The following is a 288,358-nucleotide window of genomic DNA, read 5'->3' as shown; positions in this document are numbered from 1 at the left end:
CTAGAATGTTTCACAGTATGGTATTAAACATGTCTATCTTCATGAAGGTGATGGACCCTCCACCAGAAAAGTTACACAATGCACCTTTAAACCATGAAAGAAATACTTCATTAATAAATAGTGATCAGGCTCAGTAACTACTTACCTGAACTCCTTAAGGTGTAGCTATAAAGTGAAATGGGTATAGGTGTAAATTTCACGAGGAACTGGAGGAGCTGTGGAACCAAAATTCAGGTCTCCTTAAAGCTAAAGTTTTTTTTTGTTTTTGTTTGTTGTTATAAATGAAAATCTGTTTTTCCCCCACAAAGCGTATGGTAAAAGCAGCACTTTGTCAAGGGTAGGTTTTCATCTAATTAGAAAACATTTCATTTTTGTAAACTTGGCTGTCCACAGGAGGTCCACCCTGCTCCACTTTTCTATGTGAAAAAGCTGTTTTAAAGCTGTGCTAGTGACCAAATAATTCTTGCATGTAAAGAGTTGGGACTAGTTAGAAAGATTTAGATAGGTCTTTCTTTTTTCATAGTTTAAAAATCAGGTGCTTTAAGTGTGCACTTTGTAACTTTTTTGTTGGATTTCCATCACCTGCTGGTCTCTATGGAAATATCATTGCTTTGCCTGGTTTACCTCCGTTTATTCAGTTACAGGTGGTTTTATGGCTTAAAAATACTTACAAAAATAGACATTTTGACTGTGAGCGGGGTTGCCTCTCCACAGACCTGACCTGTAACTTGGTCTGGTTTGGTCTCCATGAAGATAGAAAGCTTTAACATCATACTGTGAAACATTCCAAAAGAAGCAATAACAACTCCATGAAGAAAAGTTACACAATGCACCTTTAAGTAAATAATTTTATATTAGATCAACAACATGGTTTCAAGTAAAGATACAGTATGTGTTGATTTAGGTTAAGATTGAGGTTTGGGGTTTAGGTTAGATATGCATTAGGATAAGTCTCAAGAAAATGAACTTAAGAAATGAATATCTGATTACCGTATTTTTCAGACTTTAAGGCGCACCAGATTATAAAGTGCAATATCAGTAATGTTGAATTCTCTCATCTATTTTGATACATAAGGTGCACCAGAGTATAAGGCGCATTAAGCGAAACAGACTCTGTACTACACACAACCCCTTACCTTTTTTTGTTTTTCTTTTCTCTTTTCTTTTCTCTTTGTATGCATATTAGTCTTATATTATGTTAAGTCTACATTATTATTAATGTGCTGGGTATCCATTCCCCTCAAAAATGACAAATTATAAATAAAAAAAAAAAAATCAAAAAAGCTAAACAAATGGACAACACTTAAGACTGATCGCTTAGCCCAGGCATCCACGATCCATTGGCAGATCTTGTCGTAATTCGCCTGGCGTTGCCTCTCTGTCTTGGTGAATGTGTATTATAAATGTGAATAAGGGTGAATAATTTAAGTTTTTTTTTTTTCAATTTCCTATGAGGAGGACTCAAATATACATTAAGTAGTAATGTGTTTAATGCAATTTTGTGCACATTTGTTTATGTTTTACAGAAAAGAAACTTAAAACCACATGTCTCATTTGCATAATCTGTAAGTGCTGAAAAAACAGTGCACTGATGCGTCAGCTTCTGTCAGACTAAAGGACATGACTCAGTGAAATATGAGTGTTCTTTCTGTGATGAAGGCAACAAGGCGATGGCGGCAGTGTGCGTTGAAACTATACTTCGCCCTTTACTCCACGAGGCTCCTGACTACAGTAGCCGTAATGATCTGACAATCCATCAAGCGGTGCGGCTTCATAGCATAACAAAGTCATACTAAAACATTTTGACCGATTTTTGAGCACTGTGTACCACATAAAATTGGTCCGAGGTCAGTAAGCACAACCAGAATTAATACATAAGGCGCATTGGATTGTAAGGCATACTGACCATTTTGGAGAAAATTTAAGAATTTTAAGTGTGCCTTATAGTCCGAAAAATACGGTATATTTTACTAATGCATTTTTCTTCAATATCAAAATACAGTGTCTTGTACTGTACAGGAAACGAGTTGTATTCTTTAAACCCTGTTAGTGTAGTGTGCTCTCTTCATTGTCACGCTGCTATTGCGCCTTCATCTCTCTTTGCCTCTATATTTAGTAATTACCTCCAGCGCTCCTCAACCAGAACCAACAGCCTGTATTTACGCCCCTTTAGCGAACAGTCTCGTTTTTATTCTCGCCTGTTTTCCTGTCTTCTCTTCCTTTTCCACACCACCTCCCTCCCTCTATATATCTCTCTCTCCCACTCTTTTCCTCTCGCCTCTCTCTCACCGCCGGACCCTCGGGCGTCTCACCTGGCGCTGGTCGTTGCTAATCATATCCTGCGGCTAAATTGACTAAAATGGCGTCTTTATCGGGCCTTTTGTTGTCCGTAATACCTCAGTGACACCCCGAGCGAAGATTAAACTGCGTACATATCTGGAGTCATCTGTGCTTGTGTGTTTGCGTGTGCGGTGGGCCGGGTTCGTTCACCTTTTACAGAGAAAAGGAGGGGGGGTCTGGTAAGAGGTTACAGCTCAAAGAGCAGCGTGTGGGCAGCCTATAGCCTCTCATACATACATGCATGTGCTGTGCGTTAAGGGGAACTCAGGGCTATGCTGCAAAATAAGAACGACATGTTAAAGGTGCATTGTGAAATTTTTTTGGCGGAGGGTCCATCACCTGCTTTTTTTCCATGGATATATCATTGCACTAGAAAAAAACTATATCTAGGTAAGTTAAAATGACTTGAATTAAGAACATTTGACTTTATTTGAGTAGATTCAACTTGACACGTAAAATTATCTACCAATGGAAAAAGTATGTTTTTTGTAATTCAAGCGACAATTGAATTTGTTTCTTATTTTAAGTGCAAAAAGTTGTTGTTTTTCGTATTTTAAGTGTAGCAAGATATATATTCATATTTTACCTACAAAAAGTTTTGATAATTTTACGTGTGAAGTGAAATTTACTGAAATCATGATGAAACATTTTTAATTCAAGTCATCTTAACTTAAGTAGATTTTGTTTTTTGCAGTGTGCTTAGAATGTTCCACAATATGACATTAAATAGCTCTACCTTACATTACAGTTGTTTTTGAAACCGTGTATTCTGACTGTGAGCAGGATTGCCTTTCCACAGATCTGACCTGTATCTTGGTCTAGTTTGGTCTCCATGAAAATAGAAAGGTTTAATGTCATACTGTGAAACATTCCAGACAAAGCAATAACATCTCCACAGAGAAAAGCATTTGACAGACCCTCCACCAGAAAAGTTACACAATGCACCTTTAAAATGACTTGAATTGAGAATATTTATCTTGATTTGAGATTAGAGTGTGAGTTGGTGGGTTACTTTTTTCAAGGTGTTTTTTGTGTGTCTCAAGTAAAATTTCCTGTCTGTGGAGATGGATTTTTGTATCTTACTGTTACCTCGAAGAAACATTTGTTTAAAAAAAAAATCCTTTCAAATGTCTTAACATTAACATTTAACTGTATTTAAAGCTAAACTAATCTAAATTTGCATGGCATAACTTCTCTGCTCTCTTGAAAGTCCTAAAAATGACATTAACCCCTTAAGGCCTGAATTAATATATATGTGTATAAAAATGTTTAATAAAATAAATAGAAATTTGGGTGTGTTGCAAATCTGCGGCAACTAGAAACAACTGCTTGCCAAAGGTTCCTATGAAGGGCTTGATCCAAACAGTTTGTTGCATATTTATGACAGTCGGCGTTAAGCGTTACACATATCTAGTTGTGTAATTATAAATGTTTAATTGGTGAAACATTCCATGAAAACACACATTCTTCATGTAAGCAGGTTCGTCTCTCCCCAAATCTGACTTATAACTTGGCCAGATGAGCTTGTCTTCTTCATCTGGAAATAGATAGTTAATGCCACACTGTGGGACATTCCTAGGAAGGCTGGCGCCACCTAGTGCCTCCACTCAATTTCATTTCTCTCCAGCGACTAAGTCAGGAATCAGAATACACTAGATGGTTTGCAAGAACCCCGGAAGTTGTAGACTGCACACTGGCGAATCAGTGAAGATCTGTGAAGCCATGACTGAGTCTTTCTGTGGTACAGCACAACAGTAAACAAAGTGGTTGAGATGGATGTAGACGAAGCCGTACATTCTGTGTTGGCAATGATTATCGAGATCGAGGATTTAAAGCCGGAACAAAGAGAACGTTTGTTGAATTTTATCAAGGGGAAAGACGTTATTGCCCTTCTTCCTTCCTTCCCTTCTGCCCTTAACCTTTTGGTTAAATAAAAAAGTACCCACCTACTGTTGAGCGAACAAATCCTAATTCTGCGAGGTCAGATGTTTCCACAAAGTGAAACCAGCTGATGAATCATGCTAGAACATTCCGGACAAACCAATAAAATCTCCATGGTCTACAAAAAACAAAATCCAGTCAAATTAAGATGATTTCAATTAAGTTAAATTAAGTTTTATTGTGATTTGAGTAAATTTCCCTTGACAAGCAAAATGATCTGCCAGTGGAATAAGACTTTTGTACTTAAGTTATGAAAATATATCTTGCTACACTTAAAATAAGGAACCAAATTGAATGTTGCTTGAACAAAGAAAAACACATTTATTCCATTGGATGTTTTTACTTGTCAAGTTGAATCTACTCAAATAAAGTAAAATGTTCTTACTTTAAGGCGTGCATGCCCTTCATCAGAAAAGTTACTCACTGCACATTTAAAGTTGTCTTTATATTTGCATGTATTAACTTCTTATTTTTAAACTTCATTTCCAACTGTTCACATCCAAAATGATGTTGGTGGAGATGGACAAAAGCTTTTAGTCTTTCATAATCCCAATCATTTGAATCGATGATTCTTTTAGTGGTGTGAGCTGTGTTTCTTGTCCGTGTGTTCTTATGGGGAGGATCTATAGTCTCTGGTCTAATTAGTGTCAGTAAACGGGCTAATGGCGGCCGGTGTGTGCGTCAGCTGACATGTCACGGGCGCCTCCTTCCCGTCCTGTCGTGGAATCTAAAAAGCGGCGCGCGTTGTCCCCGGCGATCACCGAGAAAATCTGTCAACATGACCTCTGCTGTCAGTGCGCGGTACACCTGAGGCTCACACACACACCAGCTCTGTGTGCCTGTCTCTCCTCTCTCTGCTTCTCTCTCTCCTCTCAGTCTCCTTCCTTTTTCTCTCTCCTTTTTTCTCTTCCTCTCCCTGCCCTGCTCTCCTCTCTCTCTCTCCTTCTCCATGTTCTTCTCTCTTTGCTTCTCTCTCTCCTTTCAGTCTCCATCCTATTTCTCTCTCCTCCTCTCCCTGTCCTGGTGTCCTCTTTCTCCCTCTCTTTCTTTCTCTCTCTCTCCATGCTCTTCTCTCTTTGTTTTTCTCTCTCTTCAGTCTCCGTCCTCTTTCTATCTCTCCCTTTCTCTTCTTCTCTCCCTGTTCTGCTCTCCCCTCTCTCTTTCTCCCTCTCTTTTGCTCTCCCTCTCCATGCCCCCCTCTCTTTCTCTCCTCCTCTCCCTGTCCTGCTCTTCGCTCTCTCTTTCTCTCTCTCTCCATGCTCTTCTCTTTGCTTCTCTTTCTCCCCACAGTCTCCTTCCTTTTTCTCTCTCCTTTTATCTTCTCCTCTCCCTGTCCTCCTCTCTTTCTTTCTCCTTCTCTATGCTCTTTCCTCTTTGTGTCTCTCTCTCCATTCAGTCTCCTGTCTCTTTCTCTCTCCCTTTCTCTCCTCCTCTCCCTGTCCTGCTCTCCTGTTTCTCCCTCTCTTTCTCTCTCTATGCTCCTCTCTCTTTGCTTCTCTCCTAAGTCTCCTTTCTCTTTCTCACTCCCTTTCTGTTCTTCTCTCCCTGCTCCATTCTCCTCTCTCTTTCTGCCTCTCTTTCTTTCTCTCTCCTTCTCCACGCTCTTGTCTCTTTGCTTCTCTCTCTCCTCTCAGTCTCCTTCCTCTTCCTCTCTCTCTCTTTCTTTCTCTCCTCCTCTCCGTATCCAGCTCTCCTCTCTCTCACTCTCTCTCTCTCTCTCTCTCTCTCCATACTCTTCTCTCTTTGCTTCTCTCTGTCCCCTCAGTCTCCATCCTCTTCCTCTCTCTCTTTCTTTCTCTTCTCCTCTCGCTGTTTTGCTCTCCTCTCTCTCTTTTTGCCACTCTCTCTCTTCCTCTTCATGCCCCCTCTCTTTCTCTCTTTCCCTCCCTGCCCCTTCTCTTGTCCTTTTCTTCTCTCTCTCCCCCTCTCCTTTTCCTCTCCATGTCTTCCTCGCTCTCTCATTCTCTCTCTATCCTTCTTCTCTTTCTGCTCTCCCTCCCTCTTTCTGCTCTCACCTCTCTCTCTCTCTCTCTCTCTCTCTCTCTCTCTCTCTACCTTCTCCCCCTCTCCACCTCTCTCCCTGTCATCTCTTCTCTCACCTCTGCTCTCTTGTTCACTTCCATCTGTTTTCTCTCTCTGTCTCTTTCCCTTCTCCCCTCTTTCCTTCATTCTTCCTCTCCTTCACCTTTCTTTCCTCCCTCACCCGTCTTTTCTTCTCCTTCACCCATGTTCACTTCTCTATGTTTCCCCTCTCTCCCACTCATCTCTCTCTTTCTCCTTCACCTTCCTGTCCTCCCTCACCTCTCTTCTCTCCACCCATGTTCCCTGTATCCTTCTTCTCTTTCTCCTTCTCCCTGCCCTCTTCTCTTTATCTTCTTTCATCCCTTTGCCCTCTTCACTTCTCTCTAACCTTTTCTTTTGATCGCAGCTCCCCTCTCTTCTCTCTCTTTCCTCCCCTCCTCTCCCTCTCTTTCTCCTCCATCCTCTCTTCCTCAACTCCCTCTCTTTTCTCTCTCTCCTCTCCTCTACCCCTCTCTTTCCCCTCTCTCTCTTTTGCTCTCTCCTCCCTCCTTTCGCTCCTCCTCTCCTCTCTCTTCTCTTTCATCCCCCCTCTTCTAACCTTCTTCTCCCTCTCTCTCCTCCCCTCCTCCACCCCCTTTCTCCCTCTTCTCCCTCATCTCTCCCTGCTCTTGCCTTTCTTCCTCAACTCCCTCTTTTTTCTTTGTTTCCCCTCTGCTCCCCTCCCTCTCCCCCCTCGCTATCTCTCTCTCCTCCCTCTTCTCTCTCCTCCTCTTCTGTCTTCTCTTTCTCTCATATCTCTCCTCCCCTTCTCTGTCTCTCCCTCTCTTCTCTCTCTTCCCCCTTCTCTGTCTCTCCCTCTCTTCTCTCTCTCTTCCCCCTTCTCTCTCTCCCTCTCTTCTCTCTCCTCCCCTTCTCTGTCTCTCCCTCTCTTCTCTCTCTTCCCCTTCTCTCTCTCCCTCTCTTCTCTCTCCTCCCTCTCTCTCTCTCCTCTCTCTCTCTCCTCCCCTTCTCTCTCTCTCCCTCTCTCTCTCTCTCCTCCCCTTCTCTCTCTCCCTCTCTTCTCTCTCTTCCCCTTCTCTCGCTCCCTCTCTTCTCTCTCCTCCCCTTCTCTCTCTCTCTCTCTCTCCCCTCCTCTACCCCCCTCTTTCCCCTCTCTCTTTCTCTCTCCCTCCTCTCACGTCCTCTTCTCTGTCTTCTCTCTCTCATCTCTCTCCTGCACTCCTCTAACCTTCCTCTTCTCCCTCTCTCTCTCTCCCCCTCTCCCTCTCTTCACATGTGTCTGTTCTTTGTCAGTGCTCGGGGCCTCAGTCAGCTGCTGCTAATCACTCTCTCTCTCTCTCTCTCTCACACGCACACACACACACACAGATACACGCACACACACACACACACACACACACGTACACACACACACACATGTAGCGTGTGCGTCCGCTGGGCAGACGTGTGCGTGTGTGCGTGTGAAGCTCTGAGCACACACACTAATGAGACGCCGATGAAACAGGACGGAGATACAAGCATGTTTGTGTTTGCAGACGTATTTAACATGCAACAGTTTAGGGCCATTCAAAGTCACATTTTCAACAGAGCGTCTGCCGCCTGCTTATTATTTTGTCTGGAAATTTCCACAGTATGGCATTAAATGTATGTGACTTGTAATTGTTTTATTACAGCTATTTTTAATGTTCAAAACGACTTAAAAACAAACATGCATTCTCACTGATCTGACCTGTAACCTGGCCTTTGTGTCGTCATCAGGGGTGTAGTGGGCGTGGTACTCGGGGGTACACCGTCCATCCACTTCCCCCGACGAGAGATCTAAAAAAATAACAAATATAAAACAGCTACAACTTAAATGTCAAACCGGAGCTAGTGGCAATGGTGAAAACAACCTGCATAGGCTCCTGTTTAACCTGGTTTAGTCACGTTTTAGTCCTGGTTCAGTCCTGGTTCAGTCCTGCTTTAGACCTGGTTTAGACCTGGTTTAGACCTGGTTCAGTCCTGGTTTAAACTTGGTTTAGTCCTGCTTTAGTCCTGGTTCAGTCCTGATTCAGTCCTGGTTCTGTTCTGGTTTAGATCTGGTTTAGACTGGGTTCAATCTTCATTCTGTCCTGGTTCAGTCCTGCTTTAGACCTGGTTTAGTCCTTGTTTAGTCCTGGTTCAGTCCTGGTTCAATCATGAATCACGTACCCCCACTTAAAAAATCCACACTACACCACTGGTCCTTACCTGCTTGTTGCCATGGTGATAGATGAAGTTTTATGCCTTACTGTGGAACATCCTGTAAACATTTTCTTGTTCACATGGAGGAACATCCCCATGGAAACAAGGAAGTGACGAACTCTCCACTACAAAAGTTACATAAGTTACGCTTTGTAATCTAAGGACATTTTACCTCTGCAACTTTTTCAGCTTTCTAAACTCATTTAAAAAAAATCATTTAAATCTGAAATCCAACCTTGATCACTTTTTTTTCAAAATAAAAGACACTGATTATTTTATTATATACATTTAATTGTGTTAATATCTTGACTTGATCATTTTCTTGAGCAAGCACACAACCAAACTACAACCTAAAGAGAGATACTCTGCTTTTCATTGTCTTGTGCTTTTTTATTTTCTTACTTTTACTCTTTATAAAGCAGATATGGCTCCGATGGCCAGCAGAGGGCCTGTAACTCAATACCAAGTTACACATCCACAAACAGCAATATAAGCAAACACACACGCGCTTTTCCGTAGGGCCTTGCATTACGAACTACCTCCGTACGCAGCAATTAGTGGACATGTCTGTTCCACTGTCTGTTCTAATCGACGTTAGTGGTATCTTTGTTGTATTGGAAGGAACATGACGTAAGCTGTACAGGGGCAGTCATTATGGCACTGCTCGATAATATTAGCATTGATCCGCCGTGTATCTGTTTACAAGACACTGTAAAACTATGCGGGCCAGGGGTTAGTCGAGTCAATGTGTGGTGCTTAAGTATGGTGTCAATGGGAGTGTTATATTTACGAGTGTCTGCTACATGCACGATTAAAATGTGTGATAGGTATGACTGGCTATTATGAACAAAGAGAGACGGCGCTACCATTAGGCAACAGTAGGCGGCTGTCTAGGGCCCCCAACCTGCAGGGGGCCCCCAAACAATTGCCCTCAGTGTCACTAATGGCCGAGGCCTCAGAGCAATTTGATTTTCTTTCAATATGACACTAAGGCTGCATTTACACTGAAACGAATCACCGTATTGGAAACAATTTGCATCCAGACACAGTCGTTTCTGTTTTACAGAAACTAACCTTAAAACTGCATGGCTCATTTGCATAAACTGAGTGCTCAAAAAACAGCTTGCTATTGTCAGCTTGTGTCGGACTAAAGGACATGACTCAGTGGAATATATGTGTTCTTTCTGTGACAGAGGGGTGTTCTGCTGATGGTGAGTCTGTTCTGTGCTTCTATCACGTTGGATATGGTTCATGTTAAACATTTCAGAGATTATATGTCTGCAAGTCATACACATAGACCGTTTATATGACTGGACATATATTCTAGCGTCTTAGTGTTTTGGCAGTGAATTACTTCACGGCGCATAGACCTACATCAGCGTATCAGCGTTTTCAGGCGTCCACACGGTGCCAGGTCAGATCCATACTCAGATGAATTCATGGGAGCTGGTGGCACCAGATCGTTCCGTCTCTGGAGCCGTTTTCCATCGGATTAGTGTGGACGAACACTGCATCCACAACGAAAACGTCTTGAACACGTACTAGTGTGGACGGGGCCTAAATGAGAGTGGTTTACTTTTAAACAATAATCATAAGAAAAATAATTCAACTAAATAGAGATGTCCATGTCTCAAGAACAATGGGGGGAAAACAGATAATAAATATATATTAAAAAAAAAAAAAAAAAAAAAAAAAAGGTGCATTATAGTGAGGGCCCCAAACTCAAGTTCGCCTAGGGCCCCAAAATTGCTAACTCCTCCACTGAGAATAAAGCAACAATAAAAAACATAATAAGAGTTAATTTGTTATTGGTTTAATAAATAAAAATGAAAATAAATGAATGTACTTATTAAGTTATAAACCCTGCTCATTCTTATTGTCATTTGTGGAGAGAAATATATGGAGATAATCGGTTGAACACTAAGTCCACACAATGACCATAAGGTTTGTGGTTCACTCACAATTCCTGGACATAAATACTGAGCAAGATCCTATGTGTTTAGTTAATTGATTGAATGACTGTTGTACTAAAGTAAAGCACTTTTGAATATTAAAGAAAGCCCTAATTTGATTAAATAAAGTACAAATGACTTTTAATCAGCAGTCAATTAAATGTTTCCTGTTTGGATTTTTAAGAGTTTTGACCAGCAAGTGAAAAATGTATTTTGATATGAATTGTTAATTGCCATAGCAACGGCCCCACGTGTCCTTCACTCTGAATCCCACACTGGAATACGTTAAAACACAAAAAAACTGAAAACATGCAGGACATTCATATATCGAGCTGATGCCTGTAATCTACATGAAAAGTTCCACATCTCCATAAATAGTCGTCTTTAATCTTTCCGTCTTCTCTTCCCTCTTCCACATCAGGTGTGTTGAGCTGTTGGAGGTGAAACTGTGCATCCCAATCTCTGGACTCCTGGGTTGTCGTGATGCGGTTGCTAGGCAGCGGGCTCCATAGTTACAGCCTGAGAACGATGATGTCGCTGGTAACGTATTGTTCCTAAAGAAATAATTACGGCTCCCACTCGTCTCTTAAACTGCACATACATCCTGATTCTGCCATTTGTGACATTCAGGGCCGAGCCTGGGTTTGAATGGGCTTTTTAATGTGTTTTCCCAGTCGGGGCTTTTGTTGTGTAATGCCATCACTTTGTCTCAACTCCACAGCACATGGCTACAGGAACAAAGGATCATAAACCAGGCAGCCAAGAGCACAACTCGGCTGCAATAAAATCAAAAAAACTAATGGAGAGTTAGTCATTTGTGCATGTATAGCATTTACTTATTTATTTGAAAATAATAAGTTGATACAAGAAAATTCACATGCAGTGTCAATATCATTACAAAAGCAGTTGGCTGCATGGTTGGTACCAATCTACTGAACTACTTTCAAATGACAACTCCAAAATATGTCTTTCTATATTTAAAGGTACAGTATGACACTTTCTGGAGGTGGCACATGACCTGCATTATTCCATCAAAATAGGAAATTAATAACATACATGAACACATTTTATGCTATGGAAGATTATAGCCATTAGGAACAGCATTTCCATGGAAACAAGCAGGAGGAACCCCCTCCTCCAGGTCTAACACAAGTAAGGTTTGTGGAGATTCAAGTCCACTCACAGTAAGAACACGTTTTTAGTGCAATAAAATATGTTTTTTTGTATTTCTTTTTTGTTTGTTTGTTTTTTAGACTTAAAATTTACATACTGTGATGTTAATTTAAATCTGTCACTTCTTAGCTGTTACTTTTGTCTGGAATGTTCCACAGAATGAACTTATCTTATTTTTCAGTGGACCCTTTATCAGAAAGCACCTTTAATATCACTTTTAAAGGGAAAGTCCAGAATTTTGGATATAGGACCTTATTTCCTAGTTAGCCAGAGTCTTTGAGATGTGTGGAGACACTTTTTAGAATATTCCACCCAGTCCTTGTAAGTGTGTGTGTGTGTTTTATTTATATAACGCTTTTCACAGACATATGTCACAAAAACACTTTACAAAGCATTATTCATTCACTCCATACCCAGTGGTGGTGAGCTACTATTGTAGCTGGGGCAGACTGATGGCAATCTGTGCCATCAACCCCTCCGACCACCACCATCACTCACGCACACTCCTCTTTCTACGTAATGTGGTTGAAGTGTCTTGCCTAAGGACACAACAACAGGTTTTGCAACTGTCGCCCCACTGTGGCACCTGATTTTCCCAGTGGTCTCCCATCCAACTACTAACCAGGCTTGCTTGGTTTCTGAGATCTGACGGGATCAGGCTTTGACAAGTCGGTATGGGTTGTAGAGGTCACTGGTGCTAGGCTAGTGCATGTCAATGGCCATAGTTAACCTGACACAAAAAACAGTCTTACCCACTCCACAAAACACCCGAAGCAAATCTATTATTACACCAGACTGTTGATGTAAATGTCTGTGTTGATAGAATCATTTTAAAAGTAAACCTAACCTTGCATTTGAAGGATTTATGTCTGATCAGCAGCAGTGAGTTGTACTTCCTGATAAAAAGCTTGGCAGCGGCGGACTGATATATGAGAAAATAGTCCCTCAACATGAGACAATTCATGTGATGCAAGGTTAGTTTTATTTCAAACATTATTCTATCAACACATCACATCAACAGTCTGGCGTAATAATAGATTTGCTTCGGGTGTTTTGTGGAGTGGATAAGACTGACCTCTGCAAATACAAGGACTGGATGGAATATTTTAAAAAGTGTCTTCACACGTCTCCAACACTCTGACTCACTAGAAAATGAGGTCCTATGTCCAAAATTCCATGTTACATTTCACCAATATACCACGTCCAAATTTGGGGAGGGCATCTGGAGTAAAAGCAATATTAAATGAATCATAAAATCAGCATCATAAGGCAGAAGACTCACCATGTTGATTCTAGAAAAGCCTAAACTGACAAGTGTATTATGTTTTATGATAGTGTGAAGGGAGATGCCAGCGCTGCCTGTTTGTTCAACCATCTCTGGATTAATATGGACTTGTGTTTAGAATCCTGTACATATTGCAGTCTGATTTTCATTCTCCACTAAATGACAAGAAAATATCTGAATGCCTCTGAGCGATCACTAAACAAGCACATTCATTAGTATAATTACCTTTTTATTACTGCCATTTGAACAAGTTTACACCAATAACAGATTTTTAAGGCGCGCATTATAAAGCAATTAAAACATACGCGTAGGATTGTTTGGGAATGCGTTTGGCAAAAACATGTGACAAAATCATATTGCAGTCTGTTGGTAAATTGGCGAAAACAAAATCCTACATTGTCCTTTGTGAGTTAATCCTAAATGGTTTCAGTACAGTTTTGGCAGCTTTTTCGCCCAACTCTCGAGGACTGAGCGGTATCTTTTGGTAACACATGGAGTGGGATGTTAAAGTCCGGTTTGACAGAAGGGTCACAAGCCTCTCCACAGATACTTTTGGATTGTTGTCGGCAAGAAATGTGCCTGTACGAAAAAAATACTATACTAGAGGGGTCTTAAAGCTGCATTGTGTAGCTTTTACACCGTGCAACTACTTGACTACATGGAGATTTTTTGGAGAATCAAGCCAGCTCAGTCACATAAAGAATTTTTTTTGCGCAATAAAAACACCCGGAATTGAATAAATGTAAGACAGATTGAATGTGTTATTGTGGAAGATTACAGGCAAAGCAATAACATATCCAGGGAGACAAGCAGGTGGCAGACCGTCCATCAGAAATGTTGCATATATGTACATTTAAAGGTGCTTTATGCTAAATGAACTTTTGCTAAGCATTTATTCTCATTTAAAAACCTTACTCTGACTTGTGATTTGTTTCCTTTAGGTTTGGGAGTAATCCTAAACATATCTATCTCCACGGAGACAAGCAGGTGGTAGTCTGATCCGTGGAGAGTCGACTCATCTCTCAGGAAGAATAAATGTTTTACTCTAACAGCCACATCAAATCAATAACCTCTGCAGCCTTTTACCATCTAAAAAACAACAGAAATCAAAGGTTTACTGTCTAAAGCAGACTTAGAGAGACTTATCCATGCATTTGTCTCCAGTAGGTTAGACTATAACGGTCTGCTCACTGGTCTCTCCACACGAGCTGTGAACATCCAGAACACTGCAGCTTGGGTCCTGACTTGAACTAGGAACTATGAGCTAGGGTTTAATATTTTTCCCAAAAATGACATGAATCAAATCCCAGGACTTGACGACTGACGTGATACCAGACTAGACAGCGGCTCTTTCTGCAGGACACATGCGCCGTAGAGCCATGGGTAGAGCGCCAAGTGACAGTGGCGCACGTTTGCTTACAGCTTACAGAAATGAAACTTGCATTTGCAATTATTATCATAGTTACAGCATCAGTGTTACTGTAAAACAACAAATAGACGTGCACCATTGACTTATTTTATTAGGCAATTTTCCCAGGTTTCCGTCTTAACCTTTCCTGGGAATCAAGAAACAATTTTGATCAGATTTCCAGGGAACCCTGGGTCCCAGGATTAAACCGTAGAATGAACACATGCGTCCTGTGCTCAGGTCTCTGCATTGGCTCCTGTGCCTCAGAGAATACACTTTAAAGAGGCTCTGCTTGGCCTGTATATCTGTGACATGTTAGTGCCATATGAACCATCTCACATACTGAGGACCTCAGGGATCGGCCTCCTGCTGGTGCCCAGAGTCAGGACTAAACACAGGGAGTCAGAGTTTCAGATTCATGCAGCTAAAACCTGAAAAAGTCTTCTTGAACATGTGAGACAGGCCTCTACTTTGACTCTCTCACTCTGTTTAACTGTGCACGACTGAAAGATTTTCATTTTTCATTCCACACTCTTCCCTCTAATTTGATGTCTCTCTCTTTTTAATTTTATGTTGATTATTTATGTTTTGATTTGTTTGTATTTGTTTGTGATTTTAATGTATTTCTTATTCTGTAAAGCACTTTGAATTACTTTGTGTATGAATTGTGCTATACAAATAAACTTGCCTTGCCTTGTCATTTTGGTATTTTTCAGCACTAAAAAGGGACAAAAATGCTTGTCAAGAAGGTCACATAGCTGCCACCAGAGAAGTACCACAGTAAATCTTTAAAGTAAAAAAAAAATGTGTATTAAAAAATGAAAAAATAAATCATGGTTGTATTTGTGGAAGTTAGTTTATCTATAAATTTGTCTACTTGTAGATTTTTGTTGGCCTCATTTGCCGATTCTCATGCACTAGCTCAACCACACACGCACTTCCCTGGTTTATAATTAGTATCACTGAGGGCCATTGATTTGCCCTATAGTCCCGGCTTAAGCACTCCCCCTCTGTGCAGGCCTACACCCCGGGCTGCGCCCTTTGACCCTCGTGTGTATGAGACTGACACCGGCGTAATCCAACCTGCATTTGTACACGGATATGTTTGCGTGGCCCCGTGCTTCTCCTCTCCTCGCGTCGTCAGACAGGAATAGCGCGCAGCTGACCTCATGTGGAAGCTGCCAGGTCGATTTACCTCAGCGCTACATCATCCCCTGAATCTGAATGCTCTGAATACCTGCAAGGTGCTCTGCTCAAACTGGTACCACGTGGAGATGGATCCAATGGTCATTTCATTATTCTGCCATGTGCTGTCATCTGGTCTGTAGGTGTTTAGTACTGAGCTAAATACCAAAGAGCACTGCAAAAACTAAAATCCAGCCAAGTTAAGATGACTTGAATTAAGAAAGTTTTATCCTCATTTGAGTAAATTTCACTTGACAATTAAAATAACATTTCCCAATGGAACACGACTTTTTGTACTTAAAATATGAAAATACATCTTTCTACACTTAAAACGACAAAAACACAACTCTTTGCACTTAAAATAAGAAACCAAATCGAATGTTGCTTGAATTAAGAAAAAACATTTATTCCATTGGTAGTTCATTTTACTTGTCAAGTTGAATCTACTCAAATAAAGTCAAATGTTCTTAATTTAAGTCATTTTTGCAGTGTGTATATTTTTCATTGGTTTAATTTTTTTTCTGCAAGTTTTTACCATGTATTTGTTATGCCTTTTATGTCCTTGTCCACACAGCTCATACAACCACACAGTTCTCGACAAGTGAACTGTGTGGTTGTATGAATTGTGTGTTATCACTGACTGCACAACAACTTCTCCTCTCAGACCTAATAAAAAGTTGAAGTTGACAAGTTGAAATTATCTGTCCTTGGGAGATCTTTTGACCTTTTCTGTTAAATAAAACTGTCGAGATTTTTATTATTTTTTTTTTTTTATCAGTATTGAAAACCTGAAATGTTTCATCATTGCCAAAACTCAAAATATGTCAAAGTAAATAATGTACAGTAACTTTCCTGGGTCTGCCCATGCTTGTCACCATGGAAATGTTATTGTTTTGCATGGAATGGTCCACAGTGGTACATTGTTTAATGGTATTAAACTTATCAATCTCCATGGAAACAAGCAGGTGATGCTATACCAAGCTAAGTTACAAGTCAGATCTCTGGGGAGGTGATGAAGTAATAAAAAGACAACTGACGAAGTCCATGATACAGTAGTTCTGATAAAGGTTTTATATTACGCAAAATTGATTCTTTTGTGTGTTAGGTCATGTTAAAATGTTGTTACCTCCTAAAAACAGACCTGGAGTTGTGTTTTGTTTCATTCACACGTGTTTTGAGTAACACTGTTACAATTAGTCCACATCTCCAAAGCTCAAAATGCTCTGTTCCACCTTGTGACATCATTTTATGTCCATGTACATTTGATATAGTTTTAAGTTAACAGCTACTGTTTCTGTTTGAGAGAAGAGCTCAGCCTAAATATGCAGGGATTTGTGCATTGATCAAAGCTCAACTCTGGGTATGTTTGTGATCTATAACATAGATTTTTTTTAAAGTGTCATTATTGGCCCTTTAAATTGTGGAACATTCCAGCCAAAGCAATAACAGTTTCTTCTAATACAAACATTGGCAGTTCAGTTTCAGTTCTGGGGTCATTGAGCAAGACACTTCATGCCACCTGTGTCCTATGTCTACACCTACATAAATGAAAGTATGGAGTGCAAATATGGGCATAACAAATGGAAATGTCCTCATGGCTACAGTGCAGTCACTACTGAACCAATTAAATAATAATAACTAGGGATGTAACAATAACCGAAATATTGTGATATCGTGTCGTCAAAGTTCTCACAATAATATCGTGGACCATCACAATATATCGAATGAAACATCTCTTTGCTTAAATGAATAGTTATGGTGCAGCAATAGTTAAAAAAAGACAGAGTGAACTACATAGACCATGATCCTGATATTGTGAATATATCGTACCAAGACATTTGGATATTGTTACATCTTTAAACGTGAGCCTCCCCACCATATCGTGAGCTTTCCCATGATACAGCAATAAATATCGTACCATGAGGTTTATACCGTGACGATATCGTATCATGAAACTTGGATATCGTTACACCCTTAATAACAACTTTTAAAAAGTTACAAATTTTGCCTGTTTAAGATTCAAGTCATTTAAATCCACATTGCTATTCAGACTTTGCAGAAGCGTATCCTCAGCTCCCTTATATTCTCCCATGGAAAGAGTGAAGCCAGCAGAAGGACAGAGAGGGTCCAAAGACATGTGGCTCGCTGGAGGTCAGAGCGAAACGTGTCAGCAGTGACAAATTGTCATCTTTGACGGTGAAAATAAAGGCAAATGGAGTCAGGAAAGTAGCACAGAGAAGGCCGAGGGCTGAGACGACGCAGGCAGAGAGAGAAGAGAGAGAAGAGAAGGAGGACAGAAGTCAAACTGAAAGACGTCCACTGTCCGACCCTGTAAAACCTTCTGTAACTGCCTTATTATGGACTTGGTCAAAAGATGCTTACAATGGACTTGCAATACAATAGAGTAGAGTTTTTTGCAAAGGTTAAAGGTCCTGTATTACACAAAATTGACTACTGTGAGTGTTAAGTCATCTAGAAATGCTGATACCTCATGAAAAATATACCTGGAGTTGTGTTTAATTTCATACACACACGTCTGAGTAATCTTTTATTATGAGTCAGTCTACATCTCCACCTGTGATGTCATGAAGCGATAGTTTTCAATTTAACAGCTCCTTTTACCTTTAGTTCAGAAGAGATTCTTAATTCAGTGGAGATTAAAAACACAGTGGGGAACTTCCTACCACATGGCATCACAAGAAGAACTAAATGTGCAGGGTTTGTGAGTTAAACGTGTGTGAATGAAACAAAACACAACTCCGGTTCTTTTATTTTATTTATTTTTTGATGAGGAAATAACATTACAACCATTAAGGCTATTTTATATTTTTATTTGGGTAACCTGTATGGGGCAGTAAACTTTCTGGTGGAGGTTTGGTGACCTGCTTGTCTGCATGGAGATGTTTCACCTCATCTGGAGTGTTCCACAGTATGGCGTTATACATCTCAAGCAAGCGACACCACCCGGCCAAGTTACATGTCTATGGAGAATGCATGTTTTCCAAGTTTTTTAAAGCACATGTAATTGAATAAATGCAAGACAGTAGTTCAGTTGGTGCGTTTGTCCACTGGCATGAAGGTTGGCTGTTCGAATCCTGCTCTCAACATAAACATCGTTGGCTGAGCACTCCGACGGATCGATGGTGCAATTCAAGCTCGCACAGAGGAATGCTGTTGTTGCTTCCTTGGGCAAGACACTTCTCACTCATCTCACCCCTATTATCTGCATACACTGGTGTTTGAATGTGTGTGTGAATGGGTGAGTGGTTCCTTGATGTAAAGCTCCTTGAAGGTGGAAAAACACTACATAAAAATGTGACCATTGATGATATATTAGTAGGGGTGTAACGATATCCAAGTCTCACGATACGATATTGTCATGGTATGAACTTCATATTTATTGCAATATTGTGTGAGAGCTCACGATATTGTGGGAAAGCTCATGATTAGGGATGTAACAATATCCAACTCTCTCGGTACGATATTTTCACTATATACATCTCATGGTACGATATTTATTGCGATGTTTTGTGGAGGCAAACAAAACTGTTGCTATTTTTTCCTCTTAAAATGCCTTGACAAGACTTAATACAAAGAACTAAGGCTACGTTCAGACAGCAGGGTTTAATGCTCAATTCCGATTTTTTTGTGAAATCCAATGTTTTTGCGAGGTCGTTCACATTTCCAATTAAATGCGACTTGTCTGTGACTTCAGTGTGAACGGTAAACGGCCCGAAAGTGTCCCGCATGCGCACTGGAGGACACGATGACGTCAACCCCATGCGTCAACCGGAGCGAGCGTGCTCTGTGTTTACGGAAGTTGTCCAAATATGGTCGCGAGCATTGAGCAACTGGCGATTTTACAGTTCCGGTTTCCGCCTGCTTCAGCGCAGAATAGTGACGTTTGTCGCTTGTTAATGACGTGTTGGTCGGATGGATGCGCTTTGGCCGTTCAGACTGAAGTCGCATGTCAAAAGATCGGATATGTATCGGATTCAGGACCACATATCCAAGTGGCCTGGGTCGCATTTGAAAAATTTGGATCTGTGCCGTTCAGACTGTCACTAAAAGATCGGATACAGGTCACATAGAAGCCAAAAAATCGGATTTGGGTCACTTCAGGCTGCAGTCTGAACGCAGCCTAAGACTTATAAGTGCTTAGAACTGTTATTTCTTCTTGTAGTCTACACTGAATTGGAGCAAAGGATCATGGTCTATGTAGTTTCTTCTGTCATTTTTTTTTAGCTATTGCTGCACCATAACTCTTCATTTAAGCAAAGAGACTTGTAATTCGATATATTGTGTTGGTCCATGATATTATTGTGAGAATTTTGACGATACAGTATCACGATATTTCGGTTATTGTTACATCCCTAAGTAGTAGTAGTAGTAGTAGCAGTACTTTTATTATCCCTGTTGGGAAATTGTCCTCTGCATTTCACCCATCCTTACGGAGCAGTGGGCAGCACATGGTTCGCTCCGTGATCTTGTTGCTAGGCTTGGTCAGGACCTCAGCTGGATGATTTTACCTATAGTGCATGTGTTTTGGGTTGATGGGGGAATCCAGAGTGCCCAGAGGAAACCCACCCAGACACGGGGAGAACATGCAAACTCAGAAAGGCCCAAGTGCTAACCACTCAGCCGCCCAGAATAAAACCTTCTTGCTTTACCAGCCAATATGATGCAGAGAAACAAGATAAGAACAATTTCCTTGAGTAATTTGTCATGCACCAGTTTTCAGAATAGCCCAAGTGTATTTCAATGACAATAAGTGACACGTATGAAGATCGGTACACATGTCCAGACAATGTGGCGTGTATACAGGGACTTGTTCATTGGTGGGACAGATTTGCAGAATGGTTTTTGAGCCCACGGGCGTTCCGTTGACATTGCACCACTTCGCCACTGGGGACTTTTCTCTTGGCACTATCCAGTTTTTTTCCGTGTTATTTTCAATTGGAAAGAACAACTTGGGACCCAGCATATTTTTAGTACTCAATACGGCAGGTGTTTAAGTGACAAACAACCTATCTTCTCCAACTCTGCACAGCTTCAAAACAACCAATGATGCTAGCAGCTGTGAAAATAGCCAGCCAAACTGATATGTAATATAATACCTAGCAAGACGCCGAGTGCTTTTCCAGACTCTATTAAATGAATGGACGATGAAATGTTGCTAACCAGTCATGGGCGCTTTTTATTTCTTTATTTTTCTATACTTGGCTAGTTCAGCAAAAAGCAAAAATGATGCATGACAAGTTGATGGATGGCGATAATAAAAAGGTTTGTGTAATAGGGCATCGAGGCATTCAAATGTTCCCAGGTAACCTACATAGCCTGCCTTATAAATATATGTGTCAGCTTTGCTTGGTCTGCAGGCTTTAGTGGTATGGATGAACAGTGGGGTTCTCATTAGGTACATACTGGAGCTGAGTCCATAAACCACAAGCTAAGACATTTTTCTATACTATAATGTATTATGAGTTTACCAATGCACAGGCTCTTTATTCTATCTTAATTCTTTTCATAATGCTTATATTATCTTGTACTGGTATATTCATCCACCACACCTGCTTGTCTTATGTATGTCTGATGTCTCTTTAGTCTGGAATGTTCACATTCCAGGCTAAAGATGTTATGTAACACATGTTATGTGTGATATTAAATGTACTAGTATATGTCTTGTACTGTATTTATTTCATTGCAGGTGTCACCTTCTTGTTTCCATGGAGATAGATGGGTTCCACAGTAAGACATAAATACTGTGGAACATTCTATAGTATAACATATTATGAGTTTACCAAAGCTGAGCCTTCCAACTTATTTTTTTACATAATGCTTATATTAGTTTTATATAATGCTTATATTAGTCTTATGCACAATGTTGGAAAGTAAGTGAATACATGTAATGAAAATACGTATTTAGTTACAATTTTGAGTAACTGTATTCTGATATAGTTACTTTTTCAGTTAAGTGAATACATGTACTGAAAATACATGTTCAGTTACTCATGTTGAGTAACTGTATTCTGGCATAGTTACTTTTCCAGTAAGTGAATACATGTACCAAAATTATGTATTCAGTTACTAATTCTGAGTAACTGTATTCTGGCATAGTTAATTTTTCAGTAAGTGAATGCTTGTACTGAAAATATATATTCAGTTACTTTTTAAAGTAACTGTATTCTGGTACAGTTACTTTTTCAGTAAGTGAATACATGTACCAAAAATATGTATTCAGTTACTAATTTTGAGTAACTGTATTCTGGTATGGTTACTTTTTCATTTGGTGGTACCTTTCTAAAATCAAACTAATAGGCTTCGTGGAGTTACTTGATCACCGATTTTTTTGCTTTGAACTGCACATTTTAATAAGAAAAAATTAAAACATAGCTCTTGTAGTGAATGTGCATGCAAATTTTCCTTCTCTAATTAGATTTAAATTAATAAATTAAATTAATGAGAACAAACAGTGCTACAAAAATAAAGCTGTGTGTTTTTCTCTGTAATATAATGCAGTGCATAATGATGTATTCCAAGTATTCAGATTGCAGTACTCTGATTGGTCCAAGTAACAGAATATGTTACAAAATACATTTGAATCTGGGTAGTCAATATTCTGTAACTAAATACATTTATAATACAGTATTCTTCCCATTACTGGTTATATATTTGTCCATCACCACCTGCTTGTATGTATGATGTTTCTTAGCCTGGAATGTTCCGCAGTGAAACATTTAACGTACTAGTATGTGTCTTGTATATTTTCCAATGCAGGTGTCACTTTCCTGTTTCCATGGCGATACATGGGTTCTACAGTCTGGCATAAATACTTTGGAACATTCCTCTGTGGAGAAGGTTTCACACTCTACACCAAAAAGCTTAAATTGTGCATTGAGACTAAATACATAATACATAACAAAATAATTAAAGATTAAAGTAAAGTAAATAAGCCAGGACAAGAGTTCAAACAAGGACTGAGAACTAATAAACCAGTTCTGAACTTACTTCAACTAAAATGGGTCTAACCTACACTACTAAACCAGGTCAGAACCAAGAATAAAGCAGGTCCAGACCGTCTAGACCATTTGACAAATTCTAACAGATAAAAAAAAAAGACTAAACAAGGTATAAAACTGGGGTGCATTCATAGTCCTTTTTGAATTTTAGTTGAACCCTGATATGGACTTGGTTTGGTCCTGGTCTAGTCCTGGTTTAGTTTTAGTTTAGTCCCAATTTTGCTATGGTATGTGAAAGCATGAACAGACCTTATGAAACCAGAAATAAACCAGGATTAAAACCAGTTCTTTGGTGTCCTGATCACGTAACTGCATTGAGGTAGTAAGTGGATTGCCTTTGGACTGCTGCACTCAATATTACAATACAGCTAGGAAACATTTAGTCCAGCAGAGGGTATGTCCATGTGAGGTGAAGGTTAGCCTAAAGGTCAACCTGAGTATCTTAAAGACTTCCTTGTTCCCGTCTTCTAGTGTATTGCTGTCTTTTCACAACCAGAAATCAATAGTGCTTCTGCAACAAAGAAAAATTAAGCTGTGCAGTTCCTGTCTTGTGCTTCACTGACAAGAAAATATATTAGAAACAAAAACTGAAAATATCTGAAGCTAAAATGTTTCTTATGATGTTTGCCATTATTATTAATCAACCCTACTTTGGCCTAATGTCCTAATTTACATAAGCAGGTGGTGGAGAAATTATATGGTGTGTTCCGGTGGTGCACGGGGGTCTTGAGAGAATTTAAGCGGTCCACAGATCATTTGGGTTAAAATGTAAAATGTCTGCAACAACTGTATAGGCTTTAACATAGACCTGATATGCAAAACTGACTCTTGTGAGCTTTAAGTCATGTTAAAATGTTGTTACCTCCTCAAAAACGTACCTGGAGTTGTGTTTTGTTTCATTCATACATGTTCGTAATGCTGCATTATCAGGCTGTCTACATCTCACAACCTCAAAATGCTCTGTTCCACCTTGTGATGTCATGTAGTGGTTGTTTTTTTTTTTTAAATTAACACCTACCTTTTACCTTTTTTCAGCAAAAATTGGCACTTCATTGGCTGAAATCATCTGAATAATTCTAGTGAAGTAGTAAGTAGTTTAAAAACACAATGGAGCACTTCCTGTATTAAGACATGACACCACAAAGTGGAACAGAGTGTTTTTTTTCCTGTTGAAGAGAAGAACTCGACCTAAATATGCAGGGTTTGAGTCTTATAAAACTAATATACTAAGGCTTAAGCTCTAATACAATGAAATATTTTAGTAACGTAAGATGAGATAAAATAGAACTTTACTGGCCCCACAAGACTGATGGCTGATGATAACCAAGACATGCACATTAGCATGCTAGTTTTTAGATTTCCCTTAACAGTAAAACTCCACTCTGGTCTCTGAAAGTTGTGAAAAGTGTCATCACAGTGAATAATTAGAATGGAAAAGTCTGTCTGAAAATGTGGGACAGGCAGAAATGTTCTTTTTAGCTGTGCATATGACTGAATTTTTTTTATTCTGCACTCTTCTCTATTTATGTTAATTTTATGAAGACTATTTATTTTTTTGATTTGTTTGTATTCTGAATTAATATGGTTATTATTCTGCAAAGCACTTTGAATTACTTTGTGTACGAATTGTGCTATACAAATAAACTTCATTTGCCTTGCCTCAGAATGCATAAGGTAAATGAGGAATAACTTTGGACCAGTTTTGGATGTGATTTGTAAGACAATAAAAATCAAGTAAAGCACCTGTAATGTAGATTTGTTGGCAGAGATGGTGCAATTTTTGACATTTTTGATTGGAGGAAATATGGGGGGGCTAAAGTTCTGCAATGGGGGTGCACAATCTGTGTATCATTCATTCATTCATTTTTCATAATAAAACCAAAAATAAGAAAACAAAATTTTATGTTTAAATGAAGAATGGAAAAAACTGATAACAGCCGTTTCCCATTTCTGTGACTTAAACTGCGATGACAGACTTTTGTGCTGCATAGGACTAAACTGGTCTCAATCCTGGTCTGGTCCTGGTCCCGGTTTCAGTCCCGGTCTGGTTCCGGTCTCAGTAACAGTCTGGTCCCGGTTTGGTCCCAGTCTCAGTCCTGATCACCCGACAGTTTACGCGGGCGCACCATCCTGGTTTAGTTCTGGTTTAGTCCTGGTTTAGTCCTGGTTTAGACCTGGTTTAGTCCCGGTTTAGTCCTGGTTTAGACCTGGTTTAGACCTGGTTTAGTCCCGGTTTAGACCTGGTTTAGTCCTGGTTTAGTCCGGCATCACAGTTTAAGTCACAGAAACAAGAAACGGCTGTTATCCGTTTTTTTAATTTTGGTTTTGTAGACAAATGATGAAGAAAATATTATTTTTTTCATTTTCTTATTTTTGGTTTTATTTTGAAAAACAAATGAACAAATGATACACAGATTGTGCACAATTAGCATTTTCATTTTGAGCTTTTTATGAATGTGAGCACACCTCCACCTGCCACCATGCTATCTATGCAGGTATAAACAAGTTTAAATGTAGTCAGCCCCTGTAATGATTTATTAAACATAATATAAAATGATAGTTTTATTGTAGTCTTCGTTTTATCACAGTGTTCTTAGTCAAGATTGAAGTTGTAATAAAAGTGCTGGAATAAATCTTTGGGGGAGCTATGGCCATTCTAGTGGAATTCTAGTGCCCCCTCAAGCCCCCCTCCTGGCGCCGCCTCTGTTTGTTTATACAGTACCTGCTCTGATTTTTTACTCATTTTGCAGGTTCAATTCTTGTCCAGTGCTTTGTCCTCGAAAGTGTCTATTTGCAGTTTGTCCTCTAGCTCTGAGCTCAAAGCCCTTTAAATAGTCCAGGCTAAACACAGGCACCATGAGGACGTCAGGACCTTGCAGTTGGTAAAGGAACTAGATATTTTTATACTTTTTTACCCAGATAACATCCCAGTGCACACATCTTTGCACTATTATTTCCCATCAGAATTTACTCCAAGGCCGTTGACCCTATAAGACTTTTCATGCAACTGGACATATTTCTATAGCGCTCATGTAATTGGATGCGTTCACTCATTTTGCATGCTATATGGTCCTCCTTTGAAGTCGGAATTAACTCCCAACATCTGTCCAACACAAGAATCTGTACCATCTATTAGCAAGGTCAAAACGTTTCCTTGATCAGTTGTAAAGCTATTTTTATCCACAACCCATTTTCCATAGAATCTTAATGAAGCTGCGTAATTTGGTTCAAATGGAGATGAGTTTCCAAGTGGATTTTAAAAAGATGATGTAAGGTAGATATTTTGTATCACAAGAAGGCAGACTAATTACAGCCTAACGTTGTAAAACATGATCAAATAACCCAAAATGAGATCATAAGAAGTATTAAAGGAATGTTAAAGGTGAGCTATGGAGCTTTTCTGATGGAAGGTCATGGAAATGTTATTGCTTAGCCTCACATATTCCCCAGTGTGACATTTGCTTATCTGTTGCCATGGAGATAGGTGAAGTGAAGTTACTGGTAAAATCTGTGGAGAGGTGTTCAAATTGAGCAATAAAAACACATGTATTTTAATAAAAACTTATTTTATTGTATATGGATTTCTTTAAAATATGTTGTTTGTTGTTTGAGATTTTTACTCCATTGACCTTCGAAATTAGACATGTCAAACTCAGGCCCGGGGGCCAAATTTGGCCTGCGATATAATTATATTTGGCCCATGAGATCATATAAAATATGTTTTAGAGCTGGCCCGCCAGCTACAGATAAATAGAAGCTATAAGCAAATTTAGTTTGTAAAAGTATTTTATATTATGCTTGTTCTGGATTCAGTGTTTAAGCAAAACTATTATTAAACATTTATTTTAAGAAAGTGTTTAACATTATATATCTCGAAAAAAGAGAAAATATGCAGATGTAATAAATATTTAGTTTGGCCCACAACTTAGTCCCAGTTTTAAATTTTGGCCCTCTGTTCTAAATACTCACCACTTTCACATAGACAATATGGATGCAGTGTCTTGCTCAAAGGACACAATGACAGTATGTAGTAGTAGATGGTATGAGTGAAATTGAAATACAAATGTTCAAGATCCTATATTATGCAAAATTGACTTTTGTGAACTTCAAGCAATGTTGTAATGTTGTTACCTCATCAGAAACATACCTGGAGTTGTGTTTTGTTTCATTGATATGTTTGAGTAACCCTTTATCTACATCTCCAATGCTCAAAATGCTCTGTTCCTTCTTGGCAAAAGGAGAAATTCAATTTGGACAAACTGGACAAAAGTTTATTTGGTGGAATACGTTTCGCAGCTCGTCCAAGCTGCTTCTTCAGTTTTCTTGGATGAGCTGCGAAACTTGCATTGCCACATGACATCACAAGTTGGGTCAGAGTGTTTCAGTTTGTGAGGAGAACTCTATGTAAACTAAATATATAGAAGTAGTGTGTTAAACATGTGTGAATGAAACAAAGCTGAACTCTTGGTATGTTTTTGATACAGAAACAATATTATAACATAGATCAGAAAATAGCATAACATGGGCCCTTTAAGGCATTGAATTCTAAACCAGTCCTTGTTGGTTGACTTATATTAAAATCTGTTACATACTGTGTATCTCACCATATCGGAAATTACAGTAGCTCGGAACTGCGTCTGTATTTCATTATAAAACTGTATTATCATTCCTAACTTGGTTTTCACAACGATTATTTGCTTCCCAGATCTTGGCAGCGGAGGAAACAGGCGCATGCAGAGTGCTAAAAACCTGGTGATGATGAAGGCCATTGGAAAAAGGATAAGTGATTTCGCGGGCCGATCAATGGAGAAAGATCCATGCCCCCCAGTCGAGTCAATCAGACCCCCCCATGGGCCCACCACCGCCGCAATATTAGCAGACGGAGAGACGGATGAGTGGAGGTGAGCGAGCGAGCTGAAGGCACACGGAGAAAGAAAGAGAGAGAGAGTTTAAAGTCTTGATTAACTCTGCAGACTGAGAAAATGTGGATCTTTTGTGGAAGAGCTTTGGCGTTTCATTCCTTAAGCGCTGTGCCAATAAAACTCATTGTGTTCAAATGAATTATAATAAATGTGAGCGAGCTGAGAAGAATTGATACACACACTAAGTCCATTGGTCTGGGGCTTTTATGTTGATTTGGTCGTGAGGTTATTTTTAGCTGCCACACATGGAGACTGAAAAGGATCGTGGGTCGTATCCAGTCTGGTTCAACTTTTCATTCAGAATATTCAATGGTTCGGTTCTGAGTGGGTATAATGGTCTTGCTATGACAGGCTGGGCTATAGAAAGTGGACTGTAATATGTTTAAAGATGCAGTATGGAACTTTTCTAGTGCAAGTTTCACCACCATGTCTCCCTTTGAGAAGTTTTTGATACTTTCCAGTTGACATCATCAATTCGCTGGGGGTGTGTGAAGCTAACTGAAAGCATGACTCTGTTAGAAGCTCTGTTACTCCACTTAAAGGGACAGTCCGAAATTTTGGACATAGGACCTCATTTCCTAGATTGTTGGAGACATGTGGAGACACTTTTTAAAATATTCCATCCAGTCTTTGTATTTGCAGAAGTCGCTGGTGCTAGGCTAGTGCATGTCAATGGCCACTCCACAAAACAATTGAAGCTAATTTATTATAATGCCAGACTGTCGAAGTAAATGTTTGTGTAGATAGAATCATATTAGAAGTAAAACCAGCCTTGCATTTGAAGGATTTATGTCTGAGCAACAGCAGTGAGTTGTACTTCCTGATAGAAAGCTTGGCAACGGCAGACTGATATATGAGAAAATAGTCCCTAAACAGGTGACAATTCATGCGATGCAAGGTTAGTTTTATTTCAAACATTATTCTATCAACACAGACATTCACATCGACAGTCTGGTGTAATAATAGATTTGCTTTGGTGTTTTGTGGAGTGGGTAAGACTGTTTTTAGTGGCAGGCTAACTATGGCCATTGACATGCACTAGCCTAGCACTAGTGACCTCTGCAAATACAAGGACTGGATGGAATATTTTAAAAAGTGTTTCTACACGTCTCCAACACTCTGGCTCACTAGGAAATGAGGTCCTGTGTCCAAAATTCCAGACTGTCCCTTTAAGATTAATCAGATTTTTGTTTTAACATTATTCGACCAGAAAGAGCTGAGTTGGTTGAAACTACAACAACTGAGATGATTTGTGCGCTTTAAAAAAGTCTTTCACACATAAAATCACAGTCATTACCCAACATTTATTTTTTTCAATTAGTCGCTCTCACCTTTTTTGTTAAAAATCAAACACCTAAACAAGACCATGAACGCTCATACTGATAACAGGCTCCTGAAAATGTGTTGTTTTAAATCTTTTTGTATTTTTTTCAGACAATCTTAAAACTTTTTCAAGATTGTGTGCATTGTGTCACCATTTTAATACAGTAATAGGGGTGTAACGATATCCAAGTCTCACAGTACGATATTGGCATGGTTTGAACCTCATGGTATGATATTTATTGCAATATCGTTGAAAAGCTCACAATATGGTGGGGAGGCTCACGATGTAACAATATCCAAATCTCTCAGTAAGACATTTTCCCAATATACATCTCACTGTACGATATTTATTGTGATATTTTTTTAGCTATTGCTGCACCATAACTCTTCAATTAACCAAAGAGACTTGTAATTTGATATATTATGATGGTCCACAATATTATTGTGAGAACTTTGACAATACAATATCACAATATTTTGGTTATTGTTACAGTACTATACAGTAATATGCAATGCAAACACCTGTAACTGAATAAATGTAAGATAGTTATGTTTAAGGTCATACTGTCAAACATTTAGGCAAAGTAATTTCTATGGAGACTTACTTAGACTTAGACAAACTTTATTGATCCACAAGGGAAATTATTGGACACAGTAGCTCACACATCACAGTATAATATAATAACAGAGAGTAAAACATATAAATGGTAGTAAACTCTAAATAAGTAGCAAAATAGGTAGCATGAGACTGGTGTCAAATAAGGCATAATTATACAAACGTAAAAGTTCAAGTAAAAATAAAATAGCAAAAGAAATAATAAAATATAAAACCTCAGCTATATACAAGAGGTCATAGGAAGACAGTGCAACAATGATATGATGATGGGTTATCCGTTCCATAAGCCTGAGTTGTTGTACAGTTGTAGGGAGTATTAAAGAGACAAGTAGATGATTACATAGAGCAGCTTTAATGTGTAACAATTCATGATTCCACATATAGAGTCAGCCCATTGTCATAAGCTACAACCATCTTGTCTGTGGTGTTTCCAAATGTTATGTCTAATGCCCTCAATCCTTGGTAATGTAATGCCATCTGCCTGTTGGTCTGTTACCAAAATGCATTTGATTGGGCTATTAACTTTGACACAGCTGTTTGTTGGTACTTTTTAAAAACTATTTACACAAATAGCTTCAAACCCTACTCCAGTCTATTATTATTATATCAACATCAGTAGTTTGCACTAAGTGATGTTGTAACATTCAAAAAGGCCAAAGATAAAGGCAGAAGATTTGGAAGATACTGCTGCTGTGGTTTGTGTTTAAAGGCGCACAAAACGTGACTGGGATCCACATCAATCACAGGCAGCTGAAAATGCGTTACTTTAATCCATTTTGTATTCTTAAATTTTCATGCCACCTTAAAACATACCTGTCTGTGTTTTCTAGTATGTGTATTGCGTCACTATGGTAACCACTGAACAGTCTGCCATAGACGTACATGCAAATACAAAATGGATTTAAACATTTTCTCAGGAGCCTCTGCTGCTCTACAAAGGCAGAACACTGTGACATCATGTTTGGTCAAAAATGAGTTCATGTCATTTTGTTTGTATTTGAGACCTCTTTTATCATGTGAATAAATATCCTGAAAAATATTTTCTTCAAAATTGACCTTTGACCCATATTTGTCAGTTCCTCTGCCTTTGTATCATGTGCCAAAAATAAAGAGTCGTGCAAAGGCAAAAGGCAGAAACTGTGTCTGTTTTCTTTGTGATTTAGTTCATAAATACTGTACACTTCATTTATGGATGGATTTAAAATGTATTTATTTATGGATGGATTTTAAATCCATCCTCTCGCCTCCTTTTTGCTGCAGCCTTGGCACAGGGTCTTAACACATTAAATAAATATACCTTTGTATTCTATTATACTTAAATTATCTTTTACTGTGAAAGTATTTTGTGTATTTATTTGTACTGTACATACTACACTGCAAAGTAACTCGTCTGTCAAACTGTTTAACTGTGTAAGTGTCTCCACATGATTCTGATCAGCACTAAATAGGAAATAGTTATTATAATTTAAACAAACACCATGATGACTCGACCTTGATGAGTTGTTCTTATAATGGATAGAAGTCTGGTGAAAATCAAGCAAATAATGATCATGTCAGTTTCTGCCTTTTGCCTTTGCACGACTCCTTATTTTTGGCACATGATACAAAGGCAGAGCACAGGAACTGACCAAAAAGTGTCAAAAGTTAATTTTGAGCTCAATATTTTTCACATACAAATATTTCTAGTTGTCAAATTTTGGGAGCCCTACATATTATACTTTTGTCTGGACAAAACAGAAACTTTGAGCTCATTTTTCTCAGTTTCACGCTCTGGCGAGTTAAGATCTTTTGCCTTTGTAGGGCAGTGTGGTCAATATAAGCTTGTTGGTGCTGTTTAGGTTTTTGATTTTCAACTAAAAAGGTGAGAGTGACTAACAAAAAAAAAAAAAAAAGCTGAAATGTCTTGATAGCAAAAACTGTAAGGATGAATCTTTACCATAGTTTGATTCATCAGCCGGTTTCACTTTGTGGAAACCGTCTGACCTCGCAGCAATTAGGATTTGCTTGCTTGACGGTAGTGGTGGTAGACGGTGTTTTTTTTTTCATTTAACCAATCGCTGTTATTTGGTCGTGACATATGCAATGCGCCGCTAACAGGGCTAACTGGTATATTAAGCTTTTCCCAACTCCTGTTCGAAGAAGGGCAATAACATATTTTTCCTTGATAAAATTCACCAAACATTCTCTTTGTTCCGGCTTTAAATCCTCGATCTCGGGAATCATTGCGAACACAGAATGTATGACTCTGGCTGGTGCCCAAACTTGCACTTCCAAGGTTTTTGCAAACCTTCTAGTGCAGGGGTGCCCAATACGTCGATCCCGATCTACCTGTTAATCGCCAAGGTCGTGTGGGTAGATCGCCGTGTCTTAGTACTCGTCTCTGACTCGATCGCATTTGGACTCGGTCTTGTCTCTCACTCAAGGTCTGACACTCAACAAGTGCGATCAGTGCCGCTGTTGTCAACAATAAAATTGTACAGGTATGCGAGAGCGTGTGGGGCGTCTCTCTGCAGCCTGTGTGTTCATTTGAAACCCGCGGAGACTCTACGGCACATCACAAACACACACGCTCCCTATGCACGGCTCGTCTGCAACAGCGTGTGCCCTCGTGTACCAGCGTGCATCACAGGGCAGGTTCAACTTCCTAAACATCCTACCTGTCCATCTGCCTCACGTCAGCACGCCGCCCCTCGCCTTTTCACGCTCTCGCTCCTTCCTGCGTACAGCGAACACAAGCCCCTCCCACAGTGCGGCTGATTAGAAGCAAGACCAAACGTGAAGCAAAAACCAGTCTAAATTTGTGTTCCAGTGTTGGCACAAAGCAGGTCTACAGCATAGAGCGGATCTACAGAACAGACCTACTGCCACATTTGGCTGAAGTTTGTCTAACAAAAGTGACAAATGCATCTGTGTTTGTCACGATGTGCGTTTGGTTTGGTAAACGTGCAGAGGCTGGTAAATATCACTGCAAAACCAGAAAAGAATGTAACTCCAGTTTGGAACTTTAAAAAACAGGTTTAAAAATCTTACCTACTTCCTTCACATTGTTCACTTTTGTGTAGTGCCAGTGGAAGTTCTTTTAAAGAAGAGGTTCTCAAACTGTGGGTGAGGGTCCAAAAAGGGGCACAGAGTGTTTCAGTGCAGTTTGCTTGGCTTTGTAGTAGGTAGATCATTTTTGACTTGGTCATTTTATAAGTAGCTCGCATGCTGAAAAAGTGTGGGCACCCATGTCCTAGTGTATTTCAATTCCTGAGCTAGTCGCTGGAGAGAAATGAAATTAAGCAGAGGCACTAGGTAGCAGCAGCCTGGCTATCCTTCCCACTACACCTGGACGAATATTGGACCACTTCTGGACGAATGAGATGAGGGTCTCAAAAAACAACAACAATATAAACAATGTATTAGAATCTCTGCTTTATCAAACTCTACAAAGCAACCTGTCACCCACAGACATGCACTCTCTGACTCTTGTCTAATGTGTGATTGATTTGTACAGAAACAGGCCGCATTGACTGGACCATCTCTTTCTTGTGCTGGTGTAGATTTCAGCATTGACCTCTATCCTCATACATGTAAGTCGACCTGCTGCTCCCATTGTCCTTGTATGACCATCACGCTAATGGCCTCTATGGTGGTGCCTTGACACGCCACACCCCTCTCTCTCTCCTCTTTCTCTCTCTCTCTTCCGCTTCTTCTCACTCTCAAATGTTTCTTGAATAATGTATCAATTTTACACAGAAAAAGCCAATGTTTGCATTTCTCGGTTGACGCGTGCTTTCCTTCTCTTCTCCTTCTGTTGTTCTTTTCTCTCCCTTTCTCTTGCTCGCTCGGGCACAGTGTTCTCTCTCTTCTCTTTCCATTTATCTGTTCTTCTTTCTCCCTTTTTATCCATCTCTCCTCTCTTGATCAATCCTTTCCCTTTCTTGCGCTCTTTTTGTCCTCTATTGCTTTCCTTTTCACCCCTTCTCCCTCATCTCTCTCTTTTTGCCAATGACTTTCTCCCCCGTCTCGTTCACCTTTGCCCTATCTCTCTGTTCCTTTCATCCCCTCTTTCTTCTCTCTCTCCATTTTGGTCTCTCTACTTTCTTTCTTCTCTTTCTATTCTCTCAGCACTCTCTCTATCACCCTTTCCCCACTTTTTACCCCTCCTTTTTTTATCTTCTACGCTCTCTCCTTTCTCCTTCTTTCTCCCTCTCGCTCTCTTCACCTCTGCTTCTACCTCTCTATTCCCTATTCTCTCTCTCACCCACCCTTTCTCTTCCCCCTCTCTCTCTCTCTCTCTCTCCCCTTTTCCTCTCTTCCTATCTCTCTCTCTCTCTCTTTGGATGCGACTCCTCTTTCTGAAAATAGAGTGCAGAAGAAGGCTGTTGCTATGGTGATACATCCACTAGCGTTGCCTGGGACATTTTTAGCCACACGATGCGCGGAGGGGATTTAGCTCGCCCATAACTTTCTGTAATTTCCATTCTAATTATATCAGTCCTGGCTGCACCCGTGTGCCACCACATGGGGTAAAAAGCGGAGCATGGCAGGGTGCTGGGTGCCACGGTGCCCTTAGTCCATATTATACCGGGGTGACATATTTTGAATACACACACTTTCTTAAAAACATACGCACACGCGCGCACATACACACATGAGCGCACAGACTTGGACACACACACATGAAAGCGAGGGACAGGAGGGACGTGCTGGGGTAGAACAGTCATGCTGCCTCATCGTACCACATTACTCATACACTTAGTCATTTTGCTGAATTTCATTTCGCCAGATTTTGTAGGAATTTGCAAAAATCAAGGAAGTGTGCAGTTGTTATTGGTCCCTAAGTTACATTTTCATGACTCATATTAGTTATTAGTTGAGACGTAACCATATCCAAATCTCTCGGTACGATAATATCACGATATTTATTGTGATATTTTGAATTATAGATAGGACACTTTTTGTGCTTTGATAAGATTTTGATGTGAATTATTTCCGTCATAATCCCAAGAATTCAAGTGAAAATCATGTCTCTTCATGTTGTCTGCACTGAAATGAATCATGGGATATGTAGTTCCCTATGTTTATAAGCTGTTGCTACTATAAAACCATGCATTTAAGAAAAAGAACGTATAATTCGATATATTGTGACATCCCACGATATTACTGTGAGACTTTTGACGATACAATATCACGATATTTTAGTTATTGTTACATCCTTAGTTAATAGTTATTTTAAAGCGGTCCCATTATGCAAAATCAACTTTTTAGAGCTTTTATCCTAGTTGTTTCCTATGACCATTTACTCATCTGAACTTGGATTTGGAGCAATTTGTGCATGTTTGAGTCATCTTTAATGGCTTATTTTCAAGATGCCAATCAATCAGCATGAGACCACTGTACTCACTTTGTACAGGGTTTGGCAGTCATTTTGGTACAAATTAAAAAAAATAAAAATAATCTGCTGCTTTCTAGTGTGATTTACATTTATCCATAGGAGGTGCAGACTCTTTGTTGTGATAACATTTACAGCGAAGTAATTTTAGATGAATATTTCAGTTTCACTTCGTGGAAACCGTCTCACCTTGCAGCGTTAGAGTTTGTTCTCTCGACGGTAGGTGGGTCCTTTTTTTCATTTAACCAATCGCTGCTATTTGGTCATGACATATGTAATGCGTGGTTAATGGGGCTAACTGGTATATTAAGCTTTTCCAAAATTCCATAGGAAAAAGGACAATAACGTCTTTCCCCTTGATAAAATTCACCAAACATTCTCTTTGTTCCGGCTTTAAACCTTGATCTTGGGAATCGCTGCCAACACAGAATGTATGGCTCTTCGCTGATTGGCTGATGCCTGAACTCACACTTCCTGGGTTTTTGTGAACCGTCTAGTGTATTCCGATTAATGACCTAGTTGCTGGAGAGAAATTAAATTAAGCGAAGGCACTAGGAGCCGGCAGCCTGGCTAGTTATACATAGAAGGTGCCGAGTTTTTGTTGTGATAACGTTTACAGCAAAGTAATTTTAGATGAATATTGGAGTTTAAAATGTGCAAGTTATAACATAATGATCCACAGATGTCATAGATTCTAGCTGTATAGCAGACACAAGCACAAGTCTTCTTTAATAAATGGTAACTTGGGGGATTGTTATGTAACTTGTTTATTTTCTTTTTTTAAATTTTCTTTTTTTTATGTGCAGTAGGTAACTTTCCGGTGGTGGGACCAGCAAGATTCCATAAAAACAGAAAGTTAAAAACATTCTTCATGGAGATACATCTTAAGGTGTTCTGGCAGGCCAAATAAGAGTCAGGTTTGTGGAGATGCAAGTAAGAACAAATGTTTTTCAGTCCAATAAAAATAGTCCAAATGGAAGTCCATATGGCAGGAGTTTAAAACAATGCCTAAGAAAAACTCAACTAAAGTGTAAAAGAAATACACCAGAAATCAATTAATATTTTCACTGAAGTAGCAATCAACTCAAGAGCTCCACAATAGAAATCCACCCACCCCAAAGTACTCTGGGTAATACAGTGCCCCCAGGCTGGGAGGGGGTCATTGTTATTGCCCCTTGGTCCATATCATGCTCTTGGATGGTGTAATATCAGCATTCAACCCAAAACACTGGGACTATAGAGGCACTGTGAGAGTCTGAAGAGGAGAGCGCTGAAGCAGGGAGAATCGTGTTGCCGTGGCGATCTACATTATACACACACACACACACACACGCTACGCACACACGCCGGGTTCATGAGACAGTTGGGGACATTACATAAACTTGTATTCATATTTGTTGCTTAACCGTACAGGCCTTTCGAAGTACCACTAGGTTTGGACACGACAGCATTGGTTAATTGTGTTTTATATATTTAAAAAATCTTAAAGTCAGTCAAATTTGATGCTGAACAGAATATTTTTGCTGATACAGAGGCAGTTCATCCAAATCTGAAAACAGTTTTAGTTTTACCTCATGAAAAGCTTCAAAGGTACATTATAGAAGTAATTAAATTGGTAAATGATCAGAATAAGACTAGTGAAATAGACAAATCCTAACTCTGTACTGTCTGGATTATCAAATGAGAAAAAAAAAAGAAAAGAAAAAAAGACATAAGAGAAGAAGGAAATATCAGTGTTGCAACGACAAGGTAAAAGAATAGCAGCAGTAAAACAAGAATACCAAAAAATGTGGCTATCAAAAACGGTAATGTTAAATACAGAATCAAATAAACCTATTCAAATCATAACTCGAGCGGCCTTTAAAAAGTTTTGAATCAAAGATATGACTATGAATAGGTCTCCATAAATGACATTCGAGTCCGAGTCCCCACATGGCTCGGTGAACATGTGCGCACACTCCACTTCACTCATGTAATAGAAATCCTCTCTGGTCTAACACATCACATGACAGAGCGCCGCAGATTAGAGAGCTGCGGCTACACGGCAGCACCAGCAGGGGGTCCAGCGAGCACTAATCACCACACATCACATAATGCAGCAAATACAAAAGGACACTCAGACAAGCACGGCACGCTTTATAATGCCATTTAGGAATCTTAATTTGGTGAAACGAGGGATTCGTGAACAGAGAGAAAAAAACAGAAAGTTATTAAAGGTGCACAGTGTCACTTTCATGGTCCGTTTCCTATTTATGTTCATATTTGCCTGGGATTTCCTACAGTATAGCATCATATCTACTCTTCTCTGCTTCAATTCTTACTATGAGCAGGTTTATCTCTTCACAGATCTGACCTACACCTTGGCTTGATGGTATCACACTTGTCTCCATGGTGATCGATATGTTTAATGCCATATCGTGAAACATTCCAGGCAAACATTAATTTCATAAGAACAAGCAGGCGATGGGCCCTGGGTGCACATCTGACAATTATTCAGGGAAAAATATCTCTGTTTCCAATCAAATATGTTATATGTATAAACAAAAATGCAAAACTAATGATTTTATTACATCAATTAAATTATAATTTAGCATTTTTAGATCACACTGATATGATCATCCTATCAAAATTGTTGTTTTGGGGAGTATTACATGTTCAGAAATGCCCTCTCTTTCCTTGGGCCTTCTATCTGTAAATTATTAACCCTAGCATAAAAACTGACCAATCAGCACACACCAGCGCTGCTGCATTGGCTTAGTCCCGCCCCCAGGTGAGCAGTGGGCTCAGTGCTGGTCCTGTCCTGTCATGACTGCACTGGCCACCAGTTGGCGCTAGAGAGTTTATTTGCCTGAGTGACTAGCGCTAGTTTACTCTGTTTGACTTTTGACAGAGTTTGAAAGAAAAAAAAAATCTATAATTTGGACTTTTTTTGTTCAGAAAAGTATCTTAAACAACCTGGCGACTAGCAAAGGATTTTACTGACACGTGGACGTCACGGAGTACAGATGAATGAACTGTCAACATCCAGGTTGGATTACGCATCGGATGGCAAGTGTATCCAACATGCGTGAAAGTTCTCGTCTGGTGAAGACAGCAGCGGTGAGTGACTTGGATCATAGCCTAATGAGAAAACATACAGTTCAGATGTGTCCATTCTAGTTGTATTCATTTGGCGGTGATGTGGTGCGCGCTCTGACTCGGCGGGTGCACTCGTGTGGTGGTGAGCGGTATTTTACGCGTATAAGCAGTAAGGCAATCAGCGTAGTCAACAAAAGCATTCAATATTGTGGAGTATCAGCAGTGCGCATGTTGTGCATGTATAAACCGCGCCGGGACAGCCCCGTCTCCTCCAGCCCACCTCTGCAGGTGAGACACTAGACCAGGGGTGGGCAATTATTTTTCCCATGGGGCCACATGAGAAAGAGAAAATATTGTGGAGGGCCAGGCCAAAATGCTTAACTCAATTCTGCATAATATTAATTGTATTTCTTTATTAAAACAAAACAAAAAAACAAAACAAAAAACAAAACAGTAAATAGCAGTGATTTGACAAGCTGGTAAGATTGGTAAGAGGATATGTTATGACTAAGCAATGAAAAAGTGAACCTTACAATAAAAAAGTTACCTTAAAAAAATGTAATAAAAAAAAACACCTCTAAAATAGCAAGCAATGCAGCTTTAGTCCATGCATGAGGTAAAGTTATAAAATGTGTTTATTCTGTATTTCCAAATGAGCTTAAACGTGCTGGTCAGAGTCAACCAAAGAATTGTATGTGGCCCTCCCTCTCTACAATGCCCAGAGCACTGGGCTGTACAGTGTGGTCACTTTGGCATCTTTAGGCCATAGATAGGTGTAGCTGTAAGTATGGGCAGCTGGCCAGTCCCGAGGCCATGGTCCGCCACTGTGTATGATATATTATTGGTCTGCAGATTGTGCTGATGTTGTCTGAAACCCAGAAAAATGTATAACTGGACAGGGTAATGTGGTTACTTTTGAACAACTTTTGGCAACCTTGTAGTTGGTGAGTAAACTGTGCCTCTGTGACCCCAAAGCACTAAAATGTTGCTAAAATATGTTCTCAAAAATGGATTACATGTACTCCAAAATTTCAATTTTCTTTTCCAAATTCCCTCAAATCTCCTCAAATTATTTCCCACGCCTCTTACTAAAATGAACAGAAAAATCACTTATTAGGCACTTGGAAACAGTCGGCTCCAACTGCGATAAACAGAGCTATGTTCCAGGAAGAGAAACTGTGCCCACGATTTGTAAATTATAAAACGAGACACCTGCTCAAACCAACTCATGTACTGCAACAAACACAAACATACAGAGTAAAACTTTCCCAGTTGACTTGATGAGCCAGAGGATAGAAATAGCACTAGCAGCCTCCAGTGTTGGCGACTACTTTTATCTAATCGCCATGACGATGTAAGACTCGGGCGAGGTGTGTTAAACTTAACCAAAGCGAGATATTATTCAGAAAGAGAGTTGCCTTTAAATAATTCATGCACATCAAAGACCTTCCTCATTGGACCTCATGAATAAAGCAGAACACGGGTCAAACTGCGTGTAGCACTGCCAGTTTACAACGCACAACCTGAGGGAAATGCTCAAAGTTATTACAATCCAGAAACACACGCACCAAAATAAAAATAAAAACATACGAAAGGGGAAATAAAAGCAGGAAATAGGCCAGCTCAAAGGCACGGCTTATAGGAGTTGACGCGTGGAGTTGTTGAACAGTCCAAAGATGTTAGATGTAAATGTGCATGGTAATGTTTTGAGAGGTTATAGGAAAAAAACATTTAGTGAAATTAGACAGGAACATATATGTTGTTATTGAAGGGTCCATATTACGCTATTTTCTGATCTGTTATAATGTTGTCATACCTGGAGTTGTGTTTTGTTTCATTCACACATGTTTAACTCAAAAACCTGAGTACATACTCTTCTCTCAAATGAAAACACTTTGTTCCACTTCGTAATGTCATGTGGTAATGCAGGAAGTGCTCCTTTGTGCTTTTAAATTCCATACATTTTTACTAGAATCATTTGGATCATTTTAGACCTGGAATTGCCAACGTCTGCTGAACAAAAGGTAAAAGGAAACTGTTAACTTCATGTCACAACTTCTCAAGATAGAACAGAGCAATTTGAGTTGAGATGTAGACAGCATAATAATAAAGAGTCACTCATGTATGTATGAATGAAACAAAACACAACTTCAGTTTGTGAAAATAAGGCAGAACACTATCGCACAAATGATGGATATGTTGAAAACATCTAGTCTTTCTAAAACGGTCCATTTTATGTTGGTGGGTGCTGTCATTTTTTTGGTATAACAAAAAAGAATAAAGATGGGACCACATTTATTTTTTTTTCCATTTGTAACACTTAATATCTTCTAGAGCGTTCATCACAGAGGGTCAGTTTTAAAATACAAAGTACACAGCATGTGTGGGAAGGTGTATGTTCAATATCAAAGCTCTGTCTTTGAAATTGCACTTTCCACAGTCCTTCAAAGATGCCCTCATATTTGGAGAGGACAATTTTTGACCAAATTCAAGCTCCCAGAAATCTGTGCACATGTGTAAAAGTCCATATTCTACAAGTACATTTGCCAAATTTTAACCCTTGAAAATTTGAAGGACTGACCTTAAATAGTTTTTTTAGATACGGCAATCTGAAAACGGCTCCTCGGAAAACTCTGCTCAGAATGGGTCAGGGGAGAGTTGACAAAATATATTTTAATGACAAAACTATAAGGAGTTGGGAGCTAAAATTTGGGATTTTTCCTAGTGGAAGGTGTGTGAACCTTTTCAGTCAGATCTGAGTTGGTCGAGTGGGGGCATATGGAGATTTGGCGTGAAATGACCCATGTAACATTTCTTGGTTTTTAGGAAGGGCTGTATCCAGACAATGTTAAGTTTGTGACAACTTAATATGAAAATGACCTCATCTTTTTTTAAGCAGCATGTTGACATCAGTTTCCAATTGGTTTTGTTTTATTTATTTTTTTTTTTATTTTATGATTATTATTAAATTAGTTTTACATTTCTAGTCTTCCAGCTGAACATAAAATGATCAACATGTGTAGTAAGTACATATAGTTTTATTGTTGCACAGACAGTTACAATTTTGACAGTTCAATTAGCACTTTATTTTGTTGCCGTTGTGGATACATTATGCAAGACAGGCAAAAAATATGATTTTCTTTTATCAGTCGCTTCTTTTATTTGATTTATAGTGTCTACCATAACACTCTTTACACTCCATTGCAGCAGTTAACACTTCAAACTTTGTCTCCTCTGACTTTTCTCTTAAACCCCAGCGTACGTAGCAGTAGCTCTCTGATGTAGCGCTGTGCCTCTGACCGCGACGTCTTGTATTTCCAGTGTCATTTTACGCCCCATTAGCGTCGCTCGTGTTCATTAAAGACGACTGGCCTTCAGCAGATGTGGCACCAACAACTAATTACAACTTTTAGCTGCCGACGCCCCCTGTGCTCACTCACTGTCACTGCGGCTAAACACCCAAACAGAACGTGATCACTGCAGCCTCGCACTGGATTAGTCTGCTTGGATGAAGGCATAGTTAAAGTGGCTGTAACCAATTTCTTTCCATGTGTTTGAGCAAAATTAGTTTTGCCCCAGTACAGCTGCTCTTGGGGTCAAATTGAGATCTGTGTTTACTGTCTGCATCTCATTATGAAGCGTTTTATTGTCTGAGAATAAGGAGATGTGAAAATCCCCCATAAAGTGCATTGCAGTAAATAATTAACTTTAACTAAACTTTGCGCCACTGCCAACCATTTAAAATCATTATAAAATATAAAATAGTTCTGATTTTTATGTTTTTAAAAACTAGGTAAGGTACCAAATATAATACATGCATATAAAGATATATAGATACATATTCTTATTGGATCGTCGGGAGAACTTAACTATCGATTTTTGATTAATCATAAACATTTTTATATTAAAAGTATCATCATTATTACTATTACTTAGCTACACAAATAAACTCAACTTTACAACATATAAACCATAACCACTATAGAGCCATATCAGTCCGTTTGAGATTATAATGTCTTTAATGCAGCTTTGACACATTTGTTTATGTTTCACAGAAACAAAACTTAAAACCTCATGGTCCATTTGAATAAACTATAAGCAAAAAAACAGCTCTTTCCTTGTGCACTGATGCGGTTCAGCTTCTGTCAGACTAAAGGACACGACCCAGTGGAATATGAGTGTTCTGTCTGTGACAGAGGGATGTTGATGATGCTCATGGTGAGTCTGTTCTGTGCGTATATATATCGCTTTGGAGATGGTTCATGTTTTCAGAGATCATACATATGCATGTTTAGCACAACTCTTTATGTTGCAGTAACCTGGATACTGCGTATACATGCACCATGGCGAAACCAGGATACTGATGTGATACTGATACTGATGAAAACGCACTCATTGAGTGATTTCCAAGGAGGTGCCAGAGCCAAAACGTGGGACTGTGCGGCCGCAACTCCAGTGTTTGTGCTGTCAGACGCAGCCTCTTCTCCTTATGCTACGCTAAGCACAGCAACCTACATTTGGTTTGTCGATTAAAAATGAGATCGACAAAATTCTTAATGATCAGTTATCGATGCACTGCTCTTGTAAGACTTTACAGGCTCCACCTAAAAGCTCCACCAGAGCAGCAGAACTCTGAGCCTCCACATCCTCTCCATCTCCTCCTCACCAAGCAGTGGGGGAGATCATTTGTCTGTGTCATCATACTCTCTATCACATTTCTGTTGTCATCAAATTGTCAAAACTGATCTATTCAATCAGTGAAATAATCATTACTCTCTTGAACATTTGGTTGAAATCAGTTTTCATTGAAATGCTGATATGTGATTCTGCATAAGTGGTGTCTTGGTTGTTCACTTCTTAGCCTTTTATTAAATCTAAACTGTAAAATGTAAAAATGTTCGTTAGATGTTCAGATAGCTTTTGTATCTTGGCCCACTGATAGTTTGTTATTTGTTCTTCCCATCAAATGTCAGCGTTATCTGTTTAATAGGCAAATCACTTACTGTTTTTGTGGAAATATGCTTTTGAAACGATCACTGTTGAACCAGTACGATACTGACGCCACATGTGTTCCAACCTGTTTTGGTAGTTCACTTCTAAGCGATAGTACTAGCAAGTTTACTGAAATATTGTACACCAGAAGAGGAATTTCCACCTTGTGATGTCATGTAGCAGTAGTTTTCAAGTTAACAGTTAACAGTTTTATCTTTAGTTCAGTAGAGATTGGCAATTCCAGGGCTGAAATCATCCAAATGATTCTAGTGAAGATGTAACACAGTGGACAGTGAACTTGAAAACCTTCACCTGCTTATAGACAATTGCAGCCTACATATGTAAAACAATTTTTTTCTTTTAAAATTTAGTTGATGTGGCTTTTATTTAGTTGTTCTCAGTAGTCGGGAAATTACGGTCTATCTTGCTACGTTGACAGTTCACTAAGTGTTTCCATCTTTCCTTGAGAACCTAATCAGACCGTCCATTATCCTCCCTTTCTAACAAACCCTTTACCTTGAATGGCTCTTCTTAACCACTTCAAAACCCAACTTCTGTCATAGTTCTAATTTAGGGTCCCGGCCTTTTAACGCAACAAGTGCCCTCTCTAGCACATTCTTGCATGCTTCCAGACCACATTTAGACCCAGTGTTATAGATCAGTCCTTTAAATATTAATCTAAAACCTTTCCCGCTCCACTCCATCATAACAATCCATTATCGAACATCCGCAGACCACTTTGAGATCCTTCATTTACTCAGCTGCCATGAAAAACAATTACTGGAAAACTACCTGTGTACATTACCGCCGGAAAATATTGAATTTGTTTAGTAATTTGACTCCGTAACATTGCTTTTACTAATTACCCAGAAATATAATGAACAAAATGATGCGATATTAATGATTTCGATTGGACAGTCTATTCATTTAACGTGATTCCAAAGTGGTTTCGCGCTGATGAGGTCGGGACAAAATGAATTGCAAATACTGTAGACATGACGATTTATCTGTCTGGCTTGTATTACTTTGCTTTCGAGTCATTTCTCTTGTGGTAACAGGGATTTTAACATTGCGCAATCAAATTCTAACCTTTTCAGTGAAGTACCATTATCTTACTTTATGACGGTGGGTTTAAAGTTACCTTCTCCATTAAAATGTGGTATGGTCTTGTACAGTAAGTAGCAGTTAGATTTGATGGCTAATTACTTCATATTGCTCCATTCTTTCTCTGATAAAGCTGGACTCTAGAGACCAAATGGTATTTCGGCGGGACTCCTGAGACTGATCGTAATGTTTAAAGCAAAAATGTGGAATATTTTAACTTGAAGAGATTTTCTAAAGGCTGGTTAATGTCAGTATACGAGAGATGAGGTGATTAAGGTGATTTTCAGGATTTTACAGGTGCACTGTGTAATATTTCTACAGGAGGGTCCACCACTTGCTTGTCTTCATGGAAATCTTATTATAATAATCCTTTATTATTAGTCTGTTTACATCTCCAAAGCTCAAAATGCTCTGTTCCACCTTGTGATGTCATGAAGCCATAGTTTTCAAGTTAACAGATACTTTTTACCTTGAGTTCAGTAGAGACTGGCAGTTCCAAAGTGGAACAGAGTGTTTTCTGTTTGAAAGAAGAATTCAACCTAAATATGAAGTGTCAAACTTGTGAACGAAACAAAACACAACTCCAGATGTTTGTGATGAGGAAACAACAGTGATCAGAAAATAGCCTAATATGGGCTATGTTTATATGATGACAGTTGGAACAGAACAGCGTCTTCACTTTTTACTCTGTGTTTAGACAAATGTTTTCTAGAGGAAATCTGCGTGCATACAGTAATGCAAAAGTGTGTGGAATTCGATTGGATATGCATGCCAGGTTTTTGTGTATGTGTGTGTGTATGTATGTATGTGTATGTGTCTGTGTATGTGTCTGTGCATGTATGTGTATGTGTATGTGTATGTGTATGTGTATGTGTATGTGTGTGTATGTATGTATGTGTATGTGTATGTGTGTGTGTGTGTGTGTGTATGTGTATGTGTGTGTGTGTGTGTGTGTGTGTATGTGTATGTGTATGTGTCTGTATGTGTATGTGTATGTATGTATGTGTGTGTGTATGTATGTATGTGTCTGTGTATGTGTCTGTGTATGTGTATGTGTATGTGTGTGTGTATGTGTATGTATGTGTGTGTGTGTGTGTATGTGTATGTGTATGTATGTATGTATGTATGTATGTATGTATGTATGTGTGTATGTGTATGTGTATGTATGTATGTATGTATGTATGTATGTGTGTATGTGTATGTATGTATGTGTGTATGTGTATGTGTCTGTGTATGTGTATGTATGTATGTGTATGTGTATGTGTATGTGTATGTGTATGTATGTGACATAAATGCATAAATGCAAGTGAGAAGATGACCAGAGTTTCGTGTCTTGGGCAGTGTAGATGGAAACTCTACGGTGGAGCGTATTCAACTTTTCCACTCTGGAGGGTGGTTTCAGATTTTTGTGTTTTTAAGCCCCAAAACAGCATTGCCGTTGCAAGATTTCTCGTGTAAACAGGCCCATGGGCCCTTTAAATCTTTAAGTAACTATATGCCAAGTAGACAATGATATAGATCATATACTTTTTTGCATCATGAGAAAACAATATCTATTCTCCAGATCTACACCAGGATCTTGGTCAGTTGCTCCTGATCAGTATGGTGACTCAGTGGTCAGTGTTCTCGCCTCACAGCAAGAAGGTCCTAGGTTTCATATCCTACAGGGGCCTGTGTGGAGTTTGCATGTTCTCCATGTGTCTCTTGGTCCTTTGATTTCTTCTGTAGCTCCAAATATTCAGGTCTATTGAGTATTACATGTTATATAGTCGTAGCAGCTCAAGCTATTTTTTCTTGACAACTTGGAGCACTTCTCTTTCTACTTTTACCAGGGTGAAGGATCAACTAATCTAACCATGACTTTCTAGCTATAAGGCAACTAAACATCCTTGTAACTTCTGATGTGAAAATCTTCTTCAGTGCCATTGCTTTCAGTGGTGCCTACACTGTGGCAGGGCTCTCCATTTTGTAGAACACTTCCATTTTATTCTTACTGTTGCAGAGTCTTAAAGGTTGCGAGAGAATTTTACACAGTTTTTGTGGATTCACAGATGCCCAGGTGTAATACTGCTCTTGATGCAAGCCAAGTGTTTGACCTTTGTAAAACACACTAGCATCTTGTCTGCAAAACGACTTGAGTTATTCGGGGAATACTCTCCCATACAACTCCATTCGGCATAGGCAACACTCACTGCTGAATAAAGGTTAGAAATTGGGCAGAGTTTCATTGCATAAAACTCTTGTATTTTCACTTCTTTGTCTAAATTTTGATGATTTTCAAGTTTTCAACCTTTTGACTGAGATTTAATGTTCAACATCGTCTGTGTTTTGATTGACTGTGCTATTGTTGCTGTTACTTTCATATTTACTCTAGGTTTTAATCTAATTATTTTGCACTATATATAAATTACCAGCAGATGGTGACTTTTGTTACAATTTCAGTCACTATTTCTTACTCTTTAAATTGTCTTTAATGTCTTAAAAACTTCAACTGTTCCCAAATATTTTTTCACTTTACTTTATATCTAAAACTTTTCACAACATTGACTTCTAAAAAACACATTCTTTTACACAGCATGCTGTCTTCTTCACAGCTGACACTGGTTGAACTGAGCAGTCATATATAAAAAGAAAACAGCAGGTGTTGCCAAACTTTGCAAGTTACTAGTTGGTCTTCTGCTTTATTTTAATGTCAATCACAAGTTTCCTTAGCTCTGATGAGGACAGATACATTCAAATGATTTAAACTCATAAATGTATAGTTTGTTTGGCTGTGAGAAACTGACTGACATTTGGTTGCAGTTCTTCCTGTGAATATCTCCAAAACCTATTGCCACACATTCACACAAGAGATGTGAAGTGTTTTGCCCAAGAACGCCTCTTTAAAGGTGCACTTACTTTTTAGCTGGGAGTCCATCACTTTTTTGTTTCTGTGGATATGTCATTGCTCTGCCTGGAATTTTCCTTATAGTATAACGTCAAACAGCTCTACTTTCCATTTATTAAATTACAGGTGGTTTTATAGCTCAAAAATACCTAGACATACTGGCATTTTGTCTGTGTGCGGGGTTGCCTCTCCACAGATCTGAACTGTAACTTGACCTGGTTTGGATGCCATGATGATAGAAACGTTTAATGAGATACTGTGAATAGGGGTGGGAAATATCTTGATATTTTAAATATATATCGATATTTTTTAAACTCGATATGGATTCTGACATATCGTATATATCAATATAATGCTTATATTTAATTCTGATTTTGCCGCTTCGCTTTTTTGCCTTCTCTGTGGTCGCCCCCGCCTCCCTGATTTTGCTGCTTGTGTCTCATTCACTCCTCACTACCGCCGTGAATGCTGAAAGTTGGTGCCAGTGAAAAGCTTCTAGCACCATGGAACTTTTCCACCATTTACAGACAAAACCATCAGCAGCACATCCTCTGTCACAGAGTGAACACTCATATTCCACTGAGTCGTGTTCTTTAGTCCGGAAGAAGCTGAACTGCATGAGCGGCACAGGGAGTGCGCAAATTAGCCATGCACTTTTAAGTTTTGTTTCTGTTAAACGTAAACACATGAGTGCAAAACTGTATTAAACACATTATAATCTCAAACGGGCTGATGTGGCTCTATAGTCATTATGTTTTATATGTTGTAAAGTTTATTTATGCTGAAGATTATAATCAATAATCTGCTGCAGTGTCACTTGTACAATAGTGTTTGGAAACGTTGGGTTTGATCTGCACTGTGGATTGTGGGATTAAACCTCAGAGCTTCTTAGCTGGTCAGGAACATGGGTCTGTTAGAATAAGGAACCTCTCGAGCTTCTTCTGTTAAAGGAGCTCATGGTTATCAGGCAGTTAACAGAGTTAATGCAAAAATGACCTTGAGTTGAGTTGTTTTATTTATGAATGAAAAGAAGGAAATATGTATTAGGCCTATTTCTTTTATTTTACAGTTAAATAATTATTTATCTAATCAGGGATTTTTTGTAATCTTAAATGTGGCAGAAGCACTTTTTTTCCAATATGAACTGCCTACCTCTTTTACTTCAATAAAAAAAGACCTTGTAGAATTTGGTATATTTGTTTTTGCAGGAATTATTTTTATTTATTTTTTTTTGGGGGGGGGGTATTTTTCCTGTACACATATCTATATATATCTATACATATCTATCTATACATATCTATCTATCTATCTATCTATCTATCTATATATATATATATATATATATATATATATATATATATATATATATATATATATATATATATATATATATAATATATATTATATATATATATCATATATTGAGATATATTTTTTACTCCATATCGCCCAGCCCTAACTGTGAATCTTTCTAAAAAAAAAAAAACAACATCTCCATGGACAAATGCAGGTGGCGGACCCTGCCCCAGAAAAGTTGCATAATGCTTCTTTAAGTCTTGCCTAACCACTGTACATAAACTAGGACTCGTTCCTCACACATGCTGCATCACTTGTGTGCAATAACAAAACGCTGAGCAGTCATTTTGTGCCGTTTTGGTGAAAGAGGAACGCGGTCTGGTCAGTGTAGCATGACTCTTCCCCTCTGTCTCTGTCTGGGAGCTTTGTACACAGTGACCTACATTTTCCACTCGCTACAAAAGATGGCTAACGTGCATCTGCTTGCACTAACTCTGCTTGGTTAGCATAAATTAAGGTTTTGGCAAAGTCAGGTTCAGAATTGGCCCAGGATACAGATACAGCAGAGCATGGCCTAGTTTTTTGGTGACTGGGTAATGTCGTGGAGGTACTGGTATTTTTAAATGTGCAGGTTCAGTCTCAGCAGATTTGAGTCTTGGAATAAGTTTGCTGTGCTGGCAAAGGGCCTGTAGCATCTTTCTGTGTGGGTTATGATTACATATACAGTGGTTAGCCAGCTGGTATTATTAGCAGGTCTGAAGAAAGACAGATATAGCATTTTACTTTAGTGTTATTGGCACTAATTCTGTGGATTAAAGCATTATGAATGTATTTGAGAGAGTACAGCTTTGGGGAAGTATTACCATTTTATCCTGATATTTATCAAGATAAAGAAATAGCCTACAATTCATTATATTTAGTTAAATGTAACTTTTTTCCTAAAGCTGGAATGTTGCTCAATGTGATATCTTGATTTTTTTTTTAATTACAACACCTTTTATTGCTGAAAAATGGAGATGGGGAGAGAGACGTTTAATGCCAGAATGGGGAAATTCTAGTCAAAGAAATATCATCTCCATTGTGACTGGGGCTGGGTACCATTAAGAAGTACACATAGGCCACGAGACAATACATATCTCAATATAGTGCACTTTTGGTTCGATACGATATATTTCAAATCGATTCAATACAGTTCAGTAAAAAATAATGACTAAACCGTGGGTGTGATACTAAAAGTCTTTGTTAAACCACTTCTTGTGCAAAGTTCATATGAAACACAAACATTTTACTCATCCAAACAGTGAAAATGTCAAATGTCTTGCATAAAAGAGTTTCCTTCCTCTGAACAAACAACAAACTGTAGCTCTGTAACAAAATAAAACCAAAAAATATAAATAAAATAATATACCAAAAAATACACTTGCTGATATATCGATACAGCAGCCCACAATATCGATACTGTATCATCACATGAAACAATACAATATATTGATATTACTGCACACTCCTAATACTGACAATCAGGTGGCTGATCCTTTAAGTCATAAATCAAATACCGGCTCGAGGGTCCCATTCTCTCAGCGGGAGCATCCCCCTCCTCCGTCTGGGAGCCTCTTTCTCTTGGGTGGCACATGGGTAATTGCTGTGCCCCAGAGAGGGGGGACGTTCTTACTGGCCTTTTGTAGGCGACGTCCCACACTGTGATGTATTGAGTTAGAAAGTCAGCATTCTAGCTTCGTAAAATCTGTATATGTAACTGTTGATTTGGGAAGAAATATGACCATGAACAGAATTTGTAAACATCGCAACACAAGAAACTTAGAAAGCTACAGAATTTGTCCAAAAATCATTCAGAATCACTTTAAGGAAGGTCTTACATGTTTCAGTGAAATACATAGTTAAGATAAAATCCTGAAATGGCACTCACTCTTCCTCACAAGAGGTGATTAAGTGATTAATGAAATTGACAGATTATACATTAAAGTGTGTGTCTCACTTGTGGACTATTCCTAAGGAGTAATTTGACACACTGTATTTACTCTATGTGTGTGTGTTTGAGACCATGTATGTATGAATTAATGTGTACAATATGTATGTATTGAATGTACAGTCAACCAGTTTGACCCGATTAGTTTCATAAACGGTACAATTCAGTGGGACTTTCCAGCTTGGAGACCTTACAGTCGGGGACTTTCTAGCTGGTTCCCCATAAGTCTATTATGACTGAAAGTGCAGCAACAAGTTCCTTAACTCAACACTATCACACTGTCTATTTCAAGGGTGCCCAAAGTTTTTCCCTCTGCAGGCCACAATGAATACACATTAGCGGATAACTGCCAAAACTAATGACAGTTTACACATAAAACTGTTCTTCTGCAAAATGTATGATTTTACAGATTAGGAAATAGACAGGATTGGCCTCCTTCCATATCTTAACTGTCTTTTCAGTACAACAATGAATCAAAATAGATACATCTTAAAATCTCAGCGTATCCTTTGGCCACCTTTGATGCTATCATTGAGGAGAAAAAAGAGTGTAGTGTTTGACCATATAGCTTTAAGTTTCGCTGACACATGTAACTGCCAGTTCTACAATGTCAAGAAGAAAGTTTTAAATGTAAAAATAAAAACCGCAACTGTGTCAAGATTAGGCCTATTTAAAGCCAACTCTGTCCTTTTCGCTGTATCCGTCCCTTAAATAGCTGAATGGGGATGTTTAACTCTGTGCGGTGACGACTGGCCTCAAATGGTTTGTGGCTTCGCTAAAATGGAAAAGCAAACACGGATGCCCTTTGTAAGTGCTGTAGACTTTTGCAAATATAAAACCCTCTTGTATTTGGACCCAACACAGGAATCAATAGCCTCCATTCTCCCCTGCATCTGTATCTCTCTCTCTCGTCTTCCTTGATCCCGGGAGTGACTTCCTTGTTGCCGATAATGGCACGTTGGGCTCATTCTGACGGCTCTTGTATTTGCTCGTATCAACATCAAAGCGGGTCCGTATGCTCCGCTGGGGAACGGGCTTTACGCCTCTGACTGATCTGCCTGGTTCAGACGAGCGCTGCCCTGCTCGTGTCCATCCCTCATCGACGCACAAACGCACACAAAACACACACAAAACTCACACACAGCAAATGATGTACATGTTTACAAATATACAGTATACGGGATTCAAGATGCGTGGTATTCATACGGTATTTGTTGGGCTTTTGTTGCAGTGATCAATTGAAGAGAGGATAAACTGAGTAATACCCATGACATTATACTTAGGCTATTCAAATAACTCTATTGTTGTGTACTGGTTATCGAGAAACTGAACAAAACTAACAAGACTGAATAAATACATAAATTTCATTCACCCCTTATGAAATATATGTTAAAGATTGAAAGATTTTTTTTCATTTAAATAATCACGTGGAGGCTACAATTCCTGAAGTCTTAAATTCTTATTTTGTCAGCAATCACAAACAGATGGGGGCATTTATTGTCAGAATATTTGATTAGGCCCCTCAACAATACACAATACACTTCTTACTTTACAATAAATCTTGTTTTTACTCATAAATATGTGTGTGTTATTTTGCTGTAGGTGTTCTGATTCTTGATATTTTGTTATTCTATATTCTTCGGAGAACCCTACTCACATTTAGTCCATCAAAATGTACGCAGAGGTCTCTACAGCAAATATTTGGTAATAACTAGTAAAGACTGCAGTGAAGGATCAAATTGATTATCACTGGGATTATTAAAGGTTCCATGTTACACTATATTCTGATCTATGTTGTTATGTTTCCTCATTACAAACATACCTGAAGTTGTTTTTTGTTTCACCCACTCATAGACTGTATAAAAGATGTGGACTAAACGAGTGTGATGTCACCCATAGTGTTTAGCTCATAGACTGTATATATAAGTGGACGTTGAGTGCCAAATAGGAAGTTGGCCAGGAGGCTCTTCCGGCTCCTTTTGACTCTGGCTCCAATTGACTTATGTTAGGATCTTGTCGTCCCTCTCTCTGTAACTGCTGCGGTGAACCTCGTCATTTTGGTCTTAAAATGTTTGTATTAACCCACTCTGCATGATCCTGAATTTTTTTTCCGCTATTTTGTTCATCAAAGTTCGCTCCTGTAACCGTTAGCGTCGTGAGCCTCATTTGAGTGGCACTGAACGCTGTGGGTGATGTCACACTCGCTTAGTCCACTTCTTTTATACAGTCTAACCCTTATAAAAGCGAATTTGCAGCTAGGCTTCATATTTGGAAATCTGAAAATGAGTATCATAGCAACCACAAGAGCCAATCATGATTCAGGTCATTAAATGTGCCCACCCTTCTCACTCAAAAGTGGGAAGGAGGCTTACTAAGCAAAGAAAAGCATTAGCTGTCAATCAAACCTGTTGCTAACGTGACCTTGGGGAATGAAGGAGAAAGGAGCCACAAGATTCCAATGTAAGTCAATGGGAGCCAAAGTCAGAAGGAGCCAGAAGAGCCCCCTGGCGCATTTCCTATTTGCAACGCTTCGGCTAGTACATTAGTTATGTCCAGTCATATACGGTCTGTGGTCCCACCTTGTGATGTCATAAGGTAAAACAGGAAGTGCTCCACTGTATTTTTAAACCACATACACCTTCACTAGAATCATTTGGATGATTTAGCTCTACTGAATTAAAAATAAAATGTTGCTGTTAACTTGAAATCTACTGATTCATGACATCACAAGGTGGAACGGAGCTTTTGAGCTGTGGAGAAGTTGGAGACTAATAATAAAAGGTTACTTAAGCATGCATGAAAGAAACAAAACACAACTCCAGGTATGTTTTTAATGAGGTGACAACACTATAACATGACTTGAAGCTCACAGGATCAATTTGGTGTAATGTAGGGCCTTTCACTACAAGAGAAATTTCAGTCTACTTAAAATATTCCTATATCATAGAATGAATTTCCTGGAGTGAGTCGACACAGCCAAATCATTAAAGTTTCTGGAGCCTCAATCCCAGTTCTAACCACGCATGTTCCGTACTTATCGTGTGCTGTGGTTTGTTCCATTTGCCTCCAGTGAGCACGCTCCATTGGCCTAATAACACTCCGGGTCCATTCTTTCATTTCATGCACACACATTAACACACTGGGGTAGACTCGCCGACCACAATGGCATTAGATCAATTACCGATTGGACGACGGGGGCCTCTCCTCAGAAGTCCTCCTCTCCAGTCTCCTCGTAATTGGCCCCTAATCTCTGCTTTCCACTCGGCTTTTTCTTTTCCTAGACAGTGGCTTCCCTCTGTCAGAGTACTGTGTGGAGAGCACTAAAACTGTGCTTGCAGGTCAATAGGGGAGAATGAGAAATTGAGAGTTACTTAGAAAAAAAAAAAAAAACAGACATGTAAAACAATCTGGTGAGGTCTGCAATTTACTTTTTCCACAACAGTATTTTAAACGTTTTTTTTTTAACTCTTAAATCTTAAAGGTGCACTGTGTAACGTTTCTGGTGGAGGATCCATCAAATGATTTTCTCAGTGAGCATGTTATTGCTTTGTCTGAAATTTGGAGTCACAGTATGGCATTAAACCAGACCAAGTTACAGATCTGTGGATAGTAGGGATTAGGGTTGTCATGATAACCGAAAAAATGTATCACCGCGATACTAAGAGGCCCATTGCGGTGCATGCTGGGCCTCCGCCATCACCGCACATGACCAGCATGACCCAACCCAGAGTCCTGCACGGGTACATTTTTAGAGACCCGCACCTGCCTGAACCTGTTAACATTCCACTCGTTACACGCCCATGCCTGTGATAAATCACCCACAAATTAAAAGCATTCTAACTGAAGCATCCATCAGAATAGGTATACAAATTGAAAAGTTACGATTTCAAGAATTGCAATCACGAAATGAAATGAAACGGTTAAGCTTTCTTCATTACAGATATGAATTCACAGATGCAACTCGACTGTCATCATGTCACAGGCATATTTACTGACCAGAAGAAACACTGATCGAGATGCTGCACATGCCAAGGACTAAACCAGGACTAAACCAGGACTAAACCAGGACTAAACCAGGACTAACCTAGGAACTGAAATCATCCTGTCGGGATTCAGAAAGGCTGGAATAATTCTAATTAGTACTGATGCAGAGTCTGACGACAGCTACGCTCCGTTTACCTCTGGAGATCATGGAGTTGCTCAGAAGTGACACAGAGGATGATGAATTCAATGGATTTAGTGATCTGGAGTGAGACTGAGAGTTTGGTAAACTTGTTTTGTTCTGTTGTTTATGCTATAGTTTATCTGAAGAACTGTTCATATGTTACATTAACAGCCTGTTGTTCTCTATTGTATTGTTCTTACTCTAACTTGCCTTTCAAGATGAAATGTCGGGTCCTGGTCTCTGATTTTATAAACTAAATTTCCCGAAAAAAGTCCAACTTATAATCCGGTCTGAAAAATTTACCACACCAAAATTGTGTATGCTGGTATTATGGGCCAACCTGCAGTTTTATAAAAGTGAAACTGGGACTAAGTGGAAGAAACTCACAGTCTGATCAGGGAATTGAACTTAGGACCTCCCTTGCTAAAAAAGTAAATTAAAAACATGAATTCTCACATTGATCCTATGGGCAATTTCTTTCACTCAATATATTCTTTATATTTGATACTTAGACATTGTTTGCATTGTTGAGAAGACGCCACTCACACATAGGCCATCAAAAACTATGCCATGGTCTTTAGTTCTTTAGATCTTTCACATATTTTTCAACTGGCCACCTTTTCACAGATCTGACCTGTAACTTGTCTTGTTGTTATGTCACCCTCTTGACTCTACGGTAACAGAGACTACTATAACTATAAGGGTCGGACAATTCACCAGAAAGGTTACACCATGCACCTTTAATCCCTCTGTGTTTTTCCTGTGTTCCATCCACCCCCCACTCCTCCTCCTTCAGCATCTCTTGACACCACTCCTAATTACTCCACACACTGGGGCCATTAGCACAGCCTCTTAACCCTCCTCTCTTTATCCATTCATCCTCCTCTCCTCTGTATCTCCCCATCTCCGCCCTCCTCCTCTCCTCTTCCTGCTCCCTTGGTCAGAAGTGGTATTGTGCTTTGGTTTGGGGACAGAGTGGTGTATGGAGGGGTCATGGAGGAGCTCAGAAAAGGTCAGAGAGATACAGGGCCCTGAGTGAGTTGTTTGGGGTCAGGGCTGTCTGAGCAGAGACGCACTTAACGCTCAAAAGGCCCAAAAGCATTAGACCAGACGAAGGCAGTGTGACAGGTCTGCTATGGGCGCTTCAAGGGGAAAGAGAGGTACAAAGAAGGAAAAAAAGAAAATAGAGGTTTTTAGTCTGTAAAGTTCAACAGTCCTGCATCGTCTGTTTCTGGAAGTAAAATATTTCTTATAAACAATATTTTAAAATGTATTTTAATCCTGAGTAACTTTTCTGGTGGAGTGCCTGCCGCCTGCTTGCTTCTACAGAGGTGTTATTTTTGCCTAGTATGTTTCCTGGTATGGCCTATCTACATATCTACAGTATATTGAGACGAGCACATGGCATGTCCAGTCCAAGTTTCAGGTTAGATCTATGGAGAGCCGAATCAACTCCCAAGAATGCATGTGTTTAGGGATGCACCAACACCACTTTTTTGAAAACCGATAAGAGTACGAGTATGATCATTTCTGTACTTGCCGATACTGAGTACTGATACGATACTTTAACCGCCACCCCCATGAACATACACTGAGTGCGTTTACATACACATCAGTATCCCAGTTATTATCCATATACATGGGCACTGAGAAATAGAGATACTGATGTCCCTGTATACATGATCAAATGTAGTATCCCGGTTTCTTGACATAATCTTACAAATGTTGTGCATTTCAGAGATCATACAGGTGCAGGTCTTACGTGCACATGACATATGTGTGCAGGTCGTACGTGTGCAGGTCGTACGTGTGCAGGTCTTACGTGTACAGGTTGTATGTGTGCAGGTCGTACGTGTGCAGGTCGTACGTGTACAGGTTGTATGTGTGCAGATAGTATACAGTATGTGCAGCACATCTCTTTATTTAACAGTCATTTCATTCATGTACACTCACTTTATGTTGACTACTGTTTTGATGAAAAGACTGAAAGGTGTAAATAATTCTCACAAGACTCACGCAGCACTGGAGATGGTGTGCTTGTTGTATTCTTGTTTTCTTGGACTTTTGACTGTACTTCCTGCCTGCTGGTTAAGAGGATATGGATCCACCTAAAGCAACAATAGCTCTTTCACCTCACTGCTCCTTTGTCCTCCTATTGGAAATTCAGAAGAATTTCCCAGCTATGGGAGACTAGCTTATTCAGGATACTGAACCGGGATACTGCGTAATGTGTTGTGCAATAGTGGTATCAGTGTGTGGTACTGACAAATGTTTAACGAGTACAAGTATAGTAAGGAAATATTGGGCCGATACTCTATACCAGTTTCGGTATTGGTGCAGCCCTACATGTGTTTCAGAGTATTTTTGAGCAACAAAACCACCCCACATGAAATTGATAAGAGATAAACATGTTCAGTGGCATACTGTGAAACATTCAAGACAAAGCCATAACATCTCCATGGAAAAGAGCAGGCAGCAGACCTTCCAACAGAAAACTTTCATCGTTCAGAGTGGACTTTGACGTGGGCAGGACTAGAAAACAGAGTGATTGGGTGAGAGAAATCAAACTTTATACATAGATCCAGCGAAAAGAGAGAAAAGAACACACATCTTTCCCATCCGCACATGCACAAAGCACTTCTTTCTGCACATTTAAACACAAAAAATAGCCTGTATTTCTTCTAAAATATGTTTCTTTTGGTTCGTTGGTGCTTCACCTTTAGCTCCCACCCAAACCACAGTGCTGCTCTGTGATTGGTCAAAACAACTGTGTGGTCCAAGCCCAATACAACACCAGGAGCTTGACCTGATGGATTCTTGTGAGTTTATGAACTGACAAACATAGTAATATAGTGAGAATGGCCATGTTAAAGGGATAGCAAGAGAAGTGGGTGAAAAATGTACTACAAATGTAAACATACTACTAATATCGTTTAATCTAAATAATTCATCCTTAAAAAAGAAGACAGTAGGACAGTAAAACTACAAAATTATGGCTTGTTCTATTACAAAAGATTTGAAATAAATGTGTACTAATATGGAATGTATGGACTAGTGAGTGCATTTAACAGGAAAGTGTCCTAAATGTGTACATTAAGGTAGCTCCAGTAACCTCCACTGCAGTATGGAGTCTGAACCATAATAGCATTAACCTTATTGACCTCCAGGCCCCAGCAGTCATAACTTACACTCTCACTGGAGACACGCCATCTAATGCAATGAGCTAATTACACATGGGAACCAACAGGCGTTTTAGCTTAAGTAGTGGTAGCTGAGTGGTTCAATATTGTAACGTAAACACAATGACATTTTCAATATTTACCCAAGAGTCAACATGGGTGTAACTTCTGCTCTAAAAACAGCTGTCCACACGAGCAGCATTTCAGCCACGTTGGACCAAAAACCACAAAAACACCAAACTGGGCCAAAACCGCTCCGAGCTTGGCTGGACATGCAGAGGTGGATTCTGGGAGAAGAGTTACAACCATGAGCTCCCCTTGTGACAGCGCAGCTCAAACCGTGAAGCCCGTTTGCCTGTAGATATTGCAAAACTGTTTTCCCCGTAGTAAATTGGAGTGTATTGTGGTTGTCATGCTGATTTGACTTACGTTTAGCTCAAAATAACACGCAACTCTTTCTATTGTTTTCGGCTTGGAAGGCTAACGGAAAACAGACTGCTTTGTAACATAATATGGATAAACTTACTGCATAATTTGCTTGTAAAATTAGTCTACAACCTGCAACAAATCTAAAACTTTATACTTTGTCACGCTAGTTATTAAAGCTGCATTGTGTAACTTTTCTGGTGGAGGGTCCTTCACCTGCTTGTTTCTATGGATATGTCACTGCTCTGCTTGGAATGTTCCACAGTATGACATTAAACAGCTCTACCTTACCTTTATTCAATTACAAGTGGTTTTATAGCTCAAAAATATCGGTATTTTGACTGAACATGGAGTCGCCTCTCCACAGATCTGACCTGTAACTTGGTCTGGTTTGGTCTCCTTGAAGATAGAAAGTTTTTTTGTGGAACATTCCAGACAAGATAAGAAAATCTGATGACTACAATGTACCTTTCATTCCGGGATTTGCAATACTCAAAATTTTAATTAAACTCTAAATATTATCTGTCCAAAGTATTACAGTTTAATCCAACAGGTGGGAATGAAATAAATCATTACTTTCTATACCTGTATTTGGAGAGAATCATTCAGATCTATCCATGGGTTTCAGAATAATGAAATATTAGGGCCATTGCCATAACAATTAACAAGTCAAACACAATACTAACTAGAAGCTGAAAGTCATGAATTCTTAAATTTGGTGAAACAACTAAAATAAACTTCATTGTCTCTGTGAGTGGAATATTAAGTAGGATTAGAAATACAAAGTCTGGAAAACCAGATCCCATAACTGTACTGTGTGTTAGGGGAGCTCGTCTATTCTTGAGTTTCAGGAAGATGTGAATGATTTTGAGAGGATTTTTGCACATTGAAATGATATTAAATTTTGTTTAGGGATGTAACAATAACCAAAATATCGTGATATCGTATTGTCAAAGTTCTCACAATAATATGGTGGACCATCACAATATATCGAATTACAAGTCTCTTTGCTTAAATTAAGAGTTATGGTGCAGCAATAGCTAAAAAAATAAAAATAAAAAAAAAGACAGAGGGAACTACATAGACCATAATCCTTTGCTCCAGTTCAGTGTAGACGACAAGAAGAAATAACAGTTCTAACACTTTAAGTCTTAGTTCTTTGGATTTAGTCTTGTCAAGGCAATTTAAAAGGAAAAAAAGTAGCATAGTAACAGTTTTGTTACCTTCCAAAAAATATCACAATAAATATCGTTCCATGAGATGTATATCGTGAAAATATCGTACTGAGAGATTTGGATATTGTTACATCCCTGATTGTGAGCCTCCCCACCATATTGTGAGCTTTCCCACAATATTGCAATATTCATACCGTGACATTATCGTATCGTGAGACTTGGATATTGTTACACCCCTAATTTTGATATGGATTTTGGTATCGCTATAACAACTGCACTGCAAGAAGTAATATCTAGTAATACAGTTCAAATTTCTCAAATAAAGATTTGACTTAACAAGTAAAATGATCTACCAGTAGAATAAAGGCCGCCACACACTACAGGATTTTTCAGTCTTAAACGATTTTTTGTGACAAAAAGCGCACACCACAGACACGAAGATAATCTTATGAAACTTAAAATCTCTGATTGCAACAACTGCAGCGGGATATGGCTGCGGACCACAGGCTCCAAAGTTGTGAGCACCTTGTGTCAGCTGTTTTCTGTCTACAGTAAAACTACTCGCTTTGAGACTATTAAGTGTTCAAAAGATCAGAGCACTGCACTTCTAGTTTGGATACAAGTCAAGACTGTGTTATTATTATTTGTGATATGTGGTGTATTTGTGAGTCTCAATTGCTAATCTGATGTTTCACCTCGATCCGTGCGCTGTGTGGATGTAAACAAACACACGTGAGAAACTACTCTGGCCTTTTTACTTTTAAAGGATGCTTCAAACTGGATTCATAGCACGGTTTTGTGGACTGGATTGGAGAGGTGAGTAATAAAGTCTGTCACTCCGTCTGTCCCTGACGCTCTGTTTTATTGGCTGTTACTGTAGTGTTGTTGATGTTTAGTGGTTGATGTTTGGTGTCAGCGGGTTCAAAATTGCACACGAAGACACAAAGTCAAGTCACGCCTTCCCAAGCTCAGGGAGAAGCAAATCACAGCCGAAATCAGGCAAATTCTCCTGTAGTGTGTGGGGGCCTTAAGACTTTCTTTCTTGATTCAAACAACATAAGATTTATTTTTTTTTGGTTTGCTTCAAGTTGAGTTTTGTGTGTGTGTTTGTGTTTGTGTGTTTAATGTAACCAGATGCATTTTCATATTTTAAGTACCAAAAGTCAAATTTTACATGTGAAATTTACTCAAATCAAATTGACATTTTCTTAATTCAAGTCGTTTTAACATGGAAAGATTCTAACTATGTCATCATGCCAAATCCTTCAAATCAGGAAAGAATATTTACGCCTGAAACCCTTGAGTAGCCGTATCACACTTTGCATTGGCTGCAGCATAGGCTCGCTGTCTGGAGTCTTGTGCTTTGAAATCACTTGGCAAAAAATAAAAAAAATAAAATTACTTAGCATGTATTTCTTGAGTCGTGTGCGTAGGAGAGAGAGGAGCAGCCCGATGTATGTCAAACTCCCACGCAGTCTGCCTTGGGGAGGATCAGACTCACGGTGCCAAAATGTTTGTCTGATTCGAAATAAAAAGACAGATTTTCAAGCCAGAAGTGTGCAGGGGCGTTTCAATTTGACAGAGACGTTAGACATCCACTCCTACCATGCTTTTAAATAGGCCGCTGACGTGCTAGAGCTAGTGGAGTGCTTTTGCTGCCATCACCATGTGCGCTTGGGGTCTCAAACATGATTCAAATTTGTGAAGGGTCTGTAAGCACTAGGATAATAATACTACAGCTTATTATGTCCATTGGAACTCAGAGACATGACCAGGGTCCAGGGCCAAGAAAATATGTTTTTGTACAGTATTTGTGGGTTTCATCTTTATGTTACAGGCAACATTTTGAGGACATTTCACCATTCACCACTGGGCAGCGCGGTGGAGCTTGTCTGACCAGCCAGTCCTGTCTACTGTTTGAATACAGAACCACTGGACCACAGAGCGTGAAAAACCTGTCAAAACTTCAGATGATCCAACCACAGCTGCTAATTTATAGCACGTGTCTCTAAAATGCGGAAGACATCTTGTCTCGAAAACACGTTACATCCATCCATCCATATACCCTTTCCACGCACACTTCCTCTAGGCCAGCCGAGACACAGCGAGAGACATAATCCCTCCAGCGTGTCCTGGGTCTTCCCTGGGGCCTCCTTCCGGTGGGACATGCTGAAACACCTCCCAAGGGAGGCGACCAGGAGCTCAGCTGGCTCCTCTCAACGTGAAGGAGCAGCGGCTCTACTCCGAGTTCCTCCCGTGTGATTGAGCTCCTCACCCTCTCTCTAAGGAAGCACCCAGCCGCCTTGTGGAGGAAACTCATTTCGGCTGCTTATATCCACGATCTTGTTCTTCCGGTCATTACCCAAAGCTCACACATTACATTCAGAACTAAATATATAACTTCTTTTACATGAAATAAGTAATAGTATGGTGCTTTTTAAAATTTTAAATAAAAAAATAATAATCTGTGCTGTTTCTCTGTCCTTTTTTATGTGTATGCAGCTGTGTTTATTTTTGATGCAAACAGAGCATGCTTCTCTCTGATTGGTTAATCCAGCTGTCAATCACTCCCTCTGGAATCAGGGAGAACAGGATACAGCTCCAGATCCACTTGTCTTTGTAAAATTGTATCAAAGCGTGTGGTTCCTGCTGACTGGGTAACGGGTTTGACTCCCTGGTGACTTGGGGCCTTCCTGTTTAGGCTCCATGAATATTCAAAAGATATAATATGTCATTTTGAATTGTTAATTTATATGGCAACATGGCTAGTTTCAATCACTTAGAGACCCATGGAGAGTCTTGCTTCGAAGGCTGATAATCACCATAACCATGTTCATTAACAGCTAATTTTACTTTGCAGCTGATGCCATCAACATTCCCTGGAGGTGTGATGCTAACAGAAGGCACCGCTCGATCTGAAGTTCTGTTACTCAAGTTAGACTCTAATCTGAGCTTTACCACAAGAGAAAACAGCCTTAGCTGGAACTACAACAGCTGAGCTGATTTGTGTTTTTAAACAAGTCTCAGTCCAATGAGGTTCATTTGGTCTTCCGATAATTTATGTTATAAGGTTCTTTTTTCAGACCAAGAGTTTGTTTTCATACCTGACAGTTTCGACCGTCTTCCTCAGAGTGGCAGAATGAGCAGTCAAAACTGTCAGGTATAAAAACAAACTCTTGGACTGAAAAAAGAACCTTATAACTTAAACAACTCTCTCACACGTAAAATTACAGTCACAAGTAGTTACTTAGTTTTTTAGTTAGTCTCTCTCACCTTGAAAATCACCTAAACAAGACCCTCGTATTGATCACAAGCTCCTGAAAATGTGCTGTTTAAATACATTTGGTATTTTTCTTGTTTTCAGACTGTCTGGAAAAAAAAATAAAAATTGGCAGTGTTTGCTAATGTGTGCCTTGTGTCACCATGGTAACTACCCCCAGCGTGTTTTCAATAGACTGTATTACCCTGAAGTAACATCACACAACCGCAATCAGATTTTATTACAAATACTGGGAAAAGCTTTTACTGATTTTGAGTTCAGACAATTTAAATCATCCTCCTCCAGCCAATTTATGTCAAGATGCAAATTTTCTTGGACTTTCTTCATTGAAAAGCCAGCCCTCTCCTCATAAACATTCTGTCCAGCCTCAGCCCCGTGTCTCTGTGTGTGTGGCGTCTGTGTGGACCTCTCCAAACTGCTGTCCATCGCTCCATCAGTAGCGGAGCTCGTGGTCATTCAGTCCGTCACGCTGCAGATTTATTCGAGCGCCTTATGTTTGATGGCTTTATAAAGGCAGATGAAAGTGGTCTGGACTGCTCAAATAGATAGACAGAGGAGTTAGAACAGGAAATGGAATAAAAGAACGAGGGAGGAGCTATTCACGCTGTGTCATTAACCGAGTGCTGCGTTTCATCTGCCACTAATGAAAATGGACAATTACTTTGGTGGGTTTGGTAATCCCACGGCATGAAAGATGGAATAATAAGGAAATATGTTTTATAAAATTGGCACAGCTGACAGGAAAAGTTTTCAGATGGTAAATCCAGATTGACCCCATATGCACCCAAACACTGCCCCCTCCCCAATATGAACAGGTGGAAGCATGTATTACATAGTTCAGAGAAAAATATTGCAAATGAAATGAAAAGTGAAAGTAATACAGAAAATCAACATGTCAAATAAACCCACGTTTATGATTATGGAAAGTCAACTGTTCTTTCTTTCAATTAGGGCTGAACAATTTATCATTTTGAACTTAAACTCGTGATCTCAGACAACATGTCTGAGTCAAAGCCTTGTTTTTTTGCCGTGCTCCTAAAGCCCAGTTTATTTATTTCTGCACTGAGGTCTATGCAAGTAATTCACTGCCACAATGCAAGGAGGCAAGGATTTAAACCTGGCCTTCATGTAAAGTTTAACACGGACCATTCTCCAACATGATAGAAGCACAGAACAGACTCACCATCATCAAAAAGAACACCATATTCCACAGAGTCATGTTTTTAGCCAACAGAAGCTGACCCGATCAGCACACAAAGAAAGAGCTGTTTTCTTTTCAGCGCTTATAGTCTATGCAAATGAGCCATGTGGTTTTAAGTTTTGTCTCTGTAAAACATAAACAAATGTGCGCAAAGCTGCATTAAACACATTATTACTCAATGTACACTGAAAGAAAGAAAAGCGGAGTACAGGGAATGAAGGACAAGAAATGTATGTGGAGTGGTGGTAGGGGACCCCTACTGTCTACACCGTTTTGATGCATAGTTAGAAAATTTCACATCAGTCGACGCAGATGGTCTGCATAGGGGGTTCACGTCGACGCAGACTCTGGATCATGAAGCAGATGATTTGACACCGTGTCACATCATCAGTGCAGGACTCTGGTATGTAAGTTTTTGTGATGTTTGCAAATGTTCATGTGCACTGAAACTTGATTTGAAAAAAAATTGTGGATGAAATCAAAATCGCAATATCTGCCAGAAAAATAGCAATTCAGTTTTTTCTTAAAATTGTTCAGCCCTACTTTCAATCCACATCTCTCAAAGAGGTGTGTTCTTACTGTGTCAAAAAAATTGAATTTAAATTTGTATGGGCCATAAAATAGTTTGGTAAATGGTCACATATTTACATATCACTTTTCCACCTTTGAGGTCCTCATAGTGTTTTACGTCATGGAACCACTCATTCATCCATTCACACACATATTCATACTCCAGTGTAGGCAGACAGCAGGGGCGAGGTGGGTTAATTGTCTTGCCCAAGGACACAATGATGGCATTTATCTGCAGGGTGCTACAGTCACACTGCCAACGGGGAACCTTCGGACCAGTAGATGAACACTCTGACAACTGAGCTACTGTCGCCTTACTAATATCAAGGTATGTTCTATGGAGCAGACTAAAGTGGGAAGTGGTGAAAAGGTTGCCGGTTAGACACCAGTTCCAACAAGTGCACATTAATTCCCCCATAGGGAAAATTAGTTGTGATGAATTCCCTCACTGACGTCTGTGTCTGGGGTCGGTCCGATCACAGGGCAGCTTTGTGGTTTGGGTTGAATCCAAAGGTGAAATAGCAAATTTTAGCAGAAAAAAATGTGAAAAAAGGCTACTTTGTTTATGAAAAAGAAAGCAGCAGATGGAAGCTCTCTAATGTATTGATTGAACTAAAGTTAAAAAGGTCAGTGTCCACCCATCGCCATATTATTGATTACAGTAAATGGTCTGTACCCAATTTTTAAAGTAAAACGTGTCTTGCCCCAGTATTTGTATAAGCAGCTGTTGTGATCAAAATAAGTTTGTGTACTGTCTGCATCTAACTGTAAAGTGTTTTATAGACCAAGAATAAGGAAGTGTGTGGTCAGCATGCCAGTTGTTGTTATTATTAGCTTTACCATGATGGGAAAACTCCGCTCTGGCCTCTGAAAGTTGTGAAAAACACTTACAAATTAATCATCGTGAATAATTATGATGCTCTGAACACGGCAAACCATTTAAAGCCAACAAGTTCTGTTTTTCACGTTTTAAGACTGTACAAATCAGGTTCAGAGCCTTTAAAATGTGTTTTTTTCACAGTTAATACCTGTTCTCACTGATATGGCTTTTGTCAGTAGACAGCGTTCAAAGATTAATATTTTTTTGTATTTGAGGCTTTTTTTTTTTTACCTCATCAAATTCTGTAATGTGAACGCAACCTTTTTATGACTTTTATCAAATGGCTTTATTGATCTCCGTGTTAATGCCCTGCTCTTACTGAAATATCGGAGCGTGTGGACATTGGGATTATTTATGTCTAAAACTGTCAGGGGTCGTGTGTGCCCCCACTGTGGAATGTTGTGGTTACCTAGCAACAAACGCAGTGGCCCCACTGCACGGGGCAGGGTTAACTTTTAATACTGGCTTAGATCTTGCAATGAGATGCTGCTAAATGTACCCGATTCACACAATAGTAATTCACCATAGACAATTTATGACTCCACCTATGCCCCTCCCATACCTTTTTTTTTTACAGTATGAATTTCCATGTTTGGTCTTCTTCTAGACTCTTTTCTTTCAATTTTCTAACATTTGAATTTTTCAACCAGTAGCTAGGATCACTGTCTCTTCTGTGTACATGTTCAAACCATTTCAGTGTGGGCATATCTGACTTTATCTCCACATATCTTCTGCATTTTCCTTACTACAACTGTCCATAAATCCTTCAATAGTGGTGTATACTGTTTTAACTTCACCAGATTGTGTTTTCAAGACCACAAAGACTAACTCAGACAAGAATGACAAGTCCACATTTTAAAACAGAATCTTAAATGAAATTACATGCATTCATCCGCAGTTACGGAACAACAATATAGCATCACTGACCAACCAGAACCACACACTTTACACACAGAACTTTATAAAGATGAGCATTATCCTGTTTTTCCAATTTCAGAGGGCGGATTAAGCAATCAGAGAGACGTGTGCTTCATTTGCATCAAAACCAAACATGGCTGCTACATGTAAAAAACGAGAAAAAACAACACAAAGAACCTAGAAATAGCGTGGATTATTTTCAGAATCAACAATTGATACTGTAAACAATACTTTGCTCTGAATAACACAAGAGGAGATGTTTTTATCTGAGAGACGTGTGCCCACAAATAAGCAGATGTGGTTGGACTGTCTCAAGTTTGGACAGAGGATGGTCCTGGTCCAGACGTTATGGATTCAAACAGAATGTCAAATGGACTGGCTGGTCAGGTAACAACATAGCTGATCCAGTGCTGTTGTGTGCACATTGTAACTGTTTTTGAGTAGGATCTCTCATACACCAGCAGCTATTCTCCATGGAGATGTTATGTCTTTGCCTGGAATGTTCCACAGTACAGCATTCAACTTGGCTCCATGGAGACAAGCTGGTAATGTCATCAGTTAAAGTTAAAAGAGCAGACAGGCAATTCACTAGGGGTGTGCAGAAATATTGAAATATCTATATCGCTGTATCCATATATATCACCAAGAGTATTTTTTGGTATATTTTATTATATAATTTTGTTAGAGTGCTACAGTTTTGTTGCTTGTTGAGAAAGGAAACTCATTTATGGAACACATTTGACATACACATGCTTAAAATGTTTGTGTTTCATATTAACTTTGCACAAGAAGTGGTTTAACAAAACTTTTAGTATCACAGCCATGATTTAGCTTTTATTTTTATTGAACCGTATCGAATCTATTTGAAGTATATCGTATCGAATCGAAAGCGCACTGTATGGAGATATGTATCGTATTGTAGTTTATGTATCGAGGTATGTATTGTATTGTAGCTTATGTATCGAGGTATGTATCGTATCAGCAACTTCTTAATCCAGTCCTACAATTCACCACTCACAGGCAACACCACTGCATGTTTTTCAGTATATTTTTGAGCTAACAGTTTATTGTCATACTGTGGAACATTCCAGGCAAAGCAGCACTATCTCCATGGAGACAAGCAGATCTATCAGGAAAGCCATCCAGTACACGTCTGCTGCCTTGTGCTCTGGTTGGATTTGTGCATTTGTCTCACGGCACTCAAAAGCCTTTCACTTCCCATTCAAGCAGCCTCTCCAAATGTTTCAATGAAGTGGGTCAGCCTCTTCTTCTCCTGAAAGACTGTTTTGTGTTTGTGGCCACAAGGCATTGCACCCCTGTGTGGTTTTGGCTGCACCTTCTTGGAAAATCTACAAACAATTTCTACACATCTGTCTGCAAAGAATGGCTTGAAATTGGTGCTTTTGAATGAATTGTATTTTGGATTACGGGATTACTGTCGTTCAAACATCTGAATTATACTGCAAAAAATAATGTCAGTTGATTATTATGATTAATATGAACATGTTTAATATGTTTCATATGTCATTCATGCATGTTTGAGTAATCTAGCAATCTCTCCTGTTCTAGCAGGATGGTTATAAGTCCAATCCTGTCCAAGACTTACCCACAAGCCTAAGCCTCCCCATCTGTTGTGTTTTTGGACTATAAGTCGTACATTTTTACATGGTTTGGGTGTTCCTGTGACTTATACTTCGATGCGACTTTCACACTGACAGCCGCTCGAGGCTTGTGTATTAGTATCTGCTACTCCTATTACTCCTGTACCACTGTCACTTGGCTCTACTGTGCATGTCTCCTGCAGAAAGAGTCACTGTCCTGTCTGGTATCATCATCATATTTTCCCGATTACAGACTGCAAGTAGCGAAATATGCAGCCGAAAACGGTAATCGAGCAGCAGAAAGAAAGTTTGGAGTGAGTGGGAAACTTGTGACAATCAGGAGGATTAACTTTCCTGGAAGTTACTGGATGGATCAACGCTGCACTCTGTTTACCTGTGGAGGTCATGGAGTCGCTCAGAAGTGACACTGAGGATGAAGAATTCAATGGATTTAGTGATCTGGAGTGAGATTGATATTTTGTTAATATGTTACGTTAACTGCCTGTTGTTCTCTATTCTATTGTTATTATTATAACTTTGTGCGACTTATATATGTTTTTTTCTTCTTCATTACACAATTTTTGGCTGGTGCGAGTCTGAAAATACGGTAATAGTTTTGTTAGCTGGATGCATGCTGATTGTGTTGTGATAGCACTCAGGATGGGGAGTGACTGGTATGGAGATCAGAGACTCGAATGGGACATCAAAAACTAAACTTATTTTCAGCCAATATAACATTTTGGATTAAAGGTAACATGGAAATGGAGGACTTCGGCCTAGACTTGAAAAATGTCTATTCCAGTGATACCTGTTGGTGTTTTGCCCAGTAACACCCATGTGGATACTGAACCTTCCTTTTTCCTAGATCTTTTCCATATGTTTTGGGGGGAAAAGGAAAAAAATTCAGAAAATCACATATTTCGCTTGAACGTTCAGTATGGAGATCAAAAGTGTGACAGCTGAAGTTTCCATTTCTCTGTTAGTTGGACTGTCCTCTGATTATGAAGCAATCATGTGTAAAGTGTTTGGACCAATGTGTCTCCAACTTCCACATCTGCTCAGGAAACTCTGATCCTTCATGAAAAATAAAATCTCTTCAAAATAAATGACATCCCAAAGGCCGTCATCAGACACTATTCAAAACTCTGGGAGCATGATCCTGGCCTCATCAACTTTGCAACTCATAGGATAAACATTCAAGTAGCAGTTCAAGCAGCTTCTAGAACTTTTTTTTGTTTGTTTAATGAAACTAACTATAAAAATAACTAACTTCAATTTCTCTGACAAGTATTACAAATAAAAATCCTATCGTCCATGAGCCTTCAAAAAATGAAAGAAGACTGAAAACTTTTAACTTTAGCATTTCAGTGTAGGCTTATCATAAAATAGCAAATAATAGTTGGATTTCAATTAACCGCTGGGTCGTCTTTAAATGCCGGGTGTAGGTGTATAAATAAACATCGGTTCCAAATAAAGTAGCCTATGCCGACACCACAGCAGTCGTTCTGGCTGCTGCAGAGGAGGCCGCTCAAACTCCCATTTCCCGTTTTTGTGCTTTATTTAAACACAATATCATGATTAGTGCATCGACACCATAGAGAGCATGATGTTTACAGCCGACATAGTAGCAGTTTGGCTTCATTTCAGTCCTGCCTTTATGAGACTGGTTGTGTGAATGGATAGGCTCTATTCTCTGCGCTGCGTCCGATCAACCTCACCTTCACTGAAAAAGTGGCGGAACAGATGACGTTGCTGTGAAATCCCTATGTCGTAGTGACGTAAAAAACAAAGATTGTACAAAATAGCAGGCAGGAAATGGAAGCAATTTTAAAGAGTTTTGGTAATATCACTTCAGTTTGGCAATTCAAAGGAAGCCAGCAATATCATCATAGCTGCTGTGGTGTAAGAGGAAAGTTGTGGCCAAGGGGCAAGGAAAGGCAGGGGACGAGGCCGCAGGAATCTTGCCACCAAAGTAGGCGAAGTAGTCGTCAGACCATCGAATAACAGTGACGCCACCTCCAAGACATGTCGTAAAAACTGTAAATTATTGCTATAGTGGTTAAAAGAATTTGAATACCATATTTTCCCAGTTTTGTTGAGCAAGATTTTTGTGAGGAAAGAATTAATCATCTGCCCCAAATTGCCTCCTGGTCTGAAATAAATGCCTGCTCTATTAAGTGATTGAAACAAATAAACGCCCCAGCTATTATTTGGTATTTTACGGTATATGGTTGTTGTGGTCTTTGCTATGTGATTAGTATGTTTGCCTCCATGGAGACTAATAGAGAAATTGCATTGCTGCATCAAGAGCACCTTGTTATCTTGACCTACGTCATCAGAGGTGTAATACTCCCTACAGTGGAAGCATAGCCAGACTGGACTCCACTCGACTTTAATGGAAAGATGCTATGCTCCAAAAAGAGGATTTCATTGCATTGTAATCCTCACAATTTGTATTTGATTTGATGAACGGTACAGGCTTTAAATACTCCTGATTTCTTTTTTTTTGTAGGTGATTTTTAAGGATATATTGTCACACTTCACTCATCAAAATGGGGACTAAACCCAAAACCCTTTAGAATGTCCCTCATAGTTGCACTGGTAAATCTTAAAGCACGTCTAACTTTTCTCAGACAGCAAAATGTGTTTATGTGGCTTTATTGTTGCTTCACAAGCCTTGTTCATTTACAGAGTACTATTCCATCAACTGCCACTACCACAGAGCGTATAAATCCACCATAGTACCTCTCATAAGCAGACAGCGCAGTACAGGTAGACAAATGACCAAGACAAATGACTACGGGGTATATTTGAAGTGTTTATCCGTCTTGCCTGATTCAATACTGCCAAATCATTTTCCATGATAGTAAAAACGTCCTACAAGGTGGACTGTACTTCTTTGACAGTTGTAAACAATGCAAGTATGTAACTTAAAGGAGCATTGTGTAACTTTTCTCGTGGAGGGTTCATCAAATGTTTTTCTCCATGGGCATGTTATTGTTTTGTCTGGAATGTTTCACAGTAGGGCATTAAACCTTTCTATCTTCATGGCCCAAACAAGACCAAGTTACACGTCAGTTCTGATCACTGTCAGAGTGCTTGTTTTCAGGTATTTCTGACCTAAAACCACCTGTGGAACATTCCAGGCAGAGCAATGACATATCCATAAAAAGAAGCAGGTGACGGCCCTCCAATCACCCGCTCAGTTGGTAGAGCGTTCGTCCACTGGTCTGAAGGTTGGCGGTTCGATTCCAGCTCCCACAAATGAATGCTGACATGTGTCCTTGGGCAAGACCCTTAACCTGGCTTGTCCCCAGTGTGTGCGTCCAGTGGTGTGTGAATGTGTGTGTGAATGGGTGAGTAGTTCCTTGTTGTAAAGTGCTCTGAGTGCCTTGAAGGTGGGAAAGTGCTATAGAAAAATGTGACCAACGTTGTCTTCTGTTCCTACGATTTTTTTCTAGTGCTGTCAGTCGATTGAAATCTCATGATTGTCACAGTTAACTCGCGATTAATTGCAAATTACTCGCACATTACTCATAATATTCTTATCAACATAGAAAAGTGGATAGGCTTGCTTTGTGCAAATTTTTATTTCTTTTTTATTGCAACTGTGTTTGTGACTGTTTGCCTGCTGTACCAGGGGCGATGACGATGACGTCACAGTGCTGTTTGTTTACATGTCGTGCAGCAGAGCTATCACTTTTAGTGGAGAAAATAAGTCCAGCGGCAGAAGTGTCTATTAAATAGTGAGACAAATATGAGTCCTGCTGCGATACGCCCTCCTTTGTGAGTTTATGGATGTAACAACAGCTCGGAGCAATGAGAAGAGCCAGAAGAGAGCTGGCAAGAACTTGTCTCTGTCACAGTTTTTACTGAAGGTCAGCGTGGATTTGCTGTATGTTTTGGAGCAGACTTTATTTCATGTTTTCCTTGTATAAGTAACATCAGCACACCTGACAGGGCTTCTCAGTTTCTTACAAATTGTTTTGCTTCCTGTTTACAGCAGGATCCTGTAGTTCTTCTAATGTTACTAGCAGTGGTCACAGCTTATGAAAAACTAGTTTGCGATCTAAAAAAAAACACAGTTAAAAGTGTTTTGTGTTAACTTGATATTTTTGACAGCACTACTTTTGTCTTTTGCCAATTTCAGTGCAAACTAGGTCAATTTTCAGCATTGTGGTAAAAAAAAAAAAAAGTGATGTGTTGTGGCATCATGCAGGACTTCTGATTACAATCACTTGGATGCAGAGGCGGAGTATGAAGCGTGGATACCTGTTAGACCAATCACAATGTTCCTTATACCTCCTGACTCCGCCCCTCCTCTCCCTCACTCTTTTCTTTAATCCTTCAGGTACTGTGTGTCGCGGCTTTATTTTATTTGAAATGTGGGTTTTGGTGGAGTGCTGTTGTTAAATCCCACTTTAAATCTAAATGCTTCTTCTTTGTAATATTGTAGCCTATGTCCATCTTCTTCAAGTGGTCATCTAGCTGCATGCGGCGCTGATATGAAGAACAGCGCTAAGACCATCTGTCCTGTCATGTTAAAGTCTTGTGTCTCAAATTTAAAACTGCCAATTAGCACTTGGTGTTGCTAACTCTCCCAGCGTGGGGTTCAGACACAAAGTTTACTCTGCTCTGTGCTCAGTTTTTGCTCTAAATAACTTGTTGGGGTAACAATAGAAGTTCCTATGTATAAATTATGTTTTTAAAGGCACACTGTATAACTTTTCTAGGACACACCACATTTGTCTCCACATTACTTTGCCTAGAATGTTCCACAGTAAGACATTAAACATATAACAGGGTAGCCGCAAGGTCTTAAAAGTCTTAAAAAGGTCTTAAATTTCATGGTCCTAAATTAAGGCCTTAAAAAGTCTGAAATTATGTTATCTAAGTCTTATTTTTTTCCACAAAGGTCTTAAATTTCATTAGCCTATTTTTTGGTTTACTCAACCAGGCTGCAGTGCAATGTTAAATGGAGGGAGGGTAAAAAAAACAAAACTATGTGAAATAATGTAACATGAATGAACGTCTCATTTGGAGTATGCACAAACAATACTTTGGCTTTTTGGTGTTGGTGGCAATGAGTAAACCATCAGTTTCATCTACACTGCCCAAGACGAAAAACACTGGTCAGATCTGCTCACGTTGCGTACGGGTTTACGTCACCACCGAGCCGCCTGGCATGCATACCCAGTCAATTTCCACAGACGTTTGCATCACCGTATGCACGTAGATTTCCTCCCGAAAACGCTCGTCTAAACGTGAAATAAAAAGTGAAGACGCTACGCCACTTTTGTGTCTTCTGATAGGACCGTCATCATATAAACGTAGCTTTAGATTCTAGATACAGTACAGGTGTGGTATAGGATTTTGACCCACGGTGAGGTGACCCCGGGGTCAACATACCATATAGTATGTTGACCCCGCGGTCAGAATCCTATTATGGTATGTTGACCCCCTATAGAATATTGACCCCCCTATGAAAATCTATATATTTTTTAATAAAGAATTTGAATTCTATAGAAAAACTTTGAATATTAATACTGTATCTGTAAATTATTTAAAAGTGTTTTTTTTTAAAGAACTCAGATGCATTTTTTTATGTCAATTATAACTTTTGAACGTTAAAAATGACTTAGTTGTTTAAACACATATATGACTGAAAATGACATAAGTAGTTTAATTAGTTCGGTAATCAAAGTGATGTCTAATGATTTGGAATCTTGTTAAAATAGACAGGGCTGATCAGTTGAGTAGTTAAATAGGGGAAACCTATGGCTATAGTAATCTGACCCCCCAATATGTTTATTATAATTATGATGATGAAAAATAAGAAGTATGTTAGTTGAATATTGCCAATGATCTATTATATATAAAGGTCAAAATCCTATGACTGTAGTAATAAGACCCCACAACATGTTTATAATAACACAGCTTTACTAAATTCAAGGTCATTACAAACCATTGCCTAAATTGACATGATGATTAAAGATTATCTGAACATAGCAAACTAAAAACCATAACAATGTAAAATACAATATAAAAAGTGACAAGATTGCTATGTATATGCAATTTTAACAACATGTTACATTTACACAAAATACCAAGTCGTTATCCATCAAAACATTCCTTAAAATACCTTAAAAGATGGTGAATATGAAGCAATATATAATAAAAGTAAATTACATGGGAAATAATGATCAGATAAAGTAAATACTAAAGAAAAAAGTAAAGGGAGTCAAAATCCTATAGGGGGAGTCACTTTACAATAGCGGTGGTCAAAATACTATCTCACACCGGTAATTGTTTGGTCATTATAAGAATTGGATCTGGTGTTTTTTGCCCGCATGATGGGTGCGACGTTGGTCTTAATTTTCATTTAAGTGGTCTTAAAAAGGTCTTTAAAAAGTCTTAAATTTGCTGTAGTCAAAGCCGGGGATACCCTGTATAACTTTAACATATGTTTGTAAGAGGACTGTCCCGACCTGCTATTTCATTACAGGCCTTTTTATTCTTTTAGTGGCCTAGTCGTGTCACTTTCTTGATTCCATGAAGATAAGTACGTTTAATGCCTTATAGTGGAGTAATAACAACTCCATGGAGACTAGTATGCAAGCGATGGAGAGAATAATAGCAGAGTGGTTAGCTCTCTAGTCATTGTTCATGATTTGAGGCTTAGGCCGGCTATGTAAATTTCTGCACTTGAATTCTTGCTGTGGGAAATGATTATACTATTACCTTACTATATACTGTGGGGATTCTGATTTCCACTTTGCTTAATGTGAAGTAATAGAGAGTCATTAATTAGCCTGTATGATTTTTGTAGCTCTAAGAAAGTGCTGTAGACTACGTAGTTCCTCTGTTGGTGGTTTTACCCTGTCACATTTAAATATAGCCCAATTTAAAGCCATGAAAAATGCATGTGAGAAGTCAGCCGGGGGAATGAAACTTTGATGTGCGTGCCTTCATATGGAGATATAAAGCTATAGTGTGGGCTTGTGCGTAAGATGCCTGTGCACTGTTACACAAGGCTGACGCGCAACTCACAAGGAGGAGTTTGAAGGGCAACGCAAACAGTTTACACACACACACAAGCACACACACACACACACACACGCATACACACACACGCACACACAACCTCCCTGAGCCTTTTCTTCTACAGTTCGATGAGTCATCCCACCCAGGGACGACCAAGTGGTGGAGAAGGAGAGAGAAAAGAGAAAGAAGAGGGGGAGAGAGAGTGAAGAGAAGGGAAGGAGAGTGACAGAGTGAAGAGAGGGAGCGAGAGAAGATGGGGAGAGAGAGGAGAGAGTGAAGAGAGCGAGAGGGAAAAAGAGAGCAGAGGGAGAAGGAGAGGGAGAGAGTGAAGAGAGAGAGACAGAGAAGGCAGGGAGAAGGAGAGGGAGAGAAGAGAGGGAGTGAGAAGACGGGTGGAGCGAGAGGGAAGAGATGGAGAGAAAGTGAAGAGAGGGAGAAAGAGAATGAGAGAGTAAAGAGAGAACAGAGGGAGCGAGAGAAGAGAGAGTGAAGAGAGGAGAGAGAGAAGAGAACGAGAAGGAAAGACAGCAGAGGGAGACGAGAAGAAAGAGAGAAGACAGGGAGAAGGAGAGGGAGAGAGTGAAGAAACGGAGCGTGTGAAGATGGGGGGTGAGAGAGAAGAGATGGAGAGAGAGTGAAGACAGGGAGAAAGAGAATGAGAGAGTAAAGAGAAAACAGAGGGAGCGAGAGAAGAGAGAGTGAAGAGAGGAGAGAGTGAAGAGAGGAGAGAGGGGGAAGGAAAGAGAGCAGAGAGAGAAGGAGAGGGAGAGAGAGGCGAGAAGAAAGAGAGAAGACAGGGAGAAGGAGAGGGAGAGAGTGAAGAGAGAGAGAGACAGAGAAGACAGGGAGAAGGGGAGTGAGAGAGTGAAGAGAGGGAGTGAGTGAGGAGGGGGAGAGAGAAAAGAGATGGAGAGAGAGTGAAGAGAGGGAGAGAGAATGAAGAGAGGAGAGAAGAGAAGAGAGGGAGAAGGAGGAAAGAGAAGAGAAGGAAAGAGAGTGAAGAGAGGGAGAGAGAAGAGGGGAGGAGAGAGCGAAGAGAGGAGAGAGAGAAGGAGAGGGAGCAAGAGAAGAGAGAGGGAGAGAAGGGGGGGTGGAGAGAGAGATGGGAAGAGAGACAGAATAGATGGGGAGAGAGAAAGACAGAGAAGAGAGGGCAAAAGAGAAGAGAAGGAGAGAGAGAGAAGAGATGAGGAGAGATGGAAAGAGGAAAAAGAAATGAGGGGAGAGAGAAGAAAGGGAGACAGAGAGAAGGGAGAGAGGGATAAGAGAGAGAAGAGTGGGAGAAGGGAGGTAGAGAGAGAAGAGAAGGAGCGAGAGAAGAGAGAAGAGGGGGAGTGAGACAGAAGAGATGGAGAAAGAGAGAGAGAGATAGAGGGAGAGAGAGAAAAGAGAGGGCAAGAGAGAAGAGACGTGAGAGAGGAGAGAGGAAAAGGAGAAAGAAGAGAGACAGGGATGAGAGGAGAAGAGGGAGAGAGAGAGAAGAGCAGGAGAGAGAAATAGAGGGGAAGAGAGAGTGAAGAGAGGGAGAGATTGAAGAGAGAAGAGGGAGACAGAGAGAAAGAAAGAGAGGGGAAGAGAGAGGGAGAGAGAGAGATATATAGAAGAGCTGAGGAGAGAGAAAGAACAGAAGAAAGAGGGAGAGAGAGATGCTCAGTCTACACGTATGTCATCAACTATTTTCTTCACTGACCTTTCGTTGCGATGCTATGCTAATCGGATTGTAAAAGTTACTCTCAGCTGTGAATTGGTTATGTGCAGCGATGTGACATTTCAAAAGTACTGGCAGTGGACAGTAGGGGGAGTAGTGGATAATGCACCAGAAACATTAAGACTTTAGACACAGACATCGGTTTAGGCCACTTTACCGTCCTTCACATTTGACCCACACTTCAGTTTTACCTGTAATGTATGTTTCATGTTGGGGGGTGTAAACTCTGCACAGAAAGGCTCCTGTGGCCCCGGGAGTTGAACCCAAAACCTCCATGCTGTGACATAAAAGGGCTAGCCACTCATCCACAATGGAAAAAAACAAAAAACAGTATCAGGTAACTTGGTCAACCGTCTCCACCAAAAGGAGTTACTCTTACGTGCGGAGGGATGAGCCTTGATTTTGTGACTGAAAGTTCTCATATTACTCTGTTTTCTGATGTAATTTCCTCCATCACAAACATACACAAAGTTGTGTTTTGTTTCGTTGACACACAAATCCTGAATGTTTAGGCTGAGTTCTTCTCTCAAACAGAAAAAACAGAACACCTTCACTAATCATTTGGATAATTTCAACCCAATCTGTACTGAGCGCCACATGAAATAAATCAGGGGTCACCAAACTTTTTTTCTTTTTTGGGGGCCACATTATCACTCCTGACTGTGATGGGGGGCTGGGGTCAGGTAGGCCGAATATCAAAATTGTACGACCCTGACGACGCAGATTATATTCTTCGAAAACCGCCACACTTTCTTTACATGTCATACAAACTGCACGGTCCAACACTGAACAAAAAATAATAATCGGTCGTCCACTGTTCTTTGAAAACTCGGCACTCTCTGTCACATTTTTGTACTTTAACACGAGCCATTTTGCTGTCCTTAACTGCTCTACAGAACTCTGTGCATGCCTTGACTGTCACTGTTTCCTCTCGAGCTTGTCATGTGACGAAAATTCGGCTGCAAATGTAAATACGTCATATAATAATTTAAATGGAAATATAAATACTAGGGCTAAGAAGTTGCCGATACAATACATAGCTCGATACATAGGCTACGATGCGATACATATCTTGATACAGTGCACTTTCAGTTCGATACGATATATTTCAAATCGATTCAATACGGTTCAATAAAAAACAAAGGCTAAATCATGGCTGTGATACAAAAAGTCTTTGTTAAACCACTTCTTGTGCAAAGTTCATATGAAACATAAACATTTTAATCATCAAAACAGTGAAAATGTCAAATGTGTCGCATAAACAAGTTTCCTTCCTCTGAACAAGCAACAAAACTGTAGCACTGTAACAAAATAATTGAGTAAAATATACCAAAAAATACTTGTGCCGATATATCGATACAGCAGCCCACGATATCAATATTGTATCATCACATTAAACGATATGATATATTGATATTTCGATATTTTTACACATATAAATATAATTTTTTTATTGAAAAAGTCACTGAAATACAAGATGCAGACGTGTTATTATTTGCCAAAAAATAGTTGGCCATAATAATTTTTGAGGATTGCTGCACAGGGTCAGTTCAAATGGTGGGGGGCAGTGGGGCTGGGGGCCGCTCAAAGTGGCGTGGAGGGCCGGAGTCAGCCCGCGAGCCTTAGTTTGATGATACAAGGAGCCATAAACTTGAAAACTACCACTACATGACATTACAAGATAGAAAAGAGCATTTTGAGCTTTGGAGATGTGAACAGACCAATAATAAAGGTTTAGTTAAATGTACGAATGAACCAAAACACAACTCCAGGTCTGTTTTTGAGGAGGGAACCGCACTATAACATGTCTAAAAACTCACAAGAGTCAGTTTTGCACAATAGCACCTTTAATCAGGACAACAAAAACTGGCTCTTATCTCTGACACCTGCTGTCTGTTGAAACTCCATCTTTGCGACTCCACTTCTTTGCCATTGGGACAAGCAAAGCCCCCAAACGTCCTGTGCGTTCAGTACTAACCACCTCTCCCCACAGCCCCACCGCCCGGCTGCATCCAAATCCTCTCTCTCATGTCTTTATCTGAGGAGCTGGTATTTGAGGAGTCCTGAGGATTGGGGCTGTTGTCATGAGAGGTTATTATGTTCTTCTGAAGGAGGCAGTGTAGAGCTGGAGGATAAGGCTGGAGTGGGGTGAATATAACTGTATTGTATTTGTGGAGTAGGCTGTTGGTAGTGCTGACTGCTGCAGAGAACACAGCTTTTGAACAGTCAGGTCCCACGTGTCCACAGAACGTCACCTGACCAACTGTGAGCTATCCATCATATTGACAGGAAAGGTGTGGGCAAAAATGAATGCAGTTTTCTCATAATAAGTAACATTAAGTATCCCGTTCTGCTCCTTTGTCAGTACATAGACCTGGTTTACTCCTGGTTAAGTTGAAAGGAAAACATATTATAATCTGTGTATTTGTTTTTCAATATAAAACCAAAAATAAGAAAACAATAAAACACCTATTTTCTTCATTATTTATCTCCAAAACCAAAATGAAAAAAAAAGGATAACAATACATTTTTTTCAGTTTTTGATTTTGTGTTTAAATGAATAATGGAAAAAAAAAAAAACTGCTAACGGCTGTTTCCCATTTCCATGACTTAAATTGAGACGCCGGATTTTTGTGCCGCATATGGACTGAACCAGGACTAAACCAAGACTGAACCAGGACTGAGCCAGGACTAAAACAGGTCTAAACCAGGTCCAAACCAGAACTGAACCAGGACTAAACCAGGACTAAACCTTTCTCAGTCCCGGTCTGAGTCCCACTCTCAGTCCCGGTGTCAGTCGTGGTCTCAGTCCGGGTCTCAGTCCCAGTCTCAGTCCCGGTGTCAGTCCCGGTCTCAGTCCGGGTCTCAGTCCCAGTCTCAGTCCCGGTCTCAGTCCCGGGTCTCAGTCCGGGTCTCAGTCCGGGTCTCAGTTCTGGTCTCAGTTCTGGTCTCAGTCCCGGTCTCAGTCCCGATCTCAGTCCTGGTCTTGTTCCAGTCTACTCCTGGTCTCAGTCCTGGTCTCAGTCCCTGTCTCAGTCCTGGTCAGTCTGTCCAGTCTCAGTCCTGGTCTCAGTCCTGGTCTCAGTCCCTGTCTCAGTCCTGGTCTGCTCCCAGTCTACTCCTGGTCTCAGTCCTGGTCTCAGTCTCAGTCCTGGTCAGTCCTGTCAGTCTGTCCTCAGTCCTGGTCTCAGTCTTGGTCTGGTCCCGGTCTCAGGACTGAGTCATGGAAAGGTGAAATCCGTTTTTTCCATTATTCATTTAAACACAAAACTGAAAACTGAAAAAAACGAATTGTTATCCTTTTTTTTTTTTTTTTTTTTCATTTTGGTTTTGGAGACAAATAATGAAGAAAATAGTTGTTTTTTCATTTTCTTATTTTTGGTTGTATTTTGAAAAACAAATGAACGAATGATACACAAAATGTATTATGCAAAATTGACCATTCTGAGTGTTTAACAATGGTATAATTGTTTTTCTCCATCAAAAACATACCTTGAGTTGTATTTTATTTCCCCAGATCGTAACATCAAAGGTAAATATTTTGCAGTTTTAAGTCCATAAATAATTGCTAGACTCATCGGGAGAATTTCTTCTGATCAAATCGAGTTCATTACAATTCCACGCGTATATACTAGGCGTGCTGTTCGAGTTGCTTGCATGGCTGGATTTTGGCATGATACCAAATCCCAGTATAACGAGGGCATCTGTTTCTATAAGCATCACTTTATGTTCTCAGAAATTAGATATGAAAGGTACTCAAAACTGCATTTAAAGGCCAACAGTCACAACAGTCACAATCAACACATATGTGTCCTTTAATGACTGGTAAAAACTCAAATCACCTAGAATTGAATATCTTTAATCTTGTTCTTATCACTAATTGTCATTCTTTTACACATATAAATCCTTTCTCTCTCCCCTCCATTTCAGTAACGTGCCAAAATTTCACCACGACTAGGGGTGTGCAAAAATACTAAAATATCAATTTATCGTATCGCCTAATGTGATGATACAGTATCGATATCGTGGGCTGCTGTACTGATATATCACCAAGAGTATTTTTTGGTATATTTTATTGGGTTGTGACCCTCAAGTGGGTCACAAGAGATTTTTTTTTTGGGTCACCTTGTTACGATCTGTATGTAGGTCTGCAATATACATACATCTCCGTGCACGGTGCTCCTCACTTTTTCAGCAGCGCCGCCTTGAATAACCAGTTTTCTGCGGGAAACACTGATGACTGTCTTGCATTGTTTAAAACTTGAGTAATACTAATTGTTCAGAGAGACACGATCACCCACTCAACAATAAAATATCCTCATTAATGTTCAATAATGCACACAAATTTATTTTGTGATTTATGAATAATATTTATTGACTTGGGAAACACTGCTGTAGAGGAAGGAAACTTGTTTTTTCAACACATTTGGCATTTTCACTGTTTTGGTGATTAAAATGTTTGTGTTTCATATGAACTTTTGCACAAGAAGTGGTTTAACAAAGACTTTTAGTATCACAGCCATGATTTAGACTTTATTTTTATTTAACTGTATCGAAATGATTTGACATCATAGCCTTTGTATCAAGGTTTGTATCGTATCGGCAACTTCTTAATGATACCCAGCCCTAACCCAGACTCCATCAGCAGCAAAACCAACAGCCACTTCAGCCTCTCCATCTCCCCCGTCTTTCCATCTTCTTCCTCGTCAATGAAATCTCAGCCAGGTCAAGTATATATTCAGTAAACTGTCATTTCAGTGTGCATAATTGCTCTTCATTTCTCCAAATAATGTTGATGTTTTAGCTCTTTGATTAGTTCTGTTTTAGGTGTATCTTCGGCTGCTGGAATGTAAAGAAGTTTCTGATGTGGAACTTGAGGGAAAAAAAAGTTTAAAAGTTATAAAATCACTGATGCACATATATTTAAGTCTGCAGAAGGTCAGCTCTCCGGGGAGTGTCTACAGATATATAGAGTGTATATGTAACGAGAGCAAAAGATATGGATAGAAATGATTGGTGAGGAAATATATAATGATGATACCAGGGCAGAACTTATTAAATTACTTCAAGAGTTCTCATGAGAGTTAAAGATTTTATGTTTACTCTTAGTTAACTGAAAAATTGTAAATCATATATACAATAACCATGTGTGGAGTCTGCATTTTTGACTCTAACTTGAAAAGATATATCCTAAGGTCATGTCCTAGATCCAAGTTTCTTTCAGTACTTTTGTTCAGACAATACAATATAGTAGCCTTTAACTCTCCTGTTCATTGGAGGAGGACAAGAGCACCTGGGCTTTCAACTATTGTACACTGCGGTCCAAAGCAAAACCAAAAAAAAAAGATCTGATGAAAGCTTTTTGCCAAATCAAAATCTAAAAATAAAAAAAAAACTTTTGGGCATTGGCCATCTGCGTGTGCTTTGCTTTTTTTTTGCACTTTTGAAGTTGCTGGTCCTTGATTTGCACCTCTAAAAGGACATTGGTGTGTATTTTCTGTTTGATTTGACTTTTTTTAATGCTTCCATGTGGGCTTAGACTTCTGATAAAGAGCCATTCTAAAACAGAATCGAATTTTGCACATTTACATGATTGTTATATTTGGTAGGCCCATTGCAAGTTTCAGTTTGTTTCAGTTAGTATCCTGGTATTGGTATTTTATTCTTGAACTATCCTCATTAATGTTCAGTAATGGTCACAAATTTACGGTATCCTCTATAATTTAGGACATGTTTCTATGATGACGGTCTGAACAGAAGACGTAAAAGTGTCTTGTGTTGTGTCTTCACTTTTTATCCCACGTTTAGATGAGTGTGACCGGAGCGCTGTGCCCCTGTCTCAGTAGATTCATTTAAAACCAGTGATTTGGTTCAGTTTTATGCAACAATGACCCAGGTGTCCCTATTATTATTATTTTTTACTCATTTGACACCCACCAACAGTAAAGGGCTGAATATATTATTTGTTCTGGCAAAATACAGAAAATCATGCTTAAAAATGATCAGAATACAAAAAATGCCTCTCATATTATTATTCTTATTATTATCATATTATTACTGACTCACAAGTGAATTAAGGAAGAGTTGTGAAAGCGCCATGAATGAACTGATTACAATTTATTATTACCCCTCATCTTAACCTGAGTGTGCCCCAGTTTTTAGTCTATACCACTTTTTTTCTGAGTATAGGTAAAAGTCCAGCTTTTTTAGGCTGTGTTTATATGATGACGGTCTGAACAGTATTTTCTGGAAAATCATCCACACGTCTCCTCCTTAAAACAAGTAAGTTGTTCATGTTCTGGCTCCGGTACAAGAGGAACTTTAAAATCTCCAGGTGCTCAATGCTGCGTCCATGTTTGGACAACTTCTGTAAACACAGAGACGCTCGCTGTGGTTGACATCGTCGTGTCTCCAGTGCACATGTGGGACACTTTCGGGCCATTTACTGTTCACACTGGAGTCACATACAAGTCACATTTAATTGGAAATGTGAACCACCTCGCAAAAACATCGAATTTCACAAAAAATTCGGAATTGAGCATTAAGTCCTGCAGTCTGAACGTAGCCTATGTGACGTAAACAGGTACGTGATGTGAGCAGATCTGACCAGAGTTTTGCGTCTTGGGCAGTGTAGACAGAAACACTACGGTGGAGTGTATTCAGCTTTTCCAATCTGGAGGGTGGTTTGAGATTTTTGCGTTTTTAAGCCCCAAAAACGGCATCACCGTCTAAACGAAAGGCACTTCCCATAAAATTTGACAAACATTGCACAGACCAGATTGAGCTAAAAACTCAATTTCATCTGTAGTCCCTGGGCCTGTTAGTGCCCTCATTGATCAACCTAAAACATTACCTTTATGTTAATCCTCCAGCCAGGTAGCCCTTATCAAGACCCAAAAACCTTTCTTAGTTCTCTCACCTCTTCCTCTTTTAGATTTGGTGGAATTTTGAAAACCTCAAGATCCCACTTAATATTCATCTCAATTTTAGCTGAACAGCATTAACCATAACAGAGTGCAGCACTGTATTAGCTGTAAATAATCTCTTAAATGAGTCTGGATCTCAGAGTAAATGCCCCTTAACAGTAGCCTATATTAGCCAAATAGATTTCCACTCTCAAAGATCAATGTCTTATGAGTGCGTACGGCGTGGCACCTTGTAATTTTATGAGCAGAATGACTATATTTCAAATTTATGCCTCTCGCTTTCGGTCATTTTTAAGCACTTTTCATTTTGCCCCCTCTGGAAAGTCAGCAGGAGTCAAGGTGCTGGGAGATTGCCTCAGACGGGGGTGGGGAAGCGGAGGCTCAGGTGTGGGGTTTGTGTGTGAGTTTTGGTCTCCACGGCGACACTTCCAAAATATTGCCAAAAAAGTATGAAACAAGTTGGGACAAGAACCCACGGTGGGCTGAGAAATTCAAAACCTGTTTTAAATTAAACGGGGAAGTGGTGTTAATTATTGCGAGAGCCTGCTGAGCCCCAAGACAAAAATAAATCAAAGACTAGCTGCATTATTTGTCACAACTTACTTTTAAACGGATCATTTATTGCGCCATAAAACCTATAAATTTGTTCCGTTACGATGAGCACTGGGGGGAACAATATGAGAATATATGAGAGAGAGGTTCAGGTGGTAGAGATCCTATAACTGGTGGCTTGAATTATGTGCTAAATTCACTGTTTTGTGTCATTGAGCAAGACACTTAATCTAATTTGCCTTTGTGAATGAAAGCAAGTGAAGTCAGAGAGGCTGCTGGTACAGATTGGCAGCCAGGTTTCTGTTAGCCCTGGGGCAGCTGCGACTTCTGAGTTTAGCTTCCATAGTCAAGTCTGGGGAAAGAAGAAATTATGAACTGTTACACAACCTTGTTATGTGTAGTATTAATCTAGGGATCTATGGAGACTGTGTTTGGCCAGCTTTAAATGTTTGACACAAATGGCAAATGTGTTTTCCGGGTGGCTAGAAGCAAACAGGTTCTGGGTTCTATAGATGATCTCCCAGGCCTTTCTGTGCATGTTTCTCCCTCTGTTTGGGCGGGTTTCCTCTGGGCACTCAGGTTTCCCCCATCAACCCAAAACATGCACAAGGTAAAATCCTCCAAGGCAGCAGAAGGATGGGTCAAATGCAGTGGACATATTTCAATCTGGGGATAATAAAATGTATACTAACCTCACTTTACATTTTATTATTATTTTTTTTTTTATTATAACAAAAATATCTGCCACAATAAGGACTACTTTTATAATTAATTAATTAATTAATTGTTGCATTTATATAGAGCCTTTCAAGATACCTTTACAGTTCATTATTCATTCACTCCACACTCAGTGGTGGGAAGCTACTACTGTAGCCACAGCTGCCCTGGGGCAAACACCACTTTCATACTAGGCAATATGGGTGAAGTGTCTTGCCTAAGGACACAACAACAGTTTTTGCCACTGGTGTCCCACTGTGGCACCTAGAATCCCCAGTGGTCTCCCATACAAGTACTAACCAGGCCCGGCCTTGCTTAGCTTCTGAGATCTGATGGGATCAGACTCTGAGAAGCCGGTATGACCACTACTCATAATTAGGGGTGTGAATTCCCATGAGTCTGGCGACATGACACATATCACGCTCTGCATGTCACGATATGATACATCCCGATATATCCCAAGACTAAAACAAAGGACAATATATTGTGATTTATAACTAATGACTTACTAATAATATAGTCATGTACACCTTCACAAGCACAACATTTTATTACATAAATTGACTTATTTATTTTTAAAACATGAGAACAGTAAATGTAACTCTGGAATTTTTTTGAAAAATATGATTTAAAAAAATGTATTTGGACACATTTTCAATCGATTCAAGAACTGTGCAGTGTAGTTTCACAATATATCACTGAATCAATTTTTTTCTTACACCCCTACTCATAATTATGATTTATTTAGCAATATTTTCCCAGGTTGAGTCTCCACACATGAAGACAAGGGATACAATTTGATCTCCGCTGTGGAGGAAGGGCCCAAGGAGAAGGAGGTCTGTCTGTACACTGAATATTACTGACCTAAAAACCCATTGACATTATTGTATCTTAATAATGCATGTGGCCACGGGCAAAATATATGAACACTATAGCTGTTTTCGGATGACATCACAACAATCTAATCCTGTACTTTTAACTGAGATCGGAGGAAAAAGACCATTGGTAATCTGAACATTTTGTATGGCTGGATACATCGAGGTGGATAATGAACCTTCAGTGTAGATAAAAACATTGCATTACAACATTGGGGGATTTTTATTTAGCATATTTCTTGAAGATATTGTATTACTGACCATATGTAAAATCACATCCTAAAACCTTAAAACAATCATTACTTGACAGTGGCTGTTTTTTCTTACACACCAAAGTCTGATCATCACCATCCATCCATCACCAATCTGATTTCTGGAGTTATCAGATTATTGAAGATGCACTATGTCATTTTTTGGTTGGGGTTACGCCACCAGCTTGTTTCTGTAACTTCTCTGTCTGGAATATTCCACAGTATGACATTAAACAGCTCTAATTTATATTTATTCAATTACTATTTAAATTACAAGTGGTTTTATGGCCTAAAAATACTTAAAAAAAAAACAACAACAGGCCTTCTGATTGTGAGTTGAGTTGCCTCTCTGCAGATTTGACTTGTAATTTGGTCTGGTTTAGTTTCCATGAAGATAGAGAAACTCAATATCATACTGTGAAACATTTCACACAAAGGAATAGCATCTCCATGGAGACATCTGTCCAGAAAAGTTACACAGTGCACCTTTAAAATACCATATAAACAGTTCTATCTGATGCAAGTATTCTGATTTCTTCTGATTGTTCACAGTGGTGCAGGTTTTGACAGTGAAAATTATGCAAAAAGTACAAAGACAAAAATGAAACAGAAATTGTCAAAGGTTGGAGTATTTCCATTACTGTAAAATTCATTGTAATTAATTTTACCAGTTACGCTTAAAGTCTGTTGGATAACTGAGCAGATTTCTTTTGTGCATGTTAAAGGTGCATCATGTAACTTTTCTTTTTTTTTTTTCTAGAGGGTCTGTCATCTGCTTGTCTCCATGGTGGTGAGAATGCTTTGTCTGGGATGTTCCAAAGTAAGACATTAAACCAATATATCTTGTATTATTATTATTTATTATTATTATTATTTATTCAATTACAGATTTTTTATGATTATTTCTCAAAAACACTGCAATAACTGTGAGCGGCCCCCACTTCTCCACAGGCCTGGTTGTCTCCATGGAGATAGTTCAATTAAACATCATACTGTAGAACTTTCCAGGACACAATAACATCTACATAGAGTCAAGCAGGTGGTGGACCCTGTAACCTTTAACACACATCTAATCTAATCCCTTTAAACTAATCTGACGATGTAAATACTCACTGTAGCTTCTTGTCAATTTAAACTTTACTTTCAATCTTCAAAATGAACGAAGAGTCTAAAATTGGCCCCTTTTCCTTGATGAATGGCAGTTAAATTTCCCATGATTGTATTGAGTAAACTCCTGGCAGGGATGGACAGAGCCTGCAGTGAGCACACACAGAGCTGGTGCTTAGGCTGCTGCTGGGAGCTGCCATGCCCAGAACGGGAGCATCTTGGCGGGGGACGCTGTTAAGACACGCTGGGTCAGACCGTCCAGCCTGGAGCCCTGTGCTTAGAGGAGAGAGAGCGCTGTACTTACCAGCCACAAGCATCTCAAGGGTTTGTGTCGTAAGTGAGAGCGTGAAGTACTGATTTAAGAGAGATTTGTTCTTGTTAACACTCAGAGTTTGAACAAAATTTCAGGTATAGAATAGTAAATCAAAATAGTTTATATATTTCTTGCATGAATCAGATATTTCTTACAAATTTTAAGTAGTTCTTATTGTAACTTCAAGCTAAACAAAGTGCCTTTTTAAACATTTTTTGTTAGTCTTTTGCACTGTGTAACTTTACTAGTTTACCTGCTTCTCTCTGTAGAGATGTTGCCTAGAAAGTTCCACAGTATGGCATTACTGTATATGTATTTATCGCTATGGAGCCAGCAGGTGACATTGCAGGGCCAAGTTACATGTCAGATCTGTGGAGAGCCAAGCCCACTCAAGTTTTTAGACCAATTAAATAAAAAAAAAAAACATATTATTGAGTAAATGTAAGATGGATACGTTTAATGCTGTACTGGGATATTCCAGTCAAAACAATAACATCACCATGGCGACAAGCAGTAATTTCCCTCAAGGTATATTTTATTAGTCCCTCCACATGAGGAAAATTCATCTCTACATTTGACCCTTCCTTCAATGTCAGGAGCAGTTGGCCGCACCTCCACATCCTGAGTCTGAGAATCTAACATAACAATAATTGATTTTGACTATTTGGATTTTGGGATGACTCAATTTGAAATATCAATTTGGCTAATAAGAAGGATTAAATGAAAACATCCCTTTTCAATCACCAGTTTAGTGCTCGGGTCAAGACTGCGCCAGGACAAGATCAGGACAAAATGGAGTCAGGGCTGGAATATTAAAGTTTTTTTGTGTCTATAGTGACCGGAGCGCTGTGCCCCTGTCTCAGCAGATTCATTTAAAACCAGTGACTTGGTTCAGTTTTATGCAACAATGACCCAGGTGTCCCCTTTTTTTTTTTTTTTTACTCATTTGATACCCGTCAACAGTATTATATATATATATATTGTTATTTGTTCAGGCAAAATACAGAAAACCATGCTTGAAATGATGATGATCAGAATACAAAAAATGCCTCTCATATTATTACTGACTCACAAGTGAATTAAGAAAGAGTTGTGAAAGCGCCATGAATGAACTGATTACAATGTATTATTACCCCTCATCTTAACCTGAGTGTGCCCCAGTTTTTAATTTCCAAAATCTGGTCACTCTAGTCTATACTGCTTTTTTCTGAGTATTAGGTATAAGACCAGTCCAGCTTTTTTAGACTACGTTTATTTGATGACAGCCTGAACAGAACGCAAAAGTGGTGTTGTGTCTTTTATTCTGTATTTAGATGAGCACTTTCAGAAGGAAATGTGTGTGCATATGGTGACGCAAAAGTGTACGGAATTGGATTGGGTATGCATGTGAGGCCGCTACAGGTGGTGACGCTAGGTTGTGATGTATGTGATGTAACCGCGTACGCGGCATGACCAGATCTGACCAGAGTTTTGCGTCTTGGGCAGTGTAGACGGAAACACTGCGGCAGAGCTTATTCAACTTTTCCACTCTGGAGGGTGGTTTCAGATGTTTGCGTTTTTAAGCCCCAAAAACACCTTCACCATCTAAACGAAAGACACTTCCCATAAAATATTTTGTTGTATTTACCCACAAGCTTTCTCATGTAAACAGGCCCTTAGACTCTACCCTTCGCTGATACATTTTTCACCAATATTGATAATTTGACCTTAAATATTTGCTGATACAAACCGATACTAACAGCCAGTATTGATTGAAAATGGCCTTTTCCCCCCAAAAAAAACATAGTTAACTTATCACAGAGTTGATCAAATTGTGTTTTGCAGCTGTTATTCATCCTGCAAGTAACTATAAAACAGTTTGTAAGAATAAAAGTCCAGCAAATTTTCCTGGATCGGCACCAATATTCTATACCAGTATCAGTATTGTTGCATTCCAATATAAGACAAATGTCAGCTTCACTCTTGGATCTTACTCTGTCTTTTATTGAGGAGGAAATAGTTTCTGAAAACAATAAAAGTACAATGACATAAGATATAAACTCTCAGGCATGTGTGTCCAGCAGCAGGTTTACCCCCCCTCCCTCTCTCCCTCTCTCTCTCTCTCTCTGTCTCTCTCTCTCTCTCTCTGTCTCTCTCTCTCTCTCTCTCCTCTTTCCTCTCTCCTTCTCTCTTCTCTCCCTCTTCTGAAGTGAGTGAAATCGCCGGCTTGTCAGACTGGAGGCAGTGGCGGCGCAGACGAAAGCAGACAGTGAAAAGTGGAAAAACACACAGAAGAGATGGAAGCAGAGATCGGAAATAAAGCCGCGTTTGATTGACAGGCGATAGGTCTGCCTTTAGCCTGTCACACATGAGCGCTGACCCACCCCACTGCCCCGCTAAGACCCGGAGCAGACAGGCCGAGAAGCTGCTCCATTCACGGCATCATATCACTGACACTCAATGTCGAAGCTCACATTTCTATCGTACAGGGCAGTGGAAAACTTTGAAAAAAAATAATAAATGCAAGTTCAGTTTTACAAGGTGTTTTGGGGCTAATACTGTTAAGTAAATGTATTATAATTATATCATAATTATATATACATGTATATAATTATGCATTATTTGACACCAGTCTCTTGCTGTGTTTGCTCGTTATTCTTCTTTTATGTATTGTTACCATTTATATTTTTGCTCTGTTGTTATTATATTATAATGTGGTGTGTGAGCTACTGTATCCAAATAATTTCCCTTGTGGATTGATAAAGTTTGATTAAGTTTAAGTCAAAATCATCTTATTACACCAATTTATAGACCAAAATGCATTTCTGATCCATCAAAATGAATTACTTTTACACTGGAGATCTAGTCACATGAATACTGTTCTTCATTAGCTTCAGTTTTTTTTTTTTTGTTTTTTTTTTTTTTTCTTAGTTAAAACTCCAGAGCAGATGTTCCTCAAGGACAAGGCTCAAAGGCTAACAAACAGTGAAGATGACCATGACTTAAAAATGACTGTAAACAAAGTGTCCAAAAAAGATCTTCTCTCCTTTCACTTTATTACCACAGCAAAATCACCAGCCACATAAAGTCACTCCATCATCTGCTCTTCATCTTAAAAGTTTCTAAGATTAATTTGCATGCCCAAGTTGATATCTCTCTTCTGTTTTTTTTTTTTTTCAAGCAGAGGAAGATTAGCCTGGTCATGCCTCGAGAGCCTATACGGACTGACCATGTTCGTCCCTGATTGGCCAGTCCACCTGTCACTCACATCCATCTGAACTCAGCGGTGACCAGACTCGCATCTCTCTGACGTTGGAGAAGAGCGTATCCTGGACCCAGGTAAGAAGGATTTTCCCACACAAATTAATATTTACTGGCTTGGTCAAATCATAGACTGTATAGAAATGGACATAGCCACCGTGTTAGGAAGTAAGAATAGGAAGTGAGCATGAGGACACTTCCGGCTCCAACTGACTTTACATTGGAAAATTGTCGCCCCTGTGTCAGTAACTGCTGTAGTGAACTTTGTCAGTTTGATCCTTCATGTTTTATCCTGCTCTACATGACCCTGGTGTTTTTTTATTTTTGCTATTTTGTCCGTTAATAAATTCCTAATCTTAATATAGAACTGGCTCCAAATTTGCCCCTATTGCTCCCAGCCTCATGAGCTTCATTTGACTGGAGCTGAATGCTATGGGTGACGTCACACTTCCTTAGTCCACTCTGGGTCAAATTCAACTGTATCAAATAATTTACACATACATAAAATACTGAAGAGCACGAAATGTACATGAACACACCAGAGAGTCATGGCCAGTTTGAAAGTAAAAAGGACCATCTCAGCTCATATGCACTACATTACTTAATATATGACCATAATAGACGTTCATTTCACACTGGTTAATTTCATACAGATTAAGTTTAGGAATATGTTACCTCAAGACATTATAGCAAGTTATATCACAGTATGTCAAGTGATTTCCTCTGCAGAACAGATCAATAAATGAATGTCCGATCAAGCGTAGCATTGAGCTGACGACATCCAACAATGAGTGTAAAAGTGTTTTAAAGGTCCTATATTACACAAAATGGATTCTCAAGAGCTTTATCATGTCATGTTATAATGTTGTTACCTCCTAAAAACATACCTGGAGGTAGGGCTTAACGATTTTAAGAAAAAATTTGAATTGCGATTTATTTTTTTTATTTTTTTATTTTTTGCAGATATTGCGATTTTGATTTCATCCTCGATTTTTTTCAGAGCTTTTCGCTCCTCTCTACCACCACTCTACATACGTTTCCTGTACTCCTGTGGTCAGCTTCTGTCGGACTAAAGGACACGACTCAGTGGAATGTGGTGTTCTTTCTGTGACAGAGGATGTGCTGATGATGGTGAGTCTGTTCTGTGCTTCTGTCGTGTTGGAGATGGTTCATGTTAAACTTTACACGAACGCCAGGTTTAAATTCTAGCCTCCTAGTGTTGTGGTGGTGAATTACTTTGCGGCGCATAGACCTCGACGCAGACTCATAAATCAAAAACAGCAGCAGTGTGTGTTTTGTCGATGTAAAACTAAACTTCACCCGTAACAATCTCAGGCTCAAATTAATTTTTAGTATCAGGAAAAATCTGATATTTGGGGAAAATTATAATATGGGGTAGTGATATACAATTCTGAGTTTTTTATCCTTTGTAAAAAAAAAAAAAAGTATTTTGCACTTCTGGCAGGCCGTTTGTGTGTAGTCATTCTTGCACAGTCTGCATCGCCCACGTTTATCAGCATGGATGGGAGAAAAGGCTCCTGAGTAAAAAAAGCTCATATAATATGGATGTGGAGTCAGTAGGTAATTGGAATTTAGCTGTTGCAAATCTGCAACGCCTGCCTGGAGAGGGTTAATTTGGGCTTTAGGAGCACTGCAAAAAACCATGGCTTTGAGATCGTGTTTTTTGGTCCAAGACTGCGCCAGGACAAGATCAGGACAAAATGGAGTCAGGGCTGGAATATTAAAGTTTTTTTGTGTCTATAGTGACCAGAGCGCTGTGTCCCTGTCTCAGTAGATTCATCCAAAACCAGTGATTTGGTTCAGTTTTATGCAACAGTGACCCTGGTGTCCTTATTTTTTTTTTTACTAATTTGATACCCACCAACAGTAAAGGGCTGAATATATTATTTGTTCAGGCAAAATACAGAAAACCATGCTTGAAAATGATCAGAATACAAAAATGCCTCTCATATTATTACTGACTCACAAGTGAATTAAGAAAGAGTTGTGAAAGCGCCATGAATGAAATGATTACATAACAATATTCTTAATTATGTGCTCTTTTCACAATTTTACTATTTTACTACATCTTAACCTGAGTGTGCCCCAGGTTTTAATTTCCAAAATCTGCTCACTCTAATCTATACCACTTTTTTCTTAGGCAGATCCAGCTTTTTCAGTTCCGACACAATATCGATTATTTGACCTGAAGTTTCTGTCGATATCTGATACAAACCAATACCAATAACCTATAGAGATTGAAAATTATCTTTTTTTTCCCTTAAAAACACAATTAACTTATCACAAAATTGATCAAATTGTTTTTGTAGCTGTTATTAATTCTGCAAGTATCTACAGAACAGTTTGTATTTATCAGCTGAGTCGACGCAGAACTAATCTTCACCCTTAAATTGGGCTTTAGGAGCACTGCAAAAAAAACACGGCTTTGACGCTCACAAAATCGCGTTGTCTGAGATTGCGATTTTTGGTCGAGATGTTTGAGTAAACCTTTCTTATTAAAAAAATGCTCTGTTCTACCTTGTGATTTCAGGAAACTGTATTTTCCAAGTTACTTTTTATCTTTAATTCAGTAGAGATTTGCAATTCCAATTCCAATTGCAAAAATGATCCAAATAATTCTAGTGAAGGTGTATGGAATTTAAAAACACAGTCGAGCACTTCCTGTATTACCACATGACATCATAAGGTGGAACTGAAATATGCAGGGTTTGTGTGTTCATGAAACAAAACACAACTCCAGGTATATTTGTGAACACAGATGAGAAAATAACATAGTGTGGTCTGTTTTTATGCCAAATGTACGTTCAAGTTAGTGGCATATTTTATAAGCAATATTTAATCCCTTTCACCATTCTGATTTCTGTCTTTGTTTCTGCTCTTCGCTATGTTTGGTGTTTGCTGATAAGATTTCACTAAAGTTTGGGAGACATCTTGGTATTCGGTCTGTCACTTTAGCTTAGCGCACTCCTCAAGGCTGAATGCACAAGAACTCAAGGCCTCAGCGCTAATAACAGACCCATACCAGACAGAGGCACCATCGTAAACACTCACCACTATTCTCTTTGATCCTTATCAGACAAAACACTTTCTCTGGCTGCGCGGTGGAGTGAACGCCGATTTCCTCCAACTATAAATTAAAGACAAGACTCTCCCGAATGTGGGTTTGCAGCCGATTGAATCTTAGCCAAGTCTGTCAGGGCTGTTTCACAAGTGTAGAGAGAAGAGAGGGGTTTGAACTCAGAACTTTGTGAGCAACATGAGAAAGAAACTGCACCTGTCTGTAGTCTGACCTCATGCAGTTATGATGTGTTGGTGAAGAGGAGGAGATGAGAGGCTGGGGGTTTGCTGCTGAGTTGGAAATGGGACAGTCAAAGTCAAAGTAAAAAAAAAAAAAAAGAAAAAAAAAAGAAAAGAAATACCAATTGAAACTAGTAATGAAACAAGACACTAATATGAAGACTGGAAAAAGACCAACTAAGGACTTGTCTTGATTTATATATCCGAACTGGTGTACTAAAAATAAGTATTTAGTTTTGAAAAATATATTTTTTTGTAGGGGTGTAACAATATCCAAGTCTCACGATACGATATTGTCATGGTATGAACCTCACGGTTCGATATTTATTGCAATATTGTAGGAAAGCTCATGATACGGTGGGGAGGCTCACGGTCAGGGACGTAACAATATCCAAATCCCTCGGTACGATATTTTCAGGATATACTTCTCACGGTACGATATTTATTGCGATATTTTGTGGAGACAAAACTGTTAATATGCTACTTTTTCCTCTTAAAATGCTTTGGCAAGACTTAATCCAACAAAGAGAACAAAAAGTTAAAAGTGCTTAGAAATGTTATTTCTTCATGTAATCTACACTGAAATGAAGCAAAGGATCATGGTCTATGTAGTTCCCTGTCTTTTCTTTAACTGTTGCTGCACTATAACTCTTTTAATTAACCAAAGAGACTTGTAATTCGATATATTGTGATGGTCCACGATATTTTTGTGAGAACTCCGACGATACGATATCATGATATTTCGGTTATTGGTACATCCCTATTCTATTGTATTAAAAATGTCAAATTTAACTTAAAGGTCTTATGTTACGCAAAATTTACTCTTGTGCCTTTTAGGAAATAAATTGCTGAAATTATCCAAATGATTCGACTGAAGATGTGTGGAGTTTAAAAACACAGTGGAGCACTTCATGTACCACATGACATCACAAGGTGGAACAGAGTGTTTTCCATTTGAGAGAAGACCTCAGCCTATAAATATGCAGGGTTTGTGCATTAAACATGTGTGAATGAAACAAAACAGGTAAGAATATACTTTATTGATCCTTGCCAAATAGAAGTTATAATTTATATATTTCAGTCAATAAGTCATGTCTACCTTAATGGATACTATCTAACAAGGTAATGGAATGGTTCTTGTTCAATATATAGGCCACATGTCAGTTTAAAATATATATAAAATAAATTATAAAGCTGGTACAATCCTGTTTCTGTTCGCCCTTATGTCCTTTATCTATCTTTCAAAAGTTGCCAGTTTCTTGTTGGACTGGACCCTCTGTGGCCTCCTGAAAAGCTTGCCTCCTGTCCTTCACTTTCACAGACCCAGAGCCATAATGATCGGATGGCTGTCTCCCATAGGCGGGCCGTTGCTATGGGTAACCTGATGACGCTCTGAGGGAGAACCGGGAGAGCGCGGGAGGGGTGGCCATATGAGGAAGACAGGAGCTGCACCCGAGATTGTCTACGCACAAACACGAAGCTCACTCTGCAGCAATGCATTTTAACCACTCTGAAGTCATCTTTAATTTGACAAAAAAACACTAGGCATTATTGACAAGGCAGTTTCATTATGATTTCCAAAAATAAAAAATTTTAAACTGGCAAAACACGAAAATATTATTGCCACATTTGCTTATGTGTTACTTTATTGAACAAACTAGATAAATAACACAATTCATAGTAGAAAATCAAATAATTTACCAACCAAACTGATGCTGATAGATTGACTACTACATTCAATAGCTGCACAGATTTTCAATGCACAATTCATATTATTTTGAAGTAAAATTTGCAGATATTTAGCTTTCAAATTTTTGGTTCTGCAAACTTAAAACCATTTTGATATGATACAAAAAATACATTTCACTTTTGTACCGTCAGATTAGACTTTAGACTTCATTCCAGTTTTTGTTTCATGTGGACAGACAGAGATATTAACCATAAACTAAGTAAAAAACACATCTATAATATGCTGGTTTATATCTTTTTTTTTTTTTTTCTTTTAAAATGACAAAAAAAAAACACGCAACTCTTTCTCACCGTCTCTCCACTCATCCCACACAAAAACTAAAAACTACACAATAAGAATAAAAACAAAGCAAAAACAAAGGTATACAAAAATAATACGTTGGTTTAAAGCCGTATTATCACTACTGAAACATGTGAGCATGTATTGGGCATAACAAGCAGCCTACTTCTTATAAATACATTTCCAATTGGCCAAAAAACTGTCAAAAATACTGTAGCTCCCAGTAGTAGACTGTGCCCTCCACTGATACATAAAACCGTGATTTACGACGTGCGCGCGCAGGTCAGAGGGAGCAGGTTTAATGACACTAAAGTAAAATGTCCCCTGCTTCTGTACTGCATGTAATGTAATGTCTCTTTGCATGGCTCTGGCTCTGCCCCGCTGCTGTTGCCATAGTAACCACTTGGGTACAAAACAAGTTGCTGAGGAGGGGAAAAAAGGAAGGGAAGACATTGAAGCCTGGAGGATGTTAACTGGTCTCAATGAGATGATTAGACTAGTGCTGGTGCTGGTTGTGTCTAGGTTATTTTTTTAATAAGAGATTCAGTTAGTGAGGGACTGTTAGCCCTGCAGATGCCATCAATCAGTTTAAGCATGCAATGGGAGCACCGTGCATCAGAGCTGTACGCCGTTGCAATAAATATGTGGGATTTTATGGAGAAAACGGCGTCTTTATAGTTTTTTAATGCTTGCAGTTTGTAGCAGACACTCACCAGCGCGTGCATGAATACAGACTGTGCATTTGACCCATCCTTCAATGCCATAGGAGCGACCTGTCAGGAGAGTGCGTGACTAGAGATCTTGGTCGGGAGTAACTAGTTTGAGGATTGGCCATTTTGTGCATGTGTGTGGAAAAAAAAAAAACACTGCATCCTAGACTTAAAAGGATTCAACAAAATTAGAACATTACTGAGGTCTGCTGCTAAAATGCAAATCAGCGTGAAAATAGATTTAGAAAAACAGGAAAATATTGTGTGTGGGCAAATTCTACCTAATTATTTTCTTTCACGAGCCAAATCTAAAAATACATAATTTGCTGGCAGAAGGCAGTTACCACAAAACCCATGCAGTCTCCAGAGCAGTATTCAAATGGAATTATTTTCTATGATGAGAATTTTTACAATGAAAGTCCAGGCATGGTCCGCCCAAGGCAATGACCAGTTAATAGAATACAGCGATTTACCAATTCATGTTTGGTACAACAAAAAATGCCCTTTTTCTTTTTATTGGATGACCTTTCTACAAGGGTCGATAGTAGGGTGCACGCCATGAATCTGGAGATACAATACACATCACGATATGCCCGTCTCAAGTCAATGTATACATCTCAATACAAAAACAAAAGATCACATATTGTGATTTATCAATAATTACGTGTAATATTATGGTCAAGTGTAGCCAGGCTGGCGCCACCTAGTGCCTCCGCTCAATTTCATTTCTCACCAGCAACTAGGTCAAGAATCAAAATACACTAGATGGTTCGCAAAAACCCTGAAAGTGCAAGATCGGGCACAAGCCAATCAGCGAAGAGTCATATCAAACGAAATGTAAGGCAGCGAGGTCAGACTGTTTGTATGACGTGAAACGAAGTAAAACCGGCTGATGAATCAGGCTAGGTCAAGTGCACCTCCATGAGAAAAACAAAAAAGAGAAAAAAAAACTATTTATTTAATTATTAGGTTGTTGTTTTTTTTTCATCTGCAGACGCATTTTTAATCATACAAGAATCAGGTAATGAAGTATCACGATATATCACTGAATCGATTTTTTTTTTTTTTTTTACACTCCTAGCCGATAACATCATTGCGTTGTTGTCCATCTGCTCTTTCTAGACTAGAGCCTCTTCTCAGCTCGTGTCTGTAGAGTGAAAATAATGAGAGTTTTCTAATAGTTTCCTGACAGTTTGTAGAATCTCTTGAGCCTAAACGATCTCTGCGTGCGCCTTCTGTACACAGCGGCATTCTTTCAGTGAAAAGGGGCCGACGTTAGGACCCAGGGCGCGCGCCGGGGGAAGTCCTCTGCTGCTGGCGGGGCAAGGCGCACCGCGCGCACACGCACACGCACGCTCACACAAACTCACACACGCACGCGCACTCCCTCGCGCACGCCGTAGCTCTTCCCCGACACGAGAGCGGAGAGCGAGCGAGCACCGACCGAGCCATAAACAGAGCGGGGAGAGAGGGAGACCATAGGAACGCAGCCGCGGCGGAGAGGCTCGTGTCTGTGTTCGTGCGCGCGTGCGTGTGCGTATATGCGTGGAGGTACGTAGGCTCGGCGCTCGCCTCGGTTGCTGCTAGAAACGACTGGCGGGGTTGGATATGGAGGGGCTCCGGGAAATCGCTGGGAAGTGATCGTGCGACGAGACTGAAGAGAGAAGAAGCGACAGAGGACGTTATACGGAGCGGTTAGGACGGAAACCACGGGCCGAAGGAGGCGAGAGAAGTCAGAGAGAAGGGGCTCGTCTGGAAGATATTCTAAGGTGACTTTATTGGTTTTGGGTTGAATGCACGCTTGTGTATGTGTCTTAAAAGAGAGTCTGTGTGCGTCCTGGCGCTCGGTTTACGTGTGGTACAAGTGTGCACAAACGCCTATAGCCTATACTGTACCTTCTGTGTCCACATGTTCCGCCGTGTGAATCCGTGGCTTGTTCTATACTGTTGCTGAAGGGGGGCAAAGTGAGCGCAAGTGACCGCTGCTTTAACTGGAGTGAAGGGTTCCAGAGGAGGTGGAAATTGTGAATGGTTGTACAAGAAGTTGACACGCACACTCCGGTGAAGTTGTTTTGCTCGGTGGTGGTGAAGAGAAAAGACACGCGTAAATCTTGTCGGGAATTTCCAAACGCAAGAGTTCTTTTAACAGGTTGCGAGGGAAGCGAGGGCAGGCAGATCAGACGAGACGCACAGCAACAGAGAGCGAGCGGAGGGAGAGAGCGTGGCACATTGGATTACACAGCCCAGTGCCCCCCTCGGAACAGCTGGGAGACTGTCAGCGCACGTGCAGTACTGTTTGCCTTATATCTATGTACTTTACGCGCGCCAGGATTCACCAAAGCACGGAGAGGAGACTGGGTAAATATGTATGTACAGCGGAAAGAATGTTAGGTCGTGTTCTCAGACAGCCAACGCCAATGTGTAGTGCGTCTATACCTCCCGAGACGAGACGGTGAGGGGTGGGAGAGAGAGAGAGAGAAGAGGGGAGGGAGAAAGAAAGAACGAAAGAAAGAAGAAGTGATCAGATGGAGATGTAGGAGATGGATTCACGAGATGGGAGGAGGAAAAGGGGGTTAGGAAGTAGTAAAGGAGACCAAGGAGCGGGAGAGGCAGGCAGAGTGCTGGCTCATTCATAATTCACCTCCATGGCAAACGTTCATTCACATATTGACCCCCCATAGCTGCGCTCAATGGAGTTCTTGGCCCTCCACCCCGGCCCACGTCTCCACGGACAGTCCCGCGGAGATGTGCTCAGATGCAGTCAAACCCACTACATCTGAAGAGACAGGGGCTGCGTTCAAGGAAGCATTGACCTGATATTGATGGAATCGGACTGTTAACTTGGAAATGGCCAAGACTGGTGGGCGTGGGTGATTTGAAATGGGCTGATGTTGTGTCACATTTGACCAACGCAATGAACAGCAGTTTTATTGTGGATTTCTTTGTGCAAAGGGTGAATAAAAAGTTTACAAGTTATGATGCAACTGTAACTTGTCAACCTTGTTTTATTTATATAGCCCGGCGATTGTAATTTTAATGTCAACTTATAAAACTGTAGTAAGACTTCAGATGGCAACAATGAAGATTCAGGAATGAAATATTAACCAGATATAACTATAACTGATTCCCTCTGGTGAAACAGTCCAGAACTTACTTCTTGCTTACTTATTTCTTAGAAGTTACAGTTTTGAGACATTTTTTTGACTAAGTTCTGAGTACATTTTTATAGAGTTTGTGTAGGATTCCAAGTCAAGGTCATATACAAGCAAAAAGCTAGTAAAGCTTTAGGATGAGTCTGTTTAAAGGTGCGATGTGTAACTTTTCTGGAGGAGTATGACATTAAATCTATCTCCATGGAGACAAGCAGGTGAAGCCACAAGGCCAGTGTCAGATCTAGGTCGGATCTGTGGAGAGGAGACCCCCACTCACAGTATGAATGCATTTTTTATAAGGGAAAAAAAAAACAAAAAAAACATGCAATATAATGAATAAATTTATTTTATTGTTATTTTGTCCAGTCCAATCCAACTTTATTTGTATAGCACATTTTATAAACAGGACAGGTCTAACATTTTACTTAAAAAAAAAAAGCAGAATTATGTTTCAACCATGAGGAAACCAATAGAATCAATAAATAACATAACAATAAAATCAGTGAACAAAAATAATAAAATCAATATATAAAAACAGAGCTAAAACAATAGATATATAAATAATAAATAAAGAAAAGACACAGAGGACCTCACAACTCACACGGAGGTAAAGAGCCAGAGAATAAAAGTGGGTTTTAAGACAAGACTTAAAACACTTTACTGTGGGAGCTGTTCGGACATGGGGGGGCAGAACGTTCCAGAGTTTGGGGTCAGCCACAGAGAAACCCTGTCCCCCCTAGTTTTAAGTCTCATCTTAGGCACCTCAGCGCACGTGCGGGGATGTAAATCTGGATGAGGTCCGAGTCATACTGTGGGGCCAGTCCATTCAAAGCTTTAAAAACAAATAATAAAATCTTAAAATCAATTCTAAACCTAACAGGAAGCCAGTGCAACGATTTTGCGGATTCTTACAGGCAAAGCAGTAACATCTCCATGGAGACAAGCAGCGCATCCACCAGAAATGTTACACAGTTCCCCTTTCACTTTATTATTTGTTCCTGTAAATCTGTTTAGAGAGTCTTTGGACAATGGTAGTTTTTCAATGAGGATTGTCTGATGGGAGATTGTGTGTAAATTGAATATTGAATCCAAACTCCACCCCAGACACGGGTAATGTATGTCTAAATCAGTGCGTTATTGCTGTTGTTAGCCGGATTCCCCCAGCTCTGCTCCCTAATGGATCTATAATTCATGTATAAATGAATAGAAAAGGAGGATTTCACTTTCTTCCAGACCAGACCATAATTTATTCCTTATAAATTGTCTAAAATGGCCGCTTTGATTTCTGCGATTGTACAAAGCGTACCGGGAGCCGCGCTGGTCAGCTGAGACCCATATGGCGGTGAGTGTCCAACTGGCTTCTGTTTTATATTGTTTATTGCTATGGTAACGGTTCAACATTTTCACCATCATTCTTAAACCTGATGATGGCACAAGCACGATCAGCAGGGAAGAAATTCTTGAAAATATTCCACAAAAGGAGGTCGAGGAGTTTAGACAGACCAGCACTGTAAGCATTTTATGGAGGAAAAAGTAAAAACAATTCATAAAATGACACCATGTAACTTTTCTAGGGGAGGGTCCGTCACTTGCTTGTTTCCACGGAGATGTAACTCTTGCTTAGAATGCTCCACAGTATGGCATTTTCTATTTATTCATGACATTTTTGTTGCTTTCCACAGTTCAGACCTGTAACTTGACCAACTGTGCCGACTACGTGCCTTACCTGTAATGTTCCACACTATGGCATTTAAGTTATTTGTCAATTTTTATTTATTTTTTTGTTGCTTTTTTACAGTCAGGCTTGACTTTCCACAGATCAAGCTTGTAACTAGGTCAACTGTGCCAGCTCCTTGTCTTGCCTGCAATATCCCACAGTAAATCATTGAAGTTTTGTATCTCCATGGTGACAGGAAAGTGACCCTTCCTCCTCCGATGGAAAAATTACGTAGTTACACAGTGTTCCGAAAAACTCTCATAGGAAAAAATTTCGAGAACAGTTTTTCATCTTGTTGCTTTTAACATTAAATAAAGGTCAGTGCATTAAAACATATTTATGGTACAGCTCCTGATACAGCTCAACAGAAGTTTTCAGAGTCCGTGTCGTGATCCATGGGAGTTCAGAAGTGCACTGCTCACTTTAACACATGTGAACTTTGACCCCTCATGCTGCGTCCTGTCTGTAGAAGGCATGTGTTGTGTCATCCCTGACAGTTTTAAGTTAGCCCGGCGTTTCTCTCCTGAACTTGGCTTAGGATAAAGCTGTAAATAAGTCAAATATGTCTTCTGGGAATCCTCCTACCTAAAAATGGAGAAAACATTCCCATGTGCAAGGTGAAACGGTGACACATAAGCCCTGCTGATACAAAATCATAAAATGTGTGCCTCTGATATCTGGAAAGTTCAAAATGTAAAGTTAAATATATAATGTTTTGGGTTGAGGTCATGGAAATGTGATTGCTGTGTACACTAGGGATGTAACTGAAATAACTGAAATATCGTGATATCATATCGTCAAAATTCTCACAATAATATCGTGAACCATCACAATATATCGAATCACAAGTCTCTTTGCTTAAATGAAGAGTTATGGTGCAGCAATAGCTTAAAAAAGACAGAGGGAACTACATAGACCATGATCCTTTGCTCCAATTCAGTGTAGACTACAAGAAGAAATAACAGTTTTGAGCACTTTTAACTCTTAGTTTTTTGGAGTAAGTCTTGTCAAGGCATTTTAAGAGGAAAAAATAGCATATTCACAGTTTTGTTAGCCTCCACAAAATATTGCAATAAATATCGTACCGCGAGATGTATATCATGAAAATATCGTACCGAGAAATTTGGATTTTGTTACATCCCTAATTGTGAACTTTCCAACGATATCGCAATAAATATCGTGAGGTTCATACCGGTGACAATATCGTATTGTTACACCCCTACTATACAGAGATAAGGTCAGATCTGTGGAGAGGTGAGCTCATTCTTTTTCAGGTTTTTTCCTTTTATTTTGTAAAATAATAAATGCATTAGTGATAAGTTGAACATTCTAAACAAAGCAATACACGTCCATGGAGGGAAGCAGGTGATGGACCCCCACAAGTTACACAGTGTACCTTTAACATTTGACTCATTACAAACATCAGCTATACTTCACTCATGTTTTTGTTATTTCCTCAATTTTGTTAAATCCTTAAATAAACAATTGACTGTGACTGGCTAAATGACATGTTATGCAAAGAAGTGAATGAGGAAATTAAATGCAGTTCTCCTTGTTGAATAAAAAGTAAAATAATATACAGTTTCACACAGGTTTAATCTATAATCATATTTGAATTACTGAATCACTGGTTACAGATTTTTTTTTTTAAAGTTACATCTGTATGTTTTTGACAATACTACAATAAAATAATCAAATTCCTTTTTACCATTTTGTGTTCAACTTGTTTTTAGGACTTGGAGGTCACTATATTTAGACTGATTTAGATTCTAGAATGTGATTATGACAAGAGACAGTTTTTTTTTTCTATTAATAACATTGTACTTTGACATGAAATAACCAAAAATGACCAAAAAACTGTTCATTTTTTATTCTCGACTAGACCCATGAACTCACTGTATTATAACAAAATACTGCATTTTAACAATATACATTTTACCCGCCCCCATGTGTATTAAATATAACTTGCCTATACTGTAGAATGTCATCTGAAAACCACCAGTTCTCCTCTATTAATGGAAAACACTACTCTTTAATACACTACGCTACACCATAATCATTGTTTCTCACTGAAGTTGTCATATCTTTGTAATCCATAGTGCTAAAGCTGCACTGATGTAAAACTGCTCTTGTGTCAGATCAGGGGAACCGTCTCTTCTGTTTCTGGTGTTGAGGGCTGAGTCGCTCCATCCCAGCAGCGCACTAAATATAGTGAAACTAATTAGGGAGCCTTCACACCCACCCAAAAAGAGGACCATCAAAGCACCATTAACTACCTCAAAGACCTCATTTCTAAACCCTGGCTCTGTTTTCCACCGTCAAATACAGAGGCTTTCTGTTTTCACATTTAGCACTTTGAAGGATTTTGGATTGAAAAGGTTATAGTGGATGACATCGTGGTATTGACAGATGCTGAACAGCTACATTGCATTTGTAACCTTTTCCATCAGTGCTTAAAGGTACACTGTGTAATCTTTTTAAGGAAACTGGCTGGATATGTTATTGCTTTGTTGGAATGCTCAACAGTATGGCATTAGATATATTCGATCTTGCATGAATTCAATTGCAGATGTTTGTAATGCTGATGAATGATTTGAAAAACGTGTGTTTTTTGTAATGAGTAGGGGAACCTCTCCACAGATCTGTCATGTAACTTTGCTGGCATCACCTGCTTGTCTCCATGGAGATAGATAAGCTCAGACTCAGCACCTGTTTATATTGATGGAGATGATATTTTTTGCCTGGAATGTTCCGTAGTATGCCTTTCAACCTACCCATCTTGCATTACTTCGAATACAGTTGATACTAATGCACAAAAAATAAAATAAAATAAAAAAGCGAGATTTCCTCTCCAAAGATCTGACCTGTATCTTGACCTCAAACATTCTTAGCAAAGCAAGACATCTCCATCAGGACAGGCAGGTGACACATTCCCCATGTGAAAAGCGACATAGTGCAGCTTTAAATAGAAATAAACCGCTTCAGCTACCACCTGGCATGTGTTACTAAATTGGTGCTTCTCTGCTTAAAATAGGCAACAATATTCATATTTAAAAATCCCCAAAAGCAGTGATTCAGCGGAGGGTAAATGGCCAGCAGCGAAGTTACCTTGTCCGACCTTCATCTGGTTCTGACAAATGACAACAGATGACTGTTCAAACTCTCAGCGTTTGAAGAGCATTTTAAAACGGATTATTCATATGTTACAGCCTTCGGAATCTAGAAAATATAACTACATTTAAAGCATTACAAAATTACAAGTGATCTGCTCAATGGGCTTTTGTAGAGCTGTCATCGCTGACTTGCTCTTGTTAAGAAGCCTGAGAAATTGATTCATTTGGAAAAATTGTGAAAAGATGTCTGCACAGTAAGAATTCATACCCGATTTAGGTCAAGTTGTATTCAGTAGTTGCAAGTTGCTACCGTTAATTTACCCTCTTAAAGATTAACTACGCAACTTTTCAGGTGGGGGGTTCGTTACATGCTTGTGTCATAGAGAGATTGATTTGCTTCTGATTTTTCACAATAAATGTATAGCACATTCATTCATTACAGGTTGAAATAATTTGAAAAATATGCTGTGAGTGGTGTCACCTCTCCACAGATCTGACCTGTAATCACCTGGTTGACACTGTTTAGATAAACACATGTCATGCCATACTGCGGAATGGACTCTCCTCTGAAAAAGTCACATTGTGCACTTTCAAAATAAGAACAAAAACTTTCCAAAACTTTCCTCTTGCTGACAGATAACAGGATAATCTTGTTACAACTTGGAGATGTATTTCCGTCAGTTGTAAAACCAGTATTTTAACATAAAACTCCCAACATGAAAATTTGTCTTAGGAGGAAATAAATGAGTGGGGACGTGTTTACCTAACTTCCACTTTCCACTAGTGTTTTCTCTAGAAATAGCTCATTCAAATAAATGGTGTTGACTTTCAAAACACTCCCCAATGGCCAGAAGGAAATTTGAGAATTAGGTCACATAACATGAGAGTGCAGGCAAGTCTATGACACTAATATATATGATTTCAAAACTACACAATGAGCTTTAAAGGAACCATACGCTATTTTCTGATCTATGTTATAATGTTCCTGTTAATGTTTCCTCATCACAACCATACCTGGAGTTGTGTTTTGTTCCGTTCGCCCATGTTTAGCACACAAGTCATGCACATTTATGCTCTATTCTACCTTGTGATGTCATGTGGTAATACAGGAAGTGCTCCACTGTGTTTTTAAACTCCATACATCTTCACTAGAATCATTTGGAACATTTCAGCTGTCAAAATGCCAATCTCTACTGAACAAAAAGACAAAAAAATAAAAAAATAAAAATCATTTTGCATATAGGACTTGTAAGTAACATTAACTATTTATTATGTAAGCAAAGGTGACAACTATAATGAAGAATACATGTTTATGGTGTTGGTTTTGATATGGAACAAATCTTGATGTATTTATTGATATATATAGTTTTTTATTTATGTTTATTAAGGACATCACAATTGTATTAGACGAGCCAGATGCTTTGCTTTGAGTGTTTTATCACAAGTTCTATTTTTCAATAGCCTGATTCATCAGCTGGTTTCACTTTGTGGAAACCGTCTGACCTCACAGCATTAGGATTTGTTTGCTTGACGGTAGGCAGGTAATTTTAGGTAGTTTTTAAATTTAACCAATTTATTTAACCAAGCTACAATTTGGTGGTGACGTATGTAATGCACCAAATCCCATAGGAAGAAGGGCAATAATGTCTTTCGCCTTGAAAAAATTCACGAAAATATTCTCCTTGTTCCGGTTTTAAATCCTCAATCTCAGGAATTGCTGCCAACACAAGAATATATGGCTTCATTTACATCCATCTCGACCACTTTGTTTACTGTTGTGCTGTACCACAAAAAGGGACCCAGTCATGGCTTCACAGCTCTTCACTGATTGGCTAGTGCGTAGTCTACAACTTCCGGGGTTCTTGCAAAGCGTCTTATGCATTCCGATTCCTGACCTCTGGAGAGGAATACAACTGAGTGGTGGCACTAGGTGGCACTAAGTTTTCAAGACTTGTCCATATAAAAAATATCAAACACATGCATAAAAACAGACAAAACACGTAAGTTACATACAGATAAGTTATATACAGTGTTTTTTTCAATGAGTGCACTTTTGTACATTTAAAGTTGTTGCTATTGGTTTCCAATTTTAAATGGGCTGTTAAGCAGTTCCACAGTCTGATCTCTTTGGAGATTCAGAGAAAGAGGACTGACCAAGAGTTGTCCTGCACATAGGGACAACACAGTTACCACACCTCTTGCATTAGCTCTGTGTGTACATGTTATGGTATGATAATGTGAAATTACTTCATAAATACAGCTTGCATATTAAAAAACTTAAAAAACTTAAAAAAAAAAAAAAAAGCTTAAATGAATTCCTTGCCAAATGTCTTCTCCAGATGTTGCCAGCGTAATTATGGCATATTTAAACCTAGAATGTTAATCATGTCATTTTATTTTATCTTCAGTTAATAAGTGTGTATGTTTTCCTGTAGTTTAAACGGGGCGATCACAAACCCGCTTCACTTTACTTAACTTGCCAACGACTTTCTCCCAAGCCTATTCTTCTCTATACTGTCCATTTTAATACATAAAAGCTCTGTAATAGTAGCTTTTTCTGATAGCTTTGCATTTGAGAATTGAACCGCGTCTTGGTGCCTTTTATGTTAATGCGTTTAAACAACAGGAGAGTTAAATGGCGAGCTGAAATGACGGTGATCACGCAGAGGACTTGAGAGTGGAGAAGAGTAATGCTTCGGTTTTCCCCCAGGTTCTAATTGTCTTCAATGGGCCTCCTGCTGATTCCAAATAGACTCATTGTCCGCAGCTGCACTGGGCATTTCGGCTCAATTAGCTCTTGAGCTTAGCCGCGCCAAGCTAACCACGCAACCCCATAGAAACAGCAGTGAAACGAGTTAGCAGGGGAAATAAGTTGACTTTTAAAGAGCCCGTATTACTCTATTTTCTGTTCAAAGTTCTAATGTTTCATCACCAAAAACCTACCCGGAGTTGTGTTTTGTCCCATTTGCACATGTTTAACACACAAACCCTGCATATTTAGACCGAGTTCTTCTCTCAAATGGAAAACACTCTTGTGATTTCATGTGGTAATACTCCACTGTGTTTTTAAACGTCATACACCTTCACTACAGTCATTTGGATGATTTCAGTCATGGAATTCCCAATTTCCAACAGCAAATATCGTATTATATAAATATATATAAATTATTCTCAATAGATCCTTTGTTAAATATATTGATGGGTTTGAGTTGTCTGGTACAGGTGCCAGTTCTTAAACTCTAAGGCAATTTCCCAATTTTCATCACCCTGACGCCCATGGATAATGCTATACAAAAAAAAAGTGTTCTATCTCCATGGAGACAAGCAAGTGAAGCTCAATTTATGGTCCAGCGTAAAATTGTATGCGTCAGGACAACAGAGTCTGCGTCGATGTGCACCTTTGAAATTTTCTAACTATGCGACGAAACGACACAGACAACAAGGGAAAGCGACGCAGACAACAAGGGCTGTGATTGGTCCTCTCTCCATCCGCTCTACATACATTTCCCGTACTCCGCTTTCACGCTTCATTTTGTATACACCAGGGGTCGGCAACCCGTGGCTCTAGAGCCGCATGTGGCTCTTTCATCCTTCTGTTGTGGCTCCCTGTGACTTTGGAACATAAATCATGGAATCATGGAGTATGGAATTACAATGTATTTTGATTTTAGTTTGTTCGTTTTTAAATGTAATTCTAAATTTGTAGATAATGGTAATCTTGTGACATTCAAATAAAACATTTTTAATAGTTATATATTTTTGGTTCTCTGCGGGTGGATAATTTAAGTTTGGATTTTTATTTCCTATTGGGGGACTCAAATATACATTGAATAATAATGTGTTTAATTCAGCTTTGGGCATTTGTTTACGTTTTACCGAAACGACTCAAGGTACAACGCCAAGGTACAAGTCAAATCTGCGGAGAGGCATCCCCTGCTCACAGTAATCATGTTTTATCAGGGTTTTTTTTTAAACAATAAAAACAAAAAAAATAAATAAAGAAAAATAATAAATCAAATTAGTTCCGGAACATTCCAAGCAAATAAGTAACATCTCCATGGAGACATCGTACTTTTGGCTGTCCATGCTGTAATAAAGTACTTTTCATTTTTCATTCTACAGATCACATCGTTTTGATAACACTGCAAAGTCAATTCTATTCTGTTTTTATTGTACAGTCCTATTTTTAACATAATGATTCGCCAGGTATTTCTTATTTATCTGAATCACAATCTCGATCTGGACTGAGCCACTGCAAGCCCTCGTATAACCATGTATCCACTGAATGACGTCAGCGGTGTAAAAATAGGCTTTATAAATGAGGGAAAGTGTTATACATTTACTGGGGCTGATGTCATGTTTGGTGCAGGGCCGATGCTGACAAATAGTGAGGGCAGCTGTGGATCAGATCAGTGAACTCATGCTCCTCTTTTGGGAACTGAAAATGCATTGATTTTTGTAAGAAGAACACACCCACAGCAGCCATTTTGGGAAGGTCAAGAGTACAAAGATAATACATGCACATTTCAAACAGAGGTCAGTGTATTGTTCTAGTTTATTCAGTTAACAGCAAAAGTGGAAGTTGTGTTTAACAAACTTACCACCAACTTTCATGACAAAATACACAATACAAGATTCTGACACAATGTCTAATAATTAAATTGTGCAGTTCAGCTCACTGTTTTTGCCCTTACAAGTTCTGCATTTATTTTTGCTGTCATTCAAGCACAGAGTTTTTGGAACTATGGCTTCATAAAATGTAAACTCACCAGCGTTTCAACTTTCTTTTTGTCCAAACCAAGTTAAAATATAGTGCGGAAAAAAATCACACGAGATAATTTTCCTCCTATGTGCACAATCTTCACAAATTTATCTTGTGGCATACGATCATTCAAAGACGAATTCAAAGTTTGTAGAAATTCAAATTTAACTTTAAGCTCGCGGATTTGACAAAGACCTTAAATCACCCATCTCATGCAAAATCAACTTTTCAGAGCTCTCTACCTTCTAAGAGTGATGTACCTCTTGTACCTTGTGCCTAAATGAAGTGGTTTTTAGATTGATTCTGTGTTTTTTTTAACAAATTGAAAACCAATTCCAAAACCAAAACCAACCAAAACCAATTCCAGGTCCAACACATAAGGCTGAACGCGCTGATGAATAAAGGTTTATTCCTACCACTATCAGGGTGCACGCCTGTCTCCCCCTCCCTCCCTGAGATGGGCGGAGGAAGGGCGACTCACTCGTCACCTACGTCACGTTTGGAGGGCGGAGTCTGTGCTTTCTCAGGACGGGCGGGGGAGGAGCAATAGTCGGACTTTCATCGTACCTGGTCTGTGACTGTCTCCAAGAAATCAGTAAGATTTCATAAATATTGTGTAATGGATGTTCCAAACCCCAAATTGTGCTTGTTTATGTGCAGAAAATACAATGTGAAAAGAGTTATTTTGCATGCGATGGGCCCTTTAAGGACAGAAAAGATGAAAGTTGCAGCTTCGTCCACCATGCACAGATTGTTTTGGACCGGACAGAAATAAGAATGGAGGTGAAGAGTGTGGAGAAACATTCAGTAAACCGTCGGTGCCCTAGCAGAACCTCTTGTTTGTCTTCTGTCTCGGTTGACCTTGTTTTGACCTCCTGATTTGGCATTTGCTCTGACACATCTCAACACCGCTGTCCTCACCGCGCAAACATCACATCTGCTTTTCTGTCTGGAGCTTTTAAAAATACGACTTTTTCCGTCTCTCTGTCCCTCTCTCCTCACTCTTTCCCCCTCCCTCTCCGTCTCTGCTCCGTCTCTCGCTGCTTCACGTTTCTATATCTCTCCCTTTGATTTTTTTCCCTCTTGTCTCTCTCCCTTTTCTCTCTCTCTGCCCGTTGTCTCTCCCTCATTCTGTCTGCCTCGATCATCTTCTCTTTCTCTACCTCTTTCCGACCCCTCCTTTCTTTTGACTCTCTCTTTTTCATCTACCCCCTCTCCTCTTTTTCTCTCACCTCCGGCGTTCTTCCTTCCTGTTGTCGCTCTCTCTTCCACTCTGCCTCACCTTCCTTGCTCTTTCTGCCTCTTTATCTTGCCCTTCTATTCTTCCTTTCTCTCTTTCCTTTTTCCCATCCCCTCTCCTTCTCTCCCTTCCTCTTTATCCTTTCTTTCTCTCTCTCTCTCTTTCTCTCTCTCTCTTTTCTCTCCCTATTTCACTGTCTCTTCTCTTTTCCCTTTTCTCTCTCCTCCCTCTTCATACTTCCCGAGTCTCCTCTTTCTTTCTTCTTCTATCTCATCCCTGTCTCTTTCTTTTTCTTTCTCCTTTTTCCTCCTAGTCTCTCTCTCCCTCTCTGCCTTTTCCCTCTCCTTTGTCCCTTTCTCCCTCACTCTTTCCTCTCTTTCTCTGGTCTCTCTCTCTCTCCTCTCTTTCTCTCTTGTCTTTCCTTTCTCCGTCTCTCTGTACTTTCCGAGCCTCCTCTTTCTTTCTCCTTCTATCTCATCCCTGTTTCTGTCTTTCTCTCTCCCTTCTCCCTGGTCTCTTTCTCCCCCTCTGTCTTTTTCATCTCCTCTCGCCCTTGCTCCCTCACTCTTTTCTCTCTTTCACTGGTCTCTCTCTCCTCTCGTTCTTTCTCTCCCTTCCTCTCTGTACTTATCGAGTGTCCTCTTTCTTCCTCCCTCTATTTCACCCCTGCCTTTCTCTCTCTTTCTCTCCCTTGGCCTCTCCCCCTCTCTCTTTCCTCTCCTCCATACCCTCTTTTTCTGGTCTCTCTCTCTCCTCTCCTTTCCTCTCCTCTCCTTGCCTCTCCTTCTCTCTCTTTTTCCTCTTCTCTGTCCTTCCCTCTCTCCTCTTTTTATTGCCCCTCTTCACTTTCTTTCCTTTCCCTCTCCTTTCCTCTCCTCTCTTTCTCCCTCTCCTCTCTCTTTCCTCTCCTCTCTCCCTCCCGCTCTGTACTTCTCGAGTGTCCTCTTTCTTGAGCAGTGGAGAAATGCTCGCGCTGACGCTGCTGCCGTTGCCGGGGAAACAGTGGGACGTGGGCGGGAGGATTTCCTGTCCTGAGGAGGCTGCTGTTCTCGAGTGGAGTTAGTGGCTCTCGGTCTGTGGATGTGTGGCGTGTGCGCTACTATTAAGACAAATATTTCCCTTTTTTCTTTCTAATGCTCTCAAAGTCACTTCAGTCTTTGTACGCCCACTCAAGGTGCAACAACAAGCTGAAAAAAATACACTCTTCACTGCGAAAACAATTGCTTTATACTTCAAAAGAACTTGAATTCAGTATATGAATCTTGATTTGAGTGCTTCTTCTACCTTAAAGGACCCATATTATGCCATTTTTTGATCTATGTTATAATATTTCCTCATCATAAACATACTTGGAGTTGTGTTTTGTTTCATTCACATGTTTAACACTCAAACCCTACATATTTAGACTCAGTTTTTCTCTGAAACTGAAAGCACTCTGTTCCAACTTGTGATGTCGTGGTTATACAGAGGGATGTAACAATAACCAAAATATTGTGATATTGTATCGTCAAAAGTCTCCGTGGGGCGTCACAATATACTGAATTACAAGTTCCTTTGCTTAAATGCATTTTGTAGCAAATAAACAACATTAACTACATATCCCATGATTCATTTCAGCGCAGACAACATGAAGAAATATGTTTTTTTACTTGAATTCTTGAGATTATGACGGTAATAATTCACACCAAAACCTTGTCAGGGTATTTTAAAAGCAAAAAAGCGTCATATCAACAATTATATTAGCCTCTCCAAAATATCGCAGTAAATATCGTACCGTGAAATGCATATTGTGATAATATCTTACCGAGAGATTTGGATATTGTTACATCCCTAGTTATACAGGAAGTGCTCTACTGCGTTTTCAGACTCCACACACTTTCACTACAATCATTTGGATCATTTCAGACCTGGAAAGGCAGATGTTAACTTGCGCTTCATGATGTCAGAAGGTGGAACAGAGCATTATGAGCTTTGGAGCTGTAGACAGACTATTAAGCTCTATTCACGCTTACATCACAAACTGGGAAGATGTTTGAAAAGATGCGATTACAGCTTCCCAAATCCAGCTTTCGGCATCTACATTTCATTGTAGCGTTTTGTTATGTTCGGCGACTCAACAATTACAACCATACCTCAGTTTTCATCATTTCCCATCTGACGCACAACTCCGAGCTCACTGAGTACATGTGATTAGAAGAGATGATGATTAGATGAGGCGCCAAATTCAAGATGATTACAAACAGCACATACGTATGCAGTCTTCATTTTACCACTGATCACATTTGCTTCAGTGGGTTTTATCACAGTCAGTCAGCGAGCCCAGTGAGGGTAACTACCAGGGGTGCAACGGTACACAAAAACTACAGTTCGGTACGTATCTTGGTTTCAAGGTCACGGCAGTTACAATGTCCCCAGCGGTTGAAAATACCCTTTAGCTAGGGACAGAGGTCGTTGGTATGGGGAGGTATGGGGGGTCCGAGATTCCATGTCGGTGAAAGGCAAATGTGAGGACTGGAGCGCAGTAATGGTAGTTTTGTGAGGATTCACATGGTTCGGAAGGATGTAGTCAAAGCAGGGGACAATTGTTGTCAAGGCGGCTATCCCAACTATGAAGCGCTGTGGGAAACACTGCCACCCCAGTTCCCTCAGAGCCAAGCCTTCCGTTTACCTGCACATGTAGTGGCAGGATGTAAACACACACAGATTGCACAGAGTCACTCGAGCACTGCCCTGCACCAAAACAAACATCCCGAAACAGTTCGACACAAATACATGTACCGTTACACCCCTAGTAACTACACTGGAAGCTGTAATTGCATCTTTCCAAACATCTTCCTGGTTTGTGACGTAAGTGTGAATAGAGTCTATTGTAAAGGATTACTCAAACAAAACACAACTCTAGGTATGTTTCTGATGAGGTAAAGACATTCTAACACATCTTAAAGCTCACAAGAGTCAATTTTGTGCCATACTGGACCTTTAAAAGCTATATTGGAAACCCTTTTTGACCATCAAATCATGTCATTTTCGATTGTTTAGTTCAAATCTTTTTGCGGTCCTTCCTAGCACAACAAAAGCACTAAAAGTTCCCATTCTTCTGGCTTTGGATCTGAGTTGCATAACCCAAACGTTGTGTCATGACCGCTAAGCTAACTTCAGAGCCAGTTCTCGCTAATGATGTCATCAGCGTGCCTCGGACTATACCCCCCCGACAGACACATGAGCTTGCAATTATGTGTTCCTATCCCGGCACTCGCAATCCAAAAACTAGTCACATACACATACACACATGCTCGCAGTCCTACAGGCACTGGACGCAGCCCCCACCCTCATATTACGTAATTGACATTGAGTGAATAGGCATGACGTCAGCTTGGCTCTCTCTGGCTTCTCTCCTGTCGGCCGCGGTGATGTCATAACTGGATGCGGCCGTACATGGGTGTCTATGGTTGAGCACGAACCACAAAAATCACCAGAGGACCTATGTGATTTATACAATGTTTACTCATCTTCTTCTCTCCGCCCCTTTCTCATTCTTTTTGTAAGATGACTTGGTGTGTTAAGTCTGGGTAATGTTACACAGGATACACACATGGTTTTTGTCTAACGATGCCTTGAAGAAATTGAAACTTAAAGGGGGACAAGCAAAACAGATCAGATATTAACTGGGAAGCATATTAGATGTTTGGATTACTATTGTCCTTTTAAGGTGCTGATTCATTCTTTATGTATTAAACATGTAATACATTCAAGGGGCTATATTATGCAAAACTGTGAGCTTTAAGACATGTTAGAATATTGTTACCTCATCGAAAACATACCTGGAGTTGTGTTTTGTTTCATTCACAGATGTCTGAGTAACCTTTTATTATTAGTTTCTCTACCTCTCTACGTCTCTAAGCTCAAAATGCTCCATTCCACCTCGCGAGGTCATGTAGTGGAAGTTTTGGGTGGTGTTCACACAGCAAAGTTTTTTTGGTCGAAACTGTTTTTTTTGGTCGAAACAGTTGAAGCCGGCATTTTGGGTTGGTGAAAACGGGTTCCAGAGTGGATAAATCTGAGAATGCCGGCGTTGCGTTGTCGTGTGGACGAGCAAACTGCAGATTTTGGAAAACGATGACATAGCGACCCCGTCATCCCTCGTCGTACTATTGTCTGTCCAGTGGCTCTGGCTGTATCCTGTTTACAGTACCACAGATAGTTGTGGCATATGTTTTGCATCCTTTTCACTCCGTCATCATGTAGACATGAATATTTATTGATCCGACACATTTGTGAACGCAACACAACAATCCAGGAGCGTTGTTGTGTGGACGTAGCCTTGGAAGCCATAGTACAGAAGAGACTGGCAATTCCAGGGTTGAAATGATTCAAATGATTCTAGTGAAGGTGTGTGGAGTTTAAAAACACAGTGGAGCACTTTCTATATTACCACATAACATCACAAGGTAGAGCAGAGTTTAATATTTGAGAGAAGAAGTCAGCCTAAATATGCAGGGTTTGTGAGTTAAACGTGTGAATGAAACAAAACACAACTCCAGGTCTGTTGTGATGAGGAAAGATCATAAATCTGAAAATAGCATCATGGGCCCTTTAAGCTCTGCGCTGATTTCAAACGGGGCCAGTTGATGGAACATCTCAATATACTGACAGCGTACAATGCTGGCAGCGGGAATAGAACTAACAACCAACATTTCTAATCATTTAACAGACATGCTAACAATAGTAATGCATCTGTCAAACGGTGCTCCAGTGGCGTCTCCAACCATTCCCAGCTCATTCATACTTTGGCAAGGTGGGTAACATGTCTTGCCCATGGACACAACAACAGTATGTTCTCATAGCTGGGATCAGACCTTCTTTTGTCCTCTTATATAAGATGACAAGTCAATCAACTCATCCACTTGTCCTCTATGTAACATTATGTAACTTTTCAGGTGGAGGTTCCATCAAATGTTTTTCTCCATGGACATGTTATTGCTTTGTCTAGAATGCTTCGTAGTATGGCATTACACTTTTCTATCTTCATGGAGGCCAAATCAGATCAAGTTACAGGTCAGATCTGTGGAGAGGTGACCCTACTCAGTCAGAATGCCTGTTTTTCTGCGTATTTTTGAGCTATAATTCCAAATGTAAGTTAATATATGTAAAGTAAGAGCTGTTTAATGTCATAGTGTGGAACATTACAGGCAGAGCAATAACGTATCCATAGAAACAAGCAGGTGACGGACCCCTAACCAAAAAGATGCATCTTTACATAACAAAATTGATTAATTCACCCACCACTGCCGATATCAGTACCAGTATCAGTATCAGATCAGTGCATCTCTTCTCTACTTTAAATCCTCGCATATTACCTGGCACGCATCCTAGTCTTGACTCCAGGCAGCCATCGGGGTGCTTGTCCTGCTTAATGTCCCTATGTCTGAGGGCTCCACTTATAGCGCTGTGTTTGAATGGGGCGGTAAAGACTGTGGACTTCAAAGCTGTCCCGCTGTGCACTTCTTTTAGCTCAGGATTTAGAGGAAGCCACTGCGGTCTCACTCAGGCTTTCATATATAGGCTCCTGTATGTGGGCCTGCGTTATACTGTAAATTCAGCACTAAATCTTAAAGTTCTATTTATTTTAATGGAGCAGAAATATAAAGAAGTGCACTCTTAAAAGCCTTATTCGTGGGTTTTTACTTTTTAATTTATTTTTCTCATTCAAAGATATATTTTGTTTTGAATCGCTATGGAAACTGACCTAATTTCTCATCATTCTGAAGCCATTATGGAGAAAGAATATATGTTTATGTTACTCAAAATAAGCTCCTCATTTTCTTCATTTTGCACTAATTTATCCAGGTCTTTGTTCTTTAAAGTTGTACTATGTAACTTTTTCCAGTGGAGGGTCCAACTTGCTTGTACAATATAGCATTAAACGTATTTATCTCCATGGAGACAAGCTGCTCACTGCATTAGGCCAAGTAACACGTCAGATCTGTGGAGAGGCGATCCCACTCACAGCAAGAATGCATGATTTTAAGGGTGTTTTTGAGGAATAAAAGCACTTAATTAAATAAAATAAGAGGTATGTTTAATACCATAACAATATCATCTGACATCTCCATGGAAACAAGCAGGTGACAGATCCCATCTCCACCAGAAAAAATTACAGAGTGCCCCTTTAAGCCAAGACTGTTTCTTCTAAGCTGAATTTAAAGGTGCATTGTGTAACTTTTCTGGTGGAGGGTCGGTCAAATGCTTGTCTCCTTGGAGATGTTATTGCTTTGTCTGGAATGTTTCACAGTATGCTGTTAAACATTTCTATCTACTTGGAGACCAAACCAGTCACAGGTCAGATCTGTGGAAAGGTAACCCCGCTCACAGTCAGGATGCCGTGTTTTTCTAGGTATTTTTGAGCTTTAAAACCATCTGCAACTGAATAAATGTAAGGTTGAGCTATTTAATTCATACTGTGGAACATTCCAGCCAAAGGAATAACATCTCCATGGAAACAAGCAGGTAACAGATCCCATCTCCACCAGAAAAAATTACGTAGTGCCCCTTTAACCCTGCAAGATGTTTCTTCTGAGCTGAATTTAAAGCTGCATAGTGTAACTTTTCTGGATGGTCCATTAAATGCTTGTCTCTATGCAGATGTTATTGCTTTGTCTGGAATGTTTCACAGTACACTGTTAAACATTTACATCTAGACTAAACCAGACCAAGTTACAGGTCAGATCTGTGGAGAAGCAACTCCGCTCACAGTCAGGATGCCTGTTTTTTCTAGATATTTTTGAGCTATAAAACTATCTGTTACTGAATAAATGTAAGGTAGAGCTGTTTAATGTCATACTGTGGAACATTCCAGCCAAAGCAATAACATCTCCATGGAGACAAGCAGGTGACAGATCCCGTCACCAGCAGAAAAAAATGATACAGAACTCCTTTAAGCCTGCAAGACTGTTAGGTCTTAGCTGAACTTAAAGGTGCATAGTGTTACTTTTCTGGTGGAGGGTCTGTCAAATGCTTGTCTCCATGGAGATGTTATTGTTTTGTCTGGAATGTTTCACAGTACATTTACATCTAGACCAAACCAGACCAAGTCACAGGTCAGATCTATGGAGAGGCAAGCCCACTCACAGTCAGGATGCTGTTTTTTCTAGGTGTTTTTGAGCTATAAAACCATCTGTAATTGAATAAATGTAAAGTAGAGCTGTTTGATGTCATACTGTGGAACTTTCCAGGCAGAGCAGTGAGATATCCATATAACAAGCAGGTGACAGACCCCCAACCACAAAGTTACACAGTGCACCTTTTAAAATAGTACATCAACTTTTCATAAACAACATTTCGATAACTCAACATCAGTGTGAAGTATTGCGTGCATCTCCCATCCTTCTCTTGTTGCTACCCCTCCGCTGAGTTCCCTGGTTTGAAATAGAGTCCCTAACAAACTGTAACTATATCAGCTTTGTGCCCTTGTCCCGCACAGGCGACCTCTGCTGATCCAGATCCAGTGAGCGCGTTGTGAATGAAATAAAACATTTGAGAAGATGCTCGGCTGTCAACACGAGCTCAGAGTGCCTGCGTTTATTTTGGGAAGAGAAAAGACGAGCGGTGCTAAGGAGGTTTTACACTGGTGGATGTCGATGGAAATATATCTGCTGTGTCAGGGCTGTGAAGAGTGCCAGAAAGAATGGACTGTTAAGAGGATTGGGCTGAATGAGAAATTTGGTATCTGTGAAGTTGGAAATTTGAGGTCTAATGGTGATTTTTATTAGGGATGCACCAATACGATATATATTTATTGGATATCGGCGCAGATATTGATATTTTGGTGGTTCAGATATTGGCTCCAAAATATCGGTTCAGTCGATATCCCATTTTGCATTCTTGTTTATGTCTTTAATGGTGATTTAATGATAGATTTATTTTAATACTTTTGCGGTAGGTACCCCATGCAACTTTTCTGGTCCTGTTTCTGTTTTGCATGGAGATAGTTTTGCTCTGCCTAGGATGTTCCACAGTGTAGCATTTAACTTGACTGTCTTACTTTATTGAATTACAGATGATGATGTTATAGCTCACAGCTTTGATAAACATGCCTTCTTATGTCAACAGGGTTGCCTCTCCATAGATCTGACCTGTAACTTGACCTGGTGGCAACTTCTGCTTGTCTCCATGTAGAGATAGGTTTAATGCCATACAGTGGAACATTCACCCATCCATCCTTTGTCTTCCGCTTATCTGGGCTGGGTCGCGGGGCCAGCAGGCTAAACAGGGACTTCCAGATTTCCTTCACCCCAGACATGTCCTCCAGCCCCTCCAGGGAAACCCCAAGGCGTTCCCAGGCCAGCAGGGAGACATAGTCCCTCCAGCATGTCCTGGGTCTTCCCCGGGGCCTCCTCCCGGTGGGACATGCCCGGAACATTTCCTCAGGGAGGTGCCCAGGAGGCATCTGGAACAGATGCCCGAGCCACCTCAGCTGGCTCCTCTCGACTTGGAGGAGCACTGGATCTACTCCGAGCTCCTCCCGTGTGACTGATGACCTCACCCTGTGGAGGAAATGCATTTCGACTACTTGTATCTGCGATCTTGTCCTTTCGGTCATTACCCAGAGCTCATGACCATAAGTGAGGGTAGGAACGTACATTGACGGTAAATTGAAAGCTGTTCCTTTTGGCTCAGTTCCCTCTTCACCACAACGGTTCGATACAGCGACCACAATCACTGCAGACGCTGCACTGATCCGCTGCCTCAAGTGGAGGAGTTCAAGTATCTTGGGGTCTTGTTCATACAGTAGAATATTCCAAGCAAAAGAATAACAAACAGATAGCAGCATTAGAACAGTCACTTCAATTACTAGTACTAGTTCGACGACTATTCTCAGTGACTAGTCCAGACTAGACTATATAATTATTTCTTAAATCATACTTCCCCCTTTAACCTCAGACCATAACCAAGGGGATTTCACACCACAGTGCGACTTAACAAAAGCACAAAACCACAAACAGCACAAAATATACATGTTTTCTCCAATAAAGTGTTTCACATCGACCACACCAGACCAAGGCCAAACCACAGGCGGGTATTCAATAATATAGCTTATGATACAGACAGTACAGCTCTAGTGCCCAAGAGGAGCAGTAGTAGCACTAGTAGTAGCAGTAGTAGTTAGGGGTTTGCAGAAATATTAAAATCATAAAAAATTAGTGTGATGATACCGTATCAGTATCGTTGGCTGCTGTTTCGATATATCACCAAGAGTATTTTTGGTATATTTTACTAAATTATTTTGTTACAGTGCTACAGTTTTGTTGCTTGTTTAAAGGAAGGAAGCTCATTTATGCAACACATTTGACATATTTACTGTTTTGATGATTAAAATGTTTGTGTTTCATATGAACTTTGCACAAGAAGTGGTTTAACAAAGACTTTTAGTATCACAGACATGATTTAGCTTTTAGATTTTATTGAACCGTATTGAATCAATTTAAAATATATCATATCAAATCGAAAGCTCACTGTCTGGATATATGTATCATATCCTAGCCTAATGTATTGAGGTATGTATTGTATCGGCAAATCTTAATGATACCCAGCCCCAGTAGTAGTAGTAGTAGTAGTAGTAGTAGTAGTAGTAGTAGTAGTAGTAGTAGTAGTAGTAGTAGTAGTAGTAGTAGCAATGGTCCCAAGCTGATGTACACAAGCCAACATTTCAGCCTGCTTAGTAGTAGTAATAATAGAAGTTTGGCCTAGTAGTAGTAGAGCTGGTACAAGTAGTAAGGTTGTTCTGAAAATAATCAATAGTCATGCCTCTCGAGTGTAGCAGTAGTAGTAAAAGTAGTCGTTATAGTAGTCGTAGTAGCAGGCTAGTTTTTATAGTTCTAATTCACTTCAGCTTGCGAAATTGATTTCTGGCCAAGAAATGAAACACTGCCTAAATACTTTACAAATCCCATATGTGAAACAATAATTATATGTTGAAAATTTAAATTCCTAAAATCAATTCTCCACACTTTCACCCCCCTCCCTCCATCTGCATCCAAACAGGGCAGCAGACTCCTGGGCCGTACTCTGCCTCGGTGTGTGTATCTGTGCGTGGGCCTGTTCTCTGGCACACGGAGGGGAAAAAATACCTTCCCGTATGATGTAAACAGCAGCGTTCCTTGGACTGTGTCAGGATTTTAGTGTCTCTGTGTGTCTCTGTGTGTCTCTGTGTGTGTATTTGTGTGTGCGTTTGTGTGCGTGCTTCCAGATAGGATTCGCTCGTGGTGACAGGTCTCAAGTGATTCCACAATATGCTGCACTTTTAACTCCAGCCTTCAAAGCAGTCAATGATATTTGACTCTTACTGAAGTAAAGTAGATGTAAAACTGTCAATAAGTTGTGTACCATGTTGTAAACTCCTGGGCAAGGCAGTTTACAATATGAAATTACAATTATTACACACAAAAAAAAAATATATGTCTTATATATCTGTGAGGTAGATCCTCTCTTCATCATAAACTGTAAATGGACATGGATAAGCTGAGAGCCACTGAATTCCAAATAAGAAGCATTTGCAAAAGGTTTGATTGATGAGGTTTGATGGTTTAAGACGGTGCCCGCTTCATCCTAAAGCATTGATGCGGGTGCAAAGGGGCATTTCCTTCAACAGTCTTGCTCTAGATCGTCTCTTTAGTTGCTATGATACAGAGTTGAAATTCAAAACATGAAACTCTCCAAATTTGCTTGAATTCGTGTATCATTCGTTCATTTGTTTTCCAATATTAAACCAAAAATAAGAAAACAAAAAACAACAATTTTGCGCTGTATAAGAACTGAACCAGGACTGAACCAGGACTGACCCAGGACTGACTCAGGACTGAACCAAGACTGAACCAGGACTAAAACAGGATCAAACCGTTTTCAGCCCTGGTCTGGTCCCAGTCTCAGTCCTGTTCTGATCCCAGTCTCAGGCCCGGTCTGGTCCCGGTCTCAGTTCTGGTCTCAATCCAGGTCCTGTACCCGGTCTCAGTCCTGGTCTCAGTTCTGGTGTGGTCCCGGTCTTAGTCCCGGTCATGTTCCCGGTCTGGTCCCGGTTTAAATCCTGGTCTAGTCCACTCTCAGTCCTGGTCTCAGTCCCAGTCAAGTTCTGGTATGGTCCTGGACCCGGTTTAGTCCTGTTTTAGTCCTGGTTCAGTTCTAGTTCAGTCCGTATGCAGCACAAAAGTCCGGCATCGCAGTTTAAGTCATGGAAACGGGAAATGGCTGTTATAGTTTTTTTCCAATATTCATTTAAACACAAAATCAAAAACTGAAAAAATGAATCGTTATCCATTTTTTTCATTTTGGTTTTGGAGACAAATAATGAAGAAAACAGTTTTTTTTCGTTTTCTTATTTTTGGTTTTATATTGAAAAACGAATGAACGAATGATACATGGATTTTGCTTGTGATGTCACACTCCGTTGGTCCACTTCTTTATACAGTCCACTTTACAGTGACCTGTAAATTGGACTTGTGGCTTCACTTACTGCAGGTAAAACAAAGACATCGCCACAGAGACAAGGAGATTTCAGACACTTAACCAGAAAAGTTGCATGATACCTCTTTAAATATAAGACTGTGAGGTTGCCATCTTGATCATACAATACTCATAGATGGAAATTAGACACAGAGGACCTTAATACTGTTACTACCCAACATCACTCCAGGCTTCTACTTTTAAAAGTCCCAGTGATTGACTTTATGATGTTTGCGCCCACGAAGAACACAGGAGCTCTCAGTTTACCGCTGGGTTTACAGACAAATGCTGTAGCCCGAATTGCAGTAATTAATTAGAGCGGCTAATTAATCAATGCTAATTCATTTTCTGGTGATGATACTGATGTAGACTGTAAAAGACAATTGGAAAAGTGAACAGCCATGTATGGTTTTAAATGGGTTTCTAATGATTTTGTGAACTACGATGTAAATGGAGTTAGTGAGCCGCACCAGGAACTGTTTGGAAAAGTTGATCGCAATTTTAATAACTTTTCTTGTCAACTTTTTTCCAACTATTGATAAAAAAAAATCTTAATTTTAAAGGTCCTATATTACATAAAATTGACTCTTTGAGTAATCTCATCAAAAACATACCTGGAGTTGTTTTTTGTTTCATTCACATGTTTGAGTAATCCTTTATTATTAGTTTATCTGCCTCCCTAAAACTCAAAATACTCTCTTCCACCTTGTGATGTCATGAAGTGTTTTACCTTTTTACCTTTTTGTTTAGCAGAGATTTCCAATTCCAGGGCTGAAATTATCCAAATGTTTATAGTGAAGGTGTATGGAGTTTAAAAACACAGTAACTCACCTTTATTACCACATGACATCACAAGGTGGAACCGATTTTTTAAACGGAAAGTTTGAGAGAAGAACTAGAGAAGTTTAAATATGCAAGGTTTATGTGTTAAAAATATGTGAATGAAACGAAACACAACTCTAGGTCTGTTTGTGATGACGATAAAAAATAACATAGTTCAGAATATAACCTAATATGGGCACTTTAAGCCTTTAAAATGTTTTTGATTATATTTGTTATCTACTGTAGCACTTCCTTCGTATTTTAGATGTGTTTTGACAGATAACATTTCATTACTCATCACTGACAGTTGTAAAACGTTGCCACTGATTGCAATTTGAACACATTTCCAACCTATTTTCTAACCTCACCTCCGTTTAACCAAAGGCATGTATATAGTTTCCAATCCTTTTTTCAGCAGCCTTTGTGGAGTTCATTTGAAGGTTGAAACAGAAGTTACGTAGAGGTTAGTGCTTTTGCCTCCCAACAAGGAGATAAGGGTTAGACTGAGCCCATTTTTGGAGAGTTGTTGGATTTCCATGTCACAAAATCCCCCAAAAAGAACTTTTATTTGGGTTTTTGTTGAGACATTGTCAATTGACCCAGACGTTACGGAGCCAGCTATCACAATGCACTAGCCTTTAATCTTTTAGTTGCATATTTAGGGATGGCAGTTTAATCTCTGCTGATAGATAGTACTGTTGTGTCCTTGAGCAAGATGGTTCTCCAGCTTGGCTCAGAGTGTAAGTTAATAATATAAAAGCCACATTTAATTTATAATGAATTTTGATCTTTAAATGGCCCATATTACACTATTTTCTGATGTTTTCTGTTATAATGCTTCCTCATCACAAACATACCTGGAGTTGTGTTTTGTTTCATTCACGCTCTGCATATTTAGGCTGTGTTCTTCTCTCAGACACTTTGTTCCACCTTGTGATGTCATGTGGCAATACAGGAAGGGCTCCACTGTGTTTCTAAACTCCATTTCAGCCCTGGAATTGACATCTGTACTGAACGAAACTAACTAAGGCTACGTTCAGACTGCAGCCTGAAGTGACTCAAATCCGATTTTTTTACCCCTATGTGACCTGTATCGGATCTTTTAATGACAGTCTGAACCACACAGATCCGATTTTTTCAAATGCGACCCAGGCCACTTCGATATGTGGTCCTAAAACTGATACATATCTGATCTTTTGACAAGTGACTTCAGTCTGAACGGCCAAAGTGCATTCATCTGACCTACACGTTATCAACAAGACACAAATGTCACTATTCTGCGCTGAAGTAGGCGAAAATTCTTAATGAACTCCGTGTCACTGAAGCGAAGCACATCTTGGCTACGTCTCCACATCCACTTTTGGGCCGTTTAATGTTCACACTGGAGATCACATACAAGTCGCATTTAATTGGAAATGTGTACAACCTTGCAAAAACATCAGATTTCACAAAAAAATCCAAATTGAGCATGAAACCCTGCAGTCGTACCCTAAAAGGTAGCTGTTCACTTGGCACTACAAAACTACAAATACATGACATCACATTTTCAGTTTTGGAAATGTAGACAGACTAATAAAAAAGGTTTACTGACACATGTGTGAATGAAGCAAAGCACAAGTCTGGGTATGTTTTTGAGGAGTTAACAACTTTAGAACATGGCTTAAAGCTCACAAGAATTAATTTTGTGTAACACAGAACCTTTAAGCAGATGTAAATAATGATAAAACATCACATAAACAGGGTAAAAATGGACTTGAACTTGATCAGAACTGAGTAGAACAAAGTATCAGGACAAAGTAAGTACAATGTTTGTATTGACGATAACATTTAAAATTGTAGTTGTAAGTTTAAAGGAACATTATGTAACATTTTTGGTACAAGTCCAGCACCTTGCTTTCCCTGGAATGTACCACAGTATGGCATTAAACTTGCTTTTTATATAATTATAGGTGTCTGCCTTGTACAATGCCTTGAAAAATATAGATTCTAGTGTAAGCGGGCCACCTTTCCACAAATCTGACCTGTAAATTGGCTTGTCTCCATAGAAATAGATAAGTTTAATATCATACTGTGAACAATTCCAAGCAGAGAAACAACATCTCCATGGTGACAGACCCTCCACCCGGAAAGTTACACGGTGCACCTTTCAATTCGTAGCATCATTACATCATTTTTTGTTGAACATTTTTGCACGGTTTCTTCACGTCTTGACTCCTGGTTGTGTGGACTTTGTGTGGACTTGGAGCGTGACCTTATATGTAAACTGGCTTCTCTTTGGTCTCTGGAAAACTTCTTTGTGCTTGTTTACCAGACTGGAGCCGAGCTACACTCATCGCCATCTTGTCAACCTTAAATTTAACTTGTTGAAACCTGCAGAGGCCCTCATCAACACTCCACTACCGCAGAGAGCTCGAGTACGTTGTATTTATGTAGAGCACGATTTATTAGTAACAACATGAAAAACTATGAAAGGATAGACCTGAGTGTGTGTTCCCCCTTTAACTAAACAGAACCTGCAAACAAGCCAACTTCATGTATCTGTGTAAACCCTCAGTCCTTCAGGTACGTTCCATCGTGGTCCATGGGCGGATACTAGTCTTCACTGCAAAAAAATAAAAAATAAATCTGCCAAGTTACAATTAAGAATTAAGAAAATGTTCTTTTGATCTGAATACTTATTTCACATGACAAGCAGATCTACCAATAGGGGTGTGCAAAAATATTGAAATATTGATCATCATATTGTCTAATCATATCGTCTAACTTGTTGACACAGTATCGATATTGTGGGCTCCTGTATCGATATATTGCCAAGAGTATTTTTAGGTATATTTTACTAAACTATTTTGTGTAAGAGCTACAGTTGTGTTGACTTTTTTATTGTTTTGATTAAAATGGGTGTTTTTTTTGTTTTTTGTTTTTTTACTTTACACAGACTTTGTGGATTTTTAAGTATGACAGCCATGATTTCAACTTTGTTTTTCACTGAACTCACTTGAATCAAAAGTGCACTGTATCAAAAAGCGAATCGTGTCGCAGCTTTTGTATCGAGGCTTATGTATCGTATCGGCAACTTCTTAGCGATACCCAACCCTATCTACCAATCTACCAATGGAGCAAGAGTTTTTGTACTTAAAATATACTTATTTAGCTTGAATCAGGAAAAAGATAATTGTCAAGTAAAATTTACAGAAAATTTTTTACATTTTCAACTTTTTTTGATTGGGGGTCTGTCACCTCATTGTTTCTATGGATATGTCACTCCTTTGCCTAGAATGTTCCACAGTATGAAATTAAACTGCTTTATGTTACATTTATTCAGTTATAGATAGATTTATTGCTCAAAAATACAGAGAAAAACAGGGATTCTGACTGTGAGCGGGGTTGCCTCAACACAGATCTGACCTGTAACTTTGTCTGGTGTGTTCTCCATGAAGATAGACAGGTTTAATACAATACTGTGAAACATTCAAGACAAAGCAATAACATCTCCACGAAGAAAAGCATTTAACGAAGCCTCTACCTAAAAAGGCACCTTTAATTTAAACATACCTAGATATTACTTTTATGTGCTTTTATACTTGTTCTGATACGGCTCAAGCCGTAAAGCTGTTCAAGAAAGCTTCCTGTGAATGCAACTTTTTCAGTATCGATAACTGCTCAAATGAGTGTCTAGTTTCAATACGAGCGATTTATTTCCAACAAAAAAAAACTCTGAAAGCGCAGACATGAGTGTGTGTTCCCTTTTTAACCAAACAGAAGCTGCAAACAAGCTACCGCCGCTAAGTGTGCTCTGATTTCACCGAGGAGCGCTAACCATGCCCAAGATTTACTGTGCTCTGTTATGAATCTGCAGAAGCTAAGAGCCAGGTGCAAAACAATCACACTGTGTCAACACTCTCATCTGCTCCGCACGCGCTCACAAATGTACCTACGTGCGCGCTCTGTTGCTAGGCGACTTGTCACAATACCCCCGTGACCTTGCGACCCTGCCAAGTCTAGTCTAAGCGCCCCAGTCTCGTGTGTGTGTGTGCGTGTGCTCCTGTGTGTGTGTGTGTGTGTGTGTGTGCGCTATGTGAGATGATTGTGGGACTGCCGCATAGCAACTGAGAGCAGCTGTGATTTCACTGCACTGGACCTCTGTGTGTGTGTGTCTCTGTGTGTGTGTGTGTCTCTGTGTGTGTGTGTAAGCCCATGTCTCATCCCTGATACACAAAATTCACACTACTGTTTTAGAGGCTTGTTACGATAACAGATTTTGAAGCATGATATTTTGCTTCAGAGAAATATTGCGATGATAAACAATAACAGAAACAACCTACCAAACCAAATTTCAAATAGACCGTATCATTAAAGGGACAGTCCGGAATTTTGGACATAGGACCTCATTTCCTAATTAGAGTATTAGAGACGTGTGGAGACACTTTTTAAACTATTCCATCCAGTCCTTGTATTTGCAGAGGTCGCTGGTGCTAGGCTAGTGCATGTCAATGGCCATAGTTAGTCTGCCACTAAAAACAGTCTTACCCACTCCACAAAACACCTGAAGCAAATCTATTATTACACCAGACTGTCGATGTGAATGACTGTGTCGATAAAATACTTTTAGATGTAAAACCAACCTTGCATTTGAAGGATTTATGTCTGATAGAAATGTATTTACTCCTGATAGAAGGCTTGGCAGAGGTGGACTGATATCACTTAGCACCTATCTTACCAGCAAACTAAAATTCCGCTGCTGCTAAGAAAATAGCCCCTCAACATTTTACGATTCATGTGATGCAAGGTTTTATTTCAAACATTATTAAGTCTGGCGTAATAATTGTTTTGCTTCGACTGTTTTGTGGAGTGGGTTAGACTGTTTTTCGTGTCAGACTAACTATGGCCATTGACATGCACTAGCCTAGCACCAGCGACCTCTGCAAATACAAGGACTGGATGGAATATTTTAAAAAGTGTCTCCGCACGTTTCCAACACTCTGGCTCACTAGGAAATGAGGTCCTATGTCCAAAAATTCCTAACTGTCCCTTTAAACTTCTGAGCTGTAGCAAATAAACAGCAGAATGAACTGATAATTAGCCATAGAAGTTATAGCTCAAATCTTACCTTATTACATAAATATCGCAAAGAAATTGTTTATGCGATAAATATTGAGCCCCAAAATATATCAATCCATCTTTCATAAGTCGATATAGTAATTATTTTGAGAGGCCTTACAGGTTTTCATGTGATAGAACATTTTTATATTGATACTATGCACCATACTATAGATCTGACACTCAATACCAATTCCAATACCAGTCATCCAGGTCCGTTTCATAGTGGTCCATGGGCGTATATTAGTCTATGTGGTTTTAAATTTTTTCTGATAGAGATAATTCTAAAGCTCTTCAGGAAAGGATCATTTCTGTCTTGTGAATGTGACTTTTTTAGTATCTTTACCTGCTTAAATGAGTATCTAGTTTCGATTCTAGTTTTAGTATCGATTAGTATCTGATTTTCAAGACTTTTGACAACCCTACTTCTGTTTTTAGAAAATGTATTTTATTTGGCTGTGCAGCTATGCCATGATCTTGATCTCCATTCTTCTGCTCCATTTACTTCTGGCACTACATAAATAACTGTTGCAACTTTGAGCCAAACATTTGTATATTGTTTCTGAACGGGACCAGATCTTGCAAGATTCAATTGCGACAAGACTGTGCACACATGCAGAAAATGATCTAGTGGTATTTTTCTTTCCATGTGTTTACATTTTTGGCTATGTAAAAAAGGGTTAAGTGCTTGTGAGTTATGTTTTGTTGTGCTTTAATGATTGTAAAAAAAACAACAACAACAACATGAAATTAAATAAATGAAAATAATATGTAACTAAAATGGTAAAAAATGTACTAAATGTATTTAAATGCAAATTAAGTAAAAATGTAATTATTGTGATTGTCATCTCATTCTCATGGACCCAATCTTGCGTCTCGCCCCATCGCTAAATGTTTTCAGTATAGTAGACTGATGTGCTCATGTGGTAGATACAGATGGAGAGCAGGGGTCAGAATTCAAATACAAGTTACACATTTAACATGAAAAAAACATAAACAAAAAATCCACTGTTATTGTGATTAGTGGGTTTGAAATCTCTGTATAATATTATGATTTAATGCCTTGTCTTTTACGTAACTACGATTATGCTTAGCCACAGCTGGTTTAGGGCAGACTCATGAACATGTGGCTTCCATTCTGTGCAGACAACCTCCCTGAAAAATCAAAGAACCGTCATTCGCTCTGATAAATCAATGTGGGTGAAGTGTCTTGCCCAAGGACACAACAACACTGCACAACAATCCAGCTCAGAGTTTGAATTTGTTCTCTCATTTTAAACTCAACTGAGCAAATTCTGTTTCTATTACCATGCGGAAGGTGCATTGTGTAACTGTCACCTGCTTGTTTCTATTGATTTGTGAATTGAACGGAATGTTCCACAGTATGACATTAAACAGCTCTACCTCATGTTTATTAAATTACAAGTGGTTTTATTGCTCAAAAATACCCAGAAAAACATGTATTCTGACTGTAAGGATTGCTTCTCTACAGATCTGACCTGTAACCTTTAGACTCCATGAGCATAAAAGTTTAAAACTATACCATGAAGCATTCCAGCTAAAGTAATAACATCTCCATGGAGAAAAGCATTTGGCAGACCAGACCTTCACCAGAAAAGTTACACAGTGCACCTTTATGCTTTTAGTTTGGTCAAATTATTTCCTAAACAATTTCCTAGGGCGTTACTACCTCACTCAAACTCACATCTGAGCTACTAGCCTCTTCCAGAACAGCTGTGATTTCAGAATGGTTCAGCCCTATCTGCCATTTCTCTGTGCCCTGTTTCACTCATACATACACACAACACACACAGACAGACAACACACACACACAAAAACAACGCAATATGTCCCGGCGTCACACCCACAGCTTGAACCACGTCGATTCAATCAGGCAAAGCGTACACTCCACGCAGCCTGTCCTCGACTCCATTCTGAAAATAGAGCAGTCATTTCCCTCAAGATCCATTCATGTAAAACACTGTTATTCCCAGCCCCCTCCCTCTCGTCCAATTGGCTTTTTCATCTTGCTCCTGACTGCTACTCCAAACAGGCTGTTTTCCATGATTTCCTATTACCACGGTGGCTGAGTGGCTGTGGCACTGTTACCTCACAGCAACAAAGTGACAGGCTTGTCTCCCAGTCCAGTTTAGGTTATTCTGTGCAGTGGGTTTTCCAGTTTCCCCAACACTGTCGCCTTCCAAGTAGGAAATGAACAGGGGGGCGCTTCCGGCTCCATCTCTGTTTCCAGTTGACTTTAAATTGAAAAATTGTGACCCCTCTCTCTGCAAATGCTGCATTGAGCCTCGTCATTTTGGTCTTAAAATGTTCATATTAACCTGCTCTACGTGATCCTGGATCCAAAGCTATTTTGTTCATAAACACATTTTTGCTCCTAATTTGGAACTTGACTCCATATTCATTCCTATAACTCCAAGCACTGTGAGCTTCATCTGACTGGAGCTGTACGATATGGGTGACATCGCACTCCCTTAAAGCCGAATTATAATTTTACATCGACTCAACGCACACTGCCGCCGTCGCCTTGTCACCGTCATTTTTGATTTTTGAATCTGCGGCGAGGTCTATGCGCGAAGTAATTCACCCCCACAACTCTAGGAAGCTAGGATTTAAAACTGGCGTTCGTGTATACAAAGCATTCATGAAGCAGGAAAGCGGAGTACCGGAAATACGTAGAGCGGTGGTTGAGAGGACCGATCACAGCCCTTATTGTCTGCACCACTTTTCCTTGCTTTCTGCATCGATTTGACTTATAGTTACAAAGTTTCAGAGGTGCATGTTGGTCGATGACACTTTGTGGAGGGGGTTCAAAGCAACGAAGAGAGTCTGTGTCACGACCATAAATTGGGCTTTAGTCTGCTTCTTTAGCTCAGTATCTGGGGATGGGTCCCTGACAGGTTAGCCTTTAAAGGATGGGTCAAATGTAGAGAATTATCAACAACATGGATTAATAATAAAGTTGACTGTGTACGTTGCTGCTTCTACGTGATACCTTTGTTGTCTAATCCTATATGAGTTTGAAAACACTCTTTAACTTCAACTCATTTGTAGCCACAGCTGCTCTGGGGTAGACTGCACCATTAGTCCCGCCTACCACTACCAAATTACTCCCTCCCACACCACATCCATACCAGTCAGGGTGGGAGATGTGTCTTGCCTAAGGACACACTGACAGCATGCTCGCGTCGGCCCACTGACCTTCAGGTTAGTGGGCGAACGGTCTAACCACCAAGCCATCAGGGTAGGTTCAGGGTTCAATTCCCTTACCCAGCGACGCATGCTGTTGTTGTGTCCTTCGGCAGGTCACTTAACCAGCCCTGTCTGTGGGGTGAATGGTTTCCTTTACTGTACTATTACTAAGAACTATTTACTTCCACCTTTACCTACTCCATGTTCCCTCTTCTCTCCGTGCCCTTGGCCTGTCCGACCTGCATGCTCCCACAGGCCGGCCTGTCACTCAAACACCTGGGGGGGCGGGCTCTGGTTTGGTGCGACAGCCAATCAGACGGCGCGCCCTTAATGACATCAGTTTAGCGGAGGGATCTTCTCTGGCCCCGGGAGGTGAATGGTGCGCGTGAGAGTGCTTGTATTGTTATGATGATTAAGTGTGCTATGGAGGGCTATCACAGGAGGGCCCCTTAATGAAAGTGAAGGGCTGAGAGCAGAGGCACTGGAGAGGACGGGGGAGAGGAGGGGCCCCAGTGAAGAGAGGGGGAATGAGGAGGTAAAGACGCATTATCCAAAAAATGAATATTCTAGCGATAACAGTTACACGGCGAGGTATGAATGTAGGAGGAGCATTTTATACATTTTCTGGTGGAGGGTCCGTCAAATCCTTTTTGCTATGGGGATGTTATTGCTTTGTCTGGAATGTTTCACAGTATGGTATTAAACCTTCCTATCTTCATGGGAACCAAACCAGACGTTACAGGTCAGATCTGTGGAGAGGGGGGGTGTAACGATATCCAAGTCTCACGATACGATATCGTCACGGTATGAACCTCACAGTACGATATTTATTGCGATATTGTGGGAAAGCTCATGATTAGGGATGTAACAATATCAAAATCTGTACAATATTTTCATGATATACATCTCAAAATACGATATTTATTGCGATATTTTGTGGAGGCTGACAGAACTGTTAATATGCGATTTTTTCCTTTTAAAATGCCTTGACAAGACTAAATCCAAATAACTAACATTTAAAAGTGCTTACAACTGTTATTTCTTCTTGTAGTCAGCACTGAAATGGAGCAAAGGATCATGGTCTATGTAGTTCCCTCTGTCTTTGTTTAGCTATTGCTGCACCATAACTCTTAATTTAAGCAAAGAGACTTGTAATTAGATATTATTGTGAGAACTCTGACGATATGTTATCACGATATTTCGGTTATTGTTCCATCCCTCATGGAGAGGCAACCCCGCTCACAGTCAGGATGTCTGTTTTCTACGTATTTTGCCTTATAAAACTATTTTAATAAACATAAGGTAGAGCTATTTAATGTCTTACTGTGGAACATTCCAGGCATAGCAAAGACATATCCACCAGAGAAGTTACACAATGCACCTTTAAATGTGTGACTCATCCTTCAGTGCCCATGTGATCTGAAGCCAGGATTTGAGAAAAATTCCACAGAGTTTCCCATTGATGGAGGAGATTATAGTGCGTAGTTAGTGCATAGTCTAAAAACTAGCTGAGCAAAAAAATCATAAAATAAATTATACGTTATGCTTGTAGTGTGATAAAGTTTCATTTTTAATCTGTAATCAGTGCTTTTGGTTCAGTGGAGGCAGTAAGTGACATTTATACCAAAGTATTGTATTAACTAAAATGATTCAAATATGGATTGCTTGTGCCACCATAGTCTTATTATAAACTTGTGGGAAACGCTGTTACTGATTTGCCTCATGTTTTAGGGTGATGGGGGAACCGACTCAGACATTGGCAGCACATGGAAAATCTTGGAAAAGCAATATACGAGAAAACATGTTAACATAATGTCAGCCATTTTGATAGGCAAAAAGTGTCTCAACAAGTCAACATCAACATCGTCAATAGTTATCAGCATATAACATCATCAATCGTCATACAACAGTACGTCAACAATCGTCATACAACAGTACAACATCAACATCGTCAACAGTTATCGGTGAGTTTTAACTTTTCAAAGTAACGTTTTTGTTCCTCAACATTCAGTGACTTAGAGGAAGATGATGAAGGCAAAATCTACTTCAAAATAAGATGAATTATGTCATGACCGACATACGCAACACAACTGTCAACACAAACAACTGACTTTTTGCTGACTAGCCACTGCGCACGTGCAGAAAAGCCGGACGTAAACAAAAACAACATTTTCTCATATGGGAATTCAACCTGTGACTTTTGCTTACAAATTGTGGCAAATTACAGCATCTGTGTCATAAATATATTGCAAAAAATTTTCTAAATTAGAATATCTAAAATGGTTAATTAAGACAAAAAGCTGCAATTCAATGTATTTAAAGATGCACTTGTAACTTTTCTGACAAAGATGCCTGGAATGTTACACACTATGACATCAAACTTATCTCTCTTGCATTTACTCAGTTTCAGGTGTTACTGCTAAAAATACCTAAAAAATGCACCTGCTTTTCTCCAATGATGTAGACAAGTTTAATGCTGTACTCTTGAACATTCTAGGCAGAGCAATGACATCTCCATGGAGACAAATTACACAGCGCACCTTGTAAAACCAAGCCTCATCTTAACTCCATAAAAGGTGAAGAAACATCTTACTAATATTGAGGCCACCATATATTACATTACATCACTTTTTAAAACAACTACCGTATTTATTTAGCCCTTTCCAAACAAGATGCTTTACAGTCCCTAATACCTTTGTGATTTCCTTCTTTCAATTGCCAACAAACATTTTAAAGGCTCTAACAGTTTAATCCTATCACTATATGCTATTAGTTGATTAAAACATGTCTGTATAATGCATGAAAAAGCGCAAAGCCAGGTTCTCAGGTGATGGTGTAGGGGAAGAAGAGGGGAGGAGAGGGGCGAAGGGGGGGTTGAATATTCAGCAGTCGTGTCCAGACTTGCTGACTGAGGTGTTCATGCTCTGAATGAACCATGAGGAGCTAGGGAGCAAGTGCGTGAGGAAGGAAGGAAGGAAGGGTAGGAGGAAGGGTTCGAATTAAGGAGACGAGGAAGGACAAAGGAGACAGAAATTTGCGATGGCGCTCCCAAGATGTCGTATTGTTCTTAGGGGGTTGTTGTGTAAAACTGAGTTAGAGGACAGGTCATATTTCTATGGAACGTTTGGAAAATTGAAATTTTTATGGAACTGTCTAATCAAATTTCATAATACAGATGTTTTAGCAAGGTCTAGTTCGTTCATTTTCAATTAATAGGCCTGTATCTATGAAACAAAAATGGGTTCAAAGTTTAAATGATAAAGTCATTAGAGGTGGGAGAGCTATACTGAAATTCTTGTTTAGACATTGCCCCAGTAATACCATAAGTAACATTACTGAGCATAGATAGTACATTCATTTAATATGTATGCACAGTTTTTTTTTGTTTTTTTTTTGCTCTTTAAGTGCTTTGTGTTGTATGTTTTTGTATGAAAAGCGCCCTATAAATAAAGTTTGATTAGATTTTTTTTTTTTTTTATTTCCACATGACATATACAGGCATAGTTTTGTTCATTTCTGATGGATTGCCATAAAAATTGACATTGATCATCAGCAATTGGAACAAATTGGATGTAATAAGACTATTTACAGGCTGATATTGGCCCAGAACGCCTCATAATGTTTGAACTTTCATTCAAACGAAGCTGGTCAGTGGTTATTTGAAGGATAAATGATCTTCGCACCCCAAATTGTCATCACAAATTGAAGGCGTGTTGTGTAACTTTTCTGATGGATAGTTTTCTTCGTGCTTTTGTCGTTTGGAATGTCTCACAATATGTTAAACCGTTCACAGTATATTAAACCGTTCAATCATCATGGAGACAAAACCACACCAAGTTACAGGTCAGATCTGTGGAGAGGCGACCCCACTCACAGTCAGAATGCTTGTTTGTATTTTTGTTGAGTATTTTTAAGCAATAAAACCACATGGAATCTAATAAATATGTAAAGTAAGGAAGATCTAAGTATAGGAACTAAAAATGTTTATTTAAAAATGGGAGAGGAAAAAAAAAAGGAAAGAAAGAAAGAAAGAAAGAGAGAGAAAAAGGAATTTCAATTATAAATTGGCCAAAATATATCAATGTAAGGGGGGCCTAGCAGTGTGTATGTTGCACTAACACATTATTTTAGTTTTTTTAACCAAATTTGTGTCGGTGTGTGTGGTCAGGTGGAAATGGGGGAGCTTTTTTTTTGTTGTGGGTGTTGCTTTATATTTTTGTGTTTTGTTTTATGTTGATTATTGTAATTTGTTAAATGTTGATTATTATAGGAAGATCTATTTAAAGTCATACTGTGGAAAATTCTAAGCAGAGCAATGACATTTCTATAGAAACAAGAAGGCAATGGACCCTCAACCAAAAAGTTACATAGTGCACCTTTATCTAAGAACTAAGAATTATTTAAAATTTAAACCACATTATTAACTCGGTGATTTCATTGACCAGTTAAGTAATTACACTGTGTTATAATTTGAGGTTCAGTGTTTGCGTTCCATTGTAACAGGTTGTAACTCGTGCGTGTGTCATTGAACTTTATTGATTTTCCATTTGGATATTTTTTGTCTCCAATTTTCCTGAACTTTAAGGAAACCTGACTGTCTCATCTTCGTTTCTGTGAAGGAATGCTCGGCTGGATTTTCCCTTTTGCCGTTTGCTCATAGCGCGCTCCGCCCAGCCTCAGAGGAAAATTCCACCTCCCTCTTGTAAATCAAGTCACTCAGATGTCCACCATTGTGTTTTGGAGAGAGAGGAGCAGAGGAGCGTTTGCCTTTGAGCCTCTGAGCTATAAGGCTGGCTCCCCATACGTCTCCAGTTAATGTTTTGTTTACATTGTGCACTTTGACAGCAGCTGTTACTTCATCACCACTCGCACTTGTTGATGCGTCACTGGTTTTGCCATGAAAGAGGGAAGCAAGAAAATTACTTACATCTGTTTTCAAACCTATCAATCACAGTTATGAAAATAGTGACATTGCAAATTCATGGTCATATTTTAAGTCTTGTTGCATGCAATATGATTTTGATGATATTTCAGTCGTCTTTATCTTTGGTACTGCAGAAAACGAAATATATGATTGTAACACAAACCAAATCATGCTTAAAGTAACATTTTCTGGTGGGAGGAGTGGGTCTGTTAGTCAGGCTGGCGCCACCTATTGCCTCCACTCAATTTCATTTCTCTCCAGCGACTAGATCAGGAATCAGAACATGCTAGACGGTTTGCAAAAACCCCAGAAATGCAAGTTCAGGCAGCAGCCAATCAGCGAAGAGACATATATTCTGTGTTGTCAAGGATTCCCGAGATCGAAGATTTAAAGCTGGAACAAAGAGAATGTTTGGTAAATTTTATCAAGGGGAAAGACGTTATTGCCCTTCTTCCTACGGGATTTGGGAAAAGCTTAATATACCAGTTACCCCCGTTAGCGCCACATTACATACGTCACGACCAAATAGCAGTGATTGGTTAAATGAAAAAAAGTACCCGCCTACTGTGGAGCGAATGCATTCTAATGCTGCGAGGTCAGATGGTTTCTACGAAGTGGAACCATCTGATGAATCAGGCTGTCGCATGCTAGTCTCCATGGGAATGTTCCACAGTATGACAAACATATCTATCATGCATGTCTTCGTTTACATGTTTTTATTGCTAATGATATCTTTAAAAACATGCAATGACTATGAACGGACTCGGTGCTTCACAGATTTGACCTGTAACTTGACTTGCTTGCATCACCTGCTTGTTTCCATGGAGAGAGATAAGTTTAATGCCATACTGTGTGCCATACTTCACCAGAAAAGTTACATAGTGCATTTTTAAATACACAGTGTTGGCAGAGAGTATAAGAACTTCAATCTGCTAGTTCACTTAAAAGTTAAGCTGTTGTAAAAGCCAGAAGAAAAGCTGCTTGGTTAACTGTTGGCCAAGTTTGTTAAAAGCACTTAGAGCCTGATAAGAATTTATGGAGGTGTATTCACTTGGAAAACACAGGAGCACAAGATGACGAATAAACAGCATTATAACTGTTTAAAGGTCACACAAAACTGACTCCTGTGAGCTTTAAGCCAAGTTATAATGTGACCAAAAACATACCTGGAATTGTGTTTTGTTTGATTTGAGTATGTCATGTAGTGGTAGTAGAGATGTAGCGATATCCAAATCTCTCGGTACGATATTATCACGACATGCATCTCACGGTACGATATTTATTGCGATATTTTGAAAAGGCTTATATAATTGTAGATAGGACACGTTTCTGCTTTTAAAATACCTTGACAAGATTTTGGTGTGAATTAATTCTGTCATAATCCCAAGAATTCAAGTAAAAACCATATTTCTTCATGTTGTCTGCACTGAAATGAATCATGGGATATGTAGTTCCCGATGTTTATAAGCTGTTGCTACTATAAAAGCATGCATCTAAGCAAAGGAACTTGTGATTTGATATATTGTGACAGTCCACAATATTATTGTGAGACTTTTGATGATACGATGTCACGATATTTCAGTTATTGTTACATCCCTAAGTGGTAGACTTTTTTTTTAACCTTTTGTTCAGTACAGATTGGCAATTCCAGAACTGAGCTCATCCAGATGATTCTAGTGAAGGTGTGTGGAGTTTAAAAACACAGTGGAGTACTTCCTGTATCACCACATGACATCACAAGGTGGAACAGAGTGTTTGAGAGAGGCACTCAACTTAAATATGCAGGATTCGTGTGTTAAACATGTTTGAATGAAACAAAACATAACTCCAGGTCTGTTTGTGATGAGGAAACATAAATCAAAAAATATTATAATATTGGCTGTTTAAACCTCAAAATTGTATGTATAAATAATGCCTACTTTATGGAAACGATGTAATGATTATTAATAGACTAAATATTGCAATGTTATAACTCTCATAATTGCTGACAACACAACAGAAACGCATTGAGCTTATGGGGAAAACATGATCAATTGGACACACGTTGGTTGATTTCTGTACAATGGTAGCTCCTGAAGCCTGTCACTGGATTGATTTCTTGCTGTTGGGATGTGCAGTAATCTATCTGCAAACAGTGTAATGGCTCTTGATCACAGTATTTGTGTGTTTAAAGGAGGGGTTTGATTAAGCACACCTACACTGTTTGATTAGTGCCAGTCTCTGTGGAAATGTGACGGCGTTTCACAGCTTTCACACTTTACCTGTTTAATCAGAAAAAACTGGTGTACTCGGTTGTTTATCCGTATTATTACTCTATGAGCTAACTGAGGGAAAAAGAATATATCTGTACATTTGCACTTCATATCTTGAGCTAGGAATAATGTAACTATATGTAGTCTGCATTCTAGCTGTTTTTATAAAGGTGCTATAATCAGAACTGAACTTAGGTTGCCAGTGCCTTAACCTACAAACAGAGGACACATACAGGGTTTTCTCAGTATATGGACACACCAGGTCTCATGTGAAAGCTCAGAACCTCCAGAATTCACGCACTGAGCTGCAAAGACTGCACTAGAACTGAGTCATGATTGGCTGTAGGTAGGGATGTAACAATAACTGAAATATCGTATCATCAAAGTTCTCACAATAATATCTCAGACCATCATAATATATCGAATTACAAGTCTCTTTGTTTAAATAAAGAGTTATGGTACAGCAATAGCTAAAAAAAGACAGAGAAATACATAGTCCATGATCCTTTCCTCCATTTCAGTGCAGACTACAAGAAGAAACAGTTGTAAGCACTTTTAAATCTTAGTTCTTTGAGATTAAGTCTTGTCAAGGCATTTTAAGAGGAAAAAGTAGAATATGAAAAGTATCACAATAAATATTGTACCATGAGATGTATACTGTGAAAATATCGTACCAAGAGATTTGGATACTTTTACATCTCTAATCGTGACCATATCGTGAGCTTTCCCACGATATCGCAATAAATATCATACAGTGAGGTTCATACCCTGACGATATCGTATCGGTGCTGGTGTTTATGCAGTGACCATTCGGATCAGAAAGAGGAATTTTTGTTTTAAACCAACTGGATTTCAGCTTTGAGACTGGCAGCCTAAACCTGATCTTATCTTTGACTTAATGATGTTTTAATGGTGTCTGTGAGTTGTGGTTCTATATTGTGGTTTGGGTTTTAAGTATGTTTTAATTTGTCTGTTTGAATGGGTGCATGAACTCTGTGCACTCTGGGCTTCTGTGTGTTTTATAATGCAAATAAACTGAATGAACTGAATGAGATCCCCCTGTGAGGCTATTTCAGCTTTGTGATTGAATGCTTGTCTTGACAACCAACACACAAGATTATGTCTACCATAAATAAATAACATAACATAAATAAATGGGACATCATACCCTATATTTTTGTGTTCAAGAATAAATTAGCATTACAATAGTTATCAGTAAGATTAAGTCTGTGGATTTAGATCAAGATTTTGATTTGTGTGTCAAGCGATCTTCAAACTCATGTAATCGAGTTGAAATGATTAAAGCTTAACTAAGTTTATTTTGGGATATTTTTTATATAAATAGTATAAAATAGTATATATATATATATATATATATATATATATATATATATTTAAATATACAGATTGTAGAACAGCTGGATATTACAGTATATTAATAATAATAATACAGTATATTTTGGATGTTCATTGTATTTTTTATTTGTTTTACACTTTGCAAAACTGCTCCAAAGTACATATTTGTAGCCTATATTTATTTTCAATTTGAAAGTTTTGCGTAAATTATCAAGAACAATGTGTTTTTTTGCTTGTTTTTTGAGAGAGAGAGAATTTCTGAAGAAATACACCATGTACCTAAAGATAATTGTTTGAATAATTCGTGATTTCAGTATTGACCAAAATTATCGTGATAATGTTTTTTTCCATAATCGAGCAGCCTAAGTAAGAGCCATTTTTTACCTTGTATCTGGGGACATAGATTAGGTCCATTTTATGAAACTTTTAATCAAAATCTTACGTACAGTTTGGAATACTTACCAGCTCTTTGGATGATAATAAAAACCCTCAGAAAGTACCAGTCTGCTCCATAATGTCCATGGAAAAGAGGCTATACATTGTTAATTGTATTGTATGGGATTTGACAACATTATACCCAATTTCAATTTAGCGCTAATTACTACATTAAACTACATTACCTTGTACTGCGACTTCCCTGTGTATTTTAATGTACCTAACATTTCCACAGCCTCCTCTTCCCTCTTAACTGGATTGGACATTTTCTCAACTCTCATCATTGAACATTTCACTGTTGAAACTGTCCCAATTTCCCACAATGGCAGCCCTCCAAACTACTAGTTATGGAGACAAAGTCATTTCAAAGCTACTGCACCACTGGAAGACCAATTGCGATTTTTCTTGGATTACATTCTCATGGCTCTTCGCCCACTCACCTCCTTGGGCTCTTGGAAAACAAAGCTATTTATAGTGAAGCGCCACTCGGAGGTTAATCGTAATGTGGGCGTGTCTTTGATTAGCCAATATGCAACCAACAGATGGGTGATTTCTGTGTTTACCCAACAGACATAGCGAGCACTGGCATCCTCTAGCTGGCACAGATGGGAACTAGAAACTTTTGCCTTGGCGTGTCAAGATGTGAGCTGAAGAACACTGGAGGTGGTTGAGAGAAGGAGCTGGGAGATGCAAAGCTACAAGTGTGCAGAGATGTAGTGGGTAGCCTACAGCGCTGGTGTTTGGATAGGTAGTCTATGAGGAGTTGAGTCTCGGCAAAGCTTTAAATGCCCCGGATTTGACCTAGATGTGCACTTTATGTGTCCTGGGAGACGGGTGTGAGATGTTAAAGAGCCTGGGGTTGTATGATTTGAGGTCTTAATAAAAAACGAGAGAATGGCTGGAATAAGCATGTTATGAAATAGTGAATACAAGTGTGTCCTGTAATAAAAGACAAAGGTTTTTATAAGATTCAAATCATTTTTAATATGAATAAGTTTGTAGACTCGCCTGGCACTAGGGCTGGGAGTTGCCAATTTGATACATACAGCAATACATACGCCACGATACGATACATATCCCGATACAGTGCACTTTCGATTCAATGAGATACGGTTCAGTAAAAAATAAAGGCTAAATTCATGGCTGTGATACTAAAAGTCTTTGTTAAACCACTTCTTCTGCAAAGTGAGAATGAAACACAAACATCGATATAGCAGTCCCTGATATCGATACTGTGTTATCACATTAAGCGATACGATATATCGATATTTCAATATTTTTGCACACCCCTGGCACAATCTGATAATATGAATCTAGAGCTGTGTAATTCAACCAATTTAAAATTCAGTCAATCAATTCACATTACCATTTCAGTTTATTAAGTCTATATCTTCTACATTTTTAGAATATAGAAGTTTCATTTCAAATAATTGTGATTTCAGTAAATAAATGTGGTTATAGTTTTTGCCACAATCAATGGATAACTGCAGAGAAGTCCACATGTCTTGTTTATTAATGAGAAGCACATTAAAACACACTGTGAATCATTCAGATTTGTGAAAATAGCAGAAGTTTGAATGGCCACCACACCTTAACTCAAGCAAAGAACTTCATTACATCTGTCTATGTCAAAATGTTTATCACATTCATAATGGAATTTGAAAAGTATAGTGCTACTTATTTTGATCTATGCAAGTGCAGTTTAAAGTGCACATGACAGATTCATATATATTCTATTACTTACTTTGGTGGGGTAGTACCTGTGATAAGTATTAGGAATAGTTATATCAGTTTGTGGGGAAAAGGTTGATGAAAAAGTACAACATTTCCAGAAATAATAGAGTGGAGTAGAGTTCAGGAATATCACTATTTCATCAGCAGGGAAAATTCTATCGTGAACCCGGAGACAGCTAGGCACAAGGAAGGAATTTTTCTCACAGTTTATGCATTCATTTATCAAAATAAAGCTGTCAGTTTATCCTTATTGGTCTGTTCATAACTATTGTGTAATTTGCTAACATGATGATTTCAACCAGTTAGAGAATTACCTCTACATAGGAAAAACTGAGCAATATTTTTAGACACATCTGCTATAATTAGGTCGTCAAAATTCTCACAGTAATATCAGGGACATCACAATATATCGATTTATAAGTATCTTTGCTTAAATTAAGAGTTATGGTGCAGCAATAGCTAAAAAGAGAGTGAACTACATAGACCATGATCCTTTGCTCCATTTCAGTGCAGACTACAAGAAGAAATAACAGTTGTAAGCACTTTTAAGTCTTAGTTCTTTGGATTAAGTCTTGTCAAGGCATTTTAAGAGGAAAAAGTCGCATATTAACAGTTTTAGCTGTTTTGCCTCCACAAAATATTGTACCATGAGATGTATATTGTGAAAATATCATCCTGAGAGATTTGGATATTGTTATATCCCCAATCAATTTTTCCACAATATCAGAATAAATATCGTACTGTGAGGTTCATACCGTGATGATATCGTATCGTGAGATTTGGATATCGTTACAAACCTAGTTCTAATAAAATAATATTAATCATGTTATGTTGTTTCCTGTATTGCCTATATCTTCTGAAGTAAAAGTAAACGGTAGCTGTTAACTTGAAAACTACAGCTTCGTGAGATCACAAGGTGGAACAGAGCATTTTGAGCTTTGGAGATGTAGACAGACTAATAATGCAGGGTTACTCAAACATGTGAAAGAAAACACGCTCCAGGTTCATTTTTGAAGAAGTAACAACTTTATAACATGACTTAAATCTCCACTTTTGCTTAATATACAGTAGGACCTTTAACATTTAAGTTGCCTATACATGAGCCGTCTCTATAATGTGCTCTCAGGAGAAATACCAGGTGTGAAGTGAACATATCACAGTGAAGAACCAGGTCTAGAGGTGCCAATGCATTTCCTTACCTACACCCTCAGCTTGACCCTCGTAAAGTGGTCTTCTCTCTCTCTCTCTGCCTCCTTCAGACGCTCACAAGGAGGCCTGCCTGAGCGCGCATTTCCTGGTTTTGGAAAGGATACCCCCCTCCCCCTCCCTCTTCACCCGTCCCCTCCCCACCCCTCACTTCACCCCGGGCTAGAGGAATGTAGCGGAAAACTAGCTACTGGAGATAGAAGATCAGAGCCCTTTAATTCCAAGCACAATGCGTTGTTCTTGCCATCGCGCATCAGGAGCCCGCCGGTCCTTTTGATGAGTATCTACAAAGAGATGGGAGCTGTGCACGGTCCGGAGTTTAGCCAGGTGTGTTATCTTAAGCTGTGTAATTTGGGGATTGCGCTTTGGTTTGTTTATCTAAGGTATATTAAAAATGAATGGACAGAGTTTATCCAATCGAAGAAACTGACAAAAAAGATCCCTTCAGATCTGGGTTTGCATTCTGCTTAAAACAGTTAATAGATAAATCATGGTGAAGTTAGTTCTCAAACCTCACAAAAAAGAGATTCTGGTTTAGTTTGCATCTTCTCTCTGTGCCTGAAGTTTCAGTGTAAGTCTATTTCTTGATCTGAATGACTTTTTAGGACTTCAGAAGATGCAATATTTGGATTTGTCAACATCCTCACAGCGTTAACAGTTTTGCAGTAACAGTGAACGATCAAATGCAAATGTAGGTTATAATATTCTGTGCAGGAACATTTAAATATAGCTTCAAATTCACCTTATAGCTACTGTACATGATCAAGGTTACAACCACTTTATACGTTGCAAAACGTCATGTTGGTGGTGAAGTTTTCAGGTATTAAAGTCAGATATACCCAATTAAACTGCAGGTACAGGTAGAGATTTTTCCATTAAAAAAAGAACGTAAACTCAAATTGTAAACTTGATTTCAAAATATTGTGCAGCGCTATTTCCTGGTACAACGTTATCAGTGGCTTCTTCCTGTTTTGAAGGATTTTTGGAAGACTTTTGCTGCTGTTAGTTGCTATTGATAGTTTGCAGTGGCATCACATTGGGGGTGTTCTACGTGTATCTCTATGGTGGAAGGTTCAGCAGATTTGCAAGCACAACCAGTTAGGATTGTCTGATAACTCAAGAAAAAAAATACAGAGTGGCTTTAAACAGCACATTTTCAGGAGTCTGATCAATACGAGTGTTCATGGTCCTGTTTAGGGATTTCATTTTCTTAGTAGTAGTAGTTTTTTATTCAGTCATTTTGCAGCACTACAAAACAAAACAAAACAAAACATAGACTACAACCCCATGGATCATAACAAAGGGTTTAGGCTGAAGTTAAGAGTATTTATAATGCCAAACTCTAATTAATTCCAAGAAAGAAAGGTATCGTATGAACAGCACGTTTGCATTTACAATTTCACTTGCAACTTACTGTATCTATAAGAGACACAATAAAAATTAAAACTAAATTTAATGCATAATTCATTCATTCCAGAGCTCTAAATCTTTCAAAACTTAACGCTTTATACTCCTTCTACAGTTTTAGACTTTTTTAAATCATCCCTCAGAACGTTCCATATACTAACACCTCAAACAGAAATACAATCACTTTTTTCATCTTTATTTTTTAAAGATGCCAGTTTTATGGGTGTATAAACTAATAATAATGATAAAGAAGGCATGAAATTTTTTGTTTATGATTGTATCAACATAAAAGGTCATGTAAGGTTAAAGAAAAGCATGTGTTTAGTTAATAGTCGTGTTTTACTTGTGAAGACAATCTATCTAGTCTTCTAATTACTTTTGTAAGATTAGATTTTCATATTGTTTTTTGAAGTGCACCAAGTTAGTACAAGCTTTGATATGGTCATCTATACTAATCCATAAATTTACTCCACGTCTGGTAACACACATACTTTTGAGAGTAATTTAAGAGAATTTTCAACAAAAAGGTGAGACTGACAAACTGAAAACTGTTGGCAATTGCTAGTTAGTTTGTGATTGTAATTTGATGTGTGAGAAACATTTTTAAGAACTCAAATCTTCTCACCTAAATCAGTTCCTTCCGATAAGCTTGTGTTAAAACAAAACCCAGATTAAAGTCTAATTTGAGTAACAGATCTTCAATACGTGCATCCTGAATTTTGAGGCCCTCCACATACAAAATGTTTAAACTCAGGATGATTTCTTAGGCAAACACAGGTTATCTTTTTGGTCCTTCCTGTGTATCAATACTGCCCATCGCCTTCGCTTTTCACTATTTTTCAATTCCGTTGGGGAGGGAAACAGTCTGCACGGAGGTTTGCAGTCACACAGCTCTGATTCTGTTTTGCATTTATGGAGTTCGCAAACTTCCGAAGCCCATTTCTCGAGTCGTTTTCCGCTGTTCGGACATCCAACAACCACACAATTACAATGTCCAAATCCCATAACTAAAATATGACAATATCGGAACAAGAAACAAAAGCAATATGGTTCAAAAGACTTGAAAAGATCGATAGATGCATCCCACTGGGAAATCAAACATGGCAGTTTGATGTTCACTTTTTCAGAGGATGTATTAGGATCACCCCCCAAGATAATGTTGATGACGTCAGCTGCAAAGTATCAATAGAAACAGCTCACACTTTTTATCAAAACCAATTGATAAAATATAATGAATTGGAGCCAGACACAGTTGGCACATATATGCACACTGTATGGAGCTTTACATTAGATTCTATAACCAGCTCCATATTTTCTCGTCATGTCCGAAGGGGGACTCTCTCCTTCACTGTACCTCTCCATTCCTCTGTGCACATGTAATCTGGGCACCATCACTCCGCACATACGATTCTGTTGGCAGGTCCTGTCAAACAGCATACGTTTAGAGACAGGGTGACTTTGAACTGCTGCTAATGACCCTAGGACATAACTACCCCCTCTCTCTCCTTCTCTTTCCTTTTCGTTCTCTCTTTCTCTCTCGCCTCTCCTTCTCAATCTGTGTCGTTCTCTCTCTATCTATATCTTCATTTCCCTGCTCACCCTTTCACTCTTTCACCCCCCCTCTCTCTCTCTCTCTCTTCACACACTTGGTCTCTTTATGTCCAGGGCTGTCATGAAGGCTGAGGGTCATTTGCGTTCTTCAGATTAAAGCACTGATCATATCTCAGAACAAGGGCAGTGCACAGAGAGGGGGGTTTAGACCTTGAGCTCGTCATGGCTGTTACTGAGTGGGTTAACTGTTTTGATGTATTTGTTTATTGATTGATTGGCTGAAGAAGATTTTCATTTGCTATATAATATTTAAAATTCAGTACTCCACGATGCACGTCTTTTAGAAATAGACAAGTGTACCATCTTGAGAATACCCGATCTTGTCCGATTTCAAAAGCTAAACAGGGCTGGGCCTGGTCAGTGCGGCTGTGGTGAAAGTGTATACTATTGTTGTGTCTTTGGGCAAGACACTTCACCCATGTATATTAATGTATGTTCATTAACGTGCACTGTCCTGATAGGTCTTAAGTGGTTTGAGCAGTAAACTTCACTATTCTTTTCTCTGGGTTCATTTTGTAATAGATTTTGATTGATGCAAGATTGTTCTACATAACTTTATGTTCAGTGATGTTGTTGGTGGTGACAGATACACACCAAATATCTATCAGTGGTTCATTAGGAAAAAGGAGACATCGAAAGATACAAAACTGTAGTAAATATGTAAGGAATTACTGTATAGTTTGTATAACTTGGCAGTATTAAATTATAGCTTATGATCAAGTTATTTTTTATATGCACCATATTTTCCGGAGTATAAGTCACACCAGCCAAAAAATGCCTAATGAAGAAGAAAAAAACATATATAAGTTACACTGGACTTTTTGGGGGAAATTTATTTAATAAAATCAGAGACCAGGAACCGACATTTCATCCTGAAAGGCAAGATATCGTAACAACAATAGAACAGAGAACAACAGGTTGAATAGGTGTTAACATGTTAACGTCACATATGAACAGCTCTTCAGATAACTATAGCATAAGCCACAGAACATAAGTTTAATAAACTCTCCATCTCACTCCAAATCACTAAATCCATTGCATTCTTCATCCTCGGTGTCACTTCTGAGCAACTCTGCAACCTCTGTAGGTAAACGGAGCGCTGCTTCTTTGTAGCTGTCATCAGACTCAGCATCAGATCCAGTTAGAATTATTCCAATGTTTCTGAATCCCGACAGGATGCTTTCAGTTGTCACTGAAGTCCAGGCTTTGTTGATCCTTTCAGTGACTTCCAGGAAAGCATAGCGCAACCTCCCGGTTCCCATGAAGCTGTGTTCTCCATCCCCACTTTCCCCACTCAAAGTTTCTCGCTCACTCCAAACTTACTTTCTGCTGCTCGATTGCCATTTTCGGCTGAATTATTCACTACTTGCAGAAGGACAGCAGCTTTTTCTGCAGGAGACATGCGCAGTAGAGTGAAGTGACAGTGGTACAGGGGTAACAGGAGCAGCAGATACTGGCACAAGACTAGAGCGTCCTCTCGTAGCTGTCAGTGTGAACATTTTAATATATAAGTCACATCAGAGTATAAGTGACAGGACCGCTCAAACCATGAAAAAAGTGTGACTTATAGTCCGAAAAATACCGTAATTTTTGAAATGTATGCACACAAATAAGTTTACCAGAAACTGATAAAACTATATTTTCCCACAACTTGTAATTGGAGATGCCACTTGACTAAAATAAACATAAAAATCCCCTCACAGAAAACCCCTTAAAAGCAAAAACCCACTCTTCCTGTCTGTGAAAAAGTACAGTTTTGTCTCCCGCAGGCCACCGTAGCACCGGGAGAGTGTCCGGCGCTCTGCCAGCTGTTTAAATCTTTACCAAACAAAAGAGAGACAGCTCCTTATTGAGTCAGCCACTTGTGTTTTCATTTACTGTTCAAACTCTACCGCTCCCTGCCTTAAGTAAGAGGAATCTGGGCACATAACTAGAGCTTTTTTACCTAATTCTCAGCTGACCTCAGGGACTCATAACAAAAACAAACTCCTCTTACCAGCTTGTTAAAACCATGTAAAAAAACTAACAGTGGAGGGCTTGCTCGCTCAGAGAAAAGCAGAGCGAGGAGAGAAGGAGAGATGGAGAGAGGGAGGAGGAAGAGGAGAGGTTTGTGCTGTCAGGGTTTAAAAAGGTGATGGTGACGAGACACAGTTACGGAGCAGAAGTACAGTGAGTGGTCGGGGTATGTGAACTTTAAACAGCTTGAATGATGGATGGATGAAAGACTTGGAAATGTTATACGTGTGCTTATATAATACACTTTTGATTTTGTAACATGGTTTTGAGCACCAATTATGTCTGTTTTTAGAAGACCTGTTTTGTTTTGTTTTTTGTGTACTTTACCTCATCTTAACCTTAATCAATGTTAAAAAATAATATGATTTAATGGGCATTATGTACCTTTTTGGTTGGGGGCCGGTCACCTTCTTGTTTCCATGGAGATGTCCTTGCTCCACTTAGCATGTTCCTCAGTATGATATTAAATAACTCTTTCTTACATTTATTTAATTATTGGTGGTTTTACAGCTCAAAAATAAATGTGTTCTGACTGAGCAGGGTCACTTCTCCACAGATCTGACCTGTAACTTTGTCTGGTTTCGTCTATATAATACCATACTGTGAAAAAATCCAGACAAAGTAGTAACATCTCAATGGAGAAAAGCATTTGACGGACCCTCCACCAGAAAAGTTACACAATGCACCTTTAAGTTTAGTTTGAAAACAAGATTTGTTGACTGTTCTTGTTGACTTTTTATGCTCTAAAATGTGCACTGCTTGTCTCCATGAAGATGTTATTGCTTTGCCTTGAAAGTTCCACAGTACGGCATTAAATTGATCTCACTATGGAGACAAGCAGATAACACTGCCACTACAAGGCCAAGTTACGGGTAAGATATATGGAGAGGCAAGCCATAAAAACACCTGTAAATGCAAGATATGTTTAATACCATATTGTGTAACATTCCAGGCAAAGCAATAACATCTCCATGGAGACAAGCAGATGGCAGAAAAGTTACAAAAATAGTTAGATGTGACAGATAGGAAATCACCAATCTTAGTTTATATTCCAATGACAATTATTTGAAGAAGTTCTATTAAATTATAATGATGCCAGTTTAATAGGCCTGCAGTCCTTGGCTTAGTCGACCAAAATCTGTATTCATTTATTTTATCATTGTGTTTAGATAATAAGGAATTATATGCACAAGAGCAAAAATAAGAAAGTAGTGGATTAATTGAAGATTTGAGAGTGAATCTGCCTGTTTAATCTTTGCCTTTACTGTATAATTACACTTTTTCTTAGTACTTTTGTGTTTTTGTTGTAGTATTTTGAGTGCAGTTGCATGGCCCAATCATAGAGATAATGAATTGTTTGAGAGCATTTGTCCTTTTTAATCAACTATTCGATCTTGCAGATTAATTAGTCTTAAAGGTGCATTGTGTAACTTTTCTGGTTGAGGGTCCATCAAATACTTTTCTCCATGGGGATTTTGTTGCTTTGTCTGGAATGTTTCATAGTTCACATGATGTTAAACCTGTCTATCTTCATGGAGACTAAAGCAGACCAAGTTACAGGTCAGATCTGTGGAGAGGCGACCCCACTCACAGTCAGAATGTCTGTTTTTCTATGTATTTTTAAGCTATAAAACCACCTGTAATTGAATAAATGTAAGGTAGAGCTGTTTAATCATACTGTAGTGTGCTATTGCTCCAGCGAGAGCAATAACATCTCCATGGAGAAAAGCCAGAAAAGTTACACAATGCACCTTTAAATCAAATATGTCTTTCGTGGACTACAGCCCTGCAGTTAAAACAGTGTAAAGAGACAGACCAGCCTCTTCTCAAAGTGCAGTCTCACGCTCTCCTCTTTACATCAGCGAACTTTCTCACCTCAAAGGAGTTTTTCAGATCCAGATCAGCTCAAGGACACTCTCTTTTTAACAAACTCTTCTTCAGGTATTTGGGTCATGGGCTTGATTTCAATGTGAGCAAAAGAGGGAAACTCAGCAGGAATCGTTTTCTAATAACACAATTGAAGTTCAAATATTTTTAGACTGACATAATATTAAAGCGATTGTATTAGGGGATTCTCTGATCTTTAGCGGATATAACGCGGCTTTAAAAAGTAAGTTATATGTAATATACGACCTTTAACTATAATTACTACTATGGAAGTGGCTGCATTTTTGCTTTTATTATTTTAGTTTTAGCTGATTGTTCAGTTTGGTTGGTTTATTTCTAACATTGTTCAAGGTCTTCTGTAAGTGGGACAAGACATAAGAGATTCCTACTTCAGCAACATGATTTATAATTGTGATGTTTTGAGTCTTAAATCAGCTCATCTTGGTCAGTCGCCATGGGAACAAATACATGGGCTGAGCTTGGTCTGAAAAACCCCAGAGTGAGCTTTAAACAGTGGGTTAAATCTGAATTTATAATTATGTTGTAAGATGTTTTTTTGAGCAGAAAGAACTAAACTAGGTCTTGCAAGCCAGACATACAAGTAATTTATAGGTGTGCAATGTAAGTTTTTGCTGAGGTTCTGTCACTTTCTTGTCTCCATGGAGATGTTTTCACTTTGCCTGAAATGTTCCACAGTATTGCATTAAACACATTTATCTTGCATTTATTTCTTTATAGGTATTTTAGTGTTCAAATATACCTTGTAATCAACTTTACACATGCAGTATGTGATCTGTAGTGTTAGTGGAGTTCCCCAGGGTTCGATCCTGGGGCCTATGCTTTTTGCGCTTTACCTGCTCCCACTTGGAGAATTTTGTAAAAGACATGGCCTCTCTTACTATTTTTATGCAGATGATGCCAGATTTACTTGCCTATTGGGAAAAAAAAGGATCATTGCCCCCCAAGGCTTGGTTGGCCCAAAACTTTTTAAAACTGAATGAAGCAAAGACTGAGGTGATACTGTTTGGGGCCAGCAGTGATATGGGTCATCTCAAAAAATTATAGTCGCTCCACAGTCACCAACCTTGGCGTCAGATTAGACAGTGATTTTAAATTTGACAAGCAGATCAATGGTGTTTTAAAATCAAGTTTTTATCATTTGTGGCTTTCATCTAAAGTCAAACCTTTTTTAATCTTTTAAACAAGTCATACACGCTTTTATTTCATCATGCCTGGACAACTGTAAGGCGTTTTATTCTTCATCTCACAAAACGCTCTTTACAGACTACAGTTAGTCCAAAACTCTGCAGCGTGACTTTTAACAGGAACAAAAAGGAGAGAGCACATTACCCCAATCCTTGCATCTTTGCACTGGCTTCCTGTTAATTTTAAAATTGATTTGAAGAGTTTATAGTTTGTTTTTAAAGCTTTGAATAACGTGCTGAGGTCCAAAGGCCAGCTCCAGCTCGTGGTGCCTAAGATGAGACTGAAACCAGGAGTGACAGGACCTTCTCTGTGGTCGGCCTTAAGCTCTGGAGCGCTCTGCTTCTCCACGGCCGAACAGCCCCCACAGTGGAGTGTTTTAAGTCTCATCTTAAGACCCACTTTTACTCTCTGGCTTTTAACACCACGTGAGTTGTGTGGTCCTCTGTGCCTTTTATTTATTGTATTTATTTTGTATGTATTTTATTGGCTTTATTAATTTATTGTTTGTTATTGTTTTATTTTGCTGGTTTTGTTGTTTCAAGACTAATATGATTAAATCTGAGCATTTATTTGATCATTTTAATATTGTTGCTATTATTATGTATTTGTGCAGCACTTTGGAAACTGTTTGTGAAATGTGCTATAGAAATAAATTGGATTGGATTGGATCTGTAACTTGTCCCGGTGGCATCTTTTTTCTGGTCGCCATGGAGATACAAAATTAAAACTTAATAGTGCCTTCTTATAGACACACTGTGCACAAAAACAAACACAAAAATCAATGTCTTTAGATAGTAAGATCCAGGCAGAATACCTGAAGGCAGACCCTGCCAAAACCTCCCCAAACAGAGTCTATTTTTGGAGTACATGTTGACTGTACTCGCGAGCGCTGAAGTCCCCTTTTGAAGAGCTTTGAGTGACTCTGGACTTTGGAATGGTCCCGTCTCTTCCTGTTGCCATGGTTTTTGTTGTTGGGGGACAAGCAGAGGTCCGGTGGCTGTGTGCCGGCTTGAGCTGCTGTTTGTTAAAGATAAGTGAAAAATGCCAGAGGGGACGGGACAGCAGACATCGAGAACAATTTTTTTCTCTCTTCTTTTTCTTTTTAACTCCAGGACGTGAGGCTGAGAAAATACTTTATCTATCTACCCCTCTCGCTGCCCCTCTCGCTGCCTTGGTCGGGGGCATTTGGAGAGACCACATCATACTACCCCCCCTTTAAACCACCAGTGCGGGGTTGTTCTGACCCCCAGCGCCCCCCTGCACTATCAAAGCCCGTCTGGCGTTTGATATGGGATTGGATTTCAGGCTGTCTACCCTGGTCTGATGTCTGATTTCTCTCCATTTTTTACCACTACACTGTAAAAAAAAAAAAAGGAATATCATAGCCATAGTGAAAATGACTTCAATTAAAAATATGAATAGGTTTTTTGAGCACGTAGTTTTGAGTAGTGTTGTATTCAGAAAGTACCTTTTTGAATAGGACTGGGTATCATTAAGAAGTTGCAGATACAATACATACCTCGATACATAGGCCACGATACGATACATATGTCGATACAGTGAGCTTTCGATTCAATGCGATATATTTAAAATCAATTTGATACGATAAAAAAAAAAAAAGGTTAAATCATGGCTGTGACACTAAAAGTCTTTGTGAAACCACTTCTTGTGCAAAGTGAATATGAAACAAAATAATTTAGTATACCAAAAAATACTCTTGGCGATATATCGATACGCCAGCCCACGATATCGATACTGCATCATCACATTTAACGATGCAATATATCAATATATCAATATTTCTATATTTTTACACACCCCTAATTTTGAAAGAAGTACAATTATTTAAATCCATCAAGTAATATATGCAAAGTTCATAGCCTTCCTTCTTGTCTCCATGGAAATTGAACTGGTATGACTTAAAAGTTCCACAGTATGGCATTAAACATATGTATTGCATTTTATTGTATTTATTTATTCTTTAAGTATGAGTTTTTTATTGCTTAATTATACCGTGACAAACATTCGTTCTTAGTGTGAGCAGCTCACCTCTCCACAGATCTGACCTGTACCTTTGCATGGTGGAGTCATCTACTTTTCTCTATGGATATACATATACAAGTTTAATGCCATACTGTGAAACATTCAATGCAAAGAAATATCATAGAGACTTCTAGATTTCCATGGAGGTTTATAAGATAGTGAACCTTCCACCCGGAAAGTTACATAGAGCAGCTGTGTAACTGAATAACTGAATTCATTTTGACTATTCCAGATATTCAGTTTTTGCAGTGTACATTGAACCGTTCAAAGGACACAAATGAAGGAAAGTAAGCAAAGATGTAGGAGACTAGGACATAGGAGACAGGGAGGGAGAATTGAGACATGGTGGTTACTCCTTCTTATCATTAGTAACACAGGAGTGGGGCTGTGCCAACCGTTTTTTTATGAATCCATTATTCATTGGATGTATTGATTTGGAATCCTTGGTGGAATTTAATAGCGGAAAATGCTAAGGGCAAAGATCTGTTTACAGTAATAACCTTTTTTATTTTTGCTGAGTTTGCACAATGAGCTGAAAATACACAAATGTTTCTCACAGGTTTACAATGGCTCTGTGAGATTATGAAAGCAAAGGGCTGATGTCATTGTTGGTTTTATAGTGGGAGGAGTGATGTTACGGTCTGTTGTGACTAATGAAATTTGAGCCAATAACCTACTTTAGCTACTAAGCGACTTATTTCAGTGAAAGTATGATGTATTTTAGGTTTCCAAAGCTCAAAATGCTCTGTTCCACCTTGTGATGTCATGAAGCTGTAGTTTTTAAGTTAACAACTACTTTTTGCATTTTGTTTAGCAGAGATTGGAAGTGCAAGGGCTGAAATGATCTAAATGATTCAAGTGAAAGTGTATGGAGTTTAAAAACACAGTATCACCGCATGACATCACAAGGTGTTTTCAGTTTGAGAGAAGAATTCATCCTAAATATGCAGTTTTTTTGCATTAAACATGTGTGAATGAAACAAAACACAACTCCAGGTATGTTTATGATGAGGACACAACATTTTAACATAGATCAGAAAATACTGTAATATGGGCTCTTTAAGTATGTCTAATTAAAGGGCTTATATTACAGCGTTGTCATTTGTCGATTAATAACTTCATTGGGACTGAGTAAGATGGAAATTTGGCAGTGAATCATGAGTGTATTCTGCCTTTTTGCATACAGACTTTACAGAATTTGCTCCTTTGGGTTAAATATAGAGTTTCCCATGCCTTATTTAATTGACAAATCTAAACTGCAAGCCTTTAGTGGACAGTTTCTTAAATCAGTTACAGCTGAAATTGTTTATGGTTTTGTTTTTTGCATGAATCATTAGCACATTTTGATAATTGCTCCTCAGTCCACAGTATGACATTAAACAGTTCTACCTTACAGTTTTTCAATTACAGGTGATTTTATAGCTCAAACCTAGAAAAACAGGCATTCTCACTCTGTGTGTATTGCAAAAAACAAAATCCAGCCAAGTGGAGATGACTTGAATTAAGGTAGTTTTATCATGATTTGAGTAAATTTCACTTGACAAGTAAAATGATCTGACAGTGGAACAAGACTTTTTGTAGTTAAAATATATGAAAATACATCTAGCTGCACTTAAAATAAGAAAAACAGCAACTTTTTGCACTTAAAATAAGAAACTAAATCTAATGTTGTTTGAATTAATAAAAACACATTTATTCCATTGGTAGATAATTTTACTTGTCAAGTTGAATCTACTCAAATCAAGTAAAATGTTCTTAATTTAAGTCATGTTAATACATGCATCCCAAATTTCAGACTTCTGGTCATCGCGCAAAGCATAAAGGGAAGGATCCTCCGAAAAAGTGACCATCAAACCGCCATGTTTGTTTTCTCAGTGGGATGTGTCTGTTGTCAAAGCCGATCTTTTCTAGTCTTTTGACCATATTGCTTTTGTTTCTGGTTCTGATATTGTCATATTTTAGTTTTGGGATTCAGACATCAGAATTGTGTGGTTGTTGGATCCTAACAGCGGAATAGACGCATTTCACTGGGAAATCAAACATGGTGGTTTGATGCTCACTTTTTTGGAGGACCCTTCCCAGTATGGACCGGTAGTCTGAAATTCGGGATGCATGTATCAGCTATAATTAGCTAGATATAGTTTTTTGGGGGGGGAAGTGTGGGATTGCCTCTCCACAGATCTGCCTTGCAACTTGGTCTGGTTTGGTCTCCATGATGATAGAAAGGTTTAATACCATACTACTGAACATTCTAGACAAAGCCATAACATCTCCATGGAAAAATATCTGATCGACCCTCCACCGGAAAAGCTACACAATGCACCTTTAAAAAGAAAAAAAAAGTTCCTTTTTTAGGCAGTAGTTGCTCAGTCGTAAAGTATCACCCACACAAACAAATTAACAGTCAGACTCCAGCTCAAACCGAAAAATGTTTTGGTGTCCTTGAGCAAAACACTTCACCCACTTCCTCCTGCGTGCAGTATGAATAAGACATTTGAGTGAGCGATTGATGTCGGTTGGAGGGGTCATATAGGTGCAGATTGGCAGCCACTCTCCTGACAGTGCATCCAAGTGTAACTGAGGACTGAATGAATAATACATGGAATCATATAGCATCTTTGAGTCTCCAGTAAAACGCTATAAAAGACCAATGCTTTATTTTTATTATCTCATTATTAAAAGTGCGCTGTGTAAGTTTTCATCCTTTTGGGGGTCCGTTACCTGCTTGTTACTATGTATGTGTCATTGCTCTGCCTGGAATGTTGCACACTATGACTTTAAACAGTACGACGTTACATTTATTTTTGGTTTTATAGCTCAAAAATACCTAAAAAAAAAAAAAAAAAAAAAACAGGCAATCTGACAGATCTGACCTGTAACTTGGTCTAGTTTGGTCTCCATGAATATAGAAAGATTAAATACTATGCTGCGAAACATTCCAAAGCCATAACATCTCCATGGGGAAAAGCATTTGACGGACCCTCCACCAGGAAAGTTATTTGTAAAAGAAAATGACAGATTGTAAACTAAACCTTTTGCGCATTTTACTGTATAGTGACTGGAGACTTGATTTCATTAGCAGCAATGTACCACGAATAACTGACCTACATTAGCCAGCGCAGTGCTCTTCATTTTAGAGCAGGATGGGCAAAATGTGCTTGTAGACGTCTTAAGGATAAATTATTGAGTCTGAACTGATTTTGAAGGAATGGCGAGGTTGCCAGGTTCAGATTTGTCAACGCATTTCAGCAAAGGAAACTGTAATTCTGGTCTCAAGCTACAAGAACGTAAGCTAAAGCGTTGTGTAGCATTAGTTGTACTGGCTCCTTTTCTATCATTCCTTGTCTCCTTCTGTGTATCCTTGTTTCCTTCATCGCCTCCTTGTAAATCTCCGTACAAGTAATAGATCAGTTTAGGGTTAAAAATACAAACGTGGAATTCCTCAACAGTGAATAATATCGTTTACAAAAACAGAGTGCACAGTATATCACAAAAGTATGAGTATCATAATATCGACTGGGGCAATTATCAGTATTTGTACTAAATATATTGCAATATTTAAATTAAAAGTGCCTTTTAAAGGTTCTATTCTCAACTTTTTCCCATGTATTTGAGCAAAAATATGTCTTGCCCCATTACAAATATATTGTATAAGCAGCTTTGCGTTTAATTATGAAGCAATGCCTTGTTCAATCATCAGGAAATGCGCGTTAGCTTGCTAGTTAGTATGCTTGAAATCCATTAAGAAAGTGAAGAGTAACTTTGGACCACTACAAACTGTTTGAAATGAGTTATGTTTTATTTCACCTTTATTTTTTAATATTTATAATTTTTCTTCCTTAGTGCTTATTTCAGATTGATTTAATATTGGTTATGTCTCGTGAAATAAGGCATGCACCTTCACTTAAATGATTATTATGATTGTGTGCAAAAGTATATTAAATTATGGACGATCAGAATCTTTTTTAATATTGTGCAGCCCTAGTTTACATGATTCATTACAGCAGTTGTTTTCAAACTGGCTCAGAGGAGGTGGTAGATTTTCTAGTTCCAGACTGTTTCTCATTTATTGATGTCTTCCTGATGCTATCTAATTAGTTTGCATTTTGTCGTGATCCCTCATGACATGAAAGATTGAGAAGACAAAACTTTGTAAACTACGGCGCTCTGAATTTCACACACTTCTTCAGTGTTTGACAGTAAAAGTGGAAATGGTTTTTAAATTAGCCATCTGGACATGTTTAAAGTAAAATTTTTGTTTATTTTAACTCTCATTCCAAAGGCTTTTCCAGTTTTTAACTAATAGTCATTAATTTGTTAGAAGCATTTGTTGTTTAGTGAAGTATTAGGGTTAGACGTTCTGCTGCTGGAAAGTTAACTCATGTGTTGTTTTTGACAAAGTAGCAATCTTTATGTAAATCTATTTTGTTGTAAGTTACGTAGCCTATGAAGAGCGGGTAATTTTCTTTAACAACATAAAAGAAAATAGTCATAAGTAGTTTTGAGTTCTAAAATCAATTTCAGAAATGTGTGTGATTCCTGATGTTACTTTTGCACATAATTCAAGTATTTTCTCAAATGCTGATGTACTTGTTTAATCGTAAAATATCAAATTTATACATTTAAATTACATACATTTAATTACTAAATTTGCTACATAATACACATCCACCTAGTGCCTCCGCTTAATTTCATTTCTCTCCAGCGACTAGGTCATGAATCGGAAGAACCCCGGAAGTTGTAGATCGCACACTGGCCAATCAGCGAAGAGCTGTGAAGCCATGACGTCAGACTCATGCACCTGTCTGGGTCCATTTTGTGGTACAGCACAACTGTAAATAAAGCGATCGATTGAATGTAGACGATACAAACTTCACATTTTTTATTGCACCTTTAATTCGCAAGTTCATCTCACAGAAACGACTATGATCGTTGACAGACATGTTCACTCTCTGCTTTGTTTGCTCTTGTGCTGGCAGTTACTTGGACACCACTGAGCGTTCTGGTGCATTACATACGTCACAACCAAATAGCAGAGATTGGTTAAATTAAAAAAGTATGTGCCTGCTGTTGAGCGGATGAATCCTAATGCTGCGAGGTCAGATGGTTTCCACAAAGTGAATCCGGCCAATGAATCAGGCTATGTCAGAGCTCTCATATTACACAAACTTGACCCTTGTGAGCTTTAAGCCATAAGTTATAATGTTATCACCTCCTCAAAAACATACCTGGAGTTGTGTTTTGATTCATTCACACATGTTTGAGTAGCCCTGCCCACCATTTGATATCATGAACTGGTAGATTTTAAGTTAACAATGACCTTTTACCTTTTGTTTAGTGGAGATTGGTAATTCCAGGTACACGTACACAGGATTCTAGTGAAGGTGTATGTGCATTTTCTGAATTAACAAATGACATTACAAGGTGGAGCAGAATGTTTTCAGTTTGAGAGAAAAACTCAACCTAACCATTGTCTTCTATACATAGGGCACACATCCCCCTTTTATTCTCCCATACCCACCAAACTCCCTACAAATCTGTATTTATTCAGTAACCTACTTCAGAAACTTTCTATATCTTAAATCAACATCATCGCAATTCATTTTTGTGTTTGATTTCCACCACAAAACAGCGCAAACACCCAGGTATATGAAAAGCCCTTGTGTTGTTGTTTCGTAAGAAACAGCCTCACGCTGAGCCAACTTGCGTTCATTTTTCAATTTGAAAGTTCTGGGACCCGTTCCTTTAAATACACTGTACATGAGGTGCTTAGAATGGCCCCAGTTGCTGCAGTGAAGAGGACAGTAGTGTACGTAGTAACAGAGGAGCAGATACAGCACGGATGACTCATATTTCTAAGGTTATTTGTGGCTATATTTAGGATTTATCGGTCACATAGTCATTTGTACTCCTCAGTCTGCAGGATGGTATTAATATAGTGTTGAAACGCACAGCTGTTAAACCAAGATAGCTTTTTAATGCAGTTTTAAATGGGGTGTTTATGCGGTATATCACGTTGTAGAACTAGAATAATATACATTTTTTAAAAGCAGATAACTTAAACAATGGATTTTTAGAGTAACTGACAAAGTGCAATTTTAAAATATGAAAATAACTCGTCCAATTTGTATATTTTCTCATTCTTTTCAGTCTTTGCTGCGTTTGTTTGCTCTTTTTGCATATTGTCCTTGTCAAAATCTGCACTGAACAATCAGAAAGAAATCAGACTACTCACATAAACATGACATTTCAGTAATCTGATAACTCCAGAAATCAGATAATGATAAAGTTTTTGGTATAAACATAGCCACTGCTGCCGTTCCTTTAGCATTTGTTCTCATTCTTTATACTCCTTTTCTATTTTTCTGAAAGATTGTCATGAAAAATATATAGCCCACTTTATTAATCCCTTATAAGGAGAACGTACTTTTTGCATTTGACCCAACCTTCCATATCATTGGGGCAATCTGCCAAGAGTTTTGCTTTTTTTCTTGAGTTTACAGACATCTTAAAACTTTTTTGGCAGCGTTTGTTCTAATGTGTGCATCGTGTCACCATGGTAACTCCCAAACACTCCACCGTTAGAGATGCATGTGGAACACCCCCTTCTTGCTGTGAGGCGTGAGTGCTTGCCAAGTATTACTGAAAAAACAACATGTGTTTCTATTGTAAAGCTTAGTTCTTGATGTGATGAGAGAGTTGAAGAGAGCTGTTTGTCTTGGTGCTTGTTTTCTAAGTACTCAAAGCAAAGGGACGGCTATGGTCTGTGCATCTGTTGAACACAATGCAAACACGCCTTTGATGCAATATGGACACACTGGTGTAAAATGAGGGCGGAACAGTTGGTGCTTGTAATAAAGTGAGTTTCAGATCTGGTAAGCTCTTCAGATGGTCCATATGTTTCAAACCTGCTCCACTCGGCAAATCAAGCGTGAAATGAAGCTTCTTTTTGGACTTTCAATGTCCTATACTTAAAAATACTGATTAGAGTTAAGTTGGTGTGAGTATTACAGCAGATTAGACTGAATATGCCACTGTTACATAAAACATATGTGTTAATGATGAACTAATTAAGAAACATGCCATGTGGTTAATACAGTGTACACTGTAACCATGGTGATATTTGAACATTATAAGAAGTTCCTACAAAACTGGAGTGTATTGAAGTAAGTACAGCAAAGTACTGTCATAGCAATAGATACTTTTTTTTACTATAACTCAGATTTGACCTTGACAGTGATTAATCTTACTTTTAATTGTCTAAGGTTCATTAAGGTTATATTGTGTAAGTATTGATAATGAGGCACAAATCAATACTAAAACTAGAATTGATACTCTGTATAATTTTAAAATACTTTCAAATACTTTTACTTTGATCTATCCAGAAATAAGGCCACATTATATAAAAGGAACTACAATTTAGATTTTAAAAATTGCATTATATAATCTATTATAGAGTTTTTAATCAGCATTGAGGTACTTACTGCTTTGTCTGGAATATTCCATGGTATAACTTTAAACATATCCAGCCAATATTTATTTATTATGGGTGTCAAAAATACAATGATTCCTTCTGTGTAGCGGCGACTCTTCACAGATCTGAGTTGTAATGTAGAGTAGTTCTTAGGGATGTAACAATAACCAAAATATTGTAATATCATATTGTCAAAATACAATAATATCGTATCGTCGTCTCACCATAATATTGTGGACCATTGCAATATATCGAATTACAAGTCTCTCTGCTTAAATTAATAGTTATGGTGCAGTAACAGCTAAAAAAATTTAGGGATCTGCATAGACCATGATCCATGACTATGTGAAGAAATAACTGTTCTGAGCACTTTTAAATCTTAGTTCTTTTGGGTTAAATATCACAATAAATATCGAACCATGAGATGCATATCATGAAAATACTGTACCAAGGGATTTCGATATCATTACACCCTGGTGGATCTGTAACCTGCTCTAGACAAAGCAATAACATTTCCATGGAGACGAGCAGGTGGCGGACCCTCCACTAGAAATGTTACAGAGTGCAGCTTTAAAGTCAGTATCAAATATCTGAAATATTATTGTAACACTATAAATATAAATCTTGTATTCTGCCCTATCCACTGCTCTAGTATTTGCCTTCTCTCATGTTTGGTGCACTTGTTTGCCACATCGGCCTGGAGCATGGAGAGGGTCATGTGGGGGCTCGTTCGCAGACATCCTAACCTTTGACCCCTATCCCATAATTCCCCCTGCTCCGGATCACATAAAAGGCATCCCCCAGTCGGGACCTGATTCGACACGATCGCTCTTCTCTATAGGAAGCCCAGTGGGAATGAATGGAGGAACATCGCTATACTATTTTTTCATGTTGACATATATGTAGTTATATATATTTTTTTCAATTTTTACAATTTCAAAGATTGTCCATTTCAGTCTCTTCTGATGCCTCCATCCGTCCGGGCTGGCGCAGGAGGTGTAAAGGTCTCTTCTTTGTCATCAAAACTGCAGATTAGTTTTGCCTGGGTGAGTTTGGCTGTCTCCTTTATCACAGTGTCCAGAGGAGGGCCCCCGGTTCGGTTCACCCCTCTGCAAAGTAATAACTGAACAGACCTCTATATTTCTCTATATTCTCCATTCTCGCTGCTATCTCCAACACTGCTATTACCACGGCATTCCAAGGCAGGGCAGTTCGGATTATTTCTGTATACGCACGGTCAGGCTATGAGATACATATATTTGGGGGAGGCGTAGCAAGCGGATAAAGTGAAGAAGTTACAGATTTTAAAATATATATATATATATATACATTTTTACACTCACTGGGGCTTGAAGTTTGCTCAGCTCAATGCGTACTGTTGCTGTGTCCTTGAGCATGTATGTCACAAAATGAAAGTGGTGTGTGAGAGAGCTGGAAAATACAGTAGATGGGGGAAAAAAATCTCATATTGATTAAACCTGATTTTCAGTTTGATTTTATGTTTTCCTTTTAAAAATAACACAAACAAGTAACTGTGACCTTCAATTATAATTTAAAGGTCCACTGTGTAACTTTGCTGGTGAAGGGCCTGCCACCTGCTTGTTTCCATGGAAATGTTATTGCTTTGTCTTGCAGTTATATTGTATGTATTGAAGGAGTTTTAGAGATAAAAAAAAAAAAAAAAAAACTACTTGCACGTTGAAAATCTGTGTTTTTACTGCGAGCGGGGTCAGCTCTCCACAGATCTGATGTGTAACTTGACCTGGTGGCGCCTCTTGTTGCAGGTGCAGAGCCTCCACCGCAAAGTTACATGATGTATCTTTAATAAATGAGACCCTAAAGTCTGAATTGTGCTCCAAATTACATTATTTTACTGACAGGAAATTGGCTTTGGACCTCTCCATTAAAAACAGATAATGGACAATTTAAATGATTCCATTCAAATTCAGTTAATAGCACAGCCCTGCCACCTAGTAAATCTGTGAATGAGTTATACTGGACTTAGCAATAGCTTTATTATTATTACTTTAAAAAAGCAATAATGCGTTTCAGATGGTGCACCTCCATATGGACTTGTTCGTCAACCAATCAACCTGTTAACCTAAGCAGCACTTTATAGTTAAGACGGCCGCCTTGACAACAAGTGGCCCCCACCTCGACGACCTCCCACTGAACCAGGTGAATCCTTGCAAAACTACGATCGTCTTCTCCAGCACCACCTTGCCTAACCAATTTTCTGTGAGAAACACTGAACTGATTCATTGATTAATAAGTGAAATTGGATAATTTTCAAATTAGTTTTCTTTATTATTCCTACATGTAATACCTCACTTGTTCCACTCTACAGTATAGGCCTGTCGTTGTAACACATTTTGCAGTATGAATATAGATAATATTGACACAAATTTATCCCACTGAAACAATGGGCTCTAGTCACGCTTACGTCACTGGAAGACCTTTAGAAACATGTGGAGTATACTAGTAACTCTGACTAAATCTGGGAAAACTAAGAAAATGGCCCAGGTTTCTTCATCTAAATTTCCTATTAATTTGTGTATTATATTTGTCTAACTTAATAAAAAATAAAAATGTAAAAAAGATGTAATGGTAGCGTTCCTTTATGTTCATCACATCAACAGTTATTGTTGTGAAAACCACTGCTGCTGAATCCATGGTTTTATCACATGCCCAGTGTCGGTAACTACACTGGAAGTTGTCATCCGCATGTTTCCAGACATTTCCTGATAAGAGTGAATAGAGTCTAAAACCAAAAATCTGGATTATCAAAAAAAAAAACGATTCTAAATGTACAGTATGGTTAAAGTTAGTGTTGAAGTAGACCAGTCTTGGTCTGGAGAACAGCCTCAAGACACTTTTTTTTTTCTTGGTCTCGTTTCAGACTCAGTCGTGTTTGGACTCAGTCTTTTCTCAGTCTTGAAGGTGCTTGGACTCGATCTTGTCTCAGTCTTGAGGTCTGACACTTTACGAGTGATAAAATGGAGATAGACTGATAAAAAAAACATTAGTATGTATGTACCAAAATAACTGTAAAATACTATACTAAATAGTCTCGATGGGCCATGGTCTTGGTCTTGTCTCGGCCTTTAAAAGTCTTGGTCTTGTCTTGGTCTCGACCCTCAGAGGTCCTGGTATCGGGACCCTGTGGTCTCGGACAGGTCTTGGTCTCAATTAGTGCAGTCTTGACTACAACACTAAGTAGGATATATCTGCAGTAGAATCAGCTGAATTCAGCTGAAACACAGGCAATCGTAGTTCAGAAAAATAACAAAAACACTTACTAGTACAAAGAAAAAGTGTTCCATCTTTCATATACTGAAAGATAAGTCAGTATAGTAATTATCATGACAGGCCTACCACTATACAACTTTATATTATTCTACACATGCAAACTGTAAATGATCTGACTCTGTTTTCTCTTTCTCGTCTTGGTTCGTTGTTAGCCGAGGGATTATTTCTCCAGATTCATGACATCACAGGGTGGAACAGAGCATTTTGAGCTTTGGAGTTGTAGCCAGACAAATAATAAAGGATTGCTCAAACATGTGTGAATGAAACAAAACACAACTCCGAGTATGTTTTTGTATACAATTTGGTACAACAAAAATTAAAAAGTACTTAGCATGTGAGATGGAAATAGAATAGAAAATGCGTTGCGACAGGTCTAGCACTGTGCAACTTTAAATTCGTCTACACATGCAAACAGTAAATGATCCGGCTCTTGTCCTCTCTTTCCCCTCTTGGTTCCTTGTTAACCGAGGGATTATTTCAGTGCAAAGCCTGTATTTGCGAGAGTGACAGTGGAGCTCGTGGACGTGACAGGAGACATATGTGAGGAGGCCGATCACTCTGACAAAGTTGTAATGGCGCCTTTAATCCAGCTAGCCCCGCAGACTAATTTTATTTTCTATTTCCGCTCTGATGTGGATTTGGGCTTGTGTGGCTTGATGACTTCACTGGAGTCCTAATAGTCTGCCTAATATTGCAGCAGGCAGGGGAATAAAACGCACTTCGCATGGTTAAAAATAAAGTACGATTTTTCCTTGCTTTTAAATTTGATTATAGCTAAGGGAGAAGCATGTGACATATTACTTATTACCAGATGGAGATGCATTAATTTTTGACCTGAATTGTGCATTGGGGATTGCAGATGTTTTGACGGGTTGACACTTCATAATTTCTATTTTTGTAACATGACACACTAGCTGCATAAACTGGATAAATTGAAAGCTAGAAGAAATCTGGAGTGTATTTTGTAGTTCAATGTTTTTCAATGAGTCCAACAACTATGGTATACTTGTTTACAATGTACCCTGCTTTACCTTTGATAGTATTGATACTTTGCAGTGATCTCATGCTGGGGGTGTTCTACATGGATGTGTATTGATGTGTATTGGCGTAATGTTCACCAGTTACCATGGAGACACAATGCACGCATTTGCAAACAGAGGCAAATAAGTTTTTAGATGGTCTAAAAACTCAAGAAAAAATGCTTCAATGACTTTAAACAGCACATTTTCAGGAAAGTGTGATCAGTACAAGTGTTCATGGTCCTTTTTAGGTGTTTGATTTTCAACAAAAATGTGAAAAACTCTTGGCTAATGCGTGTCAGTGTCTGTCATTTTATGTGTGAGAGATTTTTTAAGTGCACAAATCATCTCACCTGATGTAGTTCCAGCTACATCAGCTCTTTCTCAGATTGAAGTCTAACTTGAGTAACTTCAGACAGAGCAGTGCTTTCATTTAGCTTTACACTCCCAGACATTTTTTAATGATTTACAACTAAATGTCTCTAAATATTGCTTCAAGTAATACACAAAGTACACAGTGGCGTAGAGTGTGTTGTAGGTTTGTTTGGTAGAATATGTTTCGCAGCTTATCCAAGCCACTTCTTCAGTTCTGAACTCAGAACTGTGCTCAGAACTGAAGAAACAGCTTGGATGAGCTGCAAAACATTTTCAACCAAACAAGCTTTTGTCCAGTCGACAAACTGAATTTCTCCTTTGACACAACCAAGATATTTTTTTAGCAATGAAAACACCTGAAATTGTCATTGAAGTTTACAGTGGAACATTACAGGCAAAGCTGTACCATCTCTATGGATCCAAGCAGGTGGACAACCTGCCACTGTAAAAGTTACATAAAAGTTACACAGTGCACCTTTTAGTCAAGTCATACTGTAGATCACAATCAACTTATGGGAGTCCATCGAGCTGTAATGGGATAAAATAATACAGCAATTTGCTGAGCTTTTCAAGATAATTCTGTCATTTAATTCAGAACCAATTTTCATTCATAATTTTCTTCTTTTATTTTTTCTTTTCTTGGGGGCTTTTGGCAACAGTTTTTGGCAAATTTAAACTAAAAAGAAAAACAAAATGTCAGAAATTATTTTATTTGTTATAATAAAATTATAAGAAATGATGGAAATGCTATCTGTATTTTGGTGCATTATCTTTAAACTGTATTGCTGAAATGAGCGAACAGACTTGGCAACACAAAACAAATGAACAAGCCTGCTATACTTTTCCATTTAGGTAATTGTCTTTCTTGTGGCTTTTATTATAGAAACGTTGCCAATAGCGACTGAAAAAAGCTCTAATGAGTAATCTCGCCCTTTGATAGTATTGTCATGACGATCACACTGTCAATTAGAGCATATAAGAATTAGCCCCATATACGCCTCCGCGCTTTTCTCTGAGGGCTTAGTTAACCTCCTAGCATCTTTGTGAACTCCACCCACATTACATCGGCTTTAGGGTTCAGAGGTCAAAAGGATCTCGCCAAGGTCAAAAACAGTCGCAGGCTTTCAAGGAAGTCTTCGTACACGGACTTTTTGATTGGCTAAAGCTGCTATAGCGTAACTGCCATAGAGTGGGTATTGATTGTTTTGCTTTTAAGGATGTAGTGCTATTATGAGACTGGTATATAGGAAAACAGGAAGAAGAAGAAGACATATATAGCTATAGCCATTAAGATACTAAAGGATTTTTTATTGAGAATTTGATACCACAAAAAATAGAATAACGTAAAGGGCCCCTATTACGCTGTTTACTGATTTATGTTACTGTGTTGTTTCCTCATCTAAAACATAGCCACTGCACACAAATCCTGCATACTGAATTCTTTTCCCAAACACAAAACACTCTCTTCCACCTTGTGATGTCATGCGGTAATACAGGAAGTGCGTTTTTACACTCTATACAGCCTCACTAGAATAATTTGGATAATTTCAGCTCTAGAATTGCCAATCTCTACTTAACATTAACAAAAGGTAGCTATTAACTTGAACTACCACTTCATGACATCACAAGGTTGAACAGAGCATTTTGAGCTTTGGAGATGTAGACAGACTAATAATAAAGGTATGTTTTTGATGAAGTAATAACATTATAATGACTTTTAATAGCAGTGATTACCCTATTTTAAAAATATATATATGATGCTAACTCTGACTGACTGCAATGTTGGCAATTTGAATCATACTGTTGTTGTGTCAGACAGATCAAACATGAAATATAAAGTGTCTTCTTACAGAGGTCCCAGGCTTTCAACACAAACTGAGCCAGCATTGCATTCAATTTAAACAAATACTCCAGTCTCTCCTCATCAGACATAGCAAAGCAACAGTAAGATTCATTAGACAACAACTGACAGCGCAGGTCATGATTCAAAGGACAGTAGTACAGAAAATGCATCTCATTTTCAGTGTCCTTTAAGTCGCACAGAGCACATGTGCGCTCCTCCTCTGGGACTGAGCTGAAGCATCCCGTCTCCAGAGCCAGAGTCCCACACCTCAGCTGGGCACATACTGACCTCTGACCACTGCTCAAGCTCAGAGTGACATAAAGCTCAGGACCAAAACAGCCTTTCATTAAAATATATGTTCTTAATTTTGGTATACATAAGATTTCATTGTGCCACTTGTGTTTGTACTTGTCATTATAAATGTGTCTCTGTATGAGTGTATCTAGTGATGATCAGTATTAGATGTACTCATCATATTTACATGAATGGAGAATTTGGACTTTACTTTCTTTTAATATAATTTTTTATGTTTGACAGCCACTACATCAGCTTCAGAGTAACTTTATCTACTTTTACAGGCTGCACAATTTGCTGCTGTCACTTGCTGTAATTAATCTGTGGAAAACTAAAATGATATAATGCATGAAAATTAGTTAGGACTGGGCAATATGACAGAAAGCTTTTTTTTCCTGCTTTGATCAATGCCAACTTTCAATTTAATTTTGAATGTAACTTTGTCTTAAATAAATATGATAAAAATCTATATTAAGTCATTTATTTCCAAGACTTAACCCTAACATTAAAGGTGCATTGTGTAACTTTTCTGCTGGAGGGTCTGTCACCTGCTTGTTTCTATGGATATGTCACTGCTCTGCCTGGAATGTCCCACAGTATTACTTTAAACAGACCTACACTACATTACATTTATTCAATTGCAAGTGGTTTTATAGCTCAAAAATACCTAGAAAAACACACACAAGTATTCTGACTGAGCAGGGTTGCCTCTCCACAGATCTGACCTATCACTTTGTCTGGTTTGGTCTCCATTTAGATAAAAAAGTTTAATACCATACTGTAAAACATTTCAGAAAATGCAAAAACATGTCCTTGGAGAAAAATGTTTGACAGACCCTCCACCAGAAAAGTGAAATTTGATTAGCCTAACCAATTAACAGAATACTTTGATTAATACTGAAGACATGTCAACACACTATCTAAGATACTAACTTAAGATACTAACTGTTATTCTGTATTACACTGGTTTATTGAGGTGTATATGAATTACTTTCTTGTCTCCATCACTCCATAAATGAATGCATCTTTCCAAAGGGCACCTGAATGCATATTTCCCATAGATTGAAGTGTTGTGATGGCTGACATTTATAAGGCAGTTGCGATGGTAATTTTCAGTAATACCTTTGACAGATGATTCATGACATAACATAATCACCTGTGATGCGGTGACTACAGTGTTAAGAGCACAGACCCCTCGCTGTTTAGGAAATAGGGAAACTGAAGATTGATTGTTTATAATTGAAGGCTGTCATGTGAATGTAAATATAGAGACATGGAGCTTCAAGTGCTCTGACAGACTACAGGTGGTTATACTATAGGGAATAGAGAGGTGCAAAGTTTGTGAGACCTTCAAAATTACAATATAAAGTTTATTGATACTTTGAGGTCATCAGCGTTCCTTGAGTGTGTGATGCTAACTGAGGCATGGCTCTGTCTGAAGGTTTGTTACTTAAATTAGACTTAAATGTAGACCTGGGCATTGAACAGTTTCCAGGCCTCATACGTTTAAGCTCATTTGGAATTACAAAATAAACATATTTTATAACTTTACCTTATGCATGGACTAAAGTTAGCCAGGCTGGTGCCACCTAGTGCCTCCTCTCAATTTCATTTCTCTCCAGCGACTAGGTCAGGAATCAAAATACACTAGACCGTTCCCAAAAGCCCCAGAAGTGCGTGTTTGGGCACCAACCAATCAGTGAAGAGCCACACATTCTGTGTTGGCAACGATTCCCGAGATCAAGGATTTAAAGCAGGAACAAAGAGAATGTTTGGTGAGTTAGCCACGTTAACGGCGCATTACATACGTCACGACCAAACAGCAGCGATTGGTTACATGAAAAAAGTACCCACCTACCTTCAAGTGAACAAATTCTAACACTGCGAAGTCAGACAGTTTCTACGAAGTGAAATCAGCTGATGAATCATGCTAGACTAAAGCTGCATTGCCTTTATTTTAGAGGTGTTTTTTTTTTATTCATGTACTAAATGACACAATATGTAATTCAAGTCATGTGCGTACAATTAATATTATGAGCAATTGAGTCTTGGGCTGGCCCTCCACAATACTTTCTGTTTCTCATGTGGCCCCATGGAAAAAATAATAGCCCACCCCTGCTTTAATTTAACGCAATGTGACCAGAAGGACCTGACTTAGCTGGAACTACAACAGGTAAGCTGATATGTGCTGTTGAATGAGTATATCAGTTTTTAAATTACAGTCACTTGCAATCATAGGCCAAAAGTTTTTCAGTTACTTCCTAAACAGGAAAGTCAATGCTTGCGGTGATCACAGGCTCCTGAAAATGTGTTGGTTAAATCCATTTTGACACTTTTTTACAGTGTACTAATGTGTGCATTGTGTCACTGCGATAACATCTAACCATTGCGCCATACACATACATGGTGAACACCCCCAGCATGATGTCACTGGAAAGTATCGATTGCCTAATATAAAGTGCAGGGGCTGGCAGGTAGTAGACTTGAATATGTTTAGGGACAAAGAAAGGATATTGTCCCACAAGGAACATTTTGGAGGATTTGCTTATGTGCATTTAAAAGATCAACTGTGTAATGACATACACTGTGCAATATTTTCTATTGTTTCACTCAGCCCAAGCTCAAACTGTACGACCAAAATGTTTAAGAATATAAAAGTTTAAAAGTTCACAGCTTATGATTAATTTTCTCACACTAATACGAACGACTTCAACGAGAGGTGAGTAGATTTCAAACAGGTTTGATATTCTTGCGATCTACGATTGCCAAACTGGAGCTGGTCGTGACGTATTAATCGGTGTTCGTTACCCCATGTATACTACACAAAGCACGACACACGATTAAGCCAAAACTCGGCCCAATCTTCAAAAACAGTGGCACAAGTGAAAAATAGGCTCAAAAAGGGCCAAAAATCGCACAGTGTATGCCCGGCTTAACTTTTCACCACCTCAATTTTCCATAGCTTCACATTACACTTGGATGCCATGTTAAGTTGAAGTAATATTCTAGCAATAAAAACATTTCTAATTGAATAAATGCAACATAGATCAATTTAAAGTCGGGAGAAAACGAAATAATCTCAATAGACAAAGCAGTATAACAAAGATAGACTACATTCACATGGGATTTTCATCTCTAAAAAAGTTAGTAGGATCATCACCAATACCAAGTATGAAACATTGCTATTGTGCTATTGAGCAAGACACGTTTCCTATCATAGCGTGATTATGTATGACGGTTGAATTTGTATTGGCGAAGTCTCAAAATGACACTCAAACCCTGAAAACCCTGTCCCAATACACCATCCCGTACACGCATCTAAAACACATGCATACTGTACAAACATATCACCAAACCAAACATAATCTCCAAAGACAAACAGCAGCAAGAGCCAAGATACAGACACAGGATTTCACACTGTCCCATCTGTCAAAGGAATATACAAAAACCACACACAGTTTTATAGACTTCGCTTATTCTGAGCAATTTGTGTGTTTTGTCCTTAGAGGGGCTCCGTAGCTGTGTAGAAGCAGCTTGTAATGAGTTATCTTGACTGTTTTACGTTGACTTGACTCTAGCTTTAAGTCATAGTATTTTCAGTAGCAGATTGTTTTCATTTTTATTTTTTTATTTCTACTCGAGGACTATCATTTTGTAGAAAGTAGAAAGTAAAAAAGAAAAGAAAAAATGCCAACCTTGAGCGTAGCTTGTCCTTGCATTTTAGATGAAATTTTGTGTCTTGATGAAATACAGCTACTACATCCTGTATTTTTCTACTTTTTTCACAATTTTTCTTTTCGCCTTTTAAGACAACTAAAGTGCTTTACATTGCATTATTCATTCCACACTCGCTGGTGAAAAACTGCTTTTGAAACCACAGCTGCCCTGGGGTAGACTTACCAAAGCGGGACTGCCAATCTGCACCACCAATACCTCTCACCATCACCATCACATACACACACAGCATTCATATTTGGATTAAGTGTCTAGCCTAAGGACACAACAACAGTTTTGCCACTGGCGCCCCGCTGTGACACTCACTACAGTTATTGTTTACCATGTATTATCTTGCCAAACTGAGTAATAATATAGATAGATACATAGATACGTAGATAGATACTTTATTTACAATCATAAAATAATAACTTGAAAAACAAATAATATAAAAATGCACTTAATAGAAGTAGGCCTGGGTATCATTCAGAAGTTGCCAATACGATACATATCTCGATACACAGGCCACAATACAATACATACCTCGATACACAGGCCACGATACGATACAAACTTCGATACACAGACCATGATATGATACAAACTTCGATACACAGGCCACGATACGATACATACCTCGATACACAGACCATGATATGATACAAACTTCGATACACAGGCCACGATACGATACATACCTCGATACACAGACCATGATACGATACAAACTTCGATACACAGACCATGATACGATACAAACTTCGATACACAGACCATGATACGATACATACCTCGATACACAGACCATGATACGATACAAACTTCGATACACAGACCATGATACGATACAAACTTCGATACACAGACCATGATACGATACAAACTTCGATACACAGGCCACGATACGATACATATCTCGATACACAGACCATGATACGATACACATACGATACAATCGATACACAGACCATGATACGATACAAACTTCGATACACAGACCATGATACGATACATACCTCGATACACAGACCATGATACGATACAAACTTCGATACACAGACCATGATACGATACATACCTTGATACACAGGCTACGATACGATACATATCTCGATACAGTGAGCTTTCGATTTGATAAGATTCACTACAATTTATATTTCAAAACGATTCGAAACGGTTCAATAAAAAATCAAGGCAAAATCATGACTGTGGTACTAAAAGTCTTTGTTAAACCACTTTTTGTGCAAAGTTCATATGAAACACAAACATTTTATCCATCAAAACAGTGAAAATGTCAAATGTGTCGCATAAACGAGTTCCCTTCCACTGAACAAGCAACAAAACTGTAGCTCTATAACAAAATAATTTAGTAAAATATGCCAAAAAATAAACTTGGCGATATATCAATATAGTAGCCCATGATATCAGTACTGTATCACCACATAAAATGATACGATATATCGATATTTCAATTTTTGCACACCCCTCAATACAAGTTAGTTGTACTCAGTTTTAAATAGTAGTAATACTGTGAAATTTGTAGATTTTCAGTTTGGACTATTAAGATTATAGATATGTTTAATACTATACTCTGGGTAAAACAGTTCCTACACCAGAAAAGTTATGTAGCACACCTTTAAAGTTTAGGGTCATTACATGGATTTGGACTTATATTGCAAGGGGACCACTTTGAGACACAAAAAAACACGTATTGTCTGACTTTGTAAATATAGGCAGCTGCCTTCAACGTGAGAATTCACAGCATCACATAGTTCCTACCAAATAAACACCACCAGTTTCTTACTTGTCTCTCCATCTCTGCTTGAAACTTTATCTAGAGCCAAGTGACTGTGTTAAGCTTTACCAGCGCCCATTCACGCACACACATTCGCCCCTCGGTCCGGCATCCTTTGCTGAGGAGTTTGTCGTCATAGCAACAGTAAAACGAGACGACTTCGCTGTCAGCCGTAATGTTTCATGGCCCCCCTCGCCGCCATGGCAACATAACAAGGAGGAGGAGGAGGAGGAGAGCGCATCACAGCCCCGCATGCCACTGGACGCCCGCTCTGTCGCCACGGCCAGGAGACGAGCAGGGCACGTGCCGATCGGAGAGGGAGGGGGGAGAGAGAGGGAAGAGAAGAGAGGAGAAGAGATGGAGGGGAGGAGAGAGAGAGCAAGAGGAATGGAGAGATAGGGAAGAAATGGAGAGATGAGAAGGGGGAGTGAGAGAGGTGTAAATGGGTAGAGTGGTGTGTCCTTACATCACATGTGCTGTACTCCAGTGACTGAATGTGCATTTGCTATTGACATATTCGAAGGATGGATTTCAGGCTCTTATAGAAATATATAATAACAATATTGTGTCAGATAATGCATCAGCCTTTTATTCTTGGCTTTCAGCTTCCTGTCTATTGGCACCATTTTGAATACTTTTATATATCTTTTGTGTATACATTGTTATAGTATATATGTAGATGTAACACAACACATTCAGATAAAAGTCAGCAGACTGTCATGACAACAGCCGGGCTCAACTGCATGGCCTTTGTGGATGTTGTGGTTGCCTGGTTACTTCCAACTAGACGTGTGCAAATTATTGAAACTTGGATAATATTTTGATGTTGTTTTGAAGTTTATTGTTCATAATAGACAAAAAATGTTTAGCTGCAAAAAACAAGTATGTTGTAAAAAAAAAAAAAAAAAAAAATGAATAAGGGTATAAAAAGACTTTTTATTACTGCAATTTAGAGTAAATTTTATAGTAATTTCACATTTCCATAATACTTAAACCTTAACATCTAAAGATACAGTTAACACATTTCTAAATATGGTCTATAAATAAATATTCTTGTCAGGAAACTGTCTGGAAATAAATTTTGTATCTATATCATCCAACCAACTTCAACTGCATAAACTACAAATTAGGCCTATATTGACTTTTTTGAGTATATTGACCTTTTTTGGGTAATTTTTGACAGTTAATATTTATGGCGAATACTATTTTCTTTGTACTAGTGGAAATTTTGTGTTAGTTTTTCTGCAATATGAGATAATTTAAGATATAGAAGGTTGAATTATGAAGTAAAATTATATAATCTAATTACAAAATTGTTATATTCCACTTTTTTTTTTTTTTACAATATTCTACATTTGGAATAGTTTTTTTACAGATAATTCTGCTAGTTTTGTTTCAGTATTATTGTTGCTTGTCCATTTACTTCAGCAATATATCAAAATCAAATCAAAATCAAAATGTTATTGTGACCAGTGGCAGCGTTAGCAATTTGTGGGCCCTAGGCGAACTTGAGTTTGGGGCCCTCACTATAATACACCATATTTTTTATTTATTTTTTAAAATATATTTATTATCTGTTTTTCCCCATTGTTCTTGAGACATGCACATCTTTATTTATTTGAATTACGGTGGACTGGAAACTTGTCTTATTAGTTAGGGAGCCTAGAACAAGCAACCAGAACTGAAAGTAGTTTTATATTTTTGCTACTACAATTAGATTTTTGTTTCTATCCCTTACATATGATTATTATTATTATTATTATTTTCTTATGATTATTGTTTAAAAATAAAATACTCTCAAGTTGCTCTGAGACCTCGGGCATTAGTGACACTGAGAACAGGTGGATTGGCTCCTCCAGGTTTAGGGGCCCCAGGCAGCCGACTATTTTTGCCTAATGGTAGCGCCGCCTCTGATCGTGACAGGTCTACTACAAATTCCACGAAACACAGTACTCGAAAAGCCATAAAATTCAATACGTATACCTAATATGTAGTAACCTCTCCCCATGTCCCTGCATTCACTTCTGTGGCGGCGCTGATAGCTGCTTAACACTGTTGATAGGTGCAGTGGAGAGCTCAGTGCTAAATATAGCCGCCTCATGTATAGTGGAGGTTCTGTTGCTCGCTGTATGCTCGTCTATAGTGTCCCTGTGCCTGGAAGCTCGAGGAGTTTGTATTGGTTTTGATCAGGGCTTGTCTCTCTTTGCCTCTTAGCGCACAGGGAGCTCTCATTCAAGCAGCTGTACCTGACTGCTGTACACTGCCCCCTCTGCCAATATTGACATTGAGCATAATGAAATCAAATTGGCCCGGTGACGATAGCGCGCACGGGAGCACGGATATGAGAGTCCATAGTGAAAGAGCTAGTGTGTTTGAAGTGCATTACATTAGCTTTTGGTCAATGTGGATTCTGTGGGATTAGTAGGTGTGATTTTTTTGCCTTTTTATTATTGTTATCAAAGGTGCACTGTGTAACTTTTCTGGTGGAGGGTCCGCTATCTCCTTGTCTCCATGGTGATGCCTGGGATACTCCAAAGTAAGGCAATGAATAAATATATCTTGGATTTATTCAATTACAGGTGTTTTTATTTTTCAAAATGGCAGTAAAAACATGCATTCTTGCACTGAGCTGGCCCACTTCTCCACAGATATGATCGACCTAGATGTGGCCTGGTTGTTGCCATGGAGATAGTTAAATTAAATGCCATACTGTGGAATATTCCGGGAAACAACAATAACATCTGCTAACCCTAACCCTACCAAAACATTACGTAACTTGCAGAAAAAGATTTTAAAAAGTCAATTTAACTAGACTTCAAAAACAAATTGTCACTAAATGGCAGAACTTGTATTTATAGGTTTCAGTTTTCTGTTACAGGTGCCATTTCGAGGACTATTGACCATTCAAAGGTTATAATGATTTGTTTTGAATCATTACAGCAACAGTCTCTATTTTTTTCTCTCTCCCATACCCATAGAAAACAATTATAATAGTAAAAGCAGTTTGGACCATTCTCTCAAGTCATTTTGAATTGTTGATATACATTTACACACTCTACTTTTTACTCTAGTACTTGAAGTTAGTTGAGAATATTTTTATGCAATTTTTAGGCAGTGGACAATATTTTAATTTTTTTGTTTTGTCACTTAAATTTGTTGAAAATTTTGCACAATAATAGAACAAAAATAAGTACAGTCAACAATAGGATTGTACAAAAAATATTGAAATATCACTATATCGGATTGTTTAATGTGATGATACAATATCGATATCATGGGCTGCTGTGTCAATATATCACCACTGTAAATTTTACTAAATAATTTTGTTACATCACTATGTTTTTTTTGTTTGTTCAGTGGAAGGAAACTAATTTATGCAGCACATTTGACATTTTCACAGTTTTAACGATTAAAGTGTTTGTGTTTCATATGAACTTTGCACAAGAAGTGGTTTAACAAACACTTTTAGTATCACAGCCATGAGTTAGCCTTTATTTTTATTAAATCGTATTGAATCAATTTCACATAAATAATTTCAAATCAAAACTGTATCGAGGTATATACAGTATCATGTCAGCAACTTGTTAATGATAGCCAGCCCTAGTCGGCGAGGAGTTTAACATACATTTGCATGAAAAATATCACTCTGGAATGGTACACAGTTGTAAACGTACATAGATAGAGCAGCACAAACCATCAGTTAAACTTCACTTCACTATTTACATGAGATAATTAATCATTTTTTTATATATCCTTATGGATTCTGGACCCTAAATATTCAATAGTGTTGAGATTTTGTGCACTTTATACTGTATTTATTGTTTAGATTATCATGATTACCACATTTATATACATAAAATACAAAAATTCTCCGTTATCTTAGCAGCTGGGAGGTACTGGTGAAGTAGTCTGTTGACATAGTTGCTGATACTCAAACATTAAATAAAGACGCTTTCTTTCTGTTACTCATTGGCAAGAAACGGTAACTAAATCGCATTGTAATTATTTGTAAACAACATTAGCTCTGTGGTGATTGCCTCTGTACATCAGAGTCGTATAGTTCATGGAGTGTAATTTCTAATAAGTTGGCGTTCAATTACTGCTTGTGATTAGACTATTTAAATAGAACAGGAGTTTATATAATACATGTACCATAGCAACTCATTAACAGCTAGTGCTCGGATGTGTTTGTGAACTTTGTGTCTCTATTACAGATATTATTTGAGTGCTTTAGAATTTTTATTTCAATTTCGATAGTATTTTTTTTTTTTTCAGATTGGAGCAATGTTTCTAAGTTTTGAAATAGCCTGAATATATAAAAGGAAAATACATTAACTGATCTGAGTATTCTACATCAAAAAATACAATTATACCAAATTAACTTTTTTTCCCCCCCATGTCAGCGCATAGGCTAATAGAAGAATAGACACAATTAAAACTAATATATTGTCAGAAATCATTCACAATATTCCCACTTCATCATGTAATCTTAAATGTAGTCTGGAGGTTTTTCCACAGGGGGACAGGTCATCAGAGTTGTTTTTGCCCCGTTGCCATGGTGACAGGTGGTTGGGCGACGTGGTGGACTGACACTTGTCACGGCACGGCGGGTTGCCACGGGTGACAGCTGTCAGTCAACAGGGCCGTGATCACCTTGGATTAGGCCCGTGGCGGAGACATATCTGGGACTATAATCCCGGGGTCGTAATGTGGATTTAAAAATACACCAGAGCTCCACATTTACACTTGTTTATTTATTTATTTTATTTAAACGTGCGAGCGTCACGTGGGGCTGGGGATGGACCAAAGCTCGCTCACACGACACAGCGCAGATTACATTTGGAGCTGGTGTGCCGTCTGCTCATGCACAGCTGTCAGAGAGAGAGAGGGAGGTAGAGAGGGAGGAGGGAGTGAGAGTGGGGGAAGAGAGGGAGAGAAAAGAGGGGGTAAGAGAGGGAGGAGGTAGGGGGAAATAGGGAGTGGGGAGAGATGGAGGGAATAAGGGTTTAAGAGAGAGAGGAGAGAGAGAGCAAGAGGGGGGTGAGGTAGGGAGAGAAAGGTGAGAGGAGAGGGCAAGAGAACATGGAGGGGGGTGAGAGAGAAGATGAAGAGAGAGCTGTGGAGAGACAGAGAGAAAGAGGATGAAGAAGAGAGAGAAAGTGAGAGAGAGGGTGGAGAAGAGAGACATGTGGAGAGACAGAGAGAGAGAGAGAAGATGAAGAAGAGATATGGAGAGAGAGAGATGAAGAGAGAGATGTGAAGAGACAGATATATATATAGAGATATATAGAGAGAGAAGATGGAGAAGAGAGGGATGTGGAGAGACAGAGAGAGGGGATGAAGAAGAGACATAGAGAGACAGAGAGAGACAGGATGAAGAAGAGAGGGATGTGGAGAGACAGCAAGTGAGAGAATGAAGAAGAGGGAGAGATGTGGGGAGACAGAGAGGGAGAAAAGTCTGTGAGAGAGAGAGGATGAAGAAGAGAGAGATGTGGAGACACACACACACAGAGAGAGAGAGAGAGAGAGAGAGAGAGAGAGAGAAAGCTCTGTGAAAGAGAGAGAGAATATACAGAGATGTGTGCTCTTGTCCAAATTTGATTTCAAATGCAATAGGATTTGGGATTTGGGGTCTGTCTGTTATTTTTCCATTATTACATGTTAACTTTGGCTTTCTTATATTGTACATGCTTTTTACAATATTTGTTCATGGAGAAAGAAGAAAGGGGCTGAGGAGCTACTGTAGCACTCACGCTTCACAGAAAGACGGTTCCTAGTTTGATCTCCAGGTTTGCATGTTCTCCCTGTGTCTGGTGGGGTTTCCTCTGGACACTCTGGTTTCCCCCATCAACCCCAAACATGAATTATAGTTACAGTCCTCCTGTTAAAGTAGTCCTGACCAAGCCTAGCAACAAGGTCACGAAGCTGGATCTGGCACTGAAGGCTGGGTCAAATGCAAAGGAGAAATGTATCTATGGAGACATTAAAGTGTCCCTTAACCGTTTGGTAAGCCATGTAGATAGAATGTATATGTGCTACTGCTCTGCCATTGAGCCACCCACAGCATACTCTTGCTGTCTTAAAGGGACAGTCCTAAATTTTGGACATAGGACCTAATTTCCTAGTGAGCCAGAATGTTGGACACGTGTGGAGACACTTTTTGAAATATTTCATCCAGTCTTTGTATTTGCAGAGGTCGCTGGTGCTAGGCTAGCGCATGTCAATGGCCGTAGTTAGCCTGCCACTAAAAACAGTCTTACCTACTCCACAAAACACCCAAAGCAAAACAGTTATTATGCTAGACTGTCGATATAAATGTCTGTGTTGATAGAATAATGTTTGAAATAAAACTAAGCTTGCATCGCATGAATAGTCGCATGTTGAGGGACTATTTTCTCATATATTAGTCCGCCACTGCCAAGATTTCTATCAGAAAGTACAACTCGGTGCTGCTGCTCAGACATAAATCCTTCAAATGCAAGGTTGGTTTTGCATCTAAAATTATTCTATCAACACAGACATTTACATCAACAGTCTGGTGTAATAATAGATATGCTTCGGATGTTTTGTGGAGTGGGTAAGACTGTTTTAAGTGGCAGGCTAACTATGGCCATTGACATGCACTAGCCTAGCACCAGTGACCTCTGCAAATACAAGGACTGGATGGAATATTTTTAAAAGTGTCTCCACATGTCTCCAACACTCTGGCTCACTAGGAAATGAGGTCCTATGTCCAAAATTCTGCACTATCCCTTAAAAAAGCAATGTGTAACTTTTCTGGAGCTTTTCTGCAACCTGTTCATCCATCATTGGTGTTAATATGGTATTAAAATAATCTGTCTTTATCAAACTATAGGTATTAGTTAGTTAGTTAGTTAGTGCTCAAAAATATCTTAGAAAAACACATTCATTCTTATTTTGAGTGATGTTGCCTCTCCACAAATCTAACCTGTAATTTGACTTGCAAGTCTCCATGAAGATTCCTTAGTTTATGTCCATACGGTGGAAAATTTTAGGCAAATCTCCATGGAGACAAGCAGGTGACGGACCCTTTAATAGATAAGTTACACAGTGAACCTCTGCCTAATAGAGACTAAGAACAAGACAGAGTTTGTTTGTGCAGATGCCATTCCTCGTCTTACTGCTTATCTTTCAGTGCATCTTTTATTGCTAAATTTGCATAAAATATATAGCTTTCTATTCTGTTTCTGGCAGCAGTATTTTACCCAGCGGAGTTTACAGTGTTGGGGATTGGGCCTGGGGTTTCTCTGCCAAATGCTTCAGTCTTTTTATTAGTCTTGAGCAGTTATATGAAGCCAATGTTGTGCTATTGAATGACCTCTTTGATTTGTGTTGCCCCTGGGGTTAAAGTTCACAGTTCAAAGTTTGTTTCACTGTCTGGGTCAGTGTTAAATTTGCATAGTCTATTTACATTTTAGGATGTTTTTGATAAATAATTATGATATTGTGCTAGAACATGTGGGTAATACTTGCTGTCTATATTTAAACTGCACATATAAATCCAAAAAAATATAGAGAGATAAAAAAGCATGCATTTTTACTGTGAGTAGGGTTGCCTCTCCACAGATCTAACCTGTAATTTTGCATCATAGTGTCATCTGATGGTCTTCACATAGACAAGTTCAATGCCATACTGTGAAAGTTCTAAGACAAATCAATAACATGTCTATGGAGACAATCAAATTGCTAACCCTCCACCAGAAAAGTTACATATTGCATCTTTAACTTGGATGCATGCTCATTTTTTTCTAATGTTATATCTCTCTTTTGGTAACATTTAAAATATTTTTTTCTGTCTGGACCTTTCCTCTCTTATCAAATTACGTATTAAAAGATACTTTCTAAACAAATTTGTCTGCTGAGATGAATCATGTCTTATCTTATCTTATCTTATCTTATTTAATATTACTAAATCATCTTGAAGTTAGCGTTTTAGCCTCTTTCCAACAATTCTTCCTATCTTCCTGACCACATCTAATATTACTACAAAATGACTTTATAACTGATAATAACTGACTTTATCTGTCTTATGTAGGGTTAGGATCATAAACCATACTATCGTTTTATCATGATAATAAGGGTAGACAATAATCATTCGTGAGACATTTTATATAATTGTGATACTCACCAACAAAGGTAATCACCATAAATCATCAGAATGTGCAGAAAAAAGCTAGTCTCATTCATCAGTCAGTTTCATTTTGTGGAAACCGCCTGACCTCGCAGCTTTAGGATTTGTTCACTCGACTGTAGCCAGTGATGGATAGTCACTTTAGTCTGAAGTCTGTTTTACTGGTATGTGTCTGTCTGTCTGTGTACCTCTGGTGGGTTTTGCAGAAGTTTTATTGTATATGTGAAGTAGTTGGTAGTTGATAGTAGTTTTTAGTTTTATGATTTTATATTTTATTTTACTGTGCTGTGTGCACTTTGAAGGAGCAGCTGTGCATCTCATTATACTGCGAATAATGACAATAAAGGCTTTCTATTGTATTCTATTCTAGGTGGGTACTTTTTTAATTTAATCAATCGCTGCTATTTGGTCGTGATGTATCTAATGCTCCGCTCACAGGGCTAATTGGAATATAAAGCTTTTCCCAAATCCCAGCTTTAAATTCTTGATCTCGGGAATCGACAACAGATCAACACAGAATATATGTCTTCGTCTACACCCATTTCGATCTCTTTGTTTACTGTTGTGCTGTACCACAAAAGGGACCTAGACAGGAGCTTGAGTTTGACATCATGGTTTCTCAGTTCTTCACTGATTGGCCAATGTGCGGTCTACAACTTCCGGGTTTCTTGCAAACCGTCCAGTGTATTCTGATTCCTGACCTAGTCGCTGGAGAGAAATGAAATTGAGCGGAGGCACTAGGTGGTGCCAGCCTGGCTAGAAAAAAGCTACTTCTCCATGATGTTTTCATCTAGATAATTGTAGAAAACACTATACGATATACGACACTAAAACACTTGTTTAAATATGGAACCTATTCATAATAATCAAATGATCACCATTCACTTCCATAACATTTTAAAACTGTCAGCAGCTTTCATAATATAGACATAATTGTTAATTGCAATTATGGAGGTTCGAATCCTGCTTTTTGGCCATGATAATTGTGACACCAAATTTCTATATCATCCCATGCCTAGTCCCGTGTCATAGCTGTATTTTTTTACTCCTGCCCTATTAGACCATAAGGAGTGTGTTATGACAGCAACCCCATGTAATGTCAATACAGCGCTGGTACAGTAGTAATTAGAGGGGGGCTGTTACAAGTAAAAGATTTCCTCGACCACTGGAGCACTAAATTTGCCGTCCCAGTCAGCCCGCCCCAGAGACGGCGCAGTGTGGGGCTTTTCCTCCTCACGTTGTACCAGGTCTAATTGGGGAACGCTGTCTGGTGTCTGCTACAGAGCTAACTAAATAAAAGAGATCATGTGACCAAGAGGGCAGCTTTTAGGATTATTGGCCTTGGATTAAATGAGATACTGTGAGAGAAATGTGATTAACAATAATGGGACAGATTTCAGTGTATCAGAGCTTTTTTTGGTTAGTCAGTGTTATATTTTTGTAAATGATGTAACTTTTTCTGTTTCTGTGCAATTTATCCAACTTTGCCAATGTTTCGTAAACTTAATCAGGGGCTACTCTAACTCTATTAAAGTTCATGTCTCTAGGGGGATGTCATTATTTAGCCTGTAATGTTCCATGGTAGGGCATTAAACTCCAGGGAAATAGCAGTTGGCGCCACCAGGCTCAGTTAGAGGTCAGATCTATGGACAGATGACCCCACTCACAGTAAAAATACATGATTTTTAAAGTACTTGTCAGCAATAAAAAACACCTGTAATTCAAAAATGCAAGATATGAATTTAATGCCATACATTGGAACATTCATAAATAGGCGTAATTATTAGGGCTGACCGATATGGATTTAAAAAATGTTTTTATTTATTTTATTTTTTCTGGATGATACCCATAAAATGGGAGTTGGGGGTGCCAACAGCTGATATAAAATCTGATATATATTTAGTGTATATATATATATATATATATATATATATATATATATATATATATATATATATATATATATATATATATATATATATATATATATTCACTCTAAATCTTCAGTTGATTATAAAATTTAGGTCTGGCTCTACTGGATTTTATATTGGCTTTGTTTAGGCTACATTGATTGTTAATCTGCCTCTTTACAGTCATAAATAAAGAGAGTAGGTCAGCCTAATGGCATTTTTGCATGACAATCTAGATTCTAAAGAAACTAAATAAACTACCGCTATCAGCCTTTAGCAGTAAATGCGTGTGCGCCACGGTCATTAATTATATGCATAGATGTCAATCATTCACACCTCTGTTTACACCTCATTTACATATCAATGCAGGTCCAGTAACATGTACAGTCACTTTACACTAGGCCAGTGTCCGAGAAAACAGGCTGTTTATGTATGGTATCTTATAGCAGCTGATCACTAACCAATGGGAAAGAACCAAAAGTAAATTCAAGTTCGACACATTTGCAACACTCACCGCTCACACAGACACAGATCACAAGTCTGCACTAAGTTTGATAAAAACAGCAGTAGTTTTGTTGCTGGCCTAAACTGCACTGAAGTTCACATTTATTTATAGTCAGTTGGATCAGACACAAGAGCATTTAAAGCAGCGCCTCAGTGTTGTGCACATGGATCTTATAAACAAGCACATGAGTGACGTGACTCTGGGGGTGTGTTCAGGGGCAGTACGGCATCACACAAACAGACAAATTATTCTGCAGATAAATATTGATGGACCCCATATATTAGGACATTTATCTGTCTGTAAATTGGATTAAATGGACATAATATACAGAGTCTAAGCTTTATAAAGAGGTATAACATGCCCACGTGGACTATCGGCCTAAGTCTTGCAGATAGTTGATATCTTTCCAAGTGCCCATATCAGCTAATAATATCGGCCAACCAAAATAATCGGTCTGGCCCTAATAATTATATACATTTTCATAATTGTGCCTTATTTTATTATTTATTATATATCTTATTTTGCTACTTATATTAAATATATTTTTACCATTTATATTTTTCGTCTTTGTTATGTTATATTGTGATGTGTGAGCTACTGTGTCCAAGTAGCTCACACTTGTGGCCATACTGTCTGGTAAAAGTCAGATCTCAGAAGCTCAGCAGCTGGGCCTGGGTAGTACTTGAATGGGAGACCGCTAGGAATTCCAGGTGCCACAGTGGGGCGCCAGTGGCTGTTGTTGTGTCCTTAGGCAAGACACTTCTCTCACATTGCCTAGTATGAAAGTGGTGTGAGCGTGAGTGATGGTGGTGGTCGGAGGGGCCAATGGCGCAGATTGGCAGCCTCGCTTCAGTCAGTCTGCCCCAGGGCAGCTGTGGCTACAGTAGTAGTTTACCACCACTGAGTGTGGAGTGACTGAATAATGAACTGTAAAGCGCTTTGGGGATCTTGAAAGGCGCCATATAAATGCTATCAATCAATCAATCAAGTAATTTTCCTTGTGGATCAATAAAGCCTAAGTCTAAGTCTAAATCTAATTCCAGACAAAGCATTATCTCCATGGTGACAGATCTTGGACCAAAAAGTTACAAAGTGGATCTTTAAGTGTGAGGTGTCAGTTTAACATGCTTATTGGCAAAAGGCTCATTCCACTGCAGCGGGCTGAATGATACAGCATGAGTGAGAGTGGATTTAAGTAAAAGGTGATTGGAAGTGTTCTGTTCTGATGAAAGAGTGATTTGATCTTGTACAACAGCTGACCGTGCTGCTCTCTCTTCTCTTCTGTTTTACAGGAGTGAGCCCGGGGCTGGATGGGACCCACCATGCCCCCCAGTAAGAAGGCTCAGAGCCCCAGCAGTGGAGCCAGCGCATCAGAGGGGAGGAGCCCGCCGTACAGGGGGCAGGGCGAGGCCACGGAGGCAGAAGCGGGCGACCTGTCCCTGTCTCTATCCGCCTCCTTCTCCAAAGCCGACGATGAGGAGCTGACCAGCCTGTCCTGGCTTCACGAGAGCACGGATCTCCTCAACAGCTTCAGTCACTCTGGGTTACGCAGCGTGTCCCCCCTCCAGGATGCAGGACACAGCCAGCGCTCGCCCTCCTCCTCCCCCTCCCCCGATGACCCCCTGCTGGGCGACGCGCACTCCTTCGACCTGGGCACGGGGGCAAACAGGAAGCCGCCCTACTCCTTCAGCTGCCTCATCTTCATGGCCATCGAGGACGCGCCAAACAAGAGGCTCCCGGTCAAAGACATATACGGCTGGATCCTGGAGCACTTCCCCTACTTCGCCAGCGCCCCCACAGGCTGGAAGAACTCAGTGCGTCACAACCTGTCCCTCAACAAGTGCTTCAAGAAGGTGGACAAGGACCGCAGCCAGGTAAATGATACACTATAACTGCTATGATTGAGTTATCCAATTCAAATCTATTATATGGGCAAGTGTCCAGTTTTCAGCCTTGGCACCAATAGAAAGAATGAGACAGAATGCCTCGGAGGTTAGTTTGGTTTCATTTTTGTGGATGGGCACGCTACTAGTATATTTGTCACTGCCAAACATAGTAGGCCCTATATAATGAAGATTGTTCATTTGAGCTGAAGCACCACTTTAGAAGAGTATTCTCCCATCCCATTGTCGTAGCTTTTCAGCTCTTAAGTCACCAGATTAATAAAAAAACATTATTATTGAATAGAAATGCACTGGTAACCCTGTATAATAACTACCCAAGTTATAGCATGAAGGGAGATTTAATTCATAGTAAACAAATAATTCATTAAGAGTGATTAAGGCTCAGTAACTACTTAGCGGTAGTACTATTAAGGGTTAAGTTTAGGGAATAGTGTTTGAGTATTAATTAAGAAGTAATTTTGCCTGAATTGTTCTTAATAAACTGTTTGTTTCTTATGAATTACCTTATTTTTTGGATTATAAGACTCTCTGGAGTATAAGTCGCACCAGCCAAAAAATGCTTATTGAAGAAGAAAAAAACATATATAAGTCTCACTTTTGGGGGGAAATTTATTTTATAAAATCCAAGAGTAGGAACCGACATTTCATCTTGAAAGACAAGTTATAGTAAAAACAACAGAATAGAGAACAACAGACTGTTAACGTCACGTATGAACAGTTCTTCAGATAAACTATAGCATCAACAACAGAAGAGAACATGTTTACCAAACTCTCCATCTCACTCCAAATCACTAAATCCATTGAATTCTTCATCACTTCTGAGCAACTCTACGACCTCCGGAGGTAAATGGAGCGTCGCGTCCTCGTAGCTGTGGTCAGACTCAGCATCAGATCCAGTTAGAATTATTCTGGCCTTTCTGAATCCCGACAGGATGTTTCAGTTGTCACTGAAGTCCAGGCTTTGTTGATCCATCCAGTGACTTCCAGGAAAGTTGTATGGTGCACCCTCCCAGTTGTCACAAGTTTCTCGCTCAGTCCAAACTTTCTTTTTGCTGCCATTACCATTTTTGACTGCGTATTTTGCTACTTGCATCTTGTAATCTGCAAAATATGATTTTCTTTTTGGGGGCATTTGTATTCACTCTTCTCAGATGTCTTAATAAGTTTTGTTTAAATTGTTTTTTTCTGGCTTTGTTTAAGATGCATTGTGTAACTTTTCTGGTGGAGCATCTGTCAAATTATTTTCTCTGTGGAAATGCTATTCTTTACCTTTTACAGTGTAGTATTAAACCTCTCTATCAAAATGGGAACCAAATTATACCAAGTTACAGGTCAGATCTGTGGAGAGGTTTTTCTAGGTATTTTTGAGCCATAAAACCACCTGCAATTGAATGAGCTGTTTAATGTCATAATGTGGAAGATTCCAGACAAAGGAATGACATATCCATAGAAACAAGCAGGTGATGGACCCCAACCAAAAAGTCACATACACACATTTAAGGCTCATTAAGGTGTAACTATTACAAAGTCTTACCAGTTCATTTCCCCTCTGCAAACCTAAACTTATGTGACCTTTCACAGCACAAAGTCTTATCTCTGCTGTATTTACAATTGGGTTTGGTTGAGTTGCTCCTATAGACAAGCTTTTATTGCTGTATCATATAGCAAAGAGGGAATAAATGGTGGAAATTCCAGCACAAACAACTGCAAAAGAAGATTTGAAAGCACATACGGTTACATTCATTTGTAAGTTCAAACCGTGTGTTAAAATCATAATTCATTTTCATTTTTTTTCTTATTAGACTTGTTTGAAATGTAACGTTGCCTTTTGTATAATTGATTTCAATTAGTGTTGTCCCGATATTAAAATTTCAAACCACAGTTCCACAGTGGAATACTTATACTTTTACTTGTTCTAATACAGCTCATTCTAAAGCTATTCAGGAAAGGTTCATTTCTGTCCTGTGAATGCAACTTTTTTAATTTTGATACCTGCTCAAATGAGTATCTAGTTTCTATACTAGTTTTAGTATCGATTAGCATCAGATTTTTTATATTTTTGACAACGCAAGTACAAAATCATAATTATTTTTACAAATTCAAATGGATCTGCGTTAAAATTCTTTCTCACTTCTTTTCTCAGTAGACTTGTTTGAAGTGCAGTTATATGTTACCTTTTATATAATAAAAAAACCAAACATTTCCTTCAACCTCCAAAGCCTATCCTGCCGGGTGTTTTTATTATACTCTAGCCTTGATATTTGATTCTATATGATCAAGCTCCATATTTCTCTATTGTTTTGCATACGCAGTTAGATAAGAGTTCTTACTTGACACGTTTGCAAAGCTGTATCATAATTACATGTAACCGCAGCAAAGAAGGAAAAAGTTGAGTGAAAAATATGCGAAAAGAAAAATATTCCCACAAGGAGTTTGGTTTTGTTGGAGCCGACACATAATGAGCTGTTTAACATTGGAAAACAAACATGCAATAGTCCACGGAGAGGGGACCAGAGAACGCACGGAATACACGGGGAAAGTGTGTCATGGATTCAATAGTGGCGTTTTTCCATGTAAAAATACAATCAAGGCCAGCTGCTCTTTTCTATGGTGGTTTCCGTCTTGAGTTTTAGTCTGTTTACATTAATATTCACCATTGCACTTTTTGTCATAAGAGTTGTCTTTAAAGGGGTAGTGTGTAACTTTTTGTGTGAGGAGAACGTGGCCTGCTTGTCTCCATGGGGATTATTGATTTTCATGCAATGTTCCGTAGTATGGCATTTAACTATCCATCCAGCATTTATTTAGTTATAGATGTTTGTATTGCTAAAAATTCATAGCGTGTCATCCACTTGTCTGCTTGTTTTCCTGGAGAGTTTAAGTTTAATGCCATAATGTGGAACATCACAGGCAAATAACAATAACAAAAGCATCTCCATGGAGACAAGCAATTGGCAGATCCTCCATCAGAAAAGTTACATAGTGTACCTCTAATGAGCTGAAATACATACAGGTACAAACTCCAAATGTAAGTTGTTGTTGTTGTTTTTTTTTTAATCATAATTTATTCCAAACACCATATCCACTGAGAGGACCCTTCTGATCTTGATCCAAGTTATAGTTAAGAGTACCTGATGGTTATATATGTTTTACAGCTAATTAAAAAGTAAACTCCACCACAGTAGTGTAGGTTCCCTGAGATCTAAACCAGGATTTGGGCTGGATGAGATCTGGACTGTGATCTGGTCTGTGGTCTGTGGTTTGTGGTTTCTGGTCTGGTATCTGGTCTAGAGTTTGGTCCAGACTCTCTGGCCTAGTCTCTGATCTGATGTGATCTTTTGGCTAATCTCTGGTCAGTACTTCAGTCTGGTCTCTATTCTCTCGTCTGGTCTCTGGTCTCTGGTCTCTGGTCTCTGGTCTCTGGTCTCTGGTCTGGTCTCTGGTGTAGTCTCTGGCCCAGTCTCTGATCTTATGTGATCTCTTGGCTAATCTCTGGTCAGAACTTCAATCTGTTCTCTGTTCTCTGGTCTGGTCCCTGGTCCCTGGTCTCTGGTCTCTGGTCTCTGGTCTGGTCTGTGGTCTGGTCTCTGGCCCAGTCTCTGATCTGATATGATCTCTTGGCTAATCTTTAGTAGGGACCTCAGTCTGGTTTCTGTTCTCTGGTTTCTGGTCTGGTCTCTGTTCTCTGGTCTGGTCTCTGTTCTTAGTCTCTCATCTGGTCTCTGGTGTGGACTCTGGTCTCTGGTCTCTGTTCGCTGGTCTCTGTTCTTAGTCTCTCATCTGGTCTCTGGTGTGGACTCTGGTTTAGACTTAAATCTGGACTCTGTACTTCTAGTTCTGTCTAAGTGAATATATCTGTAATTACTGCAGAATAGTGATTTTCCAGTTGGATAAAACAAAGGCCTCCTTTGCCCAATGAAGAGGTCAAATAGCAAAATCTACCGAGGAATGTGCTTGTTATATGTATTGATTAGTGTCTGCTGAGGAGTGGAGAAACTCTTGTGTAATTTATACAAGCAATACTTTTTCTATGCAACAATTCTTTGGGATATTTAAGCATAAGGGCAGACTACAAGAGGCAGAACTAATGATCGGGCATTAAACTGTTTCTTGAATGCAATTAGATGAGTAAATAATGGTATAATGCTAAGACAATAGCAGCTATCATTGAAATGGTAGTGATGGCAATTTGTGCAAACGAGAGTATAATGGACTTTAAAAATCTTCCCTGGATGTAACTTTTTTAGTACTGATACTTGTTCAGATAAGCATGTAGTTACAATACTAGTTTTAGAATCAGATTTTCGACACTTTTGACAAATAGGACCTTTAAGTTATGATTTCGTCTGGGTTTGTTTAAGAACCACGTCCCTTGTACAATCTGCTAAACACGCAACATTATCAGTAATCCTATCTCCACCACTGCTCCCCACAGCCTGCTAGCATCTACCATATTAAACCCTATAATATTAATTTAGCTCTAATTGAGTGAGAGTCCCATTCCCCATTTGTAGTCAGTGTGCCTTCAATGTGCTTTAAATCGGCCTGGGAAAATCCTCATATTAAAAGTGAACGCATCAAAAGCGAAATCAAAACCGAGACAGTGCTCCCACCGGAAAACTGCACCACGCGCCGCGAAAGACAGCCATGAAAGAACTGCATCAAGTATTGATAAAGCCCCAATCGGCAACAGCGGTAAAACAAAATACAGAATATGTCAGACTTCAACTTGGATGGCGCTCACAACTGTCACAACCGTCTGAAATAAGTTATAATGGAGGGTTTTTTCTACTGCAGAGAATGAACTGTTATTTTAGAAGGTCAATAGAAGCGGGGAGTGGTTTACTATATATTTTTAGATGTGCAATAAACATTTCTGACGGCGTACTTTATTTCTTTATAAAACATTTAAAATAGTTCATACAATTCTACGGAAGTCTAGTAAAAGAGAACTCCCCAGAAGTTCTGACCAGAACTTTGTCACAACTACACGCTTTGACAAAACTTTACAAAGACGAGACAATCTGAAACTGTATCCTGTCTCTGTGTGATTGACAGGAGGATTAACCAATCAGAGAGATGCATGCTCTGTTCACGTCAAAAATAAACAGGTTAGGTTAGGTTGCTTTATTCGTACCCATAGGTCAATTTATTTAGTAGATTTGAGAGGCTGGTCCCACATTTCCCATTTCATTCCTCCACACTATCCCCAATAAACACATATAAAAAACACAGTTACAAATAAAGTGTAACAGTGCTCCAGTGCTATGGGTGTGAAAAAATATAGAAGTATTGATATATCGTATTGTTTAATCTGATGATACAGTATTGATATTGTGGGGCTTCTATGTGGATATATCGGCAGGAGAATTTTTATTTTTTTTTTGTATATTTTACTTATTATAAAATAATTGTGTTGTTTATGCAGCACATTTGACATTTTCACTGTTTTGATGAGTAAAATGTTTGTGTTTCATATGAACTTTGCACAAGAAGTGGTTTAACAAAGACTTTTAGTGTCACAGCCATGGTTTATGTATTACTTTTATTGAACTGTATCGAAGCAATTTGAAATTGTAAGCGCACTGTATCAAGGTATGTATCATATAACTTCTTAATGATACCCAGCCCTATCAAGTGCTGAATGGTTTTGTTCTATAAATCATTGCTGCTTACATGCCAAAAAAGGCAGAAAAAATAACATAAATGACTGAGAAACAGTGTAGATCTTATTTATCTCAAGTATAGTAAGTGATTTAAGAAATAAAGAGACACGTGCAAAGATTGCACAGAGGTATTGCACTTCTCCATTTGAAAAGAATGTAGTGTTTCTGGTCAGGCAAACAGTTCAGATCTGTGGAGAGGCAACCCACTCACAAAAATACAGAAATAATATATGTTAGTTAGTTTGTTTGTTTTCTTCGGTCAGTTAACATAATCATACATCATATTACAATGATTTAATATGTATTTAATATGCATTTTATGCGTATTGCTAAAGTTATACTACAGACCGAACAGGTTTAGGCTGAAGTTTTAACACTTCTTTTGCCTATCCATTTAACATAATAGAATAAGATCCAAGACAGCAGAAGTATTTACAGAACACAACACAAAACTCCTCTTTTATGAGTGCAGGAATATGCAAGAATACGCACTTAATTCTTTTGGTATACACACATACACAATCCAGACACACAATCCAATACACGCTGATGTTCATACACACAAACACGTGCACACTGACCATGTACATGTTAGTACTCATACATATTGGTATATAAATGCATAGACACTTTGTACAATTGAGGATTATAGTTGATCTGTAAGATCCATGAGGTTCCAAGCTGGACTTCCCTCAGAAAATGTACACAGCGTTCCTTTAAATGAATCATAACCAGGACTGCAAGCTCTTGGTACCATTAGATGAACCGCCTCAAATCAAGTAAAAATTTGAAATGCAGTGATTGCCGCGTTTGTTGCATTGCATTGCTGTTTCACTTTGCAGCTCACCTAATGTTATTCTAAACTATATAACAAACAGAATGGATGAGCGCACATACTTAGACATGGTGTAACCCAGGTTTACTTGGTTATAATTACATGTCTATTTTACTTCTTTTCACGCTTGCACGCTTGAATGCTAACTACAGTTGTTGCCGTGCGCTGTGTTGATTTGGTATTTGCATTTTAACGACAGGTGAATCTAATAATACAACTCCAGTATTTTCCTTAGGCCTTTATTTCACTGTGAACAGCATGGACCGGAGCACATAGCACGTCGGGGAGTGTTTTTTGGGCTGTCAGCGGGCCCTTGACGACGGCGGCGGAGTTTCTCTTGTGTACGTATCGCCATGGCAACCCACTGCAGTTGACATGAAAGTATGCTGTTGCCGTAGCGACCGGGAAAACTGATTTGGCCCCGGCGACGGCAGAGTGCGAGGAGTTTGTGTGAGCGTGAGAGGGAGAGAGGGAGAGTCGATGGGCTAGGTGGTTACAAGATTTGTTAAGATAATGTTAGAATAAATAATAAAGCACTGACAGTATTTACAAATAAATGATCACTTAACATCGTGTTGTAATATACTTGTAATGTTATAGTACACTTCTAGGGTGTCATACAAAATTAATTAAGGATTTGGACAAATATATGCACATAATTTAATGGTCCTAGACTAGTACAGATCAACATTTTATAACAGCTGCCAGCATAGTTATAGAAATAGATTAACACTGCTGTGAGCCAAACCAAAGGAGCAAATTATACATTGTTGTGGTAAGTGTAGTAATGCAGTAGTAGTGGTAGTAGTAGTAGTAGTAGTAGTAGCAGTAGTAGTAGTTTAGAATTTATGATTACCCTTTATATTTTCGCTCTTTCTTATTATAATATATTGTGATGTGTGAGCTACTGTGTCCAAATGATTTCCCTTGTGGATTAATAAAGTTTGTCTAAGTCTATGTAGTTGTAGTAGTTGGAATAGTAGTAGTAGTAGCAGCAATAGTAGCAGTAGTAGTAGTAGTAGTAGCTGTTTGCTCTGTTAATATAATTCTTTACCCCAGATACATACCATATATTCTGCTACTGTGAGTTAACTGGAGTCAAACCAAAAGAGCCATTTAAACTTAGCTGTTGTAATTGTAGTAGTAGTGGTAGTAGTAGTAGTAATAGTAGTAGTTTAAATGTATTATTATCATTTATATTTTCGCTCTTTTTATTATAATATATTGTGATGTATGAGCTACTGTGTCCAAGTCATTTCCCTTGTGTATCAATAGTTTGTCTAAGTCTAAGTAGTAGTAGTAGTAGTAGTAGTAGTAGTAGTAGTAGTAGTAGTAGTAGTAGTAGTAGTAGTAGTAGTAGTAGTAACTCTTTTCTCTATTAATATAATACTTTACCCCATATACATACTGTATATTCTGCTACTATGAGTAACTGGATCCAAACCAAAAGAGCCATTTAAACATAGTTGTAGTAACTGTAGTAGTAGTAGTAGTAGTAGTGGTGGTGGTAGTAATAGTAGTAGTTTAGAATTTATTATTACCATTTATATTTTCGGTCTTTGTTATTATATTATGTTGTGATGTGTGAGCTGCTGTGTCCAAGTAATTTCCCTTGTGGATCAACAAAGCTTGTGTAAGTCTAAGTAGTAGTGGTAGTAATAGTAGTAGCAGTAGCAGTAGTAGTGGCAGCTGTTTGCTCTTTTAATGTAATACTTTAAGATACATACCGTATATTCTGCTACTGTGAGTAACTGGAGCCAAACCAAAAGAGTCATTTGAACATAGTTGTAGTAATTGTAGTAGCAGCAGTAGCAGTAGTAATTTTAGTTGTAGTAACAGTAGAAGCCAAGGTCACCACCAGGTCACGTTACAGGTCAGATCTGTGGAGAGACAACCTCACTCACAAAGAATGCAAGTTTTCCAAGGTATTTTTGAGAGATAAAAACACCTGTAATTGAACAAATACGAGAGTGACGAGTTTAATGCCATACAGCAGAACATTCCAGGCATAGCAATGACATCTCCATGGAGACAAACAGACCACAGACCTCCACCAAAACGTCACATACTGCACCTTAAACTAAATATTATTTTTACTGTCTTAAAGTATTTAATCGTACATTTAGCAAGTTTTGCAACATGGAAAGGGAGACAGGGATTACAAAAAAAACATTGCAAATGAAACTGAATGCATTTTAACCACATATCTTACAGTGAGTAGTAGTAGTAGTAGTAGTTGTAGTAGTAGTCGTAGTAGTAGTAGTAGTAGTAGCAGCAGCAGCAAGAGAAGTAACAGGAGTTCTATTAGTTGTAGTAGTTGAAGTAACAGTGTATGTAAATGTAAGTTATATTTTGCAATGTGGAAAGGTTGAATATTGCAAATCAAATTGAATGCATTTTAACCACATATCTTTCAGTGAGTAGTAGCAGTAGTAGTAGTAGTAGTAGTAGTAGTTGTTGTTGTAGTAGTTGTAGTCATTTTAGTAGTTGTAGTAATAGCGACTGTAGTTGTATTTTGCAATGTGGAAAGGTTGTTGGCGATTACAAAAAAAATTTTTGCAAATCAAACTGAATCAATTTTAACCACATATCTTCCAGTGAGTAGTAGTAGTTATAGTAGTTATAGTAGTAGTAGTAGTTGTTGTAGTAATAGCGAATGTAGTTGTGTTTTGCAATGTGGAAAGGTTGTGAGCGATTAAATAAAAAAATAAAAAAACTGCAAATGAAATGGAATGCATTTTAAGCCCATATCTCCCAGTGAGGTTACATCTGTGTAAGATTCATGAGTGCTGGTGGGAGGGGGCGAGTTTGTTTATTGTATAGTGTAGATCAGATAAGGGACACTTTATTTATCCATTGTATGAAGCATTTGCATTTTACAACAGCAGAGGCACAATGTGATCAAACCTGCATGAAAACAAGGGAGCAGCCACAGTGTAAACATTAAGGAAATACAGCGGCACCGCGAATAATATTAGACTTGTATCTGGCTTTATAGACACTCAACGTCGCTCGCCAATTGAATGCATTATTCATTCATTCTTGTCTTTGCCTGTCTCTCTGCGCACACGGCAGTTGCTGGAGTGTCTTGCCCAAGGACATAACAGCAGCGTGAATTTTCAATAAAAGGACTAGAACCACCACTTATTAAGCTAAATATGTGTTTTATAATATATTGACTTATCTTGAGCTTTTAACAGTCTTATAAAGTTTTTTATTATTGTTCCCACATTAAAATCATCCCTGGAGTTGTGCTTTGTGTGTGAAAGTACTTAAACCTAGCCTGTATACTGTGCAAGTATTTCACTTACAGCTTTTATTGCTCAAAATAGCATTAAAACCACACAGTCTGACTGTGAGTGGGGTCCCCTTTCCACAGATCTGACATGTAAGTTGGTCACCCTTACCTTGTCTTCAAATGATATGTTTATTTAATGCCATACTAGGGAATATTCCACACCTATAGTCATTTCTGTGCTTAAATTTACTTTATTGAGCATGTCAGCAATAGGGCTGGTATCATGAAGAAGTTGTTGATACGATACATACCTCGATACAGTGCACTTTTGATTCGATACGATATATTTCAAATTGATTCTAAGGCTAAATCACGGCTGTGATACTAAAAGTCTTTGTTAAACCACTTCTTGGGCAAAGTTCATATGAAACACAAACATTTTAATCATCAAAATAGTGAAAATGTCAAATTTGTTGCAAAAACAAGTTTCCTTCCTCCAAACAAGCAACAAAATAATTTAACAAAATATACAAAAAAAAAAACTCTTGGTGATATATCGATACAGCAGCTCCTCGAGATCGATACAGTATCATCACATTAAACGATACAATATATCAATATATCAATATTTTTGTACACTCCTACTCAGAAGTGTTGAGACTAGCTGCTTCATTCAAACTGCTTCTTTCCTCAGTGTAGCCGCAGTTGCAGTCCTAGCGTCCTCTGCTGGTATCTCCTCTGGTTTCTCTTGCGAACTAAAGCCTGTCAGTATTTTACATGAAGACAAGAGGAAATGCAGTGCTGAATTGTTCAAAAGTTAGAAAGGTCAAACATGAAATTAAAATATTCTACCTTTTAGTTGTACTTTTTTGCTCATATATGTAAATAAAATCACTCATCTACTTAGCATTTTATTTTCAGCATTCTTGCACACTCTTTAAATTTTACAACTCAGTGGTCATTGTGCCGCCAGCACCAGCCTTCTCCATGGTAACAGCTCATCGCGTGTGTGTCTCTGTGTGTGTTTTTGTGTGTTTGTGTGTGGTGGGCTAACACTAACATGTGCAGAGGTGAATTTGGCAAGGGCAGCTCTCCTCGTCTTCTGCCGCTGCACACCGTTTAAGACAGCCACTAATTAACCCTTCAAACCTGCTCCTCTCTCACACTATAGTACACACTAAGTACACACACTATACTCACTTAAATACGCTAAATACACAGGAGATACTGAACACGAGTCTCTGAAAATTGTCATCGTGCTCTAATGGAATGACTTCTTACTTTAACTAGACTATTTATATTCATATATTGTCAAAATTATTTCTAAATTTAAATTATTTGCACAATGAAAAGCATGTAACAACTAGGGGTGTGCAAAACTACTGAAATATTGATATATCGTATCGTGTAATGTGATGATACAGTATCTAATATCTAGTATATTTTTGATATATTTTACTAAATTCTTTTGTTACAGCGCTACAGTTTTATTGCTTGTTTAGGAGAAGGAAATTTAGCATTTATTTTTTATTGAACTGTATCAAATTGATTTGAAATATATCGTATTGAATCCTATCAAATTATAAGCTCACTATTTCAAGGTATGCGTTGTATCGTGGCATGCATCTCATAGTGGCCTATGTATCGAGGTATGCATCATATCGTGGTCTATGTATCGAGGTATACATCGTATCGTGGTCTATGTATCGAGGCATGCATAGTATCTTAATGCCATACTGTGGAACATTCCAGTAGCCTAAGCAATAAACATCTGCTTGGAGACAAGAATTTGGCGGACTATTTTACCCCATGAAACTTAAAATTCTTCAAGCGGCAACTCAATATTATTGCATTTTAAAACACCAAAAATATCCACATCTCTAAATCTTCAACACTTCTTCCTCTAATGCTCTCTCCCTCTCTCTTTTTCCTTTTTTCTTCCCGCTCTCGTTCTCCTTCCCCCACTCTTTCTCCCTCACCTGTCCTCCTCTGCTCTCTCCTCCAGCCTGCCTGTTAAGACAAACTAACCCCCCTCACATGAGCCCAAAACCAGGCCACATCTCCACAGACTCCCCTCTACCTGCCAAGCTCCGCGCCCTATCCCGCAATTACACTCTCTCTGTCATTTCAGTCCATTCACGGAGGATATCTGCATCTGAAAAGCGCTTTCTTTCCTCCTCTCTGCTTTGCATTCCCTTTACCTGTGTGTATTTGTGCTGGAAAGATAAAATTATAAAGGGCTGTTGTCTGGCTTTTGTGTTTCTTTGTGGCTATATTTGCAATAAAAAGAAATGATAAAGGGTTAAATACAGCACTTGAATTCATAGTGGCTCCTACAGTTTACTGAATGAAATTATTAAGATTGTGAGACACTGAAACCAAAATAAAAAAGTAAAATGTTATTACTTCATTTAGATTGTTGCACAGTAGCATTAAACTACAATATAACTTAATTACAAGTGTTTTATTGCTAAACAAAATACCCTGAAAAACATGCATTCTCACTGTGAGTGGGGTCGCCTCTACACAGATCTGACATGTGACTTGATGTTATCCATTTCGTGAAGATATAAAAGTTTAATGCCATTCTGTGGAACATTGTTAGCCTGATTTCACTTCATGGAAACCGTCTGACCTTGAAGTGTTAGGATTCGTTCGCGTGATGGTAGATGGATACTTTTTTTTTATTTAACCAACCGCCCAATCAGTGTAATGTGCCACTAACAAGAATAACTGGTATATTAAGCTTTTCTCAAATCCCTTAAGGGTTAAGGGTTAAGAAGGGCAATAACGTCTTTCCCCTTGATAAAATTCACCAAACTTTCTCTTTGTTCCGGCTTTAAATCCTCAACTTAGAATGTATGCTCTGCTGATTGGCTAGTGCCCAAACTCGCACTTCTGGGGTTCTTGCAAACTGTTTAGTGTATTCTGATTCCTGACCTAGTCGCTGGAGAGAAATGAAATAGAAATTGAGCAGCCAGCCTGGCTAGAACATTGTACTATACTTCAGTTATACTTACAACAAGTCAGCTGATTGCATTTTTCAGATTTTGAGCTGGATTTGCCAAGAATACATTTGGATTTTGGTTTGGTATTCGAACCTGGGACCTTCTGGCTTTGAGGTACGAGTCCTTAGCTTACTAAATTGGTGATTGAGTTAGTGGTCTATTGATTTCTTTGATGAAACTCTGTGGTTGTTTCCATTGTCCTGCTTTTGTAACTGTAACAAGTCTTGGTTTTAGACTTTCACTATCTGTTTGGCAGTAGTTGAAAGTGAATAAAGCAGCTATCTCGACCAGTATTTTAATAATAGTTTGTTGTTACCATGGCAGCACTGAAGACTACTTGTGCTTAACAGCCAATCTGTAAAGACATGAGAACAGTTGAGCAGCAAAACCTCCTCTGACCTCTCTCCAACAATGAGTGTGACATCCTGGCATAGCTGTTACTACGACTGCTACTCCATTTGTCGCTGTAGTACCTACATCACCCAGTAATTAAGGATTGTAATACTTTATACTGTATTTTGGGTTAATTTATCAGTTTAGAACAGTTTAGAAAAGTTGTTATCTTATCTGAGTCCGTGTGAGAAATCATGGTACTAGCAGAGAAACTACTAGTTTATGTTGAAAATTATATTGCATTTTAGTGTCATAGTAATATCAAAATGAAGTCTTGAAGTCTTGATTTAGCAGTAATGTTAAATAATATGGTATTAAAAATTTCTACCTGTCTTTATGTATTTTATTGCTAAAAACACACATTGAAAACGTGATCGCCTTGCAGTGAGTGGGCTTGCCTCTTCACAGATCTGACCTTTATCTATGTCTGGTGGTTCTACCTACTTGTCTGATTGATACATTGATTGCTTTACTACGGAGCATTCCGGGCAAAGCAATAGCATGTCCACGGAGACAAGCAGGTGCCAGGTGGTGGACCTTTCATCACAAAATTGTTTCCATCCTAGAAAATTCCACCTTATCACTACTAAATCAGGACTAAACCTGGACTAAACAAGAATTAACTAGGAATAGACCCGGACTAAACAAGAACTAAACTAGGACTAAACAAGAACTAAAATAGGAATAAACAAACTAAACTAAGACAAAACCCGGACTAAACAAGAACTAAACTAGGACTAAACCAGAACTAAATCAGGACTTAACCGGGACTAGACAAGACCTAAACTAAGACTAAACCTGGACTAAACAAGAACTAAACAAGGATTAACCCAGACTAAACAAGGCCTAAACTAAAACTAAACCTGGACTAAACAAGAACTAAACAAGGACTAAACTAAGACTAAACCTGTACTAAACAAGAACTAAACAAGGATTAACCCAGACTAAACACGGCCTAAACTAAGACTAAACCTGGTAACTGACAGACGACCCTCTGCCATAAAAGTTACATAGTCCACTTTTAACATAACAAGTTTTTGAACTGCACTTTGTTCTCCCCATGGCTTGTATCAATATAACACACAAGTGAACTCCCTTCTCTATCATCCTATACCAGACTATTCCTCCTTATCACGACGAGGGAGGCATCGTATCTCTGATCTCTCGGCAGAGGCAAAGTAGAACCTGGTATACAAGGCTTACAGAGCAAATCATGTCCCCATCCATTTCAGAGGCTCAGATTAGAATGACAGCAGCTCCCATTTGTTCCACTCACTGTGTTTCTGGGTCAGGCATGACATAGGTGACAGCGCAGGGGCAGAGAAGGGCCTAAAATACTATAGTTAAAGGTGCGCTACGGAACTTTTCTGATGGCGCGTCCAATACTTGCCACTTGGGATGTTTCAGAAAATGGCATTAAACTTGTCAATTATGCTTTTTCTTTCAGTTGATACAGCGACTTCACGCTGGGGGTCGTCTACATTCATACGTTTCTCTATTGGCAGAATGTTCATCAGTTACCATGGCGACACAGTGCATAAGCAAACAGACAAAAAATGTTTTAAGATCTCTGAAAACTCTAGAAGAAAAATGCACAGTTGATTTAAAAAGTACATTTTCAGGAGACTGTGATCAATAAAGTGTTTAGGAGTTTGATTTTCAACAAAAAAAAAGGTGAGGTGACTAACTGAAAAAGTGTTGTGTGAATTTTATGCGTGAGAGACTTTTTTGCAGCTCTTAAATCAGCTCACCTGTTGTAGCTCCAACCAAGTCAGTTCTTTATTGGTCAGACTGAGTTAAAATAAAGCTCAGATTAAAGTCTAACTTGAGTTACAGATCTTCTAACAGAGCAGTGCTTTGAGGGCCTGTTTATCAACGAGAATGCTTGCGGGTAAAAACGACAAAATATTTTATCGGAAATGCCTTTTGTTTAGATGATGATGCCGTTTTGGGGACTTAAAAATCCAAAAGTCTGAAACCACCCTCCAGAGTGGAAAAGTTGAAGCATTTCCGTCTACACTGCCCAAGACGCAAAACTCTGGTCAGATCTGTTCAGGTCACGTATACATTTACGTCACATACATCACCACCTAGTGTCACAACCTACTCGTCTGGCATGCATTCCCAATCGAATTCCACACACCTTCGCGTCACCATATGCGCTCAGATTTCCTCCCGAAAACACTCGTCTAAATGCAAAATAAAAAGTGACAACGCGACGCCACTTTTTCGTCTTCTGTTCAGACCATCATCATATAAACATAGCCTCAGTTGGCATCACATCTGCAGGGAATGCTGACGACATCAGGTGCAAAGTGTCAATGTCAGGTGATTTTAGTGCTTAAAAACATGTATTCTTACCGTGAGCAGGGTCACCTCTCCAAAAATCTGACCTGTAATTTGGCCCGGCTGTGTTGTGTCTCCTTGGAGTTAAGTATGTTTAATGAAATACTGTGGAACATTCAAGTCCAAGCCATAACACCTTAAGTGTGTGTTAAATTCTCATTGTAAAAGCTGAGGTAAGAACATTGCAAAGTCTGTTTACAAGAAGTTAAAATTACTTGAACTGCAGAAGGGCCTCTCCAGATTTAGCATTTGCATAAAACTTAAAATAGAAATGGGTGAAAAAAATGTGCAACGGTAAAAATCTTAAATATGTAACTGTATATTTTAAGACAGCAGGATGTGCGTGTTGTTGTCCATGTTGTTGTGCATGAATAAAGCTGGGTGGTTTTGAACGAGCGCTTGGGGCGAGCGGTTGCCATGGTTTTGTTTACTAACAGGATTTTTGACCGCGGCTTGACGACGTGCCTTTAATGACAGCTTCAGACTTCAGGATTAGCGCCGGAGATCAGGGCTGTAATGAGCCATGGACACATAAAGTGAAGCTGTGGAAAAGATACAGCTGTATGCTACAAAACTATAATTAAAACAGGACTAAACCAGGTCAAAACCAGGTGGAAACCAGGTCGAAACCAGGGCCACACAAGGTCAAAACCAGGTGTAAACCAGGTGAAAACTAGGTTGAAACCAGGTCGAAACCAGGGCCACACAAGGTCAAAACCAGGTGTAAACCAGGTTGAAACCAGGTGTAAACCAGGTGTAAACCAGGTTGAAACCAGGTTGAAACCAGGTTGAAACCAGGTTGAAACCAGGTCTTAACCAGATCCAAACCAGATCCAAACCAGGTCTTAATCAGGTCTAAACCAAGTCGAAACTAGGTATTGACCAGGTCTTAACCAGGTCTTAACCAGGTCAAAACCAGGTCCAAACCAGGTCCAAACCAGGTCCAAACCAGGTCATGACCAGTAGTGAAAAAGACACCAGGACTAGACCAGGACTAAACCAGCACTTAGATCAAAATCTATCAGGTGCATTCTCTCTGCATATAATCAGGAGGTAAGTGTTTGCATGCTAATTGCTGTTAGATTTACAGTGATGGCAAAACTATACACTAGTCTGGGAAAAACTTTGGACCAATAGAGCCTTATTTACAGTAGGGATATAACGATATCCAAATCTCACGGTACGATATTATCACGATATTCATTTCATGGTATGATATTTATTGAGATATTTTGGAATGGTTAATATAATTGTAGACAGGATACTTTTTGCATTTTTTATTTAAAATATCTTGACAAGATGTACTATCATAATCCCAAGAATTAACATTAAAAACATCATGTTGTCACTTGAAATGAATCATGGGATATGTAGTTCCCTAAGTTTTATAGCTGTTGCTACTATAAAACAATGCATTTGACCAAAGGAACTTGTAATACGATATATTGTGACCACTCTCGATATTATTGTGACAGTTTTGACGATACCATATCAAGATATTTCAAATAGGAAGTGTTCATTGGGGCACTTCCGGCTCCATCGACTCTGACTTTAATTGACTTATGAAAAATTCTCATCCCTTTCCCTGTAACTGCTGCTGTGAACCTCGTTATTTTGATCTTAAAATGTTCATATTAACCCGCTCTACACGATCCTGGTGTTGTTATTTCGCTATTTTGTCCATAAATAAATTCCTTCTTCTAACACTGGCTTCATTTGACTGGAGCCGAACACTAAAGGTGACATCATGCTCCCTTAGACCATGTTTGTACACAGTCTGTGCTTGTGATGTCGTCTGCTACTATATCCAAATGCATAGAATGTATTCAGGCCACCACGAACAAGCCCCGCCCACATAACATACCATAACATCTGTCTTTAGATTGAGTTAAACATCAGCATTAGCGTTCCTCTGCCTTTATGCCTTTATACTGGGTGTGATTGTGTAAGTGACATAACTGCAGTAATTACCTTGTCAGTTTTAAATAGGCAGAGCTTTGCGAGTGCAGCCGCAGGCACAGAAGACAGCAGTTCAAGTATGTGGCGGGGCAGGTCGGACACAAGGAAAGAGACATGTTATAAGGGCAGTGTAAGGTCAATGTAAACGCAATGTAAGGCTAAAGATATGTTGACGTAAAGGTGCACTGTGGAACTTTTCTGGTAAGAGTCCAGCTCCTGGTTGTGAACATGGAGATATACTAGGAAGATAGCTTTTGCATTGTGTTTTGGCGTTAAACTTGCTTATTATTTAACTATATGTGTTGTCTGCAATAAAACAATATCTTGGTGCTTGTTGCCATTGAAATAGATAAGTTTATATCATATTGTGAAAAATTCCAGGCAAAGCAACAATCATCATTTGCCAGTGAGAATAAACAACAACAAAAATACAAAACAGTTGTTGTGTCTTTAGGCAAGACATTCCACCTACATTGCCTAGAATGAGAGTGGAGTGTGTGTGAGTGTTGGTGGCGCAGATTGGCAGCCTCGCTTCTGTCAGTCTGTCCCAGGGCAGCTGTGGCTACAATAATAGCTTGCCACCAAGTGTGGAGTGAATGAATAATGAACTGTAAAGCACTTTGGGTATCTTGAAAGGCGCTATATAAATGCAATGATCAATAATAATTAATAATTAATCTCCACGGTGACGGACCCTCCACCCTGAAAGTGACACAGTGCATCTTTAACTGTGTTGTATATGACAGATCTTTTAAAGCAGCATTGCAAAGTATTTATGTCATTTTAAGGCTGCCCAGTACTGCACTTAAATCAGAATTTTAAAAGCAGTTACACGGATGCAATTATTTGGGTATATTCAGGTCTCTGTTACCAGCGAAATATTCTTTTTGTATTGTCAAAATGTATTAATCCTTTGTTTAAATCTAAAATCAGATACTAATTCAGTTGTCTAAAGAAAGAGTCTTTTTAATTGTCATTGTGATATAGGAATCTGTATTAAGTATCAAGTCAGTTCCTTAGTGTCGAAAGTTTAATATCATCACAGCACTGTACAAACCTGTTGTGAAATATTTTATTCTTGTATTAGTTAAACAGGTCTTTTCTGTATTCTCCTAGTGTAAAATGTGCTCTATGAAATAAATCCTGATTTGACAACATAAATATGAGTCTGATTAAATTTTTGCTCAGAAAATCACAATTATTGTTATGATATTTTTTGTTCCAAATCATGCAGCCCTATGTCATTTAATCAAAAGTGCTGTTTTTCGCTATAGTTTCTTGAAGTGTTTTCATTGTATTTCAAAAAAGTTGGAATTTGAACGGTTTGAAAATCTGGCAGATTTTCTGAAAGGAACGACTCATAATTGTGACAGTTTCAAAAGAAAAAAACATATTCATTGTCTTTCACTCAAAAAAGTTTTCAACTTTCTTAACTTGTAACTTTGGTGGAGCCTTCGCTACCTGCTTCTCTCCATGGGGATGTTATTACCTGTTCAGGAATGTTCCACAGTATGTCACTGAGTCAGTCTATGTGTGTCTGCCCATCTCTCTCTCTTTTACTTTCTCTATTGTTTCTTGGTTTCTCTTTCTTTTTCTCTTTCCATGGAGGTTGAGCAGGCAGCACCAGGGTTAGTTACAGGTCAAATCTGTGGCGAGGCAGGCCCACTCACTATAAAAATGTGTGTTTTGGTTTTTTTTAGCTATCTTGCTTATAAAACACTTGTAATTGAAAACATGTAAGATATCTAATGGCCTACTGTGAAATATTCATGACAAAGTTGTAGCATTTCCATGGAAACAACTAGACTGAGAACCCGATAAGATAAGTTACATAGTGTTCTTTAATGTAAATCTATGAACTTTTTCTATGAACATTTTTCCCATCTCTGTGTCCTCTCTCGTGTCTGTTGTGTAACATATTTCACAAATGGACCTCATTATGAACAGAGCTGGCTTATGTCAAAGTCTCCTCCAGGAATCTTCTGCTTTGTCTCTCAGTTTCATCTTTTTATTGAAATCTCTGCTCCATTTTCCAACACTTTTCAAGTTTGTGCTTTGATTACTGTTATTTATCATATCTCGGTGCACTTAAAGATTATGAAAGCTGATGTTGAAGTGTTGGAACGAAATGAAGTAAAAGTAATAAAGTACTGGTCTTTAGTAAAAAGTTCACGTACTGTACTTTACTTGAGTATATTTTTAGTGGATAGTTTTTACTTTTATTTCACTACATTTGAGAGAAGCTATGTGTACTTTCTACTCAACTACATTTCTAACAGGACTGAACGTGTATGAGAAAGCATAAAAGAAAAAAACATCTTGAAAAAAGCAACAACTACAGATTCAGTTGTTTCTGTTGAACAAAATTCAGCACAAATCTTTCTCAAAATCTCTACATTTGAAGCTTTATTAGATCTCAAAATATGCTGGAGATTTTACTTGTTACTCTTTAAGCATATTTTTAAACTTTAATACTTTTACTAGTAAATTTTTTCATGTGATATTTTTACTTGAGCATTTATTGTACTTTGGTATCCGTACTTTTGCTTAAGTAACAAAATGGAGTTCCGGTAGTCCTTCCGTCACTGGTTGATGGATAGTTGAATCACATAGGTTAATCAGGCTTAGCCACATGCAGATTTAATGCTTTCAGCCTATCTGTACTTGTCCATCAGATCTCCATAAATAGTAATGGTGAAAGTACTGGTGAAAGTACTGTGATACATAAGATCAGGATATGTTTCAGTGTAATACTTAGGTCAACAAATCTGCTTAGACTGATGGATGCGGACATGTTTGGAGACTGGACCAATGTATAAATGATATCTTTATTTTGAACACTTCTGGACTGACTTTTCTGTTGGAGGGGCTGTCACCTGCTTGGAGATATGATTGTTTTGCGTGAATGTCCCCCATTATGGCTTTAAATGTACACTTCCTGAATCTATCTAGGTCAGGTCTCAGGTCTAAACCAGAACTGAATCAGACACTGGGACTAAACAATAATAATTATAATACGTTTATTCGGATATTTCATAAATGATAAATTGCATTATTTTCTAACAGTAATCAACAGACACATAACGGAAATTACTTTACATTAGTAATCACAAATATAATCGCCAACAAAAAATTAAAAAATCAATCCAAAAAGTAGTGGGAAGAAGCAAATGCGTATTCAACAAGGAGTAAACCAAGACTAAACCAGGACTAATCTGAGACTAAACCAGAACTAAACCGAGACTAAATCAGGACTAAACCGAGACTAAACCAGGACTAAACCGAGACTAAACCGAGACTAAACCAGGACTAATCTGAGACTAAACCAGAACTAAACCGAGACTAAACCGAGACTAAACCAGGACTAAACCAGAACTAAACCGAGACTAAACCGAGACTAAACCAGGACTAAACCGAGACTAAACCAGCACTAAACCGAGAGTAAACCGAGACTAAACCGAGACTCAACCGAGACTAAACCAGGACTAAACTGAGACTAAACCAGAACTAAACTGAGACTAAACTGAGACTAAACCAGGACTAAACCAGGACTAAACTAGGACTAAACCGAGAGTAAACCGAGACTAAACCGAGACTAAACCAGGACTAAACTGAGACTAAACCAGAACTAAACTGAGACTAAACCAGGGCTAAACCAGGACTAAACTGAGAGTAAACCGAGACTAAACCGAGACTCAACCGAGACTAAACCAGGACTAAACTGAGACTAAACCAGAACTAAACTGAGACTAAACTGAGACTAAACCAGGACTAAACCAGGACTAAACTAGGACTAAACCGAGAGTAAACCGAGACTAAACCGAGACTAAACCAGGACTAAACTGAGACTAAACCAGAACTAAACTGAGACTAAACCAGGGCTAAACCAGGACTAAACTGAGACTAAGCCGAGACTAAACTGAGACTAAACCAGAACTAAACTTGAGACTAAACCAGGACTAAACCCAGACTTAACCGAGACTAAACCAGGACTAAACCAGGGCTAAACCAGGACTAAACCGAGACTAAGATGAGACTAAACTGAGACTAAACCAGAACTAAACTGAGACTAAACCAGGACTAATCCTAGACTAAACCGAGACTAAGCCGAGACTAAATCAGGACTAAATCAGGACTAAACCGAATGCTCTATGGAGATGTTATTCTTTTGCCTGAATATTCCACAGTATGGCTTTAAATGTTTGTGAAGCTATCTAGCATTTATTGAATTACTCGCCATAGATCTGACTTGTAAATTGGCCTGATGGAGCCAGCTGCTTGTCTCCATGGAGATAGCTACATTTAGTCTTTATTGTCTCCTTTATGGAGATGGGCACAAAAACACAACAACAAAAGACGGCAGACAATAGACAGCGCTGTTTCTACACACTCACAACACTTAGAGCTACAACATCAATCCAGTAGCAGCAGTTAGGATAAAAAAGGAACTGACAAGATTCAATACAATACAAATTCATCAATAATTTCCAGTCTGTGGCACCTACAAAGTGTTTCCAGTCCGAATACTAAAAACACTGAATGTCTGAAAAATGCACTGGTTATATTTTTGTACAGAGCTTTTTCACATTCAAGGCACTCAAAGCAATTTATATCAAGAAACCACTCACCCATTCACACACATTCATACACCAGCATACACAGACACTGGATCTGTTCACTTTACCGATGATGTTCACGTCGAGGGTGAGAATCGAACTACCAACCTTCAGATCAGTGGAGAAACTACTCTACCATCTGAGCTACTGTCGACCTTATCCAGTTCTTTTTGGACTGACTTAACCTCCAGCGTGTTCTTATTATGATAGGCTGCTTTCTGGGCTTAATGCACTATTTAATATTAGGTCTGATCCATGTATCATTTGTTCATTTGTTTTTCAAAATAAAACCAAAAATAAGAAAATGTAAAAACAACAATTTTCTTCATTATTTGTTTCCAAAACCAAAATGAAGAAACAGATAACGATTCCCATTTCCATGACTTAAACTGTAATGCCGGACTTTTGCGCTGCATACAGATTGAACCAGAAGTAAATCAGGATTAAACCAGGACTAAACCAGGACTAAACCAGAACTGAACCAGGACTGTTTCCAGGACTAATCCCAGGACTAAACCAAGGTTAAACCAGGACAGATCCTAAGACTAAACCAAGACTAAACAGGACTGAACCAAGAGGACTAAACCAGGACTGAACTAGGACTAAACCAGGACTAAACCAGAACTGAACCAGGACTGTTTCCAGGACTAATCCCAGGACTAAACCAAGGTTAAACCAGGACAGATCCTAAGACTAAACCAAGACTAAACAGGACTGAACCAAGAGGACTAAACCAGGACTGAACTAGGACTAAACCAGGACTAAACCAGAACTGAACCAGGACTGAGTGCCGGGATGGATCTGGAGGTGCACCCGTGTAGACCGTTGTGTGACCGCAGGCGGACCAGCACAGAGTTCTCCGCCCCACGGGACTAAGCGAAGCCGTCGCCCAACTGCGCTCAGGTCAAAGATTAGTCCTGGTGTAGTCCTGTTTTAGTCCTGGTTCAGTCCGTATGCAGCACAAAAGTCCGGCATCGCAGTTTAAGTCACAGAAACGGAAAATGGCCATTATCAGTTTTTTCCATTATTCATTTAAACACAAAATCAAAAACTGAAAAAAACAAATCATTATCCTTTTTTCATTTTGGTTTTGGAGATAAATAATGAAGAAAATAGTTGTTTTTTTGCTTTCTTATTTTTGGTTTTATTTTGAAAAACTAATGAACGAATGATACACAGATTGGTGTAAATACTCTTTATTGTTTTTATTTACAATCTAAACAGTCCAGGCAGCAGTAACATCCTTGAGAAAAGCATTTGGTGTATATGTGATCAGAAAAGTGACATGCCGTACTCCTGGTCATAAAACTGCAGACAGATATACATTATTGAAAATCTGTCTTTGTATACACTATAAAAAAAAGATGTTAAGATCTGTAGATAGAGAGTATTTTCAAATGAAGCCACTTTTTTGCCATTTTGTGTAATAATGTCTTTTCATAAAACCTTTTTTTGCAGGTTTGAGAGTCTAGACCAGATACCAATTATCAAAATAGTCAACAATTATTTTAATATTCGTTTAGTCATAATAATTTTTAATAATTATTACAACCCAGTTTAGAGACAAATTTGGCAACAAACACAGAAAGGTGACAGACAAGGAAGTATTTACAGTCTTTGTGGTAAACTCTGCTTAATTCCTTGTACTTTTATTTATCTTATATTAAAACTATCATGAATCAAGCAGGAGTGCAGCATTAGCATTAGTGTTAGCACACAGGGTCAGTAGCAGTACTTTTTAATATGTTCCATTTCCAGGCCAGACCAGCCCCCTGCGCTTATATAACACAGGAAACAGATGTTGGCAGCACACAGCCCTGTCGCCATGGTTTTTTTCATTCTTTTCTCACTCTCTCACCCTCTTTTGTCTTTAACCCGCTCCGCAAACCACTTCTCAAGTTACCTCTGGAGTCTTAAATACCTGTAATTTGCTCTGTTATTTACATTTATTATAAGCTTTCAATCATTTAAGTACAGTTTGTGTGAATTAAGTGAATGGCTTCTAAGTGTAAAGGTGCTTAAAGGCTCATGGAAGCTCAGAGTTTTATATGAACGCTGTAAGGGCTGGGTTTAAGTCTGATTTAACATTTGTGGATTATTTGTTGTGTAACAGTGCTCATTGGGTCCAAGTGTTATAACTACATTTTTATTAGTTGCACAAAATATGCATAAAATTAAATGTGAGGAGACAGATGTTAAAGGTTCACTGTGCAAATTTGTCCACCACCAGCTTCTCTCCATGGACATGTTGCCTGGAATGTTTCACAGTATGGCTTTATACTTATTTATCTCTACGGAGACATCAGGTTATGCCACAGGGCCAAGTTACATGACAGATCTGTGGAGAGGCGAGCCCACTCACAGTAAGAATGCAAGTTCATTCTGCACTCTTCTCTCTCGTTTAATGTCTTTCTCTCTCTTTTAAATTTAATGATGATTATTTATGTTTTGATTTGTTTGTATTGTGATTTATTGTACGAATTGTGCTATTACACAAATAAACTTGCCTTGCCTTGCCTAATGCCATACCGGGACATTCCAGACAGCTGCAGCAACAATATCTCCATGGAGACGAGCAAATTACGCACCCTCCACCAGAAAAGTTACACAGTGTACCTTTAAATCATTGTATTATTATGATAAGTTAAAGGCGCACTTTGTAACTTTTCTAGTAGATGGTCAGCCACCTGCTTGTCGCCATGGAGATGTTAGTGCTCTTCCTAGAATGTTTCACATGTATTGCAGTAAACATTTTTATCTTGTATGTTTTCAATTACATTTTTCACATTAAGCGGGGCCACCTCTACACAGATATTACATGTAATTGGCCAGTAGTGGCGTCACCTTCTTGTCTCCATGGAGCTAGATATACATTATGGAACATTCCAGGCAAAGCAATAACATTTCCAAGCAATAACATTCCACCTTTAACTTCATATGACTTGTTCTCTTAACCCTGCACTCTGTAATCATTTGGATTTTTTCTAAACTTGAACACAGTCTCTGAGGAAAGATCAAGTTTCTGCCTATGTCTGGTTGTCCAGATGACACATGTGAGCAGCTCTGTGATTGGCCCTGAAAGGGCATATAGGGCTCTGATTGGCCGTTTGTAAGTGACTGTAACTGTGAACAGAAGTTGTGTGCATTTGATTGAATTTGTGGTGAGCAGACTAACAGTGAACACTAGCTTACACTTTGTGTCATAACATGTAAAATATCATGTTGTAAATATTTACATACAGTGTTCCAACCTCTTAAGATGTGGGCAATGCAGGTTGGGCTGTTTATGGTTGATTTTGTACTGTCTAATGCAAAGACAAAACACGATGTTCAATTATTGCCATGATTGGCAAATATGAAAATGTATATGCATGTTGGTTCTGGTTCATTTTTCTTCTTACAGTGTACTATAGGCAAGGCAAGTTTGCTTGTGTAGAACAACTTGTACATCAAGTCATTTAAAGTTCTTTACAGAATAAGAAAGGCATTAAAATCACAATACAAACAAATCAAATATAAATAATCTTCATAAAATTAACTTAAAGGGACAGTCCAGAATTCTGGACATAGGACCTCATTTCCTCGTGTTGGAGACATGTGGAGAGTCTTTTTTTAAATATTCCTTCCAGTCCTTGTATTTGCAGAGGTCGCTGGTGCTAGGCTAGTGCATGTCAATGGCCATAGTTAGCCTGCCACTAAAAACAGTCTTACCCACTCCACAAAACACCCGAAGCAAATCTGTTATTACACCAGACTGTTGATGTAAATGTCTGTGTTGATAGAATAATGTCTGAAATAAAACTAACCTTGCATCTCATGAATCATCGCATGTTGAGGGACTATTTTCTCATATATCAGTCCTGCCGCTGCCGAGCTTTCTATCAGGAAGTATAACTCGCTGCTGCAGCTCAGACATAAATCCTTCAAATGCAAGATTGGTTTTACGTCTAAAATTATTCTGTCACCACAGACATTCACATCGACAGTCTGGCGTAATAATAGATTTGCTTCGAGGAGTGGGTTTTAGTGTCAGGCTAACTATGGCCATTGACATGCACTAGCCTAGCACCAGCGACCTCTGCAAATACAAGGAGTGGATGGAATATTTTTAAAAGTGTCTCAACACATCTCAAACAATCTGGCTCACTAGGAAATGAGGCCCTATGTCCAAAATTCCGAAATGTCCCTTTAAAAGAGAAGTTTGCACATATAACTTTCTAACTTATCTTGAGTAGCTTAAAAACATGTATTCTTACTTACTTTTTGACGTCTTTGTGGAGATAGATCATTTTAATGCCATACTGTGAAACATTTTAGGTCAAGCAAGGGCAGCAACCCCTGTAGAGTGTCTCTTTAAGAAGTTGAAAACATTTTTTAATCCGAGCTCAAATATAGCACAAAAATGCCCAAATAGAGTCCTGGCATTGCCCCACATCCATCGAGAGGTTTGGGGTAGATTTGGGCCCATGTGTGTAATATCAGGCTCACTGGAGAGGCGTCTCTGGCTGTGAGCGGAGCACTCCCAGGAGAAAGGCATGCTGGGTAATATCACGCTCCCCAGGGGAAGTGGACATACACAGTCAGCACACGCACACAGCTCCACAGGCTACATATGGCCCCGGAGCCGCAGGAAACGCGCAGTAATGAAGAGGCACAGACAGGGGGCGCTGTGAGCAAATGTACACATGCTGTCTGCTTATACAGGCCAGTGGTGGAGGGCTGGACTAGAGGTTAATCATACGGTCTGGACGTCCCAATAAAGATAACTAGACAGTGGGAAAGAGAAAATAGTTTTTAGTTCATGTTTTTATACAGAAACTACCGGCCAACTAAGCAGCAGCACCTTCCCATTTTATTATAGTCAAATTATTATTATTATTAATTAATATTGTTTTTCTTGCTCTTTTAATGTGTATTGTATGTGTTAAGTTTTAAGTTTTTAAAGTTTTCCTCTTCCCACTCCTTTCTGGGCAAATTTTTTGTTGTAGTTATTTTAATTTCTATTATGATTTCACTTATGTTATATGTTCCATTGTATAAGAATGTAAGTCTCTACTCGCCCAAAATAAATACATAAATACAAATATAAATACATTTGACTTAACACAAAATCTTAACATGATTCTGGACTATATATAGTGCAGCAGTGAAACAGTTATGAAAGGCAAGTCTGCCATTTGTCAAGTAAAATTTGTATATTTACTTTTTCACAGAAGTTTCCAAAAGTTTCTCCAAAGTATTAAGCATAAATCTGATGCACTGTTCTTGTTCCCTTTTTTTAAGCCTAAAAATAGGCTAAAATAAAAGCGTGTTGTTTATACATTATGGATGTTTTTACTGCACTGAAAAACATGTATGCACAGGTATTACTCTTAGCAGGCTTTTATCCGCACAAAATAGACTCTAATTTGGCCTGGAGGAGGGCCGTCTCCTGCTTGTTTCTATGGAAATGTTGATCCTTTGGCTGTAATATTCCACAGTAATGTTCCAGTAACTTTCTGTTTCCATGGACTGCCGTTGACTTTCACCCACAGAAAGTTAAATACTATCAAAGGTCCTATATTACGCAAAATTGACTCTTGTGAACTTTAAGCAGTGTTATAATGCTGTTACCTTATCAAAACTGATGTTGTGTTTATTTTATTCACACGTTTGACACACATTCACTCTTGATTATTAGTCTGTTTATATCTCCAAAGCTCAAATTGCTCTGTGCCACCTTATGATAGCTTTAGATGGATTTAGTTCAGTAGAGACGGCCAATTCCAGGTCTGAAATGATTCTAGTGAAGGTGTATAGAGTGCAAAAACACAGTGGAGCACTTCCTGTATTACAACATGACATCAAAAGGTGGAACAGAGGTTACGTTTACACTGAAACGAATCACTGTCTCGGAAATGATTTGCGTCCAGACACGTTGTTTCTGTGTCCACAAATCTTTCTTATCCACACAGCTTTGAGCACATTTGTTTACCTTTTACAGAAACAAACCTTAAAACCGCATGACTAATTTGCATAAACTGGACACTCAAAAAACAGCTCGCTAATGTGCGCTGATGCGGTTCAGCTTCTGTCGGAGTTAAAAAGGACACGACTCAGTGGAATATATGTGTGCTTTCTGTGACAGAGGGGTGTTCTGCTGATGGTGAGTCTGTTCTGTGCTTCTGTCATGTTGGAGATGGTTCATGTTAAACTTTTCAGAGATTATACATCTGCAGGTCATACACATAGACTGTGTGAATGGACATAAATTCTAGCCTTTTAGTGTTTTGGTGGTGAATTACTTCGCGGCGCATAGATCTACAATGATCTACAATGTATCAGCATTTTCAGGCATCCACACAGTGCTGGTTCAGATCTGTACTATACTGTATCTGTTCAGATGAATTCATGGGAGCTGGCGGCACCAGATCGTTCCCTTTCTGGAGCCGTTTGCCGTTGGATTAGTTTGGACGAACACTGCATCCGCAACAAAAACGTCTCGAATACGTACAAGTGTGGAAGGGGAAAGATTGTTTCCTGTTTGAGAGAAGAACTCACTACAGGGTTTGTCTGTTAAATGAAAAATGTGTGAATGAAACAAAACACACTCGGGTATGTTTTTGATGAGGTAACATTAGAACATAGATCAGAAAATACAGCAATATCAGCCTTTTTAATAATGTTTCAGTCTTTTTTCATATCTTGCATATCCGTAACTTTTTCACATTTTGATGTCTGACACTAAACACAAAATGATCCTATAACACTGCATTAAACAGTATACATTTGTATCTCACTACAAACTTCTGAAGCGTGATTTGATTAAGCTGTGAAGTTGTCAGACTGAATCCTTCTCAAATCCCGCATCCCCAAAAACATGTCCTCCTTCTCCTCCTCCTCCTCCTCCTCCTCCTCCTCCTGCTCTGAACTGTTTACGTGATCCCAATTAATGCCTGGCTCACGGCTCCGATTCACTGACAGTTCCTTCTTCTTCTTTTTTTATGTTTTGGCAAATAAAAATAAAAAAATCTCCAAAACCGCGCCAGCCGTGACACCTCCCCTCCTTTGACGCTGTACCTGCTCGTGATCATAGAGTATCGCAAAGTGAGTAGTTTAATTTCATATTTACTCCATTCACAGACACAGAGGATGAAAGAAGGAGGTGTCTCGGGGAGGGGGAGACAGCATGGATGTCTGGATGTTTTCCTGCCCCTTGTGGATAATGTATAGACTGATTTATTTCTTTTTTTATCTGGTGAAATGAGGAGTCTTTGATCAAAAAATGCATACAGGAGAGAGTTGTATCCTTGACATGATTGTACAATAACAAAATCACATTTGAAGTTTTGAATAAATTGGCATTGAGACCGTATCTTTCCTTGTTAAAATTACACTAACAATATCAAAACAGACTCACAGGATTAAAGGCACACTGTCCAACATCTGTGGTTTGGGGTCAGCCACCTGCTTTTGTTTATGGAGAGGTTTTTGCATTTCCCAGAATGTTCCACAGTACGGCATTATACGTAAAAAGTTATACGTTATGCATAATGTTTTTTTGTGAGCTTTAACCCATGTTATAATGTTACAACATCATAAACATAATTGTGTTTTGTTTCATGTACACAGTTTGAGTGACCCTTTATTAGTCTGTCTACACCTCTAAAGCTCAGAATGCTCTGTTCCACCTTGTGATGTCATGAATCAGTAGTTTTCATGTTAACAGCATTTAACCTTTTGTTCAGAAGAGATTGGAAATTCCAAATGATTTTAGCCAAGGTGTATGGGGTTTAAAGACACAATGGAGCACTTCCTGTTTTCCCACATGACATCACAAGGTGGAACAGAGTTTGGAGAAGAATTCAGATGAATTATGCAGGATTTGTGTGTTAAACATGTGTGAATGAAACAAAACACAACCCCAGGAATGTTTTTGATTAGGAAACAACATTATAACATAGATCAGAAAATAGAAAATAAACGCTTTAATCTATATTAGATATCAGGTGTTTTATTGCTGAATTAACTGTGAGTTGCTTTTCTCAATTAAGTTTAACACAATTACATCCACACTGAAGCAGGGGATTCAAGCTTACAGATGGGATGAGATAAAGTTTGCACAAGATGAGATGAGATTTTGACATTATTTCTCATAAGTAAATTGAGTGGTTCAGTTATGTTTTTTTTTTTTTTATTAGAATTTTTAATGTATCTTATTTAATATTTTTGTTGTTATTGTAGCCCTGCCTTTTGGAACTACACTTTCTCAGGAACTGTCATTCACCAGCTCTTAACCCCTTTTTATACACTCCAAACGTAAACAAATGTTAAAATAAAATCATAAGATCATTTTCCTCATGTGTGCACAGTTTTGTGGCAATTTTGCCCCATCCCTTACCCTCTACCAGAAGCCACACAATGCAGTTTTAACTTAAAATGTAAAAGCTTCATTCAAATGTTTGTAAGAAATATCTTTGCAATAAGAACAGTAATGTAATTTACTCCAGTAGGAAAGAACATTGCATATAATTACTGTAACTCGTACATTTTGTTATTGATTCAGATTATATTATTGAAAACTAGAATTCATTTTACAGATCTCCATATCCTGCCTACATTTTTGTTGCCATGACAGTGTAATTGCTTTGCTTGGAATGTTTCACAGTATGGGATTAATTTAACTATCTCCATGGAAACAAGCAGGAGATGCTACCAGACCAAGATACCAGTCAGATCTGTGAAGAGGAGGGCCCGCTGACTGTTGGTGTGCATGTTCTTTAAGCAATAAAAACACCCAGAATTGATTACATGGTAGATAGACAAGTTTAATGCCACCCTGTGAAATATTTCAGGTGGCACACGAAAAGTTACACAATTCACCTTTAATGATTGAAAATCTTCTCAGCTGTTTTCTTCTTTATCCGTCCTTCACGATTTGCCTTGTGTCTCATGTCTCTCCTGTTTTGTGTGTTTCAGAGCATAGGAAAAGGCTCGCTGTGGTCCATAGACCCCGAGTACAGACACAACCTGATCCAGGCGCTGAAGAAGACCCCCTATCACCCATATCCCCCGAGCCTGGCCACGCCCTCCACGTCCCCGCCCACCCTGCCCCCCCAGACATTTCATAGCAGGTAAGATTCAATACACAACATAAACGCACATCACATCATATTAACACACACTTTTAGAATCAGAATTTTCTTTGATTTCTAAAGTAATCATACAAAATTTGCTCCCTCAAATGAATTCTATCATTGTGTCCTTGGGCAAGACACTTAACCCACTTTGCCCCTAGTGTCTGTGTACATTGGTGTATGAAAGTGTGTGTGAATGGGTGAATGGTTCCTTGATATAAAGTGCTTTGAGTGCCTTGAAGGTGGAAAAGCGCTATATAAATATGTCCATTTATCATATTTTAGTACTTTTTTTTCTTTCTGAACAAGTTAAACAGAATCCTATTACTAAAACACCACAATGCTTGTCAGAAAACAATTTGATATTTTCTCTTTTCATTCAGTCCTAATATAAGATATAATATCAGATGAAAAATAAAGGCCACACTGAAATAAGGTATGATAAACTTCATTATATTCTTGGAGTAGAACGCTCAGAAAGCAAAGAACTACATAGACCATGATCCTTTGCTTTGATCCAGTGCAGCCAATATGGAGAAATTAACCATAGTTGTTTGAAAAATAATAAGCATTGAGATTTTCATATAGTGATAGTTATACCACCCTCTGACTCACATGTCAATAGAGTCTAATATACAGTGCACCATCCACTTAGTTTACATTGATTATTTAAGCTGGTTCGATTATAAACACATTAAGGCCTCATAGATTTTTCTCCAACACAATGAACCTTTTATCTTGAATTATTCTAATGTTACGTGTTTCTCTTACTCCTCAGTGGGCAGGTACACATCAGGTACATTTTTGTAGTTTTGTCATATATTACTATATTTGTGAATTACTGAGTTGTATCATTTCTATTAGGTTTAGCTATGAAAATAATAAATACATGCTTGTCTCCATGGAGATGTTATTGCTTGGAATGTTCCACAGTGACGTCAAATCGATATGTCTCCATAGGGGGCATGCAGGTGAAGCCACTAGTTACAAGCCTGGTCTGTGGAGAGGCAATCCTGCTCCAGGCAACATGTCCACAGAGACAAACAAGAGGCTTTCCATCTTCTAGGAAAGTTACATAGTGCACTTTTAAGACCACATGGAAATTCTCATATTCAGCAAGTTTAGTTTGTGTTAAAGGACATATTACGCTATTTTCTGATCTACGTTATAGTGTTATTTCCTCATCACAAAGAGGCGGAGTTTTGTTTTGTTTCATTCACACATGTTAATTAATTATTCTGTTTGTTTGTTTGTTTGTTTGTTTGTTTGTTTTGGTCAATTCAGTACCTCAATCTGACTTTTGATTGTCTGATCCCAGCTACGAGCACTGAACTCTTATCAGTGTCCTTGAGCAAGACACCTTACTCGCCTTGTTAATTTAGAGAGTTAAACTTATACTTATCGTAATTTGCCTGTTTTCTTATAGCGTGTTACTTTACTTGAGAGAGTTTAACTTATACTTATCAACTTATTATAATTTGCATGTTTTCCTATAGCGTGTTACTTTACCTGAGATTGTGCTATTGTGAGTTACCTGCCCAGTGTTTGTTTTAAATGCAGGGCTGCCCTGGATACAGCAGCAGGAGCAGAGCCAACACATATTTTAGCTGTTCAAAAAAGGTCAACCTTTCAGTTTAATTTTACGCTACATATAACATATTTCCTCTGCCTCCGCTGCACTTTCACTCCACTTTACCGTGAACAAACTAACAAGTAGAACCACCAAAGTCTCATAATGTAAAAACTTGTAAAATGTCAATGTCTAATGCCAAGTACAAGAGTTTTAAACGGTAGATTGAGTACAGATATATTTATATATTTTTATATATAGGCCTGTAGCTAAACAATAAACTAGTGACATTTTTGAAATACATTTAAATACTGGATACTATAGTGTTTCTTCCAGCGCCTGTAGTGGACAAACTTATTTAACTGTAAGCACAATGACGTTTTTGCATGTATCCGTAATGTGATTGGAGTCTTAGATTTACAGTGTAGCACCTGTCAAGAGACCAAAGATGTGTTCACTTCATTTAATCATTCACTTTGTTCAATCATTCACTTCATACTATCATTCACTTCATTCACAGTGGATGGTAAGCGACTAGAATTATAATTTTGACTATATGTTATGTGATTTAAATGTGCTCTTCTTTTTAATTGTATTCTTTGTGCAGCATCTTTGAGTCTTTAGAAAAGCGCTGTTTAAATAAAATGTATTATTACTATTGGAGCCACAGTTGCCCTGAGGCAGACAGGGGAAAACAAGGCTGACAAACTGTGACTTTGACAAATCTCTCACTCACCACATACTATGAGAAACAAGTTTAGTCTTTATTTGAAGAGTCGATGTACAGAAGCAGTGAGTTCTTAAAAGCACTCTTATGGCAAAATAACTAGTTTCCATCTAGTGCCTTGCCTGAGGACACAACAAAAGTAGACCCGCTGCTGTCCCACTGTGGTAGCTTGTATTCACAGCAGTCTTCCAATCCAGCCCTGCTTAGCTTCTCAGATCAGATTGGGCATTCTTAAAGTGGTATGACCGCATTTTTGCAGATACATTTTTAGGATATTTTTGAGCAGCCTTCCTAAAACTTTCTCCGTTACACTTTTATATTACTGATAAGTCAAAGTCAAGGTCAGATGCATGTCCCTGCCAGGCTACCATTGTTGTTGGATGATTTCAGACCTTTCAGAATTGTCAATATCTACTTATTTTGAGCTTTGGAGATGTAGACAGATTAATAATAAAGATGCTCAAACATGTGTGAATGAAACAAAAGCACAACTGCAGGCGTGTTTGTGAGGAGGTAACAACATTCTAACATGGATTAAAACTCACAAGAGTCAATTTTGTATAATATAGGACCTTTAATACAGTTTAGGAATCAAATTAATATCAAATTTAAAATAAAGTAACCACTTGCACCCACATTTTTGTATTGTTAGACTAATTTACACACAACATTTAAAACTGCTATGGACTGTGAAGTACCTTTCTAGATTTATTAGACATAATGTATTCCAATACTTCTCAAATCAAACGGAAATTTGACGTTTTATGTATTCAGTAGCAATTTGAAGTGCTTGTTTTGACGAATTAATAAAACGCATTTACATTTCCTCTTCACACACTTGAAAATATTGAATCCTCCGTCAAATCAAACAGCTTTTGTTGACATTAATCGTTAAGACTCAGCAGTTGTTTGTCATTTGTGCGGCAGTTGACAGTTTCTCTTACAGCCTGGGAACAAAAATAGTTGGAAAATGTATTATTGAGGAGGCACAGAAGTGTTGCTGACGTAAGAAACCGCTGTTTGGGAAAAGAAAATGGTCCAATTATAGGATTTATGGTGACACAATGGTAAAGCGAGTCTTACAATACTCTTAAATGGTCCATATTATGCTCTTTTCTGATCTATGTTGTAATATTTCCTCGTCACAAACATACCTGGACTTGTGCTCTTCTCGCAAACAGAAAACACTGTTCCACCTTGTGATGTCATGTGGTAATACAGGAAGTGCTCCACTGTGTTTTTAAACTCTATACACCTTCACTAGAATCATTTACAAGGGGAATTGTGAGTCTCTGTTGAACTAAAGATAAAAACTTAAACTTGGAAACTACCACTACATGACATAAGGTGGAACAGAGCATTTTGAGCTTTGGAGATGTAGAAAGACTAAGAAATAAGAAAGAATTACTCAGACATGTGTGAATGAAACACAACTCCAGGTATGTTTTGATGAGGTAACAAAGTTATAACAATTCTCAAAGCTCACAAGAGTCAATTTTGTATAATATACGATAGGGATGTAACAATAACCGAAATATCGTAATATCGTATCGTCAAAGTTCTCACAATATATTGAAATACAAGTCTATTTGCTTAAATGAAGAGTTATGGTGCAGCAATAGCTAAAAAAAGACAGAGTGAACTACATAGACCATGATCCTTTGCTCCATTTCAGTGTAGACTACAAGAAGAAATAACTGTTCTAAGCACTTTTAAGTCTTAATTCTTTGGATTAAGTCTTGTCAAGGCATTTTAAGAGGAAAAAGTCACATATTCACAGTTTTGTTAACCCCCACAAAATATCATAATAAATATTGTACCATGAGGTATATTGTGAAAATAACGTACAGAGAGATTTGGATATTGTTACATCCCTAATCCTGAGCCTCCCCACCATATTGTGAGCTTTCCCCCGATATAGCAATAAATACTGTATGGTGAGGTTCATACTGTGCCAATATCGTATCATGAGACTTGGATATCGTTACACCCCTAATATATGACCTTTAAAGATGCAGTGCGTAACTTTTGTAGTGAAGGTTTCCAGCTTGTACAGTATATGAGGAGATGTTATTGATTTACCTGCAATTTTCAGTTGGTCATTAAATCGATCTACTGTGTCTTGCCTATTATTAAATTGCACGTGATTGCTAAACAGATATCTTAAAAAACATGCATTTTAACTGTGAGCGAACTCGCCTCTCCATAGATCCAATCTGTAACCTGGACTGATGACATCTCCTGCACCTTTCATTGAAATATAATAAAATTTTGACACCTATGGCACAAGTATTCATGAGTTTTAGTTTCCTGATATGTGCAACATTTTAAGGACTTTTCCGCAATGTTTTCAAAAGTCATTTTAAATTGTTAATCTCGATGACAACAGTGTTGATTTTTCATAAAGCCGAAAGCCATGTATATTCTTCTTAAAGTTAGTTCCCAAAGACAAACATAGCATGCCCCCCTCTCTCGATGCTGTGTCTCCATCTGCCCCTGCCTCTCTCTCTGTGCTCTCTATCTCTGACCCTCCACAAATTTACAAGGTCCACTCCCATCCTTCTGTTATCCTGCCCCCAGGCTCGGAACAGGTGAATGCTCCTCTCTCTATTTTGCTCTCACTCGCTCTCTGCTCTGTCCCTTTCTCTCTTTCTCTCGCTCTTTCTGTCTTTATCTTGCACTCTCTCTCTCTCTCTCTCTCTCTCTCTCTCTCACCCTCTCCCTCTGCGTCTCTCTTCTCTCTCTCTCTCTCTCTCTCTTGATCTGTCTCTCTCCTGTCCTCTTTCTCTCTCTGTCTCTTTCTCTCTCTCTTTCTGTCTCTATCTTGCACTCTTTCACTCTCTCTCCCACCCTCTCTCTGTGTGTCTCTCTCATCTCACTCTCTCCTCTCTTCTCTTCTCTTTGTCTTTTTCTCTCTATGTCTCTCTCTCCTCTCTCTTTCCATCTTTCTCATCTCGCTCTCACCTCTCTTCTCTCCTGTTTCTCTTTCTCTCTCTCTATCTCTCTCCGCTCTCTCTCTCTCCGTCTGTCTCATCTCGCTCCCTTCTCTCCTCTTTCTCTTTCTCTGTCTCTCTTCCCTCTCTCCTTCTTTCCTCTTTCTTGCTCTCTGTCTCTCTCCTCTCTCTCTCTGTCTCTCTCATCTCGCTCTCGCCTCTCCTCTTTCTCTTTCTCTTTCTGTCTCTCTCCACTCTCTCTCCATTTCTCTCACCTCGCTCTCACCTCTGTTCTCTTTCTCGCTTTCCTCTTTTCATCTCTCTTATCTCGCTCTTTTCTCTCGTCTTTCTCTTTATCTCTCTATGTCTCTGTCTCCCTCGCTGTCTCTCTCTCTCCATCTCTCTCATCTCACTCTCGCCTTTCCTCTTTCTCTCTCTCTCTCTCTCTCTCTCCATCTCTCATCTCACTCTCGCTTCTCTTCTCTCCTCTTTCTCCCCTCTCTCTCTCTCTCTCTCTCTCTCTCTCTCTCTCTCTCTCATCACTCTCTCTCCTCTCTCTGTATAAACCAGGACACGTAGAGGTCGAGAAAAGTTGTGAAAATGTTTTTTTTTATTGTCGAAAAAGATATAAGAGCTGACCCCAAAATCGTATTGCAGAATTTCACTGACCTATTGACTGTTCAGTTCGTCTTGATATGCGCACGTCGCCTTGACAACCGAGTGTTTCACAAAGCTGGAGATAAACATGCCACCTGTTTGGATTGTTGCCATAGCAATTAATAATTCAGAATATTTTATCGCTTGAATGTCAAAAGTCTTACATCAGAGGAGAGTTAAGTTCTGGTTCGAGGGCAAATTATTCTTCCAACTTTTATGGTGAATCTTTTAAAGCTGCGATATGTAACTTTTCTGTCACCTGCTTGTGTGAATGAGACAGTTTACAGGTAAGATCTGTGGAGAGATGAGCCATCATAGTAAGAATAGTACAAATATTTTCTTAGCAATAACACATTAGATAAACATGAATAAATCCAAGATAGACAGGCCAGGACATGGAGGGTAACACCTCCACGGAGACAAGCAAGTGGAAAAGTTACACAGTGCACCTTTAATACAAACTTTGCATTCTACCAGATGGCATATAATGTCTTCCTTGGCTTTAGTTCCACCTGTCTGTGCAATTTCATGACATTTCCTGGTTGTCATTATCTGCCAATACGCCTAATTCTGTGTCCAAAAATCCACCTGCAAATCTCTTTATTTCTCCACTACCCTTTCACTATTCCTCGGACTCTCCCCCGCCCCCCCCCCAGCCACCTCCCCTCTCTCCCCCTCCTTCCCTCCCTCTCCGCTAGTGCTGATCCGGGCAGGTTGAGCACGCGAGGAACCAGCCGACTGTGTAAGACAGAATAATTGGTTCACCATAAAATGTAAAAGTGTCATTTTGAACAATGAGGTATGGGGAAGTGGAACAAATTGGAGGCCGGATTGGGAACACGACGCTTGGGGGGGTGAGAAAGAGGGAGAGAGGGATAGGGAGGAGAGAGAGAGGGGGAGAGAGAGAGGTCATTTGCATTGTGGCGGAGAGAGAGAGAGGGAAAGAGAGAGAGGAGAGGAGAGGTAGTCCATTTGTTGGTCCCAGATGACAGTGCACCTGAGGAGTGAGTATGGGGCTGCCTTCACGTGCTATAGGTCACACAGCTCAAATTCATTATTTCTGTCGACTCTGGGCTCAAATTAGCATCACGCCGGAAGGACAGAATTCATAATTACCTTTCCTTACTTTTCGGGGAAGGTTTTTTCAGTTTTTGTTTACATGCTCAATGTCGTCACTGTCACTGTTATAATGACAATAAACTGGTTATAAAAGTGGATTTAGTTTGCATTATATTGCTTTCCAATATCACGCTTTTTTCTGAAGTTACAATGTGTTTTGTTTCATTCACTCATGTTTAACACACACATCTTGCATATTTAGGCACATTTCTTCTCTCAAACAGAAAACACTCTATTCCAACAGGACATTCCCCACTTTGTTTTTAATTCCACACGTCTTGCACTAGAAACATTTGGACAGTTTCAGCCATGGAATTGCCATTCTCTGCTGAAATAAAAGTAAAAGGTAGCTGTTATTTTGAAAACTACTGCTTCATGACATTACAGTGTGGAACAGAGCATTTTGAGCTTTGGAAATGTCGACAGAGTAGTAATAAAGGTTTGCTCAAACATGCGTGAATGAAACAAAACACAATTCCAGGTTTGTCTTTGAGGATGTAACCGTGTTCTAACATGACTTAAAGGGACAGTCTGGAATTTTGGACATAGGACCTCATTTCCTAGTGAGCCAGAGTGTTGGAGACGTGTGGAGACACTTTTTTTTTAAATATTCCATCCAGTCCTTGTATTTGCAGGTCGCTGGTGCTAGGCTAGTGCATGTCAATGGCCATAGTTAGCCTGACAGTAAAAACAGTCTTACCCACTCCACAAAACACCTGAAGCAAAGCTATTATTACACCAGACTGTTGATGTAAATGCCTTACCGCCAAAGTAATATTCCGCTGCTGCTGAGAAAATAGTCCCTCAACATGCGACGATTCATGTGACGCAAGGTTAGTTTTATTTCAAACATTATTCTATCAACATAGACATTTACATCAACAGTCTGGTGTAATAATAGATTTGCTTTGGGTGTTTTGTGGAGTGGGTAAGACTGTTTTTAGTGTCAGGCTAACTATGGCCATTGACATGCACTAGCCTAGCACCAGTGACCTCTGCAAATATAAGGACTGGATGGAATATTTAAAAAAGTGTCTCCACACGTCTCCAACACTCTGGCTCACTAGGAAATGAGGTCCTATGTCCAAACTTCCAGATTGTCCCTCACGTAATATAGGACCTTTAATGTAAACAAGTGAATGTCTGTTGCTATAAACCAATCACAACCTTCCGTCTTTCAATCTTAACCAATCAGCTGTCACCTCATTCATTTATTTATACATTTTATATACATTTTTTAGCAGTTGACTTTGTAACTTATTAGGTGCAGGGTCCGTCACCAACTTCTGCTCATGATGTTATTACTAGATAGAATGTTCCACAGTATGGCATTAAAGTTTTCTATTTCCATGGAGACAAGCAGGTGAAGTCAGAATCAAATAAAATAAGTAGTGAGCGCTTTTAACTATAATCTGACTTCACAGTGCCATTGCAGATGTTTATTTATATGTACTTTCTCTATCAAATAAAAACATAAATAAATAGAATTCCTGCTGTGGAACATCTCTGTGAAGAAGAAGCTCTTGGACCCCCACTGGAAATGTTCCACGGTGCACCTTTTAAGAAATCATACCCTTACTAATCCGTCTACACTATAATTTCCCAGTTTAATCTCTTCTGGTTGAAATATGTTTGATGAATTTTCTGTCAAGTGAGTGCCAATTCTAAAATGTAAAATGGATTCTTAAGTTAATAGAGTTTTTCCATTTCTCGAACAGCTAAAGGGTTCCTCAATTGAATTTGTACTTAATTTATGTGGACTAATCTTCAATAGTTGCATTGTGTTTTATAATGTACAAAGCTGGCTCTTTCAACCTACACTTCTGTTCTTGTTGTTGCATATATTTCAGGAAATCTGTCAATAACTTATTTTCAAATACTTTGCAGTAAACAGCTCCTGACAACAGTTGCCTTTGTTGCCTCTGGTCCTTTCCCCGCTTCATATTTACAGCTCTCCACAATTTGCCCAAAACATACACCTCTTTTAAACCGCTGATTGATTCTGAGGTGGTCCTTGTCCCTTCAAGCGGACTTTTGTACATTCTCGGGGCAGTGTGGAGGTACCAGATCAATAAAGAGAATTTACTGTGTGCGTTTGAAATTTCCCAGCAGCGGTTTACAGTAGAGGCCCAGTGTGTAGCGTATGCACCATTTACTTCTAATGGGCTGCACCAAACATAGAGAGCTGGGCCTTATAGCCTTTTAACTTGTGAGGAGCCGAGAGGCGTTTGATGGAGTTTGGGACCAGACTGTAATGAAGATACTTAAATTAAGACAAGACTACAGCAGGACAGTTATTTGCTTAATGGAATATGCGGAAATTTAGTCATTTTCATCTGAATTAAATAAAGGATTAAGATGTGCAAAGGCACAAAATTTCATGAAATGTTGTGTCCATATCATGGACCAGACTGTATAAAAGAAGTGGACTAAGCGAGTGTGACGTCACCCATAGAGTTCGGCGCTGCTCAAATGAGGCTTGCGATGCTCACGGTTACAGGAGCGAATCTGAAGCCAGGCTCTGTGTTATGAATAGGATTTTTTGAAGGACAAAATGGTGAAAAAAAAAAATCAGGATCATTTAGAGCGGGTTAATACAAACACCAAAGACCAGTGATGGGCACATGAGACGGAGCTCCGGAGCACGTCTCGTTCTTTCTGAAACAAATTGCTCTGAAACACTGCCTCGGAGCTCGTCTCGCAGCAGCCGCTCACGTGACCAAAGTGTCAAAGTCCCTCCCCCTACTGCTTCACTCTGCGTGTCAATCGCTTCAGTGTATCGAAGCGTTTCATTGGCTCAGTGAATGTTCCGCTCTGCCGATTGGTTCAGAGTGCTTCAGAGTGGTTTGACAAGCGCTAAACTGCTACAGTATAAAAGATGCGCCAATATTTGTTAAAAATGTTGGATAGTGTGGAGTATTGTGTAACGTTAGTGGTGACTTTTGGCAACTTTTGGCATTTGTTTCATTTTCGATGGCATCTACAAGTGGAAAAAAGTGATCCATGGTTTGGAATCACTTTGATCTAATTGCACCTAAAAAGGTCACCTACTTTCTTATTTACAGCATACTATTTATGTTGCTCTTTACATATTATTTAAAATTATCATTATTATTGTTGTTGTTAGGTACGGTGTCGCTCTGCACACAAGTATCGTCTTACACTAACAATACTTCATCGATGCTGAGACACCTGCGTGCCAATGGTTAAAGTGTTTCTCTGAGGCCTCAGACACGTCGAACCATTTGAGACAATATTGCGACTGAGGTGTCAATGCTTCACGAGGCTCCATTCACCCATCACTACCAAAGACCAAAATTACAAGGCTCACTGCAGCAGTTACAGAGAGGCATGACAATTTTTCAGTGTTCAATTGGATCCAGAGTCGATGGAGCCGGAAGAGCCTCCTGGTGAACTTCCTATTTGGCACGTGACGGATAGCGCATTAGCTATGTCCACTCATATATATGGTCTATGTTTTTTTTTTTTGGACACTCAAAACATTCCAATCACGACCAACACTCACACACACACACACCACTTTCTTACTAAGCAATGTGGGTGAAGTGTCTGGCTTAAGATGCAGCACTGTCTGATACTGCAAAATGAGCCACAACAAGTACCACTTACTATAGTATTCCTTATGAATATGAATGGTGTATTTATGCATACATTATGCATATTGCTTATAGAGGTGTTATCATGTGTTTCTCACTTCAGTTTGTAACATTTTGTAACACAACACATGTTTGAACTTTCTCAGTTCTGTAAAAAGGCGTCCACAAAAACAGCATGGACTTAAAGGGACAGTCCAGAACTAAAGCCAACTAACAAGCAACTAAATAAAACTGTTAGAGACGCGCTGCTACAAATGAGTTCATTTTTGATGAGAGTTGTTTTATCTGAAAGAGGTTGAGGTAAAATTGAGCGGTTACAAAATAGTTTTATCCAGGCTACGGACGTGCAGGGGTTTTTGAAAGATTCACTGTTTCGCAAAGTGGAGAATAAAGGTTTTTTTGTTTTTTGTTTTTTTGGCTGTCTCCATGGGGATGTTACTGAAAATAAAATAGAAATCATTACTTTCGGTGTAATTACATTTTTGTTCCAGTTTAAAGGGACAGTCTGGAATTTTATACATAGGACCTCATTTCCTAGTGAGTTTTTCCTAGTTTTTAAAATATTCCATCCAGTCCTTGTATTTGCAGAGGTCACTGGTGCTAGGCTAGTGTATGTCAATGACCATAGTTAGCCTGACACGAAAAACAGTCTTACCCACTCCAGAAAGCACCCGAAGTAAAACTATTATTACACCAGACTGTCAATGTAAGTGCTTGTGTTGATAGAATAATTTTAGAAGTAAAACTAACCTTGCATTTGAAGGATTTATGTCTGAGCAGCAGCAGCGAGTTGTACTTCCTGACAGAAAGCTTGGCAGCGGCGGACTGATATATGAGAAAATAGTCCCTCATTCCTTGATTCATAAATGCAAGGTTAATTTTATTTCAAACATTATTCTATCAACACAGACATTTACATCAACAGTCTGGTGTAATAATAGATTTGTTTCGGGTGTTTTGTGGAGTACGTAAGACTGTTTTTAGTGTCAGGCTAACTATGTCCATTGACATGCACTAGCCTAGCAGCAGCGACCTCTGTAAATACAAGGACTGAATGGAATATTTTAAAAACTAGAAAAAACTCACTAGGAAATGAGGTCCTATGTCCAAAATTCCGAACTGTCCCTTTAAACTGAAACAAAAATGTAATTACACCGAAAGTAATAATTTCTATTTTATTTTCAGTAACATCCCCATGGAGACAGCCAAAAAAAAAAAAAAAAACCTTTATTCTCCACTTTGCGAAACAGTGAATCTTTCAAAACCCCTGCACGTCCGTAGCCTGGATAAAACCATTTTGTAACCGCTCAATTTTACCTCAACCTCTTTCAGATAAAAACAACTCTCATCAAAAATTAACTCATTTGTACCAGCGCGTCTCTAACAGTTTTATTTAGTTGCTTGTGTGATCTGGGTGAGTTCAATCAATACGGTGCGCTATCTCTCCTCAAGAGTCTCTCATCTCAAGAATATGATGTTATACAGCGTAATGTCTCTGAATAGTCTCTATTATGTTAAGGTCAAGGACTGTCTGAAGCAGCCCTGAAATCTAAAGTGGAAGATGAATGAAAGATACAGAGAAGGTGCAGGAGAAAAAAAGGTTGAATAAAGATTGGTGGCAGGAGTGTCAGTAGGGGGCAGCGGTGAGAGGAAGGGTGCAATGACGCGGTTTTGTCCTCTGCTGCTTTTGTGGTTTTGCACTTTGCGGGTTTTTTTCTTTCTTTTTTTTCCTTTTTTTTTTTTTTTTTTTGGTCATCATAATAACTCACGCGGCAAGGGTCAGCGCCCGCCTGCCGGTAGCCACTGCACACGTGTGAGAGAGAGAGAGAGAGAGGGGAAAGGATAGAGGGAGGAAGAGAGAGAGGCGGGAGGAGGGGGGTAGTTAGAGAGAAATGGGATGGGACAATGAGGTAGAGAGAGAGGAGGAAGAAAAGAAGGGAGATTTGACAGAAAGAGGAAAGAAGAGAGGGGATAGTTGGAGAAAAATGGAGAAATAGAGACCGGAAGAGAGAGAAAGGGAGAAAGAGAGAGAGAGAGAGGCAGGGTAATTGCAGAGACAAGGGACGCTGAAGGAGAAATAGAGAGGAAAGTGTGGAGAGATAGAGAAAGAGAGAAAGAAGAAAGAAGAAGGGTGAGAGAGAGAGAGGAAAGCGAGGGAGCAGGGTAATTTGCAGAGACGAGGGACACTGAAGGAGAAATAAAAAGGAAAATGTGGAGAGATAGAGAAAGAGAGCAAGAAAAAGAAGAAAGAAGAAGGGTGAGAGAGAGAGAGGAAAGAGAGGGAGCAGGGTATTTGGAGAGAAGAGAGAAAGAGAGAGACAAGGTAAGGAGAGATAGAGAAAGAGAGCAAGAGAAAGGGGGAAAGAAGAATGGTGAGAGAGAGAGGAAAGAGAGAGGAGAGGACCTGGGTATTTGGAGAAAGAGAGAGAGCGAGAAGGGACATTGAAAGAGAAATACAGAGGGAAGTATGGAGAGATAGAGGGAGCAAGAGAGGGAAAGAGAGAGGATGAGAGAGAGAGGAAGAGAGGGGGACAGAAAAAGAGAGGTAGAAAGATAGAATGAGAGCGTGTGAAAGAAGCAATTAGAGAGAAGTGGAAAATGTAAGGGGTAGAGAGAGGGGGATGAAGAAAGAGGGGTGACTGGAGAAAGAGAATGGATAGAGAGGGAGGAAGAGATGGGAGGTTAGGAAGAGAGAAAGAGAAAGACAAAAGAAGAAATAGAGAGTGGAAAAAGAGAGAGAGATGATAATTGCAGAGAGAAGGGACAATGAAGGAGAAATAAAGAGGGAAGTGTGGAGAGATAAAGAAAGGAGGAAAGAAGAAGGGTGGGAGAGAGAGAGAGAGAAGAGAAGAGACATTGAACGAGAAATACAGAGGAAAACTATGGAGCGAGAGAGCGAGCAAGAGAGGAAAAGAGGGAGGGTGAGAGAGCAGAAGAGAGAAGGGCAGAAGTGGAATTAGAGAGAGAGGGTTAGAGAGAGGGAAGGAGAAGGAGACGGAGGAAGGGATGAGAGGGCAGAGAGAGAGAGAGAGAGAGAGACGAAAGAAGAAAGAAGAGCGTAGTTGGAGAGGGATGGAGAAAAAGAGACCAGAAGAGAGAGAGAGAATTGCAGAGAGAAGGGACAATGAAGGAGAAATAGCGAGGAAAGTGTGGAGAGATAGAGAAAGGGGGACTAAAGAAGGGTGAGAGAGAGAGAGAGAAGGGACACTGAAAGAGAAATACAGAGGAAAGTATGGAGAGATAGAGAGCACAGAGGAAGGGTAAGAGAAAGCAGAAGAAAGAGGGACTATCTGAAGAGAGAGATGGAAAGGAGGGGGCAGAAAGAGAGAGGCAGATAGATAGAATGAGAGCGTGTGAAAGAAGTGATTAGAGAGAAGTGGAAAGTGAAAGGGGATAGAGAGAGGAGAGACAGAAAAAGAAAGTATCAGAGAGAGCGGGATGAAGAAAGAGGGGTGACTGGAGAAAGACAGATCGTGAGAGAAAGAGCGATAAAAAAAGAATAAAAAGAGGGACACAGAGAGAGAGAGAGAGAGAGAGGTCAGGGGAGGATGGAGGTGTAGAATAAGAAGCTTTAAATAAGATGTGGATTAATTTGATAACATAACATAAGAAAAAGCTTGTAATAAAACTAACGTATATCTTATAAGACAATTAGAATTCGTGCAGGTTTGGACGAGCACAACAGATCATTCATTTATTGTGTAATTACTCATTTAATCAACAAAAATGTCCCTGTATTTGTGTGTGTGAGAGAGAAAGAGGAGAGGAGAGAGAGGAGAAGAGCATGCAAGGTAAGAGGTCAGCCCCGCCGCGCATTCCTCCACACCCCGCAGCATCTGGAAGGAACGAGGGAGGAGGGAGGAGAGAGGAGGGAGGGAGGAAGGAGAGGTAGTAGGTAGTAGGTAGTGAGGTACAGTAGTATCAAGGGAGGAGTGCTCTTCTGTAGCTCACTTCATTCTTCTTACTCCTTATACCTCGGGTCCTCTTTTGTGACGTCCTTTTTATTGGACTGAAGAGCGAGGCCAAATCCGCACTGTTGCCATGGCAATTAACAATTAAAACCAATTTAGCTCTGAATGGTCAAAAGCAGTGGCGGAGTTAGCAATTTGAGGGACCTAAGTGAACGTGAGTTTGGGGCCCTCACTTTAATGCATCATGTTTTTCTGTTTTGTTTTGTTTGTTTTGGATGATAATAATAATATGATTTTTTTTTTTTTTTATGATTATTGTTTAAAAGCAAACTACTCTCATTTTATGTCATATTGAGAGGAAATCAAATTTGCTCTGAGGCCTCGGCCATTAGTGGCACTCAGGGCAATTGGTTGGGGGCCCCTACAGGTCTGGGGCCCGAGGCAACCACCTACTTTTGCCTAATGGTAGCACCACCTCTAGTCAAAAGTCCTCAAAATGGCGCCATATTCGTGTTTTTCAGCTTCCTGTTGTATGCCACAATTTGAGGACTTTTCCCACTCAGAAGAAAAAAAATATATATAGTTAAAGTAGCACATAAAGTATTAAACAGTTTATCGCTATAGAAACTCAACATTTTTCACAAATCTGAATCCCATTTAGGCCCCATTTACACGGGTATTTTTAAAAACATTTCCCTTCGTTTGTACCCATCTTTTACACGCAAACGGCAAATATGTCTCTGAAAACAAATCTTTCTAAAAACTCCGACTAGAGTGGAGATTCAGGAAAACTACGGTTTGGTGTTTGCGTGTAAAGTGAGATTAAAGGAGTTATAGGAACTGACATGCTGAAAGTGTGACCAATGTTTACAGTCATGGAGCATTCAGAGCAGCAGTGGCATTTCTTCTGGTGCAAACACTTTTCATGTGTTTGTATTTGCACACACATCTCATGTTTATATCCATGACCAGAGACGAATGAGGCTCAGAGGGCAGCAATTTTACCACTTCTTTAACAGATCTGTGGAGAGGCGAGCCCACTCTGTAATGCATGTTTTTCAAGGTATTTTTGAGTAATACCGTATTTTCCGCTCTATTGGGCGCTCTGGATTATAAGGCGCACTGTCATAGAATGGTCAATTTTTGAACTTTTTTCACAAATAAACCGCAGCGCACCGGACTTTAAACAAAACACAACAGTTAGATGGGTCAGTCGGACTTTGTTTGGCTGTTGTGGCGTGCAGGGAGGGGCTGTCTGGGACCGCTGGATTGTCGGCGTGTTCGCAGTGACTCAGTTGTTCAGTCGTGTCTAGAAGCGGCCCATTGGACTCGCTTTTTCGGTTCGTTCCTCCGTTCTGTTCTTCATCCGCGTAGAGTGATGAGTGCGTCTGTGGGTGTTTTTGCTCTGTCTGCTCCGTGTGTGTTTGCGTGCGCTGCGGGTGGTGCAGCTTTGTAGTTTACTGAAGTCGTGCTGGGACACCCGAGTGGATTTGTGTATAGGGCGCTCTGGATAGTGGGGCGCGCAGTTGTTTTTTGATGGGGTTGGAGGCCTAATAGCCCAGAAAATACAGTACTTACAACTGTAATGAAATAAATGCTACAGGTTTGAATCTAATCCAGTTGCCGCCCAGAGGCTTGGTGTAGTTATGGCGGCGCTGCAAACGAAAACTTGCTATGTGTACGATGTTTCAGTCTGGCTTTTTTCTATTTATTTATTCATATATATTTTTTATCCAATATTGTTTTTGCTTTTTAACATATCTTAACTCCCTCCGTGTCCGCCTCCTTCTTCCTCCTTGACAGCATTAGGGTTTGCACCATTGCTTCTCTATATTGTTTCCTTGTCTCCTTCTTTGTCTCCTACCTCCTAGCTGATTATCCTCTTTCTTTCCCCCACTCCCCTTCACTTACCCATAATCCCTCTCTCCTATTTGCATTCTATTGGGGTTTTACTCCATTGATCTATGTGCTACGATACATTTATTTGTAAATTTGTCATTTTTTCGTAGCGCGTCTCCCTCCATTAAATAAACTCACGGGGTTGCCTTGGTGACAGGAACGCACCGTGTCGCCCTGGTAACCGGAACGCCGCCATGGCAACACACGTAGTATATATCAGGCAGGTGCTGTCGCGCTGTGAAGCCATTTGTTGGAGCGAGTGAGTGAGGAGAGAGGAGAGCGCAGGGAAGAGAGAAGAGAGAGTGAGCGAGGGAAGACGGAGAAGATTGAAGAGGAGAGGAAAAAGCGGTTGAAGACGGGAAGCGGGCAGGGGAGAGGGGGAGAGACGGAGTGATGGGAAAGTGGGAGGGAGGGGAGAGAGGATAGGAGAGAGAGAAAGTAGGGATGAGGTGAGGAAGGGAAGGGGGCGAGAGTGGAGAGGTGAAGGAGAAAGAGAGAGAGAAAGTGGAGAGGAGAGGGGAGGAAATGGATGGAGTGATGAGAGAATAGGATAGAAAGAGGGGAGGTGGAAGTAAAGGGAGAGATGGGAAGGGCTGAGAGAAGAATAGAGATTTAGAGAGAGAGGGATGAGAGGAGAGAGAGAAGAGGGGCAAGGGGAGTAAAGGGAGGAAGAGAGGATGGACAAAAGAGGAGAGAGAGAGAGAGAGAGAGAAAGAGAAAAAATGGGAAGAGTGGAGAAAGAAGAGAGAGAAAGGAAGAGATGAGAGGAGGAGAGAAGGAGAGAGAGAGAGGTGATGGGGGGAGATGGGAGAGCGTGATGGGCGGCGGGGGCGGGGTGCCAGGGAAAACAGACAGGCCGTTAGCGCAGGAAAAATATGTTATCGCCGTGGCAACGCTGTGTGGCAACTCTCCATGGCAACAGCAGGTGGCTCGGGGCTGAAACGTGCGCTCACTTCGAGTCTGGGATGAGAGGGTTTGCTGTTCATCTCTCCTCCTCCTCCTCTTTTTTTCTTGTCTTTTTATCTTGTTTTTATTTTTTTATTATTATTTCATGACATCAAAAACTGACAAAATCCCCTTCAAATCTTCTCTTCCAAAACTTAAGTTATAAACAAGTCTGATGGAGCCACAACAGTCAGATTAGAACAAAAAAAGAAGGAATACAGGAGCTTGGGCATCAGAGTTTTGAACATTATTTGAAAAGTATTTGCAATTTTTAGTCCTAACAGATTTTTTATGTGTCATCCATGCATGTTTGAGTAATCTAGAGATCTCTCCCTGGCCTTATTCGAACCCTTGTTACGATAAGATCCAAGATTCTGTCCAATGTTCAGCCCACAAGCCTATGGAGTGAACAAAAGTGAAATTATTAAGACTTGAACATCGTAATTAGAGATGAGCATGATTAGTTGATTAATCGATAATTGATCTTTAAGAATTTCATCGATTACGTTCATTTTAATGGACAAACTGAGTGTAGGTTGCTGTGCGTAGTGTAGGGTGACCAAACAGGGGTCTGGACATGTAACTCTCTGGACTCAGAAAGAGCGAGCAAACACAAACAGTCGGTCAGCGGGCAACGTGCCGAAGCACAAATGCATATATAATGATGACTTGTACAAGAAATTCCACGCTTTTTGTTGTGGTCGAGACAAGTGTGAGTCCATGTGCTCAGTGTACAAAGCAGCACATATGTTTCGTTGTCCAGTGGGAAAAGTTCACCAGGACACCGAAAGCATGAAAAAGCATTGCCAGGTGAGAGTAGCGCAATGTCGAACCACCTCTCACCTCCTGTACGCAAATATGGTCACACTAACCTGTATTCCACTGAGCTGTGCCACATCACAAGAGCTGTTTTTTGGTGAATATAGCATTTTCAAAGTAACAAAGTTAACCTGGTGAGCTAAATATTAGGGGTGTAACGGTACATGTATTCTTGCCGAACCATTTCTGTACGGGACATTCGGTTTGGTGCAGGGCAGTGCATGAGTGAGTTTGTGCAATTTGTGTGTGTTTACATTCCACCACAACATGTGCAGCTACACAGAAGGCTCGGCTCTTTAATATTCATGAGGGAACTCGTCTGTGATTAGGGTGGCAATGTTTCCCGCAGCGCTTTATAGTTCGGCCGGCCGCCCTGACAACAATTGCCCCTCACCGTGACTACGTCCTCCTGAACCACATGAATCCTTGCAAAACTACGGTCGTCGCGCCCTTGTCCCCTCCCGGAAGGATATGTTCAACCACTGGTGTCATTGTAACTGCCAGCATATCTCCATACATTTGTTGCTTATTTGAGTATCTTTTGTTTAACTTATTAGTATTACCAAGCAGAACTTTGCCTTCATTTTATTTTCCTGTTTGCATTATGTTAAAACAAGTTGTTGGTTTAATAAACAGACAAATAAACAACAAGCAGATGGTTTTGCATTTTGTTCCCATACTGTACCAAAAATGAACCAACCCTGACCTACACCCCTACTACATCAAGTTCAAGTTCAAGTACACAACATGCACTTGACCACTATACACAGGTCTCAGTTTCCTGTTTATTCACAGCTTTCAAGCTATGGCAACCATCCCTCGTCGTCATAGCAATTAACCAATTCAAACAAAATATTATATCTTTTGAATAGAGAAAGGTCCTCTATGGATCCTCACAAAATCCTTCAAATCAGGATGGAATTGTTTGTCTGACAACAATGAATAGATCATCGTTTGAGGATTTTTGCCCATTCAAAAAAATGTAGTGTTTTGTTAATTGCTATGGCAACAGTGCTGGATTTTCATCACTCTGAAACCCCGGCTTCCCAGCGCTTCATTGTGGTCGACTAATGCTGGACATGTTGCCTTAATAGAACTGAAGGCTTTTAATCAATCATTATAGCAAATGAGATGCCCTTTACAAGTCCAAATAAATGCACTTAATCCAGAGGAATTATTTAATGGGGCTGTGCAGTGTATCACTCTCAGAATCAAGGCTTTGGGTAAGAGAATTTTTGGGTCATTTGGGTAATAGAAAGCAGAATGTTTACAGCAAATAAAAAATATATCCTGTGTGTTTGGGGGGGAAAAGTTTAAACCTTCACAAATCGTTTTAAAATGCTTGAGATTCTTGTATTATTTTATTTTAGCAGTTCAGTTCAGTTAAATGTGCACTGCAAACTGAATCCTGATTTTAAAACCAAATTTGCAAATCTACATCATACAGAAATATTCTTCTTTTTTTCCGTTCAGCTCTATACAAATAACAATACAAAACTTTATTGTCTTTTGGTATACAAATTAGCGTTTTTGTTTCACCAAACGATACCATTAAAGGTGCTACAGTATATTTTGCTAATTGACTGAGTAAAATTGTGAGGTTTATGCCATGTTATAATCTTACCTCATCAAAAACATACCCGGAGTTGTGTTTTGTTTCATTCACATGTGTTTGAGTAACTCTTTTTTAGGCTACGTTCAGACTGCAGCCTGAAGTGACCCAAATCTGATTTTTTGGTCCCTATGTTCCTGTATCTGATCTTTTAATGACAGTCTGAACCACACAGATCTGATTTTTTCAAATGCGACCCAGGACACTTGGATATGTGCTCCTAAAACCGATACATATCATCATTCATCCGACCTACACATTATCAACAAGTGACAAATGTACACAAACGTTCTTCTTGTCATACGAAAATTGTTAATGAACTCTGTGTCACTGAAGCAAAGCATATCGCCACTCACCACTCTTGGCTACGTCTCCGCATCTACACGTTCCTTTCAACGGACTGCCCCACAAAACTCCACGACCAAAAACCTCGTCCTTCTCCTTCTCAATCTCCTCCTTAAAACAAGTAAGTTGTTCATGTTGTGGCTCCGGTACGAGAGGAACTTTAAAATCTCCAGGTGCTCGATGCTGCGTCCATGTTTGGACAACTTGTGTAAACACAGAGACGCTCGCTACGGTTGACGTCATCGTGTCTCCAGTGCACATGTGGGACACTTTTGGGCTGTTTAATGTTCACACTGGAGTCACATACAAGTCACATTTAATTGGAAATGTGAACGACCTCGCAAAAACATCGGATTTCACAAAAAAAATCCAAATTGCGCATTAAGCCCTGCAGTGTGAACGTAGCCTTAGTCTGTCTACATCAAAATGCACTATTGCTCTTCGCAGTTTTCAAGTTCAGTAGAGATTGGCAATTCCCGTTCTGAAATCATCCAAATGATTCTAGTGAAGGTGTAGTGGAGTGGAGCACTTCCTGTATTACTACATGACATCATCTTGAACAGAGAGTTTTCCGTTTAAGAGGAAAAACTGAGCCTAAATATTCATAGTTTGAGTTAAACATGAGTGAATGAAACAAAACACGACTCTGGGTATGTTTGTGATGAGGAAACATTATAACATAGATCAAAAAATAGCCTGATATGAACCCTTTTAAATCAAATCACAAAATAACTTTAAAAAGCCCGTCCTGTATCTTTACTATTTGTACGTGAAATAATCCAACGTGAACAAAGTGAGCAGTGTCAGGAAAAACTGCGGCGTTGATTAATGACCACGTAAAGACCGCTCAACCTGGAAAACCCCTCTCTCTACCCCTCTACCTCTTTCTCTCCCCCCTCTCTCCCCTCATCCCTGTATATATAGATTTAGTGCTGGTCTATTGTCTTGCGCGCTGTGTTAAGGCAGACATCTCCATCTATGTGAGGGATGCAGTCATTACCTCCCTCATTAGCGGAGCAATGATCACGTTGAGTGGCTCCGTGCAGCTTCGCTAGTGTGTATTCGGGACACGGCATTATACTTATACGCTAAGAATGTGCGGCAAAGGCTCATGGGATGTGTTCGAATGTGCACTGTAAAAGCTGAGGTTTTCGTTAAAATGCGTGAACTCAGATTGTTTAAAAAGTTGAGATTCAAATTGACGTGGAGATTGTTTTCATTTCGTCTCTTGTGAGCTTTAAGTCATGTTAGAATGTTGTTACCTCATTAAAAAACATCCCTGGAGTTGTGTTTTGTTTCATTCACACATGTTTGAGAAACTCTTGCTGCTCTGGTCCACCTTGTGATGTCATGAAGTGTTAGTTTTCAAGTGAACACCAACCTTTGACCTTTAGTTCAGTAGAGATCAGAAATTCCAGGGCTGAAATTATCCAAATGATTCTAGTGAAGGTGTGTGGAGTTTAAAAACACAGTGGAGCACTTCCTGTATTACCGCATGACATCACAAGGTGGAACAGAGTGTTTTCAGTTCGAGAGAAGAGTAAATATATAGGGTTTGTGTGTTAAACATGTGAATGAAATTTGTACTTGAAAATATGTGAAAATAATGTTACTGTCTAATAAATCTGCTTAAAATTTAGAAAATCAAAATACTTTAAACTTTTATTTATTACTTGTTTGTTTACTGAATTTGTAAAACAGAAGTGTAATGCTCAGGGGCACAAGGGCAGCATGTGCTTCATGTAAGATCTGAGCCTGCTAACCTCCAGTCGCAGGGCAAATGTTACAAACTGCACTTCCTGTTGTCATTTTGAAACAATTCTGATAATCTTGGTTTGAGAACAGTGTCAATTTAAAGGTGCACTATGTAACTTTTGTGAAAGGTTCACCGCTCACTTGTCTCCATGGAGATACTATTGCTTTGCCTGGAAGCTTTGCCTTGAGCAATAAAAAACTCCAATAGAATAAATGCAAGATAGATTAGTTTGCTGTACAGTGGACCAGACCAGACAAACTAATAAAACGATACCCAGTCCACCTTTAAATTAGTCAAAACAAGCCCAAGCAGCATACTGATTCTAGTCATTGTCACAGATTTTATGCAGGATGCCCTTCCTTTAAGTGGACTGTTGTGGAAAAAATGATGTATCTCTTGATGATAAATAATTAATCCATTTGTGAAGCCCGTTGAGTTTTTGGAATACAGACAAATGTTTATTCTTGTTAGAGTAGATATGGACGGAGCCTAATCCTGCCCTGGCCACAGACCAACAGTCTCTCCTCACCAGCAGTATGTCCTTACCACACTGGACTCATTCTCTCCGTCTCCTGAGAATCTCCCCCCAGAGCATCTGAGCTCTGAGTCGCTCTCCCAAAGCATCAGAGCTCTGAGTATTTATACAGAAATACATATACATATATCAAAGCAGAGTGACTTTTCATAGACTTGTGCTAATCAACTTAACTTACTTTTGAGGACAGCTAAGACAACAAAGAGTTTCCTACTGTGTCTGCTGAGCCTTTAAACATGTTAATGACTGGTCTGGGTCTCAGGTAGAAATTACATTCATTTACACCAGGCATGTCCAAACTATGGCCCGTGGGTCAAATGCAGCCCTCAGACTAATTTTTCTTGGCCCTCAGGCTTCCAGGAGAATTGGTCCAAATTACCTTGCATCAATGAAAAATATTTTTTTACTGCAAGTTTTCTGAAAATCTACCTTGATAAAGCTAACATTTAATATTTAGTGTGTGGTTTTTAGGATCTTAGCATAGATAAAGGACTGATGGCTCATTCTAACGTATTAAACATGCACATATTTCAATTATTCACTGTATTGAGCACCAGTCTACGACCCTCGACCGTCACTCTGCTTCGTCTGTGTTTAGATATGTGGCCCTTAATGAAAAAAGTTTGGACACCCCTGATTTACACCAAGACACATTGAGAGAAATCTTTCCACAGTATAAATTTCCATCACAGGACGTATCAACTGAAGTGTCTTGCCCAGAGACACAATCATAGCATTTGCTGTATATCAGACTGAACCTACACATAACCTTGACCTGAGAAGAACTGACATTTAAACTTCTCAAAACAACAGAATTCAAGACATTTCAACATTTACAGGTGCACTGTGTAACTTTTCTGATAGAGGGTCCATCACCAGTGTATTTCTATGGATATGTCATTGCTCTGCCTGAAATGTTCCACAGTATGACATTAAACAGCTCTACCTTACATTTATTCAATTACAGGTGTGTTTATATCTCAAAAAAACAAAACAAAAAAACAACAACAACAAAAAAAACAGGTATTCTGACTGTGAGCAGGGTTGCCTCTCCACAGATCTGACCTGTAACTTGGTCTAATTTGGTCTCCATGAAAATAGAAAGGTTTAATACCATACTGTGAAACATTCCAGACAACGCATTTAACGGACCCTCCATCAGAAAAGTTCCACAATGCCCCTTTAAAGCGGTCTTTTTTGCAGTGTTGTGAGTGGACTGGCGGGCTGGCTGTGGGTGGGGGGTTGGGGGTTGTCGTGAGAAATTACCCTGGTGGTTCCATGACGGCGAGGCTGTAATTCTCCGAGGTAATCACAGGGAATAATGGCAACAGTGGGACACCCAGGAATCTAATCACTATAATCAGGAGCACGGTCTTATGGGCTCAAATACTCGCTTCAATATCGGACTGACTATGAAGCCGGGCCGATACGAGGCCTGGAGGAATGTTACAAATGTATCTAAAGATTTTTTTATTTTTTTTTTTTTGAGAAATTTTTATATTTGATTTGTCGGACAAATTTTGAAATCAAGATTCTGTTCTCAATGCTCATATTAATGCTTAGAGATACAAATAGTTGATACAGCTAAAATATTGTGACAGCAGACTACTTCTCTTGTTTTTTAGTTTTTCTTTCATTTAGTAAAAGTTAATAAATTAAAGGTGCACTATGTAACTTTTCTGGTGATGGAGTCTGCCACCTGTTTGTCTCCATGGTGATGTTATTGTTCAGTCAGAGCTTTTCTACAGTACGGCATTAAACTTATTTATCTTGTATTTATTCAGTTACTAGTGTTTTTATTACTCCAATATAGTTGAAAAGCATGCAGGCTCGCCTCTCTACAGATCTGACCTGTAACTTGACCTGACCTATTCAAAGGCTTTTTTTTTTTACTGAGTTTTTTTAGATTTGATATGCAGAACAAATTTTGAAATGAAGATTCTGTTCTCAATACTCATATTAATATTTATATTGCAAAAAATAACTCAAAATGTCATGACAACAGACTGTTTTTTTTTTTTAAGTAATATTAATATTATAATAATATTAATAATTATGACTTAAAGTTGCGCTATGTAACTTTTCTGGTGTGGGACCTGCTTGTCGCCATGGAGACGTTAATTCTCTGATGCCTAATGCCTGAAATTTCCCATATGACATTAAACTCATCTATTGTGTATTTTTGTATATGTTTGTGTGTGTGTGTGTGCGTGTGCGTGTGCGTGTGTGTGCGTGTGTGTGTGTGTGTGTGTGTGTGTGTGTGTGTGTGTGTGCGTGCGTGCGTGTGTGTGTGTGCGTGTGTGTATCTGTGTGTGCATGTGATTAATTGCTCTATAATAGGGTGACCAAACATCTGTTTTTTCCCGGACATGTCCATTTCTTGCGTCATGTCTTGGGCGTTCAGATAATTTTTTATTTTTTATAAAGTGATGGATGGGTTTTCGTGATCTTTCATTGGGGCCATTAAACTGAGCGTCTCTCGTCGCTCTCTGTGACTCAGGAAGAGTGAGCAGACACACAGTTGGTCAGTCTGCAACATGCCGAAGCTCAAATGTGCATTTAACAATGATTTGTACAAGAAATTCCCATTTCCTTTCCGGTCGGGACAAGTGGGTGGCCATGTGCACAGGTTGCGAGGTGAGAGTAGCTCAATGTTGAGGTCCCCCCCTACTAATAACTTGAAAAACATCCATTCTTACTGTAATGGGGTCTCCTCTTCCCAGATCTGACCTGTAACTTGACCTGATGGTGTCACCTTCTTGTCTAAATAGAGCTAGATTTAATGCCTTACTGTGGAACATTACATGCAAGGCAATAACATCTCCATGGATATAAGCAGGGGGCAAAACTTAGAAAAAGTTACATAGTGCACCAAGTTATTTCACTTGAATTGAACAATACAAGACAAAACACACATTTCAGAAAGAGTTTGGTGGAATATAAATCTAAATCTTAATAAGTTTTATCCAAAATAAGTCTCCAATGAAGATGCCATATTTATTTCTACGTAATTTGCGAATTGATTTGCTGTGATGAATCAAGCTGCAATTTCATCTGATTTCAGTTAATCTTCCAGGTCTTTGTGCTGCGCTGATCTACTGCTAAAACACGAAGAGGCGATTGAATGTTGATGATCACTTTTAAAACTCTTCTTCTCTCTTGTTTTGCAGTCCTCCTTTGTGGTCGGGGAGTCCTCTCTTCAGGAAGAACGGGGGCGTGCTCCTACAAGGTACTGACATTTGTAAGTACAACTCCTTATAACTTTTAATACTTTCTTCTCAATTAGATAAGTGAATATTTACACGAAAAAGTGAATCGAGTGTTAGTAAAGTTAAAGAAAGTTAAAGAACGTTTTCTCTGTAATTCAGCTGCTTTGCGTTTGACATCGTGTGTGACATTACGGGTGTATTTTTATGTATTTCTGTTGCAAAATGTTCATCAGTTACCATGGTGATACAATGTACAACAAGTTTTCAGACTGTATGAAAACTCAACATAAATGAAAAATAGAAAATGGACAAAAACGCATTTTCTGGAGTCTGTGATCAATACGAGCGTTCATGGTCCTGTTTAGGTGTTTGATTTTTAACTAAAAGGTGAGAGTGATAATGCTCGACAGCTTGTGACTGTAATTTTATGTGTGAGACTTTTTAACAGCACAAATCGTCTCACCTGTTCTCCCGCTTTTTCTGATCTGGCAAAGTATCAATGTTTAAGAAGGCAGCACTACTCCTTTTACCACAGGCGTATTTACAAAAATGACAACGAGACAATCTTTTAAAAATATGAAAAGATTAATGAATATATAGGCCATAAAATAAATGGGAACTTTGTTGTGGTTGCTGAGAGGAGTTGCTGAGAGGCTGATTGTTCTGCTGTTGATAAAGTGTTGAATAAAAGGGATTGGTTAAGAGGCAAAGGTACTTGTCTTGAGTTTATGGTTTTAGTTGCAATATAATATATAAGTTGCAGTTACGGCACTCCTTTCTCACTGGATGTTATTGCTTCTCCTGGAATGTCCCACAGTACGTACAGTAAAATGATCTATCTCTTAAGATTGTTAGTCGGTGAACGGTCACGTTTTTTTTTTTTTTTTTTTTTTTAAGGAATTAAGGAAGGGAGCTGAGATTTAAGATTGTAATACTTACTTTATTTTAACTTGTACATATACATTTATATAATTATGCCTTATTTGACACCAGTCTCTTGCTATTTTTTTGCGACTTAGTTAGTTTGTTAGTTTATTATCACCATTTATATCTTTTACCCTTTGTAATTATATTATATTGTAATGAGGGAGCTACTGTGTCCAAATAATTTCCCTTGTGGATCGTTAAAGTTTGTCTAAGTTTAAGAACCTTTCACCTATTCACACTCACATTCATACATCAGTGAACGCAGACACTGGAGGCGAGTTGGCTTAAGTGTCTTGCCCAAGGACACAACAACACTAATCATCTGTGGGGGCTCGCACCGCCAACCTTTGGGTCAGTGGATTGAACTGCTCTAATGATGATGTTTATGTCAAGAGCGGGATTCGAACTGCCAAAAGTCACTCTCTTTTCGAAGTGACTCATTATAAGGCCAGTTTAATTGAAGATGAAGTTAAGTAAGTTCCTTCTGAAAAGTTTTTCAAAGTTTGGTGCAGCGTCTTCACTCACTCCTGCTCAAGCTGCCATCTTCGGGTGCTGCACTGTCCTGCTGCTTCCCCAGTTTAGGCTCCTGGCATCACTAATGACATCACTCTGTTGCAGCCAATAAAATAGCGGCATGTGTAACCCTGTCGTCATATCACTGAACGTGTTAAATTAATACTACTGAGTTTGGAAAAACATTGGAAAAAATTTATATTTTTGTTTTTTAAAATGGCAGATATTGGTAGGGACTATTTTGTCTTCCCCAAATATTAGTTGTGACATGTCCCCACCGTCCCTATGCAAACTACGCCCTTGCTACTGTTCCTGCAGCACCACCTGCTTATCTTCAAACATTGTTAAGTTTAATGCCATACTGTGTAACATTTTAGGGAAAGTAATCACATCTCCATGAAGAAACGCAGCTGACAGAGCCTACACTAGAAGTTACACGGTGTACCTTATTGCATAGTTATAAAGTTATATTCTGTAGTTGAAAAGAACTAAGGTAGTTTAGGCTGAATGTGTGTGATCTGCCACCCATTTTCTCCTGTGTTTTGGCTGTCTCCCTCTCTCTCTCCCTCTCTCCTCCCTTTCCCCCTCTCCTCCCTCTCCCTCCTCCGCGGATGTGCCAACTCCAATCATCTCAATTTCAAATCCCTCTTTTTCCAGCGCACCTTGAGAATACAGAGCGCTGAGTTCAGACACTTGGCTCCGAGCCAAAGAGATGCTTTCCTTACACACACGGATTCTTAAGTTTGGAAAAAAAAACATCATTGAGACAGTGAGATTTGATTACAAAGAAGAAAAGAACACTCGTCTTCAAAATGGGATGCTTGGGAACGATTATAGTTCAATGTTCAACCTTTGGGAGTCGGAAAAATTACTGTAAAATACTTGAAATTGTTTGGAGAAAAGAACTACCAAGTGAGTCACATTTCTGACATTTCAAGAACACAGTTTGCCTGGCTGACTTTTTAAATGAACAGATTATCGTGGCTTGGATTTTATCTTAGACCACAGCTGCCTTGGGGCGGATTGGTGGAAAAGTGGTTGCCATTTTGCGGCCGTGGCTTCTCTGACCACAAATCAATCATCCACACTGTCACGTTAAAGTATACAGTGGCATAATGTGTTAAATGATCTATCACTAACCACAGGGTCTGCAGTTCATCTCTCATTTCTCATGAACTTTTATTGTTAAAGGGCCCATATTATGCTGTTTTCTGATGTTTTAATGTTGTTTCCCCATCACAAACATGTCTCGAATTGTGTTTTCATTCACACGTTTAACACACAAACCCTCCTTATTTAAGCTGAGTTCTCTCAAACAGAAAACACTTTAGTAGGAAGTAGAGGTCTGCGCGGGACAGAGTTTTCAGTCCCTCTCCCGCCCGTGCCCGCAAAGAATTTTTATTCCCACTCCTTTCTGCATCTACGATATTTTGTCCCGCTCCCTCCCTCAAATCCCGCAAGATGGGGACATTCCCTTTCTTAAGCTCAATCAAACACAGAGAAGCGGAAAGGAATTGTCTAAAATGTGCACAAGATTAGACCACATCCGCAAGTTTAGACTGTTTAGGGTGTTTTTATTAATGCCAAATAAAATATCCGGCACAAATGATGTATGATAGGCGTACATTAATCATTTGTATATTTTACTTTACACTCATATTTAGTTTGCGGGACTGCAGTTTATCATCCCACCCACCAGCACTGGCCTGATTCATCAGCCGGTTTCAGTTCGTAGAAACTGTCTGACCTTGCATCATTAGGATTCGTTTGCTTGACAGTAGGCAGGTACTTTTTTTCACCAATCGCTGCTATTTGGTCGTGACGTATGTAATGCACCACTAACAGGGCTAACTGGTATATTAAGCTTTTCCCAAATCCTGCAGGAAGAAGGACAATAACGTCTTTCCCTTTAATAAAATTCACCAAACATTCTCTTTGTTCCAGCTTTAAATCCTCGATCTCGGGGATCGTTGCCAACACAGAATATATGGCTCTTCGCTGATTGACCGGTGCCCAAACTTGCACTTCCGGGGTTTTTGTGAACTGTCTAGTGCACAAGTGTCAAACATAAGGCCCGGGGGCCAGATGCGGCCCTTCAAGACCTTTAAGGTGGCCCTTGGGTGATTTTCTACTAAAATATTTTAATTATATTTTCTATTAAAATATTGGTAATTTTCTGTGGTGTTTATCACAGCAGCGTCTCCAGCGTCTCTGTACGTGGCCCCTCCCACCAGAGCAGCACAAATGAAGACTTGTCTCTTTCCAAACGCTCTTAAAGACGATCGTTTTGACTGTTGACCGTGACACCCTCATCAGAAAAATGTCCAACATGAGAAAAGTGGAGCCGAGTGCAGGATTTTACAAGAAAAATGTACTTATTCCTGTTTGCACACAAGTTAATGTTAAAACATTGTGCTGAAATTGAATTCGTCTTAAAGTTTCAGGTTGTTCATAATATTATAAACTTATAATAAGAAAGAGTTCATCAATTAAAAAAGATTTCTGTAATTGATTTGCATTTCTCTGCACAAATATTTGAACTTATTGTTATTTTTGGGGTTTATATGACATGAGTTTTCTGATCCGGACACTTTGGGATCAAAGTAGGTTGGATACGGCCCCCGGACCAAAATGAGTTTGACACTCCTGGTCTAGTGTTTTCTGATTCCTGACCTAGTCGCTGGAGAGAAATGAAACTGACCGGAGGCACTAGGCTCTAACAAGATGTGCTCCAATCTGTTTTTAAACTCCATACTCCATGTTTTTTAGAATCATTTAGATATTTTCAGCCATGGAATTGCCAATCTCTCCTGAACAATCAAATCTATCACTTCATGACATCACAAGTTGGAACAAAGCATATTGACCTTTGGAGATGTATAGACAAAATAAAAATGCAGGATTATTCAAACATGTGTGAATGAAACAAAACACAACTCCAGGTATGTTTTTGATGAGGTAACAACATTATAACATGACCTAAAGTTCACAAAAGTCAATTTTACATTTTACAATAATGCATGACCTTTAATGTGTCCATGGGCAAGACACTTCATCCATATTGTTACTCTAAAAACTGTATGTAGCTGTTTAATAATAATAAGGCATCAAATACAAAGCAGACTTATTGTTTTTCGACAGGTTCACTGTGACAGCCCTGAAGCAAGCTGTGAGCGGGGAGCATCTGTATTTATGCTTGATTTCTTTATCAAGGAGTTTTAGGTTTTTAATATTTTAACAAGCTAAAAAAGTGTCAGAATCACAGACAACACAGAAAAAATGAGAGAAGATGAAGAATAAACAAATAAATTCTACACAATACCTCACAGCAAGCAGTAAAAGTACATGTTCCTATACACTCAATGTGATAAAAGCTGTTTTATTTAGCTTTTTCTTTTCTCCCCTTGTGTGTAACTCTAGTCTCAAGTGACAATAGCTTTATATTAGAGGTTCTATATTACACAGAATTGATTCTTGTGAGCTTCAAGCCATGTTATAACGTTGTTACCTCATCAAAAACATACCAGGAGCTGTGTTTTGTTTTGTTCACACATGTTTGAGCAATCCTGGTTTATTAGTCTGTCTACATGCCACAAATCTGGCATATTTAGTCATTCTCTCAAACAGAAAACACTCTGTTCCACCTTGTGATGTTTTTACAGTGGAGCACTTCGCTAAAATCTCTGCTGAACAAAAGGTAAAAGGTACCTGTGAAACTACCACTTCGCAATAACACCTGTCACATAATTAATGTAAAATGATTTAACGGCGCAGTAAACCTTTGGCCTTCTATCATTGCGCTTTATGTTGAAGTGTCCTGAAATGGTTTTCACTTCACAGATGTGCCTTGTCACGGTTCAAATGCCAGAGGTGTGCAAAGCAGTGATCAAAGCAAAGGGTGGCTATTTTGAAGAGTTTAAATATTAAACATGCTTTGAGTCATTTTCACAGTTTTTCCTCTACTTCTTCCCTTACCCGACCAGCCACAACCACACTCTTTGACAAAACTTTACAAAGACCAAGGAATCTGGAGCCATATCCTGTCTCCTTGATTTTAGAGGGTGTGATTGACAGGAGGCTTAACCAATCAGAGACGCATGCTCTGTTTGGCTGAAACCAAACCTGACTGCTGACACGTACAAAAGGGAAACAGCAACATAAAGGACTGAGAAATACTGTAGTGCTGATTTTTGCAGAATCAACAATCGAAGAACCAAACTCTTAGGCTACTTCAGACTGCAGGGCTTAATGCTCAGTCTGGATTTTTTTGCGATGTTCTTCACATTTCCAATTACATGTGACTTGTATGTGATCTCCAGTGTGAACTTTAAACGCCCCAAAAGTGTCCTGCATGCGAATTGGAGGACACGACAATGTCACACGCAGTGAGCCTGCTCAGAGTTTACTGAAGTCGCCTAAATGCTGAACTTGTCTCCCAAAATAAAGTTCAGTTCTTTGTTAAAAGGACTTCATTTCTTTGAGTCTTTAGCCTCCTTGTTTTTGGCTCGCAGGCTCTTTATTTTTCATTGACATTAGAGCCAGGACCACCTGTAGCTCCTCTCAGTCATTTCTTTGGTAATCATTTCAAAAACTGCCTGATTCCGATAAAACCCCTCCAATTTGGCCTGAATACAGTGATCCCCCCAAATATGAATAAACTCACTAACCTCACTTTCCCTCCATTGACTAGACTCCGAGCCTGACGTGTAGGTGGGATGAATGTGACCTGGCCGTTTGGACGTTTGAAGTTGCATGTCAACAGATCGAATATGTATAGGTTTTAGTACCACATATCCAATTGGCCTGGGTCACATTTGAAAAAATCGAATCTGTGTCGTTCAGGCTGTCAGTAAAAGATCACATACAGGTCACATAGGGGTGAAAAAATCAGATTTGGGTCACTTCAGGCTGCAGTCTGAATGTAGCCTTACTTATATCTCAGGTAAAAAAGAAAAAAAAGTGATATATTTTGTTTTGAGGTGTACTTAAATTTGAGGGGTTTTTTTCATTTGAGACACACATTGCATATTTAGCATATTTCAGCAACACTGCTGACAACAGAGTAAAAACAAATAAATATAAAATCGTGAAACTGACCCGTATCAAATTGATAAAAATAATAAATAAAGCGATAAAAGACAACAGAGGAACACACAACTCACACGTGATCCAAATGTGGTTAGATTGTGGTTAGATGGTCTCAAGTTAGGATGGAGTTAGGATTTTTCCTGGATTCAAATAGGATGTAGAAGGGACTGGCTGGTCAGGCAACTACACCTCCTTGTGTTCATTCATAGTTTTGGTGGCTTTGGTAAAATTCGACTAGAGAAATCCAAACTTTTGCCCTGTATAGTACGTGTGTGGCCACTCGCCCCCTATGATCTTTGCGTCTCTAAACACACTCACCATTCACTTCCTGCTACTTCTTTTCCTTATTTTCCCCATTGTTCCCCCTCCCTCTTCGCTCCGGTGGCTGGACGATAGTTTAAATGGACATTCAATCCCAATCAGGCAGCACTCCGGGACGCGCTGGGGCTCCCAAATGGAGGGGGAAATGGATACATTAGGAGGCGTCTGCGGCGTGGGCCTCTACCGCCACTCGTAATGGACTGGTAATGGTCAAGAAGCCTATAGGACGGAGTGAAAGAGAGAGACAGGGAGGGAGGGAGGAGTGGAGGAGGGAGAGAGAGGGGAGAGGTTAGAGAGACCAGGACCAAACATAGGGTCTGATGGCTGCGGACAGCTTTGGACAGGATGGACCCAAATGGACTCAAATGGAGAGTGAGGAGATGAACAGATTTGACAGGCAGAGTAGGGAGTTCATTTTGTTTGCATAAGAAATAAATGTAGTTTGACTTAAATGATTGTTCTGGGAAATGCATGTTTTTATATGGAAAATGCAGCCCAATCCGAATGGTTCTTTGACAATGTTTTTATCTTACAAAAAGTGAATAGCTCCAGTATGTATTGAATTGAGTGAATGGCTAATGGACTATACCAAACTACTGAGAATTCTGTTGTGCCTGTGTAGTTATTGATTCATTTCTATTTATTTGTTTTGCAGTAATACACAACACTTGCGTAGTGCTTTTCAAGATGCTTTACATGAGGAGATGAACAAAGAAAAACAGCAAAAAAGTTAATGGAAGCTGGTTTTCAGGGCTTTTTTGAACATGGCGAGTGTGTGTTTGGGCATTATTTCAGATATACTAAAGTCATAAGCATAAAGCTGTATAATAGTGGTATGGGCATATAAAAGGACATTGATAAGGTTAAGGTGCACTTTATTGGAGTTTAGTGCTTTCAGGAACGTTTATAGACTGACACTAAACCATAGACTCTATAAAGATGTGGACTCACCCATAGCGTTTGGCTCGGGTCAAATAAAGCTCATGAAGGCTAGTAGTTATAGGGGCGAGTTTGGAGCCAGTTCCATATTAGGAATAATAATTGTTTTACAAGCAAAATAGTGAAAGAAAATGTAGAGCATTGTTTCCAAAAGACGCAAGAGATGTAGGTCTGCAACATGTAGATCTGCAACATACATATACGTACATTTCTGCACACCCTTCCCACTCCTCACTTCTTCTTCATGCACCTCCCCTCTCCTCACTTTTTCAGCAGCACCACCATGCCTAACCAATTTTCTGTGGGAAACACTGATTACTGTTTTTCATTGTTTAAAATTTGAGAAATACTGTTTTGTTTGTTTTGTTTAGAGAGACATGATCACTCAGTCAACAATAAAATATCCTCATTAATGTTCAATAATGGTCACAAATTTATTTTATGATTTACAAATAATGTCTACTGACTTGGGTCATGAAGATTTGTGACTTTGAAAATATGGGTCCCCATAAAAAAAAGTTTGGGAAACACTGACGTAGAGCATGCAGCTGATACGAACATTTACAGACTAAAATGACGAGGCTCACTGCAGTAGTTACAGAGAGACGGGCGACGTGTTTTCAATACAAAGTGAATTGGAGCCAGAGTCAATGGAGCCGGAAGCGCCTAATGAACCCTTCCTATGTCCACTTATATATACAGTCTGTGCTCTAAACCAGTGTTTCCCAAATGTTTTTTTTCTGGGGTCCCATATTTTAAAAGTCACAAACTTTCGCGACCCAAGTCAATAGACCATATTCATAATCACAAAATAAAGGTGGATTTGACCATTATTGAACATTAATGAGTATATTTTATTGTTGAGTGATCGTGTCTCTCTAAACAATTATTTTTACTCAAGCTTTAAACAATGAAAAAAAGTAACTGACCCAGCAATAAAAGGATCCATAAGTCACCTATTTGGACATTAAATGTAGCCCATTTCTTTTTCTTTTCAACACAATTGAACGAGCAATATTAGAACAAAATAGTCAATCAAATAATTATAAAAAGATTAGAAATTATACAAAACATGTCATAACATTTGAACATTTCTAAAGAGATAGGTGGGTCTGTCTGAGTTTTTGTAGCACATTCCAGTTTGTGGTGCAGGAAAAGAACTTTGTCTTCATTTTTGTGAGCATAGAAAATCCCAGTTCACATATATGTAGTAGTGAAAGGAATAAGCAAAGAAATACTGGCTCTACTGAGGACAGGATATTCTGATGAAATGCTTATCCAGAGGTTAAGCAGAGTTAAAGTTAAGTTAACAGGATAAGGTCACAGATCCATGTATATAACTGTATATTACAGACCTACATACAGATCGTGACAAGGTGACCCAAAAAAAATCTCGATCCAGTCTTTGGGAAACAGTGCTCTGAACATAGTCAAATTAATGAAGTTGCATTTCAGTGTTTCAGTTTTTTAAAGCTACTGTCTGTCATTAGATTGGCCGATCCACTCCTGTTGCATTCTCACATATCAGCACTTGATGCTATCTGTGTTATAGCGGTCTGATAGTGTGACAGCTTTTATCTGGATAGAAGAAGACCAGAGAGGACAGGTGAGCCAGAACAAAGACCAGGTGAGAGAAGGAGGGTAGTTTTAAAGGATTTGGAAAGAAGAAAATGTTGAACTGGGCTTAGTTAGGGCACTTTCCTCGATGCATATCTTTTGGGTTGGACATGCAACAGAACAGAAAGGCCTCCTGCTATCTGGGACTTTGTTGCTGTGAAGCTGTGAATTGAAGCTCTTTTAATATATCCATCATAAATTAATATTGTTTTCTGTAATTACATTTTCAACAGTCCCTCCTTCTGTCAGCTAGAGGTGTTTAAAATGACTTTAAAATGAACAAAAGACTAGTATTTCACAATAGACACTGAATGAATAGCAAAAAGTCACCTTGTTTACACCATGCAAAAATATAATAGATAGATCATAGAAGGATAATCTGACATACATTTCCGAATTGCATCACTTCAAACTTTTACCAAAACAAGACTTGAATTCATGTACAACGTCCCAACCGCAAAGTTATATCAAGAACGCCACAGTCAACACATCTCTTCAACCATCAGCGTCTGTTTCTTGCATCATCTACCGTCAGACCTCCCACAGAGCACCCCCAACTTCCATAAACGTATTTGAAAGCGACTCTGCCGAACAGTTGAAAAAATATTTGCTTAGCAGCCAAGTTGTGACAGGGCGCCCGGGGCAAAGGCACTGGGGTGAGGGTGGTGGCGGATATGCGGAGGTGAGTTTGAGTGCTTTTTCTGTTCCATTATTACTTCCCCCTTCTCTTGTTCCCAGAGCTTTCAAGACCTGCCTGTTCTCACTGAGCTGATGTGGGCTGAAATCCGTCTTTCCCACTGGCCCCGAACGCCTCGCGCAAGGACAAAAGCAAGCAGCTGTGTCCTTAACCCAACCCATCCGACCTACACGACCCACCACTGCTGCCCCCAAAGTTCAGCGCTAGAAAGCAGTGGTAGTTTATTTTAATGGGATGTCTCATTTGAGAAACGGCTTAAACTTGAGATGTTGGATAGGTTTTTACTATTGAAATCTTTTAGTTAAAGCTGCACTGTGTAGCTTTTCTGGTGGAGGGTCCGCCATCTTCTTGTCTCCATGGAGATGTTGTTGCTTTGTCTGGAACATTCTGGTGTGGCAATAAACATTTCCTTTATGCATTTACACAATCTTGGGTTTTTTAATCATTTACAAACTTGCTTTCTTACTGTGAGTGGGCTCGCCTCTCCACAGATCTGACATGTAAGCTGGCTACCTGCTGTCTCTGTAGAGATAAATAAATGTAATGCCATACTTTGGAACATTTCAGGTAACATCTTTATGGAGAGAAGTAGGTAACGGACCCTTCACCAGAAATGTTGCATACACACAAAGAAACATTTCTGCTTGTCTCCACTGAGATGTTATAGCTTTGCCTGGAATGTTCCACAGTATGGCATTAAACATATCTATGCTGCAATGATTCAAAAACATTTTATATTCGGCTACATTTATAGCTAAAAAATTCATGCATTCTTACTGTGAGTGGGGTCGCTTCTTCTCAAATCTGACCTGTGACGTTGACTGTTGGCGTCACCTGTTTGCGCTCCTGGAGACAGATAAGTTTAATGCCTATTCATATACTATTCATACTACAAAGCATTCCAGGCAAAGCATTCCCATGGAGACAAGAATTTTTGTAAATAAATTTAGTAAAGTAAATTTGACTTACATTTGACCTATCTGACCCATCCTTCACTGACGCTGTGGCAACTAGTCTGGAGTAGTGGTCAATGTCTTGACCTAATTTATAGTTAATATATAATTGCATCTTTGAAATAAAAACTGGAACAAGGTAATATTTATTCACTCTAAAATGTAGTATTAATAAATTGCATAAGGGCTGGATATTAAACCGTAATAACAACACAAGTCCACAATTAGTGTCAATGCAAAAGAGTTAACAATGTCCCTCTTCGTTATTTATATATTATGTATTTATTTATTTTTTAAATAGAGTAATACTAGAAATCTCAATTACATTAAGTTCATTAATTACACAGCCCTATATCCTGAGAAAAGTGATGAAATTAAGTTTAAAGGTGCATTGTGTCACTTTTCTGGTGGAGGATCTGTCAGATCCTTTCTCCATATAGAAGGTTTCACAGTATGGCATTAAACATGTCTATTTTCACGGTGACCAAACCAGACCAAGTTACAGGTCAGATCTGTGGAGAGGCAACCTTGCTCAGTCAGAATCCTTGTTTTTCTAGGTACTTTTGAGCAATATAAACCAGCTGTAATTGAATAAATGTCAGGTCGATCGGTTTAAAGTCGTACTGTGGAACATTCTGTATCCATGGAATCACACAGGTGATGGACCCTTCACCTGAAAAGTTACACTGTGCACCTTTAAATGTTACTGCATGCATACCAAAAAACCACAAAAGTTCAACATTTTGCTTTTTTTTCTACTTTAAATATCCTCAGTTCCAGGGATTAATACTGTCTTGCTTTCTTTCGTTACCTGTATGAAAATTTAGCCTTTTTAATTTGCGTTTTCAAACAGCTTTTATTAACCTGTCCACAAAGAAAGTAAAAAAACGAATGTGTTAAATATTTAATTGTAGCTTATCACCAAAAGGAGTACGCCGTGTTGATTGAATTAAATTGGGTCATTGAGCAAATTATCGCTTGTGAAATAAACAGAGGAGGTCTAAATGCAACTGCCAGACAAGCTGTTATTAATATAGCCCGTGCGGAAGTTTGCGTCGAGGTGCTTTTGGAGATATTTTTGTTTTGTCGACATTTGCAAAGGTAATTTCAGGTTGCGCAATTCTAGCATTAATCAGCTCCTTGTTCTTTTTGAAAATAAATAAATAAAAGAAATAGAAACCAGATGCTACACAGTCTGAGCTCCGTTATGTGCAGGTAACAGCAAACTTTGTGATTTATTGTCCATTGAAAATAAAAACTGCATTTGGGCACAAACAACTACAGCTGTTGCCAAGTATACCACTGAAAATTCTCATGACCTATAAGAAATTCCCAATTATTTTACAAGATTTACAATATACACTGTTTGATCCCATATATTTTGCTTATAGACTTCGTTAGTCAATAGAAGGTGTTAACAATATGGACTTTTATTGTTACATAGTGCTTTATTTAAATATTGTTAAACTCTTTTTAAAGGGTCCAATATTATGCTTTTGTCTGATCTGTGTTATAATATTGTCTCCTCATCAAAAACAGACCTGGAATTGTGTTTTGTTTTATTCACACATGTTTAACACACAAATCCTGCATATTTAGGCTGAGTTATTTTCTCAAACAGAAATCTCTCCACCTTGTGATGTCATGTTGTAATACAGGAAGTGCTCTGCTGTGTTTTTAAACTCCATACACCTTCACTAAAATCATTTGGATAATTTCAGCTCTGGAGTTGTCAATCTCTTCAAAACTGAAGTTAAAAAGTAGTGGTTAACTTGAAAACTGCCGCTTCATGACATCACAAGGTCAAACAGAGAATTCTGAGCGTTGGAAATGTAGACAATAATAAAACAATACTCAAACCTGTGTGGATGAAACAAAACACAACTCCAGGTATGTTTTTATGAGGTAAAAGCTCATGACAAGAGGAGAAATTCAATTTGTCAACTGGACAAAAGTGTATTTGGTCGAATACCAAGCTGCTTCTTCAGTTCTGGTGGGACACTTTCTTATATCTGTCTGAAGGGAGGAGCTAACTACAATTAAACTGCTCTGAAACTAACACACAGTACAACTTCAATAGGTCTAGCTAACTAACAGAAACTGAAAACAAGTAGATTGGCATTACCCCCCGTGATTCCCCCGTTTTCTCAGTATCACTTTTATTTGTTCGTGAAGCATCTTTGAGTGTCCAAAAAAGCGCTATATAAGTCTGATGGATTAGTATTATTATTAGATACGTTAGTTTCAGAGTAGTTTCAGTGTAGTTAGCTCCTCCTTTCAGACAGATATAACAAAGTATCCACCAGCATTTTGACCAGAACTGAAGAAGCAACTTGGATGAGCTGCAAAACGTATTTGATCAAATAAACTTTTGTCCAGCTGACAAACTGAATTTCTCCTTTTGCCATGGACACAGGTAAAAGTTCACAAGAGTCAATTCTGCATAATATAGGACCTTTAAGTCATGTAAAAAAAAAAATGCAGAGAAAACTTGTAAAAAAATCTGTAAAAAACTTGAAGAGCCATACAAATCAAAATTAAATTCAATTAAACATCATTCTGTAGCATTGAAATAATTGGTCAGATGTGTACATTGTAACACAGCGAACATAGGCTCGCCGTTCAGCTACGTGATAGAGTGCATTCATTAGTAATTAATTATTAATATTACTCTAAATTACCTCATGCTTCATGGATTTTACTACATGGCATTTAATTAATCATTGCTTTTATTTACCCCCCTTCATGTGTACGTGAAAGCCTGTCACCTTTAGCACTCAACCACTTAACTGCAGTCCCCATCGGAGCTAGTTACAAGCTAACCAGCCAATAACAAGGCACGGCTGACAGGAAGCAGGAAGTGTGTTTTGACTCGACAAAAGCCCTCTCTCAAACAGTAGGCTAGCGCTGTCGACCTTTGACCTCCGGAGGCTGCATGCGAGCGGAGGGAGCGGGTGAGTCGGAGGCTGCGGGGCATGTGGTAGTCATTTAACAGGAGTTCAAACACAGAGGGAGGGTGCACGGGGGGGATAGGCTGCGTCCAATTTCTGTTCACTCCTTGACTCCTTGACTCTTCAGTTGTAAATTCCGCCTACTGAGAAAACAGGAGAGAGAGGAGAGAGGCTGGCTGTTTCCGATTGGCTGTCTTTTGTCAGTAATTGTGATTGACAGCCCATATTAAAGGCCCTATATTACGCTATTTTTTGATCTATGTTATAATGTTTCCTCATCACAAACGTACCTGGAGTCGTGTTTTGTTCTGTTCTACCATGCCATGTGGTAATACAGGAAGTGCTCCACTGCGTTTTTAAACTCCATACACCTTCACTAGAATCATTTGGATCGTTTTAGCCCTGGAATTTCCCATGTCTACGGGTAACTTCAAAAATACCACTTCATGACATCAAAAGGTAGAACAGAGCATTTTGAGCTTTGTGTGTGAATTTGTGAATGAAACAAAACACAACTCTGGGTATGTTTTTGATGAGGTGCCAACATTCTAACATGGCTCAAAGCTCACAAGAGTCAGTTTTGCGTAATATAAGACTTTTACGGAAGCAGTTGAACAGAAATTGGACACAGCCCTAGATAGGATGTGATAAGACGTGGCTTAGGCCCAAAAGACTAGACGGGACTAGACAAAAGTATACAAACTATTCAGAAAATGCAACCAGACATCTCCCGATTTTTATTTTTTCATCTGCTAGTCTGGAACTTGCCTAAAGGGCTGTCCAGAATCCCATACTTTTGACTAATATAGTTTTCTTATTTTGAACAAGTTGTGATTTTTCTTGCTTAGGAATCGCCATGGTAACTTGAACAGCAATAAGCATAACACAGTCAATTTAATCTTCCGCTAAGCCAAAAGTTTGTCCAAGCGCTTTGGGTTCAACCAAGCACACACTGACTGTATTAAAGTTGCACCGTGTCATTTTTCTGGTGAGGGGTCGGCCACATAACCGTCTGCATTAAGATGTTTGCTTTGCTTTGCCTGAAATGTTTCACAGCATGGATTTAAACTTGTTTAGCTTTTATTCATTCAATTTGATGTGATTTTATGCTACAATTTACCTATATTTTGTGAACTGCTTGGAGATAAATATGTTTAATGTCATGTGGAACATTCTGAGCCTGCAATTACAGCTTCATTCTGACTAGCAGCTGGCAGATCTTCCACTAGAAAAGTTACACAGTACAATTTTAATTTCTATTTGCATTATATAATTGTTATAGTAGTTTTTGTTAATATATTTTCATATTTTGACAAATGGTGTGCAGAGGTATTGAAATATTGATATGTCGTATCGTTTTAATGTCATGATACAGTATTGATATCATGGGCTGGTAAAGTTTACTGAATTATTTTATTACAGCGCTACAGTTTTGTTGCTTGTTTAGTGGAAGGAAAACTCATTTATGCAACATATTTGACATTTTTGATGATAAAAAATGTGTGTGATTCATATGAACTTTGAACAAGGAGTGGTTTAACACAGACTTTAAGTTACATTTACACTGAACTGAATCACCATATCACCATATCATGAATCACTGTATCACCGTATCGGAAACAATTTGTGTCCAGACACGTCGTTTCTGTGTCCACAAGCCTTCCCTATCCACACAGCTTTGTGCTTATCTGTTTACATTTTACAGAAACAAAACTTAAAACAACATGGCTAATTTGCATAAACTAAGCACTCAAAAAACAGCTTCGCACCTTGTGCCCTGATGTGATTCACGAACCCAGCGAATCAAGTCACGGTGACGTGGTCCAATAAGGACGGCAACCAGAGCTCCTACATCAAAGTATCAGCATTTTCAGGCGTCCACACGGTGTCCGATCACATCCGTACTCAGATGAATTCGTGGGAGCTGGTGGCACCAGATCATTCCGTCTCTGGAGCCGTTTTCCATCGGATTAATGTGGACGAACACTGTATCCACAATGAAAACAACTCGAGTACATACTAGTGTGGATGGAGCCTTAGTACCACAGCCATGATTTAGCCTTTATTTTTTATTGAACTGTATTGAATTTATTTGAAATATATCATATCGAATTGTAAACTCGCTGTATCAGGATATGTATCGTATCGCGGCCTGTGTATCGAGGTATGTATCGTATCGGCAACTTTTTAATGATGCCCAGACCTAATTTTGACGCTATAGGCAATATGTGGTGTGGCCTAAAAGTTACCCTGGTCATACAGAAAAGTTTAAAATATTCGAGAATTCAATCCAAACTTTTCTAAATCTTACAAATCGTTCCCAAACCTCAAACTAACTTTAAGATGTTGCAAAAGATGTCGCCAAAATCAGACACTTCCAACCAATATCACAAATCAGATCATAAGAAGCAGCTTCCATCTCCATCTTGCCCTGAGTAAAACTATTTCCTGTTAAATCTCAGTAGGACCTGCACTTCTCCCTTGGGTGTGCCCCCTGTGGTCCGGAGCATATGCCTCCCAAACTCTGTACCTGCGGAGACGAAATGAGTCACTCCACACACGCGCCAACCCGCCACTGCCACAGGACGAGAGGGGAATAGAAAGCAAACACAAGGGACGCTGGGAAATTTGAACTGCAAAGTGAAGGGCAGATGGATACAAGTTTTTGTCTGTAGAGTTGGCCCGTTTAAAGTGTTGATATAGCAACTTACAGTGTGATGTCGCTGTAATTTGAGATGTGAGGATTCTATTGATTAAAAGTGCACAAGGAGGTTGGTATTTCAACTTCAAACAGCTGAAAAGTATATGCTCATTGCTTGATATATTGCATTTATGTGATGTTATCGTGCTTATAACTGAGGTGAACATTCTATGGTAAAATTTGCTTTTGTCAAAATGTGTGCTGGTTTATTAATATCTTTTTTAATTACTGGGCCTAATCACATGAAATAAAAACTGACACAAATTCCAAAGTATTTTATGTCAACACAAATTAACTCAGGTATGAAGGTACTATTCTGTTGCAAATGTGTGATCGTTGTCAGTTGAAAGCACAAGATTAATAGAGCAATTCTATGGACTCAGTACTTAAAAAAAGGATTATATCTGTGTTTTTGTCAAGTGGGATATTTCTTTCAAAAAAAGTGAAGCTTTCATAGAGTATAGACTCCTGCCTTCCATCTGAAATTATGACATTGTAATAAAAAATGTCATGAACTCAAGGTTTTTTTTTTTTTTTAAATAATAATCCTAACTTCATTAATAATTTATGTTATTAGGTTCTTTTTTCAGACCAAGAGTTTGTTTTCGTACCTGAAAGTTTTGACTGCTCACTAGCGGTCTTCCTCAGAATGGTCACGTGATGTTGCTGTGACACGTCCGGTCAGCTGAACAAACATCGTCACTGGATTAAAGAGGCAATCGAAATACAGAATCGTGCCCAAGGGACTATAAACCGGGATGATGGGGCTTTTTTTACTTTCACACACCTGGGATACTGTCCTGAAGAAGTCAGACTGCAGGTGGCGCTGTCATCTTACCTCCTCCAGTAGGAAGACAAAAAAAAAAAAACTCAAAACACGTCACAGCAACATCACGTGACCACTCTGAGAAAGACCACAGTGAGTAGTCGAAACTGTCAGGTATGAAAACCAACTCTTGTTCTGATAAAAGAACCTAATAACATAAATTATCCAAAATGAAGACCAAATGAATCTCATTGTATTGCTTATTTAACATTTTACTGTGACTTTTACAATGATTGACTATATGATTCAAATCTGCAGTAACAATATATAATCATCAATGAAAAGCTCGTATTATGCAGCAATGTCAAGTATCTTGCTTTGTCTTCAATAAATAACCAAATAATTTAATTTTATTTGTAATTTTATTTTTAATAGTATTATTTTTATTTTTTATTAATAGTTTTTCTATTTTGTGTTTTATTTTATTTATTTATTTATTTTTATATTTATTTATGTATGTATTTATTTATTTATTTATTTATTTTATTTATTTATTTTCATTTCTCCACCTTTACTCTGCCTCCCACTCCAAATATCAGCTGTGGAGACATCTTTGCCCGGGCTTCTCAATAAACAGGAGTCAATATGATTAGTGTGGACAGAGCTGTGAGAGAGGCAGAGGCTACACAGAACACAGCCCCAGTGACAAACGACAAACCTATCTTTCATAATTCATTTCGTCCCGCTGACAAATAGACCCAGCTGCTTTGAGGGGGGCACCTCTCTCTCCCCTTTCCATGACAACTCGTACGTTTTAATGAGCTTGTGGTTCCCGGGGCAAATTAAATTTCCTCTCATAACACTGGTCATAAATTTGAGCGCGTGGGTCGTGATTTAAAAGCGAGGAGGTGGCGAGCGAAAGGGGAGGTTGGTGTTGTCACTAAAGCATGCCGCTAGCAGGTTTATGGAATTTGCTCCTTCAAAATGAGTTCCTTAGAAGACAGAGACAACGGTGAAGAATGGCTATGGTGGACTACAGCGGTTATAATAGGATTGCATTGTGTCGTATCGTAAAAATGTGTGTAAAATCAATTTGCGGGCTCACGTTCCAAAATTCCATAGTCAGAATTTCAGATGGAGGGCTAAGGGCCTGGATAACTCAATGGGAGATTCACTGTTTTTGAAAGAAATGTCCAAATGTTGCACCTTATCATTATTTGTAAAGTACTGGCTCTACTAATTTGCCATATGGGTTTGGCATTGTGTAACTTTATATTTATTCAATTACAGGTGGTTTTACAGCTCAAAAATACCTAGAAAACAGACAGTCTGACAAGGGATGGGCATTCGATAAAATTTTCTTAATCGATCGTCAGGAGAGGTAACGATCGATTATAGATTAATCATTAACATTTTTATATTCAAATTTCATCATTAATTCGTCATTATTACTACTATTACTAATCTGGATAAATAAACTCAACTTTACAACATATAAACAATAACCACTAACTTTGTTTACGTCTTACAGAAACAAAACTTAAAATTGCATGGCTAATTTGCATAAACTGTAAATGCTGGAAAAAAGCAGCTCTTTCACTGTGTGCTGAAGCATCAGCTTTTGTTGGACTAAAGGACATGACTCAGTGGAATATGTGTGTTCTTTCTGTGACACAGAGATGTCTGCTAATGGTGAGTCTGTTCTGTGCGTATATCGTGTTGGAGATTGTTCAAGTTTTTAGAGATCGTACATGTGCAGGTCATACGAGTGCAGATTGTACATGTGCAGGTTTAGTGCAGCAGTCATTTCACCCACTTTATTTATGTTGGATACTTTATTTATTTTGGCTACTGTTATGATGAAAAGACTGAAAAGTGTTAGTCTTTTGGATGCATGCAAACTGCTATGTATACATGCACCATGATGAAACCGGGACACTCAAAAAACCCCATCATACCCGGGACACTGATGTTCATGTAAACACGCTCACTGAGTGGTATGGTGATCTCCAAGGAGGTGCCAGAGTTGAAACGCAGGACTGTGAGGCCACAACTCCAGTGTTTGTGCTGTCAGACTCAGCCTCGTCTCCTTAAAGTACACTACTCACAGCAACCTACTTTCGGTTTGTCGATTAAAAATGAACGTGATCGATGAAATTCTTAACAATCAATTTCCTATTAGTCAACTAATAATGCACATCTCTAATTCTGACGGTGAACGGAGTCAGCTAATCTGCAATCTGACAGTTACACAGCAAATTCTATCCCACAGTATCTTGACCTGTCCTCCAGCTTCATTTTAAACATGGGAATGAAACCTATTGAGTTTATCAGTGGCTTCAAGCAAAGAAAATATGGAAAAGAAAAATAAAGCTTTATCAGATCCAAAAACATTACTTTTTTTCTATAAATGCCCATTACAGTTAACATTTGTCCAGTCCTGTCATCTGAAAACTGTCTCTGTGCAATAACATAATATGATAATTTTTCACACTGCTGTATTGAACAAAATAATAATTAGAAGACTCTGAATTGCGTGTCAGTTTTGTTTCGTGTGGATAGACACAGTAATTATATTGACAATAAACCAAAACAGCCATTTGTTGTGTTCATATTTTGGGATGATGTCATTCTCTCAATTTGGGACGGGATTTCAGAGTGTAATTTTGAACTTTATAATTTGCAATTGTGGGATTGTCTGTCCAATTTAGCTACATGACAAATGTGTGTTTATGTTACCTAGAGCTTTTCCTTAAACAGCCCATATTACGCTATTTTCTGATCTATGTTATAATCATCACAAATATACCCGGAGTTGTGTTTTGTTTCATTCACACACATCCTGCATATTTAGGTCGAGTTTCTCTCAAACTGAAAATGTTCTTCCTTGTGATGTCATGTGGTTTTTAAACTGGACAATTTCATCCCTGGAATTGCTAATCTCTACTGAACAAATGATTAAAACAAGCCAAAAGAAAATGGTTGTTAAAATTACCGCCACATGACATCACAAGATGGAACAGAGCATTTTGAGCTTCAGAGATGTAAACAGACTAATAATAAAGGATGACTCATTTGAGTGAAAAAAAACACAACTCCGGGTATGTTTTCAATGCGGTAACAACATTATAACATGATTAAAAGCTCACAAGAGTCAATTTAACATAATATACAACCTTTACACTTTAAAGGGACAGTTTGTAATTTTGGACATAGGACCTCATTTCCTAGTGAGCCAGAGTGTTGGAGACGTGTGGAGACTCTTTTTTTAAATATTCCATCCAGTCCTTGTATTTGCAGAGGTCACTGGTGCTAGGCTAGTGCATGTCAATGGCCATAGTTAAGCCTGCAACTAAAAACAGTCTTACCCACTCCACAAAACACCCAAACTAAATCTATTATTACACCGGACTATCGATGTAAATGTCTGTTTTGATAGAATAATGTTTGAAATAAAACTAACCTTGCATCGCATGAATTGTCTCATGTTGAGGGACTATTTTCTCATATATCAGTCCACTGAGCTTTCTATCAGGAAGTACAACTTGCTGCTGCTGCTCAAACATAAATCCTTCAAATGCAAGGTTGGTTTTACTTCTAAAATTATTTTATTGACACAGACATTTACATCGACAGTTTGGTGTAATGATTGTTTTGTTTCGAGTGTTTTGTGGAGTGGGTAAGACTGTTTTTAGTGGCAGGCTAACTATGACCATTGACATGCACTAGCCTAGCACCAGCGACCTCTGCAAATACAAGGACTGGATGGAATATTTAAAAAAAATTTATCCACACGTCTCCAACACTCTGGTTCACTAGGAAATGAAGTCCTATGGTATGTCCAAAATTGCGAACTGTCCCTTTAAACATATTTTTTTGAGTTAATATTGCACCTTTTCTAGTGTAACTTATAGGAGATAATCCACCTCTTTGTCTTCTTAAAGATGGGAGATTATATAATGTTCTTGCTGTGTTCTTCTTGTTCTTGTGCAAAAATACCTTGAAAAAATGTATTCTTATTGTGTGTGGGCTCAACAATCCATACATCAGACCTGTAACTTGGCCTAGTGGTATCACCTGCTTGTCTCCATAGTTACAGATATTTTTATTTCCATATTGTGGGATATTCTAGGCAACACAAAAGCATCTTGGAGACTGTATGGTTAAAGATACATACTCATGTAAACCTTTAAATGCTTTCAACTTAAGTGAGAAGCAACAAAATCGGGATAATTTTGTTTAGATAATTGATTTAATAGATGATGAATAAGGCTGAAAATGGTTTAAAAAACATGATGTGACTATAGCACTATTGGTAAACTAACCCAAGAGATTTCAATACATGTTTTAATAACCTTTGCCATTCTGTTATGTGGACAGTTGGCCTTTCCTCAACCCTCTTCATGTTTTTTTTTATTCGCTGTTGTCTTGTTGAAACCCTACGCGATGACCTTGTTACCAGATGCAAATCCTTGTCGAATACAACATACATTTTATTTAGTTTCATTCCCATCGCGGGTTACATATTTCTCACATTTTGCGCTAAAGAAATCCCCTCGGTGAGACAATATTCAGGAGCAGGTATCGCAGGTGTCTCAGGGATCAGGACGACCGAGGAGCTGTTGTCATATCAGATCTCGAGGAGGAGGTAAACACAGATTTTTTTAGCGTTCCCCGTGGATTTCCGACCCGGCTTTTGGTGGCCTTCTTTGGGATTTGTCGGAAAGCTGGTCCATTATCCCAGCTGTGCGAGCAACGCGGAAAGGTGAATCCAGCTTCACGTTTCTGAAGCTATAGAAGAGCCTGGTGCTTTATAAGGGTCCCTCTGTATCTTAAAGAAGGGGAATCTAATATCCATGTTGTGAAATCCATTGGAATTTGACATTTGTGAAGTTGCTGCGGGTAAATTGGAGTGTTGCTTCTTCAGTATATTACACATTTTATTTATTGCAATGGCTGCTTTAAAGGTGCAGGTAATATTTCTAGTGGAGGGTACTCTACCTGCTTGTCTCCATGGAAATTGTATTGCTTTATTTAGAATATTCCACAGTACAGAGGGAGACAAGCAGGTTACAACACTACGCTACATTACAATTCAGATCTGTGGAGAGTCGTCTAGGGGTGAAGTGGGTGTGGTACATGGGGGTACACCGTCCACCCACTTCCCCCGACGTGAGATATAAAAAAAATAGCAAATATAAAATAGCTAGAACTTAAATGTCAAACCGGAGTTATGGGTAATGTTGAAAACAAAATGCATAGGCTCATCATATCTGCACTACTGTCCTATAGTGACCTGAGACATGAGGGACCAGGATTGAACTAAGACTGAACCAGGACTAAAACAAGTCTAAACCAGGACTAAACAAGAACTGAACCAGGATTGCGTGTCGTTGTGCCCTCGTAGACACTCGGGTGATTGCGGGCGAAAGGACCAATGCAGAGCTCCGAGCTCTTTGTGGACACCCTAGCTGTCCTGGTTAGTTGGTTTAGTCCTTGGGGTTCCTGGTTTAGTCCTGGTTTAGTCCTGGTTTAGTCCTGGTTCAGTCCTGGTTTAGTCCTGGTTCACGCATTGTAGCCTGTGACTTATGTTCTGTAGGTGATTATTTATAAGTGTCGTTAAAGTTAATAACATCAATGACGACACAAATCGCAAACCCCCACTTAAAAAATCCCCACTACACCACTGAACTCATCCATGTTCACAGAAGGAATTATTGTATTTTTATTATCACTAAATGCTCGATTAATATGTTTGATGTCATACCATGGAACATTCCAGGCAAAGCAATAACATCTCCATGGAGACAAGCTGGTGGCGGCCCCTCCACCAGAAAAGTTGCACAGTGCACCTTTAAAATTGACCTGGAGGACAGATCTAAATTATGTAGTGGAATTTGCTGTTTAACTGTCAGATTGCAGATTTTTTACCTGGTTTATGTTTAATATCCGTGTAATTACTGTACCTATACAAATGAAAATACATAAATAAACCTGGCACAAAGTCCATGTCTTATCTGTCAGCCAACGCAAACAAAAGTTAAATTATGGTTTTCATAAAAGCTTCAGAAAGTGGTGCCATTACTCAACCCGAAAGACGTGATGGTTTTCAGTTGAAAGGACTTTAAGCCATAAGATTAATATGGCAAGTTTGTGCAACTAATCTCCCATAGAGTTAAATAGGCCCTTGCCCTCCATATGACATTATGATATAGTGAAATTATAGAACGTGAATACAACCTCCTCCCTTCTCTAACTCTGTAGTGCTAAGCTATAGAATTCCACTTTCAATGAACACTTTTTTTGCTCTAGCACACAGTTGGTGAGTTCATTTATTTTTGGTTTGGCCCTGATTTAAAGTTGCACCATGTTTCATTTCTAGTGGAGGGCCCGCCACCTGCTTGTCTCCATGAGGATGTTATTGCTTTGTCTGGAATATTTCACAGTGGTATTAAACCTTTCTATATCTCCATGGAGACCAAACCAGACCAAGTTAAAGGTCAGATCTGTGGAGAGGCAACCCCGCTCACAGTCAGAATTCCTGTTTTTCCAGGTATTTTTGAGCTGTAAAACCACCTGTAATTGAATACATGTCAGGTAGAGCTGTTTAATGTCATACTGTGGAACATTCCAGGCAGAGCAGTTATTAGGATAAATAACTAGGCTTAGCTATTTTGTATAATCACGTCTATAGTTCATTGTTGTATCGAGGTCATTTGAAGATAAGAGCTCTGATCCCAGCTGTGAGACTCGTAGATATATGTCAAGACAAATGTATGTTTATCTAATCACAAACTAACTAAATAAGACAAGAATTACTGATAGGGATGATGTCATGACTTGGTAGCCAGATAACACCCTGGATGGAGTATGATTGGACTGTGTAATGTGCCAAGAGGCCTGGCTGACCTGTGCACCAACGAAGAGGCGCCAAGTCTACACCATGGTAGCGTCCCACTATAGTTTGCATATAAAAGTCATTGTAAACATTGAGTCTCTGCATGGAAATGTCTGCACAGACTCATTGTATAAGTATGACTTTCTAATATTGGAATAAGTAAATTATCTGGACTTTATTTCTGTTTCAAGTGTATTTTTTATCTAAGTTGAAACTAACTAACACAGAAGGAAAAGGTTGTTTTCCTCAACACAATGACACAGAAAAAAGTTACACAATGCACCTTTAAGTTAGCCAGGCTGGCGCCACCTAGTGCCTCTACTCAATTTCATTTCCAGCAACTAGGTCAAGAATTAAAATACACTTGACGGTTCACAAAAAAACACGGAAGTGCAAGTTCAGGCCCCAGCCAATCAGCGAAGAGCCATAGATTCAGTGTTGTCAACGATTCCCGAGATCAAGGATTTAAAGTTGGAACAAAGAGAATGTTTGGTGAATTTTATCAAGAGGAAAGACGTTATTGCCCTTCTTCCTACGGGATTTGGAAAAAATTGAATATACCAGTTAGTCCCGTTAGTGGCACATTACATATGTGACGACCAAATAGCAGCGATTGGTTCAATGATAAAAAGTACCCGCCTACTGTTGAGTGAATGAATTCTAACACTGCAAGGTCAGACGGTTTCTACAAAGTGAAAACGGCTGATAAATCAGGTTACCTTTAAGTCGCTATAGCGCCTAAATGCACCCAATAATGAGATGAACTTCTTTGTAAAATTTCACCATTTGTCTCAATAATACCTGATTCCCTTTAGTTGTATCCAGTTTGTGCAGTCAGCTGTACATGAGATATAAGTAGCTTTTTCTCTATTTAAATGTAAAAACAAACAGATTAATATCACAGCCTAGCTACCTTCATAAATACTGTGTCTTTATCTGAAGGTGACATTGCAGTCGTCTCCTTCATTATCTCCACTCCCTGAGCAGAAATACATTAAAAAGTTTCTTGCATTCATCGCCATCATTTAAAGTCGACTTTTTTATTACTTGGAGGAATATTTTTTCTATTAAAACCTTAATCCATTCTACTTCTTTTCAGGTCTGCAAAATGAGCCCAGATACGATATTTTAGTCAGTTTTTGTTATTCCCTCTCATTGTACAGTATCTATATTAAATTATTTCTTATACACTTTGTGATAGTCCCAAACCTGTACAAATGTAAAAAAAAAAAAAAAAAAAAGAAAGTGTGATGGTATTTCAGGACTGGTGGATTGTGTAGCCAAAAATTGCAGTTGTGTTACATCAAAATACTATTATTCAAAGTACATTTTTGGTCCAAGAATTAATTTTAATTTAGTAAGAAAAAGTATTTGGATAAACCTCCACTCGAGTAAGAGTAATTATAAAGGTAACTGCTTTAACAAAACATGAATAACAAAATCTGATATTTGGAAAAGTATGACGTATGAAAACGACTCAGAGTATTTTATTAAAGGTGCACTATGTAACTTTCTGTTTAGGTTCCTGTCTCCTGCTTGTTTCTAGGGAGATGTCATTGCTCTACCTGGAATGTTCCACAGTATGACATTAAACAGTTTTGTGTTTTTTTAGCTCAAAAATACGTAGAAAAACAGGCATTCTCACTGTGAGCGGGGTCGCCTCTCAACAGATCTGACGTGTAACTTGATCTGGTTTGGTCTCCATGAAGATAGAAAGGTTTAATACCATACTGTGAAACATTCCAGATGAACCTTCATCCGAAAAGTTATACAAAAGAAGCAACTCAAGTAAATTATAAAATGTCTCAGAGTGCATTTGAGTTCTACCATCTTTGTATTTCACAGTATACCTCTCCATGAATGTCTTTTCGTGCTGTATAGTGCAGTAATGACTGATAAATGTCTCTATGTAGCGGTATAGTGCTGTGTGTTGTGAGTGTAGCCGGAGAGCCCATAGCTTCAGACAGACCAAATTTAGTCTGGCCCAGCGGTCGTTGGTAATTGAATGATTCTCGGCGCTCCAAACTCACTTATGACGCTTTCCCGCTCAATTTGACCAGGGCGCTCTCATCAATACTGCCCTGTTGGCCCTTCCGACAGCAGCCTGCGCATCTGAGACTCCTGCTCCTCTGTCCACACCGGCGCTTGTGTTTGGGAGAGGTGGAAAATACAACAGTGTGTGAAGTGATGATGGGATGGTGGTTTTGTGTAATGCTTAAAGGGCCCATATTACGCTATTTTCTGATCTCTGTTAGATGCTGTTTTCTCGTCAAAAACATGTCCAAAGTTGTGTTTTGTTTCATTCGCACATGTTAAACACATATTTAGGCTGTGTGGTTTTCTCAACTACACCTTGATATGTCATTTGGTAATACAGGAAGTGCTCCATACTCCTTCACTAGAATCATCTGGATGATTTCAGCCCTGGAATTGCAAATCTCTGCCAAAAAAAGGAGCTTTTAATTTGAAAACTACCACTTCATGACATCACAAGGTGGAGCAGAGTGTTCTGAGCTTTGAAGGTGTAGACAGTCTAATAATAAAGGCTTACTCAAACATGTGTGAATGAAACAAACACAACTCCAGGTATGTTTTTGAGGAAGTAAAAACATGATAACATGACTTAAAGCGCCCAAGAGTCAATTTTGCATAATATAGGAGTTTTAAATCTGAAATACCAAAGTTTTTCTCATAATTCCATTTTCCCCCCAGAAAGTATGTGGTGAAAGCAAACTACTACACATTGTCTTAGTCTATATATTAAACATTTGATCTTTTTTGTTATCTATCAAATTTATGAGAAAGCTTTTAACCATGCTACAATGGCGTTCCCTCTCCATTAGTCACAGTTGTATTTCAGAGTAATTGCATTTGAGCCTCGAGTGCTTTGAAAAATGTCTGTCTTCACCTACCTCCTATCCCCGCCTACTCTGTACTCATTTCATTCATACTCCTGGTCATACATGAAGGAAGTCAATAATCCTGTTTGTATTTTAAATCAATATTGTAATTCATAATGAACACAGTGTCATACTAAATTCTTAAAAAGTATCTGTCTTCTTTTGCTTGTTTTCTCTGCAGTTCCTCGAGGCGTGATCCAAAATGGCGCCCGTGTGAGAAGCCAAGCGCTGTTTCCTGTGATCAGACCTCTGCCCGTCAGCCCGGTGGGCAGCAGGACCTCGGCCATCAGGTGGGTCCAACATCCCCAGGAGACCAGAGTGTCTACAGCAGTTTTATAACTTTAACAACTTTAAGCTGTGAAGACTTACTGTACTTACAGAGTACATCCTTGAAACCGCTGTGGATGTGACTGGACAGTTATAGCGCTGAACCATTGGGAATATATATACAATGGCAATTTTCTGACCAATATTTCGATTACGATTAGATTTGCAATTTGTTTTAATAATAGGATTCTGTTCAAAGTTCACATTTAAAGGTGCATTGTGTAATTTTTCTGGTGGAGGGTCCATCACCTGCTTGTTTCTATAGAGATGTCATTGCTCTTCCTGGAATGTTCCACAGTATGACATCATAAACATCTCTAGCATCTCTTAGATTAATTTAATTACAGGTGGTTTTATAGCTCAAAAAATATGTAGAAAATTTGGCATTCTCACTGTGAGCGGGGTTGCCTCTCCACAGATCTGACCTGTAATTTGGTCTGGTTTGGTCTTCATGAAGGTAGAAAGGGTTAATACCATACTGTGAAACATTCCAAATGGACTGATTTGACGGACCCTTCACCTGAAAAGTTACACAAAGCACCGTTAAGAAGCTGCTCAAGTAAATTATAAAATGTCTCTGAGTACATTTGAGTTCGACCATCTTTGTATTTCATAGTATACCTCTCCATGAATGTCTTATAGTGCTGTATAAAAACAGGCATCCTGACTGAAAAATCAGACAAGAAGAAACAGAAAAGTTGCACAATGCAGCTTTAAACTCGTCCAGAAAAATTGACAAATAGACTGAAATATGAACTGGCAAACCAATACAAGTATCACATTTCATAATTATGCTGAATAAGACTGGATATTTTGTTGTTTATGGAGTAAATTATGGTACTTAGAAAACTGCAACCGTTGCGATTTGCCAGTTGTGGTCATCTAAATTGCAATTTCGATTTGATTAAAAGGCCCATATTATGCTATTTTCTGAACTGTGTTATAATGTTGTTTCCTCATCAAAAACATAACAGAAGTTGTGTTTTGTTTCATTCACACATGTTTAACTCACAAATCCTGCATATTTAGGCTCAGTTCTTCTCTCAAACAGAAAATGCCTTGTTATGTCATGTGGTATTACAGAAAGTGCTCAGAATCATTTGACATCACACAGTGGAACAGAGCATTTTGAGCTTTGGACATGTAGACAGACTCATAATAAAGGATTATTCAAACATGTGTAACTGAAACAAAACCCAACTCCGGTTATGTTTTGATGAGGTAACCGCATTATAACATAGTTTAAAGCACACAAGAGTCAATTTTGCGTAATATAGGACCTTTAATTTTACAACCCTACTGGTCTGGTTCTTGTTAAACTGTAAACTCTAAATACCGATGAAAACATGTTACATAAAGTGTTGTTTGAAAAAGCTTTCCAAGAACCAAAACAAACCAGACATTCTTCCACTTGCTCCAACATCTCCTTGTGATAGTGTAATTATATCTTTATAGCGTTCATAAGACGTCACCAGGTGTGTTTACATAACCCCCTGAAACACAGACTTTTTATTAGAGGGAGAGGCTTCTGATTCAGAGAGCCAGCTTCAAGAGCATGCACGGACCTGCTCATCCATCATAGAACACACCACTGTAATGAATTAAACATACCCAAAGGCTCAGTAAAGGTATGCAGTGAATATTTGATCACTGTAAGAGGTGCATGTTTGGCTTATAAGATATTAATATGCTAACTCTGTGCTTCTGAATGGGGCAATGTCCAAAGGAGGGGCGGCACTGCTAGAGCTGCTTTGATTTATAGGTTGTCAGAAGTAGCCTGTCTTATATATTCGGCTTTACGAGGGGAGGTGTCAGTCGCTAATAGAGCTGAGTACTGAAGCCGGTGATCATGTAGCCCAGTGTGGGGTGGACAGTGGTTAAATAGCTTCACTTCGCACGCATTTAAAGGTGCACTGTGAAACTTTTTGGTTGGAGATCTGTCACCTGCTTGTTTCTGTGGAAATGTCACTGCTCTGCCTGGAGTAGAAGTCGCATCAGCCAAAAAATGCATAATGAAAAAGAAAAAAACATATATAAGTCGCACCGGACCATAAGTTGCACTTTTTGGGGGAAATTAAAAATAGAGACCAGGAAACAATATAACAATAGAACAGAGAACAACAGGCTGTTAATGTCTGACATATGAACAGTTCTTCAGATAACTATAGTATCAACAACAGAACAAATTTACCAAACTCTCCATCTCACTCCAAATCACTAAATCCATTGAACACTTCATTCTCGGTGTCACTTCTGAGCAACTCCGCGACCTCCGGGGAGCATCACTTCATCTTCTGCGTGGCTGTCGTCAGACTCAGCAGTTAGAATTATTCTGGCCTTTCTGAATTCCGACAGAGTGGTTTCAGTTGTCTTTATGTTTGTTTAAATTTTAAATTGTCAGTGATACAGAAGTAATGGTGCAATCGACTGACGTGATACCAGACAGGACAGTGGCTCTTTCTCTTTCTTTTGCAGCCAACATGTGCAGTAGAGTGTGAAGTGACAGTGGTACAGGAGTACATGAGTCTAGAGTGCCCTCTCATGGCTGTCAGTGTGAAAAATTTAATATATAATATAATATATATAATATATATAATATAATATAATAATAATAATAATATATAAGTCGTTCCGGAGTGTAAGTGTAAGTCGCAGGACCTCCCAAACCATGAAAAAAAGTGCGACTTACGTTAACATTAGATTTTGTGTCTTATTTTAAGTGCAAAGAGTTGTTGTTTTTCTTCTAGTGTAGCAAGGTGTATTTTTATATTTTAAATTATTCCATGGGGAGATCATTTTACTTGTCACATAAAATTTGCTCAAATCACGATTAAAACTTTCTTATTTCGAGTCATCTTAACATGGCTAGATTTGAGTTTTTGTGGTTTCATGGCTCAAACCTATACCTAGAAAAGCATTCTGACTGTAAGCTGGCTTGCCTCTACATAGATCTGACTTGTAATACGGTCTGGTTTGCTCTCCAGGAAGAAAGAAATGTTTAATACTATACTGTGAAACATTCCAGACAAAGCAGTAACATATCCACAAAGAAAAGCATTTGATGGCCCATCCACCAGAAAAGTTACGCAATGCACCTTTAAAGCCAGGTCCTGTTTATGCTGAGCCAGTCACACTCACTCTGCCCACCAGGACGCGTGTCACTGAGAAATGCAGCGGTGGCACTCCTGAAATGAGTCTGCGCTTTTCCAAAAGGTTTTAATCTGGGCGCAAATATGAGCAGGACCGCAGGGGTGTTTTAGGTTGATAGATTATCACTGGAGCAGCCAAATGTGCACTGACATGAAGTGGAGCGTGCGTCGGACCACCTGGCCACTCTCGCTGCACTATTTAAGTGTGGTGCATACAATTATACAGAGGTCCACAGCTGTGAACACCTCAGGCACGGTACACATGTGAACTATGAATTTACCTCACAGCACTGCATGTGAGGCTGTCCTCAAGAGCGCTGCATTTGTGTTTTAGTATAACATGAAATTGAAATATTTAAATGCTCTATATTACGCAAAATTGAGCTGTAAGCCATATTATAATGTTGTTACCTCCTCAAAAACATACTCAGGGTTGTGTTTTGTTTCATTCACACATATTTACCCTTTATTATTAGTCTGTCTATATTCCCAAGGACTCATAATGCTCTGTTCCACCTTGTGATGTCATCACGCTGAAGTTAACAGCTACCTTTTGTATAGAAAAGATTGGAAATTCCAAGTCTGAAATTATCCATATGATTCTAGTGAAGGTGTATGAAGTTTAAAAATACAGTGGAGTACTTTCTGTATTACCACATGATGTCACAAGGTGGAACAGAGAGTAGAACTGCCTAAATATACAAGGCTTGTGTGACTGAAACAAAACACAACTCCAGTAGGGGTGTGAAAGAATATAAAAATATCTATATATTGTATCGTTTAATGTGATGATACTGTATCCATATCGTGGGCTGCTGTATCGATATATCGCCAAGAGTATTTTTTGGATATATTTTACTAAATTATTGTGTTACAGAGCTACAGTTTTGTTTGTTTAGAGGAAGGAAACTCATTTGACATTTTCACTGTTTTGATGATTCTCTTTGCACAAGAAGTGATTTAACAAAGACTTTTAATATCACAAGCATAATTTTGACATTATTTTTTATTGAACCATATTGAATCGATTTGAAATATATCATATTGAATCCAAAGCTCACTATATCGAGATATGTATCAAGGCAACTTCTTAATGATGTTTATGATGTGGAAACAATAACGTAGATCAGAAAATAGCGTAATATGGGGCCTTTAATATAAAAAGTTGTTTCAGGGATACATTTCAGACATTTAACTGATGCAACACTCATAAGAGGTTTGGTGCAGGTAGAAAATATTCCAACACAAAATTACCAACACAACTCAGAATTGCCTTGCACGTCGGATGTTTTCTCTTCATTATTTGTTAATGACTCTCATATTAGATCATTAGGCAAATTTTGCTGATAAATACTTTATTGGAGGAAAGTGTTTGTGCTTGTTTTCTGTGCCACATTTTGTTTTTTAAGAACAGAAAACCCCTTCTTTAGTCGGTCTACCCTAGCAACAGAGCTACTATATTGTGCATGTAAAGGCCTCCTGATAACACACAGTTTTATCTGCATGCTTCTGTCCTTTGTGTGTCCTCTAATGCCCCCTGTCTTGTGCCCTTGTCACTACAGATCATCCCTGGGAGATTACCTGAGTCGGGGACAGGACAGCCCGCTGAGATACTCCCCTCCCCCCTGCGGAGAGGACCTCCAGGAGGACCACACCTACAGCACAGCCAAGTCCAACTCCCCGCCCGCGCCCTCCTCCCCTCTCCACGACGACGACATCATCGCCGTGGAGATCCAAGAGGACGTCAAACAGGAGCCCCGCGAGATACCCCTGGATTCCCACATCACGAGTGCGGCCTACATTACCCAGAATGCCCCGCGCGGACAGAGACGCAACAGTAGCACAGGCCCCGGGGCGATAGCGTCTGTTGGAGCTGGGACGCTAGCCGGCAGCAGTTTGCCCTGGACCAAAAACAAAGCGCGGGGCCTTAGCGACACGTTGCCCCTGAAGAAGAGACGCGCGGCGGCTGCTCTGGAGAAACCGGAGAGTGACGATGAGGAGATGAAGGAGGCGGCTGGGTCCCTGCTGCATCTGGCCGGGGTCCGCGCCTGCCTCAACAACATCACAAACCGAGCGGCTAAAGGCCAGAAGGAGCAGAAAGAGACTCTGAGAAACTAAGACACAGACACGCACACACACGCACAGTACAGGACACACCAGCTCCTCTAAAGCTCCACTGCAGGACATTTGTAGCACTTTGTCTCGCTGTAATCCTGAATTGGGTTTCAGATGACATCACAGAATCTGAAAACTACCAATACACAAATTTACAGTCAAAACAAGAAAAGTTTAACAATTACTAATACTATTTTAAATATACGCATCTGGATTTCATTTTGTGTTTAGAAACTGCTGGTTCAACTTCTTTCCCCACAGAGTCTCTTGTACTGTATTGAAATGAATTTGTTTTGCAGCAGTATTACAAGTGACTACAGTGGGAAAAGGTTGATAAAGCATACACAGCTAATAATATATTAATTGTTGCATACTTTCATGGACCTCCTCTGTTAGATATGCTACAAAACTCACCTTGCTTCAATATAAACCAGCAAAATATTGTGTAATTTGTTAGAATTTTAGGTGAATTGAAATGACTTTATGTCAAAAACTACTTCCCTTACACTGCAAAAAAGCTTGGCCAAAATCTAACACTTAAATCTATCAAAAATGACTTAAAAGTAGTGAAATTATATCTCCATGCAGCAAGATCGTTTTACTTGGCAAGTTATCTTAAAATAAACTACCTCTAGACTAGAATTAAGATGAATAACCTGATATAAGTTTTTAAAATCTTGGCCAGATCAGAGAAATGTGCAGCGTAGCATCTTGTTTCATAAAAGCACTTCTACTAACTCATTCAATTAGCATGGGTCTAATTTAAGACTGATCTTTCATGAAAATAGCCAGATGCGTACATTTAAATTACTGATTTAAATGAATGGGAATCTCCACTGTCAAACTGTGCTTTTAATTCAACTTTTGTAGTAGTAATAGTAGTTTTGAGTACATTTAAGGATACAATTGGCAGTGAAATGCAAACTGAAACCATATTCCAGACTTTCCTTTCTTAAATAAACCTGGTAATACCTTCTGCTACAAACATCCCATAGTGGAGCTTTAAAAGTGGCTCGTAACAGCATATTGATAGGTCAACAGGTAACAGCATTAGTCTATGGACACTTCTCATCTCCCTCTAACTTTATCTGCAGGGCATTAGGTGAATCCTACTTATTTGTGGCAATATCAAAAATCTATGTTTTCCTACATGTTCAACAACACTAACATCTATGGGTATTTCTCATGTGTCTGCGTAGTTTTTGTTGTTCAAAATGGGGATGAAAGCCATACAAAAGTCGTCACTAATTTGGACTAAATTGAGTTGTGTTACGAACAGAAGATGGGTGTTTTGTCTTATCTGTTTCTCTATGTCAATCTGTAGCAATCTTCCAGCGTCGCCGACAAGATGAGCAATTGTAATTTTTATTTTATTTTTCGTCAGTCCTCCGACCGCATTTTGTCTTCGTAACGTTCATTCTTGTTGGCGCGCTGATTTTCTCCTATTACATCCATGAGCACAATTGCGAGACTGTGCCAAAGATACGCGACCAGGTTGCTTCATGTAGCCCATACACACGACAGCTAAAAAAACACAAAAAAGAAAAGAAAGAAGGCATAGTAGAATAAAGCTGGGAACTTTAAGTCTCAAAATAATTGTAAAACCCCAATATAATATATCTTCATGCACTTACAATGATTTTCACTACTTCTTAATTTAATAATAGACCCTTTTAGCGTTTGACTTAGCTGTGTGCGCATATTTGTTTAGCAGTGCGTTTTGAATTAGCATTAGCATCAAAAAAGCTAATCGTGGCCTATCTATGCTAGCTTTTTGGAGCACAAAAGGTTGCAGTCTAGATTTGAGTCTTAACCACCAGCATAATATTTATTTCTTAACAGGAGGTGAACTTGCAAGCCTCTAAAATGAATATTAAACCAGTATTTTCAAGTTTCATGGAGTCAAAATGAAACAAAACTGCTCCTTTCGCTGCTAATTTGAGAAAGAATGTGCGCACAGTTGCTAATGTTGTCATTCGTGAAAGGGTCTATGGAAGCATCCATAGTTTTTTTCAAGAGCACTCATAGTATTTAAGAAAATATATATTAAAAAGCTCATGTTAGCGATGGGTAGTGCCGGGTGTCAGGCAATATCTCCTTCATTTTGTTGTTCTTGTTGCTCAGTGTAAAGTCCACAGACATAGTACAAACCTGGTATCAAAAATCTGTAGCTAATTCCAGCCGCTACCACTCCTCCACTTCATTTGAACAGATATGGATTTCTGTTGTCTGTTTTCCTCACTCTACCCTCATAAAGATATAAGCAATTTGTCCCTTGTGGGCAACTATGTAAAAAGGTTAGAAAATATTTTATTTTTTCCTTTCTTAATTGAAGCAATTTGACCTGCAGGACTTTCTCAGTTATATTGCATGGGTGCTTGTAAATAAGATAAAAAGCAAATCTTTTTTATTCAAAGATCATGTAAGATAAACTATGTATTTAGCATGAAGCATGACTTATTTTCATATAAACCTTGATCCTAGAGGAAAAACCGCCAGTTCTTATACGCGTGATTATAATGGAGTTTTTCTTCTTTGAATCTTTTATGGGTTCTTTTTCCTGAGCGGGCGACTAGAGTTTTCAGGGAGGAGCAAGGGAGATCTTTTTGCAGCCTGGAGTCCATGGGTGACGTATAAGGACGCAAACATGTACAAATGAGTAGTTTGGTTTAAAGTATTTTTGGTTTAATTAAAGGTGCACTGTGTAACTTTTTGGCATCACCTGCTTGTTTCTATGGATATGTCCTTGTTCTGCCTGGAATGTTCCATAGTTCCATATTTTTTTCAATTATATGTGGTCTTAGAACTCAAAAACATTTTCAAAAGCATGTATTCTGACTGTGAGCGTGGTCGCCTCTCCACAGATCTGACCTGTAACTTGGCCAGCTTTGGTCTCAGTGAAGTTAAAAGGGTTGAACACCATACTGTGAAACATTCCAGACGAAGCACTAACATCTCCATGGCGATAAGCATCTTGCGTTTGACAGACCCTCCGCCAGAAAAGTTACGCTATGCACCTTTAAGTTTGCTTTTTAGTATCACAATGTACAATCAATCAATGAGGGATACGCTACGAATACACTTCCTCTGAGATAACTTCCAATCACAACTGGTGAACTACCAAAGATCGTCAATAACACTTCCATAAATGTCCATCTGCTAAAATATGAATAGGAAACAGCGAAGTGTAGAAAGTATTTATAAGAATTGCTTCGTATAGTCTGAAAAATTAGGATAAAAGATGCTTCTTAGTGGTCTACAAGAGCTACAGTAATGGGCTTCCAGTTTTATATGTCAGTGAAGTATTGCATTTTGCGCAAATTAATTTCAAATGTTTAGGTTTGTCACTTTTTAGAGAATACATTGACACTGTAGATTATTTAAATAAGAAGGTATATACATAGGCTAGAGAAAACTTTGAAAATATTGAACCTGATTCTTTTGTGTTACTGACTTATTTGATTACTTCGCGAAGTTAGAACTCAACTGTTATGTAACTTTGCTGCCATTAATGCTACACGATCAGAGAATATTGTGAAATTTTGATTCTTCCTATAATGAAAGAATAATTATTTACATTTTTAGTCATTGTGCATACATTATTGCATACCAGTACTTCCACTTACTCGTAAATTTTCCTATAAATATATAACGTAATGTATTTTCTATCTTTGTAAACAGCGAACTCGAATCTAACTTTGTACATGTTTGTCGTCCTTGTATCTTCTGCCATGGTCTTTCCGGTTGCTATGGCCAGCTGTTTCACCTCACTAAAGTGGTGGGCTTCCGTCTTCTTCTGCCCGTGCCGTGGATTTTTGGATGTTTCAGTGTTTTTTGATCCCAGTGTTAGCCCGTTTCGGAAAACACGTGTGCGTATCCAAGAGTGTGACACCAACACACACACCCTTTAACATGGTGCCTGCCTGCCTGCCCGCGAAATCTTCTCTTGTCATGTCCGCCATTTTGATTTTGAACCTGTTTACCTCTTCTTTGTGCGTGAATTGTAGCTGTCTTTTATCCCCTCATTGACATTGTTGTGTGTCAAAATGTGTGCATCGAACCTCTCCAAATACTGTTTTTGGATTGAAAGAAAGAATGGACAATTTGAGTTATGTTTTACAATAATCATTTGGAGTTCAGGCTTGCATAACGTTCAGCGCTGTACTGTATATATATGGTTCAATACAGAAATCAGAACTTGTTTTATTTTTATTTTTACAGTTTTTTTGTTTTGTTTGGTAACCTGTTAAATGTGCATGTGGATCGCACTTACTGACTTGATTGAAATTCAAAAGCGAGTATAAGATAAGAGAGCTTTTTTTTTTGCCATTGCCGTATTAGAAGCTATTACAGAAAGTGCCATTGTTTTGGTGCTCATTGCTAAAAATGGAAACTCGTCAAAGTATTAATTGTCCCAGATTTGGAGTGATTGTGCAGGTAGGAAGAGCTGCTTTTAGAAAGAAATTAGACTGGCTTTTAATGGAAGAAAGTAATGGTTTAGCACAAATAGATAATGCTATATTGAAACTAAGACTTTGTCCACATTAAAATCGATCTTAGAAATTATGGTGCGACGACTAAAGAAACACACACCGAAAACTTGTATTCCAGACTGGTGTTTGGATATAGCTGCGAGATTAATCGCAATCAAAACAAAATTTCAATATGAATGGACCCTATTAGCAAATCGCAAAGGCTGCAGTGTTAGAAGTACCATAATCTCGTCCACAAACAACAAAATTGTCCTTCTTATTCTGTAAACAAAATGCTAACTCTGATGTTCAAATCTCAACAAACATGCTCTGAAGTGTGATTCCAGTATTAGTTCAGTCTTTATTCACTCTTTATTCATGTTTAAAGAGTCAATTTTGAACAGAATCCTCTGATAAAACATTTAATTGCAATGGTTGTTGAAAAAAATCCCAAATCGTGCTTCAAACTGCAGTGTTTGTTTTGTATCTGTAAACTGCACACCATATGCTTCTATTTGGTGTCCATGTGTATAGAATATGATTGCAAAACATGTAAAAAATAAAATAAAAAATAGGACAATTTTTAAGATACCAATAGTTTTATGTGGACAAAGTCTTAGTGGGGGAGATTTGAAGGTTGACTCTCGGTGACAGAGATTCAAACACGAGTAGCAGCAGCATATACGCACAGACAAGCCCAAACCGAATAGTTATTGTCAATCAAATCAAACGCATGTCTGGTCCACTCATTACTGGTACAGTTTTTGCCACCTGTAGCATGCATCGCTGCTTTTTCACATTTGTATTCAGTTTCAGTTTCAAATAGGCCCAGACCAGTGATTCTCAAACTTCACCAAGTAACACCTAAGAACGAAACTATGGTAGCTCAAAAACTAAACCAGGTCTCGATCATGACTTGACTAAACAAGGACTAAAATAGGCCAACATCAGAATGAAAGTACAGAAACCAGTTTTAACCAACTGAAGTATAGGACTAAACCAGATCTTTCCAATTACCATAGTTTTCGGACTATAAGTTGCTCTGGAGTATAAGTCGTACCAGCCAAAAAGTCCATAATGAAGAACAAAAAAACATATTCAAGTCACACTTTTTTGGGGAAATGTATTTTATAAAATACACTAGGAACCGACATTTCTATATATAGATAACTATAGCATAAACAACATAACATAAGTTTATCAAACTCTCGTTCTCACTCCAAATCACTAAATCCATTCAATTCTTCATCCTCGGTGTCACTTCTGCGTGACCTCCGGAGGTAAACGGGGCGCCACTTTCTCTTCTTTCCTCTTTGTAGCTGTCATCAGACTCAGCATCAGTTTCAGTTAGAATTATTCCAGCCTTTTTGAATCCTGACAGGATGATTTCGGTTGTCACTGAAGTCCATGTCGATCCATCCAGTGACTTCCAGGAAAGTTACATGGTGCAAACTCCCAGTTCCCGTGAAGCTGTGTTCTCCATCTCCACTTTCTGCCAGTCCCTCACAAGTTTCTCGCTCACTCTAAACTTTCTTTCAGCTGCTTACCATTTTCGGCTGAATATTTCACTACTTACAGCAGGACAGTGTTTTTTTTCCAGAGGGGACATGCGCAGTAGAGCGAAGAGACAGTGTGTGCAGTAGTAAGAGGAGGAGCGGTTGAAAATTTTAATATATCAGTCTCACCAGAGTATAAGTCGTAAACCATGAAAAAAAGTGTGACTTATAGTCCAAAAAATACAGTACAAATTTTGTGTATTTGCATGTAGACAATATATATACCAGTATTAGCTCTAGGTCTACAGGTAGTTTCCATTTGTAGTCCCTGGGTATGTGTACAATGCAATATACAAAACTCAAAATTGTTTAAAATAACATTTAGGTCAAAATTTTAACTTGAACAAATCATTTTTTTACTGGTACCTCCTCAGAACTACATGGCGTAACTCACATAAGTCCAGCAGAGTAAGGCTATTATACTAAAAGGACCGTATCAGGACTAAACCAGGTCCAAACAAAGACTATTCTGGGTCTAAACTACCCGCGCATCACAGTTTGATTTGAGAACCACTGGTCTTGAGGCAGCGTTGTCAGAGTATACTATATTTCTTGTCAAAAATGTACCCCTTTCGTTTGGGTCAAGCTCTGTATTCTCTCAGTAACAAGTCCCTGTTGTAAAGTGACTAATACAATGTTCAGATGACACCAGGTATGTCAGCAGCAGGAGAATAGTTTTTTTTTTTTTTCTTTCCTCTGACTCACCGATGACATGCAGGATAGATGAACTCCTGACCTGTCTGTCCTGGAAACACAGAAAAAGCACATTTACAAGCATAGCAAATATAAGTAGGTCTATATACTACGTCACTGCCTGAGCAAATGTAGAAGTGTTACGATTTTATTTTAACCTGCCAAACGTCAACAATGCTCTCAAAATACTTGCCGTTTTAACATAAAGCAATTTTTTAGTTTTGTATCAAACATATAGCTCTTTGTAATCAACTAAACTGTGCGTGTTTTGGTGGAGAACTTGAGCAAACTTCAGTACAATTTCGAAGAAGCACAAAATATCCAAATTAGAAACAATTACGTGAAATGTGTTTGGAAAACCTAATATTGTTAATTTGTAGCCTGCAGCAAACTCAAAATTTAGCGTTTTAAATAGCTAGTGCGTGACTTTTATTTCTTCTCTTTCAGAATCGTGATGGGTGGATCAATACGAAAATAGTCAAACAAAAAGTATGAATCCAAAATTTCGCTTTAACATTTACTCAAATTTTAGTTTATAAATAAAGTTTATGATGATTGATGAAAGAATTGGAAACAACTGCCTGTGACTATGACAGACCGTGTTTTTCCATCAGTTTAACTTCAAAGTGGGCGGGGCTAAAAGTAATATGGGCGGGGCTACTTGTACTTGCAAAACTGGATGCAGGTTAAGCTCAGTTACTTATAAAAATTAAACTTACTGCCTCCTGCGTTTTCAAACTACGTGCACTGTTTCATTTGATTACAAAGATCTACACTGCCATTATTCTGGTGTTTGTGTGAGTAATATTGGAAAGCCATAGGTTAGCGATGTCAAAATGCAAAACTGTTATCGATTCTTCGGACGTGATGCAGAGTGCACCAAGGTTTGTGTTTTCATTTTTTTTTCTTTTCGGTAAATGTTAAATTCTCCTTATTGTGCAATCATGCTGCCAAAGAATGATTTCAAAAACCTATCCATCACTACGTGTAAATATCAACGTTGTCCAATACCGTGGCAAAAAATATATAAATGTTGTTTTATTTTGTTTTCCATTTTCTGAGAACTACAATGATGTTTATGTGATGTATTGTCTTCCAGTTGGTTGCAATAATAAAAAATACAAGTTGCGGAAGATGAGTTTGGCTTGCTGTTCTGTGTGACATGTTGATAAATTACAGGGGGAGCAGTGAGCATGTTCCAGTACATGGTAATGAGTCTGGTGACATGCAGCAGTTGTAACATGGGAGTGTACATCAGCAAATGACTTCTTCAAATGGCTGTTTTCTTCTCTGCAGCGTCTTCAGAGCAGGTTTGTCAGGGTTTAGAGCTGTCTGCATGTCTGTGTTCTGGTACAGGTTTTGAGGGCCAGTATACAAGTAACTTACACAAAAGCATCACTTACTTAATATTACTCTACAAGCATCAAACTTGTGATTCAAGAAAGTACCTTAGTGCAGATTATAGACTGCATGTATAAATAGGCATAGCTAACCTGCTAGAGCCAGGCTGGTGATCAATTTAATTTTTCTCCATCAACTAGGTCAGGAATTAGAATACACTAGACAGTTTACAAGAATCCTAGACGTTGTAGACTGCGCACCGGTCAATCAGCAAAGAGCTGTGAAGCCATGATGTCAAACTCAAGCACCTGTCTGGGTCCCTTCTGTGGTACAGCACAACAGTAAACAAAGCGGTCGAGATGGATGTAGACGAAGCCATACATTCTGTTGGCAGCAATTCCCGAGATCGAGGATTTAAAGTCGGAACAAAGAGAATGTTTGAATTTTATCAATCCTACGGGATTTGGCGCATTACATACGTCACAACCGAATAGCAGCGATTGGTTAAATTAAAAAAGTACCTGCCTACTGTTGAGCGAAGGAATTCTAATGCTGCGAGGTCAGACGGTTTCCACAAAGTGAAACCGGCTGGTGAATCAGTGTAAATATGCCAGCCACAGCATTCCAAAGAGGAAGTGAGCATGGGCGCTTCCGGCTCCATCAACTCTGGCACCGATTCACTTTATATTGAAAAAAAATGATGCACCTCTCTCTGTAACTGTTGCTGTCAGGCTCCTCATTTGGTCTTAAAATATTCGTATCAACCCGCTCTACATGATCCTCATGTTTTTATTTAACTATTTTATCCATAAATAAATTTCTGTTCCTAATATGAAGCTCCAAATTCACCCCTACAACTGCTAGCCTCGTGAGATGCATTTGACTGAAGCCAAATGCTAAAAAAAATAAACATCTTATTATTGACAAGAAATATGAACTTATTGCCATTCTGGGGGAACATTCAAGGTCTTCATGGAGACAAGCCAGTGGCTGCCCCCTCCAACAGAAACACATCTCTATTTTTGTCTGAATAAACACAATATTATCTAAATTTCAAGCCCAAAGAGCAGTGTAAATCCAGCCTTATACGTATTTATGAGTATGCCACCACATAAACCACCAGTGAATGGTCCTGGCTGCATTCACAGCTCCATCTCTCGTCTCATTGTGGTGAAGTGCTCTTTGTGAGACTGGAGACTCTTTAATTTGCTCTCAAGTCTGACCCCAATCATTAACCTCAAATATTCCCATCAACAAGGGCCTTATCATGCCCACACCGCTCCAACCACTTAATTATTCATTTACGTCCTTTAATGGTTTAAGTTCAATACTGTGTGATTACAGTGGAATGCTGGCTTCCCTGGGGCCATGCCTGTACCGGACTATTATCGCATGAACAGGAAGTAGAGGTGGGCAATGCATTGTCTCCAATCATTATGAAGTAAGCATGATAAGAATATTCAGTTGTCTATGATTGGAATAGGTCAAAGCAACATTATCCAGACTTTACTTTTTTTTTTTACCTTTTTATTTGCTATGCCTCTTACAGCAACATTTATATTTTTTTCAATTATATTAAGAAAATGGTCAAAATGGTCATGAGCTCTGGGTAATGAATGAAAGGACAAGATTGAAGATACAAGCGGCCGAAATGAGTTTCCTTCACAATATGGCTGGGCACTCCATTAGAGTTAGAGTGAGGAGCTCAGTCACACAGGAGGAGCTTGGAGTAGAGCCTCTGCTCCTCCACGTCGAGAGGAGCCAGTTGAGGTGGGTCTGGCATCTGTTATGGATGGAGGGACTATGTCTCTCGACTGGCCTGGGAACACCTTGAGGTCCCCCTGGAGGAGCTGGAGGAATTGTCTGGGGTGAAAGAAGTCTGGGAGTCCCTGCTTAGACTGTTGCCCCTACGACCTGGCCCTGGATAAGCGGGAAAAAATGGATGGATGGGTCAAAAAGTTGCTCAAATTGTTTATGAAAAAAAAAAACAGAAACAGAAATTTATATTTTATACAAGTTTTCACAAGTTTGTACATGTATTGTCTTCAATCTACATGATAATATTGATTTAGTTCTTTTATTTTAGCTGTCTATGTTCTATATTGGAAGCTATAGGTGACAGCAACATGTTTGCTACTATAGACTATATATAAATGGACGTAGTTAATCAGATAGCCACTATGTTCCAAACAGGAAGTGAGCATGAGCGCACTTCTGGCTCCACTGACTCTGGCTCCAACTCACTTTACATACAAAAATTCCCTTTCACCCCTCTGTCTGTAACTGCTGCTATCAGACTTGTTGTTTTGGTCTTAAAATGTTAGCATTAACCTGCTCCACATTATTCTGGTGTTTATATTTTGTCAAATTTGCTCCTATAACTGCTAGCCTGGTGAGCTTCATTTGACTAGAGCTGAACCCATTATGGGTGAGTCCACTTCTTTATAGTCTGTATTTGCTACATGGAACTTACGAATTAAGAATCACAGCAACATATGTTTTTCTATTCCAATAAGAAAAATATAAAAAAAACAAAAAGTTGGCCAATATTTTATGAAAAACAGAAACAACAGAAATGTAAACAAATGAGATGATATAGTTTTTGCACTTGAGTTTTGAATTTTCAGTCTGTTCACTTTTTGTCCGATACATGAACCTAAGGCAAGAGCAGTCACGTTTTAACATGTCTAGTGGTTTTTAAAAAAATCTGGTATAATTATTGTTATCCTACGAGTTCTAAATATTTTCATAAACAAGTTCAAATTTGACAGGCACTTAATTGGACAGCTTGATCCGATTGCCTTTGAGTATATCCAAGAAGCAGATATTAAATAAAGTTAACTTAATTCATGCAATTTTAACTTCTTTAAGATTGTCATTTTTGCAGTTCATTTTTGTCAGTTTCGCCCACCCTTCTCGCAGAGTCCGTGCTTGGCTTGTCAGTGAGAGTGGTGCCATTTTGGAGGTGTGTGGCAGTGGAAGCCCATTCATAATTGAAGCAGAGACAGACTTAATCTGAGCAGCGCCTCCCTGTAGCTGCCTCCAACACAACTGGAGCTGCTCCTCTGTTGCTAAGCGACCGACCGCGGCAACGACGGGAAGAAAGTGCATCCTCCAGATCTTCGGCATCACAGCGCTCATTTAGGCAGCGCTGGCACGGTCCGGAGTCACAGTACAACTTTTATTTTGTATATATGATTTCACTTAACAATATGCATTTAGATTTGTAAACTATGTGAAAAATGTTAATTATTTTAAAGATGCACTATGTAACTTTTCTGATAACTGGTCTGCCACATGCCTATGGAGATTTGATTGCTTTTCCTGAGATATTCTTCAATTTATTTTATTACAAGTGTTTTTAGCATTAAATATATATATCTTAAAAGACGCATTGTTTCTGTGAGTGGGGTTGCCTTGACACAGATCTGACATGTAACTTGACCTGGTGGCGTTATCATCATGTCTCTGTGGAGATAAATGAGAGTAAGGCCATAGTCTGGAACATTCTAGGATAAAATCTTCAGAAGGACGGACAAGTGTCGGACTCTTCAAGAGAAAAGTTGCATCTCTAATTATTCTTACAATTGCAGCCTAATCAAAAACACAATAATAATGAGTAAATAGTAAATAGTAAATATGTAATGTCTAGTTACTGCAAACAAGAAAATACTTCAGTTTCATGTGGGCATATTTGTATAGCCGAGTATAAGTACTTAACTATGTAGTTGTGTCTGCAAACAAGTTCTAAATCTACTCTGTTTACAAATATTGTGATGACATAATTTGCAACTTAAAATGTGATTTGGTGTTTTGCCTATTAAATGATTCTGCAAATACACCACCATTTTGCTTTCTTATAACAACATGTTTTGTAATGACCTTAAATCAGCAAACTGGTTCAGTAAAGTAAGCAGAAACAGATCAGAGAAAGCAAAGAATCACTGCTAATCACAATTCTAGACATCTTCTTCCATCTCTTCAGTCGGCTGTTTAAAATCACACTTTTTTTTTATTCCTCACGATCCGCATCGACAAAGGAATCAGTGACAAGTAATTGCCAAAGTACAGCCTCCTCATTAGTTTTGAGAAGCCCCTAATTTGCTTGCAGAGAGATAAATTATATGGTTTCAACTGTGGTGACATTCACACACCATTGACGCGGCCAGGCATCGGCGCAGCGCAGTGCTAAGTGGATTGATGCGCACACAACAATGTATTTGCCGGTCTATATCATCCATATCCAACCAATGACCGGCCAGGCAGGTTTCCATGGCGACCGGAGGCGAGGTACCGTTCCCCTGTCAGCTCTAGTTTATTGCGAAGCTTTATTGTTTTTGGGGGAATGGTTCAGCGGCTGTCGGCAAGGTGAATTTTTGATTAGACATGTCTGACTAATAAACACACAGAAGACCGTTTTCCGACTTGAAGCACTATGAAATTAATTTGTGGAATAGCCGCATGTAAAGTGAATGGGTGCTGTGTCTCAGTCTAATGGCATTACAAAGCAGGGAGACGTTTCTAGTGTTTGGTAATGCAGTTTGAGCACACTCTAGTGGACAAATTGTGTTACTACATGAGAATATGCCTATATATTTGCATTGATCTTCAAGAATGGAGAGCGACTCATTCACACTGTTTAGGCAGTAGATAATCTATAAAACTATTGTATTCCCATTAAAGGCCTATGCACATTTGTATTACTAATGCTTCTGTCAAGATTTTGTTGCACTGCACTGTATCTAATCTATTGTGCTTGTTATTTGATTACAAATAAACAAATGATTCAGATTTTATGACAGCAATAATAAGGAAATTATATTAACCACAGATTAAACTTAAACTAAAAAATAATATATAAAAATATAAAAAAATAACAACAACAACAATAATAATAATAATAATAATAATAATAATAATAATCGTTGTGGTCGTCATCGTCATCGTCACCATCATCATCATCATCGTCATTATCATCATATAAAATAATCTAGATAAGACTTTTCTTATAAATAAATACTCCGAATAGGCAAGGCAAATTTATTTGTATAGCACAATTCGTACACAAAGTACTTTACAGAATGAGAAATACATTAAAATCCCAATACAAACAAATCAAAACACAAATAATCATCTTACAATTAAAAAGAGAGACATTAAATGAAAAAGAATAGTGTGGAGTGAAAAATTTGTTCATAGGCAAAATGTTAATTATAGGCTGCTTTTTTTTTTTCTTTTTTTTTTTTGACCATCGATTGAACTTCCTTTTATTGTAATGATTATGCCAGATAGAAAAAAAAATAGTCTA

At 38.9% G+C, this 288,358-nt stretch overlaps 1 protein-coding gene and 1 pseudogene across 1 annotated transcript; one reads left to right on the top strand and one right to left on the bottom strand.

Annotated features, from left to right (window-relative positions):
* Positions 1-84,724: 84,724 nt before the first annotated feature.
* LOC129407779 (5S ribosomal RNA) lies at positions 84,725-84,842 on the bottom strand (annotated as a pseudogene).
* Positions 84,843-97,786: 12,944 nt separating this feature from the next.
* Positions 97,787-275,028, top strand: ches1 (checkpoint suppressor 1). Its single transcript, XM_055149302.1, has 6 exons — positions 97,787-98,084; positions 184,684-185,265; positions 216,315-216,469; positions 242,088-242,146; positions 269,579-269,687; positions 274,436-275,028. Exons 2-6 carry the CDS (start codon positions 184,702-184,704, stop codon positions 274,989-274,991), a joined length of 1,443 nt encoding a protein of 480 aa, XP_055005277.1. The 5' UTR covers positions 97,787-98,084; positions 184,684-184,701; the 3' UTR covers positions 274,992-275,028.
* Positions 275,029-288,358: the final 13,330 nt, after the last annotated feature.

The sequence above is a fragment of the Boleophthalmus pectinirostris genome, unplaced genomic scaffold (assembly GCF_026225935.1).
Source record: "Boleophthalmus pectinirostris isolate CB_2022bp ecotype Guang Dong unplaced genomic scaffold, ASM2622593v1 HiC_scaffold_13, whole genome shotgun sequence".
Lineage (NCBI taxonomy): Eukaryota > Metazoa > Chordata > Actinopteri > Gobiiformes > Gobiidae > Boleophthalmus > Boleophthalmus pectinirostris.
Note: the sequence above shows the minus strand (reverse complement) of the source record. Positions and strands in the feature narration are given on the sequence as shown.

Bases quoted from the DNA above. Each gene is read 5' to 3' on its own strand.
- ches1 (XM_055149302.1), top strand. From the start codon at position 184,702: ATGGGACCCACCATGCCCCCCAGTAAGAAGGCTCAGAGCCCCAGCAGT. The intron at 185,266-216,314 runs GTAAATGATACA...TGTGTGTTTCAG, and splicing joins TGGACAAGGACCGCAGCCAG to AGCATAGGAAAAGGCTCGCT. The intron at 216,470-242,087 runs GTAAGATTCAAT...CTTGTTTTGCAG, and splicing joins CCCCAGACATTTCATAGCAG to TCCTCCTTTGTGGTCGGGGA.